We start from the raw sequence: 288358 nt of genomic DNA, 5'->3' as shown, positions 1-288358 counted from the left end.
TCATTGGCTAAAATTGTCTTTGTACTGTAGGACTCTAAATAATGGCTTTATCATTTAAAAAAAAAAAAATAATCAGTATTTTTTTTTTTTAAATGGCAGTTGAGATTTGAAAATAATGGTCACATGGTAACCAGCAGAGGGCAGCACTGCCTTATATGGACTCTGTCCAACTGACAAGTGATGTCATAAAAAACCTCATGCAGTGTATGTTCAGTAATAACCATGTAAACAACCTATAATGTTATGTAATGGGAGCTTATGTTATATATTAGTGGTAAAGTGGTAAAGGGGAGGGCGTCCCTTTTCGCCTCCCGTAGGAACGATCAAGCGGCGGAACAGCCGCTATGATCGTTCCTATGGTGTAGGGAATCGCCGGCTGAAAATGGCGATATCTGAATGATGCCTGTAGCTTCAGGCATCATTCAGATATAGCCCCACAAAGTCCCACAAAGCCCAGGACGTCATATGAAGTCCTCTGGGCATCAAGTGGTTAAAATACTCCAGCATGAGAATCCTCTTCTTTTTTAATGGCAGTTATTTTTAGCCGACCTTTGAAAATAACTGTCAGATGTTTGAAAACTGACCAGTACATAACATAAGCACCCATTACATAACATTGCTGATTGCTACATGCTGCAGAATTCTGTTTGTTTTTTATAAAAATTATATATATTATATCCTTATATTTGTCTAGATTTGATAAATCTTATGTTAATGTGCAGAATTCTGTAATTCCAGATGATGATGTAAATGCCGAGTGTAAATATGTCCCCAGAATCCAGGAGAGAAGAAGAAATGAACTTACCGCTACGAGAGTCACCAACAAATGACACCGAGCCACATGAAGAGCTGCCTTATATTGAGTCTGACCTGCTGTGATGTCACAGCAGGAGAAAAACAACTACTTTTTTTTTTTTCAAAAACTTTATGCAGTGTATGTTCAGTGACAAACAACCTATAATGTTATGTAATGGGAGCTTATGTTATATATTAGAGGTAAAATATAAAAATACAAATATTGAAAATATGAAATACATATTTTTTTTAAATCAGACAGATATGGGAATATGCTTGTTTTTATAAAAATTATATATTTATAGCAAGATTACTTACTGCTATCTCACATATATATTATTCTTATTATAGCCAAATTTACCGCCCTAACTCCTCCCACAGCTTTTACACTACATGGACAAGTAATATACCGAAACGTGCAGATTGTTCCTGATTGGTGTGCTATTACTTGGTGGAACGTTTCGCCGAATGGTTCACAAAATATCGTAGTTTTTTAGGCAAAATTGGTCCCATGTCTGTTACAGTGGGGGAGATGTCTGTTACATTGGGGGAGATGACGTGGATATATTACAGTGGGGGAAGATGGCGGATATTACAGTGGGGGGGGGGTGTCTGTTACAGTGGGGGAGATTGCGGATATTACAGTGGGGGAGATGTCTGTTACAGTGGGGGAGATGACGTGGATATATTACAGTGGGGAGATGACGTGGATATATTACAGTGGGGGAGATTGTGGATATTACAGTCTTCTTTTATGATTAATCAAAATTAATAGATTAAAAAAAAATCGATTCATCGAACACGAAAATTGTAATCAGTAACAGCCCTAATATACAGGGTGGGCCATTTATATGGATACACCTTAATAAAAGGGGAGTGGTTGGTGATATTAACTTCCTGTTTGTGGCACATTAGTATATGTGAGGGGGGAAACTTTTCAAGATGGGTGGTGACCATGGTGGCCATTTTGAAGTCGGCCATTTTGAATCCAACTTTTGTTTTTTCAATAGGAAGAGGGTCATGTGACACATCAAACGCCTATAGCGGAGCGGTAAAATAGCGGTAAAACACCGCTATTTTACCGCGTTTATACCTCTCCGCTATAGGCATATCCAGTGTGAAAGGGGTCTAATAAAGAAACATCAGTGGCTGTCCTAGCTTCATTCAGCAAGAGCCCACAGCGTAGCACTCGCCGCATGTCACTGGAGAGCACATTGAACACATTTTATAAGTGGTCAGAAACTTGTAAATAACTCATGAAAGAATAAAGTTACGTTAAAACCAAGCACACCATTGCTTTTCTTGTGAAATTCCCAATAAGTTTGATAAGTCACAGGACCCACTTCCTATTGAAAAAACAAAAGTTGGATTCAAAATGGCCGACTTCAAAATGGCCACCATGGTCACCACCCATCTTGAAAAGATTCCCCCCTCACATATACTAATGTGCCACAAACAGGAAGTTAATATCACCAACCATTCCAATTTTATTAAGGTGTATCCATATAAATGTCTCACCCTGTATATATATATATAATCTGTGTATATAGCTGTGCCCAGCAGCACACCCAGCCTCCCCCCCCTCAGTTATCAGACCGTCTCAGGGTGGGCAGCTCAGCCACTATAACTGTATAACTGTATTTAATATAGATGATAACCAGTGGGGGGGGGGATGCTGCTGAACACAGCTATATATATCTATAATATAGCTGTGTCCAGCAGCAAACCCCCCCCCCCCCCCATCAGACCAGTGGGGTGTCTGCTGCAGAGCTGCTGATGGGGGTTACCATCAGGCCTCTTGTAGTGGGCCTGATCCCATCACTTTAACAGGGGGGGCCGGCAGCTTCAAACTTCATAATGTAGTATACATGAGCATACATAGTGTGAACAAATAATGTTCCCCTGTGGCCCACTGGTTGTGAATCATATTCCCTGGGTGGGGAGGGGGGGCATTTAGTTCATCCAGAGGGGCTCAGGAGACTGCAGAATAGAGGGACTTCTTTTTTCCTTTTCAGTACTGGCGGACTGACACAACAACCAGTGCTGCACTTGCATAAAGTCCTGGGTCACAGTTCCTGCTGCTGGCGGAGTGATATACTTGGCTTTCCCACTGCCTGCCTCCTTCAGCAAGTAAGTGCTGAGCACAGGACAGACTCCAGCTGAGCACAGGACAGACTCCGGCTGAGCACAGGACAGACTGAGCTGAGGGAATCAGTGACAGGCTCCGAGCAGGCTGACAGCTATAAACAACATCAGCGCAGCAGGCATAGGCAGGTGCTGAGACTGATGTGGGATGGCTAACAGGGAACAGCAGGAGGACTAATCCCAGGGGCAGCATACATGCCAAGTGTCCCATGTACCTCACCTCCCGAACCACAATTTATATATATATATATATATATATATATATATATATATATAAAAAAAAAATAAAAGTCAAAAAGTCCTGAGCTACTAGCCAGGCCTCAAGGGTTACTCGCCACCAGTTGCCCCACCCAACCCCTACCATGCCCCGTCCCGAATCCCACCCTCATAAATTATCTCATGAAATGACACTTAAATGTTTTATGCAGAATTAAGTTATAAAAATATATATTAACAACTTTATCTGTGTCCCCAATTTTGCTATGTGTCCCCAATTCAGCCTGTGTCCCCAATGCAGCTATGTGACTGCCAGTGCAGCCACATGTCCGCCAGTGTAGCCATGTGTTGCTAGTGCAGCCTGTGTCTGCCAGTGCAGCCATGTGTCCGCCAGTGCAGCCCTGTGTCCCCAATGCAGCCCTGTGTCCCCAATGCAGCCCTGTGTCCCCATTGCAGCCATGTGTCCCCAGTGCAGCCCTGTGTCCGCCAGTGTTGCCATGTGTTCCCAATGCAGCTATGTGTTGCTAGTGCAGCCTGTGTCCACCAGTGCAGCCTGTGTCCGCCAGTGCAGCCACATGTCCGCCAGTGTAGCCATGTGTTGCTAGTGCAGCCTGTGTCCGCCAGTGCAGCTGTTCGGTTAGAGCGGAGCTACAATACATTTCACTGATTGGTGGACACGCTGGACATTTTTTCTAAACCCTGTATGGCCCCAGACGGTCCGACTTGCCGTGGAAGCGTTTACCAGAATAGGCAGGACCATTCTAACGGTTCTAAACTGTACCACCCAGGACCGTTCCGCTCAGTGGAAACGAGGCATTAGTGGTTCTGATTTTTGGTTTAGATATTAGTTCTAGTCATATATTATGAAAAACAGTCATGTGTTGGTGAATGATAAAAGTTCTGGAAAAGTTGATAACATGAGAGGCATGGAAAGTGTCCCTGTACTTGTACCATAAATTATCTCTGCATAAATCAAACGTAGCTTTGTTTGTAGGAAGAACTGTGAAATTCTGGCAGAATGTATCACTTGAAAATAAATCTGTGAAGTACTGTACTTTCAAAGAAATGGTTTGCAAATAAAAATGCTAATAAAGTAACATCACCATTTGTCCATTTCTAAACCCCATAGAGATTTTATTACGTTTGTACATATCTTTTCAACTAGATCCTTTTTTGTATACTGTCTGTGTTCTAAACAAATACGATTTTGGGTAAAGATTTTTCCTAAAATGTAAGTGTTCCCATCCCACGGTTGCTGAAGGAAGATTTGCTAAGGGCCAAAACTGTTTTCATGTCATGGCATGTCTGCTTGTTCATTTTTCAAACAGTTTGGTTTGTTGCCACCTCATTCATTTAAACATGAAAATATTGCATGTTAATCCATGTGCATTAACGCAATGCACCAGGCATGATGCCAAGGTCTCAATGGGCCTGAAGTGTTTTATTGGTCATTCGTGGAATTCATGAGCTAATCAACCCTATAGGGGCGTGGAAAAGAAAAATTTCAGTTGGGTACAGTGTTGCATGACCGTGCAATTGTCATTCACAGTGCGACAGCGCTGAAAGCTGAAAATTGGACTGGGCAGGAAGGGGGTGAAATTGCCCTGTATTGAAGTGGTTAATATTATTATAATTAGGGTTGTCCCGATACCACTTTTTTACGACCGAGTACAAGTACCGATACTTTTTTTTATGTACTCGCCGATACCGAATACCGATACTTTTTTTTAAATGTGTCCCAAATGCAGCCATGTCCCCCCACAAATGCAGCCATGTCCCCCCCACAAATGCAGCCATGTCCCCCACATATGCAGCCATGTCCCCCATATATGCAGCCATGTCCCCAAACATATGCAGCCATGTCCCCAAACATATGCAGCCATGTCCCCCACATATATGCAGCCATATCCCCCACATATATGCAGCCATGTCCCCCACATATATGCAGCCATGTCCCCCACATATATGCAGCCATGTCCCCCACATATATGCAGCCATGTCCCCCATATATGCAGCCATGTCCCCCATATATGCAGCCATGTCCCCCCACATATATCCAGCCATGTCCCCCCACATATATGCAGCCATGTCCCCCCACATATATCCAGCCATGTCCCCAAACATATGCAGCCATGTCCCCAAACATATGCAGCCATGTCCCCCATACCTAATGATGATGCCGCCGCCGCGTTAATCACCGTGCGGCGAACATTATAGGCAGCTTTCGTTTGAATAGCTGTTTTCCCTGCCACGCCGTGTAAAGGACACTCCCCATTGCTCGGGATTGGACAGATCCGTCCAAGGGGGAGTGTCTATACACTGTGCGGCGGGCAAAACAGCTATTCAAACTAAAGGTGCCTGTAATGTTCGCCGCACAGTGATTAACGCGGCAGCGGTGAATTTGCGATATGCGGCGGCGGGGGGGGGGCAAGTATTCTATTTAGGCATCTGGGGTATTTGCGGGAGTACAAGTACTCCCGCAAATACTCGTATCGGTCCCGATACCGATACTGGTATCGGTATCGGGACAACCCTAATTATAATACAAGATTTATATAGCACCAACAGTTAGCACAGCGCTTTATAATGTCAGGTTAGACAGAGATGGGAACGAGGGACATCTATTAGCAAAAGTATGTGGGTATAGGACACACTCCCTGTCACGCCCTTATTAAGGAGAATTCTACAAAATAAAGATTAAGTAAACCCACAAAGTGCTTTTTTACTATTTCTTTATATGGGCTTGTAAAATGTAAAAATGCAGCAATTTAGAAATTGCATGAAAGGTTTAGCACTGGAAAAAACTTTTTGAAAGATAAAAAGTACATTTTATATACAACTACCGTATTTATCGGCGTATACCGCGCACTTTTTTGCCCTGAAAATCAGGGCAAAATCGTGGGTGAGCGGTATACGCCGATACCCGCTTTCCCGCGCCAAGTTTTGAATACTGCGCTGACATATACCGAGCGCAGTACACTCGGGTATAGTCGGGCAGTCTCGGCTCCTTCCGCGCTCATGTCCTGGACGTACAGGACATCAGCGCGGGTAGCCGAGCATTGCCGACAATACACGAGTGTACTGCGCTCTGTATATGTCGGCGCAGTATTCAAACTCGGCGCGGGAAACGAGCGGGGAGGACGCGAGGACGCCGCAGAAGGACGCCGGACCAGCCGAAGAGGACACCAGACCCGCCGCAGAAGGACACCTGAAGCCGCAGAAGGACGCCGGACCCGCCGAAGAGGACACCCGAAGCCGCAGAAGGACGCCGGACCCGACGAGGCCGCCGATGGACGCCGCGCAAGACACCAAAACTGTAAGTACTAAACAAACTTTTTTTTCACAGGATTCGGGGCATCTTTAGGGGTGCGCGGTATACGCGGGAGCGCGTTATACCGCGATAAATACGGTATATGGATCTGACCAAAATGAGGGACAGATTAGGAAGAAAGAGGGACATTGTTCCAAATCAGGGACAGTTGGGAGCTCTGCAGTTACAATACAATTCAATACAGGAGGAATCAGAGGGCCCTGCTTGTTAGCGCTTACAATCTAGGAGTGACAATGTTACTACTTTATAAATACAGTAGTGAGTGAGTGTTTTTATCCTGGGAAAGGGGGTGTTTTACTAGTGTAGCCATCTCAGAGACATGTGTTGCCTACTGTGTTGGTGCACAAAAAAACTGCCTAATTTGCAAAGCAGAAACATTCACCTGTTATGTGGCAGCAATAGCTTACTGTTTCACAGTTCTCTGCCACTAGAGGTCCCTGTATTCCTAACAGCTTGACACCATACTTGACGTGATTGTAGCCGTATTAGTGCAATTGTGACAGAGAAAATTGAGTACTGTCCGTGATACTTTTTTTAATAAATAAAGTATCACGGACAGTACTCAATTTTCTTTAACAGCTTGACAGAAATGTATATCAATAGACTTCAGACCATCCTAAAATGGGTACCATAATTTACCTCCATTAGGTAGCTATTAAAAAAAAAGAGATGTGCCAGCCTGGAGAGTGTGAGACATCAAGTGGAGGAATGATTTGCAATGCAGTCTGGAAAGAAAGAGATCAGAGAGAAAATGTTCTGTTAGAGGGTGCTGAGCAAGATTTCAGGGATACATTCAGCTGGAACCTTCATTTAGCGTCCAGATTGTTCAGTGCCTAGAGGACAGTGTGGAGAAGTGGGAGTAGATTGCTCGAGTTTATTCTATATTTCTAAGAGGACTGAGGAGAAGTGGGAGCGGATTACACCAGTTTCTTCTGTCGGCATAAGACCATAGCTCCCAACTGTCCCTGATTTGGAACAAAGTCCCTCTGTCATCCTTTTTGCATAGCAAGATGACCAGGGCATCCCATGGGCTGCGATTCTCTTTCATTATCCCCCTCTGTAACATATTGCAAATTTAGTCCTTGTCCTGCTGGCATAGGACTGACAGTATATGCTGGTACCTTTCTAAAATGGGAGGAACCTCCCCATGTGAATAGGTAGTCTATTGATTTGGTGCACCCATAGTCCTTAGGGCTAGTTGCAAAGACCAGAAAATGCTTTTCTAGCAGTCGGCGAAGGAGTCAAGCAGTAGGTATTCCCGGAAGGGTTCTGCCAGTTGGTCTAGTAGTTTTTGGTACTGTTCTACATTCAGCAATGTCACAGCAGCTTGCACTGAGGCGTATATGGCCTCTGCCCCGGGTTGGGTCCTTGATATGCAGTGCTTGGGTACCATGTAGAGGTCCATGAGGGTCATTTGCAACAGGCCTTCCAGCCACGCTACAATTTGTTATAGGCAGGGGCGGACTGACCATTCGGTGAGTCGGGCAGTTCCCGAGGGCCCGTGGGGAGGGGGGCCCGGCCGGCCGGCTTAGTCTGTCCCTGAAGGTGCCCGCAGCAGCGCTGATTATTGTGCACAATAAAAAAAAAAAAAACTGTACCCCCGAGGAAGCAGTGCCATGGAACCATTGCCTGTGGCTGTGTGAGCAGCTCAGAGGTGTTTGTTGACTGGGATGGATGGCTCATCAGAGCCCTGAGCCGTGCGGGGATATTCTGAGACAGGCGCTCCAGCCACCTCTCCCCTCTGCTCTCTGCTGGGGAATCCAGCTGAGGGGGCGGGGCCATAAGTCTGCCGTGGGTTACAGTCTGTGAAGGAGCCTCAGAAAGCACTGCACATAGAGGAGAGCTGACTGAGTCAGCTTGGAATTTCCAAACAGCATCCATCCATCCACACTGATCTGCCTTGTGCAGCAGCAGGAGGTCAGTGTGATAATGAAATCAGTGCAGTTACTGTGTCTGTGTGTTGTTCTAAGAGCCATGCTGAGTGTCACTTCCTGGTTCCTTCCTTCTTGCCCTGTGCTGTGCCTATTTACCAGATCAGGTGCTATTCACTAATGCACACTGATATCTGGTACACTGAATGCCACTCAATGCACTCAGTGTATAGATATCAGTGTTATATATAGGGAATAGCACTTAGCCCTGGTTTATATTGGAGCAATTTGCCATGCGATTTGACATGTCAAATCGCATGGTAATGGCACTACCTGAATCAGTGCGATGCCCCATTTGTGGCCCTGCACCGATTCCCAAAAGTAGTTTCTTTACAACTTTTGCTGACTTCGGGGTGCAATTTCCATCGACATCTGTGCAGCAACCCGCACAGATGTCTCTGAAATCGCCCGCCAAACTCGCACTGACATGCGGGTATGAAATCGTGCGAGTTTAGCTGAACTTGCATGATTTAATTCCTGCTGTCAGTGTAAACCTGGGCGTAAGTGAGTGTTATTCCCTATATATACACATTACATAAAATCATTGAAATGTATACACTAAGTGCTTTTCCCTAAGTCCCCTTTCACACTGGGATATTTTTCATGCGCTTTTCGGCTAAAAATAGCACCTGTAAAGCACCTGAAAAATGTCTCCCCTGCAGTGTAAATGTGAAAGCCAGATACTTTCACACTGAGGCGATGCGCTGGCAGGACGTTAAAAAATGTCCTGCAAGCAGCATCTCTGCCCATTGAAATGCAGCGGCACTTTGCGGGTTGTTTTATCCCTTTTTCAGACACTAGTGGGGGTTAAAAGCGCCCCACTAGCGGCCGAATACCTCCACAAAAATTACGGTAAAGCGCCGCTAAAAATAGCGGCGCTTTACCGCTGCCGCCACCCCAGTGTGAAAGCAGCCTAATACTGTCATCTGTACACTAAGAATGCACCTTATATTGGTGATCAGTGAGAAGAATGTCCCTTACATTTGTGATCAGTGAGAAGAATGTCCCTTACATTGGTGATCAGTGAGAAGAATGTCCCTTACATTGGTGATCAGTGAGAAGAATGTCCCTTACATTGGTGATCAGTGAGAAGAATGTCCCTTACATTGGTGATCAGTGAGAAGAATGTCCCTTACATTGGTGATCAGTGAGAAGAATGTCCCTTACATTGGTGATCAGTGAGAAGAATGTCCCTTACATTGGTGATCAGTGAGAAGAATGTTCCTTACATTGGTGATCAGTGGGAAGAATGTTCCTTACATTGGTGATCAGTGGGAAGAATGTCCCTTACATTGGTGATCAGTGGGAAGAATGTCCCTTACATTGGTGATCAGTGAGAAGAATGTTCCTTACATTGGTGATCAGTGAGAAGAATGTCCCTTACATTGGTGATCAGTGGGAAGAATGTCCCTTACATTGGTGATCAGTGAGAAGAATGTCCCTTACATTGGTGATCAGTGAGAAGAATGTTCCTTACATTGGTGATCAGTGAGAAGAATGTCCCTTACATTGGTGATCAGTGAGAAGAATGTCCCTTACATTGGTGATCAGTGAGAAGAATGTTCCTTACATTGGTGATCAGTGAGAAGAATGTCCCTTACATTGGTGATCAGTGGGAAGAATGTCCCTTACATTGGTGATCAGTGAGAAGAATGTCCCTTACATTGGTGATCAGTGAGAAGAATGTCCCTTACATTGGTGATCAGTGAGAAGAATGTCCCTTACATTGGTAATCAGTGGGAAGAATGTCCCTTACATTGGTGATCAGTGAGAAGAATGTCCCTTACATTGGTGATCAGTGGGAAGAATGTTCCTTACATTGGTGATCAGTGGGAAGAATGTCCCTTACATTGGTGATCAGTGAGAAGAATGTCCCTTACATTGGTAATCAGTGGGAAGAATGTCCCTTACATTGGTGATCAGTGAGAAGAATGTCCCTTACATTGGTGATCAGTGAGAAGAATGTCCCTTACATTGGTGATCAGTGAGAAGAATGTCCCTTACATTGGTGATCAGTGAGAAGAATGTCCCTTACATTGGTGATCAGTGGGAAGAATGTCCCTTACATTGGTGATCAGTGGGAAGAATGTTCCTTACATTGGTGATCAGTGGGAAGAATGTCCCTTACATTGGTGATCAGTGAGAAGAATGTCCCTTACATTGGTGATCAGTGGGAAGAATGTCCCTTACATTGGTGATCAGTGGGAAGAATGTCCCTTACATTGGTGATCAGTGAGAAGAATGTTTCTTACATTGGTGATCAGTGGGAAGAATGTTCCTTACATTGGTGATCAGTGAGAAGAATGTCCCTTACATTGGTGATCAGTGGGAAGAATGTCCCTTACATTGGTGATCAGTGGGAAGAATGTCCCTTACATTGGTGATCAGTGGGAAGAATGTTCCTTACATTGGTGATCAGTGGGAAGAATGTCCCTTACATTGGTGATCAGTGGGAAGAATGTCCCTTACATTGGTGATCAGTGAGAAGAATGTCCCTTACATTTGTGATCAGTGAGAAGAATGTCCCTTACATTGGTGATCAGTGAGAAGAATGTTCCTTACATTGGTGATCAGTGGGAAGAATGTTCCTTACATTGGTGATCAGTGGGAAGAATGTCCCTTACATTGCCGGTGATCAGTGAGAAGAATGTCCCTTACATTTGTGATCAGTGAGAAGAATGTCCCTTACATTGGTGATCAGTGAGAAGAATGTTCCTTACATTGGTGATCAGTGGGAAGAATGTCCCTTACATTGGTGATCAGTGGGAAGAATGTCCCTTACATTGGTGATCAGTGGGAAGAATGTTCCTTACATTGGTGATCAGTGGGAAGAATGTCCCTTACATTGGTGATCAGTGGGAAGAATGTTCCTTACATTGGTGATCAGTGAGAAGAATGTCCCTTACATTGGTGATCAGTGGGAAGAATGTCCCTTACATTGGTGATCAGTGAGAAGAATGTTCCTTACATTGGTGATCAGTGGGAAGAATGTTCCTTACATTGGTGATCAGTGGGAAGAATGTCCCTTACATTGGTGATCAGTGAGAAGAATGTCCCCCACATTGGTGATCAGTGAGAAGAATGTTCCTTACATTGGTGATCAGTGAGAAGAATGTCCCTTACATTGGTGATCAGTGGGAAGAATGTCCCTTACATTGGTGATCAGTGAGAAGAATGTCCCTTACATTGGTGATCAGTGAGAAGAATGTCCCTTACATTGCCGGTGATCAGTGGGAAGAATGTCCCTTACATTGGTGATCAGTGGGAAGAATGTCCCTTACATTGGTGATCAGTGGGAAGAATGTCCCTTACATTGGTGATCAGTGGGAAGAATGTCCCTTACATTGGTGATCAGTGAGAAGAATGTTCCTTACATTGGTGATCAGTGGGAAGAATGTCCCTTACATTGGTGATCAGTGAGAAGAATGTCCCTTACATTGGTGATCAGTGGGAAGAATGTCCCTTACATTGGTGATCAGTGGGAAGAATGTCCCTTACATTGGTGATCAGTGAGAAGAATGTCCCTTACATTGGTGATCAGTGAGAAGAATGTCCCTTACATTGGTGATCAGTGAGAAGAATGTCCCTTACATTGGTGATCAGTGGGAAGAATGTCCCTTACATTGGTGATCAGTGAGAAGAATGTTCCTTACATTGGTGATCAGTGGGAAGAATGTTCCTTACATTGGTGATCAGTGAGAAGAATGTCCCTTACATTGGTGATCAGTGAGAAGAATGTCCCTTACATTGGTGATCAGTGAGAAGAATGTTCCTTACATTGGTGATCAGTGGGAAGAATGTCCCTTACATTGGTGATCAGTGGGAAGAATTTAATTCCTATAATAAACATTTATTTTGAACATTGTGTAGAGAAATTCTTTGAACGCTTGCAATGTGGGCAGTGCAATGTGTAGGTGGGACTTTGTGTGGATGTAGCTTGAACGTGGGCGGGGACACAGGGGGCCCCATGATCTTCTTTTGCCCGGGGGCCCCATGAGCTGTCAGTCCGCCCCTGGTTATAGGCTAGCATGTGAGTCTTCCTGTAGCACCATCACTGCTCAGCATGCATCATTATCTAGCAAGTTAATGGCCAGTTCCGTGTTCAGCCTGATGTGAACCTGATACAAGTGAGGGGCACTCTTCCGACTCTCTTCCCACTTAGATAGGGAGGTGATGGGCCCGTTAAATTTGGGCACTAAGGCCAAGGCTACCCTTGTACAACCAAGCCCGGTGAATAGACACCGCCGTCCAGAGCTAGATGATGCCGACAGCTTTTCCAACGAGGAGCGGGAATGTGGCCTGCCACAATTTAATGACAATGAAGGGTTAGAAACACTTACAAGATGGAAGTGAAAAACAGGCATATCAATGAATCCACAATGTCCAGCGGGATGTCTTCTGGGAGTAAGACAGCTGCAGGTGGAAATTCAAGCCTACCATTGTTGTTAAATACTGTCTCTCTGATCCAAGATGGAGGGTTGTGCTGTCAGGACCAGCATTGAATCCAGGTAACCGGAAATGATGTCAGAGTGGGTGGTACATGTTTCGGTGCATGTCCAGTCGCTCCTTCTTCCACCTTACTCACAGGAGGCAACTCGCTTGACGTTATGGATTCATTGATATGCCTGTTTTTCACTTCCATCGTGTATGTGTTTTTAACCCTTCCTTGTCATTAAAGTGTTTTATTACTGCGCTTAGAAGCGCCTTCTTCTCTGCTTTGTTTTTCCTATAGAGTGTGCTTCCATCTTCTGAAGTGCAAGCCGTGCAAAATGCAAGCCAAAACCGGGAGTCAGTATGTTAAATATGTTAATGAGACACTGCCCTAATGTCCAATCGGACTGCTGCTCTCTTGATGACAAAAGGAAGTTGTGTAGGAACAAAATATTCTGCCCACTGGGCCTTTACTCAATTACTTGTGTTCATGTGATTAAATAGCATGTTGTTTTTTTCTTGATTTATACCAAGATAGTTATATGCAGAGCGCAGGCGCCACATACTGTTCCCTTTCTAGTATAGCTTTAGCTGTTTGTATTAGTTACATATTGTAATTTCTTAGAATGTGTTAATAAACTTGTTAGGAACTAGTGCATTTTGGGAGATTTCTCTAGAGAAAATGAGTCAGCCACCATTTTAAGTTTCTTCAGCAAGGCAATAAGGCTGTTTCTCCATCTCTTCATCACCCCTTAGCGAGCTTAAAAAGTGAGTTCTTGTTATCTCATTCTGTGTTATAGAGCATTGATTCTTTATTACATGCAATATTGTACTGATTGGTGTTTGTTTTATCAATTTGTAGTTTCGCCTGGCTCATTCTAATACATTTAAGATCATAGAAATATGGTATCTGAAGTTTATGGAGTGGGAAGGTTTAGCTCTCTGTCCTATTTTTTCCTTGCAGCACCGCTAGAGCCTAGCGCCACCTACACAAGGGAGTACAGATTGCAACTGCCTACACACTTCTATTTTCAGCTTGCACCTGCTGCTGAATAAAGTTGCCTTTTACAGTTTCTAATTTATTGCGTCACAGGATTTTGAGGGTGTCACCAGGTGGGAGCTGTACCCACAAACGTATCAAAGCCAACATTTACAGGTGCGCTACACTGGTATGATCATGAAATAAAGAAATCCTGAAGAAAAGTGAAGCAGCCGCAATATCTATGGTCTGGTAAACTGCAATGTATGACGTTTCTGTTCTTGGATTTAAATACACTTTAAATAAACATGATGAAATTGCATACAAGGGAATAATAATGTGAGACCAGAAATTATTTAAAACAATGGATAATTTTGATTCAACCTCAAAATCCATGTAATACTGTTTATTATTAATGCAGAAATGATGGCTTTGCAGAGTAGAGGAAGCTCTATTGTTATATAGTATTGACTCCCATGGAAACTCTGAGCATGATGACGGTAGATTAAACTTTTAGCAGTAGATTAATGTCTTTCTGTTCGTTCACATATTCCATTTCCATTTTTGGGAGGCATGCTTTTATGTTATGTTCCATGTTAGACAGAGTGATGTCTACAGACTCATGAAATATGTAATCAATACACTAGCCCATTGTTCCACAACCTTTTTTTCAGTCAAGGCACCCTTTAAAATTATGCACAATCTCGAGGCACCCCATTCTAAATTGTAAAAACGAATCTAATAGTTTTACATAACGCAGTAATATACACACACATAGGACACCTTATGTTAGAGATGATGTATTATTCCAATTAAATCGGAGGTTCCGCGGTTTCTCGTTTTTTTACATTGATGTGCAATGCATAGTAACAAACATGTCATTGAAACACTCACTTGCTAGCCACTCATACTCGTTTTTCTTTGTTTGCTGTAAGAAAGAAGTAGTTTTAAATTAACATCCAGTCGTTCTCCATATTGCTTGTGGGCATCGTGAATCCCACAAGCAAAGACTTCCTGGATGTGACCCTCCCATGACTGTTGAAAACAGTACAGATCGTCTCCTGTGAATATCGTGACATCACTCCCAGGAGACATTGCGATCAGCACCCATAACACACAGAGCCGTCGGGGAAAACTAAGGACACGCCCACTCCCGCAGGGAAAAGATCCCGGAAGCTACATACAAAACGACTGATTAAAGGTAATCGTTGAGCTACGAGGAAAACAAAGCATGGTTTCTACATGTACTAATCCTGCAGTTTATATTAATAGAAACTTCAAATTTAGGGTGAACCTCTGCTTTAAGTACACCTTTTCACACTGGTAATGACTAGTATTCCAGAGTTTCTCTCTTCTCTCAGTTTCTCTCCCTCACTCAGCTAATGTGACCCCAGTACTGACTGAGAGGGGCAGGGGAGGGGTAAACAAGAATGCTGTGCAGGCGCCCAACATCTCCATAATCAACCAATGATGTCATTAGTTGATAGGACACCAATGGCTGGAAAGTTGTAATGATGCACAATGAAAACCTGTGTCGTTTTGTAACTAAAAGGCAGGCTTCATCTACCAGCTGGCTTTTAGGCATTTTGCCAAGGCATCCCGGAGGAAATCTGAAGGCACCCTGGTTGAAAAAGGCTGCACTAGCCAATCAATTGCACATTGCAATCTCTGTTTTTTTAACAGTCACATCTTTGGCTAACCCCAAAATGGTGCATTTTTATCTCGTACACGCACACAGGTGCCTAAACATATTCTTTTGGTTTTCAAGATTGTCCAGTGAGTCATGTGGCCTTTCCTGCACTTTCTAAAGACCTTTTAAAGAACTGGTTGACTCTTCATTTTCAGATCTTCATGACTTTGTTGCATTGTAAAACGCACTTTATGATTTTTGGAAAGAATAGAAGTATACTTTTATTGTATTTTAACAGAAAAATACCCCTGAAAATTTTACTAACCAGCGGACATGTCGACAAGTTTTAAAGCCTGCTTTAAAACTTTTGTCTGCTGGAAACCTGTCTGCTAGGCTGTACACACGGTCGGATCTGTCCGCTGAAACTGGTCTGCGGACCAGTTTCAGCAGACATGTTCGGTCGAGGCCTTAGAGGTGCACCGAAATTTCAGCAGGTGAAACACATTGGCCGAAAATAGTGTTTCCGTCATTTTGTGGAAACAAAAAAATTGAGCTGATAATGGTCGGGTTACGCTGTTCGGCAACTTTTGATAAAAGACATTTTCTCTTCTCAGGCCTTTATAGTTGGAGAAAGGTTCCAGCACTTAGTTTTATATATGTCTCTTTGGGAGGAAGGAGGCTTCGCCTTAGATGGCAAAGGTGCAGCTTCATTCACCCTCAGTGACTGTAAGAAATGTAAATGTGTGTGTGTATATTTTTCTATTTTTGTTTTGCAGGTTTGTTGATCATCTATCAAGACAGTCAGAGAATGGGGCAGGCTAGATAGACAGGCATATTAATGTCAAATGTACCACTGTGTAAATTGAAAAAAATGTTTTATATTTTTATATTCTCTTTATTCTTTTTTTCCCTCTTTACTTTATTGTCAAGCAGATTCAGGAAAAGTGTTCAGGATTTAACACTATTTTTGTTCAGACACTGGGGACAGTGTCTATTCTAGTGTAAATTTAGAGGGGGTCAGAGAGTTAAGTGAGAGTTAAGTGACTCTGACCAGGTTAATCTGTTTAAATTTGGAGCCTCGGTCTCAGCTTTGGCTGTACTGTGGGTTCATGCTGTCGTTTCTGGGGTGCTGATAACATCCCAGGCCGACAGGTGGCAGCAGTGGAGTCAAGGATTTGGATATTTCTTCCCAGCAGCCTATCAGGGGGAGGTCTTCCTCGCTGTGCATGCTAGGGAGGGGTATTTATGTGGCAGACGCCATTGTCTTGGGTCTTCTTCCCGTGTGGCGCCCACCTTCTGGGTAGCCATACCACGGCACCCCGGAAAAATGGCCTTCCGGGCCGGGGTGTGCGTCTGGACTGCCTGAGGAGTGCCAAGAGAGGCTGGTGTTCCAAGAGGAGCCTGACCATCCACCGGGGGCCAGGGAAACCTGGTGCTGAGAGGCTGGACGTTGGTCGCCTATCAGTCAGTAACCGAACCAAAACTACCTGAAGGAGATTCAGGTGTGGAATCTGTTAAGGAGGATTCCGGACCACTATTATCTCCATTGTTTTCAATCATTGGGAGGGTCTGTGGCAGAGACTTAACCCCAAATTCCGAGTGACATTCTGGCTGCCAGGCTGGTGAGAGAGGCCTGTTCAGGTGCGCTATACCCATTCCGGCTGGAGTGGTGAAATATAAGTTGTTGTTGGAAGCAGGACTGTTTCACCATTTACATACACCTGAATCTGTTACTCTCCATTTCTACTATTTCTTCACTCTTCACCAAGTTCTAATGTTTTTACCCGGCTGGGTAATAAAAACACAGAAAAGTGTAGCGCTACCCCCGGAGGAGCCGCTGGTTGATTTTGGGATCGGCCTACTAAGTTACCCTGGCGTTGTCTAGGGGTGTAGTTTTGAGAGTAGCGGTAGTGAGCGAAGGTCCAGACAGCCAATAAAGGGTTTTTCAATGCTTTATTGTCCAGGTCAAACAGGGCCAACATCAACATAAATTGGAAAGGTCAAGGTTGATGAAGGAAAGAAAGATAACCTTGCGGTATCAGGCCTGGATATCAAATGGAGCAATCAGTACTGCTCTGTATAGTACCAATTTTGTAACTCGTCGCCACTCTGCTTGGAGTGGGTAAAGTGCCCCCGAACAGACCCCTATAATAGGCCTGGCAGCCGAAGCGTCACTCTGAGCTAGCTGGGAGGAACAGGTCTCTCTCACAGACCTGGCTCTAGGGCCTCTGCCACAGACCAATTTCAAAAAAGGACTTAGGTGAATGAAAAGAGCGAATCCTCCCAGTACACTTTCCTATATAGGCCCCCGGATGACAGCAATCATACCTGTCAGTGGTCCGGACACCCGATCCCAGATTGGGATTCTCTCAACAGGTCCAGGAACCCAGTGAAGCACTGGGGTCCCCTTTTACCTCCAGATGAGGTTCAAGGCAGTTTGCAGCTTTGGCCAGGTGGGCCGCGCCTGGCGGGATCCATGGATGCGCAAACCCTGAAGGTGGATACCGCACCTGGAACAGGGACCCCGCAAAGATTTCTTAACACATGACCCCTGTCACAGATATACTCTCCCCCAGCATGCCCCGCGAGGGAAAAACTCCACCAATTGGCTGCTGGGGAAAACTCGCTCTGCCAGAGCCCCTCTGGCGCCAACTGCCGGCCAGGGGTGGTGTTGCACCCCTGGACCACAGACTGACACAGTGGACATTTCTGGAATGACAGAAGTCCCAAAATTTTAACAAACCATGAATGGGAGCAAGGTAACTCTCCCATTCCCTATTAACTTTAGTGTAGCGCCCATGCTGAAAGCAGAGGGGCGCTACAAAAGTATCAAAAGGAAAAAAAATTGGTCACTTTAAGCATTCTCCGCTTGCTTATTCCAGATTACAATCTTTGCAGATACAGTTTGGAATGCCACTGAAACAACTGCAGCAAGATGTAGCCACTCGTTGGAATAGTCATCTACTATATGCTGCAAAGTCTTCTCGAACAAAAGCCTGTTTTAACTGCATACATTGCAGATTACGAACTGCCGGCAGCATTGAGCGCACATCAGTGGATGTTAGTTTAAAATAATTTGTCTCTTCTAACTCCATTTAAACAGTTAACAAAAGAAATAAGCTCAGCTAATGCTTGCTTTTCTGATGTTATTCCCTTGATTGCTGCACTGAAGCATCTGCTAGGAAAAGAGGCAGAAACAGACCATGGCGTAAGAATTTGCTAAAACCACTCTACTGGAGGCCATTAACAACCGGTTTCAAGGCAAAGTCCAACCCTCTGTGCTGCATTACAACATTATTTTAACGCAGAAAAAAAGCAGCATGCACGGGAATTGATACAGGCACAACTGGAGGTGATGGAAGCATCTGGTGAAGGAGTTTCAAGGTGCAGCACAGAGGAAAGTGTACCAGAAATACGGTTGCATACAAGTGAAGAGGAACACACTCCCTCACTATCTGATATGTTTGACTACATTTTACACAAATGCACTCCATAGTCCATAGCAGTGCCACAACAACTGCAGCCATTCAACAGCTGGAGATTTATTTAGCTGAACATCCTATCGCTAGAAGTTACAATACCCTTGCGTACTGGCACATGAACAAAGAATGTTTTCCATTGCTTCCACAGATTGCACACAGATATACTGTATATCTGCCCCAAGCACCAGTACAGAGAGTGAGAGACTATTCAGTATAGCATCTCATATTCTTGATGAGAAGAGGAACCGTCTCTCCTGTGAGAAAGATGAAAAACAGTAGGGCAGTTGAATTTTCTATGTTAAAATTGCCTAGTTGCGTCACTTATGCACTATATTTAACATTTTCAGTTAGAATGGACTGTAAAGTTGAAACTAGAGCTGCACGCTTAATCGCAGAGAGAATCGCGATTTCGATTCTCCCTGCCCGCGATCTCCCCGTGGGATGACCCGCGATTCTTCTGTGGAACGCAAATGCCGCAGACATCGAAACCGACGTCAGCAGCCTGCGCCGCTGGATAGATGCCTGAACTTCTCTCACAACAGTAGTTTGTATCCATGCGCCACCCAGTGGTTGCCGGCGGTACTGCTTCTGATCTCACAGTTCTGTACAACTGTGTGTATCCATGCGCCACCCAAAGGTTGCTGGCAGTACTGCTTCTGATCTATATGAAAAAGAGACCAGTGATATGTCTATAATGTTAAAGATCATAAAAAAATCAGAATCAAAGTTTTATTCTGCTTTTTTCATAGGAGTTATATGGTCTTTAACATTATAGACATATCACTGGTCTCTTTTTTTATATATTCATATTTTCAGATAAATCACAGGTTTATTTATTATTATTTTTTTGGGGGGGTTCTGGCATTACATTTTTGAGAATCGTGAGAGAATCGTGATCTTTTGTCTAAGCAAAAGAATCGCGATTCTCATTTTGACCAGAATTGTGCAGCCCTAGTTGAAACTTGAAATAAGTTTGCGTTACACAATAGAGGGCAGACCCTTTGCTATTTTGATGGGGCTTAGTTCTACTTTTTGCACAATAATTTTTAATTTAAGTTGAAATATGTTTACTGAGAAACAGAATGACAGCCCTCTGCCATCATTTTTGTTGGTTAGTTCTTTATTAGTAACTGTTTGTTTTACACAGTAACTTTGCAGATAAAGGGATATGTAACAGAATAGATGCCTTCCCGGGCTTTTGCCATTCCAGTTCCTGGGTAGTTCGTTCTATTTTGTTGTAAAATAGAAGACACGCAGCGGTTGATTGGTTTCTATGCAGAGCTGCACCAGATTTGCCCTCTCCAGTTTTAATAAATCAATCAGCTTCCATTTTTTTTTGTCAAAGCTTAATTGAACAAGCTGAAGTTAGAAGCTAATTTGCTAATATGCATAGTTGCACCAACTTTTTCAGTCTCTCCAGTTATAAAAAATCAACCCCACAATCACTGATGCTTGGAAGTGGACCCCTGACTCCAGAGACAGGACCCAGTGCACTGATCGCCAAGGCCACAGTCAAGCCAGCTGCTCGCCCCGATGTCCAAGCCACCCAGAAAGAATGTACTAGAGCTGGGTAAGCCAGTAGGAAGTGAGAGCGGTGTGCCTGTGGGGGAGGTGATACCAGGCTATCAAAGGGGATGCTGTAGTTTTTCCAGTGAAGGCGCATACGCCGCGTAAGTGCACAGATGCGCCGTCGTATCTATGCGCCTGATTCCTAATGCAAGATACGCCTGAAATGTGGCTTCATCCGACCGACCTAAGTTTCCTACGCCGTCGGAGCCTGGGCGCATATTTACTCTGGCCTCAAGGGGCGCTTCCATTGATTTACGTGTCAAATATGCAAATGACCGAGATACGCCGATTCACGAACGTACTTGCGCCCGTCGCAGTAGTATACGCCGTTTACGTAAGGCGTACGTTCCGGCGTAAAATTATTCCACCTACAGGAGGCGCATCCCATGCAAAGGTATGGACGACGGAACAGCCGTCGTATTTTACGTCGTTTACGTAGGACTATGTGAATAGAGCTGGGCGTAGGTTACGTTCAGTGATTCGACGTATCTTAGGCGTTAGGTCCGACATGATTCTGAGCATGCGCACTGGGAAGCGCCCACGGGACGGCGCATGCGCCGTTCGTTCGGCCATTCATTTGCATGGGGTCACTATCATTTAAATTGATCACGCCCACTTCCTTCCTACTTTGAATTAGGCAGGCTTACGCCGGCCAATTTACGTTACGCCGGCGCAACGTTGGGAGCGAGTAGTTTGTGAATACTGTTCTTGCCTCACTGATTTACGTCGGCGTAGCGCATATGAGATGCGCTACGCCGGTATAAAGATGCGCCGCTCTACGTGAATCCGGGCCAGTATGTCTGATGGTCTTTCAGAACTAGTTTCGGACACTTTGTCTTATACTGGAAAGTGGGGTGAGAGTGATAAAGAATGTGCCAGAGGAGGAAACCCCTGCTACTACTACTGCAAGTGTACACATTATGCTCTTAGCCAGTGCAGCTCCGCTGATTAGCATTGGCAGTTCTGTTGAGGAGAAACCGGGAGCTCAGTGGGTACCTAAAATCCGCTCCAATGCACCCATACCCTATGCCAAACCTGACCACAAGGTTGATGTGGTCACTGGGTGCTCGGCCCAGTGTGCCCCAGATGCTCGGGTCCTACCCAGATACGGAGATCCCAAGACCCCATCTCGGCTGGCCAAAATACAGAGAATTATAGTTAAGAAAGTGGCCAAAGACTATGGGTATCTATACCCCCTAAATTCCCCCACATTTGGAAGAGGAGATCACTATAAAGGAAATGCAATGGGTAGACTAAGTCATACGGGGGTTCCTTCAGATCCCTCTCAATAATGACTTTTTGAAGTTGCTGCCTAAAATGTCCAGAAAATACCTCTCGGTACTGAATACTTAGGGTTATGGCAGGAAGATCAACCTGGATGGTGTAGTCATCCGCTGTCCAGATAAAAAGTATCTTAAGTGATTTGTTACCACAGTAAATACAAAGGGAGAGTCTGTAATTCTACCCGATCCCGGGTACTACTGGTAACTGCATTGGAACTGCATATGTTTATCAAACCTTGTGGATTACAAATATGTGTTGTGTGACATCAAGGATGCTATGCTGACAGCCACTTCACACACACATTTAAAATGTTGCTAGTGGAGAACATTCCAGAGAGCTGTTCTGCCCGGATTATGCTAGACTGAATGCTGCCGGCAGATACATGGAGTGGCCACCTGAAGCCATGTTGGCTAAAGTTTGAAGTTGCTGGGGTGATCCACCCTGAAGGGCGACCTGTGATCTTCAGCAGGTTGCTGCTCTTAATGGGGTTTTCCACCCTTTTTTTAAGTTTATTAAAAGTCAGCAGCTACAAAAAGTGTAGCTGCTGGCTTTTAATAAACTGACACTTACCTGCTCCACGGCTCCAGCGACGCGCCGGCCGGCGAGGGGGGGGCGAGGAGCGGAGCCCCGGCCGGCGCGTCGCTGGAGCCGTGTGGGCACCCGGCAGTGACAGCTTTCGGCTTCACGGCCGGGCACCCACTGCGCATGCGCGAGCGGCAGTGCGCATGCGCGAGCAGCGCGGCGCCGTCCGATTGGACAGGTGCTCGCCTACAGGCAGGGTCTGTGAAAAGGCGATTAAGCTAATCACCTTTCCAGCCCCTCGGCGGAAGGAGGAAGTGGGACAGGAAGTCCCCTTCTCCTGAAGCCCCCACTCCCCCCCCCCAAAAAATTACATGCCAAATGTGGCATGTAAGGCCCCGTACAGACGACCGAACATGTCTGCTGAAACTGGTCCGCGGACCAGTTTCAGCAGACATGTTCGGTCGTCTGTACAGCCGAGCGGACAGGATTCCAGCGTACATTTGCCCGCCGGGCCTTTTTCGAACGGGCAAATATTTCTTAACGTGTTTAGAAACATGCCCGCTGGAATCCTGTCCGTCGGACATGTTCGGTCGTCTGTACAGACCTACCGTACATGTCCGAGTGGCCGCCATCCCTCGCATGCGTCGAATGACTTTGACGCATGCGTGGAAGCATTGAACTGCCAGGGCCGCGCACGTCGCCGCGTCATCGTCGCGGCGACGGTGCGGCCTCGTCGCCGCGTATCGAGTATGCGCGGATTTCTGTATGATGGTGTGTACAGCCATCATACAGAAATCTCTGGGCAGACATGTACGCTAAAAACGGTCCGGCGGACCATTTTCATCGTACATGTTTGCCCGTCTGTACGAGGCCTAAGGGGGCGAGGAGTGGGTTAAGAGGAAGTTCCATTTTTAGGTGGAACTCCTCTTTAAGAAGAAAATTTGTAAATGCTACAATTTGGGAATTCAAAAATTCAAAAATTCGGAATCCGAAAATTCGTAAATGCTAAGATTTGTAAATGCAACAATTTGGGAATTCAAAAATTCATAAACTTCACAAATCCCAAATTCTGAAATTCAAAATAATTACTAGCTAATTAATAACTAACTATTAAATTATAGGTATTGGAATTTTCTCTCAAATTTGGCTGTTAGTGAACTCAATGAATACGGCTTTATCCAAAAAAAATGAATGCTGCATCTAAACAAATGGAACAGAATTTTTTTTTTAAAAAGTCTTTATTTTTATTATTAATTATTATTAAATTTGTTACATTCCATTCGTTTAGATTTCGGAAAATTCGTAACTTCGGAAAAATTTGCATTCGTTATGTTCACTAACAGTCAAATTTTAAAGGGAATTCCAATACCTATAATTTTAGAATTTCGAACTTCTGAATTTTCGAATATTCGAATTATGAATTTTAGAAAAAATTCCTTAAATGTGTTTACGTTAATTCGGATATTTACAAATTTGTTGAAATTCGTTAAAAAACTAATTCGGAACTAAACAAATTTCACATGTCTAATGCTGATATACTTCCCTGGTTTGTCAGCATGTCTTGTTCTTAAGATGTGAGTAAAAGTGATCTCAGTCTCCGGCTGTGATAAAGAAAGGCTGAGATATGTTCTAAGTGCAAGGGGATATTGTTGCTACAGATGGAAAAGTTCTTCATGATTACAGTCCCTTGCATGCATGTGTGGCTAAAGTGCTTGGCCCGGATTCAGAGAGCAATTGCGCCTGCGTAACCATAGTTACGCAGTGCAATTGCTTGCTTGCGCCGGCGTTACGAATGCTCCTGATTCAGGAACATCGTAACGCCGACTGCAGCCTAAAATATGCGTGGCATAAGGCTCTTATGCCACGCAGATTTTAGGCTGCATTCTTGCGATGACCGCTAGGGGGCGCTCCCATTGTGCTCAGTGTATAGTATGAAAATTGCATACTAACACCGATTCACAATGTTGCGCGAGCCCTGTGTACGCAAGTTACGGAGTTACGGAGTTTCCGTACGGCGTCTTTAGCGTAAGGCTGCCCCTTCTAATAGTAGGGGCAGCCAATGCTAAAGTATACCCGATGTTCCCGCGTCGTGAAATTTGAATTTCACGTCGTTTGCGTAAGTGATTCGTGAATGGCGCTGGACGCCATTCACGTTCACTTTGAAGCAAATGACGTCCTTGCGACGTCATTTGCCGCAATGCACGTCGGGAAAGTTTCCCGACGGCGCATGCGCTTTACGATCGGCGCGGGAACGTGCCTAATTTAAATGATTCTCGCCCCCTGCGGGATCATTTAAATTGCGCGCGCTTACGCCGGGCAATTTTGCCGGCGCGCCCTCGCAATTTACGGAGCTACTGCTCCGTGAATCGAGGGCAGCGGCGCAAATTTGCGGGGGCGCAGGGCAAAATCGTTGCCCTGTGCCTCCGTAATTTATGCGCAATTCTTACTGAATCTGGGCCCTTGTTTAAAAGTAGCCATGCACACAGCCCAGTGTTTGTTCCTGAAAAAAAGGGGAACTTACTGGAAGTTTGCTGAATATGTTTGTTGCAACTACAGGGAAAGTGCCTATTGGACTTTGGGGCTTCAAAGACAATGGGATATTTAGTTAGTTAGTTAGTTAGTTAGTTAGTAAGGTAGGCTGTGCTGTGGCAAATAGGCAAGTCTTTACCTCCAATCTGAATCTCATCGACTTAAAGCGGGGGTTCACCCTAAAAACAATTTTCTAACATTACATTGAGCTCAGTCTCGACATTGACAGTATGCCGATTTTTTTATTTATTTTTTGCTGTACATACCTCGTATAGCTATTTTCTTAGCCGGCTTCCGGGTAGTGAATCCCGCAGGAGTGGGCGTTCCTATGCAGCAGTTAGTGATTGACTTGATGACAAAAACTACCCCCCTGTCGCATAAGGAGCGTCACAAGTTGCCCAAAGAAGCCGAACGTCGAGTCTGCGCTATACGGCGCCTGCGCACCAACGTTCGGCTTCTTTCGGGAACTCGTGACGCTCCTTATGCGACAGGGGCGGGGGGTAGTTTTTGTCATCAAGTCAATTACTAACTGCTGCATAGGAACGCCCACTCCCGCGGGATTCACTACCCAGAAGCCGGCCAAGAAAATAGCTATACGAAGTATGTACAGCAAAAAAAAAACAAAAAAAAATCGGCATACTGTCAATGTCAAGACTGAGCTCAATGTAATGTTAGAAAATTGTTTTTAGGGTGAACCCCCGCTTTAAATGTTCACCTATAGACTGTTCTCTCTTTACTGACCACTAGATGGCGAAAGCGTGCCACTCTGAGGGAGTCATAAAGCGATTGCTCAGCCTCGGCTGCTGACATTGCGGGCACGCTGGACAGGTAAGTGTCCATTTTTTAAAAGTCAGCAGCTGCCGTATTTGTAGCTGCTGGCTTTTAAAAAAAAGATTTGGCTGAACCTCCGCTTAAGTTCTTACTACAAGTATCTAAAGATAGGTTGCTATGTGAGTTTTTTTTTCAGATATGCTAAAATTGCTTTGGAAAACCGTGCCACTCTCAGGGAAGTGGGGCCCTTTTCCACATGTAAATATTTCTAGGTATAGTTATTTGCCGGAATGTATATATATATATATATATTGCTGTGTTCACCCTGCACCTTTTGTCACTCTCAGCTGAGGGTAGAAACAAACTCCAACAATGTATATAAAGTTTTATTCTGCACTATTAGTGCTTTAATAGTAGGATATACTATAGTGTGTTACTTAAATGTCATATTTTCCATATTGCATGCTTTAATGTTTTCAGGTGTTCCTGCCCCCTTGTGTCTTCCTTAGATTAGAGACAGGATCTCTACCGTGTACAGTGATGTTTATCTTTATTTGCATTATCGTGTAAATATTAGATAGATAATTAAGATATCAGGTTGATGCTTACTGCATTTTTCACTTGCTTTTGTGTGGTACACCACATATAATTGTAAATAACGTGTCATTATTATCTGTCATTGTGTGAAATGCCATTTGTAATTGTATATACGTTTTTATCACCTATTTTCTTGTGGAATGTCACACATATTGTTATTACAGTTCATCCTTCCCTGGTACCCCTCCCTATCCACTTTTTGCCAGAACATCCACTCTCAGGATTGAGAGAATATGTTTTTTTTTGTTTTGCAGACTCCGGGACGTAGTTTTCTTGACAGGGGGAGATTGTAAAAGCCTTGTCCCAAACAGGGCTGCAAAGTAAATTTAGTTGTGCTAACTACTAGGTGGTAACTACCCTGGTTATATAGTTTTCTTTGATCCACTGGTTTGTATCCTAAGCTTGAGTTTAATTTGTAGTCTCTCTCTTCTGTCAATAGGTGGCACTGTTGACTTTGGCATTAGAATGATATACTACAGTGAATTCGGGTTATGAGTAAATATGTTGTCTCATCAAATTATCAGGAGTTTCCTTTGGCCACTTTGCATGCTGTGATTAGCTATTTATTTGAAATAAGTCAGGTGATCAGGGTTCTTTCCACCCAGGCTGCGGCCTGGGTAAGTGTGTGTGGAGCAGCAGGTTAGGCCTGAAGACTGAGGCCTAACCACTTGGGTAGAGGCTTAGCCTGAGAGGAGCCTAATCATTGGTAAAGGAGATGAAGCAGTTGCCAGAGTGATGACCACTCCTGTTGCTGGAGGCAAGCGTAGAAGGGATGGAGTTCTGAAGGAGTATCAGAGCAGACAATTCAGCCGGAAAGCTTCAGTAGAGACTCATCCAGGAATACAGCGGGTGACTGTGAGCGGGGTTTGAAGGAGTACAGTGGTTGGCTGTAAGTAAAGCTTGAAGATAAGTACAGCGGGTAGCTGTGAGTAAAGCCTGAGGGATCCTCCAGTGAGTAGCTGTGAGTCCATGAGCCCATGAATGTATGAAGGAGTATGTACATTCTTTTTCGTTCAGTGTGCTGGCTGAACAAAAAAAAAAAAACATTTATGGCCAGCTTAGCTCATCTCTTTTATGCAGAGATTGTTATCGCAGCCAAAGAGCAGCCTGTGCTGTACAAGGAAGAGAAGACCTGATGAAGACTTGGAAACGAGACAAGAAAGAATGTACTTTCTGCTAACAAATAAAGGTTTAATTGTTTCTGGGTGCTCATTGTTTCATTGCAGTCCTTTCATGGGAAACAATAGCCTGTGTGTATTTAGGTTATTATTACCTTTTTTGATCTTTTTCAACTTGAGCTACACTGGGATGAATTTAGTGACTGTTAAATGACATTTAGAGTCGGTTCACACAGCAGCGGCACGATTTCGGGGGCAACTCTGCAAGTTGTCCTGAGGACGACTTCAGAGGCGATTTGCAAAACGACTTCTGTATAGAAGTCAATGCAGGTCGCCCCGAGCCGCCCCCAAAGTTGTACAGGAACCATTTTCTAAGTCGGAGCGACTTGCATCGCTCCTATTAGAACGGTTCCATTGCATTGAATGGGACGCGACACGTCAGGCGGCTGAGCCTCCTGTCGTGTCGCCCCAGTGTGAACCGGGTCTAAAGGTAAGTGTACATGTGAAGACACTGTCACATGTCAACATAACTGTCAATAATATATACATGTGTGAGGGGCAGTTTATTAGAGATCCAGCGAGTGGCAACATTTTCCCTGATTAACTTTAAAGCTAAAATCCAACCACAGAAAATCTAATATACACATTTTTCTCAATAGCCAAAGGATATAAATCCACTTTGAGGCCAACAAATGCCTTTATAAACACAGACTGTACCTTGTAAAAGTAGCAGTGACAACATCAGTGTTCTGTACTTGGCCAGTGCAGACAGCAGAGCTCTGAGAAGGGCCAAACAGCCCAAAATACAGACTGCCTGCAGAAAACTACAGGAGGAGGCAGATACAATACCAGTCGCCCTGCACAAGGAGAGAGCAGAGAGTGGAGCCACGACCAGTGGGCCTGATGAGCGTTTTTTAACCACATGTTTGTTTGTGAGTGGATATTTATTTTGTCTTACTTTTGTAGCACTACCCCCAAAGGAGCTGATGGTTTAGATTTAGGCCTACCGTTACCTTACTGTTCCTTGTGCTCGTCTCAGGGGTTCTCCTTGAAGATGTGGTTAAGAGGTGGTTAAAGCGGAGTTCCGCCCACAATTTCACTTTTTAAATATAAATACCCCTGTAATACACAAGATTAATGTATTCTAGTAAAGTTAGTCTGTAAACTAAGGTCTGTTTTGTTAGGTTGTTACAGCATTTAGACACTTTATAAAATAGAAATTGACTGGGGCCATCTTAAGTGTGGGCATCATGAAGCCAGACTGTATGACTTCCTGGATTTCAGCCTTGCAGATCTAGCACATGCTCAGTGCTGCACAAGCAGTGTCAGATCAGGTTTCAGCACCTGTGCTGTCCAAGTCACATGATTCTTTGAGACTGGGGAGTGCACAGACTCCTGGAAAGTTACACCCACTACATTCCCAGGAGTCTATGCGGTGTAGGTTAGGAAGCATTAAGCACCTAGGTGCAGGAAGTGGAAAGATTAACTATTCTGCCTAGCAACAACACTTTGAAGGCATCTAAAAAAAAAAAAAAAAAATTTGTAAAGGACTAATGACATTTTTTTAAAACTACTGATGTAATGTTATATTTATGGGTGGAACTCCACTTTAAAGATAGAAATGTCTGCGCCAAACACCAAGTCTCTTTTTCTCCCTCCTGCAGAGAGGGTTTTTATTTAAGTAAACTTCAGAAAAGAGGGATGGAGGTTTAGGGAAGATTCAGGCATCTTACTTGCGAATCACGAATATTCTCCTTGGTTCAGAGAAACAACTGTCTCCACGCTGGACTCAGCGTTCACCGGATAGGCCCACTATCACTGGCCTAGCAGCCGGTGCGAAGCTCGATCAAAAGATAGTCTCTGCCACAGACTAGGTAAAAATAGAATTGGTTCAATAGTCTCTGCCATAGACTTGTGTAACCACTGGGTTAACTTCTGAAGAAAAGAGCACGGCTCACAGTGCCAGGATCTCTCAGCCGTTCCAGCAGCACTGTGAGGTAGATTTTGATCCGGATGCATCCTCCAATTGAGTCCTCAATTGTTCGGTCCCTTCCAGCAAGCAAGGCAACACAGGACCATCCCTGGATCAGTAGGCCCCAGCAGCTTCTGGGCCTACATCTCATTAACGAAGCCTCAGGTCAATGTGCCCCGAGGCGGAAATCACCAATACATCCCTTAGGCCAGGACGGCCCTCAGGTCCGGATCAGGAAAAACCGACCCCACAAAATGGTGTCTGTCCCTTAAGTACCCTCTCCTAGATTGCACCGCGGGTTGACCACGCCCGCTGAACCACTTCTGAAGAAGGAATACCCAATACATTCAACCTGCTGCATTTCCAACATTGACCAATGGTGACAGTGACACCTACTATCAAGTGGAAAAATGTGCAACCCAGCTGAACACAATTTGTATACAATTTAAATACAATCTTTCTGAGCCAAACTATTGCAGGCAACTATAATTTTAACATATAGCACCCACTCATTGGGCGCAGGGTGCTACACTTTTAATAAAAAGTGGCAGGGGTGTTTTTGAAGCACCTGATTAGAGCCATAGGCTATAATAGGCTTAAGAAAAGGTGAACTTGGAGCACAAAGCATTGCGCTCGGAGTCCATCCAGGTGTGTTAGAACAGCGAATTAATATTTGCTTTCCTAACACTAAAACGCCTCTCCGCCAATCAGGTGCGCTCCGTTTGGATGCTTATCAGGAAGAGGGGAGGAGACGCATGGAGGACACAGGAGCTGCTGTCTGACCCGCTGCAAGGTCCCACAGCAGACGGGGGGTCACAGTGGCAGCATTTGATGGGGTACAGTGGCAACATTTGATGGGGCACAGTGGCAGCATTTAATGGGGCACGGTGGCTGCTTTGATGGGGCACAGTGAGGCAGCAATTGATGGTAATTTTCAGTTTTTCCCCCCAAAAAAATTTGAGCACCAGCCGGCACTGCTCTATATACTCTATTATACATACACACAGTGGGCCGGATTCAGAAAGAGATACGACGGCGTATCTCCTGATACGCCGTCGTATCTCTGAGTTCGGCCGGTCGTATCTATGCGACTGATTCAGAGAATCAGTTACGCATAGATATCCCTAAGATCCGCCAGGTGTAAGTGTCTTAGGCTGTAATTTCAGGCTGGCCGCTAGGTGGCGCTTCTGTATTTTTACGCGAGGAATATGCAAATGAGTATTTACGCCGATTCAGAAACGAACGACCGCCCGGCGCTTTTTTTTTACGTCGTTTGCGTTCGGCTTTTTCCGGCGTATAGTTACCCCTGCTATATGAGGGGTAGCTAATGTTAAGTATGGGTGTCGTTCCCGCGCCGAGTTTTGAATTTTTTACGTTGTTTGCGTAAGTCGTTCGCAAATACGGCTGGACGTAATTTACGTTCACATCGAAACCAATGACGTCCTTGCGACGTCATTTAGAGCAATGCACACTCGGATATTTTACAGACGGCCAAAAAAAACATAAAAAACGCGGGGTCAAGACACATTTTAATAAAACACGCCCCCTACATCTCCATTTGAATTACGCGGCCTTACGCCGCAACACATACTGTGATACATTTGCCTATATGTCTCAGTTTACTGCTCCCTGCTAGCCAGGTTATTGATGTGCTAATGTCCCCTCACTATTTCTAAAGGTTAATTGATCTATTGTGTTGTGTGAAGGAGAGCTGGGTTTAAGTGGCTTGTGTTAATTATTCTGATTGCTTCATTGTGGTAATTATCTCTCTATATGCGGGGTCGAGCGGTCTGGTTGATGTATTCAGTACAGCTAGTGCTCAGCGTCATTGATGTCATTGTCTAAAGAAAATGTGTTTCAGCATCGGCCCCGTCGTGTCTACCTACTCATCTGTATGGAAGCCCCAGTGTGAGGGGGGCGGAGATTTGTCATTGTAACAGTTTTGGAAATGACATATAAGCTGTGTGTGTTATAACATTAAAGTCTGTGTTGTTCAAGCAGTAAGCTGGTCTCATGTGTGGCTTTCTGGGCGATTCCAGGGATATCCCTCCTCGTGGAATATTGGGGTGATTTTCGTTATGGGAAGAAGGGAACGTTGACGGGGATATCATACCGATACCGTCACAATTGGTTGGTAGCAGTGGGATTTTTCCCTTCTATTCCCCTTCACACCCGGATTCCAAGCAGACACTGGAAGAACTACTGGAAGTTCGTGGAAGGATTGCTAGCAACAAAACCAAGCGGGTCATCATAGCAGAATCAATGGAGCTAGACCAGGAGGACGGGATTGCAGCAACGCCAGCAGTACAAGAGATGGAGACACAAGTGATTCAGGAGGAGGAATCGCCAGCCAACAAGCTAATGAGAGAGAAGCTAGCGTGGTTCGGCCCGAACCCAACGCCAGATGTGGTACTGAAAGTGATGGACCTGTTAGCGAAGGAGGCTAAAGAAATAAGAGACGCGGAGCTACAGAAGGCTAAACAAATAAGGGACGCAGAACTACAGAAGGATAAACAAATAAGAGACGCAGAGCTACAGGAGGATAAACAAATAAGGGACGCAGAACTACAGAAGGCTAAACAAATAAGAGACGCAGAGCTACAGAAGGATAAACAAATAAGGGACGCAGAACTACAGTTAAAACTGGCAGCAGTCCAACAAGCAGCCGCACATTCTCCAAACAGTGAGTACAGCACAGCAGACGCAAGGAAGATTCCGTTTAGCGCTTTTAAAGCTTTTGATGAAAAGGACTGTGAGATTGATAACTTCCTGGCGGATTTTGAGCGACAATGTAACCTGCACCGAATAGCTAGAGGAGACTGGGTTGCAATATTGTCAGGCAAACTGTCAGGCAAAGCTTCTGATGCTTTCCGGACCGTGCCAGATCAGGATATTCATAGCTACGCCCGGGTTAAAGAAGTGCTCCTGGCTCGTTATGCAGTAACCCCAGAGTCCCACCGACAGAAGTTCAGGGACTCACGCAAAACCACGAAAGACTCTTATGCGGAATGGGCATGCCAATTGTCCCGGTCGGCCTCTAACTGGGCTAACAGCAGCCAGGCCACCACCGCAGAGGACATTTTGCAACTAATGCTCCTGGAGCAATTTTACAATCACATCCAGACGGACGTCAAAGATTGGGTGAGAGATCGCAGGCCCATGACTCTACCAGAGGCCGCGAAGTTGGCGGATGAATATGCAGATACTCGCAAGACGAACCAGGTCACACCACAGGAACAACCTCCACCACAAACGGTGCCCTCACACCCACCAACCGCTAGATACCAACCTCCTAACAGACCGGTGACATCTAGCCCTCGCTATCATCGCCAGGAGGGCAACGAACAACGCTGCTTCCGGTGCAAACAGCTGGGTCACTTCAAGCAGAATTGCCCCATGAATGACAACACCAGGTCAAATTGGTCTCAACCTGGGTACCGCCCACCAGCAGCAGCCCATTGTGTAGACTCGGCTTGGGATCCAAAGGAGCTGGGTCAGGAAGAACCATTGGGCACCCCTTACGAAGCCCTCATGGTACAATCTGTTATTACGGACAACAGGGAACACCATTGTCAGCTGGTCATGGGCGACAGCCCTGAGCCGGAGGGGCCCTGGAGGGAGCTGGGCAGAAAGAGGCACCGCCGGCCACCCTTCAAGAAGAAGAGGTCCTGGAAGCCGTATAACAAGCTGACCTGGGAGGAGAAGAAGCGACTGGAGGAGAGGGAGTCGCAGCGGGCGTCCCAGATGCGTGCCGAGATGTTCGCCAAGGGCCCACCGGTGGCCCCTTACACCACCACCCAGTTCCTGATGATGAAGGACCACGTGGAGAGCCTGCAGGACATGAGCAAGCAGGAGCTGATCCGTGAGTACATAGAGCTGGAGGAGTGCATAAGCCGCATGGAGGAGGAGAACAACCACCTGAGGTCACAGCAGCATGAACTGGAGATGGAGCTGGAGAAGCTCCAAGAGGAGAACTGGCGGCTGCGGAGGGAGCAGGGGGTGGCTGACCTTATGGGGCTCTGATTCCCCTCCCCCCCCCCCGGACTCTGAGCACCAGTGCTACAGCATTTCAACAAATATAACTTTTTCTTTTTATGAATCTCCTGGGATTGTCACTTCAGAGCCATAACCTGCCCCCTCCCATAGCGGGACACCTAGACGGCGGCGCACAGACCCATTTGCTGTCTTCACACTGACTTCTGGTGACTTTGCAGATCGCACAAAGACTTGGGGACTGACCGGCGTGTGATCTGACGACCCGGTGACATACCTGAGTCTGAAGCAGTTGCCAAGGGAGGTCAGTCATGCCAAACGGAGTTAACCTCTGACTAATAGCTCTGAACCCGTCAACCCTACTGGACCAGGGAAGGTCCAACCGGGTTTGCCGGAGCAGGGAGCAAAAGGGGGGCCATTGTGATACATTTGCCTATATGTCTCAGTTTACTGCTCCCTGCTAGCCAGGTTATTGATGTGCTAATGTCCCCTCACTATTTCTAAAGGTTAATTGATCTATTGTGTTGTGTGAAGGAGAGCTGGGTTTAAGTGGCTTGTGTTAATTATTCTGATTGGTTCATTGTGGTAATTATCTCTCTATATGCGGGGTCGAGCGGTCTGGTTGATGTATTCAGTACAGCTAGTGCTCAGCGTCATTGATGTCATTGTCTAAAGAAAATGTGTTTCAGCATCGGCCCCGTCATGTCTACCTACTCATCTGTATGGAAGCCCCAGTGTGAGGGGGGCGGAGATTTGTCATTGTAACAGTTTTGGAAATGACATATAAGCTGTGTGTGTTATAACATTAAAGTCTGTGTTGTTCAAGCAGTAAGCTGGTCTCATGTGTGGCTTTCTGGGCGATTCCAGGGATATCCCTCCTCGTGGAATATTGGGGTGATTTTCGTTATGGGAAGAAGGGAACGTTGACGGGGATATCATACCGATACCGTCACACATACGTTACACCACCGTAACTAAGGGTGCAAGTTATTTCTGAATAAAGAACTCGCGCCAAAAGTTAGAGCGGCGTAATGTATCTCAGATACGTTACGCCGGGCGGACAGATACGCCAATGTATCTGAATCCAGCCCTGTGTATATATATATATATATATATATATATATATATATATAGAGAGAGAGAGAGAGAGAGAGAGAGAGAGAAAATCTTATCGAAAGTACGTAATTAATTATTTAGGCATTATTTAGGCATGTGAAATTTTTGTGACTCAACTTTGTGCTTTGCAACTCCAGAACTTGCACACATCATGCTTAAATGTGATCGCCTTGGGGAGGAACTTATTCTTTATAAACTATACTTTAGTGAATTCTCTAGTGTCTGAAACTCTGGATTTACACCAAACAACAAACATATTTTATGTATTCAGGTCTATGAAGCAGGTTTTACTATTTTAATAAGGTACTGTATATAGTCCCAGGCTTCAGCCATGATGATGAAGCAGCACCTTCTTTCCTTCCTCCTCCTCAGCTCTTTTCTGCTTTTTCTCCCATGCTGGGGTGGCCGCTACACTGACTCCCAGGCCTGTTCCTCCTCCCTGCTGTGCCTGCTCCCTCAGAAGAACTCAGAACAACACATTAAACTTACACTGCTCTGGCTGCAAGTCACTGTCAGACTCAGTCAGTCAATCGGCAGCTCCCTGGGCTGCCTTCCTCCTGTCCTGTTCACTGCTTCTCCCTCACAACCCGCACCCAGGCGCACTGCCTGCCTGGGTGGTGGTAAGCGGCTGTTGCACAGACAGAGATTAGATCACACAGCAGGACTCCACTAGAGTGGGTGGCACTGCGCCCCGGCCGGGTCTTCAATACACAGTACACACATACAGGAGGAGAGAGCAGTGTGACAAAGGGGGCGGAGCCCTGCATATCGGCTCTGCCCATCCCAACATCAGAGCTGAGATTTGACAGCTCCAATCACTGTCATTGCGCGCACAGACCCTTTGGAGGCATTTTTCTTGGGGGTGGGGGCAGTATTTGACAGGACACTGTACATCCCCGGCTTGCCCACCAATCCCTGGCTGTGCGGGATGGATAGTCACAATGCTAAATACCTGAATCCGGACATGGTACGGGGACTGACCCCTCAGTCAGAGGACTGTCCCTGGAAATTGGGGACGTCTGGTCACCCTACCTTATCTGCACTCTAGCTGCAATCTTTACAGGGCTGATCCAGTTTTTCTCAGCAGGGGATCTGTCCGTGCTGAGCTGAGTGTGCAACTGACAGGTCTGTATCCACTCATGCTGTCCGTTTAGACCCAACTGCCCTCTGATCTGGCCAGACTGAGGGGAATGGAGGCCTTCCATCTTTGCCATATCCGATCAGATTGGAGGTAGGCAGGTGTAAATGAACAAATTTCCATTTAAATCTTCGGATCCATAGAGAACAATGGGCAGTCCGATCGGACCATTAATGTGAAAGGGGCCTGAAAAGCAATCCACATGGTTGCTTTTCTGAGCATTGGCTGGTTTAGTGAACCTGGACATAACAGTCACTGTGATGCTACTCATATTGCTGTCCTTTTAACATGGTGACATAAGCTGACACCTATGCTACAAATATGTAAAGTTACTTTCACTGCTAAAAGGACAACAATATTACCCTCGCCTCGATCTCTGAAGCAGCTTCTCTTCAGAGGAATTCGAAAATTCTAAAGTTTGAAAATGTGAAAATGATTGAAAATTTAAAAATTTAAAATGAAAACATTTTAAATTTTAAATTTAAAAATTAAAAAATTGGAAATTTCGAAAATTCAAGTTCAAAATTGCAAATTTCGAAAATCTAAAATTTGAAAATGGGAAATTTCCAAAAATTGGATTTTCTAATTTTTTTATTTAAAAATTCAGAATTTCGAAAATTCTGAACTTCGGAAATTTGAAATTGAAAATTGGAAATTTTGAAAATTCGAGATTCGAAATTGCAAAATTTGAAAATGGGAAATTTCAAAAATTGGATTTTCGAATTTTCAAATTTCCGAATTCCAAATTTTTCAAATTTCCGAATTTTCAAATTTCCGAATTCCGAATTTTTCAAATTTCCAAATTTTCTAATTTCCGAATTTTTCAAATTTACGAATCCCAAATTTTCAAATTTACGAATTTTCGCATTTCCCGAATTTACGAATGTTCTCATTTATCGAATTTCCGAATTTTCGGAAAAAGCAAAAAAACAAATAAAATGAAAACGAAAAGAAAACTTTTTCGAAATAATTTTTCGGCAGTGCACATGTCTAAAAAACACTCACTTATAAAGTAAATGAGCAAGTTGTATGGAAAGAAGTAAAAAATAAACAATACACTTCAGCACAGGAACAATGCAATACAGTGCAATACCCCTTTAAGGCGTGCCCATCTGTCCTGGAGGACTGAGAATATAAACAATAGTTCTCAGACTGGAAGATATTCCCAAGTAAGATGAAAGAGAATAACAGGGAACTTATGGCTAATTCACTTGCAGATCCACAGTGTGAAAGGGCTAGGTTTAAACACTTAAAAGTTCATCAAATCTACTACACACAAATAAACTGTAAGGTTAGTTTTTCTGCCAGCTTAGTTGGGGCCCTTAAGTTGGTGCACAGTGACGGGCTGTTCCTTTAAGATGTGAAGTAACTTCCTTTTTGGTGACAAGTGATTTGCAGAGTTCTCCTTAGTATGTAGTGGTAGATGGAGTGGTAGCTTCATTTTGAGATATGCAGTCACTTTAAGAGTGGGAGGGGGAAGAGAAAAGGATATAAGGTGTGTGCCCTTTAAAGACTTATATTGAACTTGGGTAGTCAACTTGTTCCTTAGGTGGCTTGAACTTGGGCCAAACATAGCTCCAGGATTCTGCCTAGCAGGAGTAAACTCAGTCAGATAACCTGTAGGCAGTATTTGGGAAGCAATTAGGAAAGGCAGTCTGCAGCACTCAAAGAGCTCTGGCACACATACTACTTGCAGGGGGCCTATGCTGAAGAATGTCCTTGAACTTGGTAGAACTTGTTTGAAACAAAAATGTCTTCAACAAGAATAACATTAAGTAGGTCAGGCATTCTCTCGCCCAGTCCTTTGGTAAAGTAAGGTGAAGCAATGAACGTCCAGCTTGGGGGCCCCCTTGTCCTTTGAAGATGGGGCTGTTAAGATAATGATGATGACTTCTGTGATCCTGCAACAAACATGTGTACACCAGTCTGCCTCTCATAGGATAACCAGCTTCTCAGTGTTAGTGGCTTAGCCCAGACCCACGTGGCTCCACACAGCTCCCATACACAACTCCTATCATTAACAAAGTCTCACTCCAACTCCCCTGTAGTTCTCAGGCTTTTACTTATATATCCTCCTGCACCCCGGCAATTGCCTCTGGATCTTGGAGTTTAGACTCAGCTTCACTGTGAAGAAAAGGTCTGCTTTCAGCATACAAATCCCAGCAGTCTCTGTACTCTGTACTGATATTAAACGCTGCCATCTTGTGGTCATATATAAATCTGCATTACAATAACAGTGCACAGTGTTACACATAGCTTCGGAAAATGTAAAGTTAATTGTACAAAGGCTGTATGGTCAGACTGTATTGTATACAGAAACCCTAAGTTTCCTATGAAAATACATCAGGAATTAATGCAAGACATGAGTAAAAACAAACTTAAGCAGCCCCTATTAATGCTGTGTATATCACACTATAAAGATATGTGTCTGTGATAACAAGAGGAACACTCAGAAAGCAGGGAGGCATTGCCTTTTCATGTTGTTTCCGCCTAACACTGTCACCCTTGCACAATGAACTATAAATAGGATGTTATATAGTATTTTAAATAGCTGGTAATGCACGAAGATTAACTCCTACAGCTTTTCCATAGAAAGAAAACAATAGGAGCCGTTTACCTTTTAAAAGCATGAACGTCTTAGTCCTTTTATTCAGTTACAAAGTGGAATGCTGTATAGAGGGATTCTGAAATGTCTAACAACTACACATGGGCCAAAATTCATCCGAGAACCAGCTGACTTTTTGATTGTGTGTACAGCTCCCTGACCGGCTTCTGCTGAATGAGAATGCTGGAAAACCAGCATCCAATCTGCGCTGCGCTGGCAGTAACTGGTGAATTCTGGCAGTACCCCTGTCAGAACAAAAAAGCACAGCGGGGGAGATTGCAGTACTAAAATCATTTGTGTTAGTACAGCAATATGTCAGGATATTTTTGTTTGCCTGCTGGGAAGGGGTATGAGAGGTGCAGGAGTGAGGGATACCCATGGATGTAGATGGTAAGCAAAAGGAGGGGTGCAGAAGTTTTTTTGTGTACCAAAGGGAGTAGGTGTAAGGGGTGCTGGAGTCTGGGGGGTGTCCAAGAGAGTAGATGGGAGAAGTAGCAAAAGGAGGGGAGCTGGATTTTCTGAGGGGTATCTAAGGGATCTAGATGGCAGGGGTACTTGGGGGGTACCAAAAGGAGTAGCTGGGAGGGGTGCAGGAGGGGGGTACTAAATGAAGTAGGTTTGAGGGGGTGTAGGAATCTGGAAGGTACCCAAGGTAGTAAATAGGAGTAGTGCAGGAGTGAGGGATATCTGGGGAGTACCATGGATGAACATTGTCTACTACTGCTCCCCTGCCAACATAACCCCCCTTTTTCTAGTCACCTGCTTTCCCTTTATATGGGTTTCTAGCACACACATCCCTCATATTACCCATGCAGATCCCTCGATAGCCTCGATCCCTCCTTCTGAGGAGCAAACACACTTTTAACTGCACTTTAGACCACTTACTGCCCCCCCCCCCCAATGCCCTACCACGCTGCTTTGTTCTCCCACTTTCCGACCGCCTCCTTTGCAGCACCCATGAGACAGGTTTTCCTTACATTGTGCATCCCCAATTTCCCCTCCCTTCCAGAACCTAACATGCCATTCTCACTTTTGCTGCAGATTCCAAAGCAATCACAACACCTCCAGGGCAATTTACAGCTGATTGAGACGTGGGTTCTGTATCTAATATGGCCATCCTTTTTGGCAGGACTCACAAGCAGCTCTGGCCATGGCTAAGTGGGTTAATCCATCTTTTGAGTAAATGCAAGTCGGAATCCTGCGTGAGGGTACCCAAATGCAAACAGTGTGTGTGTGTTTGTTTTTTAAATAGCATCTTTTCAATCGCAAATATTTTGGAAACAATATGGGGCAGATCCACATACATCTGCGCCGGGCGCAGCGTATGTAAGATACGCTACGCCGCTGTAACTTACTTTGCTTTTGTTTGAATCCTCAACGAATTTGCGCCGTAAGTTACGGCAGCGTAGTGTATCTCTCGCGGTGTAAGGGTGCGAAATTCAAATGGATCTAATGGGGGCGTGTTTTATGTTAATACGTCGTGACCCGACGTAAACGCCGTTTTTTTGTAACTGCGCATGCGCCGTCCCTGGGGGTATCCCAGTGCGCATGCTCGAAATTAAACCGGAACCCGCCAATGCTTACGACGGTGACGTCATTCTACGCAAATTCCTATTCGCGAACGACTTACGCAAACGACGTAAAAAAATCAAAATTGTACGCGGGAAGGACGGCCATACTTAACATTGAGTACGCCTCAGTATAGCAACTTTAACTATACGCCGGAAAAAGCCGAACGCAAACGACGAAAAAAAAGCGGCGGGCCGACGTACGTTCGTGGACCGCCGTAAATAGCTCATTTGCATACTCAACGCGGATTACAACGGGAACGCCACCTAGCGGCCGCCGAAAAATTGCATCTTAGATCCGACAGCGTACGAAGACGTACGCCTGTCGGATCTAGCCGAGATGCAGTTGTATCTTGTTTTGAGGATTGAAAACAAAGATACGATGCGGGAATTTTGAAATTACGCCGGCGTATCAATAGATACGCCGGTGTCATTTCTTTGTGGATCTGCCCCTACATTTTCATGACTTTTTATAATACCCTTCTATTTTTTTTAAATATAAAAGACGATGTTACACCGATTAACTAGATACCAAACAAACCAAACTTTCTTTACAGGTTACCACTTTAAAGAGGTCTGGTGCTCAAATTACTACTCACGATCTGACATTCGCTGCGATCCCCAACATGTGTGGTGCGATTGCTTCTTGCATATATGAGGGGAGAATGAAGGGAATGTACCCCACAGTCCTCTACACACCATAGAGAACACGATGCAAAAGAAGGGGCACATGCGTTTGTGGGCGTATGTGACGGGTTGGGGTATCACTTGAAAGACAAAACAGGCACCCCATAGCCTACATTCATTTATTTTTATTGTTATTTTTTGATATCCTGCTATTCTATAAAACAACCAGTAGATGGCAGAGAGGGTACCCGAACAGAGTCTATATAAGACCACATGCATCATGTGACTAAGTGAAACTCATTTTAGTCATAAAGAAGCATGGTCATATATTCTCTTGTTCGTGTATTTTTGTAGTACCCGCCGAGATGATCACATCACATCAGTACGTCTACAATCATCGGTTCCCTTAATCTATATTTTGGGACCGGTAACATTTTGGGGGCTCGTCCGGGATTCGTTGTGTACCAGTGAGAGGGAAACGCGAGACGAGTGTGAGTCGACTGCAGAGCTACAAGGAGAGTCGCGAGTGTCGTCTGCTGTGTGAGTGCAACACAGATGGCGTCCCCTCGTCGTGCGCTGATGTGGGATATCCGGAAACAAATTCATCTACTGAGTAAAGAACAGCTGTATAGCCTCGCTATTACGCTGGATGATGAAAGAGACGTGGACGTTCCATCAGTGACTGGTGCAAACGAAATGGAATTCGTTGAATTTATTGAAGACTACATGAGAAGTGATCAGCTGGCGAAGTTAGAAGATCAAGGCATGTCTTACCTGCTCATCATCCAAGACAAGATCGATGAACTAAAACTCAATAAGGAAAGTACACCAACTGTGAACATTGCAACCACTGCTAAAGAAATGAGTAGTGGGACTGCAAGGACTGAACAGGGATCGGAGGTGGTGAGATTAACTGATGTTTTTGCTTTATTGCCACGTAGGGAATTCAAAATGCATGGTGGTGTAATTTCAGATCATGGTTCGGACATGAGTTACAGTAGCGTGTGCCGTCAGATTGACGAGGGTCTAAGTGAAAAATTCCCTGAATCTGAAATTATACGCACAGTGTTGAGAATAATCAAACCTGGTCATTTTAAAGATATGTTGACTGACAAAGAGGATCTTACTGTTGCTGAATTGAAAAAGTTTTTGAAGTCACATATGAGAGAACGAAGTGGTACTGAGTTATTTCAGGAACTTAGCAATGCTACACAGCAAGAAAAAGAGACAGCACAACAATTTGTTTACAGGCTAGCAGGGTTAAAACAAAAAATTCTGTCTACATCACAACATGATAGGCTAGAGTTTAACTATGACAAAAAGCTAGTACAAGGCGTATTCCTTCATACACTGTATCAGGGACTAAACGAGAACAATTCTAATGTCAGACGAGATATCAAGCCTTACGTGTCTGATTTGACAGTAACTGATGACTTTGTCATAGAGCAGGTCACCAGATCAGTTGATGAAGAAACAGAAAGGCAGAGACGCTTAAACAGTGCACCTAAACATAAACATCTTACTGTTCATTCGTCACTGACACCAGGGAATAGTGAAAAAGAAACAGTGCAAAAGAGAGTTGAGGGAGATGCTAGAGCAAATCACACTGCACTAATGGAACTAACAACACAGGTTTCGGCTCTCACGAAGAACCTGGAGATAATGATGAAGCAAACTCCTGTTGTTGAAAACCGAATGACTAAGCCACTAACCAATGTTCAAGTTCCAGATACAGCTCACTGCAAGCCCAGGTGTGATGATTGCATCAAACGAGAGAGTCAGAACTGCTACCATTGTTTCTACTGTGGTTGGACAGGACACAGAGCAGTTGATTGCTTGATGAAAAGAAGGCAGTCGGGAAACGACAGACGGTCACTGGGAAAGGGACAACCAGTGACCACCTCAAATAATCTGTCCCATGCTAAGATAAATAGGGTATTCACCCACCAGTCAACTAGAACACCCCCAAAAGAGAATGGATGCTCCAAACAACGCGTAGCACAATTAATTGGAGGAAAATGCCTATTGTCTTGTCGGATGAATGGGGTTCCGGTTGACATGTTGATGGACACAGGAGCTTAGGTCAGCATTGTCGGGAAGGCATGGTTAGAAAAGTTTCTACCCGGTGTCTCTATTAGACACATACAAGATTTACTTTGTGACGACAACTTATCCATTACAGCTGCAAATGGTTCCATCATTCCATTCATTGGATGGATTGAAGTCCTCCTGGAATTCGAAAGTAGTGGACATGGAAACTCAGCCATCCATGTGCCAATACTGGTGAGCGACTGCTGTAACGACAATCCACTTCTTGGGTTTAATGTTATCGAAGAATTGATTAGAGAAAACCGTGACCGATCAAACAGCACCCAAAACCTGACTATCTTGCTAAGTGAAGCCATGAAAGTAAGACAGAGTGTAGCGAATAACATTGTCAATGCTGTCAGTCAAGCAACTGACCCAGGAGAAATATCCGATAGTCGTGTGGTCAAAGTGGGGAAGAAAGGACTCCAGATCAAAGGAGGCGAGCTTGGTGAAGTCAAATGCAGAATTAGAGCATGGCCGAAAGGAGGAATCATGCCATTTGAACCACTTCCAGAATATCCAGTTGAAGAAGGACTTGAACTATTTCCTTCAGTGGTAGATGTACCAAACGGTTTCTCTAAACTAGTGAAGATACCCATACTGAACCGTGCTGAACATGATATCTACCTTCCGCCCAGAACAGTATTGGGTACCATTTCTCCAGCAGCTGAGATTCTACCGTTTTCTCCAAATAAAGACGATGAAAAGGGAATTGACCAGAAGAAAAGAATGTTTCATGTAAACCAGTTGAATCAAGTGGACACTGAAAATCAGCTACCCACTAACGAATTTGTTAAGTGGCACCCACCTGTCAATTTGGATAATCTCTCAGAAGAAGAACAAGAGATAGCAAGACAAATGTTATATGACGAATCAGATGTCTTTGCTCAAGATGAGGGAGACATAGGAAGCATTCCAAACCTGAAACTGAAGATAAATCTAAAAGATGAAACTCCTGTCCAGAAACGCTACAATTCGATACCGAAACCCCTATATCAGGAAGTGAAAGAATATGTCCAAAACCTTCTTGACCAAGGTTGGGTAACGAAATCTTCTTCCGCATACTCGTCACCAGTTGTCTGTGTTCGGAAGAAGGACAGAAGCCTACGACTATGTATGGACTTTAGGGAGTTAAACCGCAAGACTATTCCAGATAGACATCCACTACCTAGAATACAAGATCTGCTGGATAGCTTAGGAGGATTTACATGGTTTTCAATCCTGGACCAGGGTAGTGCGTATCATCAAGGCTTTGTGCATGAAGACTCCAGACACCTGACAGCTTTCAGCACCCCCTGGGGACTCCTGGAGTGGAATCGTATTCCGTTCGGATTAACTAATGCCCCAGCAGCTTTTCAGAGATGCATGGAGAATGTACTAGAGGGCATCAGAGACAAATGTTGTTCTCCATACCTGGATGACGTACTTTGCTACTCCAAAACGTTTCAGGAGCATGTCGATGATCTTAGGCAAGTGCTTAGTCGAATGCGCGAGCATGGTATCAAACTTAGACCGAAGAAGTGTGAACTCTTTAAACGACAGATTCGATACCTTGGGCGAATGGTGTCAGAAGAAGGCATAAAAATTGACCCAAATGATCTTGAAGCGGTATTGCAGTTGAAAAGGTAAGAACCAAAAACAGTTGGAGAAGTCAGAACTTTGTTAGGATTCCTGAGCTACTACAGGTCCTTCATTCAAGATTTCTCTCGACTTGCTAAACCACTGTATGAACTTTTGCAGAACACTGAGAAAGAATCTGCTACATCCATCACCAAAAACCGGCGCGGGGAACCTACAAAGAGAGACGGGAATAAAACACAAGTGCCATCTAAAACACCGATCCAATGGACACCCAAACATCAAGCTGTGGTATTCAGATTGGTGGACATGCTAACCAATCCACCGATACTAGCATACCCTGATTTTGACTTACCCTTCATCTTACACACTGATGCTTCCAATGAAGGCCTAGGTGCTGTACTGTACCAACGACAAGGAGAACACCTTCGTGTTATTGGATTTGGCTCCAGAACATTGACCCCAGCGGAACGCAATTACCATCTCCACTCTGGTAAACTTGAGTTTTTAGCTCTCAAGTGGGCAATCTGTGACAAATTCAGAGATTACCTGTATTACGCTCCAACATTCACAGTCTATACAGACAACAACCCATTGACATATGTCTTGAGTACCGCCAAACTGAATGCTGTGGGTCATCGCTGGGTTGGTGAGCTGGCCGATTTCCACTTCGATATCAAGTACAGGCCAGGTAAACAGAATGCTGACGTGGATACACTGTCACGATTTCCAGTGGAACTCACTGAGAATCTGAGTGAGTACACAGAGCTTGTACCATTCGAGGTTGTGTCAGCTATGTGGCAAGGGAGCAAAGCTGTCAACGAAGAAGAGGCACCATGGGTGGCCTCATTGACTCTTCACTCAGAAAGTGATGTGGCAGAAGAATTGCTGAAAGGACGGACAATCTGCCCAATGACACAGGAGAATATCAGAGCATTACAAGAAGACGATACCAACATTAGAGAAGTGGTCTGGCTTAAGGAGAACAATTGGACTCCAAACCACAAAGAAAAGGAGAGTATGACCAGTAAAACAAGACGTTTGATACACGAATGGAACAAACTCATAGTGGAGGAAGGAATCCTATATCGACACTCTGGAACCCGAAAACAGCTAGTTCTACCAGAAAAGCTAAAACCATTGGTCTTAAGAAGCCTTCACGATGACATGGGTCACATTGGCACTGACAAGGTAATCCACCTAGCACGTGAACGGTTTTACTGGCCATTTATGCAAAGAGACATTGATGAATATGTGCTGAAGACGTGTAACTGCATCAAACAAAAGCGTCCAAATATCCCAGAAAGAGCACCCATGGGTGGGATTATTACCAGTTCACCCTTGGAGCTAGTATCCATTGATTACCTCCACTTGGAGAGAAGCAAAGGAGGATATGAGTATATACTCGTAATGGTAGACCATTTCACACGCTTTGCACAAGCGTATCCAACTAAGAACAAATCTGGAAAAACGGCAGCAGAAAAGATCTTTCAAGATTTCATACCACGTTTTGGATATCCAGAGAAACTCCACCATGATCAAGGAAGAGAATTTGAAAACAACTTGTTTCAGACATTGCAACGATTGGCAGGGATTTCTCATTCAAGAACTACCCCATACCATCCACAGGGTAACCCAGTGGAGAGACTGAACCGTACTTTGTTACAGATGCTTCGTACCTTAGAGGAAGAGAAAAAGTCAGATTGGAAAGAACATCTTCCACACATGGTTCATGCATACAATTGCACCAGGCATGAAGCCACTGGATACTCGCCATTCTTTCTATTGTATGGGAGATCTCCTCGTTTGCCGATTGACCTAATGTTCAATCCAAATTTGGAAAAGGAATCAGAAAGTCAACCAACATTTACTCAGAAATGGGCATCCAGAATGCAAGAAGCTTACAAGATCGCATCCGAGAATAGCCAAAAATCATCTGCCAAAGGGAAGAAGTACTATGACAAGAAGATAAAAGGAGCACCTCTCCAACCGGGTGATCGGGTCTTAGTGCGAAATCTCTCTGAAAGAGGAGGTCCTGGTAAACTTCGTTCATACTGGGAAGAATCAGTACACAAAGTAGTAGAAAGAATCAAAGATGGGCCTGTGTACAAAATTCAGCCTGAAAGTGGTAAAAAGACTATTCGAGTACTGCACAGAAATCTGTTACTACCAGTAAATGACCTACCCATTGAAAGACACATTCCAAGAGTACCGATGAACAAAAGACAATCAAGTAACAGGAAAGAGACTAGCATGGATCTGAACCAGGAGAAGGAAGGTTCCGATGATGAAGGATGGTATTATTCTTATGTACCGGAGACTACAGAAAGTCATGATCACGTTGTGCCTCAACAAAACTCTCAAAACGTACAGAAACCGCCATTAAGAATTTCTGCTCCAGAGTTCTATCCTACAACTACCACACCCAATCTTGAACAAGAACAAAATGATGGAACAGTAGTTGGCGACCAAGTTTGGGCTTCAGACATGGTGGAACTAGACACTGCAGAGTTACACCCATTAAGTCAAGACTTACCGGTGAGCCAAGATATGCTAATAGAGAATGATGTTGATGGAGAAGACTCAACTCCTGTAAGAAGATCTACCAGGCAAACTAAGTCTAAAGAGATCTTTACATATGATACACTAGGTCAGCCAACCTACAGACCAAGTCAGATTCACACCGTACAAACTCCTACAATGCTAGCTACTCCCATAACATACCAGGTAGTTAACATAGCTCCGTGGTGGCAGCAAGTACCTATTTGGGTTTCTTAAATCACTCAATAGAGTTCAGAGAACAATTAAGTGTAATGTCAGGAGCCATTAACTAAAGGAGGGGAGAGTGTGACGGGCTCGGGTATCACTTGAAAGACAAAACAGGCACCCCATAGCCTACATTCATTTATTTTTATTGTTATTTTTTGATATCCTGCTATTCTATAAAACAACCAGTAGATGGCAGAGAGGGTACCCGAACAGAGTCTATATAAGACCACATGCATCATGTGACTAAGTGAAACTCATTTTAGTCATAAAGAAGCATGGTCATATATTCTCTTGTTCGTGTATTTTTGTAGTACCCGCCGAGATGATCACATCACATCAGTACGTCTACAATCATCGGTTCCCTTAATCTATATTTTGGGACCGGTAACACGTACTCAAGGGAGTAGGTGCAGGAGTGAGGGATGTAGACGGTGAGCAAAAGGAAAGGTGTGGGGGTACCCAAGGGACTAGATGGGAGGGGTTTTTGGGTGTGCTGGAGTCTGGGGGTACCCACTAGTAAACCTACAGCTGCTTAAAACCTGGGTTCTATATGTAATGAAGGCCTCCTTTAATTGAAGCACACCGCACGTGGGATTTGAACTTCCAGCTGCACAAATATTGTTGGTAAATGCACCCTTCCAGCACCTGTAAGGTTGGGAACTTGAATCCCAGCTTATGCCATACTAAACTGGACGTGGGAATTCATTGACATTGAACTGGATGCTGCACGAACGAATCTTGTTTTATTTTAAACATGCACACAAAGGCCATGAACTTTTTCGAAATAGCTCCGTATCAAAACACATAGTACTTTGTTACCATGTGTTTTGGCACGTGTGTTAGGAATTATTCACATCGCTGTACATGCGCTAAAGACCAGCTCAATTGTGTGCTTTGCAGGATTTTTTTTTGCATTCCCGCAATACACAAGTACAGTATGAACGTATACAAAATGGTCCTTCTTTCTGTATTTTCATGATCTTTTCTACTTTGTTATGAAAAAACACTTTTGCCTTTCTTTCACTTTATAACCACTTTGCATCCCGGCCATTGTACTTTGACGGCCACAAGGTGGCTCTACAATGCCAGGAGGACGTCTATTGACGTCCTCGGCTCCTCCGGACACTGGGGTGACTGAGGTGCCGATGCGTGTGCTTGGGGGCCATGATGTCCGCCAGGTACCCACGATCGGCCGTTGCACAGCCAACGACGTGGATCTGTGTGTTAAAAATTATTTTTTTCAAAATTGGGATATTTATTATAGCAAAAAGTAAAAAATATTGTGTTTTTTTCAAAATTGTCGCTCTTTTTTTGTTTATAGTGCAAAAAATAAAAACGGCAGAGGTGATCAAATACCACCAAAAGAAAGTTCTATTTGTGGGAAAAAAGGACGTCAATTTTGTTTGGGAGCCACATCGCACGACCGCGCAATTGTCAGTTAAAGCGATGCAGTGCCAAAAGCTGAAATTTAGCCTGGGCAGGAAGGGCGTATATGTGCCCAGTAAGCAAGTAATTAAACAGTTTTTATTTGCTCTCAGTTCACTAATTAGGAGAGTGGTTAAGTGTTTGCAGCTGTGATATTAGCAAGTGCACAATTCATTGAGTTTGATCACTAGGATTGCAAACAAGTGGATTGGAATGAGTGCAGTTCAGCCCTGGTTCACACTGGGCTGCGGGAGTGAAGCCGTGCGAGTTCAGCTGAACTCGCACGATTTCACTCCCGCCGGCAGTCCCGATTTCGGCCGCAATTTAAGTGACATCTGTGCAGGTTTCTGCACAGATGTCTATGTAATTTGCGGCCCGAAATCGCAAAAAGTAGTACAGGAACTACTTTTTGAAATCGGTGCAGCGCCGCAGATGCGGCGTCGCACCGACAGTGTCATTGCTGAAAATTGGCGGCAAATGCCGCCGATTTGAGATGCGATTTCACATGTGAAATCGCATCTCAAATCGAAGGAAATCGTACCCAGTGTGAACCTGGGCTAAAACACAGGAACTGAATTGTAACGTGGAACAATTGTAACAATATAAAACAATCAGTACTGCATAGGCTTGTGCTCAGACTGGGTGCCCCACATGGATATGCACTCACCCGTAGAAGTTGACCAACTCTCTCTGGTATGGTCGCTTAGGCATGTGGGGAGAACCCTGGATGAATCCGTTGTTGGCACCTTATAGACAGGATAGACCTCACATGGATAGATGGAAATAACAGTGGGAGAACCTCAAGGTGTAAAACCATTAGGTACACTTTATTAAATAAAAACAATTGTGGGATTACACTCACATTTAAAATTGTGCCTGCCCATGGAACGGTGCCAAACTACGGTACCTAAAAATCTCCATAGCTCATTTTATGCCTGAAGGTTAAAAAACCTTCAGTGTGCAGCTTCCCCTTTAGCCCCCCTAATACTTAAGCCTGATCCCGATCCAGTGATGTGCACGAGAACCGTGTCTCTGCCTGCTGAATGGCTGAGATGTAGCAGCAGAAACCATTGGCTCCTGCTGCTGTTACTCACAGCCAGTGAGGGGTGACCATGGGATGGGGCTGAGCCACGTTCTTAGGGCCAGATTCACAGAATAGATACAACGGCGTATCTCCTGATACACCGTCGTATCTCTTGTCCTATCTATGCGGCTGATTCATAGAATCAGTTCTGCATAGATAGCCCTAAGATCCGACAGGTGTAATTGACTTACACCGTCGGATCTTAGGATGCAATACTTCGGCCGCCGCTGGGGGGATTTTTGCGTCGTATTCCAGCGTCGGGTATGCAAATGAGGATTTGCGGCGATCCGCGAAGGATTTCGCGTTCGTTACGTCGTCGCTAGTATTTTTTTCCTGTCGGAAAGTTACACCTGCTTTAACATGGCTTAACTTTAGTCGAGCCATGTTAAAGTATGGCCGTCATTCCCGGGTCGAATTTCAATTTTTTTTTGTTTTGGCATAAGACGTCCGGGAATACGAATGGACGCTACGCACGTCGACGTTCAAAAAAATTACGTCACATCGCGCAAAGCACGGCGGGAATTTCTAAACTGAGCATGCGCAGTACGTCCGGCGCGGGAGCGCGCCTAATTTAAATGGTACACGCCCCATTTGAATTGGGCGGGCTTGCGCCGGACGTGTTTACGATACACCGCCGCAAGTTTACAGGTAAGTGCTTTGTGGATCAGGCACTTACACTAAAAACTTGCGGCGGTGTAACGTAAACGGGTTACGTTGCGCCACCGCAATTGTACCTGAATCTGGCTCGGAAGCGAGCACGCACAAGTGCCGACACAGAAAGCAGTTTTCTATGGGGGCACTCAGCAAGGGAGAGGTGCCCAGAGTCCTTGAGGTGGGACCCGAGAAAAGAAGGATCATGGTTGATCTGTGCAAAATTATTGCACAGAGCAAGTAAATATGTTTTGGTTTTGGTTTACGAACACTTTAAGCTGGCCATATACTAATAAATTTGTTATTAAAAATTCATACGTAAATTTATACACAAATTATCAGTACATTCTACAACTTGTGGAAATGTACTTCAAAATTTAGTTTGCTTTTTAACATTCGATTTTGGAAGGAATTGACTTTACCCCATACACTGTAAGAAGTTTTTTTTATTCAGAAAAAAATTCCATCCTGTTCCTTTGCAGATCACTGTGTGATCAAAATGAATGTCGATGGGAACCCACTAAGGATTATAAAATTGGATGAACACTTCTCAGATTTCTTTATAGACTCCTTTACTCTGTTTAAATATGGTTTGAAGTTTAGTGCTCCTAAATGATCCCATTGTATTCAGCCGAGTTTAACATTCCTTTTTCCTGTATTGCGCATTCAGCTGCGTCTGAGCTTATAAGCTGCGTGTATCTGAAACTATTACTATAATTTAAAATAGAAGACCTTGGCATTGCTTTGTAGAAACAATAACCACAATGATCTGCAGCAGACAATAAAAGACAGACCATATGAATGGCACTCTGTGTTTCTTATGGAAGAGGTTTTATTCTCCTACTAGAAAGCTTCCAGCTAAGACAAACACTAATGTATATGTAAAAATTTAAAAATATAAAGAAAAAAACCCAATGTAGTTGATCTTTTAGCCCTGGTTCACACTGGTGCGATTTCACATGCGATTTGACATGTCAGCATACGCTTTACAACAGGGAATCATCATTCTCATGTGCTTGTGGTTCTGAAAACTGTCTTAATGGTACTTAAATGTAAGTCGCAAAGTGTAGGAAGAAAGAAGGAGATTTAAGGCTGTATACATGGGCGTCCGCTCCATAGGGCAAGGGGGGTCATTTGCCCCCCCCTGGAATCGCCAGGGAGAGCCAGGAGCAGGGCCGAACTGGCCCTGGGGCGGATTTAAGCGGTGACTGCAGCGCTTCCCTCCCCTCTAGTTGTCCCTTATTTAGAGTGCCTGTCCCTCTTCTGGAATCAAATCCATTTGTCCCTCATTCCAAAAGATTCCTCTTTTAGACCTGAAATAAATATACTGTCAAAGGGGTGCTGTATAATGTAAAGGGGTCCAGTGATGCAGGGTGCTGTGTAATGTAAAGGGGTCCAGTGGTGCAGGGTGCTGTGTAATGTAAAGGGGTCCAGTGATGCAGGGTGCTGTGTAATGTAAAGGGGGCCAGTGATGCAGGGTGCTGTGTAATGTAAAGGGGTCCAGTGATGCAGGGTGCTGTGTAATGTAAAGGGGTCCAGTGATGCAGGGTGCTGTGTAATGTAAAGGGGTCCAGTGATGCAGGGTGCTGTGTAATGTAAAGGGGTCCAGTGATGCAGGGTGCTGTGTAATGTAAAGGGGGCCAGTGATGCAGGGTGCTGTGTAATGTAAAGGGGTCCAGAGCTGTGGGGTGCTGTGTAATGTAAAGGGGTCCAGAGCTGTAAGGTGCTGTGTAATGTAAAGGGGTCCAGAGGTGCAGTTGTGGAGAGGGGGTACACAGTAGTGACAAAGAGATATTGAAAGATGCAGGGGGCACAGAGGGGTGTTTTTCCATATTAATGTGTGGGGGCGCCTTTAACCCCCGCTAGCGGTCGAAGAAAGGGTAAAATGCAACTGTGTATCGCCGCTGCCAAAGCGCCCCCTCTGAAAAAATTTCAGCGGACGCCCCTGGCTGTATATGTATATTTGTGAATATAAATACATTAATAACCATCCGACGGAAAATACATATCAAGAATATTTGATATGTTAAAGATTGGTGAAGGGAATCTTATCAGTCCAATATATCTAACAATTCATCCGTTCAAAAAAAGGAAACATCAAACTTTAGAAAAACGTTTTAGTTCCAGTGAAAAAGTGGAGAGGAAACAGAGCGTTGGGGGGTTTGGGTGATGCGTTATATGGCTGGCCAATATTCTTGACATGTATTTTCCGTTGGATGGTTGTATGTGTTAATGTATTTATATACACAAATATACATTTATATATTTGATTCACTTATTTATGTGTGGGTAATATACATCTCCTGAAGAAGCCTACAAGTTGGTGAAACATGTTGGGATCAATATGCCACAAATATAATCTCCAATAATATTTATCTGTATGTGTATTTAGAATCAAATGGTTCAATGTTTTTAACTGTTTATTTTTATTGTATGTTTCTCTATTTAACATAAATGAATTGAATACAATTATTAATTTTTATTTAAATATGTAATTCTAGTTATTGGCACCTTAAAAATGCCTGCTCCTTGTTTAAGCATCCTTTGTATCCTGTTCTTTGCAACTGGGATGCGGTGCCTTTGAGACTCCCACTGATCTCTTTTCCTGTTCCCGAGATTAAAGGGGTTGTAAAGGTAAAAAAAATAAATCCCCAAATAGCTTCCTTTACCTTAGTGCAGTCCTCCTTCACTTACCTCATCCTTTGATTTTGATTTAAAATGTCCTTATTTCTTCTGAGAAATCCTCACTTCCTGTTCTGCTGTCTGTAACTCCACACAGTAATGCAAGGCTTTCTCCCTGATTTGGAGAAAGCCTCTTGAGGCGGCGAGCAGGAGTGTCAGGACGCTCACTAACAAACAGCTCCTTTCTCTATCTGCAAAGTAGAGAGTGTCCTGACACTCCTGCTCGCCCCCTCCCCCCTCAAGAGGTTTTCTCCACACCAGGGAGAAAGCCTCACATTACGGTGTGTAGTTACAGACAGAAGAACAGGAAGTGAGGATTTCTCAGAAGAAATAAGGACATTTAAAAGCAAAATGGAAGGATGAGGTAAGTGAAGGAGGACTGCACTAAGGTAAAGGAAGCTATTTTGGGGGAAAATGTTTTACCTTTACAACCCCTTTAAGGCTGCTTTCACACTGAGGCAGTTTTAACGCTACAAATAGCCTCTAGCCTGAAAACCGCCTCCCATTCATTTCAGTGAGACTTTTCACACTGGGGCAGTGCGCTGGCTAGATGTTAGGAAAAGTCCTGCAAGCAGCATCTTCCTGGCGGTTTTGGAGCGCTATATACAGCGCTCCCAAAATGCCCTACCATTTGAAATAAATGGGCAGTGCTTCCAAAACGCCTGAAAATCTCTTTGGAAGTGCCGCAACAAGGGTGCTTTTAACCCCTTCTTCGGCCGCAGGAAGGGGGTTAAAAGCGCCCAGCTAGAGCCCGAAAAGTGCCGCAAAAATTTGCACTAGCGCTAACAGCTGGGCGCTGCAATGTGAAAGTAGCCTTAAGGTTGGCCATACATGAGTCATTTTTTTGCCGGTGACACTGATCAAGAGAAAATTTTCCAACATGCTTGTTGTACACAAGCCGATCAATAGATCGACCAGCCTGCCCACACAGTTCTTGCTAAGCTTGCCAAATTTCGATCCATGCATCCATGTATCCATGCCGGCTTAAAGGGTGCAGCAGGATATAGGTCAGTAAACTAGACAACTGTAAACGGAGTCAGGTCCTCTCCATTATACTGCTAATCCTCCGGACTTCACCACTTAGATTATACTGCTGACAGCACCAGTCAGATAATCGTGCTGAGGTCAAATTTAAAGGGCTGTCAAAAAACATTAAATACAAGTTCCTTTGTGTTAAATGGATAAAAAAAGTATCATTTATTAGCACTTTTTAATATATTTTATGAATTATTACAAACATGGAGCTGTAATGAGGGGTTGATACACAGAATACTTTAATCATATCATGATCTTATGATAACATTTGTTTATATTACATAACATTTTACATTTTGCATTACACAAAGACCTTTTAAAAACTTTTCTGTCTCTTTTTTTCTAATCAATAACCATTACAGCCATAGAATCTGTTGTTTGGTTAATGTATACTATGGGGTATATTTATAAAAAATAGCATAGCACCCATGAAAAGAGCATTTACACTCATTCTGTTCAAATGGTACAAAAAAAATTATTAGGCTATTTCATATTCTGATTGATTGTTTTTTTTTTTTTTTTTAACAGAAAATACCACATTGGCCACTAGATGGTGCTAAGTATCATAGGAAATTAATATTACACTTGTTTACATCTTCAATACAGGGCAGTCATACAACACTGTACCCAAACAAAATTTGTATAATTTTTTCCCCACAAATAGAGCTTACTTTTAGTGGTATTTAATAACCACTGTTTTTTTTTTGCACTACAAAAAAAAGAACAAAGGGCCAGATTCACGTAGAATTCCGGCGGCGTAACGTATTGCATTTACGTTACACCGCCGCAAGTTTTACGGGCAAGTGCTTGATTCACAAAGCACTTGCCTGTAAACTTGCGGCGGTGTAGCGTAAATCCGTACGGCGCAAGCCCGCCTAATTCAAATGGGGCGTGTATCATTTAAATTAGGCGCGTTCCCGCGCCGAACGTACTGTGCATGCTCCGTTTTGAAATTTCCCGCCGTGCTTTGCGTGAAATGACGTCGCACCAACGTAATTTTTTGAACGGCAACGTGCGTTACGTCCTTTCCTATTCCCGGACGACTTACGCAAAAAAAAATAATTAAAATTTGACGCGGGAACGACGGCCATACTTTAACATGGCAAGTCTAAATATAAGCCAAGAAATAGCAGCCTTAACATTACGCCGGGAAAAGCCGACTAGCAACGACGTAAGAGAATGCGACGAATGCGCGTACCTTTGTGGATCGCCGTAAACAGCTAATTAGCATACCCAACGCGGAAAACGACGCAAACTCCACCCAGCGGGCGCCGAAGTATTACACCTACGATCCGAAGGCGTACGAAGCCGTACGCCTGTCGGATCGCAGCCAGAAGCCGTCGTATCTTGGTTTGAGGATTCAAACTAAAGATACGACGTGGCAAATTTGAAAGTACGCCAGAGTATCAGCAGATACTCCGGCGTACTTCTTCTGTGAATCTGGCACAAACATTTTTGTAAATAAGTAATTTTTCTCCTTCACTGATGAGCACTGATGAGGCTGCACTGATGGGCACCGATGAGGCAGCACTGATGGGCACTGATGATGAGGCACTTATAGGCAGCACTGTTGGGCACTGATAGGTGACACTGATATGCAGCACTGATGGGCACTGATAGGCGGCACTGATGAGCCGCACTGATGGGCACTGATAGGTGACACTGATTTGCAGCACTGATGGGCACTGATAGGTGGTACTGATGGGCACTCATAAACGGCACTAATGGACACTCATAGGTGGCACTGATAGGCGACACTGGTGGGCAATGATAGGCAGCACTGATGGGCACTGATAGATGGTAATGATAGGCAGCATTGATTAGGAGGCACTGACAGGCGTCACTGATGGGCACTGATTGGCATCCCTGGTGGGCTCTAGTTGGCACTCTCGACCGGCACTAATAATCAATGCACTGATTATCAGTGAAGCCCCCCTGTCAGGAGAGCAGCTGATCGGCTCTCCTCTACTCACGCCTTGTCAGTGCAAATAGAGGAAAAGTCGATAAACTGTACTTTCATGTGATCAGCTGTGATCAGACTGACACACCACACCACCGATCACTGCGCTGCGCAGCCCTGCGGGCGTGCGCTAGTGGCTTATCCTACTGGACGTCATGTGATGCCAAGTCAGGATAATACAACCACTTTCCTGCCATCATTCTGCTATATGGAGGGTGGGAAGTGGTTAAAGAGGAGTTCCGTCCCCCAACAAAAACATTTAAAGTCAGCAGCTGAAAATACTGTAGCTGCTGACTTTTATTATTAGGACACTTACCTGTCCAGGGTTCCCGCGATGTTGGCACCAAAGACGATTTTTGGATCCGCTCTCGGCTGCTGCTGCCGCCGCCATTCATGATAAGGGAAACTGGCAGTGAAGCCGTTCGGCTTTGCAGCCAGTTCTCTAATGCGCATACACAAAGTGCGCTGAGCTTTCTAAATGGTCCAGTGGCGGAGGAAGAAAGAGGGGGGCCAAATGTCTGAGGGTAGGGAAGGGTACCTGTTCCCCCTCCTCCCTGAAACGTGCCAAATGTGGCACCGGAGGAGGGGGCATGCAGATAAGAGGAGGTTCCACTTTTGAGCAGAACTCTGCTTTAATTGGAAGTAAAAGACTGCAGAATATATATGTTATTTTTTTTATTTTGCCCATAGTTTTTTATATATATATATTTCTCTCTGTCCCTGGCCCTTGCTGCTGAACTGATGGGGTCCAGGGAAGCTATGGCCCAAGGGTTTCTTATGCGTGCACCCAAAAGTATTTTAAGAGACCCTTCTCTGCCCCTAGGTCCTCTGCTGAACATATGAGGCATGGGCCCAGTACAGGAAGGCCAACTCTACCCCTCAATTAGTGGCCATGATGGGATTTGTAGTGTGCATAGAGTAGTGCACATGACTCATTTCAAACAGAAGTGGAGGGGGGAAAAGAAGAGGTTTGGGAGCTCATGGAGGACATTACAAGTAAGCAGAAAAACACAGAATTGTCGGAATTTCCGACAAGAAAAGTTCGATGTGAGCTTTTGGTCAGAAATTCCGACCGTGTGTAGGCTACATCTGACTTTTTCTGTCGGAATTTCCAATAGCAAAAATTTAAGAGCTGGTTCTCAAATTTTCCAACGGGAAAAGTTCTTGTCGGAAATTCCGATCGTCTGTATTTAATTCCGACACGCAAAAAAACACGCATTTTTCTTGGCTCGTAGTAGTGTTGTACGTCACCGCGTTCTTGACGGTCGGAATTTTGCGTGACCGTGTGTACGCAACACAAGTATGAGCCAAAATGTTGTCGGAAAAAAATCCATGTTTTTTATGTCGGAATTTCCGATCGTGTGTACGCACCATTAGAAGCAATTCAATGAAAAATAAATTACAGGGCCTTTAGGTAGTGTATGGATTATTTCTGGAGAATATGGGCCAGATTCTCAAAAGAGTTACGACGGCGCAACACCATTTGCGCCGTCGTAAGTCCTAATCTGGCCCGGCGTATCTATGCGACTGATTCTTAGAATCAGTTACGCATAGATATCCATTAGATCTGACAGGCGTAAGGCTCTTACGCTGTCAGATCTTAAATGCAATTTTTTTCCCGCCGCTACGTGTCGCCTCGTCATTTTCCCCGTCCATGCAAATTGGCTATTTACGCGAGATTCCCGAACGTACGCGCGGATGACGCAGTGAATTTACGACGTTTCCGTAAGCGTAAACTTGCCCCTGCTATTATGAAGGGCAAGTTTACGAAGGTCCGTCGTATGCCATGTTAAGTATGGCGTCGGGTCAGCGTCGTCTTTTTCCGTCGTTTTCCTAAGTCGTTCGCGAATAGGACTTTACGTCAATGACGCTCACGTCGGCGTCATTGACATTTTCCGTCGTGAGCTGGAGCATGCGCACTGGGCTATTTTTATGCCCGGCGCATGCGCAGTTCGATCGGCGCGGGGGCGCGCTTAATTTAAATACAAGCCGCCCCATTTGAATTACGCGGCCTTACGCCGGGCCATTTACACTACGCCGCCGCAAATTACGGAGCAAGTGCTTGGAGAATATGGCACTTGCTCCAGTAAATTGCGGTGGCGGAGTGTAAATGGCTTACGCTCCGCCGCCGCGGATTCTACGTGAATCTGGCCCTAAGGATATTGTTTACAGTCACTTTAATTTGATTGCCAAACAAAGAGTGGCGGACTGTCGCGGACATCATCATTTCCTGCTTACTTATCTATGAAACTTCCACATTGATAGCACATTTTTCTTACATCAACCTGAGAGATGAAGCTGTTTGCGCTGCTATGTCAACAGATTTATGAAGCATTGGAAAGGGATGAATAGGAGGAAATGAGAGCACGTGGTATGTCTTTGATCTGCAGCCAGAATCAATGTAACCTGCAGCTTGGTTTATGTTACACCTCAATGTCATTTAAAAATCCCTCCAAGTTCTGTTCTATCTGAATTCTTTCTCTGTAGCGCCACCTGCTGCAGCTAGAAGTGTATTTTGCTCCCAGCCATCCAGAAAATATGACATCACCTTTTTAAAAGTCACACCTTCAATTTGCATCTGTCATTCTGCGCTCTTTCCCTGTTCTCAACCTCAGCCTTTTCTTCCTGTGTTTTTCACACATGCCTTTCGGAGAAGGTGCGTGGGTTTTCTCATGTTTATCTCCAGGATTAAAATAGCTTCACCTCCTCACGAATTTGCAGTTTAAGTGTAAGGTTGATTCTTATCTTCAGGCAACAAATCAATCTCCAAATGAAAAATACATATGTGTGGTTAATGTATTTAGGCTTTCTTTATATTCTATGGCCCAGATTCTCAAAGGACTTACGACGGCGTATTGCCATGTACGCCGTCGTAAGTCCGAATGAGAGCCGTCGTATCTATGCGCCTGATTCTTAGAATCAGTTACGCATAAATTCGGCTTAGATACGAGCGGCGTAAGTCTCTTAGGCCGTCGTATCTTAGGCCCCGTACACACGGTCGGTTTGGTCCGATGAGAATGAACCGAAGTTCAGTTTCATCGGACCAAACCGACCGTGTGTATAGGCTATCGGTCTGTTTTCCTTCGGTCCAAAAATTTTAAAACATGCTTCAAAACCGAACCGATGGACCGCTGCCCCATCGGACCAAACCGATGGTTAGTACAGAAAAGCATCGGTTCAAAACCCGCGCATGCTCAAAATCAAGTCGACGCATGCTTGGAAGCATTGAACTTCGTTTTATACAGCACTTCGTGTGTTTTACGTCACCGCGTTCTGACCCGGTCGGATTTTGAACTGATGGTGTGTACACATATCAGGCCGTACGGCCACTTCAGAGGTGAACTGATTAAAACGGTCCGTCGGACCATTCTCATCGGTTTTGTCCGACCGTGTGTACGGGGCCTTAGTTGCATATTTACACTGGCCGCTAGGTGGCGCTTCCGTAGATTTCCGTTTCGAATATGCAAATTAGCTAGATACGCCGATTCACAAACGTACGTGCGCCTGGCTTATCAAGATACGTCGTTTAGGTAAGACGTAACGTTACCCCTCATAAAGCAGGGGTGAGTCATGTTAAATATGGACGTCGGAACCGTATGAACAGCGTCGTATTTTACGTTGTTTGCGTAAGTCGTCCGTGAATGGGGCTGGACGTAAGTTACGTTCACGTAGAAAGAATTGACTATTTGCGGCGTAATTTTGAGCATGCACACTGGGATACGTTCACGGACGGCGCATGCACCGTTCGTTAAAAGCGTCAATCACGTCGGGTCACTATTCATTACCATAAAACACGCCCACACCAGCCTACTTTGAATTACGCGGGCTTACGCCGGCACAGTTACACTACGCCGCCGTAACTTTGGGCGGAAGTTCTTTGTGAATACGGGACCTGCCTCACTAAGTTACGGCGGCGTAGTGTATCTGAGATACGCTACGCCCGCCTATAGATAGGCGCGTCTACGAGAATCTGGGCCTATGTGTGCAAGAAAGAGAAAACAGCAGTTATGAAATGCACTGATCTAGATTCACTTACCCTGCAGGAACAAGATACAGTAAAACCTTGGTATAATTTGTTTCAGAAACATGCTTGTAATGCAAAGCACTTGTATATCAAAGCATTTTTTTTTACAGCATATAAAAGAGAAGAGAGGCAATAGGTTGCTAAATGTTGTACCTTCATTAAATGTAACCATATTTCTACACTTAGAGGCTCCTCTCTTCTTTTTGTATACTCAGTTGGGACATGACGCTACTCTTATATCAAGACTTTGCTTGTATATCAAGGCAAAATGTATTAAAAAATGTTGCTTGTCTTGCAAAACGCTCTTAAACCAAGTTACTCTCAAACCAAGGTTTTACTGTAATTGCCATTATTGACAGCAGCGGATAGCCCTGTGAAAGTACAACATAGATCCTACGGCAGAGGTCCTCAAACCTTCTTAACCACTTCCATACAGGGCTGTTATACACACATCCATACCAGGCCTATTCTGGCACTTCTCTCCTACATGTACAAATCATAATTTTTTTGCTAGAAAATTACGCAGAACCCCCAAACATTATATATGTTTTTTAGCAGACACCCTAGGGAATAAAACGACGGTCATTGAAACGTTTTATCTTGCACGGTATTTGCGTAATAATTTTTCAAACGCCTTTTTTTTGGAAAAAAATTGTTTTGTAAAATATGAAAGATGATGTTACACTGAGTAAATAGATACCTAACATGTCACGCTTTAAAATTGCGCACACTCATGGAATGGCGCCAAACTTTGGTACTTAAAAATCTCCATAGGCAACGCTTTGAAATTTTTTACAGGTTACCAGTTTGGATTTACAGAGGAGATCTAGTGCTAGAATTGTTGCTGGCACTCTAACGCACGCGGCGATACCTCACATATGTGGTTTAAACGGCGTTTACATATGTCGGCGGGACTTGCGTGTGCGTTCGCTTCTGCGCGCGAGCTACTGGGGACAGGGGCGTTAAAAAAATATTTTTTATTTCTTTTTTACATATTTATTTATTTTTTTACACTTTTTTTTTTATTTTTTTTTATTATCACTTTTATTCCTATTACAAGGAATGTAAACATCGCTTGTAATAGGAATGTGTGTGACAGGTACTCTTTATGGAGAGATGCGGGGTCAATAAGACCGCACATCTCTCCTCCAGGCTGGAAAGCATGAAATCGGTGAAAAAAAATTCACCGATCTCGTGATTACTGTTGCTTAGCAGCCGCAATTGCGGCTTTGTTTACTTACGGGGACCCGGGCGTGACGTCATCACATCGCGCCCGGGTCCTCCGACGGTCATAGAGATGACTGGTGACCATCTGGTCACCAGTCATCTCTATGCTTCCTGCCAGCGCCGGACGATTCGTTCTCCGGGCCCCCGATGGCACGGGAGAGCCCGGAGAAGCACCGGATGGCGGCGGGAGGGGGGATGTCCCCTCCCGCCGCCTGTAAGAACGATCTAGCGGCGGAATCGCCGCTATGATCGTTCTTACGTTGTGCAGAATCGCCGGCACAAGAGAAGGATATCTGAATGATGCCTCTAACTGCAGGCATCATTCAGATATCCCCCCACAAAGCCCAGGACGTCATATGACGTCCACCCGGATCGGTAGAGGTCCTTTGTGGACGTCATTTTACAATGGGCTGGTATTGATGTGGTTAAAGTGGTTGTAAACCTCCTTTTTTCACTTTTACCTACAGGTAAGCCTATAATAAGGCTTACCTGTAGGTATAAAGAATATCTCCTAAACCTGTACGGTTTAGGAGATATTCCCCTCGCAATGCGCCGCTGATTGCAGCGGCGCATGCGCAGGGGGGAATCCACGGCGAAAGGACCGGCAGCCACCGGACCTTGCCGAATTTAAATCTCCCGCGCGCACGCGCGGGAGTGACGTCATCGCCGCTCCAGCCAATTACAGCGCTGGAGCGGCGATACTCAGAAGACACGCCGGAGCAAGATGAGATCTCGCTCGGCGTGGACCAGGTAAGTGTTCTTCACCTCGTTCCGAGGTAAGTATTTCATAATCAGCCAGTAGTGCATACTAGCTGATTATGCCTTGCAGGTTTGAAAAAAAAAATGTTTATGCGGTTTACAACCGCTTTAAAACAGAGCCAGTTCACTGTTCGTTAGACCAGCCTTTTACAACCAGGGTGCCTTTATGTTTCTTCAGGGAATGCCTTGGCAAAATGCCAAAATATTGCCCAAAGATTTGAGTACAAGCCAGTGGGTGGATCAAGCCTAACTTTTTGTTACACAAAGCCACAGGTTTTCATTGTGCACCATTACAACCTTCTATGACATGATCGGTTGATGAAGAGGACGCCAGGCGCATGAATAGCATCTCCTCTCCTGCCCCACTGCATCGTCACTGGGGTCACATTAGCTGGAGTGAGGGATAGAAACTGAGGGAGAAGAGAAACATTGGAAAACTAGTCAGTACCAGCGTGCAAAGGTGTATTTACATTGAAAGAATAAGTCACCTCTAATGTAGAGTGTCATATGTGTCTGGATGCTGTTGTTATGTAAAAATGTGTTTAGTATTTAACTTTTTAGAATGGGGTGCCTTGAGAGTATACATCTTTTTAAAGGGTATGCGTTGACTTAAAAAAGGTTGAGGAACACTGCCTTAGACCTAAGGGGGGGGTGTGGCCAGTGGGAGTAGAAAATGCCTCAGCATCAGTGGGGTAAACATTTCTCCAGGCTGTTTGGTCAGTAGGGGGTAAAAAAATGGGCCAGAGTTGGTGATCAGTAGAAGTAAAAATTGTCCTAGCGCCCATCAGGAGTTTTAAAAACTGAGCTTTTCAGTCAAGCCTATGGAATTACATATTTTTTTTTATAGTTTTTTAGTCTGCTTATCTCTTTTAATTTTTGAACTGTTCCGCTGGCTGATGTGTTTGTTTTAGTTGTGGTTGTATTGTTGTTCGAGGCGCATCGAGGCCTACGGGTAACTGACTGTGTTTTCTGTACTTTTTGAAGAATTTTAAAAAATAAATAAATAAATAATGCACAACAGTCAAAGTCAGGTAAGGAATTGTGTCTTATCATTGGTGCCAGTGAGTTGAATAGTGCCTCTTTGGTGGTGTAATTTGAAGGAATAGTGGCATATTGTTGGTGTCGGTAGGAGAAATAATGTCCCAAGAGCCGGGCCAGGAGAGCATTAATCAGAGAAGCAGCCAAGACGTCCATGGTAACTCTGGAGGAGCTGCAGAGATCCACAGCTCAGGTGGGAGAATCTGTCCACAGGACAACTAATAGTTGTGCACTCCACAAAACTGGCCTTTATGGAAGAGTGGCAAGAAGAAAGCCATTGTTGAAAGAAAGCCATAAGAAGTCCTGTTTGCAGTTTGCGAGAAGCCATGTGGGGGGACACAGCAAACTAAACTGCACATCACCCTGAGCACACCTTCTCCACCATGAAACATTGTGGTGGCAGAATCATGTTGTGGGGATTCTTTTATTTTATCATAGACAGGGAAGCTGGTCAGAGTTGATGATAATGGAGCCAAATACAGTGCAATCTTAAGGCCCATACACCAGATCTGACTTATCAGACAATCAGGCCATGTGTATGCTCCATCGGACAATTGTTTTCATTTTTTTCAATGGACAAATTTTTGCTGTGCATGCTCTCAAACTTTCCGGCAACAAATGTCCGATGGAGGATAATCCGATCATGTGTACACAAGTCCATCGGACTAAAGTCAAAAGTACAAACACGCATTCTCAGAACCAATGCTAAAGATCAGACAACAATAGCAGAAGTTGCCCAAAGGGTGGCGGTAAAGAGCTGAAAAAACACGTGATTTGGTGAATGTTGGCTAAAAAAGTTCTGCCGTGTGTATGCATACCAAGTTCACAGCCAACGCCCCTTCAGGCCAAAATCCATGGAAAAGTCCGATGGAATTCCGATCGTGTGTATGAGGCTTTTGAAGAAAACCTGTTGGAGTCTGCAAAGGACTTGAGACTGGGACAAAGGTTCGCCTTCCAGCGGGACAACGACCACAAACATACAGCCAGAGCTTCAATGGATTTAATGGCCCAGTAAAAGTCCAGACCTAAATCCAAGACTTGAAAATTGCTTGGCAAAACTTGAAAATCGTTGTTCACAGACACTCTCCATCCAATCTGATAGAGCTTGAGCTATTTTGCAAAGAAGAACAGGCAAAAATGTCACTCTCTAGATGTGCAAAACTGGTAGAGACATATCCAAAGAGATGTGCAGCTGTAATTACAGCAAAAGGTTGTTCTACAAAGTTCTACAAAGTATTGACTTTGTAGAACCAAATGCACACCACACTTTTCAGATATTTATTTGTAAAAAAAAATTGAAAACCATCTATCATTTTTCTTCCACTTCACAATGTGCCACTTTGTGTTGGTCTATCACACAAATGGGTCGGCGCAAGCCCGCCTAATTCAAAGTAGCAAGGCAGTGGGCGTGTTGTATTATAATTAACCGTGACCCCATGTAAATGAATGGCCGATCGAACGGCGCATGCGCGCGCATTCTCAGAATCATGTTGCAAATACTCCCTAAGATACGTCGGCTCAATGCTTTCGACGTGAACGTAACTTACGCCCAGCCCCATTCACGTACGACTTACGTAAACAACGTAAAATACGACACTGTTCCCACGCCCATACCTTAACATGACTTACCCCTGCTTTATGAGGGGTAAAGTTACTCCGGATGTATGCCTTACGCAAACGGCGTAGCTTACTGCGACGGGCGCAAGTACATTCGTGAATCGGCGTATCTAGCTCATTTACATATTCGTAGTGTAAATCAACGGAAGCGCCCCTAGTGGCCAGCGTAAATATGCACCTAAGATACGACGGCATAGGAGATTTACGTTGGTCGTATCTTGCCAAAATTCAGGCGTATCTGCTTTCCTGAATAAGCGTATAGATACGACGGCGCACATTTTGACTTACGACGGCGTATCTGGAGATACGTCGTCGTAAGTCCTTTCTGAATCCGGGCCTATATATATGGTTACATAACAAGAATGCTGGAAACAAGGTGCGCTCTTTTAAAATGAAATAAACGTATGATTTTACCATGTCTTTACCAACACAAAGAAGTCAAAAATGTAAACATGTAATTGTTGCAGATAAAATGGGCCCTGCCTGTCAATACGGATTAAAAAGCATGGGTGAGGCTTCATAAAACAACTGGATGAAACGTTTATGGAAGCATTAATCACTGTAATTATGACCTCAAGATAATTTCCACAGTTTATGTAATCATGATCAGAGTCAGGTACTAACAGATCTAACAAAGAGAGCCAACACATTTCATAAGGGTAGAAGGAGCTGTAGGAACAAGCCAGTATAAGTGAATTATGTAGGACAATTGGGAAACAGCTGCAAAACATAACACAGTGTTCATTATCCAATCTACATGAAAGTGAGTTTTCTGATTTATTTAAATCTAAACTTCAGGTAAACAGGTAAATACATACCTGAAGTACAAATATTATCAGCCAAAGGTTTAGTAATTCTATAGAGGCACTTGTATGATTCATACACCTTTACCAGATAGGACAGCCAGAACGGTGACACCACTTTATCTGTCACAGTTAGGAACACAGTGGTGTCACCAATTCTCCTCTACCCAACCCCAAGTAGGCCAGGAGAATAATGAACGAGCAGCACACTTATAAGTCATCACTCTGCTTGTGGTACGGCAGGGGTAGAGGATCACGTGGGTGGTGGTCATGTCCTACATGTTTCCCTCTTCGTTGGGTGCCAAGCAAGGGTCACAGGCGAGGCCTAACCCAGGGTGGGTTCTTCTGGGCTACACTAGGCACCTTATACAGGGTCACTTTACTACATATGGGGTACCTTTGCTCTGTGTCGTCTTCATCAATGCCCTGGAATAAGGCGGAGGCTGCCGTGGGGGAATAATCAACCTTAAGGCAGTCCTCTACTCTTATGCCTTGAACACACGAGCGGAATTTCCGATGGAAAAAGTCAGACGGAAGCTTTTCATCAGATATTCCGTCCGTGTGTATCTTCCATCTGACTTTTTCCGACGGAAATTCCGATGGAATTTGATGTTCTCAATTTTTCCGATGGAATTTCCATTCGTCTGGATGCAATTTCGACATACTAAAAATCATGCATGCTCTGAAACAATTTGACGCACGCTTGGACGCGTCGTAGTGTTTTACGCCACCGCTTTCTTGACGGTCGGATTTTAGTGTGACCGTGTGTATGCAAGACAGCTTGAGTGCAATTCCATCGGAACTCCAACAGAAAACTGGTCGCGTGTACAGGACATTAGAGGTGAATGTACACCACGTACACTTGCGATGCAAATGTTCTCCAGTTAACTCTCGGTTTCCTGTGACAATGTACACTTTCTCTGTAATCTGCATTTAGGAGGGAAACACTGAGCCAAGGTCCAGATCCCCAGTAACAGAGTGGGCCATTCCGTGCACTCTGAGTAGGCGCCACACGTTCACTTAACTTAACTTGAACTTCCGTACCTCTGTACAGGATGGGAACCTCTGCATGGCAAATCCTCTCCCATTGCTCCCATTGGGAGACAGACCGGTGTCGGAAGGAGTGCCAACAACATCTCCCTTGATGTTAGAGGCCATTTCACCTATAACAGGTACATGTTATAGGTGTTTTTTCCATGTATTCGTATTGGTTGACCCATTACAGCATTCTCCAACCTATATAAGACGTCCTCCATGACTGGACGTCATGGATCTGAGGAAACAGCGGAGGCTGTGAAACGCGTAATCCGGTTGGTCTGTTCCCGTACGCCACGTCACTTCCGGTGCGACGATCCTGTTTGCGGTCCACCCTGAGACGCACGCCGTCCTGTACGGCTTCCTGCACTTCCTCATGGTTGCTCAGGTATCAGAACGCTTTACCACCAGCTCCCCTGCTTACTGAAGACCTTACTGGGGACCAGGATCTATCTGACACCACAGTGACAACGGACCTAAGCCATAGATATGCCTGATATTTCATACAATTTGTGAGTAGCCATTTGGCTGTCTGTTTACTCTATTTTATTAAAAGTTCTCTTTATACTGCACTTAGATTGGCGCATCGTTTGTTCTTCTTTGTATACATTTTTCAGAGCTTGCTTCTGCTTTGGGATTGCTGCCGCTAAGCACCTTGGACTATATTGACTTTCTTCTGGAATAAGGACTACCATTATTAATTAATTAATTAATTTACTATCATATCATCACCTTACCAAGAATTATCCATTTTGTATTCATGGGCCATTGTGTTCTATACTCTGCTAAATCTTGCGCTATCTGACAATTTTTTCCAATATTCCTAAACCTCCACTGGGAAAGGGGGAGCGGAGGGGGAGGGAGAGGAGAGGGGTGCTGGTCCTTTCCCGGCCACCAGGGGCAGGAGGGGACCATTTGTTTAATTTTTATTTTTTTTAGGTTATGCTTGGTTTTAGGCTTGTTTTGGGAGGGGAGTAGTTGGGGGAATATAAAATTAAATGGGAATAACGAGGAAGGTTGAAAGAAATAAATAACAAGGATACCTAGGAGAAAGAGGGGCATCTTATTGTGTCTCCTACGGAAATATACATGGAATGTAAAGTAATGACAATAAAGAGCAGAGGGGTGAGAGGTGTTTAAAAATAGGATTAAACAAGGTAATAGGATAAGAAATGTACCACGTATGGAAATACAATGGAAGATGTATAATGTATTGTCAAATGTATCTCTTTTTTTTAAATATAAATAAAGAATATATAAAAAAAAAAAGGCAGACGGCTGTACTGAGAGTCTGCAGGTGCTTGACATTGCGCCCACAATCTGCTGATCGCAGGTGCAATGCAAAAATGTGCATTTATTATAATTTTTTTCATTTATAATTTTTTTTTTAATGCCTTTAGGCTAAGTTCACACTGGCATTAAAAGCAGGTGTTTGAGGGGTCTTAAAAATGCCCCTTTAAATGCCTATGCAAATGATACAATAGACAGCACACAGTGCTGTTCACATTATCAAAACATGAAGCCTCATAGTAGGTGGTTAATAGACATGTGCAATTTGTATCGTTCCAAACAAATTTTTCAATGAAATTCGCCAAATTCGTTCATTCGGAAATATTAAAATTACCGAAAACCAGTTTAACAAATGTTTCCGAAAATGAACATTTGTGAATTCGTAAATGCGTAAATTTGTAAACTCTAAAATTCTAACAATCCGAAAATTTGAAAATCCAAAAATGAGAATGAAAATCCGAAAGTTCAAAAGAACGAAAATCCAAAAATAATAACTAACTAATAATAATAATACGTATTACTTAGTATTAAATTATATGAATTGGAATTTTATTTAAAATTTGGCTGTGAACGTAACGAATACAAATTTATCTGAAGTTATGAATTATCCAAAATAACCAATGTAACGTAACAAAATAATAATAATAAATAATATTAATAAAAACTTTTTGTTATTATTTATTATTATCAATTTGTTACATTTCATTCATTTAGATGTGGCTTTTGTTATTTCGGACAATTTGTAACGGATACATTTGTATTTGTAATGTTCATAAACCGTCAAATTTGAAAGGAAATTCCAATGCCTATAATTTAATAGTTAGTTATTATTAGTTAGTTAGTAATTATTTTGGATTTTCAAATTTTCAAATTTACGAATACCGCATCTAAATGAATGGAACATAACGAATTCGATTTTTTCCGAAGTTACATATTTATTCAAAATAATGAATTTCGATCATAACGAATGACCTGAAAAGAGTCAAAGATAACTCCAAGGCTTTTTACTTTCGTGCTTGGGGTGATGGTTTGTCCAAATATGGTGGGAGGAGTCAATGTCGTTCTACATTTTGTCTTCTGGTTTGCGTGGAGAAAGAGAAGTTCTGTTTTTGATCCATTGAGATCCATAGGGAGTTTGGGGAGCATTTTTAATTTGGCATTAACGTTTGTAAAACGCCAGTCTATTTCATTAATGAGCCTATACTAACACTATAGGAGCATTTGTTAACCACTTGCCACCCACCATATAGCAGAATGACGGTGGCAAAGTTGTTTCGTTATCCTGATTGAACGTCATATGACATAATCAGGAAAACCGAGCCGGCGCGCACAGCGGCAATAGGTGGTGCAGTGTGTCAGTCTGACACACAGCAACTCCGATCGTAGTATATAGCCTTCTTACCACGTGATCAGCTGTGACCAATCACAGCTGATCATTGCGTGAACCAGGAAGTGCCGATAAACATCTCTCCTCGGTTCACGCTGACAGGGAGAGTGTACGTATTCTGCTACATATTTTTGGCAAAAAAAAGTGCAATAATCGTATATTGATTGGTTTGCGCAAAAGTTTATGGGCCAGATTCATGTAGAATCGCGGTGGCGTAACGTATCATAGATACGTTACACCGCCGCAAGTTTTCATCGCAAGTGCCTGATTCACAAAGCACTTGCATGAAAGCTTACGCCGGCGGCCTCCGGCGTAAGCCCGTGTAATTCAAAGGGGCGTGTGCCATTTAAATTAGGCGCGCTCCTGCGCCGGACCTACTGTGCATGCTCTGTTTTGAAATTCCCGCCGTGCTTTGCGCGAAGTGACGTCATTTTTTTGAGCGGCGACGTGCGTAGTGTACTTTCGTATTCCCGGACGTCTTACGCAAAAACAAAAAAATGTAAAATTTCGACGCGGGAACGACGGCCATACTTTATACAGCACATACGTGGGCTGTGTAAAATCAGGGCAGCTAAAACGACGACTAACTTTGCGACTAGAAACTAGACTAGCAGCGACGTAACGAACGCGAAAAACCGTCGTGGATCGCCATAACTACTAATTTGCATGCCCGACGCTGGTTTACGACACGAACTCCCCCCAGCGGCGGCCGAGGTATTGCATCCTAAGATCCGACAGTGTAATTCAATTACACCTGTCGGATCTTAGGGCTAACTATGCGTAACTGATTCTATGAATCAGTCGCATAGTTAGGAAGACCCTAAAACAGAGATACGACGGCGTATCAGGAGATACGCCGTCGTATCTCTTTTGTGAATCTGGGCCATTGTGTCTAAACTATAGGGTATAGATTTATGGCATTTTTATTATTATATATATATATTTTTTTTACTAGTAATGGCGGCGATCAGTGATTTTTAGTGGAACTGCGACATTCTGGTGGACATCTAACTGACATTTTTTTGGGGAACCAGTGACATTATTACAGTAATCAGTGCTAAAAATATGCACTGTTATTGTACTGACACTGGCAGGGAAGGGGTTAACATCAGGGGCGATCAAGGGGTTAAATGTATCCCCTGCAGGTGTTTTCTAACTGTATGGGGGACTGTGTGACTGGGGAAACACACAGATCCATGTTCCTGCTTAGCAGAAACACAGAATCTGTGTGATCTCCCCTGTCAGAACGGAGATCTGCCATGTTTACACAGCGATCGCAGGCCAATGGGAGTGCTTGCGTGCCTCCGGTGGAGCGCTCGCACGCCCACAAAAGCGAGATTCTCAGCCGACGTACAGCTACGGCAATTCCTGAAATTGTGCCATCTTGGCACAGGATAATGACAGCAGCTGGTCGGCAAGTAGTTAAGTGGCTCCTGCAGCGGTAGCGCTACAGACACCTACCTGTCCGAAGTCAGCACCCCTAACTGATGTGTGAATCTGCTCCGGGTGCAGGCGCTGGCATCTGTAGTAACGGGAAACACATAATCTGGCTTGCGGCTCCACAGCCTGCTTCCTACTGCGAGTCGCGCTGGGCTTTGTGATTGGTCCCGTACTCTTCTGGGACCTGTGATGTGCCACAGAAGGCTACGGGTGAAGGAAGCAGGGCCGAACTTCCGGCTCAGATCGCCGTGGGGCATCAGACCAGACGTGGGAGCGGGTACCTGTCAAAATCCCGTGAAATTCCGCTTTAATAAAAACAACATTTGGGGTGCGTTTTTTAACGTGTGGAAAATGCACGTTGACGCTATAGGTGTGTTGGTTCGTATTAGTGGTATCAGGGTTAGCATTTTTTTATTTTTTGAACTTGTGGTCATAAGATGTGAGGATTGTGTGTGTGCCCTTCCTATAGGGCAGCACTGTGCCAGGGATGAGGAGTGGATGGCAGAGATGGAGGTGACAGGAGCTGTCCATGCAGAGCGCGGCGTGTCAGTCAAAGCTCCTCTCCTCCTCCTTCTCTCCTTGTCTCCTCCTCCTTCTCTCCTCCTCCTCCTGCGTCTGTCTCCCATTTCCTTTTCCCATACCCCCGGGGGGGTGAAGCTGGAATATGGCCCCTCCTGTTGGATGGGTTGGGCTTCGATCAGTTTCCTGCAGCCGATGCACTCCGCTTTGGTTGAGCTGCAGAGATCCTGAGCACAGAGCCGGGGATCGGATCATAAGAGGCGGAATACCGGAGAGGGAAGGAGGCTGCGAGGACGGAGCTCCTCTCCCCTGATCCCCGGACACCCTGCACCCGAGGGGCCCGGCTACTTTCTCTGGACTGGTAGCGGCTGATCGCAGCGCCCTGGCTCAGAAGGTGATCCCCTCCTCTCCTCTGAGGATGTCTCGGAAGGTGCAGAGGGGCGAGGTGTGTGCGGACTGCAGTGCCCCAGGTAAGTCCTCCCCGGCCCGACTATCCTCATCACACAACCCGGGGGGAGACCTTCACCATCTCACCTGGGCCTCTGCGGGCATGACATAGGCCTGGAGGAGAGGGGGGCCCTGCCATGGCATGGACTGACCCTGTGTGCCTGGCCTTGTCCCTGGCATGGAATTAAAGGGACATGTCATGGGGAGCTTGCTGTCATCCTGTGACCCACATCTGGAGTCCTGACCTCACTGGCTGCATGCTTGTACTGGGCTAGTGCTATAGAGAGAGTAACACCAGGTGATTGGTGTGACAAGCAATCTGCACAGGGGCCCTATGAGATTTAGGGGCCCATTTATGTGAGGCGTTCAGTCAGTGATAAGACCTAAGGGCCCTATGAGATTTAGGGGCCCATTTATGTGAGGCATTCACCCAGTGATAAGACCTAAGGGGCCCTATGAGATTTAGGGGCCCATTTATGTGAGGCGTTCACTCAGTGATAAGACCTAAGGGGCCCTATGAGATTTAGGGGCCCATTTATGTGAGGCGTTCACTAAGTGATAAGACCTAAGGGGCCCTATGAGATTTAGGGGCCCATTTATGTGAGGCGTTCACTCAGTGATGAGACCTAAGGAGCCCTGTGAGGTTTAAGGGCCCATTTATGTGAGGCGTTCACTCAGTGATAAGACCTAAGGGGCCCTGTGAGATTTAGGGGCCCATTTATGTGAGGCGTTCCCTCAGTGATAAGACCTAAGGGGCCCTGTGAGATTTAGGGGCCCATTTATTTGAGGCGTTCACTCAGTGATAAGACCTAAGGGGCCCTGTGAGGTTTAAGGGCCCATTTATGTGAGGCGTTCAGTCAGTGATAAGACCTAAGGGGCCCTATGAGATTTAGGGGCCCATTTATGTGAGGTGTTCACTCAGTGATAAGACCTAAGGGGCCCTTTGGTGTCCTCTGCAGCATCTTTAGAAGGAGCTATTAAAGTGTTCACAATTACCACTGTACACCCTCCTCCAATTCCTGCTGTACTTACCTCTGGGGTTGCCAAGCTGTCAACACTCCCCTCCCCCCGCAGCCATTCCAATGGTCCAGGGATTTGAAATCTCCGCTCTTTTCCTCTGTCAGCACTTCCAGGATGGACCAGATGGATTCTGATTGGTCAGCGCTGTCATGTAGAAGAGCAGGGATTTGAAATCCTCTGGCCAGTGGACAGGCTTCTGGGGTGCTGACAGCTCGGCAACCCAGGTAAGTACAGGGGAGACTGGGGGGGGGGGTTGTGTTCACCTTTTCAGCAAGGGCCCCTTTGCACTGCTCTGTAGGAAAATCGGGGGTAAAAACGCACATGCCTATTTACCGTAATTTTGCTGTGTTTCCTGTACGTTTTTAGTTGCCTGCACCTCATAAAAATGGTCCTATGACTCAAAAACGCAAATTGCTGTGCGTTTTTAACACAATTTTATCGCGCTTTCCATTTGTTTTGATGGAAAGTTTCATATTCGATTTTTAACACCGCACCAAAGATGCAGCATGCAGGACCGCACCCACGCGCAGTGGTGTGAAAAGTCCTATAGGATTTAGCCCACACTGAGGGCCGGCTTGCAACCGCGCGCGTTCAGCTAAACTCGCACGATTTCAAACCGGCGTTTCAGTGCGACTTTGGGTTAATGCACAGATGTCTATTCAAATCGCCCCAAAGTCGCCAGTAGTAGTGCAGGAACTACTTTTTGGGAATCGCTGCTGCGCCGCCGCCGCAAAGTCGGCTTTGCACAGATTAAGCCATTGGTCGCGGTTTGGCATGTCAAATTGCATGTCCTCTTCTCTCCAATGCCCTCTTCTCCTCTTCTCTCCAATGCCCTCTTCTCCTCTTCTCTCCAATGCCCTCTTCTCTTCAGTGCCCTCTTCTCCTCTTCTCTCCAATGCCCTCTTCTCCTCTTCTCTCCAATGCCCTCTTCTCCTCTTCTCTCCAATGCCCTCTTCTCCTCTTCTCTCCAATGCCCTCTTCTCCTCTTCTCTCCAATGCCCTCTTCTCTTCAGTGCCCTCTTCTCCTCTTCTCTCCAATGCCCTCTTCTCTTCAGTGCCCTCTTCTCTCTAATGCCCTCTTCTCCTCTTCTCTCCAATGCCCTCTTCTCTCCAATGCCCTCTTCTCTCCAATGCCCTCTTCTCTCCAATGCCCTCTTCTCTCCAATGCCCTCTTCTCTCCAATGCCCTCTTCTCTCCAATGCCCTCTTCTCCTCTTCTCTCCAATGCCCTCTTCTCCTCTTCTCTCCAATGCCCTCTTCTCCTCTTCTCTCCAATGCCCTCTTCTCCTCTTCTCTCCAGTGTCCCCCTTTCTCCTCTTTTCTCTCCAGTGTCCCCCTTTCTCCTCTTTTCTCTCCAGTGTCCCCCTTTCTCCTCTTTTCTCTCCAGTGTCCCCCCTTTCTCCTCTTTTCTCTCCAGTGTCCCCCCTTTCTCCTCTTCTCTCCAGTGTCCCCCTTTCTCCTCTTTTCTCTCCAGTGTCCCCCTTTCTCCTCTTTTCTCTCCAGTGTCCCCCCTTTCTCCTCTTTTCTCTCCAGTGTCCCCCCTTTCTCCTCTTCTCTCCAGTGTATTTTCTGAGCCAATCGGCTGCGGCCTGCCCTGCAACACTTGTAAACAAAGGGGCGGGATGATGCTGGTGACATCAGTGCCCTTATATGGACATGTGCCCATATTTAATCAATGGAGTGGAGATGAGTTCGGAGGATGCCCGAGTTCATTCTCTACTTTCAATGCTGGACTTCTGGTTTTGCTTTGTATGTAATGATGTTTGGAGGGCTGAAGAATTGGCTTTGAGGGTCCAGTCACATGGAGAGGGGGAAGCCTGCGGGAATAAAGAATAGGGCAATTAAAAGTACTTTGTAATGGTACTCTAGGCAAATACAAGCATTTACTTTTTTTTTTTTTCCTGGGTTGTTTTTTAATGGCGGCCTTTATATTTCTCTCATGACAGGTCTCTTTATGTTACACGACTGATAAATCCATTATATGTGTATAAAATAGAGCAATGTGCTGCCGTAACATTACTTCAGGGAAGTTGTAAAGTGTGGATTGTGGTTGTAGAGTTGGGACTGCGCTGTCACAACAAAGGGGGTTATTTACGAAAGGAAAATTCACTTAGCATATAAGTGCACTTGAAATTGCACTGAAAGTGCACTTGGAAGTGCAGTCGCTGTAAATCTGAGGGGAAGATCTGAAACGAGGGGAAGCTCTGCTGATTTTATCATCCAAGCATGTACAAGCTAAAATGCAGTTTTTTATTTTCCTTGCATGTCCACCTCGGATCTACAGCGACTGCACTTGTAGTGCAAAGTGGATTTGCCTTTGTAAATAACCCCCAAAACTGTCATTGTGGCTCACCTTTATTTCGGCATTTATCTGCATTTCCCTGTAAATGTTAGAAATGCCATTGAAGTGTTCTCTTTTGGCTTTAAAGAGAACCTGTCATGAACTTGGTACCTGGCGCTGGGGGTTCATTTACTAAAATTGGAGTGCAGGATCTGGTGCAGCTCTGCGTAGAAACCAATCGGCTTCCAGGTTTGTTTTTTTTTGGTCAAAGCTTAAAGTGGAGGTTCCCCCTAAAAAAAAAAAAAAAAAAATTCTAATACATTGAGAAGACTGATTACACTGCGGGTATGCTGTTTTTTTTTTGTTTTTTTTTCGTACATACCTCGTTATTGCCGTTTCTTCCCTCGGCTTCCGGGTATGATTCTTGCTGGACTGGGCGTTCCTAGTTGATTGACGTTCCTCCGACCGGCGCATACTGCGCGTCACGATTTTCCGACAGAAGCCAAACGTCATTGCGCAGGTGCCGTATAGAGTCGGCTCTATACGGTGCCTGCGCGGCGACGTTCGGCTTCTTTCGGAAAGTCGTGACATCAAGTATGCGTCGGTCGGAGGAACGTCAATCAACTAGGAACGCCCAGCCCCGAAAGTATCATACCCGGAAGCCGAGGGATGGAACGGCGATAACGAGGTATGTACGAAAAAGAAAAAAAACCCAGCATGCCCGCAGTGTAATCAGTCTTCTCAATGTATTGTTAGAATTTTTTTTTAGGGGGAACCTCCACTTTAATTTAACAAGCTGAAGTTCAAAGCTGGTTTACTACCATGCACAGCTGCACCCGATTGTGTGTTCTCCAGTTTAGACCGGGTTCACACTGGTACGACGCAACTGTTGTACGGCTGTCATCCTACTTTGCCCTGCGACATCGGTCCTACTTCCATCCGACTTGAATGAACAGGATACGATTTTGCTCTAACTTTGCCTCGTCCTTTTGACCAATCAAAACAATCCCAGTGTGACAAATTCCCTTTCCTGCTGCTGTAATCACCATGTCGGATGTCACAAGTTCGATGGTTAGGACGTGGATCCGACTTCATAAATATTGAATGGGCCAAAAACGGACCAAAGTAGTGCAGGAACCTTTTCTAAAGTCGGACCCAATTCTGTTGGACCAGTTAAAATGCCTCTCATACGGAACCATTGATTTGTACACATCATACGACATGAGCTCCCAAAGTCGAAACATATGTCACGCCAGTGTGAACCGGGCCTTAAGGCCCTTTCACATGGGCTTTCCGATCAGGTCCGCATTTCGGTTTCTTAGGTCGGCCTAATCAGATGCTCCATTCAGTCCTATGGGACAGTGGATGTTAGCTGTCCGGGGACAGTGGATGTTAGCTGTCCGCTGACATCCGCTGCTCTCCGATCCGATCCTGTCCATGATATCCAGATGGATGGTGACCCTATTGTCCATCTGTCTGGTGGATCGGATAAAGAGGGACCAATTTCATGCGATCTTCCCATAGAGGAGAGCGGGGCTCTGACAGGTCTGTCTCAGCACAGCGGAGCGGAGACGGACCTGTCATCCACCTGCTCAGTGGCGCGATCCCCTGCTGAGCAAAGCATAGTCCACTGGGCCGCCCGTGTGAAAGGACCCTTAGTAAATCAATCCCTATGGCCCAGATTCACGTAGGAGATACGACGGCGTATCTCCAGATACGCCGTCGTATCTCTGAGTGTGAGGCGTCGTATCTTGGCGCCTGATTCAAAGAATCAGATACGTCAGAATTTCTCTAAGATACGACCAGCGTAAGTCTCCTACGCCTTCGTATCTTAACTGCTTATTTACGCAGGCCGCTAGGGGTGTGAACGCTGATTTACACCTAGAATATGTAAGTCGGCTAGATACGCCTATTCACGAATGCACGCCCGACCGTCGCAGTACAGATACGCTGTTTACGCTAAGGCGTAAAGTTACCCCTGCTATATGAGGCGCAGCCAATGTTAAGTATGGACGTCGGGCCAGCGTCGAATTTTCCGTCGATTACGTTGTTTTCGTAAGTCGTTCGCGAATAGGGCTGTGCGTCATTTACGTTCACGTCGAAAGCATTGTTTTTTTGCAGGTTAATTTGGAGCATGCGCACTAAGATACTTTCACGGACGGCGCATGCGTCGTTCGTAAAAAGCATAATTTACGTGGGGTCACAATACATTAACATAAAACACGCCCACATGTTCCATATTTGAATTAGGCGGGATTACGCCAGCCTATTTACGCCACCGCAACTTTGCTTTGTGAATACTGCACTTGCCTGTCAAAGTTGCGGAGGCGTAGCGTAAATAGGATTCGTTACGCCCGCTCACAAATACGCGCTCCCTACGTGAATCTGGGCCTAAGTGTTTTAGGTGAGCAGTTGGCTTATTTGATAGCAGAGCACATACAGGTTTCTTTTTTAATGAGGGTAAAGGAAGACAATGGAAGTCTGAACTTTTCAGAAATATGACAGCTGCCCTTTTTTTTTTTTGTTGCTTGTTTTCAAAGTTAAAAAACTCGAGGACTATCATCTCTATCACTACATTGTTGGTCTCTTACTTGGAACATGCGCCTGTGTATTGTGTCCAAACAGCTAATATGCCACCTTTGTTGTGAGCCACCAGTGAAGCAAGAGTAAGACAAGCCATAGATGGTGTGAATCTCTTTTCTTCAACCACGGGTTGTAGGAAAGAAATTTGAACAATTCCCCCATCAACACAGACAGTGCTGACAGGAGAAACTCTCCTGCTGAGACATTGTCTTCTCTCAGGGTATATTCAGCCTGCCCATACAAGGTTTGAATCTCAGCTGGTTCCTCCTGTTAATGGCTTGATTAAAGTGATACTAAAGTGTTTTTTTTTTTAATAACAAACATGTTATATTTATCTGCTCTGTGCAGTGGATTTGCACAGAGCAGCCCAGATCCTTCTCTTCTCGGGTCCCTCTTCGGCGCTCCTGTCCCCTCCCTCCCTGTTGAGTTTTCAGCTTGCTATGTGTAACAGCTCAGGTGAACGGAGTGAACCACAACTGCGGTTAGCAAGGATTTCAATGCACTTCCTTATGTGAGAATTCAGTATTGGACCCCAGGCGTCACTCCACGCAAACAGGAGTTTGGGGGTTCTCTACATCATCTCTCTTTCACATAACGAAAGGTGTTGAGCTACTAAGGAAAAGCATAGAAAAGTTAGAGCGAACATGTTCAGTAAGTTAGGGCAAGGCCCATAAACAAATGACACTTATGTCAAGCACGTAGTAAATAGGAGTTGTGAAGACAACTAATAGTTGCATATGAGAGGCAAATATAGCTCAGGTAATTTGGAGTAGATGCCCTTTAAGATGTTCCTTAGCAAACAATCATAGGCACAACAGTCTATCCCAAGTAGTATGTTAACAGCTACAAGCCATAATATATAACAGTAATTGTTTATAGGTGGAATATATGCAGCAGATCTTTCTGTAGTACTACAAGTGAAACAATTGCTACTTATCCATTTGCAGGGCTTCAGTGTAGCAATAAGGTATTCCGAAGTGTAGGGTGTCAGCAAGGAAGGTCTGTAAGGTTTTCCCCGGCAATGACAGTCGTCTGTTGCAGTTAACGTAGCAGCATTAATGCAGGAGTTGCAGGCTGGTCAGAGTTGCAGCATGGGGAGCGTTGGCACCATTGGTTCTAGCATGGCCGAGCTACGGCTGACAATAATAGAATGGTGTGCAGTCAGCACACCGCTCTGTTTATAGCATAGAGGCCGGTGCAGTGCATAAGCACTGATTCAAAAGACACCGCCGTAATTTGCGGCGCACGTCCGCGTTCCACAGTGGAACGCACAATGATGTCATCGCGGGGTCGCCGTATGCGCTCCACGCCGGAACGCATTGTGACGGGCGGAGAGCGCGTGTTACACTATGGGGGCACCTGAGCCGTAGCTCTCTCTGTCCATTCAGACATATAACCACGCCCCAGCTGGACCCCCCACTCTCCTCATTGGCTCACTGATTTTGACAGTAGCGGCATCCAATGGCGATTCGATGTGGTGTCAGACAGTGAGGAGGAGAGTCCCAGACAGCCAAGTCTCTCGTGCAACATCACTGGATCAAGATGGGGCTCAGGTAAATGTTAGGGGGGCTGAGGGGGGAAGCCGCACACAGAGAATATTTTATCTTAAAGCGCAGTTCCACCCAAAAATGCAACTTCTGTTTTAGGTGGTAGTGAACCCCTGACATGCCACATGGCATGTCATTTTTTTTTTGGGGGGGGGGGCGGATACCCTCTTTTTAGGGTCATCCAGTTCCTGGTGCTCTGCGGTGCCGGAAGGAAGTTAACCTCTCCCCCTCCCATCGTGAAATCTTCTGGGACACGTCACAGGTCCCAGAAGATTGCCCAGCCAATCGTGCATCACGGCTCGCACAGTGTGTGCCCGGCTGTGAAGCCACAGCAGGGCGCCCACTGTCACAATGACGGCGCTGAGGAAAGGATCAAAGGTTCGTTCTCCTGCATTGCTGTGCCGCGGGGCAGGTGAGTGTCTGAGTGTTATAAGTCAGCAGCTACACTTTTTTATATCTTTTGACTTTTGTATGGGTGAAACTCCACTTTAAAGTGGATGTAAAGCCCCTCTCATCCTTGCTAAACTACTGCCATAGTACTGATCTATAAGGATATAGATGCCTCCTGCATGTATCCTCACCTGTCAAATGTCTCCCCTCTGTCTGTTATAAGAACTGAAAATCTGCAGATTCTGTGGGTGGGTTTGTTGTCTGGAGCTCGTGATGTCAGTAGACTCCCCGCCCTCCTCTACACTCCCCTTGTCAACATGCATTTTTCCTTGTGTATTCCTTACACTGAATTCTGCTATGATCAGTAACATCCAGTCAAAACCCAAAGAAGTAACCACATGACTTCAGAAAAGGAGTAGGGGTGGGAATTAAAAAAAAAATTCCTGTCTCAGGCTAGTGCATGACATATGTAAATCACCTGTCATTCACAGCAAGGGGGAGGATTTGACAAAAGTTTTCTCTGTTTGTCAAGATTTATCTCACTGAACAATAAAAGAGGATTGATCAGAGCTGGATTAACTCTGTGTGGCAAGACTGGGCACAGATGATAGGAAATCTTATTCTCTACATTGTGACATTGGGTTTACATCCACTTTAATGCACCTTTTACAGCCACTTTAATTATGACAGCTCTGGAACCTGCACCAGTTCTCATATTTTGTTCTGACAGGTTCTCTTTAGAATAGGATACGGGGAGCCTGGGTACTAATTAGATGTCACCATTATGGCCGTTTCCCTTTTATGGACTTGCATGGATCGAATGTCGGCCAATTCCAACAGTGGGTGGTCTTGTTGGCATTACCCAGCTCGACAAAAGTCAATGGGCTAGATTCATGTAGCATTTACAGCGTAACGTAACTCCGATTCTCAAAGGCAGATACGCTCCAAAAATAGGCTTCCTCCGCCGACGTAACTTGAACGCGGCGGCGTATAATTGTGTGCAATATTACGTTGGCCACTAGGGGCGCTTCCATTGTTTTTGGCGTAGAATATGCAAATTACCTAGACACGCCGATTCACGTACGTACGGCCGGCGCAATTTATTTACGTTGTTTACGTTAGGCTTTTTCGGCGTAAGGTTGTTCCTGCTATTAGGAGGCGCAGCCAATGTTAAGTATGGACGTCGTTCCTGCTTCGAAATTAAATTTTTTTACGTTGTTTGCGTAAGTCGTTCTCAAATAGGGCTGGACGGAATTTACGTTCACGTCGAAACCAATACGTTGTTGCGCCGTACTTGGGAGCAATGCACACTGGGATATGTACACGGACGGTGCATGCGCCGTCCGTATAAAACGTCAATCACGTCAGGTCATCATAGATTTACATAAAACACGCCCCCCTTCCACATTTGAATTGCGCGCACTTACGCCGGTCCCATTTACGCTATGCCGCCGCAACTTACGGAGCAAGTGCTTTGTGAATACTGCACTAGCTCCTGTAAGTTGCGTCGGCGTAGCGTAAATACAATACACTGCGCCGCCGTAACTATGCGCGCCCCTACCTCAATCTAGCTCACTGTTATGGTCAACGTTTGTCGCAGCTGGGGCAGAAAATGATTTGCTGAAGGTGACTGTATCCAATCAGAGGCAGGCACTATTTGGGTATTCTGGCAGCTTAGGATGTGGGATGTCACAATTCATTTGCCAGCACTGGAGATGTATCCATTCGCACTGCTGGAGATTTATCCATCCGCACTGTTTAGCATAGATGTATGGGCAGCTTAAGGGTAGGAAACGTGCTTCTGTAATAAAGAGCTATGCATGTTGCCATTGCTGACTTTTCCCTGTCAAAATGCTGGTTATCTGGCTGTCATGCAGATTTAATTAATTCAGTACTTTCTGAATCGATGACTTAAATAAGTGTGCCGATCAGGAGCTCTGACTTTCTAATCTGTGTGCTTGTTCCGGGTCACTATCTTAGAAAGTACTGAAGCCAGCGAATGCCAGGCAACTAGCATTTTCCAAAAAAAAAGCTCTGGTAATGCCAGCCGCTTCTCTCTCTATTCACAGGTTTCCTATTAATGACGTTAGTCACCTGGGGTCATTGTTGTTCATGCTGATTCATTTGGCACGTGGGAATTGCTTAGCCTTGACCTCACCGTTGCAGTTGTGCACTTTGTCCTCCTGCCCCACAGACGTGACCTGCGGGTACAATCCTCTCTGTGGGTCACACACTGCGTGTCCTTGTTCTGCAGCCCTTTTGTCTGTTGTGACAGTGCAGATTTGCCGTGTGCATTACCCTGTGAAAAGTGAAGTCACTGCTGGCACATTGTATGCCTGATGTGTCTGTCAGATGCTGGGTATGAAAGAGAAGGCATATGGCGTCATGTCTGATCGCCTCCAGGGAGAGAATGGATTTGTCTCGTGTCCCCAGTGTGTGTCACATCACGTCTGCATGGCTGCACCATTATGTTCAGCTCCTTGTACCTCCTAGATGGCGGGGCATCTTTCTAGAGCTGACATTGTTCTTGTAAGCTAGCAAAAGTTAATTGCAAGTTCTTTGACACAGTTTTCCTTACAAACGCTAATTTGCATTTTTACACAATGTTTACTTAGGTAAAAATCGCTTCAAAAGGGATCTAATGTGTTCATACTAACCACCGGTGCTCAGTGCTGCTAAGGGTATCCTTAGATGGGCAGTTAGTGGCATCTGTCCAGCTTTGAATCTAAAGGGGGATGCCACAACCTTATGATACAATCATGCTTGCAGCGATAAAAAAAAAGGATTGTCATAGAGGTTTGCTAACAAGTTAGAAATCTGTGTGTAATAGTAAACGTGTTTGATTTTCTGACCTGCTGGGGAAGCTTTACATGTCCGATCCTTGCGCTTAACCACTTCCTTACTGGGCACTTAAACCCCCTTCCTGACTTTTTGCGATTCGGCACTGCGTCGCTTTAACTGACAATTACGCGGTCGTGCGACTTGGCTCCCAAACAAAATTGGCGTCCTTTTTTCCCCACAAATAGAGCTTTCCTTTGGTGGTATTTGATCACCTCTGCGGTTTTTATTTTTTGCGCTATAAACAAAAATAGAGCGACAATTTTGAAAAAAAACACATTTTTTACTTGTTGCTATAATAAATAGCTAATTTTTTTTTAAAAAAAATGTTATCCTCAGTCTAGGCCGATACGTATTCTACATATTTTTAGTAAAAAAAAAAATCGCAATAAGCTACTGGTTTGCGCAAAAGTTATAGCGCCTACAAAATAAGGGACAGAATTATTATTATTTTTTTTTTACTAGTAATGGCGGCGATCTGCGATTCTTTTTTTTTTTTTTTTTTTTTTTTGCGACATTATGGCGGACACATCGGACACTTTTGGCACCAATCACATTTATACTGCAATCAGTGCTATAAAAATGCACTAATTACTGTATAAATGTGACTGGCAGGAAAGGGGTTAACACTAGGGGGTGAGGAAGGGGTTAAATGTGTGTCCTATATAGTGTTCTAACTGTGTGGGGGGAGGGGGGGTGACTGGGGGGAGGTGACCGATCTGTGTCACTATGTACAAGAGACACAGATCGGTCTCCTCTCTCCCTGACAGCACGCTGTCATTGTGAGAGCCGGCAATGAGAAATGATCTCATATGTAAACATATGAGATCATCTCTCATTGGCCGCACAGATCACCTAGGAAACGGCTACTCCGATTGGCCGTTCACGGCGATCTGTGATTGGCTGTGGCCAAGGGACACGGCCAGCACAGCAGTTCCCCCGCTGCGCGCTTGGGAGCGCGGAAAGGGGCAGACGTCAATTGATGGCGCCTCGGAGAACTAGAACCACCCTGCGGCCGTCAATAGTCGTACGGCCGTCGGGAAGTGGTTAATATCAAACCGCAGAATTGTTGGTTTTGATTTGATTTCCTTTTATTCTTTCATTTGCTTTCCATTTATGGTTCACTTTTCATTCATTGAAGCTATAGTACGGCTCCTATGAATGGAGTAGGGGGGGGCGGAAAGAGTGGGCATAGTTTGGACTCCTAACAAGTGCCAGTGATAGGTCCCTTGGCTCGTATTAACCCCCAAAGCACTGAAAGATTACAGTGGTATGGGGGAAAAGATGACTTCAGATTTCAACTACAACTTCAGCCAGCAGCATTTTTTTGCACCCTTGTGCATTTTTTTTTTAACCACTTAAGACCCGGACCAAAATGCAGCTAAAGGACCTTGCCCCTTTTTGCGATTCGGCACTGCGTCGCTTTAACTGACAATTGCGCGACGTGGCTCCCAAACAAAATTGGTGTCCTTTTTCCCCCCACAAATAAAGCTTTCTTTTGGTGGTATTTGATCACCTCTGCGGTTTTTATTTTTTGCGCTATAAACAAAAATAGAGCGACAATTTTGAAAAAAATTTAATATTTTTTTTACTTTTTGCTGTAATAAATATCCCCCAAAAATATATAAAAACAGTTTAGGCCGATGCGTATGCTTCTACCTATTTTTGGGGAAAAAAATCGCAATGAGCGTTTATCGGTTGGTTTGCGCAAAATTGATAGCGTTTACAAAATGGGGGATAGTTTTATTGCATTTGTATTAATTATGTTTTTTTTACTACTAATGGCGGCGATCAGCGTTTTTTTTTTTTTTTTGTGACTACGACACTATGGCGGACACTTCGGACAATTTTGACACATTTTTGGGACCATTGTCATTTTCACAGCAAAAAATGCATTTGAAAATGACAATTGCGGTTTGGGAGTTAACCACAGGGGGCGCTGATGGGGTTATGTGTGACCTGAAGTGTGTTTACAACTGTAGGGGGGGTGTGGCTGTAGGTGTGACGTCATCGATCGTGTCATCTCTTTTATAGGGGGACACAATCGATGCAGCCGCCACAGTGAAGAACGGGGAAGCCGTGTTTACACACGGCTCTCCCCGTTTTTCCGCTCCGGGGACCGATCGCGTGACTCCAGCGGCGATCGGGTCCCACGGTCCTGGCCACGTAGCTTCGGACCGAGTCGTGGGCTTAAAGGACAACGTACATATGCGTTGATGTGCTCAGCTGTGCCATTCTGCCATGGTTTATCGGCGTGAAGGGGTCCTTAAATGGTTAACTAAACCTATGGTTGTTCAGACAGGTGGGGACACCCATCCTGTGTGCAGGCTTCTTTTGTTATTGCCCCTGGGCTGCATTCAGGAAGCCTTTGAAGGGGGTTGCGGTAAAAAATTTGACATGAGGGCAGGAGTGTCTGCATGAATGCGAATGCAGAGAGTGCTCATTTGAATCTACTCGTGCCCACATGTCAAATTTTAACATGCGGCTACGTGAGGCCATGCAGCTTCTGCAACCAGCTCTGTAGGCTGTCGGTGTGCAGCCCTGGACAGATGCAGATGCAATAACAAAGGAATCCTGCATGAAGGATGGGTGTCGGTTCCCATCTGAAGGAAGCCCTAAACTTTAAAGTGGAGTTCCACCCAAGAATGGAACTTCCGCTTTTCAGAATCCCCCCCCCCCCCCCTTCTGTCACATTTGGCACCTTTCAGGGGGGAGGAGGGAGCAGATACCTGTCTAATGCAGATATCTATGCCACTTCCGGCGCCTCCTCCGTCCCCCCCGCTGTCTTCTGGGCGACAGCAGGGACCATTCAAATCGCGCAGTAGGGAACCGAGAAGTGCAGCCGAAAGGCTGCACTTCCTGATTCCCTTACCAAACGTGGCGGCGGCAGCACCTGAGAGCCGAGGGACAGATCGGCTTCGGGTGCCGACATCGCAGGCACCCTGGACAGGTAAGTGTCCATATTTTAAAAGTCAGCAGCCGCAGTATTTGTAGCTGCTGACTTTAAAAAAAATAGTGGAACTCCGCTTTAAAAGAGATGTGGGGGGCCATTACCATTTAGTGGAACTATCATCTTGACCCTAGCCTCAATGCTCTTAAAGCCATAAAGAAAGCATTCCCATGTTTGTGTATTTCCAGGTCAGTGAATTGGGTAGCTGGCAAAATCTGCATCGGATATCTCTCATAATTTAAACTTGCAGATTTACTTTGGACAGCTAACAAAACCTGTGAAGAAGTATAGTGGAGGAAATATGCTTGGTTCTTCCAACAATACGTGATTATGCTTTTCAGTAGCACCCTATTTAAAGGAGAAATGCGGGATTATATATATATATAAAAACATATATATATATATATATATATATATATATATATATATATATATATATATATATATACTTTCCTACCTTATGCAGCTTCGATTTGATGCTACAGCTGTCCCCTGTCACCTCTATGTTCAAGAACTGAGCGATTACATGACCGCTGATTGCTCAGTTCCCAGGTCCGCTCTGAGCAGAGTGTGGTGACTGTAATCGGGGGCCTTGGAGGGGGCGGGAGCAGCTAGATCAGGCTGAGCCAGCAGCCAGTCAGGAATCTGGGGGATCCCATCATTATTGTTGGGATTCTCTTGGAAACCAGGGCAGGTCTGTGACATCAGCAGACTTTATCCCGCTATTGGCTGATTCTAGGTCACAGAGTGCAAAAGTAAGTACACTAACATGAGAAGTATGGCAAAACAAGCTTTGTCAAAATTTCTCTTTCTAGACCTGCGGTTTTATATATTACCATGTTATGCAGAAATAATAGGTTGTTGGGTAGTGTTGGGGGCCCAACTATACGCATAACACTTCCGCATATCACAAAATCGATTGCGCCCCAAAAAGAAGCTTCACCAAAACCTAACCGCTCAATACACACTTCTATGTTCGCCGGGCTTCACTTTCATGCTGACGGACCGTCCAACATCATACACTTTATAAAATACAAAATACTCCCAAACTTCTCTCCCTGAGACTTTGCAAATAGTTAAAATGTGGGGTGATAGACAGTCAGATAGGTAGAGGGAAGCCCAGTAGCAGAGTAATATGTACATCATGGAGTGCGGCTTGTTCGAGGGTCTAGGGCAGCCTCTTTTTTTAACATGGAGGAACCTTTGAAATAACTTCAGGCTCAGGAAACCCCTGATAATTATTTCTGCATTTACAGCTCACAGGACATTAGTGTGATGGTCAATGGGAAGAATGCTCCATATACTTGTGGTCATTGAGAAGAATTCCCCCGCACACTTAAACTCCCCACCCAATCCCCTTACAGAGACAGATCCATAAGAATCGTTGTTTTCAGTGGTTACTCATCTAAAGCTGGCCATACACTGTTTAGCCAGAAGGCTGGGCAAAAAAAAATCGGAACCTATTCCCCCCCCAATGCACACAATGGACGTGGATGGAGGAATCTTCCCTGCTGCGCATTGTTTGATGGCGGAGAAACTTCCCTGCTTTCAGAATGCACAGATCAGCAATGCAACCACTGATTGAGTGCCTTTTATCTGACAGAGCGTTTGAACAGACCTTGTTCGGTAGATCTGTTCACCTACAGTGGCCACATATGGATCGAAATTTGACCAGTCCCCGCTGAATCGGTTGAATATTGATCCGTCTATGGCCAGCTTAAGATGCAGAAATTGCTCAAGGAACCCCTACAACCTCTGAGGAACCCTCAGGTTCCTCAGAAACCTGGTTGGGAGGCTGGCCCAGGGTGTCCCATCTATTTTACCTGCAGGCTTGCTGAGAAAATGACATTGACCAAGCTAATAGAGACTGAAACAGCGCATGGATGGACTCATTACTGCATTCACTGTCTGTGAATAAAGTTTTCCTAACTTTAAAGCAGAAATTGCGAGGTCCACGACTCTTCAAGACATCTCCACAAACAAATACTATGTTAAAAAAAAGTTTTTTTGAAAGTCACTTGCTGTACAAACATGTGATATGTGAATGTGATATGGCTGGGGCATCTCTTGGGTTCCTGGAAATGTTATATATATATATATATATATATATATATATATATATATATATATATATATATATATATATATATATATATATATATATATATATATATTGTGTGTGTGTGTATATATAAAAAAATAAATATATAGCTTTATGTGTCGATGCAGGGAAAGCGGTAGGCTTCTTTTAATTAAAGCATCACCAGCAATATGTACTAACCATCTCATCACTCTATTTAGAATCTGGAACTTCAAAGAAGAGACTTCCGTCTCTTCAGAATTTTTTCAGACTAAGATCTGGACCCACGAGTGTGAACCTGCCATGAAGGTGCCACCTGTTCTGTGCCAATCGTCTGCAGCCAGGAAATTCTTTACCCCACAGCCACACATATGCCCACCCCCCCAGCACACCTAAAGCGGTTCTCCAGACTCCTGTTTAAACATTATTAAGAGTCAGTAGCTCCAAAAATTGTAGCTGCTGACTTTTTATAAACAGACACTCGCCTGTCCCAGGATCCAGTGCTGCCCTTACCTGGCCTTTTTCTTACCCGTCTTCAGTCCTCGGTGCCGGCATCTTAGCTGTGGGCAGCCCGCTGTGAGTGTTTATGGCTACACGGTCGCCTGCCCACTGCGTATGCTTGAGCCACGCTATGCCTTATAAATGGTCCAGCAGTCTAAGGCCTCGACATGTCCGCTGCCGGATTTTGGTTTGGTGATGTGTGTACACACCATCAGACCAAAATCCCCGCGGACATCGAACGCGGTGACGTGCGTGACCCTGGAAGGTCAATGCTTCCACGCATGCGTCGAATCACTTCGACGCATGCGAGGGCTTTCGTCCGAGCGGACATGTCCGGTGAGTCATACAGGCGACCGAACATGTCCGACGGACAGGCTTCCAGCGGACATGTTTCATAGCATGCTATGAAACATTTGTCCGCTGGAAACCTGTCCGCTAGGCCGTGAATCCGGTCCGGTCGGCCGTACAGACGACCGAACATGTCCGCGGACCAGTTTCAGCAGACATGTTCGATCGTGTGTACGAGGCCTTATGGGACCTGTGACATGTCTCAGAGGACTGTGGGCAGAGAGGGTGAGAACTAGGCAATCCAAGAGGAAGCGGGAGCGGGTACCTGTCAAAACTAGTACCCCCCCCCCCCCCCAGGGGAGAAGGGAAAACAGCAGAACATTTTGTTTTCAATTACAAGAGTACTTGCTACCCTTGCTAAAGACACCACTTTTAAGCAGTAGTTGGCATGCCATGCTGGGTTTTATAGTTCTGTGACAGTAGGACTGCCTCAAGCTGTCCATATCCTCCCCTGCTCTGGAGGAGGCAGCAGGTCTGGACTGAATGACAGTCATTAACTAGTTTGCTAAATGGCTTCAAGAACCATAACTGGGAGCAGACTTGACATTGCTTGCGGATGACATACTGCTAATGCAACCCGCCAACAATGACTGGCTGTCCCTGTTTCCCCAAAATGTTCCAGTGCGACAAAGAAAGATCCGAATGAGCTGTGACCCGAGTGAAGCCATTGTGCCACAGTGTGGAGTAGAAATAATTGCTGCATTGTGTCCCAATACGTCTTATGCAAGAACCTGCAGAGAACTGCAGAACAAGGCAGCGGAGGCTTGTACTTCTTTCAACAACCACAATTAAAGCCTGTTTTGATTGCAATATCGCCAAGGCTTTGCCAAATATCACACAGATTTCTTGAATATTCTATCCGTCATGAGATCATACCTTTTAATAAAGGGAAAACACTACATGCTGTCAACACTTTCTGTCAACATCTAGTTCGTCACAATCTGCAGCTTTGTACATCTAGTTCGTCACGATCTGCAGCTTTGTACATCTAGTTCGTCACGATCTGCAGCGTTGTCACAGTGAAAAGACTTGTATTACCCATAGCAAGTATTTCTGCTTCTTGTGCTTCTCTTCTGCTAATGCCTGTTTGTACAGCTCAATCTACTGAAAAGTTCACCGATTTTTAATCTCGGGATAATAAAAAAAATGAATATGCTGCAATAAGTTTTGCTGCAGTATCTAAAATATTGACCTGCCTACAAGATGGACGTCTCGGGTTGTGCATTGATGATGAATATACTTTTGATTATCACCACAGACCTAATGGTGGCTGTGCAATCCATAGCTCAGTTTACACTGGTGGTCGAGGGGCCGTAAAAACAAATGGTTGCCTTCTATTGCCTCCTCTCTACTTACCGTCTGCAAATTTACATGGAGGTCAGAGGAGTGCTTTGCTTCGCAGTGCAGCAATTTTAACTCAGCATGTCAAGTTTACAGGAACGAGTCATACTCGCCCAATACCACCACTAGTTTGGCGCAGTGGTTGAATGCAACATTTTCACTGGGATAGAAAATTGATCTAACCCAGTGGTTTTTACTCAACCTAGGGGTCGAATGATGATTCGCCAGGGGTCACCGAATCCTGGGCTGTTCCTGAAGCCTGCATGCTCTCTCAGCCATTTCGCGTCTGTCCTTGGAGCCTTTAGCTGCCCAGCAGGGCTGTCCCTGGAGCCCGTGGCTGCACACTCAGCCTCTTTGCAGCCACCCATTTAGTTCACCACATGGCTGAAGGCAGAGACTAGAGGTCAGCTGACTGGTGGAATGTAAAGTGGGAGGGGCTGAAGAGACCCTGTCTCCTGATTTTGGCATAGGTGACACCACAAGGCCAGAGACACAGTGAGTAACACTACTTGTGATTTTAGTTGCCATTAAAAGTCCCCACTACAGTTCTCAGATCAGCAGATGGCCTTGATCAAGAGCACTTAAGTTGGCTGATCAGAACTCCCCGCCCGCGCTGCCGCTCGTCCCGACTCCCCGCCCGGGCTGCCGCTCGTCCCATTCCCCCCCAAGAGAAGGAATAAAAATAGAGAATACTGTTGTTGCCGGAAGTGGGTGCAAATACCTGTCTTTTCTTTGTAAAAAAACATGATATACTTACCTGCTCTGTTTAACGATATTGCACACGGTGGTCCCTTACTTTTTCTTTGGTGGTCCCTAACCGCAACTCTCTGCTGCTCCTCTTATCTCAGTGCCTTCATAACAACCCGTGTGTGGCGCACTCCTGAGCCAGGCTGTATGTCCCCATAGACACACACACAGCATGACTTGACCACGCCCCCGTTCTCCCATTTGACTGACAGGGGCAGGAGCTCCAGATGCTCACTGTAGTTTGTGAACCCAGGAAGAGAAGAGAGCCGGGTTGCCAGTGGGGAGAGTGCCAGACCTTAAAGCCTCATACACTTCACTATCACTTTAATGTATACTGTTGTATGTTGCTTTGCATTTAAATGCAGCTTGACTGAACCAGAAATATATCTGTATTGCATACAGGTTAGGCTTGTGACATCTGCCTTTCTTGTTAATAGTTTTACCTGCTTATGGTATTTTTTTTTGTTATTTTTCCCCCATTTCCTATGGCGTACTACACCCCTCCCCCAGTTTTCCTGTCTGTCCATCATCTAGTCACGGTTCAGGCCTTTAGATAAAACTGCTATTTATCTGTGAGGGGGGGGGGATTAGTTTTTTTGCATATGTTGCATGTATAAATGTTCTGTTTGTTTATTTGACTGATTCCAAGCCAGGGACTGTGCCGAGTACAGCTTTAAGCGACATTAAAGGTTCGGGTTTAAAAAAAAAAAAAAGTCATGCTTGCCTCCACTGTGCAGTTCATTTTGCACAGAGTGGCAGCGATCGTCCTCTTCTGGGGTCTCACGTGGCTCTCTTGGCTCCTCGCCGCAAGAGCTAACCCCCTCTGGGAAGTTCTCTTGCTCGAGGGAGTTACCTTTCAGGCGTGCTCTTGTGTGATACGCTTAGCGGCCATAGCCGCCAAGTGTATGACTCTGCTCTGCCCCCCAGCACGCCGCATTATTCATTTGATTGACAGCAGCGAGAGCCAATGGCTGCATTGCTATCAATCATCCAATGAACAGCCGACGGGAGCTGGGGGAAAGCAACGCGGGATCGCGCCCACAGAGATTCGGGGATCGGGTAAGTAAAACGGGGGCTCGGGGGGTCAGTGACAGCAAGGTGTTTTTTCACAGTAATGCATAGGATGCATTAAGGTGAAAAAACACGAAGGTTTACAACCCCTTTCAAGTGTTTTTCTACTTTTTGCAGCAAAATTGGGATAACGCCCAACGCATGAATACAAATAACATACTTCATATAAGTAATAATAATGACAAACGTTTTTTTACACGTTCCCATTCACATAGCATAACTGAAAGAAAAAAAAAAGTGCTACTTGCTTGAAAATCCTCCTTCACTTTCTCCTATATAATGTTAAGGAGAGGCTTTTTTGTTTTACCATAATTAACCCTGTCTGTACTGTGCTGGCAATCTTCTTTGTCAGTTGTTAACTTGATGTGCACATAGTCTGTCCTGGCAAAGGGTTAAATATCTCTTGGGTGGTGCATTGTATGTTAAAACACTCTCATTCTAACCCACTTTGAAATTGTTCAGAATAGCTTGCATTTCTTTATAAACCTGATCCAAATCCAACTAAAAAGGTAAGAAATATATATATTTTTTTTAGGTATGCTGTGTGAATGGGTTTCTCGTATTTGAATGCAAAAGTGGAAATACACTTTCAGATGTCTTCTATTGATGGGCCTTAGTTAGCAGTGTCATAATTACATTGCTCACAAAGTATGTCTAGACAAGATGCTGTGTTTATACAACCCTGCCTCGTGAAAAGACTATTGCTGGATTTCCTTGGCAATGAAGATGGGGGGAATGCATCAATTAGTCTCTTAATTATGCAAAAATGAAATTGTGAGTTTTTTTTTTTTTGAGTGGATCGTAATAAATTCTTCAGACTATTCATGAGCAGTAGGTATTTAATTTTGCTGTGCAAAGGTATGAAGTGACTCATGGCAGCCATTTTTCTGAATTTGCAGTGTTCCACAGAGTATACCAAATGCTACAGAGCAATGGTGATGGGAGGAGTGGCGGTCGGCCTGACTGTGGCGGTCGGCCTGACTGTGGCGGTCGGCCTGACTGTGGCGGTCGGCCTGACTGTGGCGGTCGGCCTGACTGTGGCGGTCGGCCTGACTGTGGCGGTCGGCCTGACTGTGGCGGTCGGCCTGACTGTGGCGGTCGGCCTGACTGTGGCGGTCGGCCTGACTGTGGCGGTCGGCCTGACTGTGGCGGTCGGCCTGACTGTGGCGGTCGGCCTGACTGTGGCGGTCGGCCTGACTGTGGCGGTCGGCCTGACTGTGGCGGTCCTACTCTCTGCACTTTATTTTTGCCCATGAAGATTTATGAGCCTTTTGCTTGTTTCAAAGCCCCACAGCAAACAACATGCTAAGCAGCTTTGTAAAGCACAGTGCTATGCTTTATAAATGTGCCATTTCTTGTATTCTCTAGTATGGATGGTACTGCTGCTTTATAAAGGGATACCCGTGTTTTAACCGGACCACCATACTTACAGTTCTAATCAACAGTCAATTAGAATGTGTTGGGTTTCAGATTTTTTTTTTTTTGCCATAATAACTTTGGCATTGCCCAAGCACAATCGGTTTGAGTGCCACGTTCATGCTTGGCCCCTATTCACACCAGTGCGACTTGTCATGCCATTTCACGGGTCCAATCGCATCACAAATCGCACCCTATTGTTGGCAATGGCACTGTTGAAATCGGTGCGCCGCTGACTTTGCGGTGCCACATCGATTTGAAAAAGTAGTTCCTGCAGTACTTTTGGCGATTTCAGGATAGACATCTGTGCAGGAAGCCACACAGATGTCTTCTAAGGCACACCTGAAGTCGCACTGAAATGCGGCTTTGAAATTGTGCGATTTCAAAGCTGCATTCAATGTGAACGAGGGCTAGATCTTTAACTTCAGTTTTATTGAAGAAATAGAAAACTTTGCTTTTCAGGTCAGTTCTATACTTTGCAAGATTAGCCGCATACTTTTCTGCAGATGCTTACTATCAGGCTCAGCTCCTGTAAATGCTGAGCTATGCTGTGCTATTAAAGTGAATGCTCAGTGAGGGGGCTGCCTGCTATAATCGCATCATAGGTAAGCGCTGTGCTAAATTCTAAGTAAATCGGTAAACCATTCACAAAGAACATGAGAATTTTGCACACAATCCATTCTTTTGCCATGGCAGTTAAAAACAAAATGTGAATTTTGGCCACTTTTAGGAATTCCATTTTGGACTATAGAATAAAACAAAAGTAATTTTTTTTTGTTATTAAAAGCAACCTGGATGACTTCTCTTAGGCCACCAGAATGTTTTATTTTAGGTTGAATGTACCTACCCACTCCATTCACAATTCTGCTGGTAAGAAAGAGAAGCCCAACTACACCAGTAAAAATAAACCGCTCTTGCTATGTTTGGCATTCGTTCTATCTTTGGTGCTGTCTCTGTAGACTCGCTATTTCACCATTCAGAACCAGTCCTCTTCTAGATTGAATGATGTACAGGGTAATTGAACCCACTTCCTGCGGGCGTTAAGGTCTTACCTCCTGGGGTATATCCAATTGCCCCAGGTTAACTGATTTCTGCTGTGGACGGAGAGAGGCACCCTGTCGTTACATGGTGTGCTCTCTGCAGCATTCAGAACCTGTTCACTGCCAGAGTAAGAAGAGGATCTGTTATGTACATATTAAACCTTTGTTATTTTAATAAAAAAAAAAAAAAAAAAGTCTATACCTGCCTGTTCTTTGCAATGCTTTTGCACAGAGCAGCCCCGATTCTTTTTCTGGGGTACCCTGGCAGCACTCAGGCCCCTCCTCTTCGTCCGGTGTCCCCACAGAAAGCTGCTCTCCATGGCAGCACCCATGCATGCTCGCTCCCGAGTCCTGTTGCTGGGTCCATTGACAAAGACAGTGGGATTCGCCCCCCCCCCCCCCCTGTGTCACAGCATTTGATTGACAGCAGCTGAAGCCATTGGCTTCCACGGATATCAATCTGCCCAATAAGACCCCTTTCATACTGAGGCGCTTTGCAGGAGCTATAATGCTAAAAATAGCGCCTGCAAAGCGACCTGAAAGAGCCGCTGCTGTCTCCAATGTAAAAAATAGCGGCGATTTACCGCCGTCGCACCCACCGCCCCAGTGTGAAAGGGGCCTAAGGAGAGTGACAGTGGTAGGAGCCGCCGCTCGCGTGCACATCGCTGGATCAAATCGTGTGTGTGTGTGTGTGTGTGTGTGTATGGCACAGAAGGTTTTTGCATTAAGGTAAAAAACTTTAGGCTACTTTCACACTGGGGCATTTGCTCCCGGGCATAAATCAACACAGTATCCGAGGCAATCTACGCCATGTCCCCCCCCACTCTCTTCTGGGAGACACACAGGTCCCAGAAGACAGCAGGGACCAGTAAGATTGCGCAACGCGACTCACGCATGCGCAGTAGGGAACCATGCTGTGAAGCCGAAAGGCTTCACTTCCTGATTCTCTAACCGAAGATGGTGGCGCCTCCACCCAGGAGCCGAGGGACAGATCGGCTTCGGGTTTTATCTTTGTTTATTCGGGTGAGGACATCACGGGCGCCCTGGGCAGGTAAAGTGTCCTAATATTAAGTCGGCAGCTGCAGTATTTGTAGCTGCTGACTTTAAATGTATTTTTATTTTTTGGGCACTTTAATGTGTAATTTTTGCGGAGAAATGGTTTTGAGAATGTGTTTAGCAGCAATAAGAAGTGACCTGTGGCTTTGTGGAGTGAGTTATACTGGGGGTGTGAGGTAGACCGATATGGGTTTTTCTCTGGCCTATGCCGATATTTAGAAATTGGGGCGGCCGATGGCCGATATATGATGCGGATTTTTTTTTTTTTTTTTTTTTAGGCCGATTAAAAAAAAAAAAAAACCCTCACCCACTCCACTCCGTCCTGCTTTTCTCCTGTCACTCTAGCACACACTTGATGTCCTCAGTACAGATGGCACTGGTTTGGAACTGACAAATGGCACTAGTGGCACTTATTTGGAACTGACAGATGGCACTGGCAGGTGGCACTGATTGGCACTGGCAGGTGGCACTGGTTTGAAACTGGCAGATGGCACTATTGGCACTGGCAGGTGGCACTGATTGGCACTAGCAGGTGGCACTGGTTTGGAACTGACAGATGGCACTATTGACACTGGCAGGTGGCACTGATTGGCACAAGCAGGTGGCACTGGTTTGGAACTGACAGATGGCACTAGTTTGGGACAGATGGCCCTGGCAATTGGAGCTGGTTGGCACTGGCTGGCGGCACTGGCTGGTGGCTGGCACTGGCTGGTGGCACTGATTGGCACTGGCTGGTGGCACTGGCTGCTGGCACTGATTGGCACTGGCTGGTGGCACTGATTGGTGGTGGCTGGTGGCAGGTTTTACACTATACCGAGTGTAACTGTGTTAAACTAACAGAGAGGGGAGAGAGAAGCTGTCAGCTCGATGTCGGGGGTGGGCGGGACCCAGCAGCTAAATTACACCAGCCAATGATTGGGCTTCTTTATAAAGGGGGCGGGGCCACATACACGTAGCGGCCCGCCCAGATACCATCCCATTGGCTGGTGTAATATAGCTGCTGGGTCCCGCCCACCCCCGACATCGAGCTGACGGCTCTTCTCTCTCTCCTTTGTTAGTTTCACACAGTTACAGTTACACTCAGCATAGTGTGAAACCTGCCAGTGCCGCCACCAATCAGTGCCACCAGCCGGTTTCACACTCAGTGCGGCGCTTGATGCTGCCAGAGTGTGTATAAGGGAGGAGGAACGATGGTCAGTGTAAAATATTGGCCTAATTTTGATAATAATCGGCCCGATGCCGATTTATCAAAAATGGCCAAATATCGGCCGATATATCGGTCTACCTCTAGGTGTGTGTCTGATGTTGCTAACTTTTTTAAGTGTATATTTACCCTTCCATCTGAAAGTTCATTGTTGAAATGCAATTTTGTTTAATTAGGACCACTGTAGAGGTTTGCTTTGCTAGACTGTCTTGCTTGATTATTAACCTTTACACTTTGAAAATGATTAACTGCAAGTTAAGTATAAGGCCTCATTTCCACTGGCGTTTTTACAGCCACGTTTCTGAGCGTTTTTTACAGCTTAAAAACGCCTGTCCATGTTATTCTATGGCTTCATTCCCACATAGGCGTTTTTGAGCTGCAAGTGGCATAGACGTTTTTGAGCTGTAAAAAAAACGCGGGACCAGGGCGTTCTGAAGCTCCAGAGTAGAGCTGTAAAAACGCCAGACGTTAAAAAACGCTCAAAAACGCGCATTAACGCTCAAAAACGCGACCGCGGCATTTTTAAAGCTGCAGCTCACAAAAAAAAAAAATTTTTTTTTTTTTTTTTTTTTTTTTTTTTTTAAATAAACATGGACAGGCGTTTTTAAGCTGTAAAAAAGCCTAACAACAGTGGCTGTAAAAACGCCAGTGGAAATGAAGCCTAAATGGTAAAAATTACAAAGTTCTTCCTTGTACCCCTTTACTAGTTCTCATTGTATGGATGTTTTTTACACCTGGAACTTTGCATTTACATGCCTGTAAATTGAACTACATACTGCCGATTTATGTTTTTGGGGGTTCCAGCAGGAGGGCGTTCCCACCAGTGTTGCCAACCGTCCATAAATTTACAGACGGTTTGTAAAAAAAAAAGTTTCTCCTGACTGTTGGTAGACAGGAGAAAAGTGCCAGCAAAAAAAAAAACCCTTGTCAGCGACTCGGAACTGATTAGAGAACTTCCGTGCTCTGTCCCAGATTGGGATTTAGTTGCACATATTTGCAAAAATACAGGTGTATCTCATAAAATTTGAATATCATCAAAAATTGTATTTCAGTAATTCGATTCAAAAAGTGAAACTCGCATATTTTATATAAATGAGTTACACACAGAGTAATATATTTCACGCTTTTTCTTTTTTCTTTGATTATGGCTGGCAGGTAGTTAAAATCCAAAATTCAGTATCTCAGAAATAAGATTTAAGAAAAAGATTTTAATACAGAAATGTTGGCTCACTGAGAAGTATGTCCATGGTACAGTATAGTATGCACTCAATACTTGGTCGGGGGTCTTTTTGCATGAATTGCTGCATCAATGTAGCGTGGCACTGCTGAGGTGTTATGGAAGTCCAGGTTGCTTTGATAGTGGCCTTCAGCAGATCTGCATTGTTGGGTCTGGTGTCTCTCATCTTCCTCTTGACAATACCCCACAGATTCTCTATGGGGTTTAGGTCAGGCGAGTTTGCTGGCCAATCAATCATAGTGATACCATGCTCATTAAACCAGGTATTGGTACTTTTGGCAGTGTGGGCAGGTTTGTGTACAGGGGACATTTTTTTTTCTTGTGACACGTTTTATCAGCCCACAGCAGGCTGATGTCGAAGAAGCATCTTTGATTGCTCAGTTCTCAGTGCTTTAATTGTGAATGGAGCAGAAATTAGTTGTAAGTGCTCTCTGGTGTTTGTTGTCCATCTAGGAGGTTTCCCTGCTCTAGCTGTCCCCAAAACACAACAGGATGTAAACAGAAGTTTCTGAAAAAATAAGGGGAATCCCTTCCCATGATGTTATCAAAGTAGATTTCCCCTTTACTCCTGTACTAGTGACAACCATAACATTTTGGAATCTCATTCTCATTTTCATTCTCTTGCAGTGACCCCCGTCCCTGGAAAAATAGGGAGGTTACATTTCCCCAGTAGGCAATAATGCCAGATTTTACCACTCTCATACTTAGGGTTGTCCCGATACCACTTTTTTAGGACCGAGTACAAGTACCGATACTTTTTTTCAAGTACTCACCGATACCGGATACCGATACTTTTTTTTTTTAAATGTCCCCCCACAAATGCAACCCTGTCCCCCCACATATGCAGCCCTGTCCCCCCACATATGCAGCCCTGTCCCCCCACATATGCAGCCCTGTCCCCCCCACATATGCAGCCCTGTCCCCCCCCCCCATATATGCAGCCCTGTCCCCCCCCCCATATATGCAGCCATGTCCCCCCCCCCCATATATGCAGCCATGTCCCCCCCCCCCCCATATATGCAGCCATGTCCCCCCCCCATATATGCAGCCATGTCCCCCCCCCGCATATATGCAGCCATGTCCCCCCCCCCCATATATGCAGCCATGTCCCCCATATCTAGATGCCGCCGCCGCCTAGTTAATACGGGCGGGGAACATTACAGCTTTCATTTGAATAGCTGTAGTGTGCCGCGCCGTGTATAGACACTCCCCCTTGCTGGGATTGGACAATTCCGAGCAAGGGGGAGTGTCTATACGCGGCGCAGCGGGAAACACTACAGCTATTCTAATGAAAGCTGTAATGTTCCCTGCCCGTATTAACTTGGCGGCGGGGGGGCTAAGTATTCTATTTAGGCATCAGGGGCATTTGCGGGAGTACAAGTACTCCCGCAAATACTCGGTATCGGTCCCGATACTGGTATCGGGACAACCCTACTCCTACTCTTTCCAGAACCTAAAATGTAGCTGAAGCTACATACAGTTTTCAAAGGCACACACAGTGGGCACTTCTAGTAGTGAAGGTGTTAGCTTGTTTGGACCAAGCTGCTCCAAACAAATTATTTATTAAGCTTCACTAAAACATGGAGATCCGCTTTAAAGGATATGTTCACCTCCTAACGATAAATAATAAATGCACATTTTTTTGCAGGTAAAAAAAATGTGCATTTTATTATTTTTTTTGTTTCTGGAGCCTCTAAAGCAGGGGTCTCCAAACTGTGGCCCTGGGGCCGGATGCGACCCTTTGCCTTCATCAGGCCCTTGGGGCACTATTCCATCCACTGACACCAACAATGAGGAATCATTCTTGTTGCTGAAGCCACCAATGGGGCACTGTTCATCCAACTGACACTATCCAAAGGGTACAATTCCTTCTATTGACACCAACAATGGGGCACTAGTCCTCCCACTGACACCAAAGATATGGTATTGTTTACTCCCACTAGGCATTTTCTACTCCCAATGGCCCTGGTCCGGCCCTCCTAAAGTCTGAAGGACCGTAAAGTGGCCCTTTGTTTAGAAAGTTTGGAGATCCCTGCTCTAAAGCATTGCACCACCAGGTCTCCTGCAGATCTGTCAGTGTATCTGTGTGCCTGTTCATCCCGTACGGGCAAGCAGATACAATCTGAAAGGAATAGAGCAGTGGTTCTCAACCTGGGGGTCGGGACCCCCTCGGGGGTCAAATGATAATTTGCCAGGGGTCACCGAATCCTGGGCTATTCCTGAAGCCTGCACCACTCTCCCAGTCTTTTTGCAGCCACCCAGCAGGGCTGTCCCTGGAGCCTGTGGCTGCCCAGCTTGGTTGTTCCTGGAGCCCACGGCCGCCCACTCAGCCTTATTCGCAGGTGCCCATTCAGTTCACAGCATGGCTGGGGGGCAGAGACTTGAGGTCAGCTGACTGGTGAGGAATGTGAAGTGGGATGGGCTAGAGGAGACCCCATCTCCTGATTTCGGCATAGGTGTCACTGCTGCCATAAACCGTGAAGCCGGAGACACAGTGAAGCCGGAGACACAGTGAAGCCGGAGACACAGTGAAGCCGGAGACACAGTGAAGCCGGAGACACAGTGAAGCCGGAGACACAGTGAAGCCGGAGACACAGTGAGTGTGATTATAGTTGCCATTAAAAGGACTCAGGGAGCGCTAAATGTCTGTGGGTTAGGAGCAAATTACTTGTCATGCCTTGGGTGCTGACAACCCATGCTACAAAAATAATTTTACTGTTAGGGGTCCCCACAACTTGGGAAATTTTATCAAGGGGTCACGGCACTAGAAGGTTGAGAACCACTGGAATAGAGTATAAACGACTACAGCGCCATGTTGAGCTGCATGATTAATCGTTAAAAAGTCTTGATTCATCCCGCCCCCCTCACGATCTTATTCCAGCATTTCCACGATCTATGTAATGAGTGCAGAGCAGTTCCCTCATAAGCTGTCAAAGAAAGAAAAAAAAAAGCAGCTGGTACAGCTGACAGTGAAGAAGGAAAAAGGGGGTTCCCCTGGGTGCATTTTTAAGGCACTAATAGTATTCCAAAATATACAGGATATTGAGAGTAAAAAAATAGTTTTATTCACAATTGTACATATTTATAAAAAAACATGAAATATTGAATTTAAAATTTACAGTATATTTACACTGTATATTTTAATTCAATATTTCATATTTTATTTTTTTATGATAAATATGTACAATTGTGAATAAAACTATTTTTTTACTCTCAATATCCTGTATATTTTGGAATACTATTAGTGCCTTAAAAGCTGGTAGGGGCAGAGTTTGGGCAATATTCTGCTGAGAAACTTTGCATCCTGCTATTCATGTGGATGTTGCTTTGAAACTTACCACCTACCTAAACATTGTTGGTGACAAAGTACACCCCTTTATCGAAATGGTATTCCCTGAAGGCAGTGGCCTCCTTCAGCAGGATAATGCATGTTGCCACAGTGCATAAAAAAAGCCCCAAGTATGGTTTGAGGAACACAACAAGTTAGAGGTCTTGACACCTCCACCTTGCAACGTATATGACTTAAAGCAGGGGTGCCCAACCTTTTGAAGAGTGAGGGCCAATTAAGCGACTTGGTAACTGATCGCGGGCCACAATGAGTGGAGCGGGCAGATGACAGGTCCATGTCCATTCTGCATATGCAGAGCAGACATAGACACAACCCACTCTACTCTATGGACCATCCTGTCCTCCTAGATGGAAGAAGCAGATCTCCTTCTGTTTTTTTTTTCCGGCTCAATTGGAGATAGGTGGATGTAAATGGACACAAGTCCGTTTTACATCTGCCGCTTCATAGAGGTGAATGGAGGGTCTGAATGGGTCAGACTTATCGTGTGAAAGGAGCTTAGGGCTGCTTTCATATGGATGTGCTGCAGTTTACCCACACCATGGGTACAGTGCAGTGCACCCGTGGCTTTCTTGTGGGTTAGCTGCACTTTGCCATAGACTTCTATTATATTCTGCAGATGTGGCGCACTTTCTGAGCTCCCAAACCCGCAGGTAATAACAGAACTATGGCTCAGTGCAGGTAACCCACAGGTGCACCTGGGGATCAGTTTGAAAGCAGCCTGGTACCCACTGCAGAACAGATATGCCCAAATATACACTGTGATATTAGTAATAAACTTTAATAAGTCTTCCATTCAGGTATCGCTGGCTGTTGCTGTCCCAGGCAGAGTGCATTTGGTATCACTCCGCCTATGACAGGAGCTGGCGCTATACAGGCATCATCGGCTTTATGTGGCTCTTTTCCGCAGCCGCATGTTTATTCCACTGCTGGCTTTATTCACAACACTGATGCTCTGGGATGGCAACCCCCGATCTGTGCTTGCCAACCCACCATCCCAGAACAGGAGGTCGCGGGCCACCTCAGAGGGCTCCGCGTGCCACTGGTTGGGCACCTCTGACTTAAAGGGGAGGTTCACCCTAAAAACCACTTTCTCTAATTACACTGGCCCCCCACATTACAATACGATTATGCCTGTTATGTTTTTTTTGATGCTGTACATACCTTCGTACAGCTCTTCACCCCTGGCTTCGGGGTTGCTAGTCCCGTGGGAGTGGGCGTTCCTCACATGCTGGTGATTGACGTTTTGACAAAAAACCAGCTCCCCCCCGTCGCGTAAGCCGCGTCACGATTGGCGAAAGGAGCCGTACGGCGATGCGCAGTATAGCGCCGACTCGCCGTTCGGCTCGTTTCGCCAATCGTGGCGCGGCTTACGCGACGGGGGGGAGCTGGTTTTTTGTCAAAACGTCAATCACCAGCATGTGAGGAACGCCCACTCCCGCGGGACTCGCAACCCCAAAGCCAGGGGTGAATAACTGTACGAAGGTATGTACAGCATCAAAAAAAACATAACAGGCATAATCGTATTGTAATGTGGGGGGCCAGTGTAATTAGAGAAAGTGGTTTTTAGGGTGAACCTCCCCTTTAAAGGATCCACTACTGACGGCTTACCTGGGGAAGAGATGGCACTAGGATGCAATATAGGAAAATGACAAACTGATGGAGGCTTTAAAGATCTGCTTCTGATGGTCTGGTGCAAGACACCACAACCTACCTTCAGAGGTCCAGTGGCATCCATGCCTTGATGTGTCAGGGTTGTGTTGGCGGTTAAAGGGGTATCTACTTAATATTAGGTGGGTGGCCCTAATGTTATGGCTGATCGTGTATATGTGTAGGGCATCAATGTTGGGCTCCTGAATGTACAAGTTCATTAACCTGTGCTGTGCTGAGTGAAAATGGCAGGTCCTGCTCACAGTTTACAATTGGGAGCCGGAGATGGGCATTCACAATAATCCACACGATCAGTAAGCCCACTTACAGTGTTAGAAACCAATTGAAGGACTGGAAGCAAGGGGTTAACCAAATGTTATCAATAAATGTATGTATATTAGGCTAAGTCTTCCCTTCATGCTTGTGAAATATGTTTCAGTGGGTATTCAGTACTGAGGGCCTGCTAAGAGGCTTTCACAATCCAACATCAAAGGGGGCTGAGTGCCACATGTGCTTCATGAGCCACTCATTGGGGATGAATGGTCGAATCCATATGGTCACTTTTGACAGATGCAAGGAAAGAAAATGAGAAACGAAGATCTCTTGAATTTAACATTTAGCTTTTAAATAGTTTCAAAGTCTGCCTGAGGTGGCCCGTAACCTTCTGCTTATTAACTAATGGTTCACGGTTCTGTTTGAGTGGCTTCTAAAGTCGACGCCACAGATACGTCCTGTAATCTTGCCAGTCCAGTTCTGAGGATTTGTGCAGCAGGGAATGGAACTTTTAATTTAACACTCAATAAGAGGAATTAAATCTAGCCACAAAGGAAATACTTTGTCCTTTTGGATTTGTAACCTGAAGGCAACACAGCTGTGTGAAGTGTTGGCTTCCCTGCACTGCACCCTCTCCATCGTATTAACAAGACATTAAGGCTTAAAGCATTAGCAGACGCCAAGGCACAGCTCTGTGAAGAAATATGTAAAACGGGCAGCTTTCTCTATTCACCTTTCCTCATGACCTGACATGTTGAATAACTTTATTTACAACTTCACAGTCACCACATTGCTTTTCTTCATAGTGCACGGCTCTTTTTTTCAGCAGGAACGTGGGTTAACGCAGTTCCGGCACCTCCAGCACTGAATGTATGTCATGGTAAGGGGTGTTGGGGTGTGCTGAATGGTCTATTGATGCTGAGGGATCTATTGGCACTGGAGGGGATACATTTTTTTTGCGTGGGGGTCTGTTGCTTGTGTGGTATTTTGTTGCCGGAGGTTCATTGTTGCTCGGAAGTCTATTGTTGTGGGAGGGATCCATTGTTGCTGGCTTTAGGGCAGGGGTTGACAAATTTGCTTGGAATCTAGGAGCCAGCTAAAAAAGTTAGGAGCCAGAAAACGCGCCCCGTCCTGACGAGCTTGGGCGCAGAAGCGAACACATACGTGAGCAGCGACCGCATATGTAAACGGTGTTCAAACCACACATGTGAGGTAGCTCCGCGATTGGTAGAGCGAGAGCAATAATTCTAGCCCTGGACCTCCTCTGTAACTCAAAACATGCAACCTGTAGAGTTTTTTTAAACGTCGCCTATGGAGATTTTAAAGTGTAAAAGTTTGACGCCATTCCACGAGTGGACGTAATTTTGAAGCGTGACATGTTGGGTATGAATTTACTCGGCGTAACATTATCTTTCATAATATAAAAAAAAAATGGGGATAACTTTACTGTTGTCTTATTTTTTTTATTAAAAAAAAGTGTAATTTTTTCCCAAAAAAAGTGCGCTTGCAAGACCGCTGCGCAAATATGGCGTGACAGAAAGTATTGCAACGATCGCCATTTTATTCTCTAGGGTGTTAAGATAAAAAATATATATAATGTTTGGGGTTCTAATTAGAGGGAAGAATATGGCAGTGAAAATAGTGAAAAATGATATTAGAATTGCTGTTTAACTTGTAATGCTTAACTTGTAATACCAACGGCCACCACCAGATGGCGCTAGCTTACACATCTGGTGGTAATAACTTGTAATACCAACGGCTCACCACCAGATTTTTTTTTTTTGCCCCCCCTCCAAGCCAAGTCCCTATTTCTAGTCGCTATGGCGACCTGGCGCCCGGGATTTGTCGAGCCCTGCTTTAGGCGATATATTTTTCTTGATATCATTAACAATTTCCATACAAATTGCTTAAAACCAAAAAATGAAACTCGGTTCAGTGTAAAAAAAGGCCTGATAGTGCATGTGGGAGCACATACCTTACACACTGTCGCATAGCTGTTGTATTGAGCAGCTTTGGAGCACTGGATGTTAAAATTTGTACATAAATAATGCATGTTTCTCCAACAGGTCCTGATCCAGATTAGAATGTGGTCTGCTTAACATGGGATTTGTCTTTTTAAAATTTTTCAAAAAGTCAGATTGGCATATTTAGTATATTGTTGTAATGAAAGCGGGCTAAATGCCAAGCCAAAAAAGTGTTTTCGTTTAGTAGAGAAGGGTTAGGACTACTGTTGGGTCTTTACTGCTATGTGGGACTTCATTAGAGAGTCCCAGGCAGGTCCTAACCTTCTTCAAATCCACTATTTTTGGCACTAATTGTGTTGGTATTGGAGAGTTTCCCCCACTTCCTGTCTGGTAAAATGTGTTCAGCTAGAGAGGAAGCAAGGCTGACACTAGTAGAATTTAATTTGAAAGGACGTCCGTTCAAAGTTCATCAGTGGGGTCAAACCGATCTTTGTTGTAGACCATAGTGATGGGAAAATCCAAAAGAGGAGGATGGAAAAAAAATTCCCGACCTAACACATTTCTAAAACCTCATACACACGATCAGATTTTCGGACGACCGTTCGTACGTTTTTTGTTGCATGCGAGTCTCATGTCGAAAGTGAAGAGGTTACTCGCCATACAAAAATTCTCATACCACAGAATACAATGTCAGAAGTGACGTAATGTGTTGACTAGTTTTGTATGTATTCTTTCGTTTCTGAGCATGCGTAGTCTTGCACTTACGATTTTTTTTTCGTACGACAAAAATGTTATAGTCTGTCGAAAGCACCATACCAATGTTTCGAAAAACCTGTTTGGTTGATGGTACACTTTAATTACATTTTTGGTCAAAACAGGAAATAGAGCTGATTTTTACAGCCATCAGTGTCCCAATTGGGGAGATTTCTCTTTATTTCCTGTGTTGTTCAGGAAGTGATGCTGAATCTCAATGGGGACATAAAACAAATACACATTTTGTTGTAGAGTGGAGAAGGGATAAAATGATTAAATGCTGTCCCTGCCGTTCTGTTCCGATGACAAATGCACTTGTTGTTTCCTCTACTCTAGATAGAGGAAGAATCTCCCCAGTGGAGAGAGAAATGCAAAATCTGACCAATTGTAACTCTTTCCCCACTGTAACGCTGCAGAAGACCTCGCCGCCCCTCTGAAAGGCGATCCATGAGAAAGTTATATGTCGCCTTCTGTTTTAACCTTTAAAGTGTTACTAAACCCAAAACACTGCATTCGTTATCCGGTCTCCCACATTACACAGAACATGGAAATGCAATAATTGTTTTAAATATAAACTGCTAAATACCTTTTTTCTCATCAGCAGTATATAGCAGTCTTATGAATTCTACCAGTGTCCAGCTGAGCATTGGTTAAAACTTGTAGGAGGAGATTTCATTCTCTTCTGACTGTCCTATGAGGCTGCAGGACCCCTGACCCTCTGTCTGGACAGTGCTGATTGGCCCTGTGCTGATCACATTTACTCTCCCAAGAAAAAACACCGAACTGAGCATGTGCAGACTGCCCCCAAAGCTTTGTTCTATCAGGAATTGGATTGGAACATTAAAAAGGGGGGAGGATCAGAGAAGACAGGATCACACAGGCTTTTTTCCAAAATTTGTAGGATTAACCCCTTTGGTTCCACAGTGAGTATAACCAGCATGCTTTACTGCATATACACACTGATTTTACTGTTGTGGGTTTAGGAACACTTTAACCACTTGGGATCCGCGCTATGGACGAAAGACGTCCACAGCGCGGCTCTCACGTCCTGTTGTTCCCCTGCGCGCCGCTGGGGGCGCGCAGTGGGGAAACAACGTGCCCGGCGCATCGTTTGGGAGCCGATGCGTGTGCCTGGCGGGCGCGATGTCCGCCAGACACCCGCGATCGTCGGTGACACAGCAGGACGTGGAGCTCTGTGTGTAAACACAGAGCTCCACGTGCTGTCAGGCAGAGAGGAGACCGAGCTTTGTTCCTTTTACATAGGTACACAGCATCGGTTACCTCCCCCAGTCAGTCCCCTCCCCCCACACAGTAAGAACACACCCAGGGAATACATTTAACCCCTTCCTCACCCCCTAGTGTTAACCCCTTCACTGCCAGTCACATTTATACAGTAATTAGTGCATTTTTATAGCACTGGTCGCTGTATAAATGTGAATGGTCCCAAAATTGTGTCAAAAGTGTTCGATACGTCCGCCGCAATATCGCAGGCCTGACAAGAAAATCGCAAATCGCCGTCATTGCTAGTAAAAAAAAAAAAAAATCCATAAATCTATCCCCTATTTTGTAGGCGCTATAACTTTTGCGCAAACCAATCAATATACGCTTATTGCGTTTTTTTTTTTTTTTTTTTACAAAAATATGTATAATACGTATCGGCCTTAACCGAGGATTTTTTTTAAAAAAACATTGGGATATTATTATAACAAAAAGTAAAAAATATTGTGTTTTTTTTTTTTTTTTTACAAAATTTTCAGTTTTTTTATGTTTATAGCGCAAAAAAAATAAAAATCGCAGAGGTGATCAAATACCACCAAAAAGCTCTATTTGTGGGGAAAAAAATTATAAAAATATAATTTGGGTACAGAGTTGTATGACCGCGCAATTGTCATTCAAAATGCGTCAGCGCTGAAAGCTGAAAATTGGTCTGGGCACGAAGGGGGTTTAAGTGCCCAGTAATGAAGTGGTTAAAACCCACACTGTCACACTGCAGCTGCTTGCATTACATGTGGTTTCAGGGCGGCTGTGCAGACCCCATGCATTTAAATGTGAAAGCGGTACTGCCTGCATGTGTACTACTTCGATGTGGTGGTGGGTGTGTTAACTTCCTTCAGAGGTATCTGTGCTGAGATTGGATTCATAATTGTGTCCCTGTTACCCATGCCACAGCACCAGAGGCATATAGAACAACTCTCATAAGAGCCGGTTCACACAAGGGCGACTCGTCAAGCGACTTAACCGCCTGACAAGTCGCACTCCATTCTGTACTATGGAACAGTTCTAATAGGAGCGACTCAAGTCGCTCCGACTTCGAAAAAGGTTGCCGTATGACTTTGGGGCGACTTGCATTGTCTTCAATACAGAAGTCATTTTGCAAGTCGCCTCTGATGTCGTGTGCAGATCGCCTTGCCGAGTCGCTCGGCAAGTCGTGTTGCCCCAGTTTGAACCGGCTCGAAGGGTATATTTCATGATATCATGTAGGGCGAATATTAAATGTATATTTGTGGAAGGCACAGGTCTGCTTTAGGATCAGAGCTGGTGTTTGCGACAATTAGGTTGGGTCTTGGCTTTTATTTTATTTTTAACCGAGAGCGTACATTTTTATTTCCTTTTTTTACCTTTTTCTTTATTGGTTGAATCTGACATATGGCTGCACATTGCTCTACAGAGGACTGTGTTCCTTTACATACTTTCAGCCAGTGTAAGTTTTTTATTTTTTCCTTTAAACCTTTTCAATCTATGTTAGGTAAATATTGTATGTCTTTGTACTGTGTGAGAACATAACTTGAGGCTAGATCGTATCGTGAGGTAAAAGCAGAACGTAGGTAAAGGCAGGGATGGCATGTGTAGGCTTAAAGGGAACTTGGGAGAAATATGGGAGCTGCTGTGGTTGAGAATTTTAAGGGCCTATGCCAAGGGATGGTGGTTCATGTAAGATGGGTTTTACATTCCCTTTATGAAGGCAAAACCCTCCTGAAGCAAGAGAGAAGGAGGTAACATGCGTCTATAAATTGAATTATGAATGATCTCAGAAATGTCTTAAACTGGTGCCCTCAATAAAAGTCCAAATCCTATCAACACAGGCACTTACAAAGTGGTATATGGCTGGTCTGTCCTAAAACACATAGACCAGGGCTTGACAAATCCCGGGCGCCAGGTCGCCATGGCGACTAGAAATGGTGTCCTGGCGACTTGGCTTGGAAGGTGAGCCATCTGGTGATGAGCCGTTGGTATTACAAGTTATTACCACCAGATGTGAGCTGGCGCCATCTGGTGGTGGCCGTTGGTATTACAAGTTAAGCATTACAAGTTAAACAGCAAATCCTAATGTCATTTTTCACTATTTTCACTGCCATCTTCTTCCCTCTAATTAGAACCCCCAAACATTATATATATTTTTTTATCCTAACACCCTAGAGAATAAAATGGCGATCGTTGCAATACTTTGTCATGCCGTATTTGCGCAGCGGTCTTGCAAGCGCAGTTTTTTGGGAAAAAAATTACACTTTTTTTAATTAAAAAATAAGACAACAGTAAAGTTATCCCCATTTTTTTTAAATATTATGAAAGATAATGTTATGCCGAGTAAATTCATACCCAACATGTCATGCTTCAAAATTGCGTCCGCTCGTGGAATGCCGACAAACTTTTACCCTTTAAAATCTTCATAGGCGACGTTTAAAAAAATCTACAGGTTGCATGTTTTGAGTTACAGAGGAGGTCTAGGGCTAGAATTATTGCTCTCGCTCTACCAATCGCGGCGATACCTCACATGTGTGGTTTGAACACCGTTTACATATGCGGGCGCTGCTCACGTATGTGTTCGCTTCTGCGCGCAAGCTCGTCGGGACGGGGTGCGTTTTCTGGCTCCTAACTTTTTTAGCTGGCTCCTAGATTCCAAGCAAATTTGTCAAACCCTGACATAGACATTCAATCAGTAAGGGTCCATGCACACAGATATACTGTATACTGATGTATGGGCAGCAGATCTTCCTGGTAGAAAGTTCCTGCGTAAAAAAAAAAAAGTGAGTGTGGTTTGTATAGTGCGTGCGTTTACAAATGTATAGGAGCGCAAAAATTCCTCCTGCCCAAAGAATACCAAATATTCAGATCTAGTATTCAAAGGGGGTGCGAAATATGAGCATACGCATGTAAAATACAGACCAGTAATGCAGATTTTTTAACTTTTTATTTTGACCACAGCCCTGGAATGATTTGCCTCCTTTATGCCATTATTATTATTATTATTATTATTATTATTATTATTATTATTATTTATTTTGCTACTAATGGCAATCAGCAATTTTTACCAGGATTGCGGCAGACAGATCGGACACTTGACACTTTTTTGGGACCATTGACATTTATACAGCGATCCGAGCTAAAACTAGCCACTGAGTACTGTATAAATGTCACTGGCAGGGAAGGGGTTAACAGGGGTTAAGTGTCTCCTAGGGAGGGGTTTCTAACTGTGGGGGGAGTTTACTGACAAGGAGTAGAGATAGATCGCTGTTCCTAGGTACAGCAGATACCTCTCTACTTCCCTGACAGAACAGAGATCTGTCTGTTTACATCGACAGATTCCCGTTCTGTCTCTGTGAGGAGCGATCGCGGGTCACCTGGTCACGCCCATTGACTACAGCGTCACACGCGCCCCTATACCTCTTAAAGCACCCGCCGTACACCTACAGCTGTTTGCGCCGCCGTGCCGACCTGCCGCAGTATAACTGCGACGGCTGGTCATTAAGAACGTTAAACAGATTACTGGTATTTACGCGCCTGTGTGTTCAGGACCACACAGTAAAAAAGAAATCATATTATGTATATGTTTCTACTAAAAAGGTAGAACTGTAAGACCCCTTTTACACCGAGGCAGTTTTCATAGCGCCTGAAAACTGCCGCTCAAATGTGAAAGCCCGAGTGCCTAATAAACCTTCCCCTACCCCTATCTAAATGCTTTAGAAAATGTAAAGTTTATTGAGCTGGATTTTTATTTTATTACGCCATATATTGTTTATGAGAATTGTCTTAAAAAAAAAAATGTCAGTTTGAGGCAAATTGTGTGTTTTTTTTTTTTTTTTTATATCGTACTACCAACTGTTTCAGGAAGTTCAGGAGTAACAAAAATCCTTTGATGTGTTTCTTAGCCTTTTGTGGAGCATTGCCTAGTAGAGATCAGTAGATAAGTGATGTGCTCTGTATACAGGGTGCTCTGCTCCCTCTATGGCAGGTGGAAGCTGTTGGTCTTGGATCAACTTTGACGTCTGGTCTGAAGTGAGAAAGTTATCTACTGCGTAAAATGGAAATAAAACGTGTTCAGCTGATGTGTGTGACTTTAAAGTTAGGGTGAAGTCCCGAAGTAAGTGACGTTCTCAGATCAGCTGATATGATTTATTACAGTACAGAGACACTATAAATGAGACGATGACACAGTGCTTTATTGTGAGTCACTTTTATTGTGTGTGTATGTATGTGTGTATGTATGTGTGTACAGGGAGTGCAGAATTATTAGGCAAATGAGTATTTGGACCACATCATCCTCTTTATGCATGTTGTCTTACTCCAAGCTGTATAGGCTCGAAAGCCTACTACCAATTGAGCATATTAGGTGATGTGCATCTCTGTAATGAGAAGGGGTGTGGTCTAATGACATCAACACCCTATATCAGGTGTGCATAATTATTAGTCAACTTCCTTTCCTTTGGCAAAATGGGTCAAAAGAAGGACTTGACAGGCTCAGAAAAGTCAAAAATAGTGAGATATCTTGCAGAGGGATGCAGCACTCTTAAAATTGCAAAGCTTCTGAAGCGTGATCATCGAACAATCAAGAGTTTCATTCAAAATAGTCAACAGGGTCGCAAGAAGCGTGTGGAAAAACCAAGGCGCAAAATAACTGCCCATGAACTGAGAAAAGTCAAGCGTGCAGCTGCCAAGATGCCACTTGCCACCAGTTGTGCAATACTCAGAGACATGGCCAAGGTAAGAAAGGCTGAAAGACGACGACCACTGAACAAGACACACAAGCTGAAACGTCAAGACTGGGCCAAGAAATATCTCAAGACTGATTTTTCTAAGGTTTTATGGACTGATGAAATGAGAGTGAGTCTTGATGGGCCAGATGGATGGGCCCGTGGCTGGATTGGTAAAGGGCAGAGAGCTCCAGTCCGACTCAGACGCCAGCAAGGTGGAGGTGGAGTACTGGTTTGGGCTGGTATCATCCAAGATGAGCTTGTGGGGCCTTTTCGGATTGAGGATGGAGTCAAGCTCAACTCCCAGTCCTACTGCCAGTTTCTGGAAGACACCTTCTTCAAGCAGTGGTACAGGAAGAAGTCTGCATCCTTCAAGAAAAACATGATTTTCATGCAGGACAATGCTCCATCACACGCGTCCAAGTACTCCACAGCGTGGCTGGCAAGAAAGGGTATAAAAGAAGAAAAACTAATGACATGGCCTCCTTGTTCACCTGATCTGAACCCCATTGAGAACCTGTGGTCCATCATCAAATGTGAGATTTACAAGGAGGGAAAACAGTACACCTCTCTGAACAGTGTCTGGGAGGCTGTGGTTGCTGCTGCACGCAATGTTGATGGTGAACAGATCAAATCAAAAAAGAAAGGTGGCTATATTGGTCACCGATTTGTTTTTGTTTTGTTTTTGAATGTCAGAAATGTATATTTGTGAATGTTGAGATGTTATATTGGTTTCACTGGTAAAAATAAATAATTATAATGGGTATATATATATATATATATATATATATATATATATATATATATATATATATATATATATATATATATATATTTTTTTTTTTTAAAGCGGTGGTTCCCCCTTAAAAACTTTTTTTTTATTCCACTGCCCCCCCACATTACAATCGAATTAAGGCTCTTATTTTTTTCCTGCTGTACATACCTTAGTACAGCATATTCACCCGTGCATCCGGGTTGCGAGTCCCGCGGGAGTGGGCGTTCCTCACATGCTGTTGATTGACGTTTTGCCCAAAAACGAGCTCTCCCCTGTCGCGTAAGCCGCGTCACGGTTGGCGAAAAGGAGCCGAACGGCGAGTCGGCGCTATACTGCGCATGCGCATCGCCGTTCGGCTCCTTTCGCCAATCGTGCCGCGGCTTGCGCGACGGGGGGAGAGCTCGTTTTTGGGCAAAACGTCAATCAACAGCATGTGAGGAACGCCCACTCCCGCAGGACTCGCAACCCGGATGCACGGGTGAATATGCTGTACTAAGGTATGTACAGCAGGAAAAAAATAAGAGCCTTAATTCGATTGTAATGTGGGGGGGCAGTGGAATAAAAAAAAGTTGTTTTTAAGGGGGAACCACCGCTTTAAGTTGCCTAATAATTATGCACAGTAATAGTCCCCTGCACACACAGATATCCCCCTAAAATAGCTAAAACTAAAAACTACTTCCAAAAATATTCAGCTTTGATATTAATGAGTTTTTTGGGTTCATTGAGAACATGGTTGTTCAATAATAAAATTAATCCTCAAATACAACTTGCCTAATAATTCTGCACTCCCTGTATGTGTGTATATCTCTATCTCTATCTCTCCGCCCCGTGTGAAAGGGCCCTTACTTTATTTTTTTTTTCAGTTGCCCGAAGCTGGGCTTTAAATTTGAAAAGCAAGGCAAACAAACTTGTGCCTTTAGGAGGTCAGTTCACACTGCTGCATTGCAGTGGTGTGTGCTGAAAATAGTATAGCATACAGTATTTTCTCTTTCTTTTCCGTGCAGCATGATACGGTGTAATCCACCACATCGCACTGCGCTGCCAGTAATAGAACTGAATGAAATGTCACATGTGAATCACAAGTCAAAAATGCAAATTAAATGGTTTGTTAACCACTTAAGCCCCGGACCAATATGCAGCCTAAAGACCCAAGGTGTTTTTACAGTTCGGGACTGCGTCGCTTTAACAGACAATTGCGCGGTCGTGCGACGTGGCTCCCAAACAAAATTGGCGTCCTTTTTTCCCCACAAATAGAGCTTTCTTTTGGTGGTATTTGATCACATCTGCGGTTTTTAGTTTTTGCGCTATAAACAAAAATAGAGCGACAATTTTGAAAAAAAAGCAATATTTTTTACTTTTTGCTGTAATAAATATCCCCCAAAAACATATATAAAAACATTTTTTTTCCTCAGTTTAGGCCGATACGTATTCTTCTACCTATTTTTAGTAAAAAAAATCGCAATAAGCGTTTATCGATTGGTTTGCGCAAAATTTATAGTGTTTACAAAATAGGGGATAGTTTTATTGCATTTTTATTTTTTATTTTTTTTTTACTACTAATGGCGGCGATCAGCAATTTTTTTCGTGACTGCGACATTATGGCGGACACTTCGGACAATTTTGACACATTTTTGGGACCATTGTCATTTTCACAGCAAAAAATGCATTTAAATTGCATTCTTTATTGTGAAAATGACAGTTGCAGTTTGGGAGTTAACCACAGGTGGCGCTGTAGGAGTTAGGGTGCACCTAGTATGTGTTTACAACTGTTTGGGGGTGTGGCTGTAGGAATGACGTCATCGATCGTGTCTTCCCTATAAAGGGAATGACGCGATCGATGCGCCGCCATAGTGAAGGACGGGGAAGCCGTGTTTACACACGGCTCTCCTCGTTCTTCAGCTCCGGGGAGCGATCGCGACGGAGCGGCTATAAAAAAAATAGCCGCGCCGTGGTCCCGGATCGCTCCCCGAGCGGACCCGACCTCCGCATGTAGCGGGGGGGGGTCCCGATCGGACCCCCCACCCGCTAATAGGCGAGGACGTACCTATACGCCCATGTGCCTGTACGTGCCATATTGTGGACGTATATGTACATGGGGTGGTCCTTAAGTGGTTAAAGGATCTAAGAAAAAAACTGATCGTGCTGTGATTCTCATCCTTAATCTAGAGCTGTCCCTTGCATTACTTCTTTCCCCCACAGGATGTCCTCAGTGTTCTGGGTTGAAGGACAGCCGGTATACTTCAGCCTGCTTCCTCTGATCCTAGGCTGTCATGTACCTATTCCTAGCCGGTGACAGTATAGTGAGAGAGAGTCAAACACAGATACTTACCGTATATATATCATATGCTGACATTGTCTTATGAAATTGTGTACACAATTCTCTATATCTATGCGTTTTTTTTATAAATATTTATAGATCTTTTACATTAACTACCTGTACCGCCAAAAATTCAAATTTATTAGTCCATTAATTTCCATTGTCACTTTATCGGGACGTTGGTACACTAAAATAGGTGCATTCACAGCGATTAGTCGCTCTGTGTTTTTATGCAAGTTTGGCAAGACCCACTTAAAAACTTACCGTATATACTCGAGTATAAGCCGAGTTTTTCAGCACATTTTTTTTTGTGTGCTGAAAATGCCCCCCTCATCTTATACCCAAGTCACCTTTTTGCGTCTGATCTCCCGGACTTTGGGGACCCGGTATCGGCCGGCCCTAGGTCCCGTGGACCCCAAACTTGCTCTACAAGTATGCAAAGTTTTTTGTCTGGGGTACCTAGGGCCGGGGAGCACCGATTTATTTAATTTTTTTGAAAAAAAATTAAATGTTTTTTTCTCCGGTGAATTTGGGGACCTGGAACTAGCGGGTTGTAGGTCCCCTGGACCCAGAACTTGGCACACATGTAGCCCCATTTCTCCTCTACAAGTGTTCAAAGTTTGTTGTCTGAGGGACCTACGGCTGGGGAGCAACGATTTTTCAAACCCGGGCACCCCTTCCATAGACTTCCATGTTAAACGTCAGTCTAGGCATGGGCACAGTGAGGCATGCACATGGACACAGTGAGGCATGCACATGGAAACCCTAGGCTTATATTCGAGTCAATACGGTTTCCCATTTTTTTTGTGGTAAAATTAGGTGCCTCGGCTTATACCCGAGTATATACGGTACATTTCTTGTATTTAAAACGAATATATGTATTGCTGTATTGAATACAGAACTACATAAATGTCAATTTAGCTGTCTAGAGTTCAACTTTATACCTACATCTTAACCAAAACATACTCCTAAAATTAACTCCAGGCAATCAGCTAAATGCACACTTGAAATTCATTGGGGGTGGTTTACCTACCAGAAAAATTTGAATGCATGCCAACTGCTTTTGTGATCCAGGCATTCCTGCATGACACTAGAGCCAGGTCCTCTACCTCTATTACAGCAGCTGTATTGGTTGGTGAGCAAAGGATCCGCATCTTGCTGATTGCACTGTCGGAGAACAGCCGCACTCATGAAGTCATCCCTCTGCTCACGTTGCTCGCTTCACCATTCTCTTGCTACCTCTTGGTAAATACTGTACAGTAACACCTTGGATTGTGAGTAATGCGGTCAATGAGCGTTTCGCAATACAAGCTATTATTTTATTTTTTAAATCCTGACTCGGTTTGCAAGTGTTGTCTTGCAAAACGAGCAGGAATCAAGCCTCTACAGTGTGCAGTACCGCATTTGGCCAGAGAGGGGGGTGCCGGTGACACTCGGAGCCACTCAGAAAGATTCAAATACTCACACTCCTGTTTCTGAGTGCATCCGAGTGGTCTCAGAGTATTTCCAAATCTCTCCGGCGCCCCCCCCCCCCCACCACTGGCCACATGCTGTATTGCATACAATAGAAGTCAATGTGGAACATATTATCTTTGTTTCCATTGACTTCTATGGGGAAACTCGCTTTGATTTACAAGTGCTTTGGATTACAAGTATTCTCCTGGAACGGATTATGCTCGTAATCCAAGGTTCCACTGCACATGGATAAACCGGCCATTAGAGCTTCACGATTAATTGTCAAGAATCGTTATCGCAATTTTTTTTTCCCTGTTGCGATCTTGACAAAGGGTTTCCCGATCTTCCCATCTTTGCTATGCCGAGAATTTTCTCTCTGCTCTCAGCCATCAAAAGTCAGTCTGGGCAGTCTGCCAAGTTTTAAAACATTCTATCAGTGGAATGTTAAGTCTAAACATTGTATCAATTTGTCTTTTACATAAAAGAAATAGACTTCTGTATGTAAATTAGGAACGTTTAACCACTTAAACACCAGACCTTTTTCTAGTAGTTGTTTTAAAGTAAAAATATATTTTAATTCACATTGTATTTGCGCAGCGGTATTTCAAATGCAATTTTTGGGGAAAAAATTACTTTAATGAATAAAGAAAATAAAAATAACCAGTAAAGTTAGCCCATTTTTTTTTAGAATAATGTGAAAGATTTTACGCCGCGAGAATCGTGATCTTCTAAGCAAAAAAATTGTGATTCTCATTTTGGCCAGAATTATGCAGCTCTACCGGCCATACATGGATCGGAATTCCGCCAGTTCAGAGACCGGCCAAGGTTTTGAGATATTTATAGGCAGGCTGATTGTGTCTGAACTAATCTATAAATCGACTTGGGTACAACCAGCCTGTTGGATTTTTCACATCCGATTACTGCTGGCGGCTATAGTCACTATCGGTAATCGGTATGTTCTGCTGGCTGGGACGGCTCTGAAACCCTTGAAGCTCCAACAACACCCCACCCCCGGTGGAAGGAAGAAAAATTGAGTCATCTATGCACTGCTTATGCAAATCTACAGTGCCTGAAAATTCATGATGAAAATTAAGCCCTGATTTTTTTTTTTAATCTAAGGCAAGGGTGCCCAACCTTTTGAAGAGTGAGGGCCACTTAAGCAACTTGGTAACCAGTCTAGGGCCACAATGAGCGGAGCGAGCGGGTGACAGGTCACGGCTACTCCTATAGGCCCTCCGATACGCCCAGATGGAAGCGGACGAATTCCCTTCTGTTTTTCAGATTGGGTGTAGGCCGGCGTAAACAGACATCTGTTGCTCTATAGAGGTGAATTGAGGGTCCCATTTGGTTGGCCTGATCATGTGAAAAGGGCCTAAGGCTGCTTTCAGAAAGAGAGTGGATACCCTGCGCTGCCAGGTGTGCGTAAATGGTAGCTGCTGACACGGCTTATTCAAAAAAGCAAAACAACCAAAAAAATACGTATGTGTAGCGCTAAAATTAATAAATGAATATCAAAATACCAAAAAATGTGTATAGTAAAAAATAAAACACATATAACATTAATAAATGTTAGACACAAATTGTGAAACATGTGAGATTCCTCTGTAGCGAGGGGTGACAACAGTGCCAACTGGCACGTGAACTGATGCACCTAAGGTGGTATCAAACATAAAAACAAAGTCCAACAAAAACTCCTAAGTGTGATGATCCGAGGTATGTAGCAAAGTTCATCAACATCCAGAAGTCATTCAAGTGAAAAGGTGAATAAATATAAAAAACGTGACTCCTTTAACGTGACAATCCCATCACCGGAAAAAGTGCAGGCTTACCGGAACTTGTTGACCACTGGTGGCATATGCCAAAAGAGGTCAGTCAAGGCTTTATATGACAATTGTCAAACAGCAATCCTTGGCAGGAAGCGTAGGTCCAACTGGTGGGTAGGTCCTTATATGGAATAGGTCCCCAGGAGTAAGCCGGAAGCTATACTGATGTTGGTATCCCAAAACCAATTGGCTCAGTGTGTTAGTGGCGCATAGAGAAAAATAAAGAGAAGTGGCCACATAGCGTAACTCCGTATAAAAGAAAAAATACGTGTTTATTCACAGCTAACAAACTTACATTTGGCTGGAAGTAAAAGAGCTCTTGCATGTAAATGGGGCGACAGTGGAGTCCTCCCGATGCGTTTCGTGGTCAAAAGCACATCGTCTGCTTTCACACTGATGTGCTGCGCTTTACCCACACTGCGGGTGCACCGTAGTGCACCTGTGTCTGTCTATCCTTGCCATAGACTCAACCTGTGGAGAAGCCGACGCTGTAGAGGAAGCATCGATTTATGGGACTCTGCTCCGCAACCACTTTCTTCCTCTACCACCAGCTTCATTCACAACACTGATTCTGTGGTATGGCGGGTCGCAACCTGCGATCTGGGCTTGCCAACCCACCATTCCAGAGCAGGAGGTCGCGGGCCACATGTGGCCCTGGGGCCACTGGTTGGCCACCCCTGATCTAAGGCCTGGTTCACACTGGTATGATTTGAGATGCGATTTGAGATGTCACATCGCATTTCAATCGGCTGCATTTGTCGGCAATGGCACCGTCCTAATCAGTGCGACGCCGCATCTGCGGCGCAGCGATTTCAAAAAGTAGTTCCTGTACTACATTTTGCGATTTCGGGCCGCGATTTACATTGACCCAGATGTCTCTGAAATCGCGGGAGTGAAATCGTGTGAGTTCAGCTGAACTCGCACGGCTTCACTCCCGCAGCCCAGTGTGAACCTGAGCTTAAACGTATTTGTGTGTGTGTGTGTGTGTGTGTGTGAGTTCCACGATCTTATGACCACCCTATATCACTTTTTTAAAGTGTTTTTAATGCTGTTGCCATTAAATATAAAATATTTGTGGAAAAAAATGCACTATAGCAAACTGGGATTATTGGGGAAAATGTAAGGAAGCGCACACAATGCTGCCTTGTGCTCCCATCTTACGTGAATTTAGGGGAGAAGAAAATGCGTCCTAATTAAAAGTGCGAAGAGAGAACAAAAGTCGTGCTGTGTGCTAAGAATAGAAAACCTCCGAATATGCAGCATTGCCCTCGGAATGCTTCACTTCCAATGTAATGTTTAGAGAGTGAACCCGTCAGCTGGGAACATCTATTGTGTTTGCCTACAGTCATCCGTCATCAGTACTGTACAAGTGGGGCTTTTATTGTAAATTGCATGAGAAACAAAATAATTGAGTAGTGTTTCATTGCCTGCTAACAAAGGGCCTCATGCATAGAAGTGTCTAAAAGGAAAGCTTATTGCCTATAGCAACCAGTTCTTATCATATTTTTATTTTATTTTTTTCCTTTTTAAGTACTGGTTGGAGAAATAAAAGCAGAAACTTAATGGGTTGCTTTGGTGTTTAGATGCTTATATTAAAGTGGTTGTATTCTCCGCTTGGACATTTTTACCTACAGGCAGTGGTGTATTTAGGTTTTGTGCTGTCCTAGGCCTGACGAAACTCGTGCACCCCCCCCTAATTTAAATATGACCCACAGCTTCCCACCCTTTCCTGTCAAGGCCACACCCCAATTTAAGACCTGTCCTGACAAGGTAAGGTAAGCCTATAATAAGGCTTACCTGTAGGTAAAATGAATATCCTAAACCTACATGGTTTAGGAGATATTCATCCTGCATGCAGCCACTGACATGTCTCCCTAGTGCAGTGTTTCTCAATTCCAGTCCTCAGGCCCCCCCAACAGGTCAGGTTTTCAGGATTTCCATTATTTTGCACAGGTGATTTGATCAGTTTCACTGCCTTAGTAATCACCACAGCCTTTTCATCTGAGGGAAATACTGAAAACCTGACCTGTTGGGGGGGCCTGAGGACTGGAATTGAGAAACACTGCCCTAGTGGGAGATAAAGATTTCCTATTTTCATACTGTGCACATGCTTTTCTACTCGTTTTCTCAGTTCCTGTCTAGTCTTTCCAATGTAGAAGGCCCCACACTGGCACATCATGATCTACACCACGCCCTGTGTTTCAGAATGTGCTAGTATGCCATGCGTATTAGCACATTATGCCATTGTCTTGCAGGATTGTATTTTTTTTTGCTTTGCGTATGTGGTGTAAATAAAATAAATAAATAAAAATGCAGTGCCTTTTTAGTCCTGTGAAGCTGTATGTACATTGTTCTGTTTCAATAAGGGCAAACACAAATGTTATTAGGCTGTATTCGATTCAGGTTGAATGTTGTTCTTCGTACAGAATAGAGTAAATCCGGGGGAAAATACCACATTATGGCCAGTAGATGGAGCTGATGATCCTGGTAAATATTTATTTCCTATGGTCACGAAAAATCAACATTCTAGCCACTAGAGGGAGCAGGCGATCATATTTATTTCCTATAATCATGAGCTCCATCTAGTGGCCACAATGTGGTATTTTCAGATTTACTCTGTTATTCATTATGCAAATTGACCTGGAAAGAAAATGGCATACATTTTTTGCCACTATTCACACAGAACAAATGTACATGCAGTTTCCCTGGATACTAAGCTCTGCAAATTTTTTTTTTTTTTTTCAAATATACCCCTCTAGCAGGATAATGATGCATACATATTTTCCCTGGTTACTCTTCAGACATCACCTTCTCTGTAGAGGTACTTTTCAATGTATACCGCTGGACGTTTTTTTTTTTCCTGCAAGGTAAAGTCATAATGTGCTAGTATGCATCACAGCCCATTCTCCTCCCAGCAATCGACCAGGAAACTGGGGAACGCAGAGTAAGAGGAGAGCCGACCTTGATTACACAGAGGGGGGGGGGGGGGGGACTCCTTCCACGACACAGCTTGGATCTGAAATGCCAGCCGCTGTCAAAGTCCTGCCTCCTGCATCTGCTCCCATGATAGACAGCACACTGGATCAATCCCGGGAAATTAAAGTAGTGTGACATCTTCTCATAGGATGGGCACCAATGAGGCTGCACTGATGGGCACCAATGAAGCTGAACTGATGGGCACCAATGAGGATGCACTGATAAAGTTGTTAATGTTTATTTTTGTAACTTAATTCTGCATAAAACATTTAATGGTATAATTCCATGAGATCATTTATGAGGGTGGAATTGGGGGAAGGGTTGGAAGTGGGGTGGGGCAACTGGTGGTGGGTAACTCCTTTAAAGGATATCCAAATGTAAATAAAAACAAAAAAAAACAAACTTAGTTTTGCACAGAGTGGCTCCGATCCTCCACTTCTGGGGTCCCTCAGCGGCGCTCCTGGCCCCTCCTCTTCTCAAGTGCCCAGTCGGATAAGCACTCTCCCTCGGGGCACCTGTGCGGGTGCACCCCCGTGTCCTAATGCGTCCATTGACACAAGACAGCATGACTCGGCCCGCGTCATTGGATTTAATTGACGTCAGCGGGAGCCAATGGCTGCACTGCTATCAATCTATCCAATCAGGACACTAGACACCAGCTGGAGATGGTCTGCTCATTCCCAGCGTGGGGAAAGACAGGGTTCAGGGAAGTAAAACGTGGGCACTGGGGGGCTGCTACACTAAAGAGGTTTTTCGCCTCAATGTGTAGAATGTATTAAGGTGGAAACCTTGAGGGTTTACAACCCATTTAAGGCCTGGCTAGGAGCTCAGGACTTAAAATGTTGAGCCCTGAGTTGACCCATTTGTATTTATAAGAAATGAATGGGTTTTCAGTGGGAATAACACTGTAGAGATAACTATGTATGTCTGTGACCTCCTTTCTCCTGCTGCTGTATCTTTTTTTGGCTATGGAGGCCAACTTGCTGTAGAATGTTGTGCATGCATTGCTGAGGGATGAAATAAAGCTTGTGTTTAAAAAAAAAAAACACCCTGTAATGTTACAATTATGTAGTGCAAGTAAGAAGAATTTTCTCCACACCTGTCTAGTTGTGGTATGTTATCTTGCATGGTCAATAGATAGCTGGAAGCGTTTTCAAAGTCGGGGTGAAAAGGAGAGGCCTTTCGTAAAGTACCTTTTACCCTATAACTTTTTATTGTGACCGTAGATGCCCTTCAACTCTTTAATTGGTGCTATTGTGTATTGCTTCAAAAGTATTTTTACATGCAATTAAAATAAGTACTTGAATCTAGCTTGTAACTACCACCAAAATACTTGACGTTGGCGCTTAGAGTGAATGGCACCTGCTACATTGTGACAGTGCTTGGGGCATACCAATTGCTCTATATATAGTATGTCAGTATATATAATTCACACTCATTTCTGGTATAATGTTCTTTGGAATTCTACACTTGACTATGGTTTTTGTAATAAGGATCAACCTTGAGCAACCCAACCACTACCCGTGTGTGTGTGTGTGTGTGTGTGTGTATGTGTGTATATATATATATATATATATATATATATATATATATATATATATATATATATATAATTATACCATATTTATCGGCATATAACACACACCCTCATTTTAAGAGGGAAGTTTCAGGATTCTTTTTTTTTTTTAAATGGATGTAAACCCAAACATTTTTTTTTTTTATGTCACAATGTAGAGAATAAGATTTCCTATCATCTGTGCCCAGTCTTGCCACACATAGTTAATCCAGTTCTGAGAAATCCTCTTTTATTGTTCAGTGAAAATTATCAGACTTCCAGATAAAAACCTGTCTAAATAAAAAGTCCTTTCCGTCCCCTTGCTTCGAGTGACATACATTACCTCTCACAATGAACTGGGGATCACCCCCCATATTATGATAAACATCCAGGAATGTGCATGTGTCCAAGCTAGTGCACGAGATATGTAAAAACCCTGTCACTCGAAGTAAGGGGACGGAAAGGACTTTTTATTTAGACAGGTTTTTATCTGGAAGTCTGTTAATTTTCACTGAACAATAAAAGTGGATTGCTCCGAGCTGGATTAACTCTGTGTGGCAAGACTGGGCACAGATGATAGGAAATCTTATTCTCTACATTGTGACATCAAAAAATACATTTGGGGTTTACATCCACTTTAATTTTAAATAAAGAACTTTGAAGCAAAATAAGTGTCAGTTGCTCATCAATGCAGCCTGATCAATGCCCATCTGCAGCCTCAAAATTGCCCATCAATGCAGCTTGATTAATGCCCATCTGCATCTTCACAATTGCCCAGTAATGCAGCTTGATCAGTGCCCATCCGCAGCCTCACCGTTGCCCATCAATGCAGCTTAATCAATGCCCATCTGTAGCCTCACAATTGCCCATCAATGCAGCTTGATTAATTCCCATCTGAAGCCTCCCCATTGCCCTGAATGCAGCCTGATCAATGCCCATCTCAGAGAGGGGGGCGGGATGAACGTCGTCAGATTACATACAGCGAGAATCTCCTGTTTACTCTGTGGCCTCTTTAATACAAAGTCCTGCCTCCTGGACCAGCTTCTATGATGGACAGAACACTGGTCCAATGCCGGCCCAGGAGACGGGACTTCCTATTACAGAGGCCGCTGAGTAAACAAGAGATTCTCGCTGTATGTAATCTGATGGCACTCGTCCTGCCCCCCTCCCTTCCCCGTTCTCTCTGAGGCAGCCCAAATTGCAGTATTGGCGTATAACACGTACACACCATTTGCAACCGATTTACAGGGTGACAAAGTGAGTGTTATATATAAATGTGTATGTATGTATGTATGATTGATTGATAGATAGGAGTTTGGTATTTTAACTTCCTTGCCAGTTCTATAACGACAAAACCTGGGGAATGCCCAGGGAAGAACCAAGCCTACTTACCGACCAGCTCGCAGAACAGCCAATTAACCCGTCTAAAAGTATGCGTTAAAAACGGGGGTTTTGTCCCCACGCATTTGCAAACGCATGCGTGAGCCACAGAGCCGCACCAAGGCACCCTGTAATCTGTGGTCCTAACACTAAACAATGAGCGTCCCCACAGTGAAGGCACATGCATTCTAATGGATAGACAGGGGCAGGTGGACTGAAGGGGAGCCACCCCTCAAAGGTACAGGAGCACACCAAACACGCAGCATGTAGCACAATGGCTGCAAAGGTGTTGGTGTGCTGCTGGACCAATACAAACACCACAGGTGAAACATACACATGTCCACCGCCCCATCTATAGCTGGCCATAGCAGTAAGTAGCATTGGAAGGCTAAAGCGGTTGCCAGTTCTAGTTAAAGGAAAAATAAAAACTTTTAGGACAGCCATGTACATTTTTTAATTTATACCACCCAATTTGAATCGATATATGAGTATATAGTCGCTGATCAGAGAAGTTGATGACACGAGTTGATTGTATAGAAACAAGGCCTGAAATGACCTTCCCTTGCTGATTATCAGCACGTGTATGTAGATATGTGGATGGTATTCCCCCGGGCACAAGGGCAGAGTCAGTAACACATCCCCTGGCGTCTGTCAGACAATGGCTTGGTTTGTTTGCTTCTTCTGGCTCCTGATTGCTGATTTGATGGAAAATAGTGTGCAGAGAAACACAATGGTGTAGTGTAGTATTATGTGGGGCCAGGGAACTGACAGAGGGAGGTGTCTTATCAGAGAGAACAGCTGGATTTCTTTCTGGAGGCGTCTGACCACTGTGCTGCTGCTGCCTGACATAATGGAAATGGTGGTTTTGTGTGTCTCTCTAATGTATCAAATTAAACCGTCAAAGATTTTCTGAGCTCTCCTGCGTGCGAGGAAATGAGGTTCCTTATATAACAGATTGGGATAGGTAATGCCTTCTAATCATTGTAATGGATATTGGCAGCATGCTCCAAATAGCATGAACAAGATGGGCTCATTGACTTGGATGTATTGATTTCGCACCATTACTAAAGCAGCTCCTAGCCATGAAATTAAAATGACCATGTCTGTTGACTAGGGGTGCAACGGATCAAAAAACTCACGGTTCGGATCGTTCCTCGGATCAGGAGTCACGGATCGGATCTTTTTTCTGATCAGCTAAAAAAAAATATCTCCCACACTGTAATATCCCCCCCTCCCCCCCCCCCACTGTAGTATCCACATCCCCCCCCCCCTGTAATATCCACCCCCCCCCCCCCCAAGTGAATGGGACTGTCGGTGAGACAACAGCGGGTCAGAAGAGGAGCTGCTGCGGGAAAGAGATGACAGTTGCTCCCCAGTACAGACCCCCCCCCTTCCTCAGTACAGACACCCCCCAGTAGTGCAGATCTCAGACAGTAACCCCCCAGTAGTGCAGATCTCGGACAGTGACCCCCCAGTAGTGCAGACCTCAGACAGTAACCCCCCAGTAGTGCAGACCTCAGACAGTAACCCCCCAGTAGTGCAGACCTCAGACAGTAACTCCCCAGTAGTGCAGACCTCAAACAGTAACCCCCCAGTAGTGCAGACCTCAGACAGTAACCCCCCAGTAGTGCAGACCTCAGACAGTAACCCCCCAGTAGTGCAGACCTCAGACAGTAACTCCCCAGTAGTGCAGACCTCAGACAGTAACTCCCCAGTAGTGCAGACCTCAGACAGTAATTCCCCAGTAGTGCAGACCTCAGACAGTAATTCCCCAGTAGTGCAGACCTCAGACAGTAATTCCCCAGTAGTGCAGACCTCAGACAGTAATTCCCCAGTAGTGCAGACCTCAGACAGTAATTCCCCAGTAGTGCAGACCTCAGACAGTAATTCCCCAGTAGTGCAGACCTCAGACAGTAATTCCCCAGTAGTGCAGACCTCAGACAGTAATTCCCCAGTAGTGCAGACCTCAGACAGTAACTCCCCAGTAGTGCAGACCTCAGACAGTAACCCCCCAGTAGTGCAGACCTCAGACAGTAACTCCCCAGTAGTGCAGACCTCAGACAGCGGCGTATGTGTCCTTCGAGCATGGGCTCCTCCTCCTCTATGGGTGTAAACAGAGAGGAGGGCCGCCGCCGGGTGTACCAAGATGGCCGCGGCCTTTCCTAATGCTATGGCCGCGGCAGCAATCAGCGGATCGCATAGCGTGCTGATCCAAAGGGGTGGCCCGTTCGGATCAACGGTGATCCGTTGCACCACTACTGTTGACAGAGATTTGTAAGGACATCAAGTATTGATCACTGGCATGGGGACATTGATTAGACAGGTTGGAAAATCTATCCCTGAGATAAGTGACATTTATATTCCCTTCTTGCTCCTCATTGCTCCCTCTTCCTTCCCTCTTCCTTCCACAAATTTAAGCATTAGGCTCGGCCAGATGTTCATTTTTATGTCTACACCAGCCAATCCTAAGGCCAGTGTGGTGGTTGCATGTGACTTCCAGTTCTGACCTTCCTTGTAGGCAGGGTGGATTTGATTTTAAATCAAGTTGATTTAAATCATGATTTAGGTCACTAGTAAAAAGGCTTGATTTAAATCAACTCGATTTTTAAATCATAATTCTTAAAGAGCAACTGTCATCTCTTTCCCGCAGCAGCTCCTCTTCTGACCCGCTGTTGTCTCACCGACAGTCCCATTCACTTTAATGGGATGGCTGGTGAGGTGGCAGTGACACAGCAAGGTGAGGGATGTGGCGGCAACAGGTGAGTGGATGCCCGCTAACAGGCGCTGCCATGATGGATCTGAAATGACAGGTGCTCTTGAAATGTAAGGACTTATTCTTGCTGGTAGTTAGAATTTTTTTTATATTTTTTAAACTAAATTAAGGTTTCCTATTTAGAATAATAAACTGTCAGATTAGTAAAACCGCAATATCAGAACCAGATTATACAGTTTGTAGTGTACATAGATTTGCAAAACAATGGGTTAAAAGAATATTCCTAAACTTTGTTTTTTATCTCATTGTTACTGTGAAATTGTATGAATGCATCAATGCCGTGCATGTTATCTTAGCTTGCAGAGCTTGGATTCATTGAATGAGTTTACCAAAAATGTAAATATTGCGGAATATGCAGCCTCATGCTACATAACGAAGCTCCATTTCGTGCTAATTAAATTAAATCATTATTGTATCCTGAATAGAAAACTATCTTTAGATTTTTTACTCCCAAAAGCTTTTTTTTTAACCACTTAACACCCGCTCGCTGTCAAACATCGGAATGCTCTATTGTTCCGACAGGTCGTCATATGACGTCCTGTCATTTAAAGCCTATGTAACTGAGCAGGGACGTGGAGCTCTGTCAGGGAGAGAGGAGACCGATCTGTGTCCCTTGTACATAGGGACACAGATCGATCACCCCCCTCCCCCTACAGTTAGAACACCCCCAGGATACACATTTAACCCCTTCCCCACCCCCCTAGTGGTTAACCCCTTCCCTGCCAGTCACATTTATACAGTAATCAATGCATATTTATAGCACTGATCGCAGTATAAATGTGAATGGTCCCAAAAATGTGTCCGATGTGTCCGCTATAATGTCGCAGTCCTGAAAGACAACGCAGATCGCCGCCATTCCCAGTAAAAATAAATAAAAAATAAATCATTATGTCCCCTATTTTGTAGGCAATATAACTTTTGCGCAAACCAGGTTATTGCGTTTATTTTTTTTTTACCAAAAATATGTAGAAGAATACATATCGGCCTAAACTGAGAAAAAAATATATATTTAAAAAAAAAAATGGGATATTTATTATAGCAAAAAGTAAAAAATATTGTGTTTTTTTTTTTTGTTTTTTTTTTCAAAATTGACGCTCTTTTTTTGTTTATAGCCCAAAAAATAAAAACCGCACAGGCGATCAAATACCACCAAAAGAAATCTCTATTTGTGGGGAAAAAAAGGACATCAATTTTGTTTGGGAGTCACGTCGCACGACCGCGCAATTGTCAGTTAAAGCGACGCAGTGCCGGAAGCTAAAATCTCGTCTGGGCAGGAAGGGGGTGTATGTGCACAGTAGGCAAGTGGTTAAAAAAATAAATAATGATAAAAATCAATATAAATAAAAAAAAAATCAGATTTTTTTTATTAGATTTTTTGAAGAAAATTATTTTTTATCCACCCCGCTTGTAGGTCACCCTAATAGAATCCTCCCATCTGTACTTTGTGCCTGTTTTTAAATTTTTGCTCTGCTTTAACGGACAAATGTAGTTCTTTAAGTGACCCCTCTCCTCCCCACAACAACCACCCAACGATTCATTTTCTTTTGTTCAACCATCAAATCTGTGGATGTGGGAATCCATCCCATGGAGCTATTGTATTCTCTAAAATTTGTGAAGGGCCTGGTATGGATTTGTCACTCCCACACGTTTTTGTTTTAACACTTTGCCCACCCCTTTGCATTAAACTGGCTGCTGGGACTCCCTGGCTGACAGTGTGTGGCCAGGGATGGGTCCCTGGTTGCTAGGGTGCAGGCAGGTGTCGGCTCCCTAGTGACCAGTAACCCTGAGCAGGAGCTGTCAATAGCAGCAGTAGTAATGCAAAATGTGTGTTGCGTCTGTGATAAAATAAGGTTAAAACAATTTGCTAAATACTGCAAATTTTTTTGGGGGGGGGCGTGGTTTCCTGCTTCTGAGATAAATACCAAGTGAGTGATTTTGATACAAGACATTCATGCAGTATTTATCTCCAATTGAATTGACCCCACTGTCCCTTATGCATACTGAACATTTTAAAATTGCCAAACTATAATTTTTTTGTGTCATAAAGCTGATTTCTACTGGTAACCTATAGCCATGTGTCAATGCTTGGAAGCCAAAGCTGTTTTTAGCTGACAGAAGCTGTCATGATTTTCCATGGAACAAACGGCTCAAGCTGTGTATTCCACAGGAAACAAATATTTGCCAGCTCTTTAGTTTTGGATAGCAGACAGGTCATTGTTAAATTCTACTTACTTGGTACTGTTTATGGTTTGGTGTTTGCTCTTCATGTGACAGATTCATACATGCTGCCCATAATTGGGTCATATGGAATCACGTAGAACAGCCAAATGGCTTGGGAAAGAATAAGAACTGGTGTATCTTCTTTATTTTTTCTCTGATCCTGCTGGGATGGTTCACCTGCACTATTTGTCAAGGTGACTCTTATTACAAAAAAGGAATGTGATGGGAAATCCAAAATGATACAGTAGGTGAAGGTGAGGAAGTATCTTCCAATGGGGACAACTGTTCTAGTGACATCTAAGAGGGGAATTTGCCTCACTTTGTAGAGATTTCCAATCCGTTCCTGTTGTATCTCTGGGACAGGAAGTAAAGGGAAATGTTCTTATTGGGGCACAGACAACAAATCTAAACACGACTGCCCAGCACATATATGTGGTGACAAAAGGGTGACCTGTAATGGCAATGTGTCACCAATGTTGATGTGCATTCCCAGCTGTCAAAGCCGACTCTTGGTCTGGACCAAAGACCGGTTCACACCACAATTTCAGCATGTGCTCAATCCCAATGGAGGGCGTGTGCTCAATCCCAATGGAGGGCGTGTGCTCAATCCCAATGGAGGGCGTGTGCTCAATCCCAATGGAGGGCGTGTGCTCAATCCCAATGGAGGGCGGGTGCTCAATCCCAATGGAGGGCGTGTGCTCAATCCCAATGGAGGGCGTGTGCTCAATCCCAATGGAGGGCGTGTGCTCAATCCCAATGGAGGGCGTGTGCTCAATCCCAATGGAGGGCGTGTGCTCAATCCCAATGGAGGGCCTGTGCTCAATCCCAATGGAGGGCCTGTGCTCAATCCCAATGGAGGGCCTGTGCTCAATCCCAATGGAGGGCCTGTGCTCAATCCCAATGGAGGGCCTGTGCTCAATCCCAATGGAGGGCCTGTGCTCAATCCCAATGGAGGGCCTGTGCTCAATCCCAATGGAGGGCCTGTGCTCAATCCCAATGGAGGGCCTGTGCTCAATCCCAATGGAGGGCCTGTGCTCAATCCCAATGGAGGGCCTGTGCTCAATCCCAATGGAGGGCCTGTGCTCAATCCCAATGGAGGGCCTGTGCTCAATCCCAATGGAGGGCCTGTGCTCAATCCCAATGGAGGGCCTGTGCTCAATCCCAATGGAGGGCCTGTGCTCAATCCCAATGGAGGGCGTGTGCTCAATCCCAATGGAGGGCCTGTGCTCAATCCCAATGGAGGGCGTGTGCTCAATCCCAATGGAGGGCGCGTGCTCAATCCCAATGGAGGGCGCGTGCTCAATCCCAATGGAGGGCGCGTGCTCAATCCCAATGGAGGGCGCGTGCTCAATCCCAATGGAGGGCGCGTGCTCAATCCCAATGGAGGGCGCGTGCTCAATCCCAATGGAGGGCACGTGCTCAATCCCAATGGAGGGCACGTGCTCAATCCCAATGGAGGGCATGTGCGTTTTTGATATGTTTTGCTGTGTTCCTTGCAGAAAAAAATGCAACATGTTTTACTTTTGTTGACTGTACTGGACTGTACAGGGCTTTGTCCGTGCGTTTTTGATGAAGGATTGAAACGCACTGCACTGCATCTGTTGTGAACCAGGCCTTAAATATTGGCAATGCGCAGGATGATTATGTGGCCCCTGTGACAATGGTCACATGATCACCATGGAACTTTTCACCGGTGGTGGCTGATGCTCAATTTTCTTGGGTGGGTGAGGGGGGCCGGCCAGCCAACCAACCACTAATGTCACACAACTGGAGCCCGCCCTTTTTGAAGCCAATTGGAGCCTCAGGTTCTAATCATGTGCTTCTAAAGAAAAAAAAAAAAACATACATCTGGTGCCCTACATGAAGATTAGGGGCCGGATGCATGGATTTGGGGGGCAGCACCCCTGTGCCCTGCATGAGCAGCCACCGCTGCATTTCACACTGGTCCGTTGTGTTTTAAAGTCCTGCTTTCACACTGGGGCGTTTTTCAGGTGCTTTGGCGTTAAAGAGCCTCAATAGGAAGGGGCACTTTAGGAGTGGTGTATTCAACGCTCCGAAAGCGCTGCAAAGAAGCTGCTTGCAGGACTTTTTTTTGACACCCTGCCAGCGCAGCGCCTCGGTGTGAAAGCACTCGGGCTTTCACATTGGGATTGCAGATGAGGCTTCTTTCAGGCGTTTTACATGCGCTTTTTTTTTAACGCTAAGACCCCTTTCACACTGGGGTGTTTTTCAGGCGCTTTAGTATGAAAGCACTCAGGCTTTCACATTGGAATTGCATATGCAGCTTCTTTCATGCGCTTTTGTTAACACTAAAGCATCTGAAGAACGCCCCAGTGTGAAAGGGGTCTAAAACCTCACCAAAAAATGCAGCTTTCCCTCAAAATTCAATAGAACACGTGTCGAAAATGCATCGCAGTGATGTTTTTTTTTTTTTTTTTTTTGTCAAATGTCCATGTTTCACAGGTGCATGCGGGGAGTCGGGCAGCCAGAAAATGCAGTGGAAATGCAATCAAAACGCATATGAGCTTTTTTTTTTTAGCAGAGCAGTGTGAAGGCAACCTTACACATATGGGAACAGTGGGCCTCTTTGATCTTTGTGTCTGAGGATGTTCTCATGGCAATCATACTTCTCCTTCCCACTGCAGCATGGCATAAGAAGTCTCTTGCTGGTATGGGCATTAATGACGCAGTCTCATGGGTGATGGTGGCCTACTTTGTCTGATATGATGGGCGTGCAATGCCTTTCTTTTTTTTCCCACTTCACAGGCCTTGCCTTGTTTGTACACACAGGTTTTGGCAATACATTGTGTATATAGAACCAGGGCGGGTACTGGCACCGTACCTACTATTTGTATATAAACCGTACAACCATTCCTCATACCGAATATCAATCCAAGACTAAGGCAGCCTCTTATCGCCCTGAAATATTCAAGCTGTTATAATGGAGGTGGGAGTAGGCCCAGCTGTGTGTGGGAGAGGGGAGAACAGTGTGTTGCCAGCAATGAAATTTCCATTAACTCTCCCTGTGTGAGATTTGCTGTAAAGTCCAGTGTAACCCTTCACTGATCACCCCCAGATCCTTCATATCTCAGTGTTTACAGCTCCGTAACCCATCACTGATCACCCCCAGCCCCTTCATAGCTCAGCGTTTACAGCTCGTAACCCTTCACTGATCACCCCCAGCCCCTTCATAGCTCAGTGTTTACAGCTCGTAACCCTTCACTGATCACCCCCAGCCCCTTCATAGCTCAGCGTTTACAGCTCGTAACCCTTCACTGATCACCCCCAGCCCCTTCATAGCTCAGTGTTTACAGCTCGTAACCCTTCACTGATCACCCCCAGCCCCTTCATATCTCAGTGTTTACAGCTCGTAACCCTTCACTGATCACCCCCAGCCCCTTCATAGCTCAGTGTTTACAGCTCGTAACCCTTCACTGATCACCCCCAGCCCCTTCATAGCTCAGTGTTTACAGCTCGTAACCCTTCACTGATCACCCCCAGCCCCTTCATATCTCAGTGTTTACAGCTCGTAACCCTTCACTGATCACCCCCAGCCCCTTCATAGCTCAGTGTTTACAGCTCGTAACCCTTCACTGATCACCCCCAGCCCCTTCATAGCTCAGTGTTTACAGCTCGTAACCCTTCACTGATCACCCCCAGCCCCTTCATAGCTCAGTGTTTACAGCTCGTAACCCTTCACTGATCACCCCCAGCCCCTTCATATCTCAGTGTTTACAGCTCGTAACCCTTCACTGATCACCCCCAGCCCCTTCATATCTCAGTGTTTACAGCTCCGTAACCCTTCACTGATCACCCCCAGCCCCTTCATAGCTCAGTGTTTACAGCTTGTAACCCTTCACTGATCACCCCCAGCCCCTTCATAGCTCAGTGTTTACAGCTCGTAACCCTTCACTGATCACCCCCAGCCCCTTCATAGCTCAGTGTTTACAGCTCGTAACCCTTCACTGATCACCCCCAGCCCCTTCATAGCTCAGTGTTTACAGCTCGTAACCCTTCACTGATCACCCCCAGCCCCTTCATAGCTCAGTGTTTACAGCTCCGTAACCCTTCACTGATCACCCCCAGCCCCTTCATAGTTTGGTGTTTACAGCTCTGTAACCCTTCACTGATCACCCCCAACCCCTTAATAGCTCAGTGTTTACAGCTTGTAACCCATCATTGATCACCCCCAACCCCTTCATAGCTCAGCATTTACAGATCGTAACCCTTCACTGATCACCCCCAGCATCTTCATAGCTCAGTGTTTACAGCTCGTAACCCTTCACTGATCACCCCCAGCCCCTTCATAGCTCAGTGTTTACAGCTCGTAACCCTTCACTGATCGACCCCAGCCCCTTCATAGCTCAGCGTTTACAGCTCATATACCCCACTGCTTGCTGTGCTTTGTAGTGCCTTTTTTCCTTTTACCAGTAAAGGCCACCTTTTTAAGGTTTGCGGCTGTCCATATTTTCTCTTCAAGTTTTTCCTTCCAGTAATATATTGGATTATGGCGTTCTATATGAGAATGAATAGGGTCATGGCGTTCGTGGGACATGGTTAATGGGATCATGGCATGCAGTAGGAAGAGTAAGAGGGGTGTTCAGTAGAAAGATGGTGCGATGCTGAGCAGGGACACACCCTAAACTTTACTTGAATGGATAAAAGGTAGGTAGGTACTCAGCTACGTGGGCTGCATTAAAGGGAGTGGGGATATCAGTTATAGGATAGCTATACTAAAGGTACAGTTGCCCTTTAAATAAGGTTGATATAGTACAGCTAAAGCCATTCCTGGATAGTATCAGCCATGTATCGATTGATGGAAGAAATGAGATGCATACAGATTGTTGGCTGTATATATCAGCGGTTTTCATTCCCATAATTCATTAATCTTTTTAGCTTCATCCTGTAGGTTGAAGTGGGCAGATGAAGGATTTGTGTTCTTGTTGTGTCAAGTGGCTCCAGCTGGAGAGCTGAATGTAAAACCTTTTTATATCAACTTGCAAGAACTGTTAAGGGGTACGTTGTGACTTTGTACATCTTGTCTATCTTAGTCTATCTTACTTAAAGCAACAAAAAAAAAGTATGTAAACCTTACTTTCGTAATACTAGATGTGTTCTTCTAGCCAGACAAAAGGTGGAGCTATAGTCTTCACCAAATTTGTTGTAGTTCTTAGTGCAGTCTCTTATCAGATTGCTTAGTCCAAGGTTTCAGAAAGACACATGAAGTCTCAAAGCAAGTAGATCTACTTTGCTGTCTTTAACCCACAGTGCTCTGGGAATTCTTTATGTACCAAATGTTTATTTGTAGACCAAAGCCCATGCGGTATATACAAAGTAAAAAAAAGATGAAACCAAGCTAAAATAAAAATTTCCTGCAGGTCTGCTCCAGTTGGCCATACTGTATGTGGCCTGATGTAAACATTTAGAAACCAGTTCAACAATTAGAAACCAGTTCAATAATGGAAATACTTATGTATATCATGAAACAAGAAAAAAGGGGTTGCAGGGATGTACCCTACTATTGCTGGACTTTAATGGCATGGCATGACTTGAGACAAAGACCATGAAATTTTAAAAAATTGTTTTATTGATAACAATTTAAAGTTCCAAGGAGTAATGTATAAAAGAAGATATACAATATATCAACTATCCAAAAATAAATGGTGCTATGATATGATGCAATAATCCTCTAATGCCGCGTACACACGATCGGTTCGTCTGATGAAAACGTTTTAATGGACCGTTTCCATCAGACGAACCGATCGTGTGTGGGCCCCGTCAGTTTTTTTCCCATCGGTAAAAAAAACTTAGAACCTGTTTTAAAATTATCTGATGGTTAAAAAAAACGATAGAAAAAAAAACGATCGTCTGTGGGGAAATCCATTGGTTAAAAATCAACGCATGCTCAGAATCAAGTCGACGCATGCTCGGAAGCATTGAACTTAATTTTTCTCAACACGTCGTTGTGTTTTACATCACCGCGTTCTGACACGACCTTTTTTTTAACTGATGGTGTGTAGGCAAGACTGACGAAAGTCAGCTTCATCAGATAACTGATGAAAAAATCCATCAGACCGTTTTCATCGGATGAACCTGATCGTGTGTACAGGGCATTACACCTATCATACTTGTATAAAAATAAGCTTGGGGTGTACAGGTAGTTCAATTCTTCAAGGGTTGACGCGTTTCGCTGGATTGCATAGCTCCTTCAAGACCCATAGGTTGAGTATCATATTCTGTATAGTATAACATACAGTATCTCACAAAAGTGAGTACACCCCTCACATTTTTGTAAATAGTTTATTATATCTTTTCATGTGACAACACTGAAGAAATTACACTTTGCTACAATGTAAAGTAGTGAGTATACAGCTTGTATAACAGTGTACATTTGCTGTCCCCTCAAAATAACTCAACACACAGCCATTAATGTCTAACCTGCTGACAACAAAAGTGAGTACACCCCTAAGTGAAAATGTCCAAATTGGGCCCAGTGTCAATATTTTGTGTGCCCACCATTATTTTCCAGCACTGCCTTAACCCTCTTGGGCATACAGTTCACTAGAGCTTCACAGGTTGCCACTGGAGTCCTCTTCCACTCCTCCATGATGACATCCAAAGCTGGTGGATGTTAGAGACCTTGCGCTCCTCCACCTTCCATTTGAGGATGCCCCACAGGTGCTAAATAGGGTTTAGGTCTGGAAACATGCTTGGCCAGTCCATCACCTTTACCCTCAGCTTCTTTAGCAAGGTAGAGTGGTCATCTTAGAGGTGTGTTTGGGGTCGTTATGTTGAAATTTTGCCCTGCGGCCAAAATGGGGGGGGGGGGGATAATGCTCTGCTTTAGTATGTCACGGTACATATAAACTGTAGGTCTCCCAGTGCCAGCAGCACTTATGCAGTTGGTATTAGGGGTGCAACGGATCGTCATTGATCCGTGATCCGAACCGAAAAAGATTGATCCGAACCGCACACACGTGATCCGAGGATTGTTTTCTAAAAAAAAAAAAAAATAATAATAATTTGCGCATGTTCAGTCCACACACAGCGTGGTCATGGCGAACGGAGGAGCTTGAATGCCCTGCGTCATTTAAATCCCCTGTATGGGAGCATTTTGGCTTCCATGTCAAATATAATGATGAAGGAAAGAGGTTAGTGGATAAAACCGTGACGGTGTGTAGGCACTGTGGCACAAGAATGCCATATGACAGTGGGAACACATCAAGTATTGTCACTAGGGGTGCAACTGATCCGTACAGATCAGCACCTTCGGGTCGGGACACACGGCGATCCACGGGCCTCCCGATCCATAGGAAAGGCCGCGGCTTCGGCCTAGCTATCGAAGTGGCGGCCATCGAGGTCCACCCGGCGTGGGGGATGCAGGCTGCTCCTCGGAAGTTTGTGGGCACTTGAGCTCAATATGTCATTGACTCCCAACAGCCCAGCGATGAGCTCCATGCTGCACCTTGAGGAATCCACACGGGGAGCCGCTGCCGCCGCACCAGGCGTCCTGCTGCTTGCCAGAGAAGAGAGAGGAGGCGATCGGGGGGGATCTGTATGGACTGAGCACGTAGGGGGGATTTTCACTAGACACTCAGCCCGCCGATCAATGACACTAAAGGGATCTGATAATTGGGATAGTTCAGGTCACAGTAGGGAACTGGTGACACCACTTTCGTACATGGGGCTGCGACTTCCACTTGGCTGCACATATAAGTATTGCGAGATGCAGTTATTTCAACACAAAACAGAGCTTATACGCTTAAATACAGTATTTGTAAATCTGACGGACTGTTTAAATGTGAAAATCAGAGGTGTTCTGTCACATTGGCAATAAACAGTCCGTCGGATTTCCAAACACTGTATTTAAGCACATAAGCTCCGTTTTATGTTGAGAAGAACTGTGAAATCTAAAACTCTGGTGGGTGTAACAAGATTTGTCTTTTTTTTTTTTTTTTTTTTTGCTGATTCGAAAATGATCCGATCCATGACTCCTGATCCGAGGATCGATCCGATCCGTGAGTTTTTTGATCCGTTGCACCCCTAGTTGGTATGCATATAATTATTTGCCAATATGTTCGGTGTTGTTTTAAGATTATTATACTTAGTATAGCCCTACAGCACTTACAAAGGCACATGGAGAAACCACAGAGGCATCAAAAACGTCTGTGGGGACATAGGGGCTTTAGCTCCTTTAATGTACCCTAGAGTATGTGGACCAATCTGAGCCATAGGGCTAGATTCACAGAGAGATACGACGGTGTATCTCCTGATACGCCGTCGTATCTCTTACTTAGGCTTGGTCGTATCTATGCGCCTGATTCATAGAATCAGTTACGCATAGATATGCCTAAGACCGGACAGGTGTAACTGTGTTACACCGTCGGATCTTAACTGCAATTTAAAAATGGCCGCGGGGGGCGTTCTCGCTGATTTACACTGAAAAATATGTACCCGACGCAGTGTTGTTACGGCGTTTCCGTAGCGGTTTTCCCGGCGTATACTTACCCCTGCTTCTATGAGACGCAGCCAATGTTAAGTATAGCCGTCGTTCCCGCGTCGATTTTGTTTTTTTTTACGTCGTTTGCGTACGCCGATTCAGAAACCTGCGCGTCGCAAGTTACGCTCACGCCGAAACCACTGACGTCCTAGCGGCGTCAGTGGGAGCAATGCACGCCGGGAAATTTCGGGGACGGCGCATGCTCATTTAAATCGGCGCAAGTTTTGAGGTAAGTGTTTAGTGAATTAGCCACTTGCCTCTCAAACTTGCGGCAGCGGATCTTAAATCACATAGATCACGCGGATCTAAAGATCCGCTGATCTATGTGAATCTAGCCCTATATGTCTCTAATAGAAATAATAGGAAGTGTGTGTGTGTGTGTGTGTGTGTGTGTGTGTATGTATATATGTATATATGTATATATATATATATATATATATATATATATATATATATATATATATATATATATATATATTACACACACCTGAATCTCGGAAAGCATGTCGCCTAAAAGTAGCTCCTGAACTTCTTTTGGGCAATATGCTTCCTGCAATGCGTGTTGCTGCAATTGCAGCACGATTTATCACACGACAATCGTGGCAGATCCGCACCACGATTTTAGGTGTCATTCAAATGATTGGCTTCTCAAATGCGAGTCCCGCGATTTGTCATTCACACATTGGTGCTTTCAGATCAAGGGCAGAATCGTGGCGAATCTGCCTGCGATTCAAAACGCTGAAGTGTAAATGTAGCCTCAGTGCTTTCTGCCTCTGCTGCAAGTTTATCAGGTAGCATTGTTTCCAAGAATCTGTGGACTACAAAACACCTCTCCTTATGTTATGGAGAAGAAAATGAGGATGTGTTCTGTAGTTCTGCCCTAGGCTGACAATGCTGCTCCTCCATAGATACAATGCACAGAGTGAGTGCTGTCGCCTTAGGGCAGGAAGTATGTTACTTGTGATAAAAATAAAATAAGCCTGACAAAAGAAATATGTTAAGATCTCACTTAGGACTAGTAAACTGCAATATATTACATTTTTCTTGGGTTTAGAGTCACTTTGACTATTCACAGTAGGCTGAGGAATGTGATTATTTTCAAATAAATGCCATGTGTAGAGGAAGGAAAAGCCTTCCTACTTCCTATTCTTATCTGCTACCATTGGGGATGAATGGAAAATCCAGCCATACAGATTACGGTAACTGTACCTTTTGTATGTGGTTATTATGTGACTTTTCTTTGACTCTTTGTGATGGCTGAAGTTTGTCAGGAGTGTTGAATTACCATGTTACATAAATGCAATCATGCATATGCATGGATAGAGGGGATATGGACACACAGGCATCCTCCAACCACATAAAAGGTAAAATAGGGCACAAAACCTGCAAATCTCTGGGCACGAGGCTAAAGCTCCATGCACACTGCAGCTCATAAACGGGCATTTTTGGGAGTTTGGACGTTTTTTTTAACAGCCAATAAACTCCCCTCTGTTATCCTGTGTCCACACATGGAAGTTTTTGGACATTTATGTGCTGTTATCTTAAAGGAGTTGTAAAGGAAATTTTTCTTTTTTTGCTCAAATGACTGTTTACAGGGTATAGAGACATAATAGTTAACTGATTCCTTTTAAAAACGATTAAAAATAGATAAAAATCAATCATATAATGTACCTGTAGTTTCAGTTTCGTTTTTGCATGTTATCCTGCCTCTGTGCTGTATAGAGCCATAGAGAAGTGATGGTTTGGAAAACGAAACTAGAAGCTCCCAGTACTGTGGTCCTCAGGAAACAGACAACCAGGAAGTGTCCAGAACAGAGCAGAATTACAGCAACATCAGAGCAAAAACGAACAATGAGCACATGAAACCAGTTCAGGAGCTGTTTTTCTGACCAAAAAAAAAAGCTTAAATACGTTAAACGTTGATAAACATCAATAAAACATGGCTCAGCAGCATTTTTAACGTTGATCCCATGGGGGAAAAAAATTAGTCTTAAAAAGCTAATAAACGATATTGCAAAAAAAGTTTAAAAACGTTGAAAGACTCACTGCAAAGCTATTGCCATTTTTATAATGTTATTTTACTGTCCAGTGTGCACGAGGCCTAAGGCCTCATTCACACTTGGCGGACTTCGTCGCTACGGAGTCCGCCTGCTCCCGTCGGCTCAGCGGGAGATCAGTCCGCAGATCTCCTCTGAGCCGACGGATGACAAGCTCCTCTCTAACTGAGTGGGGAGGGGCTTGTCGGGCACCGCTGTGTCCTATGGAGCGATCTGATGAAAACGGACAGCACCCCTTCCCCGACCCCTTCACTGCCAGTGGCATTTTTATAGTAATCCAATGCATTTTTATAGCGCTGATCGCTATAAAAATGCCAATGGTCCCAAAAATGTGTCCGAAGCCATAATGTCGCAGTACCGAAAAAAAATCGCTAATCGCCACCATTACTAGTAAAAAAAAAAAAATATTAATAAAAATGCCATAAAAATACCCCCTATTTTGTAAACGCTATAACTTTTGCGCAAACCAATCAATAAACGCTTATTGTGTTTTTTTTGTGTTTTTTTTGTGGAAAATATTTAGAAGAATACGTATCGGCCTAAACTGTGGAAAATTTTTTTTTTTATATATTTGGGGGATATTTATTATAGCAAAAAGTTAAAATATAAAAAATTTTCAAGAGCGACGTCAGTTAAAGCGACGCAGTGCCGAATCGCAAAAAGTGCTTGCAATATGGTCAGGGGGTTAAGTGGTTAACTTGCTGCAGCAATTTCTGTTTCTAAACCCTAAAAAAATTATATGGCACTTTACCAGTTTTTAGATGTGGTGATTGCAAATTTGTACTTTTTTGGGCTTTTTTTTCTTTCTTTATTTTTACCTGGTGACCCTGCCAGTAACGCGCTTCTCGTTCCAGAGTACAGCGCTCGCTCACTGTGCTATATCTATGGAAAGGTATCCTTCTCATTCTAGAACAAGACTGTTGAGCATCTTTCCTTTTCTCTATTACCTAGAAGGGTGGTGTTTTGTAGTCCTCAGGCATAGCTGGGAACAGTATAACTGACAAGAGGCAGAGTAAACAGTTGATGAGATTTCTGGCAAAATGTACATGGAGTATTATTACCGGTATTTATTATAATTTTTTTTTCATAGAAACAGAATAAATAATAGTATTTTATAACCGACTAAAAGGGACCAAAAAATACACCTGTGGACAATTATGGCTGATAAGACAGAAAACTGGTCCCTCAGTCCCTGTGTTGGCATTTGGCTGCTCAATATTGTCTCTGGAATGGCTTCATGTCCAGTACAGTGCAAGAATTGGTACAGAAGATTATCACAAGATGGTATTATACCTAGCGGTAGACCGATATGTTTTTTTTTCTTGCAGATGCCGATATTTAGAAATTGGGGCAGCCTATATTTGTGGCCGATATTTTAGGCCCGATTAAAAAAAAAAAAAAAACTCACCCACTCCACTCCTTCCTGCTTACTCCTGTCACTCTAGCACACACTTGGTGTCCTCAGTACAGATGGCACTGGCAGGTGGCACTGGTTTGGAAATGACAGATGGCAGGTGGCACCGGTTGGCACTGGCAGGTGGCACCGGTTTGGCACTGGCAGGTGCCACTAGTTTGGGACAGATGGCACTGGTAATTGGAACTGGTTGGCACTGGCAGGTGGCACTGATTGGCATTGGCACTGGCTGGCAGTGGCGGGTGGCACTGGTTGGCACTTGTGGGTGGCGCTGATTGGCGGTGGCACTGACTGGCGGTGGCTGGTGGCACTGACAGGCACTGGCTGGTGGCATTGATAGATGAAACTGATTGGCACAGATTTGCCATGGCACTGGCAGGTTTCACACTAAGCCGAGTGTAACTGTGTGAAACTAACAGGGAGGGGAGAGAGAGCAGCTGTCGGCTCGATGTTGGGGGGTGGGCGAGACCCAGCAGCTAAATTACACCAGCCAATGATTGGGCTGCTTTGGAAAGGGGGCGGGCCATACACGTAGTGGCTCGCCCAGATAACATCCCATTGACTGGTGTAATATAGCTACTGGGTCCCGCCCACCCCCGACATCGAGCTGACCGCTCCTCTCTCTCTCCTCTCTATTACTTGTGAGTTTCACACTCAGCACAGCGCTTGATGCTGCCAGAGCCGCTGAGTGTGGAGAAGGGAGGAGGAACGATGGTCAGTGTAAAATATCGGCCTAATTTTGATGATTATCGGCCGATGCAGATTTTTCAAAAATGGCCAAATATCGGCCGATATATCGGTCTACCTCTACCCAAGCCCAGCTACACAAAGTGTGTCCAAAATGATGGTAATAACAGCAGCTTCTTTCAGGTCTTCCCAGTGTATGACAAAATAAGAACATATTGGCTCGCTTTTCTCCAAATATCTTTACCAGGTGATTAGGCAGTTGGAAACGGTGCACGGAAAAAAGAGGTTCAGTGTTTTATTCCACCTGCTCAGCCACCACCTCCTTTTTGCAGCCAAGTGTTAGAATTCCAAATAATAATGTTTTTAGTCTAGAAAAATTCCCACAGGACCACATTATCAGTAGATTGGATTAGAAGATTAGAATGTAATGCAGTTTTTGATTTTTCCTCCCAAAGGTCTTACTTGGACAAACCAATCATGCGGCATGTAAAAAGCTGCAATCAAGAGCGATTCAGATATTTTTTAATAGGTTCTCGGAGAAAGAACTAAAATAGTTCATTCAACCATTAAGCGTAATTGATTATTGAAAGCACAGCACACATTGCTTTCTTTAGTATGCAATTAGAGTCGGCTTCCTGGCGGAAGGGGTTTTTACATTGATTTCACGGCTTGTGGCAGCATGCCATACAAGTTTCTTTATCGTACATCACGGGACACAGAGCGGCATTCATTACTATATGGGTTATATGGAGTACCTTCAGGTGTAGACACTGGCAATCTCAAACAGGAAATGCCCCTCCCTATATAACCCCCTCCCATAGGAGGAGTACCTCAGTTTTTACGCCAGTGTCTTAGGTGTTAGTCATGGTTTAGCTTGCCTCCGCATCCTTGGGATTAGGTGAGCTACCGGTTCTGTCCAAAAAAGCCTCAGCGCTAAAGTGGTCAGTAACCGGACCCCAAACCCTTGGGGTATAGCCCATAATGCTTTTCTTTTTAGAGAGCTGGACCCTGGGCCCAGAACTTAGAAACCTTTGGGTACCTAAAGTTTTCTGTTGCCAGGGTGCTATATGGGCCCAGGACAGTGGATCCTTCATAGGAACCCAGGGCCTGAAGGTCTAGACATCCCCACGGAGATGGGGGAAGATTGGGCCTCTTGCTTGGCAAAGTCCTGCGGCATGGAGCAGGTAAGTGAGGGGAAAACTTGCGGAACTTGGTTCTTAGCAGGTTTTTTTCTGGGGGGTCACAGGGGACATGCCTAAAGTTATGCACTGCATCTGGCAAACTAGTCACATATCATAAAGATAGGATGGCTCTCTATGTATTATTCCCCATAAGATGTGACCTCCCTTGTAGTGTTGGAAAAGCATTGAGTGGGGCCTGTGTTATATAAAAATATATGTGTGTGTGTCAGAGAGCTTTGCTTACCTGCAGGCCTCCAGGCGATGCTCCATTCAGTCTTCCTCCTCAGAGCCTGCAAGCAGGCAAAACGCTGACCTCCTCATGGTTCCAGGCTGCAGTTTGCTGGAACAGAGAGGTCCCTTCCTCCCAAAATCCCCCCCCCCTCCCCCTGTCGGGAGGGGCATTTCCTGTTTGAGGTTGCTGGGGGGGAAGGGCGGGTCAGTGGCTTAAAGGAAGGGGCGGCCCTTCCTTGTTTGTTCCATCAATACTTTGGAACTGAGGAGAAAGACCAGAGCGGCAGCACGGGGCGCCGAGGACACACAGTGGCCAGAAAGGATATTGCAGTCTTCAGAGGACTGTTTTGTCAAGCCTAGAAATAGGCTGTTTCTTTTCCATCTCATAGTTTTTCTTTGCAATACTACTCAGGGGGACAGAATGTTTTTTCTTTCCTGGATTTGAAACAAAAACGGAAAAAAAAAAAAAAAAAAAAAAAGTCATCTAGGGGAGAGGAAGCATTTTTTTATCCCCCAAACAGGTGTTTGGACAATTAACTTTTATAGTTCCAAATACCAATAGGTAGCAGGTGTACCTCGGTATTGTACCATGGTATGCCGCTGTTTTCCCTACAGGGAGCCTTGGGGCCATCGGGATCTGGGGCTGGAGCTGACGCGGGTCAGTCCAACCCTAAGATGGTCACGGAGGAGGTATTACTCACCTCTTTAAAAGAGATGCAGAAAAGCATGGGAAAAATGATATCCGCAGCTATGCGGGGCAGTAAGCGGAATAGATCTCCGTCGCCCGAGCGCGGACCCTCAGAAGAGGAGGTCCTTTCCTCAGGGGAATTGGACGACCTCTTGGACACGGACCAAGTAGGTTCAGGGATCGAAGACCCGGATACAGAGGAGTCTGGGGCAGTCTCCCTGAGGGAGAGCTGGTGGATTCAAGGATTGTCGGACTTGGTCCATAGGACATTCAACTTGCCAGTACCAGATCTCCAGGTATCGACGGTTTCAGCTTTGGGCTCACTGAGGGCGCCTCAAAGCAATGCTGTGTTTCCGATCCATCCTCTATTAGAGGGAATTTTGTTCCAAGATTGGAACAAGCCAGATAAGATCTTCTTACCACCTAAAAGGTTCTCTGTCCTATATCCTATGGAAGAAAATTTTTCCAAAAGATGGGCTACTCCTGCAATGGACGCAGCCATCTCATGTGTTAACAGATCGTTAACATGCCCTGTAGAAAACATACAGGTGTTCAAGGATCCAGTTGATAAGCGCTTGGAAGCACTACTTAAGAACTCCTTCACTACTGCAGGGGCAGTAGTACAGCCAGCTGTGGCTGCGATTGGGGTCGCTCAAGCATTATCGGATCAATTTAAGCAGATGCTTAAACTTATTCCGGCCCAGCAGGCAGAAAAATTTTCGGATGTCCCTAAGGCCATATGTTTTACGGTAGACGCAATCAAGGATTCTATCCAGCAAGCGTCACGTTTATCGTTATCCCTTATCCATATGAGAAGACTCTTATGGTTAAAAAGCTGGGAGGCTGAGCCCCCATGCAAGAAGCTCCTGGTAGGGTTCCCCTTCCATGGAGGACGACTCTTCGGAGAAGACCTAGATAAATACATTCAGACCATTTCAAACGGCAAGAGTACTCTCTTGCCAACTAAGAAGAAGGTTCAGGGACCTGCGTTTAAACGACAGTATTCCCCTGGGCAGGGGCCCTCTAATGCCAAGCAGTATCGACGGCCTCCTGCAAAAGCAAACTTCGGCTTCAACAGCAGATCACAAGGACAGGCTGTTAGAGGCAAAAGGCAGTGGTTTCGCAAACCAGCAAAACCAGCCCCCAAGCCAACCTTATGAAGGGGCGCCCCCACCCACGAAGGTGGGGGGAAGGCTGCGACTCTTTTCAGAGATTTGGGAAGCCAGCATTCCCGACGAGTGGGTACGGTCTTCCGTGGCCACAGGCTACAAATTAGATTTCCTAAGGTTTCCTCCTCCTCATTTCCAGAAGTCGAGGATTCCAAACGATCCGGAAAAGGGAGCCGCATTAAGATCGGCATTAGATCATCTACTTTCCCAGGAAGTAATAGTAGAGGTACCAGTCCTGGAACAGGGGCTGGGTTTCTACTCCAACCTATTCATCATCCCAAAATCCAATGGAGATGTCAGGCCAATTTTGGACCTAAAGATGGTAAATGCATATCTAAAGATCCGCTCATTTCGGATGGAATCCGTGCGGTCAGCAGCTGCCACACTCCAGAAGGACGACTTCATGGCGTCCATAGACATAAAGGATGCCTACCTTCATGTTCCAATTTATCAGCCACATCAAAGATATCTACGCTTCATGGTGGCTTCGCGTCACTTCCAATTCGTGGCGCTTCCCTTCGGGTTGGCTACGGCCCCCCGGGTGTTCACGAAGGTCCTAGCTCCAATCCTAGCCAAACTAAGGATCCAAGGGGTCACGATCCTAGCATACCTGGACGACCTCCTAGTCATAGATCACTCGTCTCCCGGCTTGGAGCGAGCAGTGGCCCTCACGGTCCAATACCTCGAGAGGTTCGGCTGGGTCCTAAATCGAGAAAAGTCAGCTTTCCAGCCCACAAAGCAGTTGGAATATCTCGGCATGAGATTAGACACAGAACAACAAGGAGTGTTCCTACCTCTGAGGAAGGTAAAAGCCATCAAGGAATTAATCCTACTGGTTCTAAGCAAGAAAGAACCGACTATTCGCCTATGTATGAGGTTACTAGGCAAGATGGTGGCCACATTCGAGGCGGTACCATACGCCCAGAGCCACACTCGCATCCTACAGGCAGCCATCCTGTCAGCATGGAGCAGAAGGCCACAGGCCTTGGATATCCCGTTGCCGCTCTCATCAAGAGTCCGACAAAGTCTGTGTTGGTGGTTAGACCCTCAGAATCTACTGAAGGGGAGGTCTTTCAGCCCAGTGGCTTGGAAGATAGTGACCACAGACGCCAGCCTGACGGGCTGGGGAGCAATTTTGGATGGTTGCACTCGCCAAGGTACTTGGGCAAAGCCAGAGAAGCAGTTGCCCATCAACATCTTGGAGCTCAGAGCTGCTCGACTAGCCCTCAGGGCTTGGACGTCAAAATTGCAGGGGTTCCCGGTGAGAATTCAATCAGACAATGCCACGGCCGTGGCACACATAAATCACCAAGGGGGAACCAGGAGTCAAGCCGCTCAGAGAGAGGTGAGCTTGATTCTTCTATGGGCAGAGGCTCATGTGCCCTGCATATCGGCAATATTCATTCCAGGAGTGGACAACTTTCAGGCGGACTTCTTAAGCCGCCAGACTCTATGGCCGGGGGAATGGTCTCTGCATCCACTAGTCTTTCAAGCACTCTGCCAAAGATGGGGAGTGCCGGACGTGGATATCATGGCATCGAGACTCAACAAGAAACTAGACAGGTTCATGTCCCGCTCAAGGGATCCGATGGCCTGCGGAACCGATGCGTTGGTTTGCCCTTGGCATCAGTTCAAACTTCTTTATGCGTTTCCCCCGCTCCAGTTACTACCCCGCCTGCTGCGCAGGATCCGGGTGGAGCACATACCAGTCATCCTGGTAGCTCCAGCATGGCCCAGAAGGGCATGGTACTCACTAATCTTAAGGATGGTAGTGGGAGACCCTTGGACTCTTCCTCTACGGCCAGACCTGCTATCGCAAGGTCCGATCCTCCACCCTGCCTTACGGCATCTAAATTTGACGGCCTGGAAGCTGAATCCCTGATTCTCAGGGGTAGAGGTCTGTCTCAGAAAGTAATCTCTACCCTAATCAGAGCCAGGAAACCGGTCTTTAGGGTGATTTATTACAGGGTCTGGAAGGCCTATGTAGGCTGGTGTGAGTCCAAGCGATGGCTTTCTCGCAAATTTACCATCGATAGAGTATTAAGTTTTCTCCAGCTAGGAGTGGATAAAGGATTGGCATTAAGCACAATCAAAGGACAGATTCTGCTCTGTCAGTGTGGTTTCAGCGGCCGCTGGCCACCCACTCGCTGGTTAAGACCTTCCTTCAAGGGGTCTTACGTATTAGACCTCCAGTTAAATCCCCGCTTTGTCCGTGGGATTTAAATCTTGTTCTGTCAAGTTTACAGAAACAACCGTTTGAGCCGTTGGCTGATATTCCTTTGGTTCTACTGACAAGGAAGTTAGTATTTTTGGTTGCCATAGTTTCCGCAAGAAGAGTTTCGGAGCTGGCAGCCTTATCCTGTAAGGAACCATATCTTGTTTTTCATAAGGACAGGGTCGTTCTCCGCCCTCATCCTTCCTTCCTTCCGAAGGTCATATCCAGTTTTCATTTGAACCAGGATTTGGTATTACCATCCTTCTTCCCTAAACCTACTTCCAGAAAGGAAGGGTTGCTGCATACCTTGGATATTGTCAGGGCCATGAAGGCCTATCTTAAAGCTACAAAGAAGATCCGGAAGACAGATGTGCTGTTCATTCTACCGGATGGGCCCAAGAAGGGGCAGGCAGCTGCAAAGTCCACCATTTCTAGGTGGATTAAGCAATTAATCACTCAGGCCTACGGCTTGAAAGGGTTGCCTCCTCCAGTATCATTAAAGGCTCATTCTACTAGAGCCATGGGCGCCTCCTGGGCAGCACACCACCAGATCTCTATGGCTCAAGTTTGCAAGGCGGCAACCTGGTCTTCTGTCCACACGTTTACAAAATTCTACAAGTTGGACGTAAGAAGGAATACTGATACTGCCTTCGGGCAGGCAGTGCTGCAGGCTGCAGTTTGAGACCCTCGGATTCCGGGGGCTCCTCTTGTTCGAGTTAAATTTAAAATTTTTATTTTTCTCAACTAAGTTGGATTTATTATGATTTGAGTATATCTCTAAATTAAATCCTTTTGTCTTGGAGATGTTCTCCCTCCCCTCATTGTAAGCATTGCTTTGGGACATCCCATATAGTAATGAATGCCGCTCTGTGTCCCGTGATGTACGATAAAGAAAAAGAGATTTTTAATACAGCTTACCTGTAAAATCTTTTTCTTGGAGTACATCACGGGACACAGAGCTCCCACCCCTCTTTTTTGAGGACCATTTTGGGAGGCATACTGCTTGCTACAAAACTGAGGTACTCCTCCTATGGGAGGGGGTTATATAGGGAGGGGCATTTCCTGTTTGAGATTGCCAGTGTCTACACCTGAAGGTACTCCATATAACCCATATAGTAATGAATGCCGCTCTGTGTCCCGTGATGTACTCCAAGAAAAAGATTTTACAGGTAAGCTGTATTAAAAATCTCTTTTTTTATTAAAATGTGTGAAGCTCAAAATAAAAGGTGTGCTAGCAAAACAAACATCTGGAGGTAAACCAAAATTGCTAACATGCCTTGGGGTAATGCTGTGAATATGACATGACCAATATACTGTGCAGACTAAAATCTGACTTGCAGGTACTTAGGATTTGCAGGCAGATTTCCAGGTGCACCCCGTCCATGCTGGGAGTTGTAGTTCAGAATTTTTGGTAATAAAAACAAAAAAAAGAACCTGTCGTTTTATAGTTCATACTGCTAACTTTGATCTTCAGATAGAATAATTACTGGTAAGTAGTAAAAATGGTTCAAAATAGATGCTGTCTTTGCTTTATATGGCACAGTTAGGAAAAAAATTAGGGCTGTGGAAATTAACTTTTAATTAATCGATTAATCTTTAATTTTTTTGATCGATCAAAATTATTTTGATTTGTACTCACCATTCCGCTGGCTTCAGGGAGTTCCTTGGGAAACCTGGTGATGTCACGGACACCGGCGGGGCTTGCCGTGTCCATCTGAAGGGCTCCTTTGCTGTGCCTTCATATCTGCATGCCGACGGGACCTCACTATCTGCCACACGCAAGGGCTGTTACACTTCCCTCTATCAACCTGGGATTCTACAACCATCCACTGGGAGTTGTGATAGTTCCCTTCACGGGACATCTACATGCCGACGGACTGATGTTAACTTCTCCTCATCTGGATTCAGCAGTGGCATCGTTGTACACATTTTTATACCAGTATCATACTTAGCTACATGTTTTTATGACTGCTTTTGTTACCGTTTGGTATTCTTCGCACCATTTTTACAGTTTATGTAGCTACATCGATTTTATCTCCAGTGCAATATTTATTTTGTTGCCTACTTGAAGACTATAAAAGTTTTAATGCTTTTCCCATCGAGCGCTGCCTTTGTGTGTTTTTTGTATCCTGCAAAATTTTGATCAGTAACAGCCCTAAAAAAAATGCTATTAACCACTTGTGATCCGCGCTATAGACAAAAGACGTCCACAGCGCGGCTCTCAAGTGCCGAGTGGAAGTCTTTAGACGTCCTTTTATGTGCATTACCATCGCGCGCCACTGGGGGGCGCGTGGCGGGTAAACACTGTCCCGGCGCATCGCCGAAGAGCCGATGCGTGTACCTGGCGGCCGCGATGTCCGCCGGGTACACGTGATCGTCGGTGACACGGCAGGTGACAGCAGGGACGTGGAGCTCTGTGTGTAAACACAGAGCACCACGTGCTGTCAGAGGAGAGGAGACCGATCTGTGTCCCTTGTACATAGAGACACAGCATCGGTCACCTCCCCCAGTCACCCCCCTCCCCCCACACAGAACACACCCAGGATACACATTTAACCCCTTCCTCACCCCCTAGTGTTCACCCCTTCCCTGCCAGTCACATTTATACAGTAATTAGTGCATTTTTATAGCACTGATCGCTGTATAAATGTGAATGGTCCCAAATTTGTGTCAAAAGTGTCTGATACGTCCGCCGCAATTTTGCAGTCTCAATAAAAATCGCAGATCGCCGCCATTACTAGTAAAAAAAAAAATCATAATTCTGTTCCCCATTTTGTAGGCGCTATAACTTTTGCGCAAACCAGTTGCTTATTGCGATTTTTTTTTTACAAAAATACGTCGAAAAATACGTATCGGCCTTAACTGGGAAAAAATTTTTATTTTTTTTAAAAAAAATTGGGATATTTATTATAGCGACAAGTAAAAAAATATATATTTTTTTTAAATTGTCGCTCTTTTTTTGTTTATAGCGCAAAAAATAAAAACCGCAGAGGTGATCAAATACCACCAAAATAAAGCTCTATTTGTGGGGAAAAAAGGACAACAATTTTGTTTCGGAGCCACGTCACACGACCGCACAAATGTCAGTTAAAACGACGCAGTGCCGGAAGCTGAAATTTCGCCTGGGCACGAAGGGGGTTTATGTGCCCAGTAAGCAAGTGGTTAAAGCAGAACTGACGTTTGTAAACGCTCTGTTAAAAAATAGTGCATGCATGCCTGCATCCCTATGTGACTCTTCCAGAAGGTGCTGATGCATAGGCCGTAGGACCTAGAACCTAGACCTAGGACCCTGCCCCCCCCCAAAATAAATGACCACCAGCAGCCACTGTTGCTGGCCATTTCATTCAATAGATTTCAATTCTTTTCATTCATGGAGGCTCCACAAGATGAGGATTGTTACCACCGTTTCCTGCTTTGAAGAAGCTTACAGAGCCCTTCCTCCAGCCCCGGTAGGCCAATGTTGCATAGAAAAGTGCAGAGACCTGGTGGTGATGTAATTTATTCTCAGATAAGATGCATAATAAAAACATGTTTTATTTGATAATTTAATTAGCATGTTGATGAGGATGGAAAGTGGGAACTAGGAAGGACAAAATATAAGCAAATTAAACCAGCTCTAAACTCTTGGCAGTTTATTTGTTTACATCAATATCTTGTTTTTCAGTCCTACTGGAGTTTTCTTGTAGTTTTCTGTGCTAGGAAAATGCTTACTTGGCCCTTGTTGTAGTGGGAGTGCGTCGGTGACAGCTGAGTGCGCGCTCTTTTATAAAGCCGTCACTATCTCTCTTACTTTTTAAAAGGATTTCTGGCTCTTGCTGGGACTTGATTAAGTAGAAGGGAAGGGCAGGTCAACCTGGGGTTACGGAAAAATGACTCAATTATATGTGAATGTGTCATTCTGTACAGCAAGCATGCAATCTGTGAACAACATGCTTCATGCATTTTCTTGACCTGGAGCAAGTGTTACCTTTTAATAAATGCATGCTTTGTCATGGGTATGGTTTAGTAAACAGATCTCACGGTTAAATTATATTCCTGGAAGGAGAAGCTTTTTAATAGAACACCTGACACATTACATGTAAAGAGGATTGATAAACCACACCTTTCAGTGCGGTCTCTCTATGAGGTCTTCAGTTAAAGCGGAACTCCAGCCAGAAAAAAGATAAAATGAATAGCCCACTTCTGCTGTAGATTTTTTTTTTTTTTTTAATATTCATCCTCAATCCAGAGATTTCCCCACATTAGGCCCCTTTCACACAAGCTTTTCGATCAGGTCCGCCTGTTAGTTTGGGTGAACTTCCGCTTTAACTGAAAAACTAACAGTCTTTTAAATCAATCCTTGCACAATGCACATACTGAATTGCCATAACATTTAAAAAAAAAAAATTAATAAATACCGTAGTATAGCCATGTGAACTATGACTTCCGGCATTCCCCTCCCGCGGGAGTAGGCGTATCTTATCCTTTCCCCGGCGCCGCAATGCATTGTGGGACCTGTCTGCTATGTTTTTATTGGAGCACAGTGCTACCAAAAATGCAATGTGAATCTCGTGAGATATTAAACACGAAGTGACGCGTGACGTCGGTCACGTGACAACGGCGTCTCTAATTGTGCCATTTTAGAAACTAGCATGCCTGTAAATATTGCCATTGGGTACCAGAACACTGTAAACCATGCGCAGGCGCGAAAATGAGCGGTGAATGCTGGGAGATCAGCATTCACTGCTTCCAGGAAGTGATTGCTTGTGGTCTTCACAATGCCCACAAGCAAAAATGATAATTCCCTCGGACGGATTTTATAACTCCTTCTTTGCAGAGAAAACGGATAGCAGATATGTGCAGCGACCAAAGTAATGAGTATACCTTTGCATTGGTATACCCCAGTGAATGCTGAAAAAAAAAAAAAAGTTTGCAGCGGAACCCCCGCTTTAAGTACGCATAGCTTGCACATTGTGGCACCCGCCTCCAAAAAATATGATGTCGGTATTCCCCCTCTTGACCAATGCTGACATTTCCTGCCGGTCTTCTTCCGGGTCCAGCATCTTCTAACTCCTGCATGTGCACCCATGCAACGTCTCGGCACCCAGCATCTGTAAGAATGAGCAGGGGGTGTACACTGCAATGCACATGCAAAAAAAATACAAATATTACTTGGGAGCAAGAGGAAGATTTTTTTTTCAGAAGAATGTATGTGTTTTTTTTTTGGTATTTTAATTTTGTTTTAGTTGGGAAAGGGTTCTTTATTAGGTCGTATTTGTTTTTTGTGCCTTCTTGTCACCATGACCCATGTTTTACCCCAATATCTACCCTGATGGCACAGACACAAAGTGAGGGCAAGTCTCGTTTTTTTTTAATCAGACGGGGATGGGGGGGGGGGGGGAAGACGACGACGGAGGGGATAACTCCTTTCAAGTTTTCATTGATGTCCTTGTACGGGATGAATGATCAATTCCTCCTGTATTTGTCCTGGTGTCCACCCAAAATGTTAAAGTTGCCATTAGAACAACAGATAAGGGCCCATTCACATTATGTGTAGTAAACTGCGGTTTTCCAGGCAAGACCCCTTTCAGACTGGGACGATTTTCAGGCGCTTTGGCATTAAAAAAATAAGTGCCTGTAAAGCGCCTGAAAGAAGCCTCATCTGCAATCCCAATGTGAAAGCCTGAGTGCTTTCAGAGCCCTTTCACACTGCCAGCGCCCGTAAAACACTGGTAAAGCTCCGCTAAGACCCCTTTCACACTGGGGAGTTTTTTTAGGCGCTTTGGCGGTAAAACAAAATGTCTCAATGGGAAGGGGCACTTTAGGAGCGGTGTATTCAAAGCGCTGCAAAAAAGCTGCAGGACTTTTTTTGATGCCCTGCCAGCACAGCGCCTCAGTGTGAAAGCACTCAGGCTTTCACATTGGGAATGCAGATGAGGCTACTTTCAGGCACTTTACATGCACTTTTTTTTTTTTTTTTTTTTAACACTAAGACCCCTTCCACACTGGGACGTTTTTCAGGCGCTTTAGTGTAAAAGCACTCGGGCTTTCACATTGTGATTGCAGACGTAGCTTCTTTCGGGCGCTTTTTTTTTTTTAATGCTAAAGCGCCTGAAAAACGCCCCAGTGTGAAAGGGGTCTAACTAACTGCATAAACAAACGGAAAACAGTAGTTTTCTGTGTCCCGTTCACACCAGAACACTGGGCTTCTTTGCCTTTCAGAGATGTATATTGATATGCAACATTTTTGCATAATACCGCATCTCTCTGGGTGGCCCTGTCTGTGCACAGCAAGCGTAACGCACCGTGTTGCTGTGCGGTGACATAAAAAAAGTGTCACTTAGTGAAATGTACAAAAAAAAGCTCTGATATGTGGGGAAAATGCATCACACGGTCCCCTGTTGCATGTCACTGCAGCCAATAACTGACTGCTGTCCACATATTAAACCACTCCAGTTTAGTATGCAGGCAAGTGCAAAAAAAACTAAATCATTCGGTGGGGACGCCTACCCAGGACAGCTAGAGATTTTTGCTCACATCCTGTTACCTTTTTAAAGGCAGGAAGTGAAGAAGAATCTTGAAAAGGAAACCCAGACCACTAGAAATAAACTTTTTTTACCTTTCCCTGCTCTATTCAAAATGAAACAAAGTTTTGGCTATGCATACTCTGGAAGCTACAGGTTAATATGTATTGACCACACTATTGTTTTTATCATTTTTTTTACTCAATAGGTCTGAAGCGCTGTGTAATCTGTTGGCGCTATATAACTCCTGTATAATAATAATGGTGGCATGTTTTTACCTCATGCTGTGTTTCGCTAGTTTTAGTGGAACTGGCAGATAATATTCTCATGAAGATAATCTCCATTGTGTATTGTCCAAAGCACAATTTCTACACCCCAAAGGCAGCTGCTCATCTGCTTCACAATTAATTTATTTTCAAAATAGATTTGCAAAAAACATTGCTGGCCTTTTTAATTTGTCTGCTCTGGAGCGTATGTGTAATTTCATTTTATGAGGGGAAATGTTGGCGGCTCTGAAATAAAAATGTGGCGCCCTGGCTGTTTCTAGTTATTCCAGAAACGGTGCATTTTATTACTGTAATGACATCAGGCTTGCTGTGGCATTTTGGTTCTGTCATTGGATGTGTTTTATTTTTTATTTTTTTATTATTATTCCTCCTGTCAAAATCTGATGCGTGCCCAGCGGTTCAGTAAGCGAAATATAGCCTCTAATGGAAGCTAAGCTTCTCTTGCGTCAGTCACTATGAATCGCACCACTGCAGTTGTTTCTCATTAGGCTGCTGTTTTGTCGTCTATTTTTATTTGTGGAAGAGGCGTCCATCTTTGTCTCTCATTTTATGTAATGTATGACGATGGCTTTGCAGTGAGGCAATTCTTTTCTTGGAAATGACTAGAACTAGGTGGTGAGCTGTTCCTTTTATTGTGACTCAGGTGCTGCATAACTTTGTGTGTGTTTGAACATATGTAATGTGACAGAATATATAAAGTGCCTGACTGATTTCTAGGTATGCCTAACCTAAGGCTTGCAGTATATATACAGGCTAGACGCTGTCACTCTTGAGTTAAACTGGTCATACATGGTTAGATTTTCATTGAAAAGGTTGTATGAAATTCAGATTTATTTTATTTTTTTCCCCCTGGGCATTCAATGGTTTCATCCTTGAGTCAAATTATTTATTTCAAAGAAGCCTAAAATGTGTATCCAAGCCTGCTACTTGAATGGATTCCTAATTTTTGAGAGAGACCTATGGCCAATGGTGAGCCAGCTGCTAATGCCCGCCTTTTCCTTGGTCTTAGAACCAGCGGGGGGGACAGATTTAAAATATAGAGGTTTATTATTTTCAGTTTGTAAGTATAGTGTATGTATGTGTATAATATCTATATAGAGAGGGAGAGAGAGATATGCACACACTCACCGGCCAATTTAGTGGGTACACCTTGCTAGTACCGGGTTGGACCCCCTTTTGCCTTCAGAACTGCCTTAATTATTTTTAAAATAGATATAATAAGGTGTTGGAAACATTCCTCAGATTTTTGTCCATAGTGACATGACATCACGCAGTTGCTGCAGATTTGTCGGCTGCACATCCATGATGCAAATCATCTGTTCCACCACATCCCAAAGGTGCTCTATTGGATTGAGATCTGGTGACTGGAAGCCATTGGAGTTCAGTGACCTCATTGTCATGTTCTAGAAACCAGTGGTGAGATGATTTGAGCTTTGACATGGTGCATTATCCTGCTGGAAGTAGCCATCAGAAGATAGGTACACTATAGTCATAAAGGGATAGATATGGTCAGCAACAATAAATGCTCAGGTAGGCCGTGGTGCTTAAACGATGCTCCATTGGTACTAAGGGGCTCAAGTGTGCCAAGAAAATATCCCTCATACCATTACACCACCAGCCTGAACCGTTGATACAAGGCAGGATGGATCCATGCTTTCATGTTTACACCAAATTCTGACCCTTCCATATGACTGTTGCAGCTGAAATCGAGACCCATAAGACCAGGCAACGTTTTTTAAATCTTCTATTGTCCAATTTTGGTGAGCCTGTGCAAATTATAGCCTCCGCTTTCTGTTCTGCGCTGACAGGAGTAGCACCCAGTGTGGTCTTCTGCTACTGTAGCCCATCTTCTTCAAGGTTCGGTGTGTTGTACGTTCCGAGATGGTATTCTGCATACCTTGAGTTAGTGTAACGAAGAGTTATTTGCGTTACTGTTGCCTTTCTTTCATCTCAAACCAGTCTGCCCATTGTCCTCTGATATCAACAAGGCATTTTCATCTACAGAACTTTCGCTCACTGGATATTTTCTCTTTTTCAGACCATTCTCTGTAAATCCTAGAGATGGCTGTACATGAAAATCCCAGTAGATCTACAGTTTTTGAAATGCTCAGCCCAGCCCCTCTGGCACCAGCAACCATGTCACATTTGGAGTCGCTTAAATCCCCTTTCTTCCCCATTCCGATGCTCGGTTTGAACTTCAGCAAGCCGTCTTCACCCTGTCTAGATGCCTAAAATGCATTGACTTGCTGCCATGTAGTTGGCTTATACACACAGATCAACCATATCTTTATGATCACTCACCTAATATTTAGTAGGTCCCCCTTTTGCCGCTAAAACAGCCCTGACCAGTCAAAGCATTTTCCTCTGAAGGAATGCTGTGGTATCTGGCACCAAGCTGTCAGAAGCAGATTTAAATGCTGTACATAATTAAATGGGAGAGGGAACTGGGGTCACCTATAGATAAAGTCACTATTAGTAAAATCCAAAATTTTAACCCACAGCTCAGCAGTAGACACCAGAACTGTGTAAATGAATTATAAATGCCTTACAAGGTGGTACGCAACGCCTGACATAATCGGTAGGTATCAACTGGGAAAATCCACAGCGTGCTGGCGGGGATGTAAGGCATTGGGAACGATGGCTCATCTATGGTGGGACTGCCCAAAAATTTTAAAGTATTGGAGAGGGATCCTGCAACTAATAAAACAAATTACTAGAAAATAAATATTGGAGGACCCGTGGATAGTTCTGTTATGTGGGATTCAAGGACCAGTAAAACAAGGTGAAGTGGTAAACCTTTTTAGATGGTGAAATCAGAAGTAAATGGGATACAAGGACTGTAAGAGAGTGTATTGTATCTGACCCATGCAATTTTATATATTTTTGTATCCGGGATCTTTTGATAAAATAAAGAAGAAAAAAAAATGAACAATAGGTAACAGTTTGAGTCCGCTACGGCTGATGACATTGCATCCATTGTGGTGGCTCTCAGCAGCAATTTGGATGTCTACTCATGGGAGGCTATTACAGTTTAATGCAGAAATTATCTTATGTGAACATTTTTGTTGAAACAAATGCTTTGGGTTTGTTTAAGAATATGGTGTGAGTACTAGTGTGTTTTTTTTTAATTGCTTACACCAGTTTGTAGGGCCACATAAGACAGTATAAATGAGTTCACTTTTTTGTCCTTCGCTGTAATGTAAAAAGGAAAAAAATAAAGGAATTGGAAGCTCACAGCAAAGCTCATCAAAGTGAATCTAGTACCCTTGTTATTGTAGTATATTTCTGTTAATGATTTCTTTTTTCCACTACACAGATCCTGGCTGGGCTTCCATTAACCGCGGTGTGCTGATATGCGATGAATGCTGTAGTGTACACAGAAGTTTAGGTCGACACATCTCAATTGTAAAACACCTCCGGCACAGTGCATGGCCGTCATCCTTGTTACAGGTATGGTTTGCCAAATAAAAATAAAATAAAAAATACTGTTTTCTCTTTGGACGGAACCATCTTTCCCTAAGAGCCGGTTCACACAGGGGCGACTCGTCAGGCGACTCAGACACCTGACAAGTCGCGTCCCGTTCTGTTCAATGGAACCGTTCTAATAGGAGCGACTCAAGTCGCTCCGACTTAGAAAAAAGTTCTTGTTCGACTTTGGGGGCGACTTGCATTGACCTCAATACAGAAGTCATTTTGCAAGTCGCCTCTGAAGTTGTCTTGAGATCGCCTTGCCGATTCGCCCCCAAAGTCGTGCCGCCCCAGTGTGAACCGGCTTTAAACCAGTTGGTTCAGGGAAATGTTGCGTAAAGCTGTTAGAACTTTGTTTATGTTTTCCAATATCATTGGAGGAAGCTGTGGGTTTGGGTAGTGCTTAGTTGCAATCCAGGAACATTGGAACATATAGATTTAGTTCCATTTCCCTGTGTCATCTCTGCACCTTTTCCCTTCTATTCAGCAGAAAAAATCCATAAATAATCAACTATTGTCAGGCCTCATTCACGGCATATGTGCATAAAAACTGATGGAAAAAACATGCAGATTTTAGTTATTCACAGCATGTGCAGAGATGTGTGTATTTATTACATAGGTCTCTGCAAGGACACAAAGAAAATTATTTTTTCTATGTGCCCTAGTCACACCATTGTACCGCTGTGACATGAGGTTTTTTTCTGCACTGAAAACTGCAGACGCGTTGCAAATCTCTGCGCTGAAAAAATCTGCACATGATCGCAATGTTGTGGGGTGAACAGGCACATAGGAAGTAATTGTTTTCTCTGTGCCCTTGCAGGAAACTTGACTCTGCACATACTGTGAACAAGGTTTTATTGGTTCTTAAATTAAAGCAGAACTTAAAGGTAGATTTAGATGTGCGTCTTGCCTCTGAAGCCCCATCTGCTTTCTGGTGACATTCCAAAGACTACTGTAACGCCTCCCCACCACCTGTGGGGCATCTGTGGTGCTTCCCTATTGACTTGCATGTGTCGCAGCGTGTAAACTTTCCCCTCCACTGCATCCAGCATGTCTCACTTTGCATAATACCACCCTACCATTTCTAGTGCAGATAATTCATGTAGCATTTACTTCTGGAATCCATCTGCCTTTAGTTCAGGCATGCAGGCAGGAGAGTGTGCATAGCTGAAAAAACCCTTCCTCCCATCCTTCAGCTCAAAGACAAATTTATGTCCCAGAGACTCCTGGATGTATGACATCATTTTGGAAGCTAAAAACAAACTGGAAACCGGGCACATAAATTTTCAAAGCGCATATGTAAGGGGGGAAGGGGGCCACACCTTGGCCGCTGCTCCCCAACTCATAGAAAACATTCATAGGAGGCGCTGTTCCAGAACGTGGAGTAAATTGGCAGAATCAAGGACAAATTGACCTTTCTTGAATAAAATAAAAGTCATATACAAAGAAATACCAAGGACGCAGATGGATTTGCATATGGATTAATAAGCCAAACTCTGTGGGTGTGACACCTGAATACGGGGCCGGGTGGATGGCTCTAACCCCAGGATCTTCTGTGGGGTTAACAGAGGGCTGGATGACAACCAGGAGGATGGAAGAACCTGGCAATGGCCGGGAGATCTTAATGTGATGCTCCCGTGGGCTAGAAATTACCCGCTCTGGGCCCAGGAGAAACGTCTGGTGGTGGCAGGAGTACTCCACAGGAGAAATGCTCTGTGAAGGCTCCGGGGAGCTTGGGATCCTGAAACAGGAGACAAAGCCAAAGGAACCAGGATAAGAGGATGCTGGTGGCTTTAACAAAAGACTACGTGTTTCGGGGATTAATGCCTTCCTCAGGTCACGTGGTCCTGTGTACCCTGGCCATCTGGTATTGCCTTGTATACTGATTTTCATATGTGCATACCTTTTATTCAATAAACTGTCAATTTGTCCTGGACTCACTGCTAATTCACAACACTTTCTGTAACAGCGCCCCATGTAAATGTTTTCTATGACATTATTTTGGCCTAGGTTAGAAATCAAACGAGCAACTGATTAGGCGCACCTGTTTTTAAACAAAAAAATATATATTTTTATTAGTGTATCCGAGTGTACTGCGCTCGGTATATGTCGGCGGCAGGGTTCAATCACGCACCCACGATTTCCCCCTGATTTTAAGGGGAAAAAAGTGCGCGGTATACGCCGATAAATACGGTAATTTAATTCAGTTCAAAAAGTGACTTGTATAGATTCATTAGAGTGATATATTTCAAGCATTTCTTTCTTTTAGTTTTGATGATTATGGCTTACAGCTAGTGAAACTGCAAAATTCTGTATCTCCTGAAAATCTTTATATTTAATAAGACCAATAAAGGATTTTTAATACAGAAATGTTGGCTTACTGAAAAGTATGTCCATGTAAAGTATACACTCAATTGGTCGGGGCTCCTTTGCATGAATTACTGTATCAATGTGGCGTGGCATGAAGGTGATCAGACTGTGGCACTGCTGAGGTGTTATGGAAGTTCAGGTTGCTTTGATAGCAGCCTTCAGCTTGTCTGCATTGTTGTCTCTCTCCTCTTGACAATACCCCACAGATTCTCCGTGGGATTTAGGTCAGGCGAGTTTGCTGGCCAATCAAGCACAGAGATACCAAAATCTTTAAACCTGGTATCGGCACATTTGCCAGTGTGGGCAGGTGCCAAATCCTCCTGGAAGATGAAATCGGCATCTCCATAAAGCTGGTCAGCAGAGGGAAGCATGAAGTGCTCTAGAATTTCCTGGTAGAGGGCTGCACACACTTTAGACTTGCTAAAACACAGTAGACCAACACCAGCAGATGACATGGCTCTCCATTCTTCCTCCAGACTCTGGGACCTTGATTTCCAAATAAAATGCTAAATTTACTTTCATCTGAAAAGAGGACTTTGGAACACTGAGCAACAAAGACACTCCTGGCGTCTTTGGGTCAGGAGTGGCTTGACACAAGGAATGCGACAATTGTAGCCCATGTCCTGAATACATGTTTGTGTGGTGGCTCTTGAAGCTTTGACACCAGCCGTAGTCCACTCCTTGTGAATCTTCCCCAAATTCTTGAATGGCCTTTACTTCACAATCCTCTCAAGGCTGCGGTTATCCCTGTTACTTGTGCACCTTTTTCTACCACACTTCCCTTCCACTCAACTTTCCATTAATATGCTTGGATACAGCACTCTGTGAAGCTTCTTTAGCAATGACCTGTTTATGACTTACTCTCCTTGTGGAGGATTTCAATTTCAACGTAACACCATGAGTCTACAAAATTGAACTTTTCACAATATTAAAATTTTATGAGCTACTGAATTTTTGTTTTTACTATCTGTAAGCCATAACCATCAAAATAAATAAATGCTTGAAATATATCACTCTGTGTGTAATCTATATTATATCTATATAATACGAGATTAACTTTTTGAATTGAATTACTGAATAAACTTTTTGATATTCTAATGTTTTGCACCTGTATATGTCTGCCTTATCATGCTTGAACTTATGGTTCCAAAGCAGCTGAAGCTTTTCTTGTTACTTCTTTATCTTCTGTTACAATCTGTAAGTATTGTTGCAATTGACCTGGAACTGATTAAAGTCTGTGTAACAAACGACGGCTAGCTCAAGTTTTTACACAGGTTTGCACTGACCTGTAATGGTTGCTGAAAAGGAATGGCATTTTGCAATTATTCTCAATGATCACAAGTCCCTGCAATCTCTGTGGTTGTATTGGCTGCCGTTTGTCACAAAGACCTCAATCAGATTAGGTCAGTTGTAGTTTTTATACTATGTGATTTTTTTCAGTCAACCTTTATCTAATAGATTGCTATGTTGCCCTGTATTACTGACAGTGCATTGTCAAACAATCTTTAGTTTAAGGCTTCATTTCCACTGGCGTTTTTACAGCCACTTTTTTTTTTTTAGCCTTTATTACAGCTTAAAAACGCCTGTCCATGTTTATTTTGTAAAAAAAAAAAAAAAAATTGTGAGCTGGAGCTCAAAAACGCAGCGGTAGCTTTTTTGAGCGTTTTTACGCGTTTTTGAGCGTTTTTTAATGACTGGCGTTTTTACAGCTCTATTGCTGGAGCCACAGAACGCCCTGGTCCCGCGTTTTTTTTACAGCTCAAACGCCTATGCCATTTGCAGCTCAAAAATGCCTATGTGGGCATGATGCCATAGAATAACATGGACAGGCGTTTTTAAGCTGTAAAAAAACGCTCAGAAAAGTGGCTGTAAAAACGCCAGTGGAAATGAAGCCTTAAACAAAAAAGGTTATAATCTCTGTGTGTGTGTGTGTGTGTGTGTACAAGTTTTTCAATCTTATTTTTTTTTTTTTTTACATAAAAACTCATGTTTAAACGCCTAGTAAAAAGCAGATCAGAAGAAGAGCAGATTTATCTTAGCAGGATAGCTGGCTAAAAATTATATTTAAAGAGAGAATGGCTTTTGTTTAAACCATTTTTATTGACGTCCTTGACTCTTTGTTGCTTTCTATTTAAAGAAGAGACAGAAGACGGGTTCAGTGGCCAGTCTAGAAGTTTATAGTTTCACACGTTCTTCAAATGTTCCTGGCTGGGTGCTGAACAGAGCGGGAGCTCCGGGACAGTTTTGTTGTTATACTGTTTTGCCAGTGTAAAGCTGGGCATACACTAAGTTCTTTTTTTTTTTTTTTTTTGGTTCACTCAGAGGGTTGAAAGGAAAAAACATCCAGATTCCTGCATCCACGCAAGCGAGGTGGGTGCTGGAATCTCCCCTCGCTGTGCTATTGTATCCTGACAGCTGTAGAGGCTAGTCTGTTGCTGGTTTTTCCATGGGAAACCATGGTAAATGGACTGTAGTGCAAATCTGCAAAATACAAAAAGCACTAAAAATGCATAGGTGTGAATCCAGCCCAATGGTCGGCTTCTATTGAACAGACAAGGCTACATACAAATTGGAATTTGTCCAGTTCCTGCTGAACCGGATGAATTTCAAAACATGTATACCCAGCTTAAAGCATTGATAGCAGTTGAACGAGGGAGATCGAATAGATCCTCTATCCACGCTAAACAGTGTGGATGAAGGATTCTACCCTGCCAGCTATTGAATTCAATAATTACAATAGCTGGCAGGGGCTGCCTAAATACCCAAACAGTGACTACATATGATTGGATACAGTCACTGTTTTGCCCCTCCAGTTTTCATCTTTATTGAGCTGGGTGGGACTGACAGGGACTTGCATGGCTCAAATTTTGTCTTGATTCAGCAGGAATTTAAAGTGGACGTAAACCCTCTTATCAATTTCAGCCAAGGAAGCTGCCATCTTGGCCTCTGTTTAATCTTCAACTTCCATGATGCTGCACATGTGATCAGTTTTGACATCAGCCATTGGATGGTTTGACAGTTTAGTTGAGAGCACAAACAATGTGACAATTACATTTCCAGCATGTGCCAAGAGTGTAACCGTTTTTTAAACTGTTAGGCTACTTTCACACTGGAGGCGTTTTTCAGGCACTAAAGGGCTAAAAATAGCACCTATAAAGCGACTCTCCTTACACCCCAGTGTGAAAGCCTGGGTGCTTTCACACTGTAGCGGTGCGCTTGCAGGATGGGAAAAAAAGTCCTGCAAGCAGCATTTTTGGGGCGTTGAGGGAGCAATGACTACACCACTCTTAAAACGCCCCTGCCATTGAAATCAATGGCCAGCACTGCGGTGCTTTTGACCCTTTTTTGTCTGCTAGCAGCACTTTACCGCTGACGCCCCGCCACCCCAGTGTGAAAGTGCCCTTAAATTAACAAGTTTACTTCTGTTTTAAAGGGTCACTAAAGGGAAAAAAATGTTTTAGCTAAATAGCTTCCTTTACCTTACTGCAGTCCTGGTTTCATGTCCTCATTGCTCATTTTTGCTTTGAAGTAGCTGTAATTCTGCTCTGATCTCCACACTTCCTGCTTGTCTGGCTCCTTATGAAAAATCTCATGGTAGCTTTTCACTGTGGTCCAAGCTGTCATTACTGTGTGTCTAAAACTCCTCAGAACCAATCAGATTCATTTTAAAAACAAAACACTGCCCTGGATTTGTTTGTTTTTGTTCTGTGTGCCTCTTTACTTCACAGAAACATGAAACCAGTTTAAAAACAAAAGTGAAACTAGAGGCACATTATATGATTGATTTGTATCTATTTTTAATCATTTTTAAAAGGAATCGGTTAACTTTTATGTCTCTATACCCTGTAAACAGTAATTTCAACAAAATTTTTTTTTTCCTTTAGTGACCCTTTAAGTTGCATATGGCCAACTAATGGCCTTTACACACAATCTGAAAATCGGACCAAAAATACCACTTTCAAAGCGATCGTACGATAATCGGATCGTTGGTACACAGCTTTCGAGAGCCGATCATAACAGTTCATACGATATTATCCGATTTTAGAAGAGTTGTCTTCCAAAAATACAATAGAAATACACTACAACACATGACATCACTTCTGATTTTTTTATTCTGTTACTAGCTGAATACCCGGCGTTGCCCGGTCTTCCTATCTTAACCTTTTGGGGAGGAAAATCATAGTAATATAAATATACCCATCTTTTATATAAGGGTGTAGGTAAGGGTTAATTTAACTGTCATATATTTTTATTTGGCATATAAGTAATATGTGTAGCAGGTATTATTGAAATATCTCCAGGCGTACAGAAGTTATGTGGGAACATACATTTCCCATTGATTTGCATGGGACTTTAAACAAAAACCCCGACCCTCACAAATGGGGGTAGTTAAGGGATAAATTAACTATCTTATAGTTTAAGTGGACATATAAGTAACATGTGACCAAGTGTTATCGAAATATCTACAGCCGTTTGGAAGTTATGAAGTAACATGTATTTCCCATAGAGTTGAATGGGACTTTAAAGGAAAACCCCGACCATGGCAAATGGGGGTGGGTAAGGGTTAAACCACCTATCCTATGTTTGTTGCTGACATATAAGTAACATGTGTGCCAAGTTTCATGTTAATATCTTTAGCCGTTTGGACGTGATGCTGGAACATACATACATACATACATACATACATACATACATACATACATACATGCATACATACACACACACGTTGAGTTTTATATATATAGATATGAGAATTTTCTTAACTTTAGTATCTGCTCCATTTTCGATATCCAACTAACTGGCATGCAAAAAACAAAAACAAACGGATGATCTGTCGTCAGATTTTTGGGTCGTGTGTACAGACCATAAGTGTTTGAACACCATCTCATTATATTGTCTCTTCTTAGTAAAACCTGGTACACACTAGGGGTGCAACGGATCGTCACCGATCCGTGATCCGAATGGGCCACCCCGTTCGGATCGGCACACCCCGCGATCCGCGGAGCGCTCCGGAGCCTAGGCCTAGGAAAGTCCCCGGCTTCGGCCTAGCTCCGGAGCGGTGGCCAGTCTGCTGCCAGAGCCCAGCGTGACACGCCTCCACGGGGAGGCGTGTCACGCTGTGCACTGGGCTCTGGCAAGCCGGCATGGAGAGGGAATATTAGCAGAGAAGCACTGGTGTGAGAGGAGGGGGGGGGGGGGGAAAGAGCACATTTCAGGGGTGGATTAAAGAGGAAGCAGGTGAGGCTGTTTGGGACTTGTTAAAAGTACAATCCTGATGTTTTTACAGAAAATTATATATATATATATATATATATATATATATATATATATATATATATATATATATATATATATATATATATATATATATATATATATATATATATATATATATATATATATATATATATATATATATAGCTGTAAAAACATCAAGATTGTACTTTTAACAAGTCCCAAACAGCCTCACCTGCTTCCTCTTTAATCCACCCCTGAAATGTATGTGTGTGTGTGTATGTATGTATGTATGTGTATATATATATATATATATATATATATATAATATATATATACACATACACATATTTTTTTTTTTGGACCAATGAAAACACCCTTTTTTTTTTTTGCGCTGATCCGAAAATGATCCGATCCGTGACTCCTGATCCGAGGATCGATCCGATCCGTGAGTTTTTTGATCCGTTGCACCCCTAGTACACACTACTATTTTTTTCATTCAATCCAGTGGTTGAACAAAAACAAAATGGCAGCTCAGGTTGGAGCCGCTGTACTAACAATCCAGTGTTGGTACAGCAATCTCCCCTGCTGTGCTATTGTGTTCCGACAGGGGGACGGTCGCCCGCTGGAACACTCCTGAATGGGAGCCTAGCTTAACCCTTCGACAAAAACCAGCCGAACAGCCAGCTTCTGTCGGACCGGCTGCTGTACACACAGGCCAAATGTTGGCCGTTTTCTTTTGAATCGGCCGATGCCGCCCGACATATTCAGTGTGGTGTTCCACATGTGTGGTTTCATGCATTTGTCATATGTTTGTAGTACGTTCACAGTCTTTTTTTTTTTTTTTTACTTTTTAAATGTATTTGTTATGGAATTGTATTACCATACATTTTGGAATGCCTTTGTGTGCATTTTGTGCATTCTGGTGTAAAACAGTGCAGCGTGCTGTATTTCTTATAAATGCACATGAAAGAACTGCAATGGTGTAAACTAGGCACATGGAAATATATTTTCTTGCATATGCTTTCATACTGCATTTAAAAATGCATTTGACTGCATACGGTGTAAATGGGCCCTTAAGGAAAAGGGGTGCACATAGAGGAGCTCAGTACTTGTAATGTTGCTCTTTCATAGTCCATTGACCAGGCAAATTACACACAAAGCTGCAGGTTTGCAGTATAATGCGGTATGTGATTCAGGAAATTCAGTCTAACAAGTTTGGTTGAACAGAGTCACAAATATTTTGGCAGGTACACTACTCACATAGGTATTTCAGCTATTTTAACTATGCATTTAGTCATTTGGCTCTTTCCACTTTTTTTTTCCTGTCCTTTCCTTGCAATACAAGAGCAGCGAATTTGCTGAGCTGTACCTGACATGTTTGTGTATGTGCCCTCTTTCCTCCGCTGTATAAAAACGTAATACGACAGAGTGAAAGGTTTGCATAAAATAGATTAAATCCTTTAGGTTTAGAACTTCTTTGCTATAATACGCAAAGAAGCAGTGTTTGCACAAACAAAGAAAAAAATGTAACTTCAACTTTCAGTCATGGGGCCACTGTGAAATGTGTGTTTGATCATAGAGATCAGTGTTTAAAGGAGAAGTTTGGGGTTCTAAAGAAAGAAAGAAAGCATACATACTCGCCTCCATGCTGCAGCTGTCCCCCACCGGCTCTAAGGCTGGGTTCACACTATACTACACGACAGCAGTACGACTTTCATCCTACTTTGCTCTGCGACATCTGTCCTACATTGATCCTAAATTGGTCCTACATCCATCCGACTTTCATGAACAGGATACTACTTTGATCCGACTTTGTGATAGTCTTGACCAATCAAAACAATCCCAGAGTGAGATAAATTCCTTTTACTGCTGCTGTAATCACCATGTCTGATGTCAAAAGTCAGATGGTAAGGACAAGGATCCTACTTTGGTCCGACTTTAACTAGTTACCGACCGCCCACCGTCGTTATACGTCATCACTTTGAAGATGGTTATCTCGGTAACGGCAGCAGCTGCTGCCACAACCGAGATATTCATCTCTTCAGTGGGCGGTCCTGTACACGATAACGGCGGTCTCCGCGGCGGATTCGCCGCGAGATCGCCGTTATCGGTGGCGGGAGAGGGCTCCCGTGCCCTCCGCCGCTTACCGTAGCGGCGGAGGAGATCGGGACCGTCAGCAGCTGTGTGGGGTTGCGAGTGAAGGAAAAATCTCCTTCACCCGTCCCCATAGCTCTGCTGGGCAGAAGTGACGTCAAAACGTCAGTCCCGCCCAGCGTCTTAAAGCAAATGACATTTTCAAATTTTTTTTTTTTTTTTGCATTTAAGCCTAAATATGAGATCTGAGGTCTTTTTGACCCCAGATCTCATATTTAAGAGGACCTGTCATGCTTTTTTCTATTACAAGGGATGTTTACATTCCTTGTAATAGGAATAAAAGTGACCAATTTGTATTTTATTTTTTATTTCAGTGTTAAAAATTGTAAAATAAATAAAAATCCGAAAACCCCCCAAAAATTTTTTTAAAGCGCCCCGTCGAGCTCGCGCGTAGAAGCAAACGTATACGCGAGTAGCGCCCATATATGAAAACAGTGTTCAAATCACACAAGTGAGGTATCGCCGCGATCGTTAGAGCGAGAGCATTAATTTTAGCCTCAGGCCTACTCTGTAACTCAAAAAAATGCAACCTGTAGAATTTTTTAAACGTCGCCTATCGAGATTTTTAAGGGTAAAAGTTTGACGCCATGCCACGAGCGGGCGCAATTTTTAAGCGTGACCTGTTGGGTATCATTTTACTCGGCGTAACATTATCTTTCACAATATATAAAAAAATTGGGCCAAATTTATTGTTGTCTTATTCTTTAATTTAAAAAAGTGTTTTTTTTTTCCAAAAAAAGTGCGCTTGTAAGATCGCTGCGCAAATACGGTGTGACAAAAAGTATTGCAATGACTGCCATTTTATTCTCTAGGGGGTTAGGAAAAAAAATATATAATGTTTGGGGGTTTTAAATTTTCTAGCAAAAAAAAATGTTTTAGTCTCGTAAACACCAAATCTGAAAAACAGGCCCGGGGCTTAAGTGGTTAATGATATATTTAATGGGCTGAAGTAGGATCAATGTTGGACCAAAGTAGTACAGGGAGCATTTTCAAAGTCGGACCAGTTAAGACGGCTCCCATAGGGAAACATTGATTTTCACACGTCATGCGACATGAGCTCCCAATGTAGGACCGTTTGTCGGACAAGTGTGAACCCGGCCTAAGCCCAAAAACTGACTGATTGCAAAGTTCTTAGTCCACTCTGAGCAGCGATGTAAAGGCAATGTTTTTTCCTCTATAACCCCTTTAAGCATGAAACGCTTTAAAAGTCTGTATTTGCATATTCTTTGGCACAACCTCCCCCATCACATGACTCCAACTTCACAATAGGCCGCAAAGGCAGATGAAGAAGCAGGGAGTTTGCCTGATCACCCCATATCGGGTTGTTTTTCTTTTTCTTTTTTTTTGCAGGTCTGGTTACTAAGCTAAGGTGACCAGATTTTAAAAAAGAAATCTGGGGACATATTATTTTTTTTTTACTAGTAATGGCGGCAATCAGCGACTCTATGCCCGTCGCCACCCGCCTCACAGCCTGTCAAGTCTTACCCTCCGGCCCCCCTGGGCTACTACTGGGTGGAGAGCAGAGGAAGATCACTCCGCCGGGGAAGGCAAGGACATAAGCAGGCAGGCAGCTGGCTGGGACTTGAGACAAGGCAGAAGAACATGTGAGCAGAGCTGAATGGGCATGCATCAGAAACTGAATAAATATTCCCTCCACTCCGACCAGCTCATGATCATCAGAAAGGGGCACAGATAATGGAAAAAAATACACCCCTATAACTAGTGGGGGGGTTCAGTTTTTTCTTTTTTAATTCTGCATTTACTGTCTTTGAAATTGCCCCAGCCCCTGTTCAAATCCAATCCGGGGACAAAACCGGGGACAGACTTGGTCCGGGGACAGTGTCCTCAATCTGGGGACTGTCCCCTGAAAACGGGGATGTCTAGTCACCCTATACTAAGCAAAAGCAGGCAAATCCGCACTATACATAACATAAGAAAACGCAATATGTGAACACTGCAAAAAATTACAAATATCTGAGCCCATAATAGAAAAGAATTTTAGAAGCCTGACATTTGCTGAGCAACCTTTTGCTGAAAATTCTCTGTGCTTATTGGTCAGTTTTATGGTCACTATTCTTTTTACCACTCCTCTGTCCAGATTCATTCTAAAAATGCTTACATTTTTATCCACAAATGCTATTTAACCTCCCTGGCGGTCTTCCCGAGACTGACACGGGGTTAGATTTTCTTGCTACTATCGGTAACCCCGTGTCAGTCACGGGCTTGCCTCGCTAGATCCACAGGCACTTTTTACTTACCTTGTCCCTGGATCCAGCGATGCCACCGCGCTGTGTGAGCGAGCGGGACCTCGCTCGATTCACATAGTGCTTCCGTGTGACGCCGATCTCCGTTCCCTGCGACGTTACGACGCACGGGGACGAGAACGGCGCCAAATTCAAAAACGTAAACAAACACTATACACACAGTATACTGTAATCTTATAGATTACAGTACTGTATGTAAAAAAAACACACCCCCCCTGTCCCTAGTGGTCTGCCCAGTGTCCTGCATGTCATTTTATATAATAAAAACCTTTTTTTCTCCCTGCAAACTGTAGATTGTCCATAGCAACCAAAAGTGTCCCTTTATGTCAAAAATAGTTTTAGATCAGCTAAAAAACAGCGATAATAAATTATAATCACTTGCAGAATTGTGCGATAGCGATTTGTGGGGAAATTCGTCATAAAAAAATAAAAGTAATGACAGCGACAATTCTGCAACTGAGCAAATTTCAGTGATTTTGATTTGATTACATTATTGAATAATTTTTATTATAATTATATTATTATTTGTTATAATTATTTATAATTATTTATTATATTATAATTTATAATTTTGTTTTTAAAAAAATGTAATACACGGGATGCCTATTAGAATCTTGTTTGGTCAGATTTAAGTGAGTTATTTCTAAAAATTACAGACCTACAATATAAAACGCCAAATTTCCTTGCAAATAATGGTACCGCTTTTAGCATGTTTTTTCTGAAAGAATCATACCGCCAGGGAGGTTAAGTGTTCTTCCAAATTAATTTTTCTTTGCCGCAATATGTACTTTAGTTCATTCCCTGCCCCAGCCATTGAAAAAAATCGCTGTCTGATCTTCTCATTTCCAGGGCTCAATTTCCCCAATGTCCTGTTAATAAGACAGGTGACCGCTGTCTCCCTCCCCAGACATGTCATCCCCCCTGTAGTCTTTGTATATGAGCAGCAATGTAATTATAACACTGCTCACTGCAGTGGGGGATCTCTGGCTGCTCAGACTTGAGGCCTGTCCTGCCCACCAAGACGGCACAATTTGATTGACAGGCAAGAGACTTCCAGTCTGTCTAGCCAACCATAACAGTTTACCATGACTGACAGGCCAGAAGACTCCCAGTGTGTCCCACCCATTCATGCCTGCCTGAATTAATTGGCGGGATATGTAAACGAGCTCCTAAGCACACTGTCAGCGAGTGAATATAACATTGGTGCATCAGTGGTCCCTCTGCCCCATCCCCATGGCATACTTTCACTTTACTAGAAAAAAAACAACGTGGCAGACAATTAAAATGTCACTTTCAGCTAAAATGGGCATAGAGGGAAAAGGGTAAGGATTTTTTTTTTTTTTAAATGGCATGGAGTTTAATTTCAAATCTTTTACATAAACCAACCTTAATATGTATGTAAAGATCGCAATTAACTTCTCTCATTGCCCCCCTTTTCTTATGTTAAAAATATGATAGAATATATATATATATATATATAGAAAATACAATCGTTTCAATAAATGCAAAAAATACTAGCTATCTGGTGTTCTTTGCTCACTTCCTGTGCTATCTCAAGGAGAGTCCGCTGATCCTCTGTTGACCTGAGCAGAGCAGGCGGATGCCACATCCGTGTCCGCTCAGATTCTGCAGAGCAGACATGGACAGAGCCCACTCTACTCTATAGGCAGCTGTGTGAAAACTGACTCTCCTGTTTGTTTTATACCCGACTGCCCCTTGCTCTGTCTAGACGTAGGAGGACAGATCCCCCTTCTTTTAACGGATTGGAGGTGGGCGGGTGTAAACGGACAAATGTCTATTTAGACCTGCCAGTCCATAGGGGAAAATGGACCATCTGATCAGGTCTGCATGAAAACATAAGATCATAACAAGATCTTAGGAGTGGAGTGCATTTCTGGCAAATCTACTTGTATTTTTCTATACCTGCAGGTTTTTTTTAAAGTGGGAAAAGGTGCATGTATTGCAGAGATTTACTACAGATTTTTTTATTCTCTCTATTTTACGCTGACATACAATTTATTATACAAAAAAGTTGGGTAAGAGGTAGCATAAATGAAATGTGCTTATATATATATATATATATATATATATATATATATATATATATATATATATATATATATATATATATATATATATATATATATACGCCGTTAAATAGGTAGATGACCCATGAAATTTGGATCCAAAAACCTGATTAAAAATAATATTTTGTAAGGCATAAAATTAATTGGTTGTGTCCCTGCTTGTTTTATATTTTATACATACAATTTTTTTATCATTACAAGAGCAGCTCAGTTTTATTGCTTTTCAGTCACATGGTCCCATGATCTTTTGTGCCATATGGAATTACATCTGTGCTTCTACTCGCTTTTTGTTGCTAATTTATGTTGTGTAGATGATATTTTGTACAGTGTCTTTTTTTTTTATTGTGTATAAAGAATTACACATGACAGTTATCTGACAAAAGCTGAGTGTTGGTTCCCTCTTTGTGAAAAAATGGGGCTAATCCTTGATAAGTCAGATGCCTGCTCTCTCCTCACTTTTTTCTCTTCTAAGGCCTCATTCACACGGGCGTAATACAGTGTACACCCATGCAAGGGCTGTGTTTTCATCCCTGTGCTGGCAATTCCATTCATATCTGTTGGGATGTAGTGGCTGCAAAGACATAGCCACTGCTTCCAATATAACATGTGCATGGGTGCTCGTGGAACACCTGTGCATCCCCATGTGGGCAAACACAGCCCTCACATGGGTGTACACTGCAGTACGGCCATGTGAACGAAACCCAACTTTTCTTTTCTCTTGTCTACTTTCCTTTTTTGCTTTTATTGCATCATCTCATCTTTCAGGCTCCATTGACACTTTGTGATCATGGGCAGAATCGCTGCCATCACGATTTTTGGTGCATTTATCCTTTAATGGCACCCGAAATGCAATGCGATTCTGCCTTGATTGTCGTGTAACAGGATTGCGCAGAAATCGTGGAAAAACTCTCCTTTAAAAATCGCTGAAGCTTGTTTCTCAAAAATGAGCAGGAGCTTCTTTTTGGGCGACAAACACATGTAGCAAAAGATGTTCGCGATTTCAAACAAAGCTTGTAAAATCAGGCTATATCACCATTTTTTGTGAGCACCACACTAAGATAGGCCAATATTGTTTTGGGGTCAGAAAACTGCCTGTAAATGACTAGACTGAAAGCGTAGCTCCAGCCCCCCACCAAAAAATTTAAGTCGGCCACTACAAATACTGTAGCTGCTGACTTTTAATATTGGCACACTTACCTGTCCAGTGATCCCGCAATGTCGTCACCCATTGCTCTTTTGTCGACAATTTTTAATCGACTCTTGGGTGCTGCCGCCGCCATTCCTTGTAAGGGAAACCGGCAGTGAAGCCTTGCAGCTTCACAGCCGGTTCCCTACTGCGCATGTGCGGAGCGTGCTGTGTTTTCTGAATATCGCGGTGGCGGAAGGAGGAGGGGGCCGACTTCCAGGGGACCTCGCCGCAGCAAGGTGTTCAGGAAGTGGGGATGGGCATCTGTCAAAAACAGGTACCCGCTCCTCTTCCCCCTCCCCTGAAAGGTGCCAAATGTGACAGCAGAGGGGGAGGTAGCAAACAAGCGGAGCTTCCCTTTTTGGGTGGAGCTCCGCTTTAGGTTTTGTCGGCCAAATTCCTGAACGATGTTGGTAAACTGGAGAGACCTCACCACTGACATGTTGTTGTATACTTATTGATTATGACTGTTTATAAAGTGTATATGGTCCTTTTTCTGCTTTATAACCCCTGAGAGAGTCGCATTTAATGAACAGCTTGGTCTGTATATAAATGTGGAGAAACTTGTAAATGTGGAATAGGAGTTGGTAAGTAATGCTGTATATTAAACCTAAAGTTCTAATCTCTCCCCATTCTATCTACAAATATAGAATGGGGATAGATACTTTAAATATCATTACAGTTGTTGCTCGTATGCAGCTAGCAAAGTTAAATAAGTTTGTGATGCTGGTCCTCAAAGCCCCTTTTATGATATAATAGTTCTCAGAATTTTTACAAGCTGTTCTTTCTTTTTTCTTATTATGGCTTTTTTTTACCTTCTACAGATGGTGCACACATTGGCCAGTAATGGAGCAAACTCAATATGGGAGCACTCTCTTCTAGACCCAGCACAGGTCCAGAGCGGTCGCCGTAAAGCCAACCCACAAGACAAGCTTCAGTGCGTATTTTATATTTTTCCTAACTTACATCGTTGACGAATAGGTGTCCGTGTTTTCTTCAATTTTTTTCCAGACACTTAAAGTGCTTCTAAAGTGATATTTTTTTTATTCTAACGCATTCAATGCATTAGGATAAAAAAACTTTCTGTGTGTAGCAACCCCCCTCAGCCCTTCTAATACTTACCTGAGCCCCATCTCGATCCATCGATATTGCACAAGAGTCTCGGCTGCTTGCTGTCTCTCCCTCCTCGTTGGCTGAGACAGTAGCAGGCACCATTGGCTCCTGCTGCTGTCTATCAAAGTCAGTGAGCCAGAGAGGGGGCGGGGCCAAGCCGCAGCTCCATGTCTGAATGAACACACCGCAGCAGCTTGGCTCGAGTGCCCACATATCAAGTTGCTTGCTGTGTGGGCACTCTGCAGGAGGGAGGGGCCAGGAGCGCGAAGGAGGGCAAGGGACCCGAGAAGAGGATCCAGGCTGCTCTTTGCAAAACCACTTCACAGAGCAGGTAATTATAACATGTTTGTTATTTTTAAACAAAAAAAAAAAATTTGACTTTAGTATCAATTTTGTATAGAAAATTATTTTCATATGTATTATGTGTTTCTATACGGTAGTGCTTGTAGTGCAAGTCTGTGCAGAATATACTGTGTACAATACTGGGCATGTTCTGCTAGTTTTTCTTTACTGTTGCAATGCATCGCAAAGCAGGTGCGCAACGCACACCAGTGCGCAAGTTATATGTATAGGGCTCTAGGTGAATTAAGTGTCACCATTGCAAGCAGCTGAAACAATTGACGTTAAATGTGTTGCATGGTTTTCCTGATGCATCTGTGCACCAAAAACCGGTCATAATAATGAATTCCCTCTGAGGGTAATGGGTGGAAAAAATTAGGCGCTACATACTGCCAAGCACCCAGTTGTATACTTTACAGAATATTCAGTCCTGCAGTTATACACACTGTAGTACGGCCATGTGACCGAAACCCAACTTTTCTTTTCTCTTGTCTCCTTTCCTCTTTTTGCTTTTATTGCATCATCTCATCTTTCAGGCTCCATTGACACTTTGTGATCATGGGCAGAATCGCTGCGATTCTGCCTGTGATCCCAAATCTTGTGCCAATCACGAGTTTTGGTGCATTTATCCTTTAATGGCACCAGAAATGGAATGTGATTATCGGGTAACATGATTGTGCGGAAATTGCATCAAAACGCTCCTTTAAAAATCATGTGAAGCTTGTTTCCCAAAAAATAAGCAGGAGCTTCATTTTGGGCGACAAACACACATAGCAAAAGATGTTCGCAATTTTCAAGCAAAGCTTATAAAATCATGCTATGTCACCATTTTTTTATGAGCACCACACTAAGATAGGCCAATATTGTTTTGGGGTCAGAAAACTGCCTGTAAATTACTAGACTGAAAGCGTAGATCCATATCATTTAAAGTGGTTCTATGCTCAGTCGTTTTATTTTTTATTTTTTTCATCTTAATGAGAGCAGCAACTCTCTCCGTTCTCTCCCTCATCATTGAGCCCATTGGCTCCTGCTGCTGTCAATCTCGGCCTGTGAGGAGGGAGTGGGGGGGGTGGAGCGGAGACACGCTGTGTGTGTCAGTGGACACACACAATTTGGCTCAGTATTGAACCTTCATAAGTGCCCTCATGGCAAGCAGCTCTTAAGGCAGAAGGAGCTAGGAGCACTGGCAGAGGGGACCTCAGAAGAGGAGGATTGGGGCTGCTCTGTGCAAGACCTTTACACAGAGCAGATAAGTATGACACGGTTTGTTTAACCACTTGCCTACAGGGCACTTTCACCCCCTTCCTGCCCAGACCAATTTTCAGCTTTCAGCGCTGTCGCACTTTGAATTACAATTGCACGGTCATACAACACTCTACCCAAATGACTTTTTTATCATTTTTTGGTGGTATTTGATCACCTCTGCGGCTTTTATTTCTTGCGCTATAAACAAAAGAAGAGGGACAAGTTTGAAAAAAAACACTATTTTTTTACTTTTTTTTTTTTTAATAAAAAATGTTTTCCTCAGTTTAGGCCGATATGTATTCTCCTACATATTTTTGGTAAAAAAATCTAAATAAGCGTATATTGATTGGTTTGTGTAAAAGTTTTATAGAGTCTAAAAAATAGGGGATAGATTTATAGCATTTTTATTATCATTTTTTTTTTTTACTAGTAATGGTGGCGATCAGCGGTTTTTATCGTGACTGCGATATTGCGGCGGGCACATCGGACACTTTTGACACATTTTTGGGACCATTCACATTTATAGAGCGATCCCTGCTATAAAAATGCATTGATTACTGTATAAATGTGACTGGCAGGGAAGGGGTTAACACTAGGGAGAGATCAAGGGGTTAATGTATTCCCTAGGGAGTGATTTTTACTGTGGGTGGAGGGGAGTGACTGGGGGAGGTGACCGATGGTTGTTCCTATGTACAAGGGCCACATCATCGGTCTCCTTTCTCCCTGACAGGACGTGGATATGTGTGTTTACACACACAGATCCACTGTCCTGCTCAGTTACTGGGCAATCGCGGGTGCCCGGCGGCCTTCGCAGGCACCCGCCCAGAACAACAGGGTCTTTTGACGGCGGGTGGTTGACAAGTGGTTGTAAAGAAAAAAAAAAAATGTTTTAATCACTTTGATAGCCAGTGTTTTTAGGAACAAATCTGCAGAGCTTTGGACTGTCTGTATATTTTGAGCAGGGAGCAGGTATACGTAAAGGGATGCTCAGGATTTTTTCCTTTTTGTTACAATGCAACTGAAGGGAGAGTGACCGTCTCTCCTTCCATGCTGAACACTAAGGAAGGTTTGCAGAAAATACTGGTTTGGTTCAGCCTGGTGTGGAGAGCAACAAAAACAGCATGTTGAAATTTTTTATTAATTTTTATCCTGAAGGTGTATTTATCCCTTGTTTTGCTTCCACGGTATTTTATGTTGTTTTTTATATTTAATTGAAAGAAGAGAGAGTTCGGAAATATTGCATGGTCACAATAGGTTAGTAACAAGATGTAGGGTCACACGAAATATCAAATGCTCAACAAATAAAGAATTGATGTAAGACATTAAGTGTCAACAGATCTTTTTTCCTTGCAGCCCTACGAAGTCAGAGTTTATCCGTGCCAAGTATCAAATGCTTGCATATGTGCACAAGCTACCCTGCCGTGACGATGACGGAGTGACTGCCAAAGACCTTAGCAAGGTAATATATCCTAAAGGGAAGTAATCAAACGATTGCATTCTAATCTTAATATAAAGAGGGTAATGTGATTGCAAATTACTAGAATACTGTAATAATGGAAAAGTTGGCTGCTTGGTGTTCTTACCAAATTGGCAAGTATGTGTTAGGCCGCGTACAGACGAGCAAACATGTACGATGAAACCGGTCCGCCGGACCGTTTTCACCGTACATGGCTGCCCGGGGATTTCTGTATGGTGGCTGTACTCACCATCATACAGAAATCCGCGCGTAAACAATACGCAGGGCGTGTTCACGCCGTCGCTGCGACGATGACGCGGCGACGTGGGCGGCCCTGCCAGTTAAATGCTTCCACGCATGCGTCGAAGTCATTCGACGCATGCGAGGGATGGCGGGCGCTCGGACATGTACGGTAGGTCTGTACAGACGACCGAACACGTCCGAGCGGGCAGGATTTCAGCGGGCTGTTTTAAAACAAGTCCAGAAATATTTGCCCTCTGGGAAAAGGCCCGGCGGGCAAATGTTTGCTGGAATCCTGCCCGCTCGGGCCTACACACGACCGAACATGTCTGCTGAAACTGGTCCGCGGACCAGTTTCAGCAGACATGTTCGGTCGTCTGTACGGGGCCTTAGAGTTACTTTAGCGCTGAAGTGAATAAATAAGTGTGAACCACGTGACTTGTTCAAGGGTCTCCTCACTTAGCTGTTTGTGCTCACACAGCACTAAGGTCACTGGCTCCTCCTCCCAACGCATTGCGTCACTGGACACGTGACTTTTTCAAGATGCAGATTATATCGTATGTCAGAGCGGCTCCCGGCGCCCACGTGACTACTCGGATCTCTCTCCTCCCTGGCTGACATCAGTGGCAGTGCTCGGGCCAAATATAGCTGTCAGCTGGAGAGGAGAGAGAGCCGAGGAGTCACGTGAGCACCGGGAGCCGTGTAATCTGCATTTTTTTCTTTTTGTACAGCACATAGCATTGTATAACAGAGGGGATGACATGATCATATTATAGTGGGTTAATAACCACTTTAACCCTTTTGATTTTGCAATAAAATATAATACGTTGGCTACATCAGCCACATGATGTCGGGGTGACTGTGTGCCACCTCTGGGAGGCCTGCTGCTCTAGGCCATAGCCTATGATTTACTGTGCATAAATTTGGTCTTGTGTATATACATATTTACGGAACAGGGTATGCGCAGTATAGCAAACATGCATACAGTGAATGACCTTTTGTTTACTCCTACTGGCCATACTAGAACAGTACTTTAGTTGCAGAATCATGCCCTATGGGGAATTAAATTCTGAAAGCTAAGGGCAATTTTACTATGAGAGATATATGTAAATTAAATTGAATGCATATGGAAAGTAGTTATTTTTTGGGGAAACTTATGTAGTCTCATTTTATTATTTGCAGAGGGTGATTATGTGGGCAGGTTCTTCTAGAGGGGGCTTAAATTAAGAACCTATCTTGTTTTCTTTATTACATGCTTCTAAGCTTTTTCATGCTGTTCTCAGTAATTTCACTTTTTGTCTGCGTCACCACTAGGTACTGGTAGGTTAATTGCGGTAATTTGCTAGACTTTTCACCCCCTGTAGGTAACCGCAATACATCCTACTGTTTAATATTGTTTTTTTATTGTTAAAAGTCTATTTAGGTGGCAAATAATATCAGAGTTGGTTTAGAAAACCTGGAGCAAAGGAAAATTGAGGAAGCTTAAGATATTATCACAGAATTAATTTAAAGGGATACCCCCCTGTTGTGTGTTTATTTTTTTGCTTTGATAGTTTTGTGATATGCAATTACATAAGGCATAACTTTACTTTCTCAATCAACATAATACTTATGCTGCTAGCATTAGTAAATAGACAGGAAAGTATATCCTATGCACTTGTTTAACCACTTCAATACTGGGCACTTTCCCTTCTTCCTGCCCAAGGCAATTTTCAGCTTTCAGCGCTGTCGCTGTTTAAATGAAAATTGCGCGGTCATGCTACACTGTAACCAAACATTGTTCCCACAAATAGAGCTTTCTTTTGGTGGTATTTGATCATCTCTGCAGTTTTTTTTTTTGCAATTTTTTTTTGCAATTTTTTTTTTTAAAAAAGACCGAAAAAAATTTTTTTTTTTTTTTTTTTTTTTAAAATGTTGTAAATAAGTACGTTTTCTCCTTCACTGATGGGCACTGATAAGGTGACAACGATGAGTGGCACTGATGAGGTGGCACTGATGGGTACTGATAAGTGCCACTGATATGCAGCATTGATGGGTGACACCGATGGGCACTCATGGGTGGCACTGATGGGCACTAAAAGACTGTACTGATGGGCAGCACTGCTGGGCACTGATTGCCATCTGCATGTGGGCTGATTGGCAGCTGCCTGGTGGTCCAGGGTGGCATTCCTTTTTGGATATCTTCGTGGGCATCCCTGGTGGTATCCCTGGTGGTCCTGTGCGTCTGTCAGACGCGAATGAGGATAAGCCGATCAACGGCTCTTCCTATTTACATTGTGATCAGCCGTGATGGGACACAGCTGATCACGTGGTAAAGAGTTTCCTAGATCAGAGTTGCGGTGTGTCAGACTGACGTGCCACAACAACCATCGATGCGTGCTCCCACGGGCGTGTGGCGGCTGTTATCCTGCTGGATGTCAAATGACGCCCAGGTTTCCAGGCCACAGCAAATGTTACTGGTGTTCTGTTATAAATGTATTCCAGTGTTGTAGAGAATCCTTCAAGTCACGAATCTCCATAGCCTGAATTCCTGATTTGTGTGATTCAGCATGTAAATATTAAGGCCACCTAAAACTTGCTTATTGATCATTTACAATTGCAAAGTTTTTATTTTCTTAAATATTTTAATAAAAAAAGGGGCATCGCTTTTTTAAACAATTGCCTAAAATAATGCTAGTGGAACAGACAGGTGCTAATGAAGTTTAAAGTGGAACTACCCTGTATCTAAGCACCACAAGCGCTATTCAAGTCATTTTTAATAATCAAAGCAAACTCGCCAGTCGATCCGTGTCTCCGTGCTTTATTTTGTTGAGAAATCATGTTGAAAAAACGCCCCATGGCATTTCTGGCTGTAACCAACTTGAGTAAGGGCAGATGATTTATTGTAGCAGTTACTTCCTGGAATCCATCTGTCCTTGGCTCATGCACACAGGCAGGTGGGTGTGCTTAGCTGAGAAAACCTCTTCTCCCCTCCTGGGATGTATGAAAACCAGGAAGTAACTAAAAAAAATGTAAAAGGAAAAGTTTAAAACAAATGATATACTTTCCTATCTATTTACGAACGCTAGCAGCATAAGGATTAAAAATAGTCTTTATTGATTGAGAGAGTGAAGTTCCGCTTTAACTATTTCTGGAGATGAGCTGAAATAATCCTAATTGAACGCAAAAAAACAAACCTTTTTTTTTTTTGTTTCCTCTTCTGAAGTTTTGCAGTTCTTATCATGATGAGGTTACAGTACAAGTCTGTGATCTCCATCTTTGCAGTGACAGCGCCTCCAGAATTTGCTGGAGCAGCTGCCACTCTCACTGGCTCATGTGGATTGGGGTTCCATCTGTGAATCTGACAGCCAGCAGGTGTGGAAATAGACCTACTTATGTAGTGGATGTGCTGTACATACATAGATTTTTGTGCTTTAGATCCACAAACAATTAAAAAACAAGTCACAAATTACTGCTCCATTTTTTTATTTTATTTTTTATAATCTTCATGGGCCCCTTTTTAAGAGCACCTCTATTCATACTTATGCCACACAAAACGCCCACAACTGTCTAAGTGGTATAATACTGATTATTGCTAAATGGAAGTAGCTTTAGCCCTTATTCACATATATGCGATTTGACATGTCAAATCGCATGCCAAATCAGCAGCAATTGTAGGCACTGGCACCGTCTGAATCGGTGCAAAAGCGCCTCACCAATTCCCAAAAGTAGGTTCTGTACTACTTTTGGCGATTTTGGGATGTGATTTTTCCATTGACATCTGTGCAGAAACCTGCACAGATGTCTCTGTACTCAAAGTCGGGACTGACATGTGGCAATGAGTTCAGCTGAACTCGCACAATTTCATTCCCACAGCCAGTGTGAACCTAGGCTTAGAGTAACAAGGTGCTTGTAGTTACTTGGCTAGATTCACGTAGGGCGGCGTATGTTTGAGCCGGCGTAGCGTATCGCATTTACGCTACGCCGCCGCAAGTTAGAGAGGCAAGTGCTGTATTCACAAAGCACTTGCGTCCTAAGTTACGGCGGTGTAGCGTAAATTTGCCGGCGTAAGCGCGCCTAATTCAAATTGGGAAGAGGTGGGCGTGTTTTATGCGAATAAAGCATGACCCCACGTATTTGACTTTTTGAACGTACGCGCATGCGCCGTCCGTGGACGTATCCCAGTGCGCATGCGTCGGATAGAATGCCTAAGATACATGGAACACTGCCTGCGTCATGAACGTAACTTACGCACAGCCCTATTCGCGTACGACTTGCGCAAACGACGTAAAAAGATACTTGTTCCGACGTCCATACTTTGCATGAGCTGCGCCACCTAGAGAGCAGCTTCATCTTTACGCCGGCGTATGTCTTGCGTAAACGGCGTAACTAATTGCGACGAGCGTACATACGTTCGTGAATCGGCGTATCTTGCTCATTTGCATATTCAACGCCGAAAACTACGGAAGCGCCACCTAGCGGCCAAGCGTAAATATGCACCCTAAGATACGACGGCGTAGGAGACTTACGCCGCTCGTATCTTAGCCTAATTTAAGCGTATCTGGTTTCCAGAATACGCTTAAATTTACGACGGCGCAGATTCAGAGTTACGACGGCGTATCTACTGATACGCCAGCGTAACTCTCTCTGAATCTGCCTATCTGTTGGCTTCTGAGATTTGTCCCACCATGCATACATAAGCATTATTTAACCACTTCCATACAGGGCATGTATACACCTTCCCGCCCAAGCCAATTTTCAGCTTTCAGCACTGTCGCACTTTGAATGGCAATTGCGCGGTCATGCTACACTGTACCCAAACAAAATTGGCGTCCTTTTTTACCCACAAATAGAGCTTTCTTTTGGTGGTATTTGATCACCTCTGCGATTTTTTTTTTTTTTGCGCAACAACTAAAAAAAGACCGAAAATTTTGAAAAAAATTACGTTTTTATTTTTTTCTGTAATTTTTTTGTAAATAAGTAAGTTTTCTCTTTCAATTACGGGCACTGATATGGTGGCACTGATGGGCACAGATGAGATGGCACTGATGGACATCGACAAGGTAGTACTGACGGGCACAGATGAGGTGGCACTGATTGGCGGCGCTGGCATGCGGCACTGATGGGCACACATAGGCGGCACTGATGGGCACACATAGGCGGCACTGATGGGCACACATAGGCGGCACTGATGGACACTCATGGGCGGCACTGATGGGCACTCATGGGCGGCACTGATGGGCACTCATGGGCGGCACTGATGGGCACTCATGGGCGGCACTGATGGGCACTCATGGGCGGCACTGATGGGCACTCATGGGCGGCACTGATGGGCACTCATGGGCGGCACTGATGGGCACTCATAGGCGGCACAGATGGGCACTGTGGGGTGGCGCTGATGGGCACTGTGGGGTGGCGCTGATGGGCACTGTGGGGTGGCGCTGATGGGCACTGTGGGGTGGCGCTGATGGGCACTGTGGGGTGGCGCTGATGGGCACTGTGGGGTGGCGCTGATGGACACTGTGGGGCGGCACTGATGGACACTGTGGGGCGGCACTGATTTACTTGTTGCCAGTCAGTGCCCATTTGTGGGCACCGATTGGCATATTTTTTTTCTTGCATCTTTTTTTTTTCCCTTTTTTTTTGACTTTTTTTTTTGTTTTGCCCTTCCCTGGTGGGCATCTCTGGTGGTCCATGTGGCGATCCGAGGGGGGGCTGCGCTGATAAACAATCAGCGCGAACCCCCCCTGTCAGGAGAGCCGCCGATCGGCTCTCCTCTACTCGCGTCTGTCAGACGCGAGTGAGGAAGAGCCATCGACGGCTCTTCCTGTTTACATCGTGATCAGCCATGGTTGGACACGGCTGATCACGTGGTAAAGAGTCTCCGTGAGAGACTCTTTACCGAGATCGGTGTTGCGGGGTGTCAGACTGACACCCCGCAACAACGATCGCCGCGATGCGCGCCCCCGGGGGCGCGCAGCGGCTGAGAATCCTGAGGACGTCATATGACGTCCGGTCAGGATTCTACAACCACTTTGCCGACGTCAATATGTCATTGGCGGGCGGCAAGTGATTAAAAGGGGAGCTCCAGCAGATTTTTTTTTTTTTTTAATCGAATCAGGTGCTGCTGCAGCCATCTCCACTAAGGGAAACCGACACTGAATCCGCATGGGGGGGGGGGGGGGGAGTGGAGTGCCACTTTTAGATACCCAAGCTTCCATGTTACCTGAAATGTATATAGAAATATGGCACTCCTACCTTGCAGCACTGTGTTACCTGCATGGAGCTTGTATATGCTTTTTGTGTTTGCTTGGGTTTCTTTTGGGCCCGCCGGTTTCCTCCCGCATGCCAAAGACATGTAGGTTAATTCGCTTCTGTCTAAATTGGCCCTAGTTTGTGTATGTATGTAAGGTATGGACCTTAGAATGTAAGCTCCTCGAGGACAGGGACTGATGCCAATGTGCAACATGTTAATCGCTGTGTAAATTGTTGCCACTATATAAATACCTATAATCAATGTATAGGTTGTTTATATTGGCACAGTTTTATTGTAACGAGGCAGAGCTGCAAAACTACAAGATGAGCAGCTTTTTAATGCCTGATAGTCAGCCAAGTATTTACTCTTACACTGTGAAATGTATGCCTAGAAATGAGCCATATGACAGGGCTGGAAATTGCGTGTAAGCCTCAATGAATTTCCCCGACTGATGAGCTTACAAGTAAATGTGCTGGAGGCACTGGAGGTCATGCTGTCACCGAGCGCACGTCTCCTGCCCACTTGACAAACCACAGTATCAATATATAGCCTTCTCTTCCTCTCAGACAGCTGTCTATTACCCTACAGCTCACAGCTTGCGTGCTTTCAGTGACTAACCACCAATTTAGCAGAGGGTGCTCTTTTGTAGACTAGCACATTCGCGTTCTGTCTATGGTGCATACAGACGACCAATGACTTTCCAGATCTTTTTTGTGTTTTTTTTTTTTTTATGCCACTTATTGTATAGAGCAGGGATATGCAATTAGCGGACCTCCAGCTGTTGCAAAACTACAAGTTCCATCATGCCTCTGCCTCTGGGTGTCATGCTTGTGGCTGTCAGTCTTGCTATGCCTCATGGGACTTGTAGTTCTGCAACAGCTGGAGGTCCGCTAATTGCATATCCCTGGTATAGAGGCCTGCAAACACTGAGTTGCAGAGATATGCAGCATTTCAATAAAATATTGGAAGGGACATTTAATGCCAATCTTTTTCTTACCACAGTGTCAAATATGCCCATACCGCTAAACCCTGATTATGTCTCTTCATGTATGCGGAATAAAGCGATTCGTTACAAACATGGTTCTTTCTTTTTTTCCCCTTAAGGCTCCATTAATACTTGTGCGACTTTGAACACAAAAAGTCGCATGAAAAGTTGCAACCCATTGTTTTCAGTGGCACCTGTTTGGATCAATGCGACTTTGAAAAGGTTCCTACACTACTTTGATGCAACTTGAATGCCAGAGATTGTAAAATCACATCAAAGTTGCACTGGAAATGATGCAACTTTGTAGTTGCACAAGTGTGAACGGAGCCTGAAGCATATCTAATCCTAAGAAAAATGTTTTAATGTATTGCAGCATTGATTTTGTGGTTCTGCACTCAAGGGTAGTATCACATTTTGTTGCTGCCAATTTGTTATATTACCTTGGACTCCAGGCATGGATGTGGTAGAGATTATTACCATCTAAAGCCATACTTTTACAACATATCCTACTTCTTTCCGTAACAGACAAATCCCATTATGTTGCCAACATTTGAAAAACGGCTTTTGATTGTTTGCTGTGGACATCTTCAACATATTTTATTTGTTCTAAGAGGTTAACTGTTCAATCCTCTTGCTACTTGATTTAAAGTTGCTAAATACTAAGAACTTGGCACCTTCTGTTTTTATCTGATACCCAGTTCTGGTTACAAAGTGGCATTCAGTCCTTGGCAGATTTCTATTTTATAAATGTTGTGTACTTGGATCCCTTTTCCTATTTTTTTTTTCTCTCCAAATGAGTCATACCTTAGGTTGACTTTATGGCCAGGCCTTGGATATCAAATTATTTACATATTCGGAACCAGCAGTAAGTGGCATTTAAAAGAAGGCCTCACTGACCTCTGTAGCTGCGGGCACTGCGGAGCAATATACCCTTACATTTAAAAGCTGAAACACTAAAGTTGTTGAAGTCCTGTCTTAGCAGCTCAGCTCACCCGGCTCGTCTCTTCCAGAGCACTTATGAAAAGACCCAAGGGTTGCTAAGGCACTACTGGGAGAAGAAAACGCGGTTGACTAAGGTGCTGCGAGAACTAATTGAATGACTTCAGTGCTTCTGCTGTAAACTTTGATGAATTGCTACATAGTGCCTCTAGCTACAGTGGTCATTGAGAGCTTGTTAAAAATATGTGAATGCTAAGATGAGACAATAGGATGGGTCTCCATATTGTCCAAACAAAGGGCCAGTTTATTATTCTTCAGACTAGAGGGGTCAGACTGTGGCCAATAGGAGTAGAAGATGTCATTGTGTGGGTAACAATGCTGAATCGTTGGTGTCAGTGGGAGGAATGGTGCTCCATCATTGGGGTCAGTGAAAGAAATTGTGCCCCATCGTTGGGGTCAGTGAGAGGAATAGTGCCCCATTGTTGGTTTCAAGGGCAGGAATTGGTGCCCCAAGTGCCGGATAAAGCCAAGCAAAGGGCCACATCCGACCCCTGGGCCACAGTTTGGAGACCACTGCAATATGATCATCTGAGCTGCTGAGAAAACGAATAGAGCAACTTCAGTGCTTCTGCTTGGAACTCCTTTTTGATTATTTGCTCCACAGTGCCTGCAGCTACAAAGATTAGTGAGAGCTTCTTTTAAAGTGTTACTAAACCCAGGACCCTGTATTCACTATAGGTCTCCCACATAACATGGAAATGCAACGGTTTTAGTAAATTTAAACTGTTAAATACCTTTTTTTCATCACCTGTATATAGCAGTCTTGTACTTCTATCAGTGTCTGGCCAAGCACTGGTTAAAGCTTGTAGGAGGAGTTTTCATTCTCCTCTGACTGTCCTATGAGGCTTCAAGACTCCTGATCCTTTGTCTGGACAGTGCTGATTGGCCCTGTGCTGATCACATGCACCCCCAGGAAAAAAAAACACTCTAGCGGGATCAAACAGACTTTTTAACCCTTTAACCCCTTGGGTTCCACAGTGAGCAGAACAAGCATGCTTTACTGTATATACAAACCGATTTTTAGATTTTACTGTTGTGGGTTTAGTAAGGCTACTGAGGCGCTTTGCAGGCGCTATAGCGCTAAATATAGCGCCTGCTAAGCGCCCTGAAAGAGCCTCTACCTTCACTCCAATGTGAAAGCCCGAGGGCTTTCACACTGGAGTGGTGCGCTGGCAGGACGCTCAAAAAAGTCCTGCCAGCAACATCAGTGAAAACACTGCTCCTAAAGTGCTCCTGCCCATTGAAATTAATGCGCAGCGCCGTCGAACCGCCAGCAAAGTGCCGCTGCAGCGGCGCTTTGCCGGAAGTTTTAACCCTTTTTCGGCCACTAGCGGGGGTTAAAAGCGCTCCTAAAAATAGCGGCTCTTTGCCGCCATTGGCGCACCGCCCCAGTGTGAAAGTAGCCTAATGCCGCGTACACACGATCGGTCAAACCGATGAGAACGGTCTGATGGACTGTTTTCATCGGACCAAACCGATCGTGTGTAGGCCCCATCGGTTATTTATCCATAGGTTAAAAAAAAGAAATCTTGTTTTTAATTTAACCGATAGATACCTAACCAATAGAAAAAAAACGATTGTTTGTAGGCACATCCATCGGTTAAAAATCCACGAATGCTCAGAATCAAGTCGACGCATGCTTGGAAGCATTGAACTTCGTTTTTTTCAGCACGTCGTTGTGTTTTACGTCACCGCGTTCTGAAACAATCGTTTTTTTAATTGATGGTGTGTAGGCGCGACGGACCATCAGACCGGTTTCATCGGTTAACTGATGAAAACGGTCCATCAGACCGTTTTCATCGGATGGACCGATCGTGTGTACAGGGCATAACACTTTAAGTTCAAGAACATGTTAATGTTCGTAGTCTGGCCACAAGTTCAGTTTCACAGCTCGCAGTCTCATTTCAGCCGTTTTAACACATCTAATAACAGTCAAGTTGTCAAGTGCAGTCCCACCGGTTTTCAATAAATGGAAAGAATTAATTCTGTCTCTGGATGACAAGACTGTATTGGAAATAATCAGAGAGATAATGACTTCCTTTTCCTGGGCCCTCCATCCATCTACAGTACAATGATACTGTAATATATCGTTCATCTAACCGCTACTACTAGACTCTTGTCTGATTACATAAAATACTATGCTATCACATAGATGTATTAGGTGCCCTGTTGAGAAAGCTGATTGACATCATAGGTCTGTCCATGATTCTAGAGGAAGAATATTGACTTGATTAGTAGGACATGCAATATAATTCTCACCTTTTAACCCAGCAATTTACTTGTTTGACCTTCTGGACAAGTACTGGCACACATACACTAGATCAGCGTTTCACAACTGGGGTGCCCGTGGCAAAAGGACAAAAAACTGCCCAGTTTTATCTGATACATTCTTTGTTAATTCCTGTATACAGACAGGTGGGAGAGAGGACAGCCCACACCTCCTGGTTCTCGCCTCCTCTCTGTTACTATCTGTGTTACAGTCTGTGTGGGCCACCCACCTGCATCCTACCAACGATTGGCGTCATCGGTTGCTAAGCACACATGTGTCCGCACAGCTTTCTAGGTTGCCAACAGAAGTACAGATACCCTCCCTGCCTGTCAGCTCACGAGTCTGTGTGTGAGGCTTCTCCTATGTCACTTCTCCTCCCCCCTCCTGCCACTATTTGGTCTGAGGGTAAACTTGGTGATTTCAATTCCTGCCAGCTCCTCTGTAATAACAGATGTACCACATAGTGTGTGTGTTTTTTGCAGCTAAATACCTTTTTTTACATTGCCGATGTGTGGTCACGTGATCGTCTGGCTGACGTCAGAGGGCAAACTCTGTCCCTCCCACTGTACTTCTTAGCTCGGGGAAGGAGAGCGACGGGCAGTCATGTGACCATGCATTAATGATTTGAAAACAGGTATTTAGCTGCAGAATTTAAGAGAAACGCACACTGTGTGGTACATCTGTTATTACAGAGGAGCTGGCAGGAACCACACACTGGAATTGGAAATCACTAACTTTACAACCACTTTAACACAGGAGATTGGACTGCACAGGGTTTGATTATCGCCCACCATTCTCCACACATTACTTCTGTCCCGGGAGGAGAAATTGTGGGATGGGGACATTACTCAAACACTGTACAGTCACGGCAGCCAATGGCTGCGAATGCTGATCAGTGTGATTTGGTGTGGGGTGGGATACCAATGTCAGAACACAATAGCTCAGGGGTGAGATCTTCACAATAACATTGGATGTTAAAAAACGTAGTGTGTACCCAGCATTACCCCTCTATACAGAATAGTGCAGGATCCTTAGTACTAGGTGTACTACTGGCAGAATCGGACAGTGGTTGCAGCTGATTCCAACAATAACCGTAGTCCTGCCCATATATTACCAGATTAAAAACAAAATCACAATAAATATATGGGAGATGCCATTTCTTGTTTTGAAGGTGGAGGCTCCAGGGCTTTGTACTTGCTCCACTTCTTAACCACTTTCCCTTCCACACCTGTAGACCACAGCAGTTTTTACAATGCTATGGACCTGTTTACTCTGTAATAACGTTGTCATTACTTAAGATAACAAGGTAATACATACATTGTGCTTCAAGGACAAACAATGCTTTATTTTATTGACATTGTCTTGCCTAAGTTTTTTTTTTTTTTTTTTCAATCGTATAAAATGTAACAAAAACAAAATGTAGCAAAACTAAACAAAATTTACTTTCTCATTTTTTGACCAGTGTTAGTTTAAAAATAGTGTTACTGTAGATGAAGTGTAAGGGGCCTTTCACATGGACGGTTAGAATTTGCTTTTAGCTGCAGATTTTCTAGTTTTCTACCGCAGCTAAAAGCACACAATGCTTTCCTATGGCCCCATTCACACACAACGTTTAGCTGCGATTTCGTTGTATGCGGTCTGGTGCAAATAGAAAAAATAGAATTGAATGCGTCCAGGTGCGATTTAGCGCAGCTATATGTACTTAACCGCAGGTAATCGCAGTATTTTGTGTCAACTGCGGATAGCCACATGAAAAAAAAAAAAAAAACAGGAAGCACATCATAATAAAAAACAAAAAAAAGGATTGCTATGAAAATGACTAGCGCAGCTAAACGCGGCCGCATGTAATCGCAATGTACAAATGCAGCTAATTGCAGTGCCCAGAGCCTTGAATTTCACTGAAAATGTACATGCTTTTAATCGCGGCAAAACTGCCGTCCATCTGAAAGGGGCCTTATGAATCTGGTACAAAGCATTGTAATGTAATTTACAAATTAAAGTTTTTTTTTTTTTTTTTTTTTAATTGTGTAAATGTTAAATGTGTAAAAATAATTGATGGACAAATTAAACAAATACAAGTTTTGATATTAATGGTAAAAAAAAAAAAGTAAACATTGAAAAAATCTGCCAGGGGATAACAGTTGATTTGGAAGAGAATAATGTGTTTATAGGGACAGATTAAAGTAAGCAGCAGCGGCTGCCAAAGTTACGCTGCGTACACAGCAACTCTGGCTTTGATTAGATAAAGCTGAGAGTTCCTGGGGAGTGGGAAGGTGTAACATGTTGCGTACGAATGGACCGGCCCCAGCACCTCCCCGATCCCTAATCTGACAGCTAGCTGATCAGGGCCCCGCCCAGCAGCATCACTCATTCAAAATGCTATGTAAATGGGAAAACGACAAGGTCCGGCAAGCCTTTGTTGCTGTCGGCTTGTAGTTTTCAATGAACTACCAAAGCACTGTTGGTAGTTCATTCTCTCTTCCTGTCAGATTGTATCTGCTTGCCCATATAGAAAGTACAGACAACCTGATCTGCTGGAGACCTGCATGCCACCATGGATCTACTGATCGCTGGTGCAATGCTTTACCCGCTCCAAAGTGAACTTTTCCTTAAGGCTGGCTTCACACTGAAGCGTCAGCCGCGGTGACGGTATACCCGTGCTATTTGTAGCGCGGCTATACCATCATGTTTACAGCGATATTCGGGCACTAGCGGTGAGGTTTTAACCCCCGCTAGCGGCCGAAAAAGGGTTAATACCGCCCGCGTTGCGGCGGTATTACCGCGGTATTACCGCGCTTTCCCATTGATTTCAATGGGAAGGCGCGGTATAGGAGTGGTGAACACACCGCTCCTATACCGCGGTAAAGATGCGGCTAGCAGGACTTTTGGAGCGTTCCTGCTAGCGCACCGCTTCAGTGTGAAAGCCTTCGGGCTTTCACATTGAAGAGTACAGGGCATGATTTTTCATGCGGTATAGCAGCGCTATTTTTAGCGCTGTACCGCATGAAAAATGTCCCAATGTGAAAGGGGCCTTAAACAAATTTTAAGCTGGCCATGCATTGAATTCCCCACCCAAATACTTAGATTTTTTTAAATCAAAGTCTCTCAAGCTGGATGGTGCTGGCAGGCTGATTTGCAGTAATCAAAATAAATTGAGTTTAAAAAGAGTAAACAATGGCGGCTATTAAAACAATAGATGCATACATAAATACAATTTATTTCCAAGAAGACTGCGATTCAATCAAAACTTTTTTAATGTTACAACTTTCTAGACAACAGACTGAAAGGTTATTGAAAAAAATAACCTTTTTATTTATTTATTTATTTTTTTGTTTTACAGATATTATTTGTACTTTTACACTTTTTCTTGTAAATATTATAGTAACTTTTTTTTATAAAAGGGTGTTTCTTTCAGGGTTTCCTTATGAACTATTGTTAGGTTGTGATTTCAGTGCAATGATGATGTAATGCAGACAAAGAGGATTCCCTGTAGGGGAGATTTATACAGCTGGGCCACCCCTGATCTTGTATCTTTGTTGTCTTTCTTTTTTTGCTGATTATAGCAACTCCACTCCAGCGTGAGGACGGGGAACCTGGAAACCTGCTTACGTCTGCTGTCTCTTGGGGCACAAGCCAATTTCTTCCACCCGGTAATCACTGCTCTCATATTACTGTGTAATCTGAATTTTTCTGATGTTCCGAGTTCTATTTACTTGACTGACCTCTAGTATGCCGTTAGAGAGATTTTTGTTTTTATTGCTCATTCTCTGTGACCTGCTTAGTTTCACATTTGATATTTGACAATGTTTTACAATTCACAATATAGTTTAGCCACCAATTCATGCCCTGGTATCAAATTTGATGCCTTGTGCAACTGACTCATCTTAACACTTCTGATAATTAGGCAGCATAGGTTATTTATACGGAAACAATAACATGCACACTTGTCGGGTGTGTTGATCACTTGCAGAGATTTTTCATTTTTGTGCATTGGAAGTGTGATGCTAATTTTATTAAAGTGTATCTAAATGTAAAAAATAAAAATAATGTATTACAGTTTAGCAGTACACACAGCTAGCAAGGAGATGAGGGCCTTGACAGATGACACTTTTCTTCTGTCTCTAGGTACTTACCCTAGATCAGAGATATGCAATTATTGGACCTCCAGCTGTTGCAAAACTACAAGTCCCATCATGCCTCTGCCTCTGGGTGTCATGCTTGTGGCTGTCAGAGTCTTGCTATGCCTAATGGGACTTGTAGTTCTGCAACAGCAGGAGGTCCGCTAATTGCATATCCCTGCCCTAGATAAACATGTTGCAGGGGACTCTTCAGCTAAAATATTCCAGGTAAGCCAGCAAGTGCTTGGAGATGAAGAGAAATGTTGTGTCAAAGCAGCTGTCTCCTTGCTAGCTGTGTTGTCAGATGGTCCTGGAGGCAGGAGGGGTGCCCTGTTCAACCTCACATCACAGCTCACCTAAAGCTAGCCGTTGATGAGCTAAATGGGGGGGGGGGTGGAATAATGTATTCCTCCATTTCTACAAGTGAGGTGGATGGAGGAATCTCCCCCCTCTGGGTGATTTGTACTCTGTGTTGCCAGAATACACTGACCAATGGAGGCAGCTGCTGATCTAGAAACCTTTTCCAACTTTCCTGTTCAACAGAAGTCGATCTAATGATCGACTTCTGTTGAACAGGGATGGTCACACGGATCAGAATATGGCTGATCTTTGCTGAACCGACCAAATTTGAATCCATCTATGGCCAGCTTTAGACTACACATAGAAAGGTGGTGCAAAGTGCTACGTATATAGAATTAATTCATAGTCCTATCAGTCCACCATGTAATGAAGGTGAACAAAGACAAGTCCAGTCCTATGGGACAACTGTGGCTGCTTATTTAGAAACAATAGAGAAATTAGTGTAGGTATGTTATTTGAATTATTACCAATCAAGAAAAATATAGCCTACAAAAAAAAAAAAAAGTGCTGGGTTTCAATATATTTTTTCTTGGGTTTAGATACGCTTTAAATCTGTGCCAGTGCTCATGGAGAAAGATGACATTGATTAGCATTTTTATTTATCAATATTATTTCAATGACTGTAATAGGGATTTCAGTTTTCCAAGCTCTAAAAAAAAAATACTTCCTATAAATCTACCTGTTAAAATTTTTTTGGCAGATTTGCAGACTTACGGCCTCAACTCATTTGAATAATGTCTACAGAATTTTTTTTTCCCTGTAAGGTCCTATAATTAGTACGTTGACTTCCTCAGACTGAGTTTTGCACCTATAACAAGCTGTTATATTTAGAAATTGTAGATGCAGATTTTTTTTTCATTTTTTTTCATTGTAAGAATGTGTTCTCGGCATATGGCAAAAAGCTGTTGCCAATTATTTCAGCAGTGGATTGAGCCATATGTTTTATGAAAAATTTTGTGAAAGAATGAATATGATTTGAATTTGCAGCCACTGGTAAGGGCTAGTGCACGGTGTAGTACACCAAAGCAGACAATTTGAAAATTGACATGCTCTAGTGCAAACACACTAGACTAATGATGGCTACTGTACTTTTTTTGCACATCGTCACAAAGCTGGCTATTGGCATCAGCTGGTTAGATGTACCTGCGTCATCTGTCTCTAAGCACAGCTTGTACAGGTCCTATTATTGTTGTTTTTTTTGTTAATGATTCCTTTTTAAATGTATTTTCAATGTTGCCCTAAGTGACTATGTTCTGAAAGGTATTGGTGAGTCAATGTGTATGCACACACAACGGATGTAATTGCCTGACTCACTGTCTGGGTTCTTTAAGAATGTACTAACAGTTCCATCTTCAGTAACACTTTTTATATTTGCAGGAAAAAGGGACCACCCCGCTGCATGTTGCAGCTAAAGCTGGACAAAGCCTACAGGCTGAGCTACTGGTAGTATATGGAGCTGATCCTGGGGCCCCAGATGTGAATGGTAGAACACCCATTGACTATGGCAGGTAAGAAATGTTTTTTGTTTTTTTTTGCATTTTTGGTCTTTTTTCCTTTAACCATGGCCTGTACCAGGGGTCTCCCAACTTTCTAAAGAAAGGGCAAGTTTGCTCCTCTTTAGACTTTAGGGGCCTTATGCTGTGCCCAGTGGGAGTAAACCATGCTCAATCTTATTGGTATTGGGGGAGAAATAGTTGGTGCCAGTGGGAGAAATAGTGCCCCATTGTTGAGTTCAGTGGAAGGCATTATGTTGGGGTCAGTGGCAGGAATTGTGCCCCGTTGTTGGGGTCAGTGGCAGAAATTGTGCCCCGTTGTTGGGGTCAGTGGCAGGAATTGTGCCCCGTTGTTGGGGTCAGTGGCAGGGATTGTGCCCCGTTGTTGGGGGTCAGAGGAAGGACTAGTGCCCTTTGTTGGTGTCAGTGGCAGCAATAGTGCCCCATTAAAGATGTCGGTGGCACGGCCCTAAATCCTTCTCGAATCTTAGGGAGGAATTCTCGCTTCCACCTCAATTTATTTTTCGATACCTGCAGCTTCGGCATGCACTTAGAACACAAATGGAACGGGTTGCAGTAGATTTGAGTAGACCGCAGGTGTTGGATGTTATCTTTGGGGCTGAATCAACAAAACTCACATCCAACTTATACTACATAATTAGGCTGAAGAATGTAGGCAAGGTGTCACAGACAGCGAAGATAAAATGGGAACAGGACCTGGGACAGATAGAGGACACAGACTGGGGCGAGATACTGGAGGGGGTGAAGATGTCGTCCCCCAAACTGTCGGACAGGCTAACACAGCTATATATAATTCACCGTGCCTATTTGACGCCCAAGAGACTTGCGAAATTCCAACCCGCACGAAATACTGCCTGCCCCATGTGTGCAGACACGGCGGCCTCATTCTACCACTTGCTGTGGCAATGCCCAGACATACAGGCCTACTGGCTACAGATAACACAGTTCCTACACGACAATATGGGATCACCGGTGGGTATGGACCCGAAGTTATGTTTGTTGGGACTGGTCCCAGACATTGAAATTGATAAATACCAGAATATCTTTATCTGCGAATCGCTATTTATTGCTAGAAAGGTGGTGGCTAAGGCATGGATGAGGGATAGGGCCCCAACGTTAGAGGACTGGAAAAGAGAGGTGGATACCACACTTCCCTATAGGAAAATGATATATATTCATAGGGGACGCCCACAGAAGTTCTCCAGTATTTGGGACAGGTGGTTGGAGGACGGGGAAACGTGCACGGAATGAGACTATGGCGGAGGAAGAGGGTGCGTGGTAGCAGGGTGGCGTGGTTGAGATTGTACATGTATTGTATTTTTGGAATAAAGGAGGTTTCTTCTTCTATGCAAGACAGGGTTGGTCCCCCGGTGCACAGGGACGGGTGGGTAATGGTATGTGATCTTACACTGTAAACTGCATATCTGTAACTTTGTATTAGGTATCGTCTATTGTTGATCAAACGCCTAACATGTATGTGCCTTTTATTTACTACATCTCAATAAACTTGGTTTTGAAGTTAAAAAAAAAAGATGTCGGTGGCACGAATTGTGCCCCATTGTTGGGGGTCAGTGACACGAATTGTGCCCCATTGTTGGAGTCGGTGGCAGGAATAGTGCCCCATTTTTGGTGTCGGTGGCAGGAATAATGCCTCAAGGCCAGATAAAGGCAAGCAAAGGGCCACAGTTTAGGGACCACTGGCCTATACAAACAAGCATTCCGAGTTCTGAAAAAAGTAAAAAAATTCAAGTTGCGTTGCCTTCTATCCTGATCTGCTTTGAGTGTCTGTACTCCTCTGTATTTGCAATGGTTTTCTACAGTACTTCATGTGAAACTTCAGGCAAACCGTTTTATGTTTGAAAAGAATGGGTCATTTTTGTAACCCCTGTCAGTTTTTATTGTCGCCTGTGGAAAAGAGGGAATGTCTGAAACAGGGAAACGGATAGCAAATAAAACCTGATGGGGCTTTTTACCCTTCTCCTCCTTGTAGTGTATTAAGATTGAAGCCAGGGTGCAGATTTGGGATAAGTAATTTATCTATGGGTGTGTGAGGAAGCCCACACAAGCACAGGGAGAATTGTAAAACTCCATGCAGGTAATGTCATGGTTGGGATTTGAAATGACAACCTTAGTGAGGGTAGGTAGAGGTTCCAACTACTAAATCTCTGTGCTGATTACTCTGGGTTTAGCAACAGAAACACCACACTGATCATTATGTCTTCTTGCACTCTAACAAAGTCGATTTTCTGGCTTGCTTTCATAGCTTTAGAACACCTAATGTCAAGTGCATGGCCACAAATGTCTATATATCCATAAACACATGGGTCCTCTCATGTGTACTTTACCATATGTCTTTTTACAGCTTAAACTGCTCAGAATTCAAAGCACTGCAACAATGTAATTTGTTTTATAAACTGAAATAAGAAACACTGTCAGATATAAAATGCTAGCACCCAGATGTGCACATACCTCTGCAACAGCCTATGAAACCTGCTGTCATGGTCAATAACAGACCATTTTGATTAACCGAGTTCCAATACTGTTGACCGTGTCAAATCATGTCTGCCCCTCTGTGCCGCGGACGCTTGCCTGCGGCCCCTCTGTGCCGCGGACGCTTGCCTGCGGCCCCTCTGTGCCGCGGACGGGTGCCGCCCCCCCCCGTACATTTATTTTGCCCAGTGCTTGCCAGCCTGTTGGTTAATGGCAATATGCATGTGTGGAGGGGAGGCAGAATTGCAAGCTTCCTGGAAGTGATAGAGCTTTGCCAGCCAAAAGGGACCAGGATTCAGCAGTAGCAGAGTCTTGACTGCTAGGTTTATGAGTGTGGTGGTATTCTATTTGGCTTCCTAATTCGTCGAAAAAAAATTAAATATGAGACAAACGTATTAAATCTTGGTACATAATCTTTGTTTAGGTTATATACAGTAATACATACTTCTGTCTAAACAGATTAAAGTTGCTGCATACTGAAGGACATTATGGGTCATTGCTGTGATTTTATGCCTATACATTTACATTTTACAGGCAGGCGGGACACCATGATTTGGCAGACAGATTGGTGGAGTGTCAGTATGAGCTGACGGACAGACTAGCCTTCTACCTCTGTGGGAGAAAACCAGGTGAGCACACTGCACAGATGGATGAGGACGCTGGCAACAAATTGTCTTTTGCATGGTTTGCTATATTTTCTGCTATTACTATTGGAAGAATGTGGAGAGAAATTTTGATAGATGGATGGATGGATAGATATATCCACAAACATTTTGCCTTTTTTCTATTTTAAACTGAATGGGTTGTTTTACAAGGTGAGCTACAATCACTTTTACAATCACTTTAAGTATGTCTTCGTCCATTATGTGATAGTTAAAATTCATTGCAATGAATCTGAGAAAAATATTTTTGGATTTCTCGCATTAAATTCTTAACTGCTCTCTTTTTATCTATTTATTTTAGATCATAAAAATGGACATTATATAATTCCTCAGATGGCTGACAGGTGATTAAATCTGTACTGTTCTTTTCTTTAATACCATTTTCTAAAAAGGGGTTCTTTACTTTAGGTGAAAAGTGGCTTTTTTGGTTTTATTATAGTTTATGTAGCAATGTGACAGATGTTTCCAAACAGTAAAAATAAACCTGGAACCTCAGGTCATGCCCTGAAAACTGTCATTATAGCTTTCCAGGTGTAACGAGTTTTTTTGACCTGCCTTGTATTTTATTGAATACTCAATAAATGTAGAATGCTGTAGATAACCATGGAAAGGGGTTCTGACCATGCTAGTTAAAGGGGTGAAAGTGGCAAGTCCCCCTGCATGGTACTTCAAGAGAGGGTTCAAACCAATATATATATATATATATATATATATATATATATATATATATATATATATATATATATATATATATATATATATATATATATATATAACTCAACGTGTGTATGTATGTTCCAGCATCACGTCCAAACAGCTAAAGATATTAACATGAAACTTGGCACACATGTTACTTATATGTCAGCTACAAACATAGGATAGGTGGTTTAACCCTTACCCACCCCCATTTGCCATGGTCGGGGTTTTCCTTTAAAGTCCCATTCAACTCTATGGGAAATACATGTTCCTTCATAACTTCCAAACGGCTGTACATATTTCGATAACCCTTGGTCACATGTTACTTATATGTCCACTTAAACTATAGGATAGTTAATTTATCCCTTAACTACCCCCATTTGTGGGGGTCGGGGTTTTTGTTTAAAGTCCCATGCAAATCAATGGGAAATGTATGTTCCCACATAACTTCTGTACGCCTGGAGATATTTCAATAATACCTGGTACACATATTACTTATATGCCAAATAAAAAGATATGACAGTTAAATTAACCCTTACCTACACCCTTATATAAAAGATGGGTATATTACTATGATTTTCCTCCCCAAAAGGTTAAGATAGGAAGACCGGGCAACGCCGGGTATTCAGCTAGTGATTCACTAAAACGAAGAACCCCTTTAATAATAACATTGCGTGTTTGGGGTCACACCATTGCTTTGTCTTTTTCCCCAGTATTCTGTCAACATGCTTGTTTCAAATTTGTAATGTTGGTTATTGTTTGCGTAATATGATTGTCCGGAACAACTGACACCTTTTTTGAAGTATAGACCTTAACATTACTGACACCTTAGAATGGAGACAGGCTACCTTGGCACTCCACTGTGGTAAAAGTACAAATGCCATCATGCTTCTGACTCTGAGAGTAATGGCTGTGGCTGTCGTATTCTTAGAATACCCCATGGGACCTAAAATTTCACAAGTGGAAGTTGCCTTCCCTTGCCTTAGAGCAGGGGTGCCCAACCAGTGGCCCGGAGGCCACATGTGGCTCGCGGAGCCTTCTGATGTGGTCCGCGACCTCCTGCTCTGGGTTCGAATAGAATACTGTTATTAAAGGTCAGTTTATTACTAAAATCACAGTGTATATAATATGGGCATATTTGTTCTGCAGTGGTTACTGAGCTGCTTTCAAACGAATCCGCAGATGCAGAGCAGTTTACCTGCGGGTTACCTGCACTGAGCCATAGACTTCTGTTATTACCTGCGAGTTTGGTGAGCTTTCTAAAAGGTGAACCAAACCTGCAGAATATAATAGCAGTCTATTGCAAAGTGCAAAAAAGCCAAAGGTACACTGCGTGGCACCCACAGCGCATCAGCGTGAAAGCAGCCCAAGCCAATTTGACCCTCTTTTGGCAGATGTAAACCGACTTGTGTCCTACCTCCAATCTGATCTGGCTGTGTCCGTGTCTGCTCTGCATATGTCCGTGTCTGCTCTGCATATGCAGAGCGGACATGGACCTGCCATCCGCCCTCTCCGCTGATTGTGGCCCACGACCAGTTACCAAGTCGCTTAAGTGGCCCTTGCACTTCAAAAGGTTGGGCACCTTGCCTTAGAGACAAGTATAAAAACATTTTTTTTTCGTTAAACGTACCAGGCTTTATGTGTTGGCTGCCTTGGTTTTCATTTTGCAAGCTAAGAACATTTTCAGCAATTATATGAAATACTTTTCCTTGCCAGAAATGCAGTGTCCTTGTCACTTCATGTAAGTCAAAAGGAACTGCAAATCTTGTCTACCTTGAATAAACTACCAGATCCATCAATCCACCATGTACTAGGAATGAACAAAGGCAGGTATGTTTGACGTCCAGCCTTTGCAATAACCATGACTGCCTTTCTAGATACAGTGGAGCAATGAGCGTAGACACAAAAGGGGAGATTCACTAAAACTGGTGCAGCTGTGCATAGTAACCAATTATTGTCACGGCTAAATTGAAGAAGCTGCAGTTAGAAACTTTGTACAACTGTGCCAGATTCTGTGTGCACCAATTTTAGTAAATCCCTCCCAAAGAGACTTGAAGTATGTTATTTGCAGGGTCGCCAGATGAAAATATAGGGAAAATGCCTGAAAAAAATAAATAATTCAACTAATTTATCTAAGGAATGGTAAGTTGCAATATATGACAACACTTTACGTTGAGGGAAATCAAGCTGCTGTCTGACTATTACAGATTCCTTTTTATTTCTCCCATTGTTTGCTTCAGCCCCAATTTTAAAGCGTTAAAGTGGAACTTCACCCAAAAAGGCAAGCTCCACTTGTTTGCATCCTCCCCCCCCTCCATTTTTTGTGGGGAGGAGATGTTACCTGGTTTTGAGAGTTACCTACCCGCTGCCACTTCCAGGTCGTATCGCCACGGTGATCTGTAAGGCTGTTCGCCCCCCTCCTTCCCCCCGCAACCTTCTGGGGGACACAGAGCTCCCTGAAGACTGTGGAACCATTCAGGAAGTGCAGTGTGGGTCGCGCATGCGCAGTAGGAAGCTGAAATGCTTCACTTCTGGTTTCACCTACCTAAAATGATGGCGCCTGCACCAGAAGCCGATGAAGAATCAGCCCGGGTGAGGTCATCACTGGATCCCTGGACAGGTAAGTGACCTTATATTAAAAGTCAGCAGCTACAATGGCCCAGATTCACAGAGAGCAAGGCGCACATTGCGCCGCCGTAGAGCACACACTGAACGCTACGCCAACACAGCGCAGAGAGGCAAGCATTGCATTCAGCAAGCCAGTGCTCCCAACGCTGCGCCAGCGTGGCGTGGGTTTCGAAGGCTCACGTTGGCGTAGGTGGAAGTGGGCGTGACCCCATGCAAATGATGGGCCGAGCGCCAGACAGGTACGTATTACAAACTGGGCATGCGCCGTGACGTGGACGCACCCCTATGCGCCTGCTCACAACCACGCCGGAAAAACTGCCTAAGCTACCCCTGGATCATTACGTACGCCGTGAACATAACGTACACCCAGCCAGACACACGTCCAACGCACAATACGCCGGCTTGTGTTCCCTGGTGCAGACCTGAGCATGTCTGTTGCTGGGTTGCACCTCCTTTATGGGGAATAAATTTACGCCGGACGTACAACTTGCGCGCATCTCGCGTAGAATGCGCCAGGCACACGCACATTCGTAAATCGCCGTATTTCCCTCATTTGCATGTTGGAATGGCTAATTAATGGGAGCGGCACCATGCTCCTAGCCTAAATGTGCGCCCACGCTACTCCGGCGTAAGCAAGATACGTCGGCAGGGTGTAGCCTATTTTTAGGCGCATATTAGTTTGTGGGTCTGGCGCACAGATACGACGGCGCACATTCGGCGTAACTTGTTATACATCGGCGTAAGTGCTTTGTGAATCTGGGCCAATATTTGTAGCTGCAAACTTTAAATTTTTTTGTGGGAGACTGGGAGCCCCTCTTTAAGTCTCGATTTTTTTTCCTTGCTCAGAAGATATTCGATGTCCATATCTCATCCTATATATTCCTGCCTGAAATATTTCTGGTCTGTGCTGTTTTGGTGTTGATTTTTCTCTACGTTCCAGCGGAGGGTGATGACTCTTCTTGATGTATGATGTGACCAGGAAGTGACAGTCATATCTGCATCCTGTTTTTGCTCCACTGTTGGACTGTCAGTGCACACTATGTGGGGATTTCTAGCTGGGTAAATTTAGCCAAGCTATACAAAGATCAGCACTACTGCAGAGATACGTAATGATTACACAAAGGATATACAGTTTCTTATTTCTAAGGAACGGCACAAGATACCTAAAGTATAACTAAAGGCAAAACTTTTTTCTTCGTTTTGGATAGAGTGTGATTAGAACGCCTGTAAGGTTTTATTGCTGTCTGTGCCTCCGTTCACCCTCTCTATTTGTCCTGTTTACCATTATCATTGAAAGCGAAATTAAAAGAAAATCACACATTTGGCTTGTCCCTAGAAAAGTAATAGAGGGGACCAGGAGTGGACTGACAACTCATGGGGCCCCTGGGCGATAGAAAATTATGGGGCCCCCGGGCTTACAGATGGCCACCACGCCAGGAGGCATTGCTTAGGCAGGGCAGCTAAAATCTCAGGATTTTCACATCAAAAGCATGTTGGTTTTGGACATATCAGGGACAGATGTAAAAAAAAATGATTTTAACATACTGTCCCTGGTTTTATTGAGCCTGGCAACCCTGATGGGGCCCCCTAGTGGCATGGGGCCCTCGGGCAGTGCCAGAGAGTGCCAATGGTCAGTCCGCCCCTGGAGGGGACATATTCCAATGGGGACACCAAGTCTGATGACCTGGGGGTCCCCAAGGGATTCCCTTAACTTGCAGGGATTTTCTATCACTTCCTGTTTGGCTATGGGACAGGAAGTGAAAGAAATTCTCCGCAATGGGACACGGATGGCAAAAAAACTGACGCGTTTTAATCCTCCCTTGCGCTATCCAAAATGAAAAAAAATAAGTTTTACCTATAGTTCTACTTTAAGAAAAATTCTGTCCAGAATGGATATGATTTTCTAAGCCCGTCCTTTTAAGAAGTCTTCCTATATACATTAGAGAGACCCACACAACACATTGGTAATCAAGTATGCAGTATTAGTCAGTACGACACTTCTCCTAACAGGGGGAGAAACTGCTTGCAAACCACAATCCTGAAAGATAAGTCTGCACTTTTTAGGCATCGGGGGACTAGATTTATTTAAAGCTGAACTCCAGGCAGGGAATAAACACTATACCAGGGATCCTCAGACTACGGCCCTACAGCTGTTGCGGAACTACACATCGCATGAGGCATTGTAACACACTGACATTCACAGACATGACTAGGCATGATGGGAATTGTAGTTCCTGAACAACTGGAGGGCCGTAGTTTGAAGACCTGTGCACTATACAATGATAAAACAGTGGCTTTCTTTTGCTTAGTAAGTTGTCTTTTTTGTTATAATGAGCAGCTTTGGCAGCAATCTTGTGCTTTAAGCATGTCCATTGTCCAGCCTGTGCAACACTGTTTTTGGTTTGCATGATGAGCTGTCGCTGTTCTTTCCTTGGGAAGCGGCTATCGGTCAGTTTCCTCCTCCTTGCAGTTATGTGTGTTTTACATTACACTACCTTTAGTGGGCAGGGTGCGATCGGCAGAGCATTTCTGATCCACCTCCAGATGTCCCGGCAACACTAAGGCTCCATGCACACTGAAGCTGATAAACTGCAGTTTATTGGCATTTTGGCTTTTTTTTTTTTAAAGCCCATAAACTGAACTCTGTTAGCCTATGTGCCCATGCACACCTGGGCGTTTTTTAGTGTTAACGAGCTTTGGAGTTTATTGGCTTTTTTCTGAACGCCCGAAATTTGCGTTCAAAGTGCCGTTTTTTGTCGAGAAAAAACGAAAACCGCTGGCGCCAGAGTTTTTTTTTTTTTTTTTTTTAATCCATTAAAAAAAAAAAAAGCTACATTTTAAAAACGCTGATTAAAGCTATTGCAAAAAACGCTAAAAAACTTTGAAAGGCTCCCTGCAAAGCTACTGGCGTTTTTTTATAGCTTTTATCAGCTTCAGTGTGCATGGAGCCTAATGCCGCGTACACACGATCATTTTTCAGCATGAAAAGAAAATGTTGTTTTTCAGCATGTCCAAAAAAATTGTCGTTTTTCAGAACCTGAAAAATTATGTGAAGCCCACACACGATCATTTTATATGACGTTTTTGAAAAACAACGTTTTTTTCATGCCGAAAAATGATCGTGTGTACGCGGCAAAAGAATCTGGGCAATGACATGAATGACAAAAACTAGGATTGCAGAGAAAGTAAGATTTAAATAAAATAAAAAGTTTATGGTGTTTGGATTGTGTATGGCGACAAGGAGCTGTTACAGAAAATGAGGTTTGATTTTGGAGTTCAGCTTTAAATTATTCTAGGCTCTAGACATCTTTACACAAGCATCTTGGAGATCTTTAGATCCCTCATAGAGTATTAATGCCTATTCCACAGTTTTCCAGGCAGGGAAAACTTTGCCTTTACTGCCCAAGAATTACTAAACCAAAAGCGTAGCCGTGTAGTATGCACCATAAGTGATGGGTCATACCTGCAGCTTTATAATAATCCTCTTTATAGCGTTGTGGCAACTTTTGGAAGATCCTATGCAAATATCAGCAAACATCTGAATTTTGGTATTTGCATAGATTTAGGCTTGCCCCTACATGACACTGATCTTGCATAAATTGGTCAGCCACTGATCATTTTTTCCAGGATGCCCTTACCTTGAAACTGGGCACATGTTTCATAGCTGTGGCAGAGCGCTCTGTTGTAGGATTTGGTATCTACTATACAGTAGTAGAGGCAGTACAGGCACAATCTATCCAGTTTATCTTCAATGACCCAATGTTACTAAAGGGCAGGTATGATTGTAGACATTTAGCACTGAAAATGTATGCAGTGCTGTGTATATATACCATACATTTACATCAGCCTGTGCTCTCAGGAAGCTTACAATCTAAAGCCCCCTAACCTTACATACACACAAATATAGTAGGGCAAAGTGTACACTGGCCATACGCCAGTAGAATTTTGGAGAATTATTTTTTTAATTTGATAAAGTGTATGTCAACCCGAACAATAAACTTCTCTTGCGCCCTTTATGGTCTATTAAAAATATTGTATTATAGATATTGTATATACATAATAAATTAAGCTTATATACTATATAAAGCTTTTTATTTACTGTAGCTGTTGATTTAAAAAGAATACTTGTTGCCAGAAACTTGTGTGCTGATAACTTTCTGTGCTGTATTCTTATCAGATCTGCCACTTTCAACCTGGCGGAGTCTGCCAGCGTATCCAGCCGCTCGGCGGGGGATCACTCCACTGATCCCTGCTGAGCAGGCGCATGACAGGCCCGTGTCCGCTGATGCAGAGCGGACAGAGACACGCCCCTCTTTCCTCTATGGGCTGTCGGATGGAAAATGGACTGTCTGTTTCCATTTGACTGTCATCCGATCCAATCCACCTGGCGGATCCCCATCTGTCTGTTTTTAGCGGGTAGGATCGGATGTCGGCGGGTGTCAGCGGACATGTGCTACTCCGTAGATGGTCCGATGTGGTCTACCTGAAAAACTGACAGGCGGACACAATCGGTCCGTCAGTGTGAAAGGGGCTTTACATTGTATCTCACTACCTCTGAGCACTATAAAATGCTTTCTCCCCTTGCTATGGAGATGAGGAGGTGGTGTCTTGTCATCTGGTGACAGTGTTGCTCCTCCATAGATTCAGTATGGTGAGTGAGCGTTGGGACAGAAAGTGTGTTACTGGCAGGATCACCAGGGAAAATAAAGGGGGGAAAAAGCCTGAAATCGAAAACCAATCAATGCAACAAGCACATCTAAAGACTGATAAACTTCAGTATGTTGTATGTTTTTTTTGTTTTTTACATATTTTTTAATAAAATTAAAGCGAAGCTAATGTCATCCATAACAGAAAAAACTTTTCTAACATGTAGTGAAATATCTAAACTTCAGCTGACTTTTGGAACTAAACAGAACCTCTTTTCCCATTGGTGATAGTTCTGTGCCTGTGAAATAAGAATAAATTACCATATTGTTCATGTGATTTTATCCTAGATTGGAACTTGAAGCATGCAATTAAACAACTTCACATTGTCCAACCAATCAGTTCTATTACTGTTCCTTTCTGTATGTGCTTCGCAGAAGTGACAGCTTCATAGCTTTTGCCTGACAGCCTTTGTTATGCTATTGGAACTATTGCTGAGCAAGATCTCCCCCTTGTGGTATAATCTATAAATTGCAGTCTAATTTAACTACTGTATTCTGTGTTTTTCTTTTACATTGGTCATACCATTTGAACAGAAGGCTAATATATGAGTTGCTGAAAGAGTGGTAGTTTATATTAGTCAATACTTTTTTCTTTTTGGATCAGGATTATTTAATACATTTTATTTTTTGTTTTGTTCATATCCTAAATAATATGTCAGCATTAGTATCATTTTAATGTAAATAACTTTCAGCATTATGTAGCCCTGCACTAAATCTGTTGCATTGTGCCACTGTTTCTGAAAGCTGATTTTTAAACAAAAACTCTATTAAATCTTTGTTCTTTTCATAGAAACACATGTGAAATAATTAGTAGGGTTCTTTGTTAAGGCTGGGTTCACACCATTGCGAATTGGATGCCGGAATCCCTGCATCCAATTGGCAATAGCAGGAGATTTTGACCAGCTCTCTATGGAGCCAGTTCACATATCTCCACAGCAGGTCTGGTGCATTTTTTGGTCCATTTCAGGTGTGACTTTAGCCCAAAATTTGGGCTGAAATTGGACCTGAAATGGTGAACCAGCACGTACCGGACCCCTGCTGTGAGCCACATGCGGCTCATATGTGAACCGAGCCTCTTTGCAAAACATGCACATTTTCCCTAGTTCTATTATTTTAAACATGCTGCAAGTGCAGAAAATACCTATTGATGCTCAGCGGCGATCAGCAGAGAGATCCCCCGCTGAGCAAGCAGAACCCGATTATCAGAGGCGCTCGTGTGAAAGGGGCCCAACTTTCTGACAAATGTTTAGCAGACAAGAATTTGTGTTGCTGTGGAGAGTTCTTCTCGCCTTCTGTCTGCTTAATTGTTGTTAAGACGGGAAGTGGGGGTAAGTCTCTTGAATGAAGCCCTTGCTAGCAGTAGAAACCTGACAGGGAAAAACACTTTTGCCATGATTTACACTTTAAAGCGGGAGTTCACCCATAAAACTGTTTTTTCAAACAATCCCCTTAGCTTCATGCTCATTTTGTCTAGGGGAATCGGCTAGTTGTTTTAAAATATGATCTGTACTTACCGTTTTCGAGATGCATCTTCTCCGTCGCTTCCGGGTATGGGTCTTTGGGAGCGGGCGTTCCTTCTTGATTGACAGTCTTCCGAGAGGCTTCCGACAGTCACATCCATCGCGTCACTAGTAGCCGAAAGAAGCCGAACGTCGGTGCGGCTCTATACTGCGCCTGCGCACCGACGTTCGGCTTCTTTCGGAAAATCGTGACGCGATGGATGCGACCGTCGGCAGCCTCTCGGAAGACTGTCAATCAAAATAGGAACGCCCAGCCCATACCCGGAAGCGGTGGAGAAGATGCATCTCGTAAACGGTAAGTACAGCTCATATTTTAAAACAACTAGCCGATTCCCCTAGACAAAACGAGCATCCATCTAAGGGTAAAAAGTGTCATGTGCGGGTGAACCCCCGCTTTAAGCCAGTACCTGTTTTACTATAAATGTTGGTGGCGTCCCCTCCTCTAAGCTAATGCCTCGTACACACAACCGTTTTCCCAGCAGGAAAAAAACGAAGATTTTCCCGACTGAATTCCTCTCATGCCTGCCTTACATACACACATTCAGGCCAAATACCGCCCGTTGAAAGCGCGGTGACGTACATCACGTATGATGGGACTATAAAGGGGAAGGCACCCCCCTTTGAGCTGCCTTTGCTTATCCTTGTGTTGGTAAAAGTTTGGTGAGAGACAATTCGCGCATTTCAGTCTTCGTGCTTTTCAGTCCGTTACAGCGTGATGAATGTGCCATCTCCATTCCGAGCGTTAGTTTTACCAGAACGAGCGCTCCCGTCTCATACTTGATTCTGAGCATGCACGTTTTTCCCTGTTCGTCTTTCAGGACAGGTACTGTAGAGAGAGACACAGGCTCCTCCCCTCACAGGAAACACCGCCTTCCAATTAAGAATTTAAGCCTCATCCTCCCTCAGCTCCTCATTTTTAAGACAGATCCGGCTTTTCTACCAAAGGTAGCTTCTAAGTTTCACAGAAGTCAAGAAATAACATTGCCTTCTTTTTGTTCAAATCCTGTGAGGGAACAGGAACACAAGTTTCACAACCTAGATGTTAGGAGGTGTGTCCTACAATACTTGGATTACACAAGTCAGTTCAGGAAAGCTGATTCACTATTTGTTTTGTTTTCTGGGTCCAAGAAAGGGTCTAGGGCTTCTAGACGCACGATAGCCAGGTGGTTAAGGGCAGCCATCGTTCTAGCCTATTCTTCTACGGGAGTAGAGCCTCCACAGGGTATCAAGGCTCATTCCACCAGGGCAGTAGCAACTTCCCAAGCAGAGTGTGCTGGTGCTTCCCCGGAGCAGATCTGCAAGGCTGCAACATGGTCTAGTTTCTCAACGTTTGTAAAACATTACAGACTGGACCTACTTTCAACCAAAGACCAGGCTTTTGGACGCAAAGTACTGCAAGCAGTTGTCCCACCCTAGGGTAAGGTGCTCGCTTATCCTCTCTACAGTACCTGTCCTGAAAGACGAACAGGGAAAAACGGGGTTACTTACCGGTAACATCCCTTTTCCTGGAGTCTTTCAGGACAGCACTGGTACCCACCCTCTTTTGTTGTAGGGGATATTATGGAAACTCATCAGACGAGGCCGTCAGGTAAGATGTAATTTTATACTTTTATGACGTGTTCTTGTGTCTCCCCAGCTGGCCGGAGGTACTCTGGAAAAAACTGAGGAGCTGAGGGAGGATGAGGCTTAAATTCTTAATTGGAAGGCGGTGTTTCCTGTGAGGGGAGGAGCCTGTGTCTCTCTCTACAGTACCTGTCCTGAAAGACTCCAGGAAAAGGGATGTTACCGGTAAGTAACCCCGTTTTTTCCCCCCTCAGGAAAGCATTCACACTACCGGTTTTCCAGACGGGAAAAAATAAAGCATGTTCGCTCTCTTTTTTTTTTTTTTCACAGTTTTTCTGACGGGAAAACTGGGATGGAGCATACACACGGCCGGGATTACTGGCCAAAAGCTCTCATAGCCATTTTCCTGCCGGAAAAACCGGTCGTGTGTACGAGGCATTAGATGTGTATCCTCGCCTTCCACATTCTCTCATCCCTTTTTTGCTGACATTTCTTGTTAATTAGATCCAACACTACACGTAAAATCACAGGGCTTCTAGGACTGAGGAAATTGGGCATTATTGGAAAGGGGACATCTCTTCATATCACACATAATCTGCTGCTATACAGAGTGGTATCAGGTTTATTTAACGTAAAAAATCCTTTTAGTGTTCTTACAGAAATTGCAGCAAGTAATAGACTTTATTGGCTGACTTGATTAAAGATGCAAGCTTTCAGCGTACATTAGATCTTTTCCTCAGCTTGAAAAAGAGATCTAAGGCAAACCTAATGCTTGCATCTTTAATAACTCACGTTGGCCAATAACTCGTATCACTTGAACTCCAATTTTGCCTCATTAATTGATGGCTAACCTGGTACAATACTTTATTATTACTAGAAGAACTACCAAATGTACACTGGTTTCTCTTTCCCGATTATCCCACTTTTTCATCTTTTTTCTATCAGAGTGAGGATTTAGTTACACTTTGGAGAATGAATAGAAAACATGTCAAAGCAGCTGGTTGTCAGGCCTCTCTGCATTGCAGTTGGAACAGTTATTGGTTCATTTTCTTTATTGGTAACAAGCTCTGTATGATTACTGCTGTGACTCAGATGATGATGCAGACTGCACTAGATCGCCTCTAGTCTGTAGTATTGATTGTGTGCCCATTTGTAAAACCCATTTTTACTGTTTCTCACACCTTACCGTTTTCCACCCTGTAAAGATATGGCATCTATACTATATAACATTTGAAATGTTTATACCGTTTGTATGATCATGACCCTTTGCATAACTGGGATGATTTTCTCTTTCTGTCTATATTTCTATCAATGACTTGCTGTCTAACCTCATGTCTTTCTCCTATTCTTCCTTGTGCTGCATTGGATGCAGAACGTGCCCCAGGGGTGTGCCTCAGAGGTACTGTGACTTTTTCCAGACAATGACCTCTATGTAGTACTCTCATTCTTTTATTCAGGGTTTAGACAGTTCAAATTTGAAATCATGCTTGCAATGAGGAGGGCCTACTTGGTATAGTGATAAATGAATACTGATTAACAGGAGGAAGAGAGCCCACGGTAGACATCGCAGTTCTGTGATCTGCATTAGTAGCCCAGTAAGAAAAGGGCCTCATTTACATGGGCATACCTAAAGTGGAGGTTCACCCGAAAACAATTATATACCATTCCATCCAGCATACTGCCGACATGTACAGTATGCTGGGTTTTTTTTTTTTTCGCTGTACATAACGTTTTATACTTTTTTTTTTTCTGACTCCCGCGGGGAATAGGCGTTCCTATGAAGAGGGGTAGATGATTGACGTGCAGATGAGGCACATCACGCATTCCGAAAATAGCCGAACTGGGGCTATATACGGCGCCTGCGCAGTCAGCTCTACACGGCTCCTAGTCTGTGCGCAGGCGCCGTATAGAGCCGAGTCCCAGTCCCGCTATTTTCGGAACACGTGACGCCCCTAATCCGCACGTCAATCATCTACGCCTCTTCATAGGAACGCCTATTCCCCACAGGAGTAAGAAAAGAAAAAGTATAAAACGGTATTCCCAACACAGGATGCATAGCTTTTCTGTGCATTTCATGTGAAGGCAGTCCCATTCAAGTCAATTGTGACAATTTGACATCCTCGTTGGTGTGATTGTAGACAGTGTGAGTTTGGGGGGAGGGGGGGACACCCACCCATCCACCCTGATATAAAATTTGGAGCAGCGGCTCTGTCCTGCTGCTGCATCCCACTTGACATAAATGGAACTGCCTGCATGTGGATGCACAAAACACCTGTAACCTTATAACAGAGCTAGAACTGGTAAATCCCCAAAACGTATGAATTTTGTTACAGAAAATGTCAGGTATACAGAACTTTACTATGTGTTGCTTGCTGGAGTTAGCTTTTAAAGAACATTCTAATCTTTTGCCTTTTTAATGTATGGTAAGTACACGGAGGGGCCTAAATTAAAGGTCTAAGAACTCTCGGGCAAGTTCACACAGACCACCAGGGGGCGATAAAAAAAAAGGCAGTTGAACTGCACTTTACTGCTCATCCACCTACAAGCAGGTATGGCTGCCACCTGCCAAAATGCTTCACTTTTGCTGTGCTGCAATTTTAACTTGGCATGTTGAGTTTCAAAGGTGGCACCTCCTGTCAAACTCGCCTATTCCGGTCAATAGGACTGCACCCCAAATGCAGGTATGGTGGTTGCGGCACGCTAGTTCTATGTAAAGACCCCATTTGGATTGCAAAAAAAAAGAAGCCTACCGATAGAGCCTGCGGCCCATGTAAATGAGCCCTTACAGTGGCCTGGGTAGCCCATACCAGGGCATTCAAATTTGAGCTGCCTACCATTCTGTGGTTGATGGTACAGGTTTGCCAGCTCCTGCTTCTTACCCCTCACTAGGTGCCTATGCATGCATTTCTTGGCCTTATCAAGAATAAGCCACTGGTCAGGCCTGAACAATTGTCCACAAAGGACAGATACAGTATCTCACAAAAATTAGTACACCCCTCACATTTTTGTAAATATTTTATTATATATTTTCATGTGACAACACTGAGGAAATGACACTTTGCTACAATGTAAAGTAGTGAGGGTACAGCTTGTATAACAGTGTACATTTTCTGTCCCCTCAAAATAACTCAACACACAGCCATTAATGTCTAAACCGCTGCCAACAAAAGTGAGTATGCCCCTAAGTGAAAATGTCCAAATTGGGCCCAATATTTTGTGTGGCCACCATTATTTTCCAGCACTGCCCTAACCCTCTTGGGCATGAAGTTCACCAGAGCTTCACAGGTTGCCACTGGATTCCTCTTCCACTCCTCCATGACGACATCACAGAGCTGGTGGATGTTCGAGATCTTGCGCTCCTCCACCTTCTATTTGAGGATGCCCCACAAATGCTCAGTAGGGTTTAGGTCTGGAGACATGCTTGGCCAGTTATTTACCTTTACCCTCAACTTCTTTAGCAAGGCAGTGGTCGTTTGGGGTCATTATCATGTTGGAATACTGCCCTGGGGCCCAGTCCCCGATGGGAGGTGATCATGCTCTGCTTCAGTAGGTCACAGTACATGTTGGCATTCATGGTTCCCTCAATGAACTGTAGCTCCTCAGTGCCGGCAGCACTCATGCAGCCCCAGACCATGACACTCCCACCACCGTGCTTGACTGTAGGCAAGACACACTTGTCTTTGTACTCCTCACCTGGTTGCCGCCACACACACCTGACACCATCTGAACCAAATAAATTTATCTAGGTCCCATCAGACCACATTTCCAGTATTCCATGTCCTTAGTCTGCTTGTCTTCAGCAAACTGTTTGCAGGCATTCTTGTGCATCCTCTTTAGAAGAGGCTTCCTTCTGGGACGACAGCCATGCAGACCAATTTGATGCAGTGTGCGGTGTATAGTCTGAGCCCTGACAGACTGACCCCCCACCCCTTCAACCTCTGCAGTAATGCTGGCAGCACTCATACATCTATTTCCCAAATACAACCTCTGAATATGACGCTGAGCACGTGCACTAAACTTCTTTGGTCAACCATGGCGAGTCCTGTTGTGAGTGGAACCTGTCCTGTTAAACTGCTGTATGGCTACTGTGCTGCAGCTCAGTTTCGGGGTCCTGGCAATCTTCTTATAGCCTAGGCCATCTTTATGTAGAGCAACAATCTTTATTTTTTTCAGATCCTCAGAGTTCTTTGCCTTGAGGTGCCATGTTGAACTTCCAGTGACCAGAATGAGAGTGTGAGAGCGATAACACAAATTGTAACACTAACAAGTCACATGACACCGGGGAGGAAAAATGGCTAATAGGGCCCAATTTGGACATTTTCACTTAGGGGTGTACTCACTTTTGTTGCTGGCGGTTTAGACATTAATGGCTGTGTGTTGATTTATTTTGAGGGGACAGCAAATATACAGTGTTATACAAGCTGTACACTCACTACTTTACATTGTAACAAAGTGTAATTTCTTTAGTGTTGTCACATGAAAAGATATAATAAAAGATTTACAAAAATGTGAGGGGTGTACTCATTTTTGTGAGATACTCTTTATCTAAGCAGATTCAGTGTTTTGTGATTCTCTTCCAAGGTATGTAGCCATTTACAAAGGCTTCTCTATTTGCCAGCCGTGCTTGTATGGTGTCAGGCTACAATGAACACAGCTTCACGTTTAAAGGGGTTGTAAAGGTTTGTTTTTTATTTTCTAAATATGTTCCTTTAACCACTTCCATACCAGGCACCTACGCACCTTCCCGCCCAAGCCAATTTTCAGCTTTCAGCACTGTCGCACTTTGAATGACAATTGCGTGGTCCTGCGACATGGCTCCCAAACAAAATTTGCGTCCTTTTTCCCCCACAAATAGAGCTTTCTTTTGTTGTTATTTGATCACCTCTGCGATTTTTTATTTTTTTTGCGCAACACCTAAAAAAAGACTGAAAATTTTGATAAAAAAAAAAGTTTTAATTTTTTTCTGTTAATTTTTTTGTAAATAAGTACGTTTTCTCTTTCAATTACGGGCACTGATATGGCGGCACTGATGGGCACCGATGAGATGGCACTGATGGACATCGATGAGGTAGTACTGATGGGCACAGATGAGGTGGCACTGATTGGCGGCGCTGGTATGCGGCACTGATGGGCACTCATGGGCGGCACTGATGGGCACTCATGGGCGGCACTGATGGGCACTCATGGGCGGCACTGATGGGCACTCATGGGCGGCACTGATGGGCACTCATGGGTGGCACAGATGGATACTAATGGGTGGCACAGATGGGCACTGACAGATGGGCACTGGGCATGAATGGACACTGTGGGGCGGCACTGATGGACACTGTGGGGCAGCACTTATTTATCCATGTTGCCATTCAGTGCCCATTTGTGGGCACTGATTGGCATCTTTTTTATTTTTTACTGCTTTTTTATTTATTTTTTCCACTGACTTTTTTTTTTTTTTTGCCCCCCACCCCCTTTTTTTTTTGCCCTTCCCTGGTGGTCCAGTGTGGCAATCCGAGGGGGGGCTGCGCTGATAAACAATCAGCGCGAACCCCCCCTGTCAGGAGAGCCACCGATCGGCTCTCCTCTACTCGCGTCTGTCAGACGCGAGTGAGGAAGAGCCATCAACGGCTCTTCCTGTTTACATCGTGATCAGCCGTGATTGGACACGGCTGATCACGTGGTAAAGAGCCTCCGCCGGAGGCTCTTTACCGAGATCGGAGATGCAGGGTGTCAGACTGACACCCCGCATCACCGCGCACGCGGCATGAAATCCTGCAGGACGTCCAATCAGTATTTCAGAATCACTTCCCGGACGTAAATCCCCTATGGACCGGGCGGAAGTGGTTAAGCTAGTGCATTGTTGGTTCACTTGCCTTTTCCTTCAATTTCACCCTTCTAAATGTTTTTTTTCTTTTGTTTTCTTTGTCTGAATTTCTCACTTCCTGTTTCTCCTCAGTAAGCTTGCCCCCATCATCCGAGCCGTTCTGGCTGGGGGTTAGTCAGCGTGAACAGCTTACTGAGGAGGAACAGGAAGTGAGAACTTCAGACAAAGGAAACAAAAAAAAACATTTAGAAGGGAAATGGAAGGAAAAGGTAAGTGAACCAACAATGCAATAGCTTAAAGGAACCAATTTAGCAAATAACAAAACAAACCTTTACAACACCATTAAGGAACTTGTGGACAGCATCAGCTGGATCAGACAGCAATTGTTACAACTGTGGCTACATGTGATCACAAAAGACGCCACTGGCTGATCATTCCTAGGGAAAAGTTGATTGGCCTGGTTGGAATTTCTTTATCTTACTATGTTGAAAGCGGGTACAGGGTGTGTCTGTTCAACACATAGACAAGCATGCTTGAGTGATGCCAATGTGCAAGTCTGCACATATTTATTGGGGAGGGGTGTACAGTATATTTGTAGCCCTCCAATTGACATTTTATGTCTAAGTGTTCGTAGACTAAAGAGGAACTGGCTGGTACAATTTAAGCCCTAATAGTCCACATCATTACCACAGGGCTCCTACTTTGGGTGGAGGCGAGAATATGTCACGTGTGCATTCGCACGTTGGAGAATTGGCAAGGTGGTTCTAACTAGTGTAGTCTTGGCGCTCTGCTGAATTGAAATCAAAGGAATCCCCAGAAGCATTTCAATGCCTTTTTCTTAATTCACCTATTGAGAGCCAAAAAAAAATGTTCACCGGTATACACCTTGTAAGGTTTTGTAAATGCGATTTTGTTACAAAAATGGTTTTCACTATTCCAAAACCGGTCATTGCATCATCCAAAGTTATGTAATATTGCGTCTTAGTTTTTGCCTTCAGAACTGTTTTTATACCTTATGGTATGGATTCAACAAGGTGTTGGAAACATTCCTCAGAGATTTTGGTCCATAGTGACATGACATCACGCAGTTGCTGCTGAATTGTCGGCTGCACATCCATGATGCAAATCTCCTATTTCACCACATCCCAAAGGTGCTCTATTGGATTGAGATCTGGTGACTGTGGAGGCAACGTTTTTCCCAATCTTCTATTGTCCAATTTTGAGCCTGTGCGAATTCTAGTTCTCCTGTTCTTAGCTGATAGGAGTGGCACTCGGTGTGATCTTCTGCTGCTGTAGCCCATCTACTTCAAAGTTTTAGTGTGTTCTGTTTTCAGAGATGGTATTCTGCATACCTTGGTTGTAATGAGTGGTTATTTGAGTTACTGTTACTGTCTGCCCATTCTCCTCTGACATCAACAATGCATTTTCATCCACACAACTTCCACTCACTGGATATTGTATCTTTTTCAGACCATTCTCTATAAATTCTATAAATGGTTGTGCATGAAAAGCCCAGTAGATCAGCAGTTTTTGAAATACTCAGACACCAACAACCATGTCACGTTCAAAGTCACTTAAGCCCAGGTTCACATTGGCGCGATTTGACATGTCAAATCGGCGGCTATTGTTGGCAATGGCACTGTCTGAATCTTTGCGGCGATGCACCGCTTCACAAAAGTAGTTCCTATACTACTTTTGGCGACTTCGGGGGGCGATTTGTATAGAAAAATCGCCCCCCCCCCCCCCCCCCCCCGAATCGCAGGAACCCGCACGAATGTCTGTCAAATTGCTCCTGAGGTCAGACTGCATTCTTGGGTTGAAATCGTATAAGTTCAGCTGAACTCGCATGATTTCTAACCCGCAGCAATGTGAACCTAGGCTAAATCCCCTTTCTTCCCCATTCTGATGCTCGGTTTGACTTCAGCAAGTCATCTTCACCACGTCTAGATGATTAAATGCATTGATTGCTGCCATGGAATTTACTAAATAAGCAATTTGTGTTACCAAGCAATTGAACAGATGTACCTAATAAAGTGGACAGTGAGTGTATATCTCATGTGTTATGTATTGGCAACTATAATACATTTTGGCTTTCTCTGATGTAGTGTTTGGTGCATACTGATGGATTTTCCTTGTCACATATATGTTTATTATGTACTTTTGTTTGTAGTTTGGATTTGTCAGAACTCGCAAAAGCTGCCAAAAAGAAGCTACAGGCGGTAAGTTCTCAAAGCCAGTAACATTTGTAAATAAAGTACCAAAATTCTGTATACATCATAAGTCTCGGCTGGTTAAAACCACATTTTGCAAAGTTGTCCTTTATCATTTCCAGCATTTAGATTTTACCAAATTATAATTGTGTGTATGTGTATATGTGTATATGTTTCTTTATCGTACATCACGGGACACAGAGCGGCATATTCATTACTATATGGGTTATATGGAGTACCTTCAGGTGATGGGCAATCTCAAACAGGAAGTCCCCTCCCTATATAACCCCCTCCCCTAGGAGGAGTACCTCAGTTTTTACGCCAGTGTCTTAGGTGTTGGTCATGGTTTAGCTTGCCTCCACATCCTTGGGATTAAGGTGGGCTAACCGGTTCTGTCCAAAGGCCTCAGTGCTAAAGTGGTCAGCAACCGGACCCCAAACCCTTGGGGTATAGCCCATAATGCTTTCTGTCACAGAGAGCTGGACTCTGGGCCCAGAACTTAGAAACCTTTGGGGGCCTAATGTTTCTGTTGCCAGAGTGCTATATGGGCCCAGGACAGTGGATCCTTCATAGGAACCCAGGGCCTGAAGGTCTAGACACCCCACGGAGATGGGGGAAGATTGGGCCTCTTGCTGTGCAAAGTCCTGCGGCATGGAGCAGGTAAGTGAAGGGGAAACTTGCGGAACTTGGTTCGCAGCAGGTTTTCTGGGGGGGGTCACAGTGAGACATGCCTAAAGTTTATGCGCTGCATCTGGCAAGGTGAGTCACATATCTTAGGATAGGATGACTATATATATATATATATTCCCCATAAGAGGTGACCTCCCTGGTAGTATTACAACTGGTGCTAGGAAAGCATTGAAAAAGGGCCTGTGTGTAAAGTGACAATTCTCTCTAAGAGAAGCCCCTGAGAAAATATACTGTTTTCTTATGTAAAAGAGCTGGGAGTGTACAGAATGCTCTTACCTGCAAAGCCTGCTCAGAGAGGTCCAGGCGGTTGCTGCAGGGAGAACATGCCGCTCTGTGTCCATGATTCCTTAGGGAGAGATCCTGGCCTGGATGGCATGATCAGCCTCTGACCTCCTCGTGTGGCACCCTCCCCCCCCCCCCCCCCCGGCGGGCGCGCGCGTCCCCGTGATATGGGCGCAATTTCGCGCCGTTAGCTGACAGGGGAAGGGCGGGCCAGTAGGTAAAAGGAAGGGGCGGCCCTTCCATTGTGTTCCCAGCTCAGTGAGTGTTGGAACTGAGAGAGGAAGGACCAGAGCGGCAGCGTGGGGCGCCGAGGACACACAGTGGCCAAGAAAGAGTATTACAGTCTTGAAAAAGACTGTCCTTTAGCCTAGAGATAGGTGTTCTTTTTCAGCAGTTTTTTGGCAATACTACTAAAGGGGACAGAATGTTTTTTCTTTCTTTGGTTTAAAAAAAAAAAAAAAGAAAAAAAGAAACAAACCATTAATAAGAAAGAAGGCATTTTTTCCCCAAAAGGTTTTTTGGGCAAATAACTGTTTATTTTTCCAAACACCGTTAAGTAGCGGGCGTACCTCGGTATTGTACCATGGCATCTGGTTCAGAGGGTACAAGAGGTGGGGATTCCCCCAGAGAGTCTGAGGTTTCGGACAAAGTCATGCCGCTGCTTTCCCCAGAGGGAGCCTTGGTGGGACCATCGGGATCTGGGGCTGGAGCTGGCATGGGTCAGTCCAACCCTAGGGTGGTCACGGACGAGGTACTGTCCACCTCTCTAAAGGAGATGGAAAAAAGAATGGAAAAAATGATAGCCAAGGCTATGCGGGGCAGAAAACGGAATAGGTCTCCGTCGCCTGAGCGTGGACCCTCAGATGAGGAGGTCCCTTCCGCAGGGGAATTGGACGACCTCTTGGACAAGGACCAAGTAGGTTCAGGGATCGAGGATCCGGGTACGGAGGAGTCTGGCGCAGCCTCCCAAGGGGAGAGCTGGTGGGTTCAAGTATTAACAGACTTGGTCCATAGGACATTCAACTTGCCAGTACCAGATCTCCAAGTATCAACGGTTTCAGCTTTGGGCTCACTAAAAACACCTCAAAGCAATGCGGTTTTTCCGATCCATCCTCTGCTAGAGGAAGTTATGTTCCAAGATTGGACCAAGCCAGATAGAATCTTTGTACCACCTAAAAGATTCTCTGCCTTATATCCTATGGAAGAGAAATTTTCCAAGAGATGGGCAGCCCCGGCTGTGGACGCAGCCATCTCATGTGTTAACAAATCTTTAACATGCCCTGTAGAAAACATACAGGTGTTCAAGGATCCGGTTGATAAACGCTTGGAAACGCTACTTAAAACCTCCTTCACTACTGCAGGGGCAGTAGTGCAGCCAGCTGTGGCTGCAATTGGGGTTGCACAAGCATTATCGGATCAAGCTAAGCAGATGCTTAAACTTATTCCTGCCCACCAGGCAGAAGAATTTTCGGATGTCCCTAGGGCCATACGCTTTACGGTAGATGCGATTAAGGATTCTATCCAGCAAGCGTCACGTTTATCGTTATCCCTTATCCATATGAGAAGACTCTTATGGTTAAAGAGCTGGGAGGCAGAGCCCCCATGCAAGAAGCTCCTGGTAGGGTTCCCCTTCCATGGAGGATGACTCTTCGGAGAAGACCTGGATAAATACATTCAGACCATTTCAAACGGAAAAAGTACTCTGTTGCCCACCAAGAAGAAGTTTCGGGGGCCTGCGTTTAAACGACAGTACTCCCCTGGGCAGGGGCCCTCCAATACCAAACAGTATCGACGGCCTCCTGCAAGATCAAACTTTAACAAATCGCAGGGACAGGCCGCCGGAAACAAGAAGCAGTGGTTTCGCAAGCCAGCAAAGCCAGCCCCCAAGTCGGCCTTATGAAGGGGCGCCCCCACCCACAAAGGTGGGGGGAAGACTGCGTCTCTTTGCAGAGGTTTGGGAGGCCAGCATTCCCGACAGATGGGTACGGTCTTCCGTGGCTACAGGCTACAAACTAGACTTCCTAAAGTTTCCTCCTCCTCATTTTCAGGAGTCAAGAGTACCAAACGATCCGAGGAAGGGAGCCGCATTAAGGGCGGCATTGAATCATCTACTCTCTCAGGAGGTAATAGTAGAGGTACCAGTCCAAAAACAGGGGCTAGGTTTCTACTCCAACCTATTCATTATCCCAAAGCCCAACGGCGATGTCAGGCCAATTTTGGACTTACAAATGGTGAATGCATACCTAAAGGTCCGCTCATTTCCGATGGAATCCGTGCGGTCAGCAGCTGCTGCACTTCAGAAGGACGACTTTATGGCATCCATAGACATAAAGGATGCTTACCTTCATGTTCCAATTTACCAGCCACATCAAAGATTTCTACGCTTCTCGGTGGCTCTGCGTCATTTCCAATTCGTGGCGCTTCCCTTCGGGTTGGCTACGGCCCCCCGGGTGTTTACGAAGGTCCTAGCTCCAATCCTAGCCAATCTAAGGATCCAAGGGGTCACTATCCTAGCGTACCTGGACGACCTCCTAGTCATAGATCACTCGTCTCCTGGCTTGGAATGAGCAGTGGCCCTCACAGTGCAGTACCTCGAGAGGTTCGGCTGGGTCCTAAATCGAGAAAAATCAGCATTCCAGCCCACAAGGCAGTTGGAATACCTCGGCATGAGGTTAGACACAGAACAACAAAGGGTGTTTCTGCCTCTGATAAAGGTCAAAGCCATCAAGGAGTTAATCCTACTGGTTCTAAGCAAGAAAGAACCAACTGTCCGCCTATGTATGCGGTTACTAGGCAAGATGGTGGCCACGTTCGAGGCGGTACCGTACGCCCAGAGCCACACTCGCATCCTGCAGGCAGCCATCCTGTCAGCATGGAGCAGGAGGCCACAGGCCTTAGATATCCCTTTGCCGCTCTTATCAAGAATCCGACAAAGTCTGTGTTGGTGGTTAGACCCTCAGAATCTACTGAAGGGGAAGTCTTTCAGCCCAGTGGCTTGGAAGATAGTAACCACAGACGCCAACCTGACGGGCTGGGGAGCAATTTTGGATGGTTGCACTCGCCAAGGTACTTGGGCAAAGCCAGAGAAGCAGTTGCCCATCAACATCTTGGAGCTCAGAGCTGCTCGACTAGCCCTCAGGGCTTGGACGTCCAAGTTGCAGGGGTTCCCGGTGAGAATTCAATCGGACAATGCCACGGCAGTGGCATACATAAATCACCAAGGGGGAACCAAGAGTCAAGCCGCTCAGAGAGAGGTGAGCTTGATTCTCCTGTGGGCAGAAGCTCATGTGCCCTGCATATCGGCAATATTCATTCCAGGAGTGGACAACCTTCAGGCGGACTTCTTAAGTCGCCAGACTCTGTTGCCGGGGGAATGGTCTCTACATCCACAGGTCTTTCAGACACTCTGCCAGAGATGGGGAGTGCCGGACGTGGATGTCATGGCATCGAGACTCAACAAGAAGCTAGACAGGTTCATATCCTGCTCAAGGGATCCGATGGCCTGCGGAACCGATGCGCTGGTTTGCCCTTGGCATCAGTTTAAACTTCTTTATGCATTTCCCCCGCTCCAGTTACTACCCCGCCTGCTGCGCAGGATCAGGGTGGAGCACATACCAGTCATCCTGGTAGCTCCAGCATGGCCCAGAAGGGCATGGTATTCACTAATCCTGAAGATGGTAGTGGGAGACCCTTGGACTCTTCCTCTACGGCCAGACCTGCTATCGCAAGGTCCGATCCTCCACCCTGCCTTACGGCATCTAAATTTGACGGCCTGGAAACTGAATCCCTGATTCTCAGGGGTAGAGGTCTGTCTCAGAAAGTAATCTCTACCCTAATCAGAGCCAGGAAACCGGTCTCTAGGGTGATTTATTACAGGGTCTGGAAGGCCTATGTAGGCTGGTGTGAGTCCAAGCTATGGCTTTCTCGCAAGTTTACCATCGATAGAGTATTAAGTTTTCTCCAGCTAGGAGTGGATAAAGGACTGGCATTAAGCACAATCAAAGGACAGATTTCAGCTTTGTCAGTGTGGTTTCAGCGGCCGCTGGCCACCCACTCGCTGGTTAAGACCTTCATTCAAGGGGTCTTACGTATTAATCCTCCAGTTAAATCCCCACTTTGTCCGTGGGATTTAAACCTTGTTCTGTCAAGTTTACAGAAACAACCTTTTGAGCCGTTGGCTGAGATTCCTTTTGGTTTTACTGACAAGGAAGTTAGTATTTTTGGTCGCCATGGTTTCCGCCAGAAGAGTATCGGAACTGGCAGCCTTATCCTGTAAGGAACCATATCTTATTTTACATAAGGACAAGGTCGTTCTCCGCCCTCATCCTTCCTTCCTACCAAAGGTTATATCCAGTTTTCATCTTCTCTCGGCGGGTAGGGGGCGTGTATCATTTAAATGAATGAAGCGCGTCCCCGCGCCGAACGAACTGCGCATGTGCCGTCCATAAAATATCCCGGTGTGCATTGCTCCAAATGACGTCGCAAGGACGTCATTGGTTTCGGCGTGAACGTAAATGACGTCCAGCCCCATTCACGGACGACTTACGCAAACGACGTAACTTTTTAAAATTTCGACGCGGGAACGACGGCCATACTGAACATTGGCTGCGCCTCATATAGCAGGGGCAACATTACGCCGGGAAACGCCTAACGTAAACGTTGTAACTTTACTGCGTCGGCCACGCGTATGTTCGGGAATTCGCGTATCTAGCTAATTTGCATACTCAACGCGGATTTCGATGGAAGCGCCACCTAGTGTGCAAAAAAAAAATTGCAGTTTAGATCCGACGGCGTAAGACTTACGGCTGTCGGATCTAATGGATATCTATGCGTAACTGATTCTAAGAATCAGTCGCATAGATACGACGGGTCAGATTAGGACTTACGATGGTGTACATTGCGCTGCGCCGTCGTAAGTCCTTTGAGAATCTGGCCCACTACCTACAGAGAAACCCTTTATGAAGAGGTTTCTGTATCCTTCTCTTCAGGATATCATGCACAATTTCTATCACTTTCATCAATCTGAAAACGGTGCATAAAACATGAATATATAACATAGCATGATTGTGTTGAGAAAAAGACATACAGTAAAACCTTGGTTTGCGAGCATAATTCCTTCCAGAAACATGCTTGTAATCCAAAGCACTTGTATATCAAAGCATTTTTTTTACAGGGTATAAAAGAGAAGAGAGGCACCTAAGTGTAGCAATAAGTTGCTAAATGTTGTACCTTCATTAAATGTAACCATATTGCTACACTTAGAGACTCCTCTTCTTTTTTTATACTCGGTTGTGACATGACGCTACTCTTGTATCAAGACATCGCTTGTATATCAAGTCAAAACTTATTAAAACATTTTGCTTGTCTTGCAAAATGCTCTCAAACCAAGGTTTTACTGTATTACAAAATGAAATTCATCATGGTTCATGCTTATAATATAAACTTATCAATGGCACCGGTGGGCTAATCCTCTTGTGATGTCATCAGGTTACTGAGGCCACACCCTATGTAGTGACGCACCACGCGTGCAGAAGCGGTAATCTGCCGGGACAGTAAATGCCATGTCAATTGATGGTAAAGAGAAAACTTCACATTGCACACGAGGCCAGGCACCCATATACCACTGAACCACCGCTACTCAACACAGTTCAGTGGGACATACAGTCCAAATAAAACAACGAAAATAAAAAAATAAACTTTAAACAATCATACATGGCACAGTAAGGTAAACATTTGACATTTATGGACATAGAAAACGTATAGTCAAAAAGCCATATACAGCATATTTATCACACGAACCGCAGAATTAAGGTCTACTCCAAATCGAATCCACTAAAATTGCATCACAGAATTTCAAAAAGCCAGCTTGAGGCGTGTTCATGTTCATAAAATCTGTCTGATGTCTGTAATTTATCTGATAGAGCTGTTCACCCAGCTTCCATCATGTCACCTACCCTCCTGTCTCACTTGTCATGGTTTTTAAGTGGCATTTTTTATCTTTTCATTAATCACTTGCTGCTCCAACCTGATGTAATTGCAGAGCTTTCAGTGTGTCTATGCTCTGATGATTCCCCATGTTGTCATTATCTCTTCATCTAGCACTCCTCCATCCTCTGTACTTTCTTCTGATAGACATGTGTATACTCCCCACCATTACCAGCTGACTAACCAAGCATTGTGTTCATTCACAGCTCAGTAACAGACTCTTTGAAGAGCTTGCCATGGACGTTTACGATGAAGTCGATCGAAGAGAAAATGATGCAGGTGAAAAACCTCTGCTGACATATTTAGTGTATTATGTTCTGAAGTGTAACTGCATTCTAATTTATGTTTCAAAGTAAGAACATACAAACGGTAGAAAATGTTACATAAAGGACACCTACATTTCTCAGGTATACATAGCAATAAGAACCCTGGTACATTAACGATGTTTGGAAGAACGATGTAAAAATTGATCAACTATAGATCACTTTATACCAAAGAGCCCTCTGGCAAGCACCCAGGTTGTAGAGCAGGGGTGGCCAACCAGTGGCCCGGGGGCCACATGTGGCCCGCAAAGCCCTCTGATGTGGCCCGTGACCTCCTGCTCTGGAATGGTGGTTTGTTGGCAAGCCCAGATCGCAGGTTGCTGATCCGCCATACCACAGCATCAGTGTTGTGAATGAAGCTGGTGGTAGGGGAAGAAAGCAGCTGCGGAGCAGAGCCCCATAAGCCTAAGCTTCCTCTACAGCACCGGCTTTTGCAAAGGCGGAGTCTTTGACAAAGTTCCGCTAGCCCGCAGGATAGACAAAGATACACTACGCTGCACCCGCGGTGTGGGTAAACCACAGAACATCAGTGTGAAAGCAGTCTTAGGCCCTTTTCACACAATCAGCCCGACCAAATGGGACCCTCAATTCACCTCTATAGAGCGACAGATGTCTATTTACGCCCGCCTACCTCCAACCTGAAAAACAGAAGGGAGTACGTCCCCTTTCATCTGGGCGGACTGGAGGGCCGATAGAGTAGCCGTGACCTGTCATCCACCCACTCCGCTCATTGTGGCCCCCGAATGGTTACCAAGTTGCTTAAGTGTCCCTCAATCTCCAAAAAAGGTTGGGCACCCCTGTTGTAGAGCCTTGCCAGGGGTAGAGGGAATAACAGGCTGCTTCAGCCGTCATTCAGTTTGTGTGTGTCTTAGGTTCTAGCCTCAGCACACATGCAATGGGTCTCTCTTTAGCACCTGGCAAGCTAAAGGAGATATCGGCGAACAGGGAGGTGGGGGGTAGCGGTTTGGGGGCAAGCTGGAAAAACTGGAAAGGAAGATTATCGGTAGATGTAACCATTCATTTTAGGATACTCTCTAGAGATGTAAAACTTCTGGAAATTTTTAAAGCCATGAGAATTTTTTTTTTTTCAAAAATTAAAAAAACTAATTTTGATAATTTTGATTCCCACGAGTCATTGTATCTATAAATGAAGGGGCTGCGTATTTTTGGGAGGCAGTGGTTTGTAAGACTTCATTACTGGAAGATGCTGCTGATGAAGAAACACTTTGTGATGATCCAGAAGCAACAGAAAGAATGTTTCTGGAATGAGAACTCCAGTCCTCACCATTTCATTCCATAAAGTTTTTATTGACTTAAGGGCAACTCTGGCATGCCACAATGTGTTTTCCATCCTTGTAGCATTTGGAAAAGAATATGATGAAAGAAAAGTGAACATTCATCAATATAAAAGTTGATAAATACAAACTAGGTTCATATTGAACCAAAGTAGCATCAAAACATATAACGTGCTGTGGGGAATGCATTGTAAATAGCCATTTCACAATAGGGGGTAGTAGGAATGGAAGGTAGGGGAGGGACCTTGGATAGGAGATTATAGGGACCCCCAATAGTCAAACTCCTGAGCATAAAACCACAATAATGGTAAAGCAACAATATTTGAATCGCCAAAGAACAAACAAAGAAAAAAGGGGGTAAAAAAGAGAAGTGAGAGGAAAAAAAAGAGGGTCTGTCATGAACTTGTTAAGGGACAGACAACCTTTATGTTCTTGGCTGTCGCCTTAGTCGAACAATGCCATGGCAGTAGCCTACATTAACTAAAGGGAGGAAGCAGAAGCCTTGTGGTTTAAAAAGTGCTGGATCTGATTTTGGCTTTGGTGGCACTTTCTTTTGTAGCCGTGTCTGCAGGGCTGGAACATGAAAATTGTCAGGTGGACTTTCTCAGATGTCAATGTCTGGACCCTGGGTAAATGTCACTTCACCCTGAGTTGCAACCCTCTGTTGCAGGTAGGAGACGCAGAAAGTGGACCTCCTGGCCAGGGCTGTGGAGTCGGTAGATAAATGTTCCGACTCCGACTCCTCAGTTTTATGTACTTCCGACTCCGACTCCCCGACTCCGACTCCTCTGTATTAATATGCGAATGTATTTTATACATTCCTTGAGGGAAAGAAACGCAACCTACCACATGACTACTGGCTGGGAAGCCAACAGTCTACTGTATTGCACAGTTTAAGCAAAAGACAAACACAATGAAAACAATCAAGTGGCTGGATAGTAGCAGCAGGCATAAACATCAGGAACAGGATCTTTACCAGTTCAAAAATACAAACCACATTATTTGGTTGTTTTAGAACAAAAACAAAGCTTATCTTTAATGAACCAAAAACAAAATCTGTAAAACCTAGAAATGGTTTATATTAATCTTGAAATGTAGTTATAGGCTTAGTAAATGCAAATCAATTCAATGTAGAGTTCTACGGAAGAGAATTGCCTCTGCCAGATCCTCTTTCATAGAGGCTCTTAAGTCAGACTTTATTATTTTTAGGGCTGAAAATAATCTTTCGACACTGACTTGGGTGGGTGGCATTGCAGTAACTATTCTGGCCACATCACTTACGATCTCTGGATAAACAAGGATGGCTTCTTCAACAGTAAGTTTTGATGAGCGATCATACTTTTCAACTTCTTTTAGTGCTTTATAAAACTCCTGTTGGAATTTTTTTATTTGGACACTTACTGGTTCTCTAACATGCGTTCCCTGTAAAAGCAGAACACAACACTAAGGAAAGTATAAGTATTGCCGCTCCTAATTGTGCGTTGCGTGCCATATAGTGAAGCACATGAAAAGCATGCTTCTTCACGGTCACTTAACGTGTTCGTTTTGCGGTTACGTGAGGCACTGCATGCATTGGTCTTTATTCTTACAGTAGAGAAGTCATTAATTATAACTTTTTGTGAATTGGGACATTTAAACTTGCTTTTTTTTTTTTTTTAATTCCAATCTAAATTTAGTAGGAGTCGGAGTCGGTGCATTGTTTGCCGACTCGGACTCCAGGTACCCAAAATTTCCCCCGACTTCGACTCCGACTCCACTGCCCTGCTCCTGGCTTCCAGGTTCAACTAACTGAGCAGATTTGTCTCCAGGTCCTGGGATTTTCTAGCCTTCTCAGTGGATGCTTTGGTGGCTGTGGGATCAGTTCAATCTAATATATGCTTTCGTCTGAAACTCCTTCCTTATCTACTCCACGGGACCCAGATATAGGGCATTCCTATTATTTTCAATGCACGGAACTGGCCAAGGTGGATGTGGTACTCAGACCTTGGCAGGCTCTCTGTAAACCCTCTGAAGATCATCCATATTTTCTGTACCATTGACTAATTTTTCACTCTGCTTTTTGGTTGGTTGCTTGCTTAAATAGCCTGGGTGTTCATGCCCAGGTCCTGTGGAGCAGGGGTTTGTTGGATTTGGTTATCACCTGGAACAAATCTTTCTCATTGGGTGAAAAAAAAAAATTCTGTTGGATAAAGTGTCCTCCAGACTGTTGCCCCAAGATCAGTCTTGGCCTTGAATACAATCAATAAAGTTTCAACCTTAGCTGTTCTTTTTTTCAGGGGCCTTCATACAGGGTGTCGCTCACATTTTGTATGTTCCTCATTGACTCCATGGGATCTTAGCCTGTATATGTTGGCTCTTAAGCCCTATCTGACCTACAAGGTTGTTTTTCTTGTCATAAATACTGTGGGGGAGTCCTTGAGGCCTTTTTCGTGCTACACAGTTATTTTGAGGTCCAAGGCATGTTTTCTTCCCATGATGGTTCTTCCCCACACCTTAACCATGACATTGTTCTACCATTTCTCTGTCCTGCTACGAAACTTTGTCACAAGACTTTCCTACGTTGCCATGATGTAGTACATGCTGTACAACTCCCTTTCTTCAGTCTGTATTTGTCTTTCCTTAAGGTCACCCTAGAGGACACACTGCTTCATGTTCCACTATTGCCAGGTGGACTTGACATTCCATCATTCCAACCTATGTTGTCAAGGGTGAGGTTCCACTTTTACCTGTCAAAGCACACTCAAAAAGACCAGTTAATGCTTCTTGGGCTTTTCAGCATCAGGCATCTGTTTATCAATTTTGCTGCCACCTGGTCTTTGGGTCACAAGTTTAGTTTTTACCAGGTAAGCGTTTGAGCCTCAGCTGATGGCAACTTTGTTTATGGGGAAGTGGATGGTGTCAGTAAAGCAGTGGACGGTGTCATTTTTTTTTTAGGGGGGTTGGGGACTCTGCACAGTGTCTTTAAGGGGGGGGGGGATGTCAGTAGTTTTTAATTTTATAGATTTTTTTTTTTACCCAATTACATTTTTTAGCACTTTTTACAATTTTATTTTTTAATATTTATTGCAAATTTTATATTTTTATCAGCCCTGTTGGTGATCTTTGGTGAGATACCCCTTACATCTCCCCTTTGAGACAGAAAAAGGGACTGGGGACACAGATTCACCAGTCTTTCTCAGCAGCTTCAGCATTGAAAATGAATGGACAGGAGACATAGGCTCCTCTCCATTTATAAACTGAAGCAGAGTAACACACAGTTTAATCTGCTTAGTTATAACAGGACACAGGAGCGATCCCTCACTGAATCCAATATAGAAAAGGAAGGATCTGGTAAAATTACATATATACCTGCTCCTTCCTCCGCTCTCCATCCTGACATATACCCCCTGTAGCCGGCTGGAGTGGAGGGAGCCGGCTGAGGGGGGGGGACACACAGCGGGCCAGAGGAAGGGGTACATAGAACACAGGGCTGGAGAAGGACACGGTGGACATTGGTGCGGCGGGGGGACAGTTTCAAGCACCAATCTCCCTGTATGGTATTTTAGCTGACAGCCGCGGGAGGGAGAGGAGGCGAAGTGGTGGTCTGAAAAGCCATGCAGGGAGATCGGTGCACCGATCATCCCCGGCTGTCAAGGGAAAATCGTCCATGTGTGCAGGGGGGTCACAGTCCCCTCCCCCCAGAAGGCAGTGTGCAGTAAACACCCTGCACACATGGATGATACACCGCCGTTCACAGAGATGGGAGGTGAAGGGCTTGTGCCTGGTGCTGGAGTGCACTCGGCACATCTTGGGCCGCGTACACACGATCAGTCAAAACCGATGAAAACGGACTGAAGGTCCGTTTCATCGGTCCAAACCGATCGTGTGTGGGCGCCATCGTTCAGTTATCCTTCGGTCAAAAAAAATAGAACTTGCTTTAAAATTTGACCGATGGACGCCTGACCGATGGGTCAAAACCGATCGTGAGTATGCAAAAGCATCGGTCAAAAGGCCGCGCATGCTCAGAATCAAGTCGACGCATGCTTGGAAGCATTGAACTTCGTTTTTTTCAGCATTTCGTTTGTTTTACGTCACCGCGTTCTGACATGATCGTTTTTTTTAACCGATAGTGTGTAGGCACATCAGTCAGCTTCATCGATTAACCGGTGAAACGGACCTTCAGTCCGTTTTCATCGGTTTTGACTGATCGTGTGTACGCGGCCTTAGACAGGCTTACAGCATACAGCGGCGCTTCACCTGCAGTTTCTTCCTCCAGCAAATTGTACCACCCATGGCATTTTCCCCTTCTGTCCCCCCCCCCCCCCCCCCTTAACAACCCTGCTAGAACTAGCATGAAACCCTGGAATGAATGCCTTCATCTACTTCATGACAAACACCCTTCACACAACAATATAAAAAAATCTAACTAAAATGTAAATGTCATCCTATTTTGATTGTAAAGGAACAAGCAGCCAAACATAACAGGGTTTGTGGCTTTTTGGATTTTCAAGTCTTGACTAGTTGTCAGTAGGCATAATGAAGACAATATTTTACTAAAGCACTACGTTTATATTCTGTTTATACATTTTCATTTCAAACCGGGTAATATATCTTTATGGCTAGTAAAAAAAAAGTTGAATAAATACTTGGCCAGATTCAGGTAGGGCAGCGTAACTTTGTGCGGGCGTAGCGTATGGTATTTACGCTACGCCGCCGCAAGTTAGAGAGGCAAGTGCTGTATTCACAAAGCACTTGCATCCTAAGTTACGGCGGCATAGCGTAAATGTGCCAGCGTAAGCGCGCCTAATTCAAATGCGGAAGAGGTGGGCGTGTTTTAGGGAAATTAAGCATGACCCCACGTAAATTACGTTATCAACAAACGGCACATGCGCCAACCGTGGACGTATCCCAGTGCGCATGCGTCGGATAGAATGCCTAAGATACGTCGAACACTGCCTACGACGTGAACGTAACTTACGCACAGCCCTATTCGCGTACGACCTACGCAAACGGCGTAAAAAGATAGGCTTGTTCCGACGTTCATACCTTGCATGGGCTGCGCCAGCTAGGGAGCAGCTTTATCTTTACGCCGGCGTATCTCTTACGTAAACGGCGTAACTAATTGCGACGGGCGCACGTACGTTCGTGAATCGGCGTATCTTGCTCATTTGCATATTCAACACGGAAAACAACGGAAGCGCCACCTAGCAACCAGCGTAAATATGCATCCTAATATACGACGGCGTAGGAGACTTGCGTCGCTCGTATCTTAGCCTAATTTAAGTGTATCTGGTTTCCAGAATACACTTAAATTTACGACGGCGTAGATTCAGAGTTACGACGGCGTATCTACTGATACTCCGCCGTAATTCTCTGAATCTAGCTAACTGAGTGTAAAAAAGAAGGGTTATCACTTTGTTGACTGGCACTGGGACCTCTGGATTCAGCTACTGAGCACCCAGCACCCACAAGTCTGAATGGTGTGGATGGTGTATTGCCAGTAATTTGCCAAAAGTACTGTCCACAGTTCTGTCCTTGGTACTGTACGTGGTGGCAACCGGTCAACTGCGCATGTCTGCAGCTCTAGTCATTCCTGGGCACCAAATCAATCCTTCCAGACAGCAAGTCCAATGCAGCAGCCAATAGTGACTACATAGTGCCGACACGAACATCACTGGCAGAGCCAGTGGCACAGAACCATACGTTATTTGATTAAAGTGTGTTTTTTTGTTTTTGTTTAGTTTTGAAATGCATAGGGAATGTTTTAGAAGCATTTTCAAATATTATTGTTGTCTCCATCCCTGCTATGTAGATTTATCTTTTTACCTTGCTGCAACACATGCTTCAGATGGGGACCACAAGTGGCTGTTTTACTATGCCTTAAAATTTTATTTGTGTAATTGTTTCTTGTTTTTCCTACATGTAATTTTGTTTTGTTTTTTTGTTTTTATTATTTTCTCCTTGGGCTTGGTTTTAAAATTTCCCTCTGGCCTCTCTGCTTGATACTCATTCTTTCTGTGGCCACCGGGATCTATGGAGTCCTTTTGAGTCTTCACTATGTGTATGCTTCAGGTCTGTACTCCCTGTCTACATGAGGCCGCTCCAGAGCTTCATAGAAGCCACTCATAGAGAGACAGAGGGAAATACCATGCCTCTTCTCCTCCTCTACAACATGAGAGTAGCTTGTCAATCATTGCTGTGGAGAAGGAGAGTTGCAGCTTTTTCCTCTGTGTGCCCCTCTTGCACTGGCTGTTGCATGTTGCTTTGAAGGGCTGCACATAGACTCTGGAGTACAGCGCCTGCTTGTAACACATATCCATACAGAACTCTATAGATACTGGTGGTATAGAGAAAATGGGTATCAAGCAGCACGGCCAGGGGACAATTGAAACGCCAAGCTTCATCTGATTTAAGAAACAAAATTCATTTTAATACCATATAAAAAAACAGATATGGTCAGCTGTTGTCACCATCATGAAACCCGCTCAGAGAAATGCCATGAGGCTGCAGAAGATCAGCAGCTCTGAGAGCACTAAAATGATGAAAAATTAGAAGTATTTTTTTTAACAAAAATGCAGTTCTACATGATACACACTAAGGAATTCATAAAGAGTGTTTAGACTTCCATAGAGTCTCTGCAGAACAAATGTCGGTGCGTTGTAAACAGGTAAACTAATTTGGACCACACACTGTGTGTGGAGGTGCACTGAAACGGAAGGGTCTATACAGACACTCGAATCTCCGTGCAGTTGAGCTTCCTCCTGTTGCTGCAGGTGTCACAGCCATGGCAGTGGCCAAGAAGTTGTGTAGCTGGGTGGGCATCAGGTCTGCCCCTCCTGTTGTTGACAGCAGGCAGTGGGCTGACTAATGGCCAACACACAGCCTGCTATTGGCTATAGACGCTGCCAACTTCTAAGGAGAAAGAGGATTTCAGGTATGAAGCACAGCAACCATTGATGTGGGAAGAGGGTAGCAACGGCAAACATGTTTGTCTGTGCTCCATGGATATCAATGAGAAGAAAAGGAAAGTTCCAAAAGCTGCACATCACACTCAATAAAGAGTAAGAGCAACCTCAGTCCGGGCTCCATCCAGGTCACTCCAACGCGTTTCACCTCCCTCACAGGGCTTAGCGCATTGGGGCATATGGCTTGGACAGAACCAGGGCTGATTCTACTCTTTTTACACACAGGGTTTTTTTTTTTTTTGTGATGTGCGGCTTTTGTGACTTTCCGGTTTTCCAGTAGTAATGGTGTTATTGCTCAGCATCAGGTTGCTCTGCAATGAATAACGGAGCATGAAGAAACTACAAATGTGCAGTAGCTTGGTGCAGAAAGTCTTTGCATATATAATAGTCAGACATTGAGGAATATGGAAAAAAAGGGATGGATGGGAGGGTAGTCTGTTTAGGAGGGAAAAGGGAGAGGAATACAGACGAACAGTGATCTAGCCCAACGTACAAGTTGAACGGGCTACAGTCTGTTCCGTCTGAAAGAAAATGCATAAATCAAGGATACCAAACAAGCAAGTATTTACGCCTTGTATGAGTTATCATGGCCTCCACCTTCCAGTGCACCATGGTTTGTATAATCCAAGATTATGTTTTGGCTGTGGAAAGAACGGGGGTCTTCCACGCTCTGCCAATTGTCTGTATTGCAATTGTGAGGACATGGATCATTAACTATTGAGAGCTGTTTATGACAGTCACTGTGCTGGGAGCATGCCGTGAGCACACACTTGTCACAGAAAGCTCAGTTGCCCATGGACACGTACAGTGCTTTGAAAAAGTACTTGTACCCCTGAGGTTTTACACATTTTGTCATATTAGGACCAAAAACGTAAATGTATTTATTGTGATTTTATGTGATAGACCAACACAAAGTGGCACATAATTGTTCCCAAGTACCTTTTTTCTAATCAATATACAGCTGTCATATGACCTATCCAGGGCAGGCCCTATGATGGGACCGGGTGGTACCATGGGTACCAGGCAGCACTTTTAGGGGGGGCAGCATACTGATGCCCGTCAGCCCGTTCTGCCAGATCCGCTACCCAAATAAAATTGATGTCCTTTTTTCCCCACAAATAGAGCTTTCTTTTGGTGATATTTGATCACCCCTGCGGTTTTTATTTTTTGTGCTATAAATATATATTTATTTATTTATTTATTTATTTAAAATGCTTATTGAGAGCGCAGTCATTACCAACAGGCCTCGATGCGCTCATAGAACCAACATATGAAAAAATACAGGACACCTCTCTCATTACTATAAGATAACAATATAAAATACATAATAACATTTAAAAAAGCTAAAATACCATACCAATACTAATATCTTACCCTAATTAGGGCCATACACTTGAACAAATAGGAAAGTTTTTAAAAGTTTCCTGAATTTTAGTATATATAGTATATATATATTTTTTTACTTTTTGCTATAATAAATATCCCCAAAATTTAGAAAACTAAACCATTTTCTTCAGTTTAGGCCAATATGTATTCTTCTACATATTTTTGGTACCAAAAAAAACACAATTGGCGTACATTGATTAGTTTGCGCAAAAGACATTGTGGCCGCCGGCAATTCACAGGTCCCTTTATACTCCTGGATACATGTATAGAGCCATAGCAGGTCTTTTTATACGCCTATATGCATGTATAGAGCCATGACAGGCCCTCTTTATACATCTATAGAGCCATGACAGGCCCTTGTTATACTCTTTTATACATGTATAGAGCCATGACCGGTCCTCTTTATACTCCTATATACATTTATAGAGCCATGGCAGGTCCTCTTTATATTCCTTTACATGTAAAGAGTCTCGACAGGTCCTCTATATACATGTATAGAGCCATGACAGGTCCTCTTTATACATCTATAGAGCCATGACAGGCCCTCGTTACACTCCTTTATACATGTATAGAGCCATGTCTAGTACTCTTTATAGTCCTATATACATTTATAGAGCCATGACGGGTCCTCTTGATATTCCTTCACATGTAAAGAGTAATGACAGGTCCTCTATATACATGTATAGAGCCATGACAGGTCCTCTTTATACTTCTATACATGTATAGAGCAATGACAGGTCCTCTTTATACTCCTTTTATACATGTATAGAGCCATGCCAGGTCCCCTTTAGTTATCATGATATAAAATAATGAATGTGGGGGCCTTTTGGTTTCATTCTTAGTCTCAGGCAGCACAATGTCCTGGGCCGGCACTGGACCTATCTCTTTCCCAACCTGTCTGCAGGGAAACATAAGCAGGAGGAGCTTCTAGTCCTCAGTTGTTGGTTCAAAAAACAAAACAAAAAAAATTGTCAAACTGTTTTAAATCGGCATACAAAAATATATTTGAAATCAAATCTTTATTATTTTGTGGAAATAACATGCTTTGGGCAGAGTCCTGCCAGTCACAGGCTGTGTTACTCTGTTCTAGCCTGTGTCTGAGAATAGGAGGGAGGTAAAGCCACCATTAATCTACATGTAATATCCCACCCCCCATTGTGTTTAGCTGATTAGTGGGCATGGAGGAGGAGGAGGAAGGGCGTGGGCTGCTGTTTACCACTGTGTATACACGCACATATTTGACTCTAGACTAGAGGCACATGGACTGCTCAGATGTGATTGGGAGGAAATGCTCAGCATAGAAACTGAGCTGAAAACTGAGCATGTGCAGAGTTGCCACCACAGCTGCAAAATCTCGAGCTTAATTGGGGACATGGACAGAAAGTGGAGATAGAGAACAGCATGATTAGCCAGGTTTTTTAGCAGAATACAGAAAACAAATCTTATAGTGACGGAGTAAGTATGAACAGCATGTAATGCACTATTTATTGGATAGTTTTTTATGATATGGGTTTAGTGACACTTTAAGAAGGTTTGCGAACGAGAAGGTAACTGTTTTATAGCAGAAGAGACATAGCATGTTGTCTTCATTATAACGAGACTGTCAGTTTGCGATTTTTTTTTTTTTTTTCACTTTATTTCCACATTAAGCAATTCTGGCCATTTGCACTGGTTTAGATCTATGAGTGACATTTATGTGTTTTGGTTTTTCTCTTTTTTCCTTTTTTTTTTTTTAACTGTTTCTGGCTGTTCCTCTCTGTGGCCTTCCTTTTATTCTGTGCAGTGACATCCTGCAGGCCTCCGCTTCTGTACATTACTGACAACTTTGTAAACACGATAACAACAAACATTGCAGCACAATCCATCGCCTTTGCTCCAGACAGTGACGTCACCTGGTAGGGCTGCCTAGACAATGTGGGAAGTGGAATGATTCAAGACTGCTGTCTGCATTGCTGTAGGCATGGAGTGGGTTAACACGCTCTCGTCCTCCTCCTTCACTGCAACAAAGTACATTTTCTACCAAAAAGGAAACCGCAAGAGAGCAACCATGAAAAAAAGTCACCAAGTGGCTGATATAAGTGTTTTCTCTTTTTATGGAGCAGTTCCTGACCCATCCCACATTCCATGTAGCTGCCAACATTCTCAGCAGTGTAAGCAGGCTTTAACAGAACTTTTCATGTTAGGGGAGCAGACGGAGCCTTTTATGCAGCGTCTCCTTACTCCCAGTGCAGACGAGACTCTGGACCGCATCGTGGGCTGGTTAGATATTTTACACTGAACTAAGGAAACCAATAGCTGGGTCGTGTTAGATCTGTATGAGTCTCATCAACCTGGGATATCCTCTCTGGATATGGCATGTGATGTCCTGAAGCCATGCACTGCTTTCTGTTCATGACATTACATTGATACACCACCTATAGGTATGCCTATGCTTTCCATCTATGCCTTGTAAGAAGTAGAGTGCTTCTAAAACAGCCTACGACTCTATAGATGTTGTAGCACATTTTTTTTCAGACTTTGGCTAACATAATTGCGTTCCTCTGGTTGCGCATTTAACTTTCTAGTACTAATTTCTTATATTTTACCTTACGCTGGAGACTTGGAATATAGTTTTAACCGATGGAAAGCTCCTTACTTACACTCGGTCCTATTAAATAAGTCCAAAAGCAATCTGCAAAGTCCAATGACCCCTGTAAACCAATCAGCAAAAATTTAATTTCGGTAGTTAAAAAGTGGTAGATGTTGACATTTGATTGATTTACTTGGGTTACTGCATTTTGTCATTGCTACTTTAATAAGCATGAAGTGTAGATGGCATATTTTGCATGCTTATCAGATATTTTTTTGTGAATTGAAGCTCACCACTCATGTAGCCGTTTGTAGCGTGTGCTGTGTATGTGGCACGTTGGCAGCAGAGCTTGGATACAGGGCATCAGTGACTGGCTGTGCAGTAAATACAGAGGGATAATGACCTAGCCTGTGAACTGCTTGCTTAGAATAGTTTATCTGTTCAGAAATAGCCCATTCCTCTGTAAAGTCTGCAGATTTTTTGCAACGTGACACATGTCACGTTGAACTCTTGTTTCCGCAGCACGGGATTTTAGCAGAAACAACTTTGCAAAAGTTGAAATAAAGCTGTAAACCACAAGTATCAGATATGCAAGAATAATATGGAGTCTGATGATTTATGTCTGTTCCACATCAGAAGAACATGCCTGACTTGTTAACACACTGCTGACAATTAGTGAGAATGTAGTTACAGACAGCACAGATTTCCTTACTGGTAATTTGTTCTGTAGTGTTTAATAGCTGTGCCAAATCACCGGTGTACTCCTACACTATCCTCCAGCAGGGGGCATCCTGCTTATACAGTCATGCCTGAAATTGTTGGCACCCCAGGAATTTTTCCAGAAAATCAAGTATTTCTCACAGAAAAATATTGCAGTAACACATGTTTTGCTTTACACATGTTTATTCCCTTTGTGTGTATTGGGACAAAACAAAAACAGGGAGGAAAAAAAGCTAATTGGACATAATGTCACACACAACTCCAAAAATGAGCTGGTCAAAATTCTAGGCACCCTTAACCTGATATTTGGTTGCATACCCCTTGGAAAAAATAACTGAAATCTGTCGCTTCCATCAATAAGTTTCTTACACCACTCACCCGGAATTTTGAACCACTCTTCCTTTGCAAACTGCTCCAGGTCTCTCTTATTGGAAGGGCGCCTTTTCCCAACAGTAATTTTAAGATCTCTCCACAGGTGTTCATGGGATTTAGATCTGGACTCATTGCTGGACACTTTAGAACTCTCCAGCGATTTGTTGCCATTCATTTCTGGGTGCTTTTTGACCTATGTTTGGGGTCATTGTCCTGCTGGAAGACCCAAGATCTCGGACGCAAACCCAGCTTTCTGACACTGGGCTCTACAGTGCGACCCAAAATCCTTTTGTAATCCTCAGATTTTCATGATGCCTTGCGCACATTCAAGGCACCCAGTGCCAGAGGCATCAAAACAACCCCAAAACATCATTGAACCTCCACCATATTTCACTGTAGGTACTGTGTTCTTTTCTTTCTAAGCCTCAATCTGTTTTCGGTAAACAGTAGAATGATGTGCTTTACCAAAAAGCTCTATCTTGGTCTCATCTGTCCACAAGACGTTTTCCCAGAAGGATTTTGGCTTACTCAAGTACATTTTGGCAATGGATAGTTGGCGTTGACACTAATAGTTGGCGTAGACACTAATGCTCCCTGAGCCTGCAGGACAGCTTGAACTTCTTTGGAACTTGTTTGGGGCTGCTTATCCACCATCTGGACTATCCTGCGTTGCAACCTTTCATCAATTTTTCTCTTCCGTCCACGCCCAGAGAGATTAGCTACAGTGCCATGGGTTGCAAACTTCTTGATAATGTTGCGCACTGTGGACAAAAGCAAATCTAGATTTCTGGAGATGGACTTGTAACCTTGAGATTGTTGATATTTTTCCACAATTTTGGTTCTCTAGTCCTCAGACAGTTTTCTTCTCTTTTTGTTGTCCATGCTTAGTGTGGCACACACAGACACTCAATGCAAAGACTAAGGCCCCGTACACACGAGAGCATTTATCCGCAGATACGGTCCAGCGGACCGTTTCCACGGATAAATCCTCTCAAAGATTTCCGCTGATTTCGATGGGATGGAGTGTACACACCATCGCATTGAAATCCGCGCAGAAATCCTCTGCCGATGACGTGTCGCGCCGTCGCCGCGATTATGACGCGGCGACGGGCGCGACGCTGTCATATAAGGAATTCCACGCATGCGTCAAATCATTACGACGCGTGCGGGGAATCCCTTTGGACGAATGGATCCGGTAAGTCTGTACAGACGAGCGGATCCATCCGTTGGAATGGATTCCAGCAGATGGATTTGTTGTGCAGCACAGCAAATATCCGATCTGCTGGAATCCATCCCAGAGGAGATTTCTCCGCGGAAACAGATCCGCTGGCGTGTACACACCATAGGATCTATCCGCAGAAACCCATTTGCTGGGATTTATCTGCGGATGGATTCTATCGTGTGTATGGGGCCTAAGTGAATTTCTCTCCTTTTTATCTGCTTTCAGGTGTGATTTTTATATTGCCCACACCTGTTTCTTGCCCCAGGTGAGTTTAAAGGAGCATCTCATGCTTGAAACAATCTTTATCCACAATTTTGAAAGGGTGCCAAGAATTTTGACCAGCCCATTCTTGGAGTTTTGTGTGACATTATGTCCAATTTGCTTTTTTTCCTCCCTTTTTTTTGTTTTGTTCCAATACACACAAAGGGAATTGAAATGTGTATAGAAAAACATGTGTTACTGCAATACTTTTCTGTGAAAAATACTTGCTTTTCTGGAAAAATTCCTGGGGTGCCAACAATTTCGAGCATGACTGTACAGGGGATTTTGTACCATGAAACAGTTTTGTTTTCTAAAAATGGTTTCAGCCCCCTATGGACAAAACGCAAAAAATTACAATTTTAAAAATGTTCTTAGGTTGGTTAGAGGGAACAATATTTTTATTTTCCGCTTTCAGAAAAACATGCATCCTTATTTTAAGGGAAACCCCTACCAGGTAACTATGTAGGTGAAGCCTTTGCTGAACTTATTTGCTTGGTTGTCCAATTAAAAGGCTTTTAAGTTTTGGGATTTCACTGAGCTGCAGTGCCTTAAAGTATTCATACTCCTTGAAATGTTCTTGTGTTACAACCAAAAACATAAAAAGATTTTTTTGTGATAGACCAGCAACAAAGTGGCACAATTGTGAAGTGGAAGGAAAATGATAAATGGTTTTCCTTTTTTCTTTTTTTTTTGTTTACAAATAAATATCTGAAAAGTGTGGCATGCATTTGTATTACTCCTTGGTGAACAAACCACATCATAAAGGCCAAGGAACACACCAGACAGGTCAGGGATAAAGTTGTGGAGAAGTTTAACGCAGGGTTAGGTTCTAAAAAAAAATATCCCAAGCTTTAAAGATCTCACGGAAACTTTTCAATCCATCGTCTGAAAGTTTAGAGTATGGCACAACTGTAAACCTATCAAGACATGGCCATCCACCTAAACTGACAGGCCGGGCAAGGAGAGGGCATTAATCAGATAAGCAGCCAAGAGGCCCATGGTAACTCTGGAGGAGCTGCAGAGATCCACACCTCAGGTGGGAGAATCTGTCCACAGGACAACTATTAGTTGTGCACTTCACAAATCTGGCCTTTATGGAAGAGTGGCAAGAAGAAAGTCATTTTTGAAAGAAAGCCATAAGAAGTCCAGTTTGCAGAAGCCATGTGGGGGGACACAGCAAACATGTGGAAGAAGGTGCTGTGGTCAGAGGAGATGAGATCAAAATTTTACTTTTTGGTCTAAAAGCAAAATGCAATGTGTGGCAGAAAACTAACACTGCACATCACCCTAAACGCACCATCCCCATTGTGAAACATGGTGGTAGCAGCATCATGTTGTGGGGATGCTTTTCTTCAGCAGGGACAGGGAAGCTGGTCAGAGTTGATGGGGAAGATGGATGGAGCCAAATACAGTGCAATCTTAGAAAACCTGTCAGTCTGCAAAAGATTTGAGACTGTGGCGGAGGTTCACCTTCCAGCAGGACAACATACAGCCAGAGCTACAATGGAATGGTTTCGATCAAAGCATATTCATGTGTTAGAATGGCCCAGTCAAAGTCCAGACCTAAATCCAATTGAGGATCTGTGGCAAGACTTGATAATTGCTGTTCAGACGCTCTCCATCCAATCTGACAGAGCTTGAGCTATTTTGCAAATAAGAATGGGCAAAAATTGCACTTTTTTTTATAGATGTGCAAAGCTGGTAGAGACATCCCTGAAAAGACTTGCAGCTGTAATTGCAGCAACAGGTGGTTCTACAAAGTATTGACTCGGGGAGGGGGGGGGGGGGTGAATACAAATACATGCCACACTTTTCAGATATTTATTTGTAAAAAAAAAAAAGAAATGGAAAACGCTTTATCATTTTCATTCCACTTCACAATTATGTGCCACTTTGTGTTGGTCTATCACCTAAAATCCCAATAAAGTACATTTACATTTTGGTTGTAACATGACAAGATTTGGAAAATTTAAATGGGTATGAATAGTTTTTTCAAGGCACATAACAAGTGTGTAGATCAGGATTTCAGACTCCTTTTTGATTTTGCAAGCTGCATGCTTCTCCCATTTCAATGCCTAAAAACATAGAGGTAATTAGCATTTTAGAGAGGAAGTCACCAATGACCGCCACTATATTTCCCTTTGTACCAGTTTCCTTTAATTCACTAAAGCTGATTCATCTGTCCCCACATGCACATTGTGCTTTCTGTTTGATGAAGTAGTATATAAAAATAATGATTTAGTAGCATTTAAAAATAGTACGGTAGTTTATAATTTGCAGTGCCCTCAATGTGGTTACTTTAAAAAAAAAAATTGCGATTGGTTTCTATGAGTGCACCTTGCCTCATTAAAAATGCCAATATCTGTAGTTCATATATGTTTTAATATCCCTATTTTTTTAGCTGTGCCTATGAGATTCAGAGTTGGTCAGATGCTGACAACCGGAGGTGCAAGGCAATGTGACACCTGCCTAATCAGGGGCGTTTGTATGAAATTGTTCTGGAAAAATCACCAAATAGGATATGCACTACAGGACTCCTAGAGCTACATTTACTTAACATGGTCATCTGAAAAGTTAACATAAAGCTTTTTCCTGCCAACTGAATCATTTGCAGAGGAAGGGCGGACTTTGCAGGACATAGCTGCATTTAGTACAGTAGTACTGTGTTAGTGATTGTAATTACTATTAACCAGGAAACCTCAAAAAGACCATGGATTTCCAGTAGTCTCTATTTTCCTTTTTCCTCTGACCTGCTCCAACTTACTGGTGCCTCTGTTGATCTGTCTTCTAATAAATGGCCCAACTTTAAAGGAAAAATTGTTCTTGTAAATATTTAGCATGGTAAACAGCCTGCATATGCATGTTTTTATAATCCTGGCAATGCCCAGTGGCTTTGCCAATCTCACACTATTGTGAAAAGTCCTTGGGCTAGTAACCAGGTGTTATCAGAGCACATAATCTGCAGCCTGTGATTCTGTGGACCAGGTAGTCACATCTACACTTCCTACAGCTTAAAGGGGTTGTAAAGGTACAATTTTAAATTATTTTTTCTAAATGGCTTCCTTTACCCAAGTGCAGTCCTCCTTCACGTGCCTCATCCTTCCATTTTGCTTTTAAATTTACATTTTTTTTCTTCTGAGAAATCCTCACTTCCTGTTCTTCTGTCTGTAACTCCACACAGTAATGCCAGGCTTTCTCCCTGGTGTGGAGTGTCGTGCTCGCCCCCTCCCTCGGACTACAGGAGAATCAGGACCCTCTCTATGTTGCAGATAGAGAAAGGAGCTGTGTGTGCTCCCTTGGACTACTCTCCCGTAGTCCAAGGGAGGGGGTGAGCACGACACTCCACACCAGGGAGAAAGCCTTGCATTACTGTGTGGAGTTACAGACAGAAGAACAGGAAGTGAGGATTTCTCAGAAGAAATTGGGACATTTAAAAGCAAAATGGAAGGATGAGGTAAGTGAAGGAGGACTGCACTAAGGTAAAGGAAGCTATTTTGAAAAACAAAATTGTACCTTTACAACCCCTTTAGTTATGCATGTGCCAGATGCAGTTGAATTCTGTAGTCCTTCGGAAAGATATAGAACTTCATACTAAGATATGTAGATCTGAGGAGGGGAAATTGCATAGACTGAGTGGCAAGAGCCAGCTGTACTATCTAGACACATTGTGAAAATCTGATTTATGCTGACTGAAAAAGGTCATGGAAAAGTTTTATATATAAATGTATACACGTTGTAACATTTCTGTGAATGTACCTTATCTGCAATTTTGCAGATTCTTTCTCTGCTTGATAGCTGTATATCAGACAGTAAAGTCAGCATTCCTGGTGAGCTATTGTTGCATTAATCTCCTTGTGACAGGTACATTCTAATACCATTTAAGAAACCACAACTGTGCTAAAGTCAGAATGTTCATCCAGTTTAAAGATTGACAAACAACTATGTAGTGCTTGAGCCTGCCAACTGGATAAAAATTGAAGGAATAGTTTAGGTAGGCTTTTACATTACATAGTAGAGATTGTACAGTCAGGTTGCAATGTGTATGGTGACCTTAAAGGGTTACTAAACCCTTGTTTGTTTTTGTTTTTTTTAACAACAAACATATACTTACATCCACTGTGCAGTTCGTTTTGCACAGAGTGGTTCCAATCTTCGTCTTCTGGGGTCCCCTGGCGGTTCTCGCGGCTCCTCCCCCGCATCTGGACACCCCCTAGGAGAAGCATTCTCCCAGGGGATTATCGTGCAGGCGCGCTCCTGGGTCCAGCATTTGCGTCTATAGACACAGACTGCCGAACTCTGCCCTGGCACCTGCGTTTTTTTTTTATTTGATTGACAGTGATCACATTCCCTCTCTTCTCAGCTGCATAAGAGCTGGGGGGAGGAGAATCGACAGTACACTAATCTTCCCAGTAAATGGCTGTACAGGGTGGAGGGGGTGTCAGGACAAGTCTGATCATTGGAGGAGAGCAGGCTGGTAAAAGAAGTGAAGAGCTAGCCTGGGTGAGGACAGTGCTGGATCATTGGACAAGTAAGTGTTAATTTAATAAACATTATTAGCTACAGGATTTGTAGTGGCTGACAATTTTTATTTTTTTTACAGACTAGACAACCACTTTAAATTGTGTGTAAGCTAAGCATACATGTACAGCGGGTTGAATGAAAAATAGTTAACAGATCCCCACGTCCACACAAGCGATGTGGAAGCAGGGATCTCTCCAGCTTTTCTATTGTATTCTGACAGGGGGACTGCCCCCAACCCCATCAGAATACACAGATCAGGGCTTGTAGCCATTGGTTGCGAGCACAGATTGAATGCTGGTTTTTCAGCATAACTGTTTGACAGAAGCCAGTCATTAGACCGATTTTTGTTGAACAGACAGCGGTACTCGTACTGAAATTCGGCCAGTTCAGCAGGTGTGTACCAGACGTTGCATTATAGGTTGATTGGTTTTCGTAGTGTCAGTTTCCGAAGTATTTACTTGTAAAAGGGAGTAGCTGTTACATAAATGAAGCCTCATGCCGCGTACACACGGTCGTTTTTTTTATGAACAAGCATGTCCAAAAAACAAAGTTTTTCCAACTTCATCATTAAAAACGATGTTGCCCACACACCATCATTTTTGAAAAATAATGAACAAAGCGCGGTGACGTACAACACGTACGACGGAACTCTGAAGGGGAAGTTCGATTCGCCTTTGGGCTGCTTTTAGCTGATTCCTTGTTAGTAAAAGACGATTCGCGCTTTTCTGTCTGTTACAGCGTGATGAATGTGCTTACTCCATTATGAATGGTAGTTTTGCCAGAACGAGCGCTCCCGTCTCATAACTCGCTTCTGGGCATGCGCGGGTTTAAAACGTCGTTTTAGCCCACACGATCATTTTTTACAACACGAAAAACGACATTTGCGAATGTTCGTTTTTTTTTTTTTACGTTTTTCAGAAGCCGAAAAACCATGTGAAGCCCACACACGATGATTTTAAATGACGTTTTTAAAAACATCGTGTTTTTTTTTCATGCCGAAAAACGACCGTGTGTACGCGGCATCAGACTCTGTCCTTGGAGAAGCAGCCATATTATATTGTCAAAAGATAAACTTTAGAAACATGTGTATATCCAGGGTGCTCCAAACATTTGAATCCTGACAGATAAAGTCTGTGTTGGAGAGGGTAGCAAATCTTCACATACTTTAGGCAGCACTCAGGGAGACAAGAAATCTCTAATGGAAACAGAAAAACAAACAAGGCGCCTCTAAGTGCAGAAGTATAAAACTTTTAATATCCCCTAAAGGGGTTAAAAACACTTACAAGATGGTGGATGAAACAGGCATGTAGCAGGTGAGTGTGTCCAGAAGATGTTCCAGTGGCAGGGCAGTCCCAGTCTGTGATGGTAAAGCTTCCAGGGAAGTCCACAAGATAACAGCCAACTTGTGCTGTGAGTGTTCAGGGGACACAATAGTGCTGGAGCCTGGGGATGATGTCAGAGGAAGCGAGACAAAAACCAGCATGGAACACAAACAGGAAGTGAACATGAAGTGTGTCATAGAGGTGGGACACGTTTCAGGACAGCTCATTGGTTCCTTCTTCAGCCAGTGACAATGGTTCCATAAGAGCTAGACTTCCTATAGTCTATGTGTTGTAAAGGGAGCGGGACTTGTGGACAGCAATCAAATAGAAAGCAACAAAGTGTTTTAGCAGCAGAACGCTGCCAAATGACTATACACTGTTTACACACACAGATTAAAAAAATAGTAACAATAAAAAATAATAAAAAATGCTACAGGCTACATGCCTGTTTTATCCACCATCTTGTAAGTGTTTTTAACCCCTTTAGGGGATAAGTTTTATACTTCTGCACTTAGAGGCGCCGTGTTTGTTTTTCTGTTTCCATTAAGGATAAACCTTACAGTAAAAGAACAATCTCTGTGAAGCACGTGTAAGTGTGCTATTTTACTTTTGGATAGTTTATATGTTTTGCATTCCTGACCTTTAGAGCACATGAACAAACAGAGGTGGGCTGGTATGAACACTGTACATATCCATCCAATCAGCCATTAGCACTAAACCTCCTTGGCCTGGGTGGTGTGAAGAATTAGGTTTCCAGGGATGGCAGGGCGTAGTTGAGTGTATGAATATGCTTTTGTTTTCTCTCCTCCTTGCAGCAGCTGGGAAAACAAAAAGCGATTTTTAATATGAGCTGTGTAATTACAGACTAGATGCCCAGAGAAACAGACTAGTGCTGACGGTGCAGGGCTTGCCACACAGCGAGAGCAGGTGTTCTGATCTCTGCACCAGGGGGGCGGCTGACTTGTTGTCTTTGGATAAAACAATAATTTTTCCTGTCCCTCTCCACCACCTAGAGCGCTTGCTCCTGTGCCATCCTTTTTACAATAGAACACCCAAAATATTGTCAATTGCTTGGTATTTGGCCATTATTATGTTTGTTAGGCCAATGTTCTTTAAACTTTGACCTTTTAAAAAAGAGAATGTTACGCTTCTTAAACAGCGCAGCAGATTTTTCACTTACTGCTGTTTATGGTGGTGATGAATTCCAGCTGTAATACAGTTATTGCCAGCCCTAATAGTAGAAGCCACTCACTAATAGTATCGTTCCGTGGAGGGATGGGAAACCGTACCTTCGTCTTGTGCACTTTTTTAATCAAGTTAGGGCCCCGTTCATACTAGAATGTGATACGTGAAATCTGCGTTTCTTGAGCCTTTCCAGCACCGCATTCAGAAACACATTGCAGTTGTATGTAGAGGGTGACGGTGATAACGACACCCCAAAAGCGTGTTGCAAATGTTTGCCTGCAACGGATCATGTGGTACAGAAGTACAATGCAATCCAGTTGCAGTGCATTTAAAAAGGTTAGTGCATGCACTACTGTTGGTGTAATAAAGTGCAATTTGAGCCCATTCAAAATTAATGGGCTCAAATCGCACCATACATAACTGTGTGTGAATCGCACTGCCTAGGAATGGCCCCTCCTGGTGCCCAAGCCTGCTATCTGTCTGCTATAGGTAGCTTGGTAAGTTACTAAGCAGTATACAAAAGACCAGAAGAGTGGGAGCTGTGTCCTTCAATCCTCATTGTCTGACACAGGTAGTAAGACTGTAGGGACATCCCAAGGAAGTGACCATGGAGGGGCGGTAAAAAAAAAAGAGAAAGCTGCCAAATACCTTGCAATAATTTGCTGCAAAAACACATGCCTGAAGATGCAGCACTATCCACGTTGTCGAAAAGATGACTCGGTAGCAACAGACCTGAGAAATGGACACCTAATGACACTCGGCAAAACACGAAACTGCCTATAGAAGATGGGGGTTTTGGCCACCACTAGGGGCCGTCCCTAGGCAGTGCTTTGTTTTTATGCCTAGTGTCCTACTCTTGGAGGTGGCCCTTATAACCCTATAGTCAAAATTCCATGTGTGTCCTTCAATCCGTAAAAGAGAAAACATGATTAGTCTAGAGATTGTTAGCCCAAGTGTGCGTCTGTTTTTAAAGTGTACTTGTCCCAAACCTCGTCAATGTTAACTGTATAAAATAAATAAAAAATTGCCAAGGGCGACTTGCATAAAGTCATGATTTGCATTTAAATGTAGCTATATCTCTGAATCTACTGACTGGTTGACTTTTTTCGCATATGAATTTTATAGGAGGTAATGCTTATGCATTTTTTTTTCCTTTTTTTTTTTTATGCTCGGTTTGAATGGTCAAGGTTTAAAAAAATGTACTGTAAAAAGAAGCTATTGGCAGTTTAAAGTAATAAACTTTCCCAGCTGCAGGGACCACTGTTTCCCTAAAAGCTATTGTCAGTTCACCCTACTTTCACTTAATTAGCAATGTCTAGACTACGCTATCTTTAGGAGGTTACCCTGCTTCTCTAGAACTAAGCCCCACCCACTGCCACATCCTTTGAGAGGACATCTAAGGCCATTGGGTGTATTTTCATTAGACAGGGGTCCAGTGGGGAAGGGTAATACTTAGCCCTGTGGTGGAGGAACTTGAACCCTGCCGTAAAGTCCGTGGATCACAGTCCAAATATTTTTCTGTAATTACAACAATGCATTAGGACTTAGGACGTGGCACTTATTTATGTATACGAGTATCCACAGTGCCACCCAGTGGTTTATTTTCCAACTATACAAGGTTATAAAACAGGACCAGAGGAACACAAAGAATATGCTTTCTGGCTAACCAATGTAATATCATGCAACATTTAATGACAATTCTTAGGCAGTATATTTGCTGGCTTACAAGTTTGCTCTAAAGTCCAACTCTACCAGTATAGGAAGTAAGAAGACACAGATCGCTATAAAAAACCTAAACAAAAATTCATCCTGCACCTTCATCTTTAAACGATACGTTCACTTTTTGTTGCATGTCACAGGTTACACCAGTAGTTTGGGTGTAACATGTTACTATACAGCATCTGCCTGCATCCCCTGATCCCTTTTCTGACTGTGGGGGGGGGGGTCTTCTCATACCCACTGTAACAATTTAAAAACAACTCGGCACAGAGATCTGTGAGCTTCAAGTCCTGCCTGCACTTACAGCAGACAGCTTGTAGCTCTAAATGAACTGCGAGGGCATTGACACTACCTGCACTTTAGTAACTGTCTTCTAGTACAGGGGCTATATATAAACAGCTATACTGAGTGTCTGCAGGAGCCTGGCATTGCAGCTGTGATCAACTGATCATGTGTAGAATGCTTTGCAGGCTGCAGTGTAAAAAAAATGCATATTTTTTTACCTGCAAAATCATGTGCATTTATTTTTTAGGGTAAAAAAAGGTTGAACTTGGCCTTTAACACCTTGAGAAGAGTGCGAGATTATCAGAGATACTGGGAAAAGACAAAATTGCAAAAATGGGCAGAACACCAGAAGTTAGCGGAACTTAACCCCCGCCTTACCTGGGTTCTCTTAAAGAACATACCTGCCCATCAGATCTAGCGTTGTCAAGCAGTGATTTTGTTTGGGTGTCAGAGATTTAGTCTGATGCCACCTGTTCAACATGTGCATGCAGCTCCTGCCACCCAGATTCTCTGTGAATAGGCTCCCTCAGCCTCTTGGAATATGTGATGAGGTTATCTCGGGTGGCGGTTCGAGCATGGCATGTCATTCTGGCCTACACCACCTGAAAAAAAGAAAAGCCGAAATACCTTCCACCCATAAAAAAAACAGACTTTTAGTCTTGTGGGGTTGAGACATGGACGCCAAGTCATTTTGCGGAGTAAAGTTCTGCTTTAAGGGCCTTGAGTCTTTTTATTGAGGCCTTAGTTGTAATGACGGCATAACATGTACAGTATATGAGGAAAAAGTGCTGCCTTGAGAAAGGGAATCGGAGTATCTCTGAAACATCTGTGGTTTCAAAATTTCTTTTGTAAAAGCTGTTGTCATTGCAACTAAAATCTTGGTAAAGACTTGAGTTCTAAATCAAGGTTTTAACCCTCGGTTATGGGTACTGTAGATCGTAGTATTTAAAATACAATTTGGGGATTTACTTTCTTGACATTGACGTACATACTAAATGCCTGAATCCATTTGGAAATTGATACATGACCATCTGAAGGGAGTATGTACTAAATCTGCACAGTTGGCAGGTTTTTTGGTAGCTGTACCACAAAGTAACAACCCAAGATTGCCTAAACTTTTGAAACCACAAATATAGGGTTTCTGTTCCCTTGTTATATTATTGGAAAGGGTTGAGCTGTAAGGGAAAAAACATAATAATAGCCTCATAGTATAACTTGTCTACAGATAGGGAAAGGAATGCAGCATGTCTGCCATACAGCCGGATGGAGATAATACACATTTCATAACAAGTACTACATGTAAAATTTTCTCCCCTCTAATGCCCTATCTCCACTTTTCTCCAACAGTCTGGCTGACAACGCAGAATCACAGCACACTGGTGACAGAGCGCAGTGCGGTGCCTTTCCTGCCCGTTAACCCTGAGTACTCTGCAACCAGGAATCAGGTAATTTGCCGCCACCCTTCAAACATGTTCTCAATGTCCTAGCGTTGTGTTTTTTGAATCGGCTGTCACTATTTTGTAAGAAATGTCCACCCATAACCTTTCTATTTTGTCTTTCTAGGGGCGTCAGAAACTGGCACGCTTCAATGCTCGTGAATTTGCAACACTGATCATAGATATCCTAAGTGAAGCCAAGAGGCGACAACAAGGCAAAACATCAGTGATAATCACAGGTGTGATGAATAGTATAGTTTAATTTTAACATAAAGTAAACCTGTCTATAGCCATCTATAGCCACATAGAAAAACATGCAAAAAAAAAGGTATTTACACTGATAGAGATATCTAGGGTGCCATTGCTCTCTCCCCCTGAAAATGCTAGTTTGTCTGACTGTCACTCTTTAAAGTGGTTGCATATACCTAGTGAAGTGATTGGCCTGACACCCAGAGATGGAATAAATTCTCCTCAATAATTTGTACCTGTTTATCTTCAGTATTTTCGTCTCCACAGCCCTTCAAAGTGATGAATTTTAAAGCTTATGTAAGAGTTCAGAAAAAAGGGGACAGAGAGCTGAAGTTACACTCTGTAGAGCTCAGTGAGGAGAGTTCTGAGAGCGGACACCCCCCCCCCCCCCTTCACACAGGAACAGAGCTGAGGCTGTCAATCAGCTGGAGAATCAATCCCCTGTCACTTTGGGCCAGATTCACAAATAATTGCTGCGGCGTATCGTAGATACGTTACACCGCCCCAAGCACTTGCGATGAAAACCTACGCTGGCGGCCTCCGGCGTAAGGCGGGCCAATTTAAATGGGCGTGTGCCATTTAAATTAGGCGCACGCCCGCGCTGGACCTACCGCGCATGCTCCGTTTCCGAACTCTCGCCGTGCTTTGCGCGCCGTGACGTAATTTTTTCGAACGGCGACGCGCGTAGCATAATTCCGTATTCCCGGACGGCTTGCGCAAACGACGTTGATTTTTAAATTTCAACGCGGGAACGACGGCCATACTTTAGACAGCAATACACTTGCTGACTAAAGTTAAGGCACCAAAAAAAAGGTGTAACTTTGCGATGGGAAACTAGACTAGCGGCGACGTAGTGAACGCGAAAAACCGTTGTGGATCGCCGTAACTCCAAATTTGCATACCCCCCGCTGGTTTACGACGCAAACTCCCCGCAGCGGCGGCCGCGGTATTGCATCTTAAGATCCGACAGTGTAAAACAATTACACCTGTCGGATCTTATGGCTATCTATGCGTAACTGATTCTATGAATCAGTCGCATAGATAGAACAACAGATACGACGGTGTATCAGGAGATACGCCGTCGTATATCTGCTTTGTGAATCTGGCCCATTGTTTCTTGGTGTCGGGAAAACTTGTCAGAAGTGATTTATGCTGCAAGCAGAGGAAAAAAGCAGCAGACAGAAAGTGACACTTGGTGCTCTTAATTGAGACAAGTACACAGTATAGAGGGATATGCTTTGTTCATATTTTATGTCTGAGGTTTACAACCCCTTTTAAGTCAGTGACCCAAACAAGTATTCAAATGGAGAATTCACTGGCTGCATGCATGTTCCACGTTCTGAATGCTGTGGCTCTTTTTTATCAAACCATATATCACAATTGACTTTTTTTTTTATAGACAACCTTGACTATTCTTTGAGGAACAACATCAATGACTGTGATGACCAGCACGACTATGACAGTGTAGCTTCTGATGAAGACACAGACCAGGAGCTGCTGAGGAACTCCAGAAACAACAGAGCCAGGGTAGGAGGATCTAGTGATGTCTGATAATACAGAAGATGCACTGAGGCTAGCTTACCACGTTCACATTCGTAGGAGAATTCCTCAATGACCCCCACCTATTTCTATATTTAGAACAGTCCCTATTCTACTCTAGTGTAAGGACTTTCCCAAACATCTAAACATGGCCAAAGACTTATCAAAATTCTGATCGCTGTGTTGCTGTCACTGATCAACAAAACTCAATTGTTTGATTTGCTAATGTCAAAGGGAATGCTGCAAAACTTTTGTGGATCAGTTGTTGCAGCCAATCGGCTGCTGATAAGTGTATTCTGACAGCAGTGGGAGCTGCAGTCATAGTACAATGTCCTGGTCATGTTTTTGCATGACTTCTTTCAGAATGTTATGGGAAGTCATTGATGGAAACTTTCTCCCCCCCAACGAGGACACATAAAGCAATAACAACCTGACAGAGGTATACGCCTTCTCTACTTTATTCAAAAAGAGGTAAAAAAATGTTTGGCCAGAGTTCCACTTTAATGTCACTTGAAATCGAGGTACCCAATGTCTTTATGTAGAACATAACAAAAATGTAACCATTTAGAATATATAATAAATATAAATAAATGTGTTAGCGTCCCTCCTCGACCCAGTTGCCCTAGGTTGGCTTTCGAATACTGAGAGAGCACACTTAGCTTTGCCAATTATCGGCGAGGAGGTCCTAATGGTGATTAATTCCCTCTCCATGTGTAAGGCCCCGGGTCCCAATAGCCTACAGGTAGAATTTTATAGGGAGCATGGTGACATTTTGCCCCCCCCCCCCCCAATTGGCTTCCTTATATACCCATTGTCTTGAGGAAGGCACCCCCCCCCCCCCAATAACATGGCAGATGCGCATGTCATCCTTATTGATAAACCCACCAAGGACCCTAAATCATGTGCCTTCTATAGGCCTAACTCCCTCCTAAATAATGACCTCAAAATACTAGCCAAATTACTCATTTTTAGACTTAACCCTTTATTTCCATCCGTAATATAATAGATTCGGACAAAACTGGCTTCATTGCCCAAAAATCGACAGATATCAATTGCCATAGGCTCTTTACAAATCTCCATGCAAATCACGATAATAAGGGCACTAGAATGGTCGCCTCTCTTGACCTTGAGAAGGCGTTTGATACGGTTAAGTAGCCTTTCCTGTGGGAGATCCTTCGGAGGATGGGGTTCCCTTTGGTATTCATACAGTAGATACACACAATCTATAGCTCACCAACAGCTGCCATTCGCTTGGGAGGTCATCTGTCTCCTACGATCACATTATCGAGAGGTACTCGGCAGGGCTGCCCTCTCTGTCTGGCAATTTTGGCTATAGTCATGGAACCTGTGGCTGAGGCACTTTGGGTGTCCCTTAAAGGGCTCAGGTTTGCGTGGCTGGAAGAGAGGGTAGTCCTGTATGCGGGCGACCTTCTACTCCTTTCTGATCAATGCTGCCTCCTCCCTGCAGGGAGTACTATCTGTCCTGAATAAGTTCTCAAGAGTAACAGAGCTTAGGATCAATTGTTCAAAATCTCAACTATTTGCTATTGACCCAGAAGCCAAGAGTGCAGCCCCCCTGGTCTTCAGCTACAGTGGGTGATGAGTTCACTTATCCAGGGGTACATTTCTCACATGATGTTGCATGTTCTATTCCATTAAATCTGACCTCGGTTGTGCATTCTGTGAAAGCATGGGAGAACCTCCCACTGTTCCTCCTAGGCCATATCAATCTTATAGAAATTAAGATTCACCCCAAATTTAATTATTTGTTCCGTAACTCCCCACGGTGGATCCCCAAATCTTCTTCTTTTTTTCTTTTTCTCTACGAAATCGCGTGTCCCCGAATACCCCTTTATGGAACAACCCTTCATTACAAAATTTTTACACGCCCTGATTATAAAGAATGGGCCAGATTCAACATTAAATTTGTCTGATATCCCCTCAGTTTTTTTGTTATATTCATATAATGTCACAATATAATGTCCCCGCCTCACATCTTTTTAGATATTTACAGTTCTCCCATGCATTCAGAGGTTCTTTTCCCCCTGGTGTGACTCAATTAGTGCCATCAATTAACCCCATCTGGAAACTGTTCTGCGGTATTAATGTTTGAAGAAACCCACTTGTGTGCTATATGCACATCTGTTCTGGGTTTCCTCCCTGAACGACCAGCGATTCGTTGGCGTTGGTCCCACAATGTTCCAGAGCTGGACTCTAAGGATTTAGAAGACATTTGGGATTTCCCATTTAAAACCCCTGGTCTCTCTAAGAGACCACCTTGTACATTATAAGCATGTACAGTGAGTCAGATTAGTACAGATCATAGTGGGGTTCTCAGATACCCTGTGCCCCTAATGAACACAGGGTGATTTACACATAAGAGGGGCTGGAGAAGCTGGACACTGAGGGCCAGATCCACGAATTTGACGGAAACGCCACCTAGTGGCCAGCAGAAATATGCACCTACGGTCCGACTGCGTACTAAGACGTACGCCTGTCGGATCGAGCCCACATTCCGTCGTATCTTGTTTTGTGGATACAAAACAGAGATACGATGGGGGAACTTTGAAATTACGCAGCGTATCCATAGATACGCCAACGTAATTAATTTGAGGATCTGGCCCTGAGTGTCCAGGGCTCTCCAAGGTAAGCTGAGTTGCATAAACCCCCCACCCAAAGTTACTCCCCTCACTTTCCTCTGAATGCTGCCACTGTGATCATGGGGGATTTTGTTCATATTTTTTGGTCCTGCCCAGTGATTGGCATCTACTGGACACAGGTGCTCTCTGTGGTGAGTGAGATAGTGGGAGTTCCCTTTCCTCCAACTCAAAGTATGTCTGCTTGGTTTGGTGGAGGATCTGGTACCTAGGGTGGCGGACAGGAAACTGATTGGTCTCCTTTTTATTTTACGGTAGGAAAGCTATCGCCTTATGTTGGAAGAACAGGCTCCCCCTCCCTTTGGAAACAGCATGTTAATACTGTTCTACCTCTTTATAAAGACACGTATTTGCATAGAGACTACCCCAACAAAAATATGAGTCTGGGTTAAATGGCTGGCAGAGCCATCCACCACAACAGCTGATTAGGTTGTTTTATCTTTTTTCCTCCTTGGCCCTTTTTAGGGGCTGTATTGGATTCATATGCCATTTGGGACTGACGCACCGTTATGTTTACCTTGAGCACAAGCCATGTTCGGTAATTGTTTTCACCTTGCCACAGTACTGGAGATATCCTTGTTTTATCATACAGTAATGCTTTAAAGCAGCCCCTGCGTAGGCTTACTGGCCGGAGCTGTGTCAAGTTGTTTTGATGTTAAGTAAGTTTTGTGTACCGTTGTATATGTCTTTATATTCAAATAAAACAATATTAAAAAAAAGAAACACACATAAATGAAAAGGATTCCATCATGTACAAACTTTCCATTAAGCTTGGTTCATAGAAACCTTTTAAGTTTTCATGTAAACTTCCAGTCCATGCAATAAGACCTTAATGTTCCCATTATGCAGAGCATGGATTCCTCAGACCTGTCAGATGGCCCTATTACTTTGCAAGAGTATCTGGAAGTAAAAAAAGCCCTTGCAACATCTGATGCCAAAGTACAGCAGCTAATGAAAGTGAATAATAACTTAAGTGAAGAGCTACGCCGACTTCAGAGAGAGGTGAGAAAAGCCTACTATATTTTTTTTTCAGACTATAGTGGTGAGTTTTCCAAGGACTCTAGTCCACTTCTCAACAAGATAGCTTTCCTCTGCTGTGTTGAATGACAGCCAGTGTCTTTCTGTTTCAATATTTTTATTGCGTGACCAGCAATGGTTTGCCCATGCAGGGGCGTTATTGTATAGGCACATACAAAAAACAGCAAATGTACATAGAATAATTAACATAACTGAAAACTGTTACCAGGAACAGAGGGCCAGGGTAGAGGTAAGGTAAGTATCACAAGCTATACTGTATTATCCCCTAAGGGAAATCAGTCTTCGTCTAATATCCTTCATATCAGAAATGAAGAGGAAAAGAAAGACAGAGGAGGAAGAAAAAGGAGAAAGAGAGAGGCCCCAGGAGAGGGCGAGTACCATGCGGGGCCAGCACAAGTGAAATTTGCAGTCGACCGTAGCTAGTCGGGGGCAGGGATGGGCAGGAGTCATTTATCCAAGGGTATAGCCAGTGTCTTTCAACCCACTTTTGTGAATCCAAACTGTCACAAAACTTGGGGGTGAGTCGTCCATAGCAATTCAGACTCTCAGTGTTGCCCTAAATGTTGCTAACATGTTGTTATTAAGGGTCACATTCAGTTGCTGCCAGAGGAGAAGAGAAATGTCGTTTTTTTGTTTTTTAGTACAGTTGGGACTTCAGAGAAGGGTGGGGGAGGGTCCATTAAAGTTTGAGTTCTACTTTTAAAGTTTTTGTTCAGCTTAAAAAAAAGGCAGCAAGGCATTAGATGTTGGGTATGGGTGTACCATATGTAAAAACCTAAAGATTTACAGGTTCTGAGCATGGGACTTGAAGATTGCATTTTACTTTTCTTCACCTGCAGTATTTCTGAATCGTAGATATTGATATCAACACTTCCATCACCTTAAAGGGTCACTAAAGGAAAACATTTTTTTTGCTGAAATGACTGTTTACAGGGTATAGAGACATACAAGTTAACTGATTCCTTTTAAAAATTATTAAAAGTAGATAAAAATCAATCATATTATGTGCCTCTAGTTTCACTTTCACTTTTAAACTGGCTTCATGTTTCTGTGAAGTAAAGAGACACACAGAACAAAAACAAACAAATCCAGGGCAGTGTTTTGTTTTTAAAATTAATCTGATTGGTTCTGGGAAGTTTTAGACACACAGTAATGACAGCTTAGACCACTGTGAGAAAGCTCCCAGTTCTGTGGTTATAAGGAGCCAGACAACCAGGAAGTGTGGAGATCAGAGCAGAATTACTTCAACTTCAAAGCAAAAACGAACAATGAGGACATGAAACCAGTACTGCAGTAAGGTAAAGGAAGCTATTTAGCTTAAAAAAAAAAATTCCTTTAGTGACCCTTTAAGTCTAGGTTCTCCTTAATTTGGCCATATTTACTGCCTGATTTTCATACAATCAAACTGCTTTTTTCACAGAGTAATTCTAAAAGGAAAACACTAATGGGCTAACCCAAAAGGGTTGACCTTTGTGATGGTCAGGGAAAATTGAGAAAGATACAGGAAAGATTCCAGAGGTCTGCATCTGATCTTGCTTTAGTCCATCAACTGAACATACCTAATGTGGTGTAACTAGTCAATCCAGCAGCTATCAGGGTAGACAGTGCTGCTAGAAGTCTAACATTTCATAAGATTATCTTCAAACTCATTTTGGACAACCTATGTTGCTACTAAAAGCATCACTAACACTCAGTTCTCTACTTTGTAATATATACATCAAAAGATATACAGTACTTTTAACAGTTTGACATCATGTTTTTGTGTTTTAATTATTTCTAGGCAAAGCAGGTGATCCATGGCTTTAATAACAGATCACTTTCTGTCTTATCTAATAAAGGTAGTTGGTCCTTGGTAATAAATTATATTATTTTTCCACAGATTCAGAAATTGCAGTCGGAGAACTCACAGATCCGACATCAGACAGGCCCGTCACCCCCTCCTCCAACAAACCCTGAGCGAGCAGAGCACCCACTACCTGCTGCCCACCGGCGAGACCGGCAAGCCTTCTCTATGTATGAGCCAGGATCAGCACTTAAACCATTTGGACAATCCACTGATGATATTAGCAATCGACTTCAGCCATTTCACTCAGGGGTAAATATACGTAAATAAGTATAAATGTAAACCATGGGTTAGTGTTTCGTTAAAAAATGGCTATATTCTATTTTTACAAATAGTTGATTTTTTTTAATTGCCTTGTTTTGTTTTTATAAGTCTCTGTAACCTCAGAGTTCATAATAATGGAAGCTGATCACCGATTGGTTGCTTAGACACGCATCCTAACATTACTATAGATATTGTAGATAAAGCAATAAACTTTTTTTTTTTTTTTTGTCTCTTCACGTTTATACAGCCGTGAAGATTGTTTTTGTGAATGCTATAAAAACATGTACTAAAAAGACCTCATTATTTTCAGTTTATACTTTTTAGCTTTTTTTTAGGAAAAATCAAAATAGTTTTTTTTTTCCTATCAGGATAAAGGTAGCATGTTCACAGTTTTTTCTTTTAGCGTGACCAATATAAGTAATTGAGTCTTTGCACGTGATTACTAATGGATTTGCCAATCTCAATATCATAGAAGTGATAAAATAACCAGACTGCATTAAAAGGTGTTGTAAAGGTTAGTTTTTTATTTTCTAAATAAATAAAAAAAAAATCTTTGTCTGAATTTCTCACTTCCTGTTCCTACTCAGTAAGCTTTCCCCCCATCAGCCGAGCCATTCTGGCTGGGGGTTAGTCAGCGTGCTCGCCCTCTCCCTTGGGACTACATCCCTGCGGGGAGACGCACTGAGGAGAGGGGAATGAGAAATTCAGACAAAGAAAAAAAAAACATTTAAAAGGGAAATTGAAGGAAAAGGTAAGTGAACCAACAATGCACTAGCTTAAAGGAACCCATTTATTAAATAAAAAACAAACCTTTACAACCCCTTTTAAGGTCTTTTAATTCTTCAACTTACATTTAGTTATGTCCAGTCAATACATCGAGCATATTTCTTCTACAAGAGGGGAAAATCAGGCAAATGGTAGAAAGTGTCCAACTCTGGGGGGGGGAAATTTATGCTGGAGACAATGTACCTGTTACATACACTGACAGAAAACCTGATGGACTACAAACCTCTTGTGTATGGGTACTTTTTTTTTTTTTGCATCTGTGTACTGGACATTACTTCTGTATGCTATATTGTACTGCCATGTTCCAAAGTTCTGTTTTATTGCCCGCCTCTTACCAGTGTTAGTACTAGCTCATTAGTATACTTGGTACAAAATATATATATATATATATATATATATATATATATATATATATATATATATATATATATATATACCACATTTTTTTAAGTACTCATTAGTATGCCATAGTACACCCAAGCTGTCTTATCCGTGTATACTGATTACCGTTGATGTAGACAGGTGATTGTACTCTTTACTGAGGCAATGCGCTAGTGACAAGCAGGGGACACACAGATTTGAGATCATAAATTTTGTTGCAATATGTATTTTTTATTTAGTCTTTTTAGTTTTATATTTTTAAATTCGAACATGATAATGTAAATAGTCTCATCAATGTATGTGTTTTCTTAATAGTTTCTATGTATATTTTCTAACTACATATATACATTGGGATAGTTCTTTTTCACAGTGGGGTTGATTTACTAAAACTGGAAAATGCAAAATATGGTACAGCTGTGCATGGTAGCCAATCAACTTAAAAAAAAAAAAAATGCACATCTTTTTGCAGGTAACTGTGCATTTATAATTGTTTCTACTGGTGCTTGAAAACCATTGCTGATCGCGGGTGCCATGCAGGACTTCTGCAGACTTCTCTGTGTACCTGTCTGCTCGTATTTCTCGGGGGTGGCATAGATGGACCTAAAACAGGTTTAGCTGCTTAGTTATTGTGGCACACACTACTCTCACCAGCTTAGTTAATTCCCCTTATTGTGTGCACAATTTCTCTCCTGGCAAATTTTGCCTTAAGCCTAGTCCACACTACTATTTTTTTTTTTTTTCCTTTTCTTTTTTTTTCGTTCAACCCAGCAGGGCTGGATGGAAAAAAAAAATCTGACAGCTCAGGTCAGAGCCGCTGTACTATCTGATGTTAGTATAGCGATCTCCCCTGCTGTTCTGACAGGGAGACAGCCCCCTGCCGGAACACTCTGGTCAGGCCCTTTTTTTGGTTATGCCCCTTTAACAGAAACCGGTGAATGGCTGGTTTCTGTTGGACCGGCTGCAGTACATATGGGCCGAATTCAATAGAAACTGGTCGAAGCCGCCCGACATTCAGCCCATGTATTAGGCTTTAGAGTGCAATTGTCAAAACATCTGACGCCACAATCCACCAACATGGTAAGTTAACCTGTGTTTTGCTTAGAGGGCAAAGCCACAGACTTGCTTAATTATGTACCCTACATTTGCACATACCCTACCATTTCACTCGGCTACCTGGAGCAAGGAGAATTGCCCCATACTTACAGGTGCGGGAAGCATGTGACTCACTCTACTTCCTGCCATGATACAATGCTGAGTGTGTGAGCAGGCATTTGCCATATGCCAGCTCTGTACTAAGGGAGAGGAGACTTGGCGCTTGCAAAACAATGCTAATCCCTGCTCCAGCAGGTGAATAAATTGATGAAGGAGCGAAGGCATGTTAAATGTAAGAACTCGGGATGTGATATTAAAATAAACCTGATATTTTGCCCTGCATTGACTTCCTACAAATAGCAGATGGCCATTGGGTGTGCATGCACAACCCTGCCACCAAGATCTCTATACAAAAAAAAAAAGGATTTTTGAGTCCAGAAACCTTGCATTATTCACATTTCCTGCAAGTGGGTGCTTTTCAGCAAATTGTAGATCTTTGAAAACAGTACCGTGGCATTCAACTGAATAATTTTTTTCAAGTGTGCTAATATTAAATCTATATCATAGTGTACTACTGCAGGAACTCACCTGCTTGTAAACAAACTAGAATGTCCTGTTTAAGACTGACATTGTCTGTGATCTGAGAATACGGAATGGTCTTTATTCCATGTCTTCACCAAACATGAGCATGAATTGGTTCCCTTGTCATTACAGCCACCCTGTGTTTGTCCCGTGTACTTTTTTATATATGCACAGAGCTGTCTACTGTATATTGGTGAAGGTGTCTTTGTTCTATGTTAGTATGCTAGACATGTACATTGACTGTAGCATGTAGTTTTGTTATTGAGTATCTGTGTTCTTGTCGTGTGTGTGCATGCTGCCTTACAATCCCCTTCTGTTTTAGATCCGGAAAGGCATCTCTGCCTCTTCTGTGCCCTTCCCCCCTCTGTCCTCCCCTCTGTTCTCTGGACCTCCGGACAATACCCGGAACATGGTGATGTACCCCCCTCCTTTGTATTGTAAATTACTAATGATGGGAATCCTTTATACATGCATATAGTGTTTTATTTAAAAAAATTTAAGCAGGTTTTCTCTTCTCCTTCTTACTTTGACATATTTGAGATCCATGTATGTTTACTGCTTTACTTGGTAACAGGTTTGTATTTTTACACAGCTATTCCTGTGATATACACGTCTGCTAGTTAGTAAGATTGCTCCACTTAGCTCCTGCTCACTAGATGAAAGTGATGCTGCTCATCCCCTGCCCATTAGAAAGGGTGGAGGCAGAGAGGTGACACCGGAAGCTGAGTAGCTAGACTGGTAACTTCATGTACCCTGGTACTGGCTGTACAGTGTGGAAAAGGTGTGTATATCTCAAGATTAGCTGTACTGGTTTACTATTGGATTTAGCATTAACCATAGATGTATTCCTTAAGTTTTTTTTGTAATAGCCACCCAGCATAAATGAATTAATGTTTAGCCATATTGAGTATAATGAATTGCATTGTTTCCAGGGTGACTATCACTCCTAGTCTATGTGGCTGCTGTCTGTAATACTGTGACTATACCACCCTGTCCAAACTTTTAATCTTATTGTAGTGATTTCACGATTGCGACATCCATCTTTCACAAGCACCATATATTTTTTTTCTTTAATCTGTTTTTAAACCAGGACAGCATTTTAGTAGATGAATCTATCCTACAAACCCTCCTAAATATACATTTTCTAATTGTTTATAAGCTGCTAATGTAGGGATTGGGTGGAAGGAAGTTCACTTGGTGGTTGTCCAAGAGTGTGATCTGTGTTCAAGGACCTTTACTCTTTAAAGTGACCATATCACCCCCACAACTGTTTATTTACTGCGTTGTCTACTTTTCAGTTTGTTTAGGCCGCTTTCACACTGGGGTGGGGGCAGCGTCGGCTGCCAATTTCGCGGCGATATTCAGCCGCTAGCGGGGCGGTTTTACCCCCGCTAGCGGCCGAGAAAATGTTAAACACTGCAAAGCGCCTCTGCAGAGGCGCATTGCCGGCGGTATAGCCCCGGTGTCCCATTGATTTCAATGGGAGGGAGCAGTATACACACCGCTCCAAAAATACGGCTAGCAGGACTTTTTTTACACCGTCCTGCTAGTGCACCGCTCCCGTGTAAAAGCCCTCGGGGCTTTCACACTGGAGACAGACACAGCGGCTGTTTAAGGGTCGGGTTTGCAGGCACTATTTTTAGCGCAATAGCGCCTGCAAAACGACCCAGTGTGAAAGGGGTCTTAGAGTTCTTTTTATTGAAACGCAGAGTAATGTGTCATAAATTTTAAAACCGAACATAACAGTAATTGCAGGTGCTGATCTAGAACCCCAGTGGGGTGATATTGCCACTAGACTTCTGGAGAAATATTACAACTTTGGGTATATGTCAGTGAGTTTAGTCACCAGCCATATCTTTGGGTTTGACTTGACCTTTTGAAATGTCCACCTAGTTAAATATTAGCAGTTTATGATTAAACCACAGCTGAGATAGGACATCTTTACCAATTAGGAGATGCAAGAGGAGGTGGGCCCAATCTTAAAGCGAAACTTCACCCAAAAGTTGAAGTCCCGGAAACAAAATAACAAACAATGGTATATTTACCTTCTCTGTGCAAAACCTTCGCACGGAGAAGGTAAATATACCATGTTTGTTATTTCTATATATTTTTTCCCCTTTACAATCGCCAAGATTCCTACATAAAGCCAATTGTTGCTCATTCTCTTGAAAGCAAAAATTTAAAAGAAAAGTAAATTCAAAATAAGGATATGGTAAAAAAAAAAAGCGTAAACGGAGACTGCATAAAGCAGAGCTCTGCCCAAAAGAAGCTCTGCTTGTTTAGCCATCCCACCACTCCCCCCTCCGCTGCCGCATTTGACACCTTCCAGGGAGGGAGCATGAACCGGATTTTTACTTCCGGCCTGACCGCTGTCGCCATTTTTTTGCTGCTCCCCTTCGCCGATTTCCCCCCATAGCAAACCACTTGCTTTGGGGGCACTTGTGCGTGTTCGCTTCCAAGCTTGCTATGGACACACCTCGGCCCTACTCCCTCCTCACTGGCTGTGAAACCGCTGCTGTGTCTGAGCCAATGAGGAGGAAGAGAGATGCTGCTATCATGCACATTGCTGGCTCAGATCAGGCACCTATAAGAGAAGGGGGGCTGCTCTTAGAAGGTTTGTGTACCCTAATGCAGAGAATGCATTAAGATACAAAAAACTTCTACCTTTAGTGTGTAACATAAGGTCAGTGACTATAAAACAGTGATGGCGAACCTTGGCACCCCAGATGTTTTGGAACTACATTTCCCATGATGCTCATGCACTCTGTGGTGTAGTTGAGCATCATGGGAAATGTAGTTCCAAAACATCTGGGGTGCCAAGGTTCGCCATCACTGCTATAAAACTTTAGGTGACCTCTGACCCCTGACACATCCTGGTGTCAAGCTTGGGCAGAGAGAGTAAAGAATCAAAACATCTGGTGGTCTTCACAAAAAAGATACAGCTTAACCGCACATCACAGGACATAGAGGACTTCATATTCATGACTACTGGGGCTATTCTGACATCTTCAGATGAAGGTACACTGGCCAAAAAAAAAAAAAAAAAAACGGAAACCCTGCACAGGTATAACACCTCCCAGCTAAGCTAAGCCTCAGTTTTTATTTAGTGTCCTTGGGTGATGGATGGGACTACTGCTCTTTCTCTTAAGATCTGCCTTCAATGGCTTATTTTGCAATTTTTTGGTAGAGGTGGGCCTCACCCAGATCAGTCGCTAAGGCTTGATGGTCAAGAGCGGGGACAGCGATCTCCAGGGTACTGTGTATTCAGTGACTGCACTGGCAGGGTGCTCTACAGGTCCAGGGTAGCTATCCCTCTGGAGAATATTTATGCTCACAGTTCTGAGCTCTCAAGGGTCTTCTCTTCCTACATTAAGTTATACCAAGTAGATGTGCACGGGTTTTGAAGGCTGCCTTTGTAGTGGAGTTTACCAACATTCTGTTTATAGGTTTTGGGCGTGGTGGCCTTGGTGCTGTGTTGCTCACACCTCATGGTCAGTATTCAGTATCCCAAAAAGTCATGAATATGAAGTCTTTTGTGTCCTGTGATGTACAAAATCAAGATTTTTGGTTTACCTGTCTGTTCCTCATTGCTTGCTACAACTGGAAAGAGTTTATGCCCGGGTGGGGATTTCTTGCCCCCCCCCTTTTTTTATTTTATTGGCCTGTGTCCATTCACCTGAAGGTGGCAGCAGAACCTAAGCAGTAATGAATATGAAGCACTCTGTGTCCTGTAAAAGTACTTCAAGAAAAGGATTTGGAAAGGTAAACCAAAAAACCTAATATATATTTTTTCAAACAAACCATTGTTTCTGAGATTCAAAAACTGGTGTAGATTGTACATTAAAATTACTAAACTCCAGAGTTAGACACATGCAGCCTGTGACTAATAGCCTAAGCTCTGTTCCTGTGTGCTGTCTGTCTGTAGACCATCTGTATATAATGCATACAGTGATTTTATTAAAGTGGTTGTAAATCAGGATTATGTACATAAGAAACATGAAATTTGGGAAATGGTCTTGTGCATGGATAGTGAGGAAGGGAGTAATTAACATGTTTTCTTTTCTACAGCCTGCCAAGGCAGATCGGCATGGCAGTGGAGCAGACAGTGACTATGACAATACCCAGACTACAGAAACTAGTAGCGGGTAAGTACTTGCCTAAAGGCACCACCTTTCTGAGCATCTTATGCTGTATAAGGATTACAATTAAAGTAATAATTGGCACTTTTGCACTGGTTAAAATCCCCCCACTAGTATTTCTGCACAAGCAGTATGCTGTAACATTTGGACAGTGGATCAATCTGCTACGCGGAGGTGATTTTATAGGGTGGTTGCCATTGTCCAAATTATATTTTTTGATGGCTTTCTCTATACTATCCATAGTATTTTCTCTGGCAGCTCTCCCCCTACTGTCTTTATTGCTTTTCTACTAGCTACACTATATTCTTGGGCAATTCTCCCCCTGCTATTCTACCAGCTCTCCTCCACTGTCTATTCCCTAGCATCTGCATTCCCTAGCATCTCATCCCGCAACGTGCACATTATGCTCACAGTGCTGTCCCTCTACTTCCCACATTTTGCTTCCCTTGGCTTCTTTCCATCAACTGTCCACATTTTAGTATCTCTCCAACCACTGTCCACACTATGCAGGAACAAAACTTGTTTCTGGACAGCCGCACTCTGAACAAGTTGTAGCCTTTATTAAAAAAAAGGACAGCACTACAAGTCACAGCAACCTAAAATAAAACCCGATTGCTGATACGTTTCGCACTGAAACTAGTGCTTAGTCAACTAAGCACTAGTTTTAGTGCGAAACGCGTCAGGGTCGGGTTTTATTTTATGTTGCTGTGACTTGTAGTGCTGTCCTTTTTTTTTTTTTAATAAAGGCTACAACTTGTTCAAAGTGCGGCTGTCCAGAGACAATTTTTGTTCCTGCTTTGCTAAGTGTATTGCCTGCACCTGAGTTGTCTGCAACCAGGGATATTCATCTGGGTTCCCACCTGGAGCGGCTACTCCCTTTCCACTGTCCACACTATGTTCTATGACAGGAAGAAGTGGCAGTTCATCAATGAACTCCCGCCCTAATCCATGAATATTTCCCTGTCTGCCTCCTCTCTGTTCATCTCCCAGTCCCTGAATAGTTCCTACTAAAGCTAGCTATAGATGCATTGAAATTTGTTCGGTTCTGTCTTTTCAATCGCTCCTGCATAGAGAGTGAGCTGGTGGGAGGGTTTCAGGGGGTGTAGGATGATCATTGGTTGTTATATTTTGATATTTTATAACTTGTTACTAATTGATTTTTAATTTGTGTACTTTGGCAGATGTATCCCAGATCTTTACTGTATGTCCATTTTTTTCTATTGGGAAACCTATAATAAGATTGTAAGAAATTTGGTCCGTTCCCTCCACTCCACAACATTGCTCTGGTCTCACGCTCTTCCCTATGACTTTCCCACAGTGGGCTCCCACTCTCTCTCCACTACAATCATTGTCCCCTACAAGATAGATTTTACACTTGACCAATTAATACCATTTTCTTTTCAGTATAAACTAATCCATTATGAAAGGGCACACGTTTTCTAGTTAATCAATTGTGGCCAACACCTTAAAAAAATAACCATAATATTTAGGCTCCATGCACACTAAAGCTAAAAAAAAGCTATAAAAAAAACGCCAGTAGCTTTGCAGGGAGCCTTTCAACGTTTTTTAGCGTTTTTGCAACAGCTTTAATCAGCGTTTTTCAGTGTAGCTTTTTTTTTTTTACTTTTTTTTTTAATGGATAAAAAAACGTTTTTTAAGCGTTTTTGGCGTTTTGCATTTTAGTGTTTTTTCCCACCAAAAAACGGCACTTTGAATGCAAATTTCGGGCGTTCAGAAAAAAGACAATAAACTCCAAAGCTCATTAACACAACAAAAAGCTCAGGTGTGCATGGGCACATAGGCTAACATAGAGTTCAGTTTATGGGCTTTAAAAAAAAAAAAGCCATAACGCCAATAAACTACAGTTTATCAGCTTCAGTGTGCATGGAGCCTAAGGGAGTGTGTGGTACTCTCCGATCATCCTCCTTCCCGCACAGTTCCCTGGTTGCATTTGTCAGCAAATTTATTTTGTATCACGAGAAGCTGTAGTTGCTCCTGTGTAGATTGACACTTGCAAGAGCAGCATCTGCAGTGTTTGGAAAAATTCAGATGTAACAACATTTTTACTGCTATATTGTAATTGTCATTCATTTGTAGGAGATCAGAGATGACATTTGCTCTGCATATGATGTCCGTTAAAGCATTATTGCAATTAAAAAATACAAATGTGTTTACCATTAGTAGTTCAACTTTTTGTTGTAATTTCTTTTTGTTCCTTTTAATAAGAATTGTGGGTTTTCTTTCACTTTCAAAAATTTGGGTCTACATACAGCAAGCAGTGCCGTATTTCATCAGGAGTACAACTTTCCTTCTACTGCCAGATTTTAAGAGAAACAGTCTTGGCTCATCTCCGCCATGTATTTTTTCAGTGAATACAAGGTCTCCTCTGACTGGGTAAGGTGGAGATTATGGGGTCATCCACCCATGTCTCTGCCTCCAGTTAAAGAAAGCCTTGCATTTATTGATAAAAATGCCAGTCTTCTCCTAAATGACAGAGATGCACTACAACATACTCTCTATATCTGGCAGCTGAGGGGAAGTCACTAGTACTGCTGCTGGAATACGGCGCCACTTATTGCATGTAGCTAATGCTACTCCATTACAGAAGCCCAGGTAGCCAGACTGTTCTGGTATGTAAATAACCAATTTAAGCCAGGCACATTGTAAAAATGGCTATATTCTTATTATTTAAAGTGGTTGTAAATTAAAAAAAAAAAAAACCCTACAAAGCAATGGCATAATCATACTAGCATATTATGAAATGCTAACCTTGGAACAAAGCCCTCCAGTGTCACTGCTGAGAGCGCTGACATGTTCCCATGTCTTCCGAGTTCACAAGCTCCGACTATGTGATTGGCCAGAGCCACGATAATATCACTCCCATGGATGCGCATGGGAGCTGCCATTTTCGGCATTGGGCTCTGAAGGTCCGGCACGGTAAGACACCGATTATGTCATTGGCTGAATGCACTCTGAATATCTCCTAAACTGTGCAAATTTAAAAGATATTCACAGTACCTACAGGTAATCCGTATTATAGGCTTACCTGTAGACACAAGTGGTAGTATAGATTTTACTAACACTTTTTTTTTTTTTTTTTTTTTTTTTTATCTCTCTATTGATTTTTTTTTTTTCCTTTCCACATATACATTTCACATCTTATTTGTTAACTTACTCAAAAAAAATTCTTATGAAATCTTATTAAATAGAAAATCCTTTCATCACAATCACATAAAATACACTTATACATTTATACCTTTAACATCTTTCTTATCCATTTCATCTATTGGTGTGTTTCCATCTCACTTCCGTATCCCCCTACCCTGAAGCCGTCGTTTACTACCACTTTAAGATTATAATAAACAATGCTGCTTTGTAAAAGAAACATCATTTTTGTGTCATTAGAAGTGGAATGAATGGTATCATTTGAACTTTTACAGTAATTATGCAGCATGTTTGTTTCAATGTTGTGGCTTCTGTAGTTCATTGCTTACAATTCACAACAATTTCTTGAACAGAGCATTGATTCTAGTGATTTTATTATGTTTTTTCTTTTTTCCTCTTTTTTTTTTTTGGTACTTTTATTCTCTCTTAGAGCCCTGCATTGATGGGCTTTTGTTCATGTAATAACTGCCTCTCTCCTTATGCGACTACAGAGCACCATGAAGCCGGTTTAGAAGGAGTTCAACAGCTCAAAGCTCCTCAATACAGGACCTTAAAATTATTCTAGCAAGGCTGGATCAAAGTTTACATATATAGGCAAATTATTTGTGGGCATCATTTTCTAGTCACTTTTTAAATGTTCATCCTTGGCATTGGTTGCATTTTGGCTCTTTTGGGTGGTTTATAACCAATATCTGAACATTTTCTATGCAGAGAATGCTGTCCGCTATAAAGCGAGAATTATTGTCTTTCTGTAGTTCTAATATTTGTATCTTTGTGCATTCTGTTCATGCTTCCAGTATGGAAGGACGAAGGTTCCTGGATTTGTCTCGAGATGAGGATTTCCATGCAGATTCTGAGGACGTGGAGGTAGAATTGGACTCAACATTGCCCAGTACGGAGGATGTAATCCTGAGGACTGAACAAGTAACCAAAAACATTCAGGAGCTCCTCAGAGCTGCACAGGAGTTCAAGCATGACAGGTGAGTGTTGGAAACATCTAGACATGACATTGGGGCTCTGAACAGATTGCCAACATTTATATCTTCTCTTATATACCTGGAGATGTGACTATGGTGATTTGGTACCAGTTTATCTTGATGAGGATCTCCATTATTAGGAAAAATGAAAACAAAAAGTGATGTACAAAGTATAGTAGCCCACAGGAACCAATTGGAACTTTCCTTTTTCAAACAGATTTCAGTCAATTGAGCTGCTTTTTTTTTTTTTTTATACACTCCTTGAAAAAATGTAAGAAACAGAATATAATCAAGTTAAACTCCTGGGATATTGATCTGGTTAGTTATAATAATGGAAAAAGTATGTGATCCCCTGCTGATTTTGTAGGTTTGCCCACTGACAAATCAGTCTATAATGTTAATGCTAGGTTTATTTTAAGTGGGAGACAGAATAACAACAAAAATATCCAGAAACACATTTAAATAAAGTTATAAGTCATCAAAAGATGTGGCATCCTTTCGTTCCTAACACATTACCCAGTCCATATCAGTATCGATATCCAGTATGATATTTTTCCCCATTGAGATCTGATGTGTTTTCAAAGTGTTCCTTTAATTTTTTTGAGCAGTGTATTACCTTCTGCAATATGGCAGTCTCTGGTTTTGGGTGTTAAGACTTATATCGGTCTGAATAATTTCAGAAAAAAGCTCTTAGGATAGAGAAGTATATAGTGCAACTAAGTTTTGTTTCAATTTAATTGATGCCCTATATCCATAGCTGATGTTTTTCTTTCTTCCAGTTTTGTTCCTTGTTCTGAAAAGATTCACTCAGCAGTAACAGAAATGGCATCACTATTCCCAAAGGTAATTTCTACATTTCTAGTTGAAAGCTATCTTGGCAAACTCCTAGATACCAGATGGTTGTTGTCAAGTCTTTTCTAGATTGGCAGGATCAGATGGCATGTCAGAAGTCTATACTGTAGGGTATTACAGTCCTCTGGGCAGCAGTTGTCATCTGATTTGGAAATGTACAGCTAAATTGTTTCCTTTAGATAAGAGCATCCTTGACCAATGTGTCAACATGAGCACATAGACATTCAACCTTCTCAGTCTATCTAGGAGAAAAGATATTAAGGCAAGTCAGTCTGCAAGTGTCTGACTGGAGAGTGTACTATCTTTTGTTACAGATTTTTTTCAATGAAACCTTTAGGGCCAGTTCACACTAGATGCAGTTCCGTTTGCTTTTTCTACACAAAATGCATGCAGAGTGTTTTTCATGTATTCCGATGGTTCTAGTTCACACCGTGCAGTCAGTTTCTGCACCAGAAACTGACTGCATGGTGTGAACTAGAGCCATTTGAATACATGAAAAACACTGTGCATGCAATTTTAGTGCAGAAAAAAGAGCACAAAACTGCATCTGGTGTGAACTGGCCCTAAAGGTTTTATTGAAAAAAATCTGTAACAAAAGATGGTACACGGCATACATGGCGTTCCAGCATCTACTCGATACAGAGGTTATGCTGTCACTATTATAGTCCAAGAAAAGCATAAGTCATCCAGTGATTATTCAGACTTCAATTCAGTGGATACATAGAAAGTAGTGAAGGCAATAAATACATCTTCCTCAAGAAGGTAAACCACATACCAATTAAAAAAAACATTGGGAAGGATGCCTCATAAAGTTTTTCCAGGCACCTGAAGGAATTGGGAACAGATTCAAAAGGGACACGTGGGAAGAGAGGAAGATGAAGGGAGAGTGCAGAGGAAGGAAGAAAGGGAGAGCGTGTGAAGGGAGAGGAACCTTAAACATACACTGAATCCATAAAATATATTTATAGCGCTTCACTTCCACATTTTATGTTACAGCCTTATTTTAGAATTGATTAAATTCATAATTTTTCTCCAAATTCTACAAACAATACCCCATAATGACCACGTAAAAGAAATTTGTTTTGAAATCTATGCAAATGTATTAAAAATGAATAAAAAAAAAAAATTACATGTACATAAGTATTCCCAGCCTTTGCTCAATACTTTGTTGAAGCACCTTTGGCACTAATTAAAGCCCCAAGTTTTTTTGAGTATGATGCTACAAGCTTGACACACCTATTTTTGGGCAGTTTCTCCCATTCTAGTTTGCAGGACCTCTCAAGCTCCATCAGGTTGGATGGGGAGCGTTGGTGCACAGCCAATTCAGATGTCTCCAAAGATATTCAATCGGGTTCAAGTCTGGGCTCTGACTGGGCCACTCAAGAACATTCACAGAGCTGGCCCGTAGCCTCTCCTTGGTTATCTTGGCTGTGTGCTTAGGGTCATCCTGTTGGAAGATGAACCTTTGCCCCAGTCTGACGTCTAGAGCGCTGTTGAGCAGGTTTTCATCAAGGATGTCTCTGTACATTGCTACATTGCTCTTTCCCTCGATTCTGACTAGTCTCCCAGTTCCTGCCGCTGAAAAACATCCCCACAGCATAATGCTGCTACCACCATGATTCACTGTAGAGATGGTATTGGTCAGGTGATGCGCGGCGCCTGGTTTCTTCCAGACATGAGTTTGGCCATTCAGGCCAAAAAGTTGATGTAAACCCAATTCATGAAATTTGAGCTGGGCACATCGATTTGTAATGTTTTCTTTTTCTCTTCAAAGCACTAAGGTGTGTGGCATAATCCTGCTCTGTTTTTCTGTTATCATAACTTCTGACAAGTTCTCCGACACAGGAGATAAAAGCAGCCTGAATTTTGTGTCGGTTGGGTGCTACAAATTAGCAGAAAGTTGCTTTACTCACAAGGCAACTCTGAAAGTGTCTGCCTATCTGGAGGCGGGTGTGTGCCTTTTTTTTCAATGAGTTGTCTCCCACTGTAATCCAATTGCAGGATGAGGAAGTGAAAATTCTAACACAATGTGCACTTTCTAAACAGTAGATAAAGCTGAAGATGGCAGATATACATGTAAAACTTATGTAGGGAGATTTGTCATCTCTGTGTATCATCTGAGGCTGTTCACTTCACTGGGTATATGTCAGGGTTTTCATCCACTTTAATCTTTGTTACACCAGACCAGAGAATTTAGTTTCTCATGGTCTGAGAGTCCTTCAGGTGCCTTTTGGCAAACGCCTGGCGGGCTGTCGTGCCTTTTTTTTTATTGAGGGGTGGCTGGCATCTGGCCAATCTACTGTACAGGCCTGATTGGTGGTGTGCTACAAAGAGAAGGTTCTCCTGTTTACAGAGAAACGCTGGAGCTCTGTCGGAGTGGCCATCGGGTTCTTGGTCACCTCCCTGACTTAAGGCTCTTCTCCCCTGATCGCTCAGTTTGGCCAGGTGGTCCGCTCTAGGTAGAGTTCTGGTGATTCCAACCTTCTTCTGTTCCAGGATGATGGAGGCCACTGTGCTCATTGGGACCTTCAATGCTGCAGAAAATGTTCTGTACCCTTCCCCAGGTCTGTGACTCAATACGATCCCCTCTCAGAGGTCTACAGACAATTCTTTGGACTTCATGGCCTGGTTTGTGCTTGGATATGCACTGTTAACTGTGGGACCTTATATAGACAGGTGTGTGCCTTTCCAAATCATGTCCTGTCAACTGAATTTACCACTGGTGAACTCCAGTCAAGTTGTAGAAACATCTCAAGGATGATCAGTGGAAATGGGGTGTCATGGCATGTGATGTGATTTTTTTTGTATTTTATTTTTATTCAATTTGGATGGATTTCAAACAAACTTCTTTCACATCGTCATTACGGGGTATTTTTTGTAGAATTTTGAGGAAAATGTATTTAATACATTTTGGAATAAGGCTGTAACATAACAAAATGTGGAAAAAGTGAAGAGCTGTGAATGCACTGTAAAATGCAACTCTATCAGAAGTGATCATGGTTGCATCAAGGCAGCAAAAGAGGGCCAACATCTGATCCCCATGCGTCTATCCAAACGGAACAGATCTTATCACATTTTTGGGGGCAATTCCTATTAATGCCAGGCTGCTTAGATTGGGCAAAACTTCAACGCTTCCTCAAATTGCTAAAGATTGTTCGTCTATATGTCTTAAGCTCTGGCATAACTTACTGTAGAAGTCAAAAGTTATTGCATTAATCGATTAGTTCCAATATATTGTGTGCTTGGCAATAGTTTGACTGATTTTTATGTTTTTTTCCTTTGTTAGAAGCCAGCACTGGAGACGGTACGGTCTTCCTTGAAATTGCTCAACGCCAGCGCTTACCGGCTGCAAAGTGAATGCCGCAAGACTGTGCCGCCAGAGCCTGGGGCCTCTGTGGACTACCAGCTTCTGACACAGCAGGTCATCCAGTGCGCTTACGACATTGCCAAGGCTGCCAAACAGCTGGTCACTATCACCACCCGGGAGAAGAAGCAGTGACCTTTGTGTGGACTGAACATCTTGTGTCCTTCACTAGAGGGCACATTTTCTTTTGTAATGTCGTAGCTGCCAAGACTTCCATAAGACACCGAGGACTCTCCATAACCTTGGATGAGACTGAGGCGTCTACACTCCTGGCAACCAACGTGAGAGTTGCACTTCAGGCAACCAAATGTTAAATCTTCAGTCCCCCTCATCAGCAACATAATGTAGACATGCCCTGCCTTTTTACTTTCTTGACTTGTAGAGCGTATTCATTTCCAAAACACTGCACACATGTACATATGTGTGTATAAACCATATATAGTTACTTTTAAAACGTGTGTGGTTGTAGGAATTGTCTTGTGGTAGGAGGGTCAGTCACACTTCTTGTGATTGTTATCTATGGGAGAGAAGCATAAAGGCTCATAGCATATGAGCTCAGCCAAATGTGTTTTACTATATAATGTTTACATAATGGATCCATGGGTTTTGAGCTCACTGGATTATAAAGCACAATGATATCTGGTCCATGGATGGTAAGGGTGATGTGTACATGATACTTTTGCTCCCAACGGTAGCTAGATGTTACATCTACAAAAAAAAAACATTTCTATGGCGTAATTAAGGACGGAATCCATCATGAGATAATTTATGCATATTCAGAAAACTGTTGTTATTGCCGTATTTACCCCTTTGCACTGCAGGATGTATCATAGTGCTTCAATTATTTGTAAATAAAAAAAATGGCCGATCTGCAGCTCACAACACATACACTGAATTATATTCAGATATACAAAGTAATATATTGTGCAGATTTCAGGGCTATGACTAAGCTATTTGCAGGGATTTCATCTCTGCCTGGCCTACTGCTTTTTTGTTTTTTTGTTGGCTAGGGGGACTGTGATAGACTGTACATCTCAGAGCAACATGATAAATAAGGCGCCTGTCATTCACAGCTGTGTTCATGTACCCCATAGCTTAGAGTGGATGTAATTATCAAGTGTAATCTGCTGCATGCTATGGGGCAGCGCAAACTGAACACTTTGACACATTACCATCCTACTTGGTGTCAGCCAGTCCCTGTGCTACATTGCTGTGTGTGAAAGGGTGTTTGTGAATAAACGAATGTGGCCAACCTAGACTTACACTGGAAACTATGTATATATATGTATGTACACATATATATAATATATTATAAACATCTCTTTTTGTTATTGGGCTGGTAAGGTGCTTAATGTAGAAGACTGTTTAAGTATTTGGTCTGTAACCACTTAAAGCTCATTTTAAAAGCAGGCTGCTGCCTAAAGTGGAATTCCAGCTAAACTTAAATCTACTCCCACCCCCATTCTAAGTCCATTCAATCTATGCTGTAAAAGAAAAGATGTGTATACTTAAATATTCAGAACCCGCTCTGGTCACATGATCAAGCCACAGCCACAGCGCCAGCTTCAGTGTAGAGGAGAGGCAGGAACAATGGCTGCATAACCTGGGTAATGACACCACCTAAAGGCTTACTGTGGGGCATCCGTTCTCCGCTGTCCCTCCTCTACACTGAAGCGGATGCTGGGACTCAATCCTGACTGGAGCAGAGGGCTTCAGAATAGGTAAGTATAGGCATTTCTTCCTTCAGGGTACAAAGAATAGTCTTAGAATGGGGTTGGAAGTAGGTTTAAGCTTTATTAGCATTTGTATGATTTGGAATTCTACTTTATATGGCCTAAACACTGAGAATGCTGGAAAAGAACATTCTGCAAGCAAAATGCTTATATTCCACAAAGTAGCACAGCGCCGTTGGGTCTAGCCTGCAATGGCAATATTAGCAAGGAGTTTCTCCTTTTAGTGAATTTTAAATAAAATGACTTAGTCCTGTGTTTACTACATGTGTGCAGTAAATGTCACAAGTCTTTAGTCTTCCTGAGCTCTCCTCCATTCTTTGCACTGAACTTTTCTTTGTGCTCCCTGACCTTGCAGAGAGGGATGCTCCATAGATCTGCGACATGCCTTGATTGTGATTTTGCAAGATACTAAGAAGTATCCAGCTCCGTCAATAAACTAGTGCATTGTGCACTAACCAATTGCATCCAAGATGGTTACTTCAAGTTACTGCACTTTATACACTGCTGTTTGCCTTTTAATTAAATGCAAAACTACATGTATTCCTGTAACAAAGTGAATCTGTCAAGCAGCAGTGAAATATCTCTTTGAGAAGCCTCAGGTTTAAGTTGTACTTCTTGGGCAGCATATGCATATATCTGATGACACATGTGCCTGTAGGGTCATTGAAATTATTTGAAGCTATGTATTTATAGCTGTAGCCTCAGAATATACATTTTACTTAATGTTTTGTCTTTGCAGAGCTGCCTTGGTGCAAAGTAGCTATAAAAATAGATTTTCTCAAAGCATGCCCAAAACACTTGCATTACAATGACTAGGCCTACTCATTAGTGCTCAGGCACTAGACCTTGCATTATAGGTTAGAAGGAGGTGTGCTTAATCTATACTGTTATGGAGACAAATCAGATGACCTATAGACGGTGCTGAATGGACTAAACCTGAAGCAAAAGGTATGTGCTGACAGCTCATACTGTTACCTACCTCCTAAAGTTGTAATAGTTTTGTTGCCCAAGTTCATTGAAAAGAAACTGAGAATGAAAACATGGGAGCTACCTTTACTGTCTTGTTTTAATAGTTCAAGCTCTGTGTATGTAATCTGACCTGGAACAAATATGTGAGACAGGATTTCAAACGTTCGTGACTGCACACCAGTTTCAGGACAGTGACTCGGGTAGTAATGCCAGAAGCTAAACAATGGCTTATTTTAAAGAATAATTCCAGGCATTGGTAATGGTATACACAGCTTGGACCAGTGAATTTATGTGTATACCATGCTTGGCTGATGACCCTGGAAGCTGAAAGTCCCTGAACAAGACACCACTACTTCTGTGATCTCTACTTGCTTCCAGGTCCCACGCTGCGTGGCTGTTCTCCTGCATTGTAAACACAGGTGATCACCTGTTTGTCATGGCTGCCATTCAGAGAATGCTTTGCATTTTCTGAATGAATGCAGAGCATTTTCTGATTGGACGAATTGAAGAGCGTGACATCATCACTCCACCCCATTCAATCAGAAAATTCCCTTTAAAAATTGCTATGTCGGCCATCCTCCTGTTCTCACAATGCATCAGACCAGCCACAAGTGGAGATCATTGTATTGGTGGTGTCTATGGATATAGTGATTTTCAGCTTCTAGGGGCATTAGCCAGGTATGGTGTATACTGTACAGAGTCTGAAAGCATGCAACTGTATAAAATACAGATGCCTGGAATTTTTTTAAAACAAGCTAGCAATGTTAACTCCACCATTTCTCTTTAAATTATGCCAAGTAATTGGAGAATGGCAGTTTCTATCTATGCTTTCTCAAACTGGTATTTTGCTTTACGACACATTCCCTATAAAGTCCTTAGAGTATGTGTAGCTAATATGTAGTGCTATTCTTCACACTATATAAATATAGCACTTCAATGACCACTGTTACATGTAGCCCTAAATGAGAAGCTTGGTGTGTATTTCTAATAGTACCCAACCTCCTCCCTAAGGACAGGTTAAAAATAAAAGACCTCAATGGTTTGAAGGTGGCACATTGCAACTTGTGGAATGTTTGCCACTATAGCCAGCGATTCACATTTCTTTTTTTTTTAGGGCTCCCTGGTTGAGCACTCCAGCTTTGGGTGAAACTGTGCCCCAATTATACAGATTGTATGCTCGTCTGCATCCAGTTCTGTGTGATACTGGCCTTAGACACCTAGTGGTGATACAGCTGAATAGTCTTTAGTGCGGTAAAATTGTATAAATAAATTGTTAGGCATTGTCTGTAAATCTCTTCTCCAATCCTATCTGCAGCTAGAACACCTCCCAACCTACTGACAGGTTGGGCATTTTTCATCATTCATCCTTTTTCCATTTTGCTGCTGGTTCTAAAGTTGCCTATCTGTAAATTCCAACTAGCAAGTTTTTGTTTTGAAGCTAAAAATGCCATACTCTGCTTATACTGTGGTCCTTGAGACCTCGGTGGTGGGTGTTCTATGTAAAAAGAATCGTAATGTACATTTGTATCAAATTAAACAACTAACACTCTTTTGCTTTGTGTCTGTTATTTCAACTCGCCTTCCATATTTAATATACTGTACAGTTGGAAGTATCCTAAAAGGGTTCATAAAAAACAATATATATTTTTTTTTAATTGTTAAGGGACTGGAACCTGTCCAGTTAGCATTATTGTCTGTGTCTTAGCTGAAAAAATGCATGTGTTTGGTGCACCCATTCTGATTCACATCCTGTTGTAAATACAGGACATCAATAAAAGCCTACCCAATTGGACACAGATAGCAAAAAGCAAACTTGACCAGGGTTTAAATAAATCCATACTTTTTTTATGGGGGGGGGGGGGAACCCTTTTGGCTTTAGATATACTTTCACCAAATACTGGTGTTATGGGAGAGCCAATATGTATTGAACCCCCCACATGTGTTTCACGTTCAGTAGGGTAGCCTTGTGTCAAGGTTCTGACTCCAAGTCAATACCACCATCAGCAACAAACTATTCCTGCAGCGAACCCACACAGGTGCCCCCGCAGCTTTCTATGGGGGCACTGGGAGGAGCTAGGATTGATGGCATTGGACCCGAGAAGAGGAGGTACGAGGGCTGCTCTTTGCAATTCAATGCAAAGCTTTACAATGACTTTAAATTACCTAAGGTCTCTCATGTCCTCCATGATGACCAGTGGTGAGATCTCTGAACTTGAGTTCTCAGCCCTGGTTCCCATCTGCTAAAATCTCAGCTGTGTGACCTCTTCAGTATTATACAACTTCCTGTCATAATCTTCTCCTTTGGGTATCAAAACTTTGATAAAATATAAATGGACCAAAGCACCAAAAGATGGTGAATCAGATACTTGAAAAATAACTTCATAAAAGTTTTGATACCATGAATAAAATAAATAATTGCATGGCTGGAGCAGCTGCAGTGTAAGTTTATATAAACAAATAATGGTAAAAGTGATAAACCCCGCTAAATGCTACATACAACAAAGTATTAAATGAGACACTATAAAACAATGGCTGGAAAAGTCCCCAGTGAAAAAGTGCTTGTGCTGTTGGAACAGTATTGGAGATCTCATACACAGTGATGTGATTTGAAATATGGATGAAAGATTCCGTGCTCCTTAAGTGCTTAAAGAGGGTGCCCAACTAATGGATGTGCACTCACCCTTGGGATTGGACCAACTATCGCTAGTTAGGTCAAATGCGTGTGTGGGGCAACCCCTGTATATATCCTCTGGACCAGTGGTTGGCTATAGTGGATAATTCTCATGTGGATAGATACAATAGAAAAAGCCTCATTGCGCAGTACCGTTTAAAATACTTTATTCCAAAAGATTAAAAGAAAGTATTCAACTCTCACATGTATGAATGCCTGATATCCTGGGACCTGGAGTGAACAGCAGGTAAAAATCATCCGTCGTCATCCATGAAGCCGCTGGTGCATGGCTAGTACTACAGTAAGAGTAATACCCTTAACCCCTGTCTCCCCCTCTTTTCACATTACAAACTTTAAAGAGGAGGTCCGGGAGAAGAAAAAAAAAATTAAAACCAGTAGCTACTGGCTTTTAATAAATGGACACTTACCTGTCCTGCTGTCCCTCGATGTTGGCATTAGGGTTCCCGGCGTGAAGCATGCGCGAGGCCCCGCTCCTCTCTCCCATTAGTCCGGCGGCCAGGGGAGGAGGAGAAGGGAGCCCCATCACGGCCGCGGTCAGACTCCCGGAAGTGCGAAAGGATACAAGTCAAAAACGGGTATCCTGTAGCCCCTCCCCCCGAAAGGTGGCAATTGTGGCACCAGAGGGGGGGGGGGGGGAATCCGATGAGTGGAAGTTTCACTTTAGAGTGAAGCTCCGCTTTAATTTCAACCCAAATGTTAGTTTGGAATGAACACAACCCTTAGTGCCAACATCCCTTAAAAGTGCTGCCAGCATCAAGAACACACAGTTCTGCACTTACAGCTTGATTCTGGTTATGGAAAATGTGACAGGGTGAATATGACCACTGCTGTTTAAGCCAGTGAAAGTTAAACTTATGGAAAGGAACTGAATTCTAGAATTCACATCAATATAAAGCCAAATATATATTTGAAAATTGGATTTTAGATACAGGATCAGAATTTTAGATAATTGGTTATGCAGCTGCCCTTTGGTTTTCCAGTGTCCAATCTCCCAAACTGGAAGGACATCCCTGATATAATACCTCCCTGACCCAGCAAACAATAAGGAGTGAATCATAAGAACAGAGGGGAGGGACTTTTAAAACTTTTCTTGGAGTACATTATAGAACACAAGTATGAAAATCCTAAATTACATTATAGGAGACCGAGTCGGAGTCTAAGACCCCCATACACACTATTAGATTTTCTGCAGATTTTTGTCTTCAGATTTGCCAAAACCATACTATATGATGTCAAACCTTAAGGCCGGAATCACACTAGTGCGTTGCTTTTTTGAGCTGCGTTGTCGTTGCAGATTTCTCTAGAGGGTGTTCTGCAGATCAACTGCGGTTTAGCTGCAGATCAGGTGCGAATTTGGAGACCTGGGAGAACTTCCGGGTGAGAGGAGAGTGGGGGAGAATTGTATTGAGCTGAATGAGAGAAACTCCTGCAGAGAACTGAACACATGTGCGAATTAGATGCGTACCCATAGAAGATAATGGGACTGAATTCGCACCTGAGCCGCACCGCAAGACATAAAAACCGCATGCGGTTTGGAGGCAATACGCAGTGCGAATGCATCGCACATATGTGAACCAGCCTCATTGAAAACAATGTATTTTGAAATGTCCTGCGAATTAGATGCGGTTTAAACCGCACTCAATTCGCATAGGTGTGAACCTAGCCTTAGAGTTTAAATTGTAGTGCAAGGGCCTGTCTGATTGTCTTCAGATTTACCAAAACATTGTATGCAATCTAATAGTGTGTATGGGGTCTTAGACCATGGGATGTCCAACTGATGGGTGGGCAAAACCGCAAACAAACACTGAGGCCCACCTAACAAGTAGGTCAAGGGAAGAGTTTGATAAAGAAGGGGATTATCCTGTATAATTTGGAGTTTATATTTTCATCAATCAACACATTAGCACAAAGTCACCAGGCATAAGCTCCAGCTGTTTCTTAAAATTGATCCAGGGTGCTGTGCCATGTTCAGGATTCTTACACTTGGAAAAGATGTCAGCGGATTGCGTCTTCTCCTATACTGAATGATCAGAATTTGATTGGGCACTTCTCTCCAAGAAGTGCAGAAGCAGAGATAAAACAGATAGACTCTTGGAGGGGGAGGATGAGGAGGCCTGCTTATGGTCCAAAGGAATCAATCACCCAGTCCCTGAGGACCCTCTATTGCAGGGATATGCAATTAGCGGATCTCCAGCTGTTGCAAAACTACAAGTCCCATCATGCCTCTGCCTCTGGGTGCCATGCTTGTGGCTGTCAGTCTTGCTATGCCTCATGGGACTTGTAGTTCTGCAACAGCTGGAGGTCCGCTAATTGCATATCACTGCTCTATTGGCTAGCCGTGAAGGATCAGGTTACATTTAAGACCTTTTGCCTCACTCACGAATGTACACAAGGAAAAGCCCTGCAATACCTGTGCGGGGAAAAAAAGCACTACACCCCAAGTCGCCCCTCTGGTCAACTAACCAGAACCTCCTCCACATTCCCAAGACCCGCTACGAACCAAAAGGCAAACAAAGATTTGCAGTCCAAGGACCCCGGCTATGGAACGCTCTACCCGCAGACATCTGTTTGGGAAAAAAACATCTGGCCTTCAGGAAGAAGCCTAAGACCCATCTCTTCTGAAGACACTGGCTGCAAAAGTGCCTTGAGGCGATTTAGTTTGCGTTATACAAGTTACTCATTGTAGCGCTATACAAGTTACTCATTCATTCATCTGAAAGTCATCCCACAAAGTCAGATGTTGTGGCTGAGAACTCCTCTCTAGATAAAGAGGGGGGAATCAGAAGTAGCTAGGGAGGCCTATTAGGGACAGTGGTCAGGGCTAGCAGAATTTTGACGCTGTGGAGGGGTGTTACCGATTCCCCCCCTAAAACGTTAGCTGAGCATGAGCGGGCAAGGCTTACTAACACCATTCCCTTTTGAGCCTATGATTGGCAATGTGTAGTGAGGGATATACAATACGGATACTCATGAACTTTACTGTGGAGCAGAAAAGGTTAACCATTCTGCGATCAGTGACTGTAGGCAATGGGATTGAAGCAATGAGGAAGGGTATGTAGGAGCAGCTGGTTCCCACACACGTACCATTAAAATGGTACTTGCATGCACACTGTGTCTCCCACATAGGACTGAAGCCCTAATTTATCACAGCAGGTTGAAATACCCCCAGCCAGCCAAGGGTGAATGTTAGGAACCACACCCCACACAGATTTTCTCCCTCCCAGTTGACCTACCACTTTAGGGGTTAGGAGAGGAAGGTTCCACAGAAGGATTGACCAGAGCCCTGGACCTACATGGCACCCTGCAGCTAAAGCATTTTAATGCGCTACTTGCCTAGGTGCCTGAAGGAATATTACAGCCCAGCCCTTTCCCTTGTCATGGGGTGGAGTCAGGGCTCAAGTCCTGCGGGAACGCATGGGAACGGAGTCCCTGCACTTTTTTCACAGCAAGAATGCCCGAGCCAATCCTTCACTAAGCGGCGATGCCCAGCTCGAGTCACTGTCAGGGGCAGGCGAACCTTAGTAATCCTTTGTTACTGGCCGCTTCCTGTATATGGATTCATCGGGTAGTGTGCGGGTATTCCGTCACTTCCTCAATGCCGCAATGTCTCCTGGGAGCTTTTGTCATTGTTCCCAGGAGACATTGCGGAGGTCTGCCGTGAGTTAGAAAGAACTTGCTTAAAAAAAAACATGTGGTTAAGTAACTATGCATATGAGCGTATCCATTTATTATTTTTTTTGGTGGGGGAGTGGATCTTGGGTGGGAGTTCCAACACTTTTTCTCCAGGACTTGATTCCTGGGTGGAGTCCATTACCTGTCTATGCTATTTAAACAGGTCTCCATTGGCAGTCAAAGAGCTCTGAGGAAGAGGGTATACCCCTCAAAACACATTGGCTTCTGCTTCTGTTATGATGTCATCTACACCTACCTTGAGTACTGTTCAAGGTGATTCTTGAAGCCGGTATCTGTCTTATGTTTGTTTTTAATGGAGCTTGGTTTATGAGTATATCCACTTATGTTTTATACAATAAATGATATCTTAGGTGAAGCACCACAGGGCTGGTGCACCCACTCTTTTTATTTATTTTTTTCCATATGTATTATCCAGTCACCTGAAAGTATCTGCAAATCACATTTTCTAATAGTTTGATCCTCTGATGTGCAACTGAGAAATGACATCTGATCCTACTACACATATTTAGGTTTTCAAAAAATATATATTTTTTTTAGTTATGTGTGCATATGACAGCTGTCAAACAATTTGAACCACAGATACTATATACATTATGTAAAAGAAAATGATGAGAATGATGCGCTTATTCAATAATGTGGCATAAAGCAATATACTCAAAGAATAAATATCCAAACATACAAATAAATAAATGTGAATAAAAGTCCAACTAATGCCCAATGGTAGGAATCAGTCCATATAAAGGTAAAAATCTTATAGAGATAACTTGATAGAAGAAAAAACTGACAAAACATCAATCCAAACATCGACTGTTAAATTTATGAATTGGTCGCTCACCTCCAACAATGACCCAAGGATCAAACAAGGCTCATCAGATAGTCAGATAAGGAATCCTGCTGATGGATCTGTAAAGGCATCCAGGTTTCAGGCGACGACAAAGAACTATGTCCAAAACTTGGCATCAAAACATCTTGGGTAATTCCATATATAGAGGAAACCGCTCCCTTCAAGGAATGACACTGCTTGTATAAATGGAGCTCAATGGAAACAAAGAACAGCCATAGTGCAATATTGCCAAATGAAAAGTACATTTATTTAGTAAAAGAAGCTGCTTACATCAAGGGTAAAAACCGCAGTAAAAAGCAATGGGAGTAGTGACACACTCGCCTCCTCAGCGCACTTCTGTAAAACACCACCGGAACTGACTTCACAAGGCTCGACTTAACACGTTGCATCACTGGTCACGTGACTTCCTCAGGGTTCACAACCTTAGTCCTCAAGTACCCCCAACATGCTATGTTTGCAGGTTTTATTTTATCTTGCACGGGTGCTTTAAATAAGAGTCAATGGCTTGATATTTTGGACAGCTATTTTATCTAAGAGAAATTCCCAAAACATGGCCTGTTGGGGGTACTTGAGGACTTAGGTAAAGAACCACTGGTCTATGGCACCTTTCTATCCCTTGGACTGAGAGGCAATGTTATCCATTCACACTGGCTTACAGAGAGAAGGCTGCCACCTGCTGGATATTTGATAACATGCCGCTTCTTCATTATACACAGTTTAAAAATTTGAGATTGATTATTATGTGTTATACTGAATTGATGGTGCAGGTTTATCTCTTTCTTATTTTTTTTACGAGGGGAAGAAAGGACATGAGGAGATAACAATTTACCAGACTAGTGCTACCTTGATCGCGTGAGACAGGCGGATGGGAAGCTCCAGCAACCCCAGAACTCTATTCCACTAAGCCAGGATCTCCCCACAAAGAGGTCTAGCGTTTTGTTGTGCATAAGGGAACGCTTCAAAGGAAGCCAACATGAGACCTAAAATTCTCATGCAAAACAAATTAATGCCATCCGTAAGGAAAGGAGGCAAAGAAGACCCCACTTATGACTTTTTTTTCTGAGTGAGAATAATCTTGGCTATGGACATGTCCAGATGGGGTCCAAATTACTCCACACTCAGAGATGGAGTCAAATTTGACTTGCACAGACTGATGATGCAGCCGAGGTCCTTGCTTTGTACACTGGTCCAAATCAGTTGGTGGGGGTGGATTTTGGTGTGGGGTTGTTTTTCAGGGGTTGGGCTTGGCGCGTTAGTTCCAGTAAAGGGAACACTTAAGCCATTAACATACCAAGACATTTTGGACAATTTCAAGCTCCCAACTTTGTGGGAACAGTTTGGGGATGGCCCCTTCTTATTCCAACATGACTGCGCACTAGTGCACAAAGCAAGGTACATAAAGACATGGATGAGCGAGTTTGAGGTGGAGGAACTTGACTGGCCGATTGAACACCTTTGGGATGAATTAGAGTGGTGACTGCGAGCCAGACCTTCCCGTCAAACATTAGTGCCTAACTTCACAAATGCTCTTCTGGTAGAATGGTCAAACATTCCCATAGACACACTTCTAAACCTTATAGACAGCCTTCCCAGAAGAGTTTATAGCTGTTATAGCTGCAAAGGGTGGGCCAACTCAATATTCAACCCTACAGGCTAAGGCTGAGATGTAAAGTAGATAGTGCAGCGCTAGAGGAAAAGTCCAAATAAAGATCATCCAGGTGATTCTCTTATAAGTGACTGACAATATGAGGCATGCAGGTGATATAGCGTGGGTTAGCAGGAGACCTCCACCAATAGTAACAATGGCCGCTCACCTCACTGATAATAAAAAATCGCTTTCCCATAAGGGTCAATCCCAGGCATGTAACAGCATAATCCAAGCAGGAAAGGAATACATCTCAGGTAATATCAGCATGGATGGCAGATCTCAAGTAATATCAGCATGGATAGCAGCCATGGAATCCGATGTAAGAAAAACAAAACATAGTGTTTCTCCGCAATAACCAATATAACATTTAATAGTGAAAATACACTTACATAAAAAGCACTATATCCAGTGCTAGGAATCAAATGCAAACAAAAACGCACACAGCATGGTCCGATAGATGGCAGCGGGTGACGTCACGTACTTCCCTACCGAACGTTGCGTCCCAAGGGCGGGACTTCTTCAGCGGATGTAGGGGAGAGGAAACGTGCACCCAGTTATATACATGTATGTTGCTATGGAAAGTAAGTAGCTACAATGCAGCATATGGACCAAAAAGGTCTCTAGCTACAGGGCAGTGTGTGGGACAAAAAGCTCACTGGCTACGGATCAGCATGCAGGACAAAAAGCACCGCAAAAAAACAGAAAGCAAATCACTTACTGCGGCGATCATACCTATTCAAATCTGTCAGCAGAAATATGCAAGGGGAGAGTGAATATTACTTAAAAGCCCCGGAATACATATGTTTAGCAAAGACAAAGAAAAAATATATAAATAAATAAATATATATATATATAAATATACCAAAGTCCCATTTAGAAAAAATGGAAGATGAAAAAACAGGGCTGCATAATCATGCAGACCAGTACAACACATGAGGTCAACCGCTGCAACCATCTGACAAGTAAAAACATAACATTAAAACAATATAAATACAAATATTAATTATGAACAATGTTATAAAAATATTTTGTTTAAAAAATATATGTATCTGAAAACGCATGTCAACGATCGGATAAAAACAATTGACATCAAAGTCCACATTAAAACAATGTAAATACAAATATTAATTATGGACAATGTTATAAAAATATTTTGTTTAAAAAATATATGTATCTGAAAACGCATGTCAACGATCGGATATAAAACAATTAACATCAAAGTCCACATTTAACCCGTCAGGACAAAGAACATGGGTCTCATGAATCCAATAAGATTCTTTCTTGCTCAATTGTCGGATAAAATTACCCCCCCTCCAATGACGATTAACCTTTTCAATTCCCCAAAAACGCAATCCTTTTGGATTTCTATGATGGAAATCCCTAAAATGGCGGGATACATTGTGTGTGGTTTTCCCTTGTTTGATGTTATTGACATGTTCGGCTAAACGTACATGTAGGGGTCTGGAGGTTCTACCTATGTATTGCAGGCCGCAATCACATTCCAACATATAGACAACACCTACGGTGTCACAAGTGATGAGCTGTTTAATATCATATTCTTTATCAGTGGCAGATGCCACAAAATTTTTCCTCTTTTTAATGTTCACTTTGGAATGTTTGCATGGAACACAACGTCCACAGGCATAGAAACCTCCCAGGAATTTGAACATTCTATTATCTGAAATGACCGGGGGATCGAGCACACTAGGTGCTAATCGATCCCTAAGAGTGGGAGCTTTCTTGTATACAAATTGGGGTTTTGCTGGTAATGCAGGTCCCAATATTTTGTCCTGTTTCAAGATAGACCAATTTTTTGAGATGATCCGTTCAAATTTTTTATGTTGGACATTATAGTCCAAGATCATTCTAAAATTGTGTTTATCATTGGGGGGAAGGCTGACATTAGCCACACGATCGGACACTAAAACAGTTCTATCTAATTGCTGAACCTGTCCAATTTCCCTCTCAAGGTGGTCTTGGTTGTACCCTTTTTGCACAAATCTATCAGCCAAAACACGAGATTGGTCAACAAAGTCAGACTCAGTGGTGCAATTACGGCGTAATCTAATAAATTGCCCTTTGGGGATATTGCATAACCAAGATTTGTGATGGCAACTTCCCAATGGTATGTATGCATTCCGGTCTGTAGGTTTGAAATAATTGGTGAGTTTAAAATGGTCCGTATTTTTGACTATGGTCAAATCTAAAAAGACAATTTTTTCATAGTCAATGGTCCATGTGAGTGTAATATTTTTGTTGTTATTATTGAGACCACTGATGAAGGTATCCAATGAGGACCTCTCACCATTCCAAATGATGATGAGGTCATCGATATAACGACGGTAACAGACCAACTCAGGGGGGCGATGTTGGAAAATCGCCTCTTCCTCCCAGTGGGCCATAAAAATATTGGCCACACTGGGAGCAAAACGAGCGCCCATGGCAACTCCCCTTGTCTGCAGCAAATAGTCTCCATTATACCAGAAATAATTTCTGGATAAGCAGAAATCCAAACAGCCCAAAAGGAATTCTTGGTGTCTCCCTGATAGTGTTGATGTGGAAAGGGCCCATTCAACAGACGCCATAGCGTCACTGTGTCCTATAATAGTATAAAGCGAACTGACGTCCGCAGTGACTAATATACTATTAGTGGAACAACCAAGAGATTCCAATATTTGGATAATATGCTTTGTGTCTTTCAGAAAAGCAGGGGTTTTTACCACTAAAGGTTGCAAAAACGAATCTATATATTGGCCCAATCTGGCCGATACCGAGTCGATCCCATTGACAATGGGCCTCCCAGGCGGATGGGTACTATTTTTGTGGATCTTTGGCAAGAAATAAATAATAGGGGTTCTACAAAACAAGGGATCGAGATACAACGCCTCTTTTTTAGTAAGAATCTTTTGATCCCTCCCATCTTCAATGATATGATGAAGTTCATCCTTGAAATCAAACATAGGATCTTTAGACAATACCCTATAGGTATCACTATCAGAAAGAAGATTACTCATTTCAAGTTGATAATAGTTTTTACTGAGGACAACGAGACCCCCCCCTTTGTCCGCAGGGCGGATAACGATGTCTTTCCTTTTTGCCAAGGATTCAATACCCCTTTTAATGTATTGAGGATCCAATACCTTTTTTACCTTCAATGCTTCCAAGTCATTTACAACCATGTTCTTAAAAACATCCAAAAACTTATTCTCTTTATTAAGAGGGTTAAAAGTGGACTTATTACGCAAACCTGAGTGATAGGAATTAGCAATAGGTGCCGCTGTACTAGTGGGCTTAGACAGGAAATACTTTTTCATGTTAAGTGTCCTGATGTACTTTTGCAGGCTAATGTACGTTTGAAACTTATTCAAATTCTTAGTGGGGGCAAATTTGAGACCTCTATCAAGGACTTTCAATTCGTCCTCATCCAGAGGAACCCCACTAAGGTTATATATCCCTGCTCCAACTATGGTCTGGGTTTTTTGTAGGCGCCTGCCCCCTCTCCTTCCTCTCTTTCTTTTCTCTTTCTGGGAGTTCCAATATTCGGAGGGATGGGAGGTGGTGGATGTCTCCACCAATCCCCTGGTGGGGGATACTGGTAGTGGGGGTCTAATTGGTGTTTGGATTTCTGCTTATCCAGAAATTATTTCTGGTATAATGGAGACTATTTGCTGCAGACAAGGGGAGTTGCCATGGGCGCTCGTTTTGCTCCCAGTGTGGCCAATATTTTTATGGCCCACTGGGAGGAAGAGGCGATTTTCCAACATCGCCCCCCTGAGTTGGTCTGTTACCGTCGTTATATCGATGACCTCATCATCATTTGGAATGGTGAGAGGTCCTCATTGGATACCTTCATCAGTGGTCTCAATAATAACAACAAAAATATTACACTCACATGGACCATTGACTATGAAAAAATTGTCTTTTTAGATTTGACCATAGTCAAAAATACGGACCATTTTAAACTCACCAATTATTTCAAACCTACAGACCGGAATGCATACATACCATTGGGAAGTTGCCATCACAAATCTTGGTTATGTAATATCCCCAAAGGGCAATTTATTAGATTACGCCGTAATTGCACCACTGAGTCTGACTTTGTTGACCAATCTCGTGTTTTGGCTGATAGATTTGTGCAAAAAGGGTACAACCAAGACCACCTTGAGAGGGAAATTGGACAGGTTCAGCAATTAGATAGAACTGTTTTAGTGTCCGATCGTGTGGCTAATGTCAGCCTTCCCCCCAATGATAAACACAATTTTAGAATGATCTTGGACTATAATGTCCAACATAAAAAATTTGAACGGATCATCTCAAAAAATTGGTCTATCTTGAAACAGGACAAAATATTGGGACCTGCATTACCAGCAAAACCCCAATTTGTATACAAGAAAGCTCCCACTCTTAGGGATCGATTAGCACCTAGTGTGCTCGATCCCCCGGTCATTTCAGATAATAGAATGTTCAAATTCCTGGGAGGTTTCTATGCCTGTGGACGTTGTGTTCCATGCAAACATTCCAAAGTGAACATTAAAAAGAGGAAAAATTTTGTGGCATCTGCCACTGATAAAGAATATGATATTAAACAGCTCATCACTTGTGACACCGTAGGTGTTGTCTATATGTTGGAATGTGATTGCGGCCTGCAATACATAGGTAGAACCTCCAGACCCCTACATGTACGTTTAGCCGAACATGTCAATAACATCAAACAAGGGAAAACCACACACAATGTATCCCGCCATTTTAGGGATTTCCATCATAGAAATCCAAAAGGATTGCGTTTTTGGGGAATTGAAAAGGTTAATCGTCATTGGAGGGGGGGTAATTTTATCCGACAATTGAGCAAGAAAGAATCTTATTGGATTCATGAGACCCATGTTCTTTGTCCTGACGGGTTAAATGTGGACTTTGATGTTAATTGTTTTATATCCGATCATTGACATGCGTTTTCAGATACATATATTTTTTAAACAAAATATTTTTATAACATTGTCCATAATTAATATTTGTATTTACATTGTTTTAATGTGGACTTTGATGTCAATTGTTTTTATCCGATCGTTGACATGCGTTTTCAGATACATATATTTTTTAAACAAAATATTTTTATAACATTGTTCATAATTAATATTTGTATTTATATTGTTTTAATGTTATGTTTTTACTTGTCAGATGGTTGCAGCGGTTGACCTCATGTGTTGTACTGGTCTGCATGATTATGCAGCCCTGTTTTTTCATCTTCCATTTTTTCTAAATGGGACTTTGGTATATTTATATATATATATATTTATTTATTTATATATTTTTTCTTTGTCTTTGCTAAACATATGTATTCCGGGGCTTTTAAGTAATATTCACTCTCCCCTTGCATATTTCTGCTGACAGATTTGAATAGGTATGATCGCCGCAGTAAGTGATTTGCTTTCTGTTTTTTTGCGGTGCTTTTTGTCCTGCATGCTGATCCGTAGCCAGTGAGCTTTTTGTCCCACACACTGCCCTGTAGCTAGAGACCTTTTTGGTCCATATACTGCATTGTAGCTACTTACTTTCCATAGCAACATACATGTATATAACTGGGTGCACGTTTCCTCTCCCCTACATCCGCTGAAGAAGTCCCGCCCTTGGGACGCAACGTTCGGTAGGGAAGTACGTGACGTCACCCGCTGCCATCTATCGGACCATGCTGTGTGCGTTTTTGTTTGCATTTGATTCCTAGCACTGGATATAGTGCTTTTTATGTAAGTGTATTTTCACTATTAAATGTTATATTGGTTATTGCGGAGAAACACTATGTTTTGTTTTTCTTACATCGGATTCCATGGCTGCTATCCATGCTGATATTACTTGAGATCTGCCATCCATGCTGATATTACCTGAGATGTATTCCTTTCCTGCTTGGATTATGCTGTTACATGCCTGGGATTGACCCTTATGGGAAAGCGATTTTTTATTATCAGTGAGGTGAGCGGCCATTGTTACTATTGGTGGAGGTCTCCTGCTAACCCACGCTATATCACCTGCATGCCTCATATTGTCAGTCACTTATAAGAGAATCACCTGGATGATCTTTATTTGGACTTTTCCTCTAGCGCTGCACTATCTACTTTACATTGACTCTTAAGGAATTTATAAATTGAATCCTAGTGCATAGCTGCTGATTCTGTTTTACCTGTATATTGCGCTGATTTTTTTACTATTTCATTTAAGGCTGAGATGCCATTAGTTCATGTGCATGTAAAGGCAGAAGTTCCAATACTTTTGACAATACAGTGTTTACATACACACAGCCAAAAATATTGGACTGGACAAATTACTGTCTCCCTCAATTTAATATTTGGTGGCACACCACATAGAAAAAAAAAAACTGAAATCAGTCGCTTTCTG

The 288358-nt window shown here is 43.7% G+C and overlaps 1 protein-coding gene across 2 annotated transcripts; it reads left to right on the top strand.

Moving 5' to 3' along the window:
- The first annotated feature begins 70885 nt into the window (after window positions 1–70885).
- On the top strand, window positions 70886–274643 carry GIT1 (GIT ArfGAP 1). 2 transcript variants are annotated; one of them, XM_040338558.1, is made up of 20 exons: window positions 70886–71230; window positions 156334–156467; window positions 172609–172721; window positions 175835–175940; window positions 190229–190315; window positions 192521–192651; window positions 195682–195776; window positions 196111–196153; window positions 214908–214956; window positions 222111–222183; window positions 247376–247473; window positions 247592–247703; window positions 249113–249240; window positions 252759–252911; window positions 254827–255042; window positions 258218–258307; window positions 261964–262040; window positions 265997–266179; window positions 266956–267019; window positions 270315–274643. In XM_040338558.1, the coding sequence occupies exons 1-20, from the start codon at window positions 71179–71181 to the stop codon at window positions 270525–270527; spliced, it is 2217 nt and encodes a 738-aa protein (XP_040194492.1). In that variant the 5' UTR covers window positions 70886–71178; the 3' UTR covers window positions 270528–274643. The 2 variants fall into 2 exon arrangements, with proteins under 2 accessions (XP_040194492.1, XP_040194493.1); XM_040338559.1 differs by lacking the exon at window positions 258218–258307.
- The last annotated feature ends 13715 nt before the right edge of the window (window positions 274644–288358 follow it).

The sequence above is a fragment of the Rana temporaria genome, chromosome 2 (genome assembly GCF_905171775.1).
Source record: "Rana temporaria chromosome 2, aRanTem1.1, whole genome shotgun sequence".
Classification (NCBI taxonomy): domain Eukaryota; kingdom Metazoa; phylum Chordata; class Amphibia; order Anura; family Ranidae; genus Rana; species Rana temporaria.
The sequence above is the reverse complement of the archived record's forward strand: the minus strand, read 5'-3'. Positions and strand labels throughout refer to the sequence as shown.

Excerpts from the sequence above, each read along its gene's own strand:
- GIT1 (XM_040338558.1), top strand. The coding sequence starts at position 71,179 with ATGTCTCGGAAGGTGCAGAGGGGCGAGGTGTGTGCGGACTGCAGTGCC. Across the intron at positions 172,722-175,834 it reads AACCCACAAGACAAGCTTCA|CCCTACGAAGTCAGAGTTTA; the intron begins GTGCGTATTTTA and ends TTTTCCTTGCAG. Across the intron at positions 266,180-266,955 it reads CAGGAGTTCAAGCATGACAG|TTTTGTTCCTTGTTCTGAAA; the intron begins GTGAGTGTTGGA and ends TCTTTCTTCCAG.